The sequence below is a fragment of the Pelophylax lessonae genome, assembly GCF_965119305.1.
Source record: "Pelophylax lessonae genome assembly, chromosome: 8".
NCBI classification, from domain to species: Eukaryota; Metazoa; Chordata; class Amphibia; order Anura; family Ranidae; genus Pelophylax; species Pelophylax lessonae.
The window spans coordinates 162,919,449-163,150,032 of record NC_138775.1 but is presented as its reverse complement, the minus strand read 5'-3'; the positions used below and the strand labels follow the sequence as shown (position 1 = coordinate 163,150,032).

At 41.4% G+C, this 230,584-nt stretch overlaps 2 protein-coding genes across 2 annotated transcripts; both read left to right on the top strand.

The window, feature by feature from the left end:
- Nucleotides 1-32,764: 32,764 nt before the first annotated feature.
- LOC309562210 (fibronectin type III domain-containing protein 7-like) lies at nt 32,765-65,343 on the top strand (the record flags this gene model as incomplete). The annotated part of the gene is made up of 11 exons (XM_082266329.1): nt 32,765-32,837; nt 35,884-36,150; nt 37,395-37,649; nt 40,101-40,370; nt 43,330-43,590; nt 47,092-47,352; nt 54,381-54,641; nt 55,853-56,113; nt 61,191-61,216; nt 62,854-63,094; nt 65,060-65,343. The coding sequence occupies 11 exons, from the start codon at nt 32,765-32,767 to the stop codon at nt 65,341-65,343; spliced, it is 2,460 nt and encodes an 819-aa protein (XP_082122455.1).
- Nucleotides 65,344-66,044: 701 nt separating this feature from the next.
- LOC309561928 (uncharacterized protein) lies at nt 66,045-210,716 on the top strand (the record flags this gene model as incomplete). Its single annotated transcript, XM_082266008.1, is given in 36 exon segments — nt 66,045-66,237; nt 68,797-69,057; nt 75,084-75,344; nt 76,708-76,968; nt 87,812-88,069; nt 102,774-103,034; nt 104,987-105,244; nt 109,367-109,627; nt 111,714-111,974; nt 116,272-116,526; nt 117,168-117,428; nt 120,145-120,405; nt 120,480-120,740; nt 124,934-125,194; nt 129,771-130,031; nt 132,373-132,633; nt 136,667-136,927; nt 140,210-140,470; nt 140,609-140,869; nt 150,379-150,636; nt 154,645-154,902; nt 169,909-170,169; nt 172,664-172,921; nt 177,265-177,519; nt 182,975-183,235; nt 186,151-186,411; nt 188,852-189,115; nt 191,781-192,044; nt 195,820-196,077; nt 201,596-201,856; nt 202,013-202,273; nt 203,044-203,054; nt 203,057-203,342; nt 204,855-205,142; nt 207,500-207,724; nt 210,612-210,716. Coding segments are annotated over 36 exon segments (8,835 nt in total). The 3' UTR covers nt 210,638-210,716.
- Between the last annotated feature and the right edge of the window lie 19,868 nt (nt 210,717-230,584).

Below are 230,584 nucleotides of genomic sequence, written 5' to 3'. Positions count from 1 at the left end.
ATTAGATACTATACAAACATTTTTTGAAATTACTCTTAGTTTAGTCACCCACAATGACTACAGTGCAGTTGGTACAAGTTAGAATCCCGCAATTAATATAATTCTCCCAGAAAAAATTAAAGTGGCACTAGACCATCTTATTTTAAAAAAATCTCATATACATCCACTACTTAACCTCCCTGGCGGTATGATTCTGTCAGGAATTCTGTACCAAAAGCGGTACAATTCTTTTCATGGAAATTTGGCGTTATGTATTATAGGCCTACAATTCTTAGTAATTACTGACTTAAACCTGACCAAAATAAGACTCTAGTAGACATTCCAGATGTGATAAATTTGAAACACAAACGCATGAATTATAATCGAATCAATAATATAATTTTATTATATAATATATAATATATATAATAAAATTATATTATTGATTAAATTATAATTCATGCGTTATATATTATATATATATATATATATATATGTGTGTGTATATATATATATATATATATGTGTGTGTGTGTATATATATATATGCATGAATTATAATCGAATCAATAATATAACTTTATGCATATATATATATATATATATATGCATATATTTATATATATATACATATATATGCATATATATATATATATATATATATATATATATATATATATATATATATATACATATATATATATATATATATATATATATATATATATATATATATATATATAATATAAAATGTGTTGTGTTTTGTGCAACGTTTTTTTTTTTTGAATTTCCCTCCCTAGTTCCGCTCCCATGCAGCATTGCTGCTGCAGGGAACGGAACTAGGAAGTGATCACACCGACGGAGGACGGAGGAGCGGCGGGACTCTCGGCTGGCGGTCACAGCAATGAGAGATCATCGCTGGATCGCCAGGAGAAGGTAAGAGAACACCGCTGCGCTCTCTGCACATCCACCCCGAGCGTGACTCGGGGATACCGATCCTGGTATGAAAAATCCACCCCGAGTCACGCTCGGGGTTACCGCTAGGGAGGTTAAAGCGGACCTTTACTTAAAATTGAAAGTCCCGTTAATCTGTCTTCAATCCTCTATGAGGTTTCAAAGCTTTTTTGGGAGCGGGTACCCTTTTCTGACAGGTACCATTTCCCATTTTATCAATTCTCTCCGACACACAGTTGGACCATGGAGAATGAACGTAGCCACCCTATAACAGGAAGTCAGATCACAGCAGCAAAAAAAAAAAAGGAAATTTGGATATTTGGAGGAGGTTTTTTTTTACCAGAGTTTAGTGTCTCTTTAACAACTTGCCGACCAGCCGCCGCCCGTATACAGCGGCAGGTCGGCAGGTTTCTGTGAATCACCATACCTGTGCGGCTGTTCGAAAAGGCGACCCGCCCACTCGCTAGTGGGAAAGCCTATGCATGGGACCGACAGCCCCGATTGCTGCCGGGCACCTGCGATCGCTCCCCATGAAGAGAGAACAGCGGTCTGCTGTTGTAAACACAGCAGACTGTTGTTCTCTCAGGAATCAATGCTGAGCTCCTGTGTTCCTCCAATTTGGGAACATAGGTCTCTGTATTGATGTCACAAGCCCATCTGCCTCACAGTTAGAGAACACCCCCTAGGCTCACATTTAACCCTTTGATCACCCTTGGGTTAACCCCTTCCCTGCCAGTGTCATCATTACAGTAACAGTGCATATTTTTAGCACTGATTACTGTAGTAATGACACTGGTCCCCCCCCAAAAGTGTCAAAAATGTCAGTTAGGGGTCCAATCTGTCGGCTGCAATGTTACAGTGCCGCTAAAAACCACTGATCACCGCCATTACTAGTAAAAAATAAACAAATAAAAATGACATAAATCCTTCCCCTAGTGTATAGAGCTGGATAACCTTTGCGCAAACCAATCAAAATACGTTTATTGGGATTTTCTTTTTTTTTGCCAAAAATATGTAGCAGAAAAAATCGTTTTTTATATATTTTTTGGGGAATGTTATATAGCAGAAAGTGAAAAATTTTGTTTTTTTTTTTTGTTTTTTTTAAGATTTGTTGCTAATGTTTTTTTTTTTATAGCGCAAAAAATAAAAATTGCAGAGGTGATCAAATATCACCAAAAGAAAGCTCTATTTGTGGGGGGAAAAAAGGACATCAATTTTATTTTGGTACAGCGTCGCACAACTGTGCAATTGTCCGTTAAAATAGCACAGGGCTGAATCGCAAAAAATGGCCTGGTCATTAAGGGGGGCAAATCCTTTCGGTCCAGAAGGTGGTTAAGCTCTTCCTAGCTGCTCAGAGGAAGTTCTCCAGAAAAGTGCACAATTATTTTTATTTACTCATTGAAAGCCAAAGTTTTTTTTTCTGCAGGGTTCAGTGTTTTTCTGCATTGTGCAAAAATAACATATTTACAAGAAAAGGCATTATTATAGATATTTAGGACTCTGTGTATTTATAGCAGTACCACCCCTAACAGCCAGCCACTTTGGCCAATTTTACAGAAGTGCTGAGACTTTCCACAGCCCCCTGCTGTGGATTAAATATCTTAGGTCAATAAATGATAGGCCTGTTCCTGTGAGAGAATGGAAAGATTTTATTATCTTCTTGGAAATAAATTAAAGCATAATAATCCTACAAAACATTTGTGTGCTTTCAAATGTTAGTAGGGACACCATGCATACTTACTTTACTACAGTGTTTAAAAGGATCTAAAACATCATCGTACTTCAACCGCATACGTCCAAATAGAAACCATAAAGGACAATCATTAAAAACTCTTCCTATGATCATTTTATATACAATCCTATTAAAGGCAAAATTATTTTAATTCGCATGCCTAAAAAATACTTTATATCTATACATTTGCATGGAAATGCGACTAAACAAAAATGGCCGATACCTACCAGATCTTTTTTAAAGTGGAACGCTACCTAAAATGCTTGTAAACCCTTACATATACCCAGTGAAGTGACTTTCCTCAGATGATACACACAGATGATTATCACTGATCACTGTATCAGGGTCCTTTCACATGGGGTGGACCGTTTTTTGATCCGCTCCGACACTTTTTTTTCTTACCGAGACGGATGACACTTGTGTCATCCAGTCCTTATGTCCGTTTATCATCCCATCCCTTTGCGAATGATAAACTGAGATAATGTATGTTAATGGGAATGCGGATGTCAGCGGATGACACCGCTGACATCCGTTTTTGCGTCCGTTCCGTTTTTTTAAACGGAAGAAAAATAGGGTTCTCTTCCGTTCCAAAAAACGGAACTGATAGGAAAGGACAATTAGGACTGAAAAAAATTAGTTACAATGATCCCCAATCACCCAGCGCTCAGGATAACATATATTGAACAACCATCAACCATAAAATTATTTAAAAGCTGCTGCCTAAAGTACATAAATAAAACAAAGGTGCATACAACTCCTCCTAGAACTAATGCACGAAGAGTAAATATCCACAAGCAGCGCTACAATATTCCATGTGAAAACATATGATAATTGCAAAAGTCCACAATGTCCTTATACATCCGAGGGGTGGGATGGCCAACCATGCTGGAGTAGAGTAAATCTATCACCTTCACCTCACCACATGCCCAGTCCCCCTGAATTGCTCACTCACCAGATACAGGTGATAGTTAGACCCTTTTGTATCCTCCAAAGGTACATATGGACTGCAGATTTCCACTGCTCCAACCGGATGTCCTGATACTGTTTGCTAACACAGATCTTCCTCCTGCTTTGCTTATGTTGGACTCGGTGGAAGGTAGTGCATTAGGGAGAAATAAAGGGGCTCATAGAGTAGTAACGTAATGACCACTTTATTAATTCCCCTACCCCCCCACACATATGCGCTTACAGAAAAAAGGTATAAAAACAGTGTGCAAATCAATACAATGACAACACAGCCGTCCACATAGCCTACCAGTACCTTCGTCCCGCTCGTCAGCGTCCGGAAGTTCCTGAAGTGATACGAGGCTGCCGCCCGGCGTCTACTTGTCTAGGTGACCGCGTTGCTTACGCCCTAATGCGTTTCGTCATACACAGACTTCTACCGAGGGAAAGGTTGACCTGTTATCAACATTATACAGAAGTGTGGGATTTAGCGCCAACAAATATGTAACAGCAGATTACCTCCATTGGAGCTTATGTGCCTGCATGAGTCTTCTGAACTGGGACTGGCCGTACGCTTTAAACACAGCTTAGACCCCTTGACCTATGGATACAAGATATTTTTTCCCGGTGAACTGTGTGTCCTTTTCTTGATGCATCGCTGGTGCAGCTTGTTTCTTTGTAGGATCTGAACACCTGTCATGGTTTTTTTTGCTGTCTGTGCCCGAACTAAGGAGATTAACCCTCTATGTTTCTCCTGGTGGCCACATCAAAATAAAGAGAGTGATAACAGGATTTTTGGGTGGTTTGGATAAATCCTTCAATTGGGTCATCTATTGTAGTTAAAGGGGGCTTTCCCCTTACTTTTGTTGAGATTTCCTCTTGCTGCTTGTTGAGTTTCCAGGACAATAGGTGTCCCAAATGAGACACAGACAGAAAATATAAACAGGGGGATTAACCATTTTCTACACAATCCAAAGCAGTGAAAAATGTTTTGGCTATGCACACACTTTAACCACTTGCCGACCAGTCACTGGGACTGTACTGCGGCAAAGTGGCTCGATTCCGTCCAGCGACGTAGACTCCTCCCCCTGTAGGCAGAGGCGCGCTCCCACTGTTTTCAGTCACAGCGGGAGTTGGGCCAGGGGAGGAGCGGCGGCGATCGCCGCTGCTCTTCCCCGATCGTTGGGGAATCGAGTTTGGAGATCCGCCCGCTTGTGTAAACAGAGCGGGCGGATCTCCTAAGTGACAAACAGTGACAGATTGCAGTGTTCAGCATAGCTGAACATGCGATCTGTCCCTGTGTCACTCAGTCACCTCCCCCACACACGATAGTAAGCACCAGGCATACATTAACCCCTCCCTCTCCAATAAAATTAACCCCTTCCCTGCCAGTGTCATTTTTACAGTAACTGTGCATATTTATAGCACTGATTACTGTAGAAATGTCACTGGTACCCCCAAAAGTGTCAAAAATGTCAGTCAAGGGTCCGATCTGTCCGCTGCAATGTTGCAGTCCCGCAAAAAAAATCGCAGATCGCTGCCATTACTCGTTAAAAAAAAAAAAACACCAAAAATGACAAAAATCTTTCCCTTAGTTAGTAAACGCAATAACTTTTGCGCAAACCAATCAAAATAGGCTTATTGTGATTTTTTTTTACCAAACATAGGTAGCAGAAAACAAATTGGCCAAAAATTTAAAAAATTTTGATTTTTACATTTTTTTTGGGGGAATTTCATATAAAACATTTTTAAAAATATTGTTATTTTTTCAAAATAAACGCTCTTTTTTTGCTTATAACGCAAAAAGTAAAAATCGCACAGGTGATCAAATACCACCAAAAGAAAGCTCTGTTTGTGGGAAAAAAAGGACATAAATTTCGTTTGGGTACGGCGTCGCACGACCACGCAATTGTCAGTTAAAGTTGCACAGCGCTGAATCGCAAAAAGTGGCCTGGACGTAAGACAGCAAAATCCTCCGGTGGTAAAGTGGTTAAGCTCAACCATTGTGATAAATTAGCAAGCAGTCTACAAAGTACAGAAATGGAGATTTTCCAGCAATGTTCACTGGAAAATGCAAATTACATTCTCACATGACCTTGAGTAAACCAAAAACCATTGCCTAAACTGAGCACTGGGTCTTGTCAGCATCGACTGGAGTGGCGCAAGCATGCATTGCAGAAACTGCAGGATGTACTTGCAATGAGCAAATGTGCTCATATTATGAAAAAAATATTCTTTTAAAACTTTATTATTATTATTATTATTATGATTTTTGCACTCTAAATCAATCAAAATCATGGAAATAAAAAAAAAATTAAAAAAACATATACCGTATTACCTGTAAAATAAATAAAAAGTGCGGATTTTGCCTGATGTTTTCCCTGGAGTTGCCATTTAAAAAAATATTGAATTAATTCAGCCTTGCCTTGGATTGACATTTTTATTGCTTTGTAAACTGTAAACAATCCAATAATTGTACCTGATTGAATTCTTTGTAACAAATGTATTTTGCAGCTCCATTTCAGTTTCAGAAAAGGTTTTGTCTCTGAAAACTATTTTTAGGTTTAGGAATGAAAGATAGTTTGTAGAAATAAACATTCATGAATGCATATTGTCTCTATTGTTTCTTTGTTCATACACCGAGTCAACTTGTACCAAGCACCTATAATGTATTACAAAACCCATAGTTGTGGAAACCACGAAATATTGTGTTTCAGGTGTGGTTGATCATTACTAACCATATATCTATAGAATTGTTATAACATTGTGTTGGCTTGAGGTTTCTTTTACAAGGCTTTATGGCAGCAACATTTCAGCCTACTAATGCTTGAAAACAATGGCACTTACCATGTTCTGAGTACAGGAAGCACCTGGGGCACAGTTTATTCTAAAGAACTGTATCTAGAGATTGAATACAGTTAGGTTATTTCCCATCTGAATTGTGATATCTTCTGATTATACAAGGCCAACAAAAGATACTGTGAAATGTGAATACCTTTATTATAAAGAGCCATGTGTACCCATTATATAGTAACAATTTCTTTAAGTATCTTTAAGAGATACTGTGGAATTCTTTAGATAAGGAAATGTTCCCTGTTTATTCTCTTAAACTTTATATCCCTAAATGGTCCTTTACAAAATGTATTGTTTTACAGCTTTTCTCTAGTTCAAAGTTGTAACTGAGAACCATCATATTTCTTTTAATTCGACATAGAGATTTTTTAGCAGAGCAATAACAAAATATACTCAGAGAGCATATGGTTCATAAAACAAGCAATAGTTGTAGTACAATATATAGATAATGTCAGTAGAGCATATTTGTAATTATTAAAATAAATAGCAGGTATAGAATCATATCAGATACATACACTATATTACCAAAAGTATTGGGTCGCCTGCCTTTACACGCACATGAACTTTAATGGCATCCCAATCTTAGTCTGTAGGGTTCAATATTGAGTTGGCCCACCCTTTGCAGCTATAACAGCTTCAATTCTTCTGGAAAGGCTGTCCACAAGGTTTAGGAGTTTGTCTATGGGAATTTTTGACCATTCTTCCAGAAGCGTATTTGTGAGGTCAGGCACTGATGTGACCGAGAAGCCCTGGCCCGCAGTCTCCGCTCCAATTCATCCCAAAGGTGTTCTATCAGGTTGAGGTCAAAACTCTGTGCAGGCCAGTCAAGTTCCTCCACCCCAAACTCGCTCATCCATGTCTTTATGGACCTTGCTTTGTGCACTGGTCCAAATTATTTGGTGGAGGGGGGATTATGGTGTAGGGTTGTTTTTCATGGGTTGGGCTTGGCCCCTTAGTTCCAGTGAAGGAAACTCATATGCAACAGCATACCAAGACATTTTGGACAATCTCATGCCCCCAACTTTTTGGGAACAGTTTGAGGATGGCCCCTTCCTGTTCCATCATGACTGCACACCAGTGCACAAAGCAAGGTCAATAAAGACATGGATGAGCAAGTTTGGGGTGGAGGAACTTGACTGGCCTGACCTCAACCCAACAGAACACCTTTGGGATGAATTAGAGCAGAGACTCCGAGCCAGGCCTTCTCGTCCATATCAGTGCCTCAGTGACTAGGGATGATCGAACGGTTCGGGTCGACCATCGGTTCGACCCGAACATTGGATGTTCGATATTCGGCCGAATACCGAACTTTTTGCGGCAAAAGTTCGGTATTCGGCCACCAGAACCGCCCAAAATGCACTGGGACAGGAACTGGGCTTTAAAAGCCCGTGATTGGCCCAGAAACGTCTGCAAAAGCCAATGAGGGGGCAGGAGTCTCCTAGGAACGTGATTGGAGTGACTACGGGGACCAGAGGCCAATCAGGAGTGAATACGCCCCACACTATATAAGATGGCCCCGCCTAACCCCTAGCACAGTTATCCAGAGCCTGTTGAAGAGAGTTGAAGCAGTTCTGTCTGACTCCTGCTTGCTACACTACATTTCCTACATATCGAGTGGTTCTAAAGCTCCATATAGCAGAATTGTATTTAGCTTACAGCCAGTGTAGTTAGATACAGCGATTGTGCTGGTTCTTAGAGTTAAAAAAAAAAAAAAAAAAAAAAAAAAAAAAAAACTTAAGGGACAGTGTCAGTCTTCTGCTGTATGGAGCTTTCTATTTAGTGGAAAGGGATATCTAGTGTAGTTAGGGAACTTTGTACTACATTAGTTAGATTTGAAAATTTAGTTTCTGTAGGGAAAGTGTGAGGGTTCTGTTTAGTGAGCACGTGGCACAGTGCTGCTGTATCACAGCAGGTATACGTGCTTGCTAGGCAGCAAAATACAGTGACAACTTAACGCCTGTTGTTCAAAGCGTTAGGTGCACTGTACAAAAGCCTTTGCAACTGTGCGTGACACGCAACTGCTGTGCTGTATCCAGCGACAACTGTGGGTCGCATAGCAGTGTGCGTTTTTCACCGCACACAGTTGCCAACGCATCAGTGACAACCTAACGCCTGTTGTTCAAAGCGTTAGGTCCACTGTGCAAAAGGCTTTGCTACTGTGCGTGAACCGCAACTGCTGTGCTGTATCCAGCGACAACTGTGGGTCGCATAGCAGTGTGCGTTTTTCACCGCACACAGTTGCCAACGCATCAGTGACAACTTAACGCCTGTTGTTCAAAGCGTTAGGTGCACTGTACAAAAGCCTTTGCAACTGTGCGTGACACGCAACTGCTGTGCTGTATCCAGCGACAACTGTGGGTCGCATAGCAGTGTGCGTTTTTCACCGCACACAGTTGCCAACGCATCAGTGACAACCTAACGCCTGTTGTTCAAAGCGTTAGGTCCACTGTGCAAAAGGCTTTGCTACTGTGCGTGAACCGCAACTGCTGTGCTGTATCCAGCGACAACTGTGGGTCGCATAGCAGTGTGCGTTTTTCACCGCACACAGTTGCCAACGCATCAGTGACAACTTAACGCCTGTTGTTCAAAGCGTTAGGTGCACTGTACAAAAGCCTTTGCAACTGTGCGTGACACGCAACTGCTGTGCTGTATCCAGCGACAACTGTGGGTCGCATAGCAGTGTGCGTTTTTCACCGCACACAGTTGCCAACGCATCAGTGACAACCTAACGCCTGTTGTTCAAAGCGTTAGGTCCACTGTGCAAAAGGCTTTGCTACTGTGCGTGAACCGCAACTGCTGTGCTGTATCCAGCGACAACTGTGGGTCGCATAGCAGTGTGCGTTTTTCACCGCACACAGTTGCCAACGCATCAGTGACAAATATGCCTGGTAGACCAAGAAAAGGCATACGTGGCCCTGCTGCGGAAAGGGGCACAGCTTCTAGGGTGTCTAGAGGCAGGGGTGGACGTGGTGGTCAGTCCTCAGCCAGGCCACCATTTGGATTGTTCTCCGGCAGTGGCCAAGCTATACGTCCACAGTATGTACAGGAGGTGGTGGACTATATGAACAAACCCTCATCATCGGCATCATCTGCAACTACAGTGACCCAGGCAGAGAAAAGTGGTCAGTCTTCTGCAGTTGTCAGAACAAATACAGATGAGTCCATGTCCACCTCATGTCCTCCCTTAGACCCAATTTCAGACATGGCAGAGGAGTCAGCTGAGCTGTTTGACCACAGTGTCGGCCATCTACTCCAGCCTGATGCTCAGTCCTTTATGGAGTCTGATGTTGGGTCTGAGTTTGAGGAGGAGGCAGAGCAAACAAGAGGGGAGAGCAGACGGCCCGCTCCATCTAAGGCCGCACCTGTTGTCTCCCAGGCCAGGCCTGATGCTCAGTCTTTGATAGAATCAGATGTTGGGTCTGAGGTTGAGGAGGAGGCAGAGCAAACAAGAGGGGAGAGCAGACGGCCCGCTCCATCTAAGGCCGCACCTGTTGTCTCCCAGGCCAGGCCTGATGCTCAGTCTTTGATGGAGTCAGATGTTGGGTCTGAGGTTGAGGAGGAGGCAGAGCAAGCAAGAGGGGAGAGCAGACGGCCTACTCCATCTAAGGCCGCACCTGTTGTCTCCCGGGCCACTATACACACCTCATCTTGCTGGGCCTTTTTTGAGACATCCCATGCAGATAAAACAGTTGCGATCTGCAAGATTTGTAAGAAGGGTATAAAACGTGGCAAAAATGTCAACCACCTGGGTACAAGCTGCCTAAACAGGCATTTGACAACCCACCACTCGGCCCGTTGGCAGGAGCATTTAAAGAACCCACAAAAGGGCCAAAGATTGGTCAGTCGGCCTCCTAGTTCTCCTCGCCCTCCTCCTCATGCTCCATCTGCTCCACCTGCTCCACCTGCACATCAGTCTGTTCCTGGCCCTGCTATAGTCACTCGTCACCTGTTGGCAGCCTCCACTGGCAGGGATGATGATATAGCAGGCAGTGTCGCATCTACCTCCAGCACACCACCAGCTGTATCATCTAGACGCCAAATTTCGATTCCACACATGCTGGAACGAAAAAAAATGTATACTCCCCGCCACCCACATGCCCAGCGTCTAAACAGTAGTTTGGCTAAACTACTGGCTCTGCAACTATTACCATTTAACCTGGTAGAGTCTGCTCCCTTCCGTGACTTCGCAAAATGTGCAGTTCCACAGTGGCAGGTGCCAAGTCGGCATTACTTTTCCCGTAAGGCCCTGCCATCCCTATACCAACATGTGGAAGGCAATGTAGTGTCATCCCTGGCCAAGTCAGTCAGCCGTAAGATACACTTGACGGCTGACACTTGGTCAAGCAAACATGGGCAGGGACGGTACATTTCTGTCACTGCTCACTGGGTGACACTGCTTGCCAGTGGAAGGGATTGTAGCCAGGGCTCGGTGCTGCAGCCAGTGTTGCCCCCACGTCTGCAAACAGCTGGTGGTGTCGCTGATCCGGGTAGATCGATCACTTCTACCCCCTCCTGCTCCTCCTCCTCTACCTCCTCCATGCCCTCCTCTGCAGAATGGTCCTTTGAATATGATGAGATACCACGTAAACGTTCAAAGGGCTATTCTATGTCTCAGGCCAAAAGGTGTCACGCAGTGCTGCAGCTTGTGTGTCTAGGGGACAGGCAGCACACTGCCCCTCAGATTCTTGGGGCTCTGCAGGCACAGGCCCAGAGGTGGTTGACACCACGCCAGCTGCAGCCAGGGATGGTGGTTACTGATAATGGGTCAAACCTCCTGGCCGCCCTTCGTCAGGGAAAGTTAACCCATGTGCCATGCCTGGCGCATGTCCTGAATCTCGTGGTACAGCGCTTTTTGAACTCGTACCCGGGAATGCAGGATGTGCTAAGGATGGCAAGAAGGGTGTGCAGTCACTTCAGGCGGTCGTACAGTGCCACTGCACGTTTGGCCGAAGTGCAGCGCGAGTTTCACCTGCCGGTACACCGCCTCATCTGTGACATGCCCACCCGCTGGAACTCCACCTTGGCTATGCTGCAGCGCCTGTACACGCAGCAGAGGGCCCTCAATGAATACCTATGCGAGTACGGCACCAGCACTGGCTCTGCGCGCCTGGGCTTCTTTTCACCACGGCAGTGGCTTTTGATTAAGGATGCATGCGCTGTCCTCTCGCCATTTGAGGAGGCCACAAGGATGGTCAGCCGGGACAGCGCATGCATCAGTGACACCCTACCGGTACTGTTTTTGTTGGAGCACACTCTGCGTGGCATTATGGACAGGGCACTGGAGGCAGAGCAGCAGGAGGAAGAGGAGGACTTCCTTGCCTCTCAAGGCCCCCTTTATCCTGAGAATCCTGACCCCATTATGCCTAGCTCCCAGAGGCCCGAGCAGGATCCAGGGGTGGAAGAGGAGGAGGAGGACGATTCTGCGGGAACTTTTGCAGGGTTTGAGGAGGAGGAGGAGGAAGACATGCGGCAATCTGCAAGGCCTAGTTTGACTCCCTCGGGACACTTTGGAGTAGTACGTGGCTGGGAGGAGGAGGAGCCCGTTGAAGATAATGTCGTTATGAGTGACCCCGAGGAGTCAGCTTCTCAGGCCTTCGCTAATTTGCGACGCATGGGAAACATCATGCTCCAGAGCCTGCGAAAGGACCCCAGAATCAAGGCCATTAAAGAGACTAACCACTATTGGTTGGCCACCCTACTTGACCCCCGGTACAAGTGTAAAGTCTCGGAGCTTTTCCCATCCACCCATAGAGTCCACAGGATCAAATCCCTTGAGGACAGTCTCAAGAGGAATCTGGTGAACATGTTCCCCGACTCCCGTAGGGTGCAGGGGCGGGGACAACCTACCATGGATTCTACTGGTGGTCACGAGAGGAGCGTTGGAGAAGGCGTGCGGTTGACGGATGCCTTTCGGTCTTTTTTTAGTCCTCACCGCCCAGGCCTCTCAGCTGCCACATCGCATCGACAGCGTCTGCATCACATGGTGGACGATTACGTGAGGGCACAAAGTGACACAGAGGGCTTTTCATGTGACGAATCCGATCCACTGGCATACTGGGTCTTAAGATTAGACCACTGGCCAGAACTGGCCCAGTATGCCATGGAGTTGTTGGCCTGCCCTGCTTCCAGTGTCCTATCGGAACGGGCATTCAGCGCAGCAGGAGGATTCGTCACAGACCATCGAACTAGACTCTCCACCGACTCAGTCGACCGTTTGACATTCATTAAGATGAATCAGTCGTGGATATCAAGCTTTGATGCACCTGATGCAGACCTTGTAGACTAGGCTATCGTTGTGATGTGGCAGTTGAGCCTCAGTTTAAGCCTGGACCATGGTGCCACCCTCAAACCCTCCTCTCATTCTCTTTACGTTCACAGAACCTCATTTTGGTTATGACAAAAACGACAATGTTTGCGCACCTGTTCCACAGGTGCACACCTTTACAATTTTTGGGCCTCCTTCAACACCAGCTCTTTGGGGTTAAGGTGGGGAGGCTATGCTAAAACAAAAACGACAATGTTTGCGCACCTGTTCCACAGGTGCACACCTTTACAATTTTTGGGCCTCCTTCAACACCAGCTCTTTGGGGTTAAGGTGGGGAGGCTATGCTAAAACAAAAACGACAATGTTTGCGCACCTGTTCCACAGGTGCACACCTTTACAATTTTTGGGCCTCCTTCAACACCAGCTCTTTGGGGTTAAGGTGGGGAGGCTATGCTAAAACAAAAACGACAATGTTTGCGCACCTGTTCCACAGGTGCACACCTTTACAATTTTTGGGCCTCCTTCAACGCCAGCTCTTTGGGGTTAAGGTGGGGAGGCTATGCTAAAACAAAAACGACAATGTTTGCGCACCTGTTCCACAGGTGCACACCTTTACAATTTTTGGGCCTCCTTCAACACCAGCTCTTTGGGGTTAAGGTGGGGAGGCTATGCTAAACAAAAACGACAATGTTTGCGCACCTGTTCCACAGGTGCACACCTTTACAATTTTTGGGCCTCCTTCAACACCAGCTCTTTGGGGTTAAGGTGGGGAGGCTATGCTAAACAAAAACTACCATGTTTGCGAACCTGTTCCACAGGTGCACACCTTTACAATTTTTGGGCCTCCTTCAACACCAGCTCTTTGGGGTTAAGGTGGGGAGGCTATGCTAAAACAAAAACTACCATGTTTGCGAACCTGTTCCACAGGTGCACACCTTTACAATTTTTGGGCCTCCTTCAACACCAGCTCTTTGGGGTTAAGGTGGGGAGGCTATGCTAAAACAAAAACGACAATGTTTGCGCACCTGTTCCACAGGTGCACACCTTTACAATTTTTGGGCCTCCTTCAACACCAGCTCTTTGGGGTTAAGGTGGGGAGGCTATGCTAAAACAAAAACGACAATGTTTGCGCACCTGTTCCACAGGTGCACACCTTTACAATTTTTGGGCCTCCTTCAACGCCAGCTCTTTGGGGTTAAGGTGGGGAGGCTATGCTAAAACAAAAACGACAATGTTTGCGCACCTGTTCCACAGGTGCACACCTTTACAATTTTTGGGCCTCCTTCAACACCAGCTCTTTGGGGTTAAGGTGGGGAGGCTATGCTAAACAAAAACGACAATGTTTGCGCACCTGTTCCACAGGTGCACACCTTTACAATTTTTGGGCCTCCTTCAACACCAGCTCTTTGGGGTTAAGGTGGGGAGGCTATGCTAAACAAAAACTACCATGTTTGCGAACCTGTTCCACAGGTGCACACCTTTACAATTTTTGGGCCTCCTTCAACACCAGCTCTTTGGGGTTAAGGTGGGGAGGCTATGCTAAAACAAAAACTACCATGTTTGCGAACCTGTTCCACAGGTGCACACCTTTACAATTTTTGGGCCTCCTTCAACACCAGCTCTTTGGGGTTAAGGTGGGGAGGCTATGCTAAAACAAAAACGACAATGTTTGCGCACCTGTTCCACAGGTGCACACCTTTACAATTTTTGGGCCTCCTTCAACACCAGCTCTTTGGGGTTAAGGTGGGGAGGCTATGCTAAACAAAAACTACCATGTTTGCGAACCTGTTCCACAGGTGCACACCTTTACAATTTTTGGGCCTCCTTCAACACCAGCTCTTTGGGGTTAAGGTGGGGAGGCTATGCTAAACAAAAACTACCATGTTTGCGAACCTGTTCCACAGGTGCACACCTTTACAATTTTTGGGCCTCCTTCAACACCAGCTCTTTGGGGTTAAGGTGGGGAGGCTATGCTAAACAAAAACTACCATGTTTGCGAACCTGTTCCACAGGTGCACACCTTTACAATTTTTGGGCCTCCTTCAACACCAGCTCTTTGGGGTTAAGGTGGGGAGGCTATGCTAAACAAAAACTACCATGTTTGCGAACCTGTTCCACAGGTGCACACCTTTACAATTTTTGGGCCTCCTTCAACACCAGCTCTTTGGGGTTAAGGTGGGGAGGCTATGCTAAACAAAAACTACCATGTTTGCGAACCTGTTCCACAGGTGCACACCTTTACAATTTTTGGGCCTCCTTCAAAGCCAGCTCTTTGGGGTTATGGTGGGGAGGCTCCGCCAACACCAAAACTACCATGTTTGCGCACCTGTTCCACAGGTGCACACCTTCATAATTTTTACGCCTTCTTCAACACCAGCTCTTTGGGCTTACAGTGGTATGGCTCCGCCAACACCCAAACAACAATTTTTGCGCACCTGTCACACAGATGCATATCATTGTAATTTTTTTCCTTACAAAGGCAATTATTGCTTTCATTACCAGCACTTTCATAGGGATATGGTGTCAAGGCATCGTCCGCACCACCAAATGCCCAATTTTTAAGCATCCTTTACTTCTATTCAAAGTCAAGAGACAACAGTATTCATCCAAAACATCTCTAATCTTGTTCACTCTGCACTACATTGTGGCCCCTACCCCTAACCCTCAATGTATCCGTGCATATATGTCTGTTTCTTGTGAGATTTCAAGTTAAAGTGCACCAAACACCATTTTACATGAAATAAAGTGCAATTACATACATCTTTGGACTTCTTGAAACATTTGGTAATAAAAGCCCCATTGTGGAAATACACCCGTTAATTATATGCACATTTAAAGAGACAGCACCTTTTTCCAAAAAAACCTCTAATCTTGTTCCCAGTGCACTGCATTATGTCCCCATCATACACATTGGCTGAGCCGTTGATTAGGAGCAAAAGAAAGGTGCGGTTAAGCAAAAAAGTCATTTTTGAAGGTTTGGTATGCTGTAATTCTGGTTCTGGACATGCTACAGAGCTGAAACTTCACAGGTACAACTTTTAGACCCCCCAGACACTAAATCCAAAGAAATCTCTTTTTTTTTTTTTTTTTTTTTTTATTTTTTCAATAATTGGCTATCTATCAAAAACGACAATTTTTAAGAACTTTTTTTTGTGTGATTAATAGTCCCTGGGGCATGACCCAGAACCCTAGGCACTTTTTAGGGGCATTTATTGGGTTTTAGGGCTTAAAAATGGTGTTTTTTGATTACAGAAGTTCGGGTCCCATTGATTTCAATGGGGTTCTGAAATCCGAACCGAACTTTCGTGAAGTTCGGGTGTTCTGGTCGAACCGAACTTTTCAAAAGTTCGATCATCCCTATCAGTGACCTCACAAATGTGTTTGTAGAAGAATGGTCAAACATTCCTATAAACACACTTCTAAACCCCGTGGACAGCCTGCTCAGAAAAATTGAAGCTGTTATAGCTGAAAAGTTGGGCCAACTCAATATTGAACCCTACAGACTAAGACTGGGATGCCATTAAAGTTAATGCACGTGTAATGGTAGGGGTCCCAATACTTTTGGTAATACAGTGTATATTGTAAATCTGACTGCCTGTTGGGGTATTAATACATATTACAATAATAAGGATATGCAGTTGTAGCCCTCTTTTTTTTAAGAGTGGGACTGATAATAAAGTTGGCAGTGTTTCCACCCAGAACAGGGACTCTGTGAAGAGAGGGGAATCCTTTCCTGGGAAATTAAAGCATTTGTTACCCCAACACTTCATATTCCTGATGTGTGCCTGAAGTCCCATGTACGTGTAAGAAAAATTGTCCTGTTATCTTTGTATTGCTTCCTTTGTGTGAAATCCCTGGTGTTACTGCCAGTCCCCCTGCTTTCCTACAAACAATTGAACACACTAAGCAGCAGAGTAAAGCCTGGTCAGTTCTCTAGCTATGCTGGAAACTCAGTATACTCTCCAGTATACTCTCAGACTTCTCCTGACATGCCCCCGCTGCACAGCCATTAACTGGCAAGCTCAGTGTGCTGCTGCTTCTCCTCCCCCAGCTCTTATGTAGCTGAGAACAGACGGTTGTTATTATTTATAAAAAAAGGGAAAAAAAGTATTTATAATGTATTTTTTTATATCTAGAGAAAACATTTTTGCCTTACATTTCTATTTTAAACTGAATAGGTTGTTCTACAAGGTGATCCTTTACAATCACTTTAACCAGTAACCTAACCAAAGCAATTGGTCGCAGAGGAACTACTGCAGCCAGCATATAACAATAACCATAAGTATGCAGATGCATGCCCGTATGGAAATAATATGAGCTTCATATATTAAAAGATTAATAATAGTACATACATCCAAAGTACAAACAGGTAATATCAGCAAAGGGTCCAACAGGAGTCCTGGTGGAATTGTGGCATATAGATGGGTATATATAGTAACAGTTAATAATACAAATACCTCCAGATAAATGTTGCAGCAAAGTTTAGGTTACAGGGGCCACTGAGGATGATCCTGATGTGTCATCCATCTTGGAGACCTGAAGACAAGTCAGTGATGACGGGGAGAACCTCTAGTCATTGTGCAACCACCTGGGACACAGCTTTTCACCAGCAGAAACTGTGCTGTGGCACTGGAATTTAGAGTCAGCCTATCTACTCTACATCTACATCTTAGTCCCTAGTTGCTTCTAATCCGCCATGCAATTGGACCTCTAACTACCTAAGTGTCCATCAGATACCTAACATGGCTCTAGCCTATGCTGGTTATTGAGCTCTGAGCTAAAACTAGCTATTGAATCCCAGACCAGAAGGGACAGGTTCAACTAAAATAACAGGAGCTGAATATAAGCTATATTGCAATAATCAGGTTCACCTGCTATGAATACAGCAACGTGACCATAACATACCTACATTGGGTCACAGACTTATCTATCTGATATCGTGCATGTCAGATAATAACAAGGGGACGAATATACAGTACTTTTGTCACCAGTCTTTAAATATCCCATATATTCACCCAGAAGCTATGGGCAACAATAGTAAACTAGTAAACATAGAAACACTTGCCTAATAATCCCTGCTTCTGGCCTGGATTAGAAGTAGCTCCTTTCTAGTAGGACGTATGGTGTCAGATCCTCTCTTCCTATTTACTTCCTCCCTCTGGGGTTTCTAACCCAGTCCTGCAGAGAAAGGGAGTGGTGTACATAAATAACTTGTTCACATTAGCAGCACAGCCATATACAAATACAGACGGGAAGCAGATCCCTACACAGTATATACAGCATGTTGTAGAATTGTGGTTGATTCAAAGCTTTTATTACAAATAATTTAATAAAATAGATATTAAAAACAGAATGGTGTAGCGCTAAATTATGAATGACAAACGCTTATACTGAATCAAAGTATGATGTTAACATATACAGTCCAAAAAATGAACACTGAAGTCCACAAAGGAATGTATTGGCTGAAACAGATTCCCAGGAAAGGAAAAGCTCCAAACAAATGAAGAAAGGTGAAGATCAGGTGTGCCCAGGAGTAGAAATGAATCCACCAGACAATATAGTGAGAGATGGCTCCTTACCAAATAGCTGTTGTCACTAGATTATAGGTGGCTGAACGCTCATATGAAAGAGAGATCCTCCAATGTAGTGGAATGGCCAGGCAGGAGCATAGGTCACTCTCTCTGGGGACAACCAATCATGGGTCACAGGGATATCCAGTGTATAACCATGGAAATAAAAAGGGGAAACACTCCCATAGTGCATTAACAATGTATAACTTTAATAAATAAAAAGGGATGCACTCACATGTAAAAACTTTGTATGTCAGCGGAACAAACAATGACATGCAGCCGCAGCGTTCCTGCGGAACATTCCTCCTCGGATCGTGGGTCACCCAGCAGTATGGTGGAGAGCTAACGTTGATGATCCATCCAAACACCAGGGACCAATACGAACTCTCGCGCCGTCAGGATAAACCACTACATGTTTCGTGATAACTCACGTCCTCTGGGGGTTGGTCCAGGACAGGCATGGCAGAGGTGATGGTATAGGCATGGCACAGGTGATGGTACAGGCATGGCACAGGTGATGGTACAGGAGATGGTATAGGCATGGCACAGGTCATGGTAAGGGCATAGCACAGGTCATGGTACAGGTGATGGTATAGGCATGGCACAGATGATGGTATAGGCATGGCACAGGTCATGGTACAGGCATGTCACAGGTGATGGTACAGGCATGTCACAGGTCATGGTACAGGTGATGATACAGGCATGGCACAGGTGATGGTACAGGCATGTAACAGGTCATGGTACAGGCATATCACAGGTCATGGTACAGGAGATGGTATAGGCATGGCACAAGTCATGGTAAGGGCATGACACATGTCATGGCACAGGTGATGGTATAGGCATGGCACAGATGATGGTATAGGCATGGCACAGGTCATGGTACAGGCATGTCACAGGTCATGGTACAGGAGATGGTATAGGCATGGCACAGGTCATGGCACAGGTCATGGTATGGGCATGGCACAGATATGGTATAGGCATGGCACAGGTCATGGTACAGGCATGTCACAGGTCATGGTACAGGCATGTCACTTGTCATGGTACAGGAGATGGTATAGGCATGGCACAGGTCATGGCACAGGTGATGGTATAGGCATGGCACAGATGATGGTATAGGCATGGCACAGGTCATGGTACAGGCATGTCACAGGTCATGGTACAGGCATGTCACAGGTCATGGTACAGGAGATGGTATATGCCCCCTTTCAATGCAGAGACCAGCGTACATGCCCCCTTTCAATGCAGAGACCAGCGTACATGCCCCCTTTTAATGCAGAGACCAGCGTACATGCCCCCTTTAATCCAGTGACCAGCGTACATGCCCCATTCAATGCAGTGACCAGCGTACATGCCCCCTTTCAATGCAGAGACCAGCGTACATGCCCCCTTCAATGCAGAGTTCAGCGTGTGTGCCCCCTTCAATGCAGAGTTCAGCGTGCGTGCCCCCTTCAATACAATGAACATTGTGCCGTGCCCCTTCAATGCAGAGTTCAGCGTGCGTGCCCCCTTCAATGCAGAGTTCAGCGTGCGTGCCCCCTTCAATGCAATGAACATTGTGCTGTGCCCCCTTCAATGCAATGAACATTGTGCTGTGTACCCTTCAATGCAGAGTTCAGCGTGCGTGCCCCCTTCAATGCAATGAACATTGTGCTGTGCCGTGCCCCCATCAATGCAGAGTTCAGCGTGCGTGCCTCCTTCAATGCAATGAACATTGTGCTGTGCCCCCGTCAATGCAGAGTTCAGCGTGCGTGCCCCCTTCAATGCAGAGTTCAGTGTGCGTGCCCCCTTAAATGCAATGAACATTGTGCTGTGCCCTCTTCAATGCAATGAACATTGTGCTGTGCCCCCTTAAATGCAATGAACATTGTGCTGTGCCCCCCTTCAATGAAGAGTTCAGCGTGTGTGCCCCCTTCAATGCAATGAACATTGTGCTTTGCCGTGCCCCCATCAATGCAGAGTTCAGCGTGCGTGCCCCTTTCAATGCAGTGTGCCAACCCCCGAGACCAGTGCACTTACCTGGAGCAGCCCGGCGGCAGCGACGGCTTCTGTTGTCTTCAGTCCCGGACTCCCAGCGGGCGGCTTCTTCTCACTCTGGCTTCGGCGACGGCTTCGGTGGGCGGCTTCTTCTCACTCCGGCGACGGCTTCGGCGGGTGGCTTCTCTGGTCCTCCCGCTCCCGCCTCCTCCTCGGCCAATGGCATGGGGTTTGCCATGCGGCCAATCAGGAAGCCGGTATTAGACCGGCTTCCTGATTGGCCAAGAGGAGGATCTGTGTGACAATAGCGAATTTTCATTTGCTATTGTCACACAATGGGTGGGCTTTGGGCACACTGCTCTGCGCCTCGGGACCACCCTTTGCATCGCCCTATTAGAGCCTCTGGCTCAAATCAGTTGATTGAAAAAAAAACATTGCACTCCATGCGTCTGGGGCCCTGCATGCAAATTAGGGGGCCGGACGCATGGATGGGGGGGGGGGGGCCCTGTATACACCAGCCGCCACTGGTGGAAGTAGAAAATACCCAGATGTAAGTGGGTGAAAATAATGCCTCAGACTTAGTTGTTAGAGGGAGTAAGAAAATTACATTATGACAATGCAAAAAGTAGCACTGTAATAGTACATAAAAAATAACAAAACAAAAAAAAAAAACACTCAGTGCCAACTTAACCAACTTTTGTCATTTTATATGTACCATCACAGCGCTAATTTTTGTATTGTCATATGATTTTTTTATTTTTTTTTAATTCATTTTACCACTAGTCAAACAAAAAAAAAAACATACTCAGGTGGCCCAGCTCATGCAGGAGTAGGCCAACCTGAACAGAAACAACAAAACCAGGAAGATGTGCTGTAAGTACATAAGTGCATGCTGCTTCCTGCATCAAGCCAAGTCAGAGTAAGTAGCGCAAAAGTACCAGATTCCCTTATCTCATGAGGATTTAAGCAAGGTGTTTAAACCAAGATCAAGTCCCCCCTAGCCACTAGCTTAAACCCCCAAATCAACAAAAGTTATGCTGTAGTGTTATTCTCCAGCCATTTGGACCAGATCTTGTCAAACTTCTTGATACAGCCCCTATTAGCGTAGGTGAATTTGTATAGTGGAAACTGTGAGTTCACAAAATGTTTCCAAGGGTTTTTTACAGTGAAGCATGATCGCCTTTCTGGCATAGAGGTATAGAAGGCCAATCAGTGTCCTGCCAGCAGTAGTATTGGCAAGACATTTGACCAGACCCAACAGATAAGCTTGCAGAGATGGAGAGAAAGAGACCTGAGCTATGACCTTAATGACGTCAATTATGTCACTCCAAAAAGTTTATTTGCAGGACATGTCCAGAAAATATGAAAGAAGTTCCCTTCAGCGCTGTTGCATCTCTCACACATTAAAGGAATGTTAGGATTAGACCAGTGCATCCTAGTGGGTGTAAAATAGGCTTTTTGAAGGATCTTAAATTATATTTGCTGGTCTCTAAGACAAGCTGTTTGAATGGGGCATCCCACATGTCTGTGCAGTCCTCATCATCCATGTCCGGTACATCCAACAGCCACTTACTCCACAAGTGGTTAAGTCCAATAATGCAGTCATTATCAGACGGGAATAAAGCGCCAATGTTGGCTTTTCAAGGGAATCCAAGCGAAGGAGGAGCTTGAGAAATGAGCACTGGTGATTGATGGGGTTGATTGATGGGGTTGACGGAGAGAGAGAGAGTGAGAGGATACCGTCCTTCCAGACTAAGTCCCAGATTCCAAACTTTGATCGGATTGTCATATGTTCAATTACTATTTTTAAGTTACTATAACAGCAGTGAGATAGACACATATTGTGTTTCTTTTTAAAGATTGTCCATTACTGGTCACATTTATTTGATTTTCACAATTTCATTTGTTACACATACATTTTGATTCCACAGTGTGGAGTAGGGGTGGTTAAGAAAATTAATTGTACCTGTAGTCAGTAGGAGGAGGAATTGTACCCCATCGCTGGTATTGGTGAGAGGAATAGTGGCAATAGTTGCTATCAGTGGGAGGGATAGTGCCCCGCTGTTATCTGTTGGAAGAACTCACATTCTTAGATTGCTGCCACGTCCACAAAACGTGCACCTTTCATGACGCTCTTCAGGCGGGGAAACAGAAAGAGGTCCACAGGCACCAGATCAGGAGAGTACGGTAGATGATCGAGAACAAGTATGCCACGCTGAGGTTTAATGCCCTGTGACGATGGTTTGCGGAAAGGATGTACCCTGGTCAGGGTGGGGACAAGGGGTGGGCAGGAGCAGCGGCTGCCCTGGGCACTGTGGTATCATTTGCGGGAGGGGGCACCAAGAGAAGATGATAGGGGGGGAATTTGTGTTGGGAGGGGGAAGTTGGAGGGTGGAAGAGGATACGATTTGTTTTAAGAAGGGAACTTAGGAGGGGTGCTAGGAATGGTGATTTGAGGGATTTGTATTGGGAGGTAAAATGGGGGAAGAGGATTTGTGCTAGTAGGGGACATTTTTTTTGAGGGGGTCAATTTGTGCTTGTAGGGATAATTTGTGCTAGGAGGGGGGAATAGGAGGGGGAGGAGAGGATTTGTGCTCAGAGGGGAAATTTGAGGGGTAGAGGATTTGTGCTCAGAGGGGAAATTTGAGGGGTAGAGGATATGTACTCGGAGGGGAAATTTCAGGGGTAGAGGATTTGTGCTCGGAGGGGAAATTTCAGCGGTAGAGGATTTGTGCTTGGAAGGGTGATATTTTTTTGGGGGGGAGGGGAGAGATTGTGCTGGGGGGATTTGGTGAGAGAGAGGATTTAGGCTTGGTGGAGGGGGAGTGGTGGGGGCAAAGATTTGGGCTGGCAGGGAGGATTTCAGCAGGGGGACAGATTTGTACTTGGAGGAGGAGGAATTTATGCTTAGGGGTAAACATGCAGATTAGTGCTCGATTTTTTTTTTAGGGGGGGATTTTTGCTGACACATAATGCTCATACATCCTGTTGTGGGGGGGGGGCAGTTTAACATGTTTGCCCTGGGCTCTAGGTGACCTTGTCTGGCACTGACCCTGGTCACACATTGTAGTGAAATCTCCAAATGTTTCCATCCATTTTGCTTTCTGTTCATCTGCCAGCTTCTAGGGAACAATCCATGAACAGATGTTCCGCTTAGCCAAATCTTCAGGGACGATGGTGCGTACTGTGTCTTTGTCAATGCCCAATTCCTGCTCCATCAATCGTAGAGACAGTCACTGATCTTGTGCCAGCATTTTTAGCACTGGCTCGATCATGTCTGGTGTTCTGCTTGTGGATGGACGACCCAAACGTGGCTCATCCTAAGTTGTTTCCTTCTCATCGCAAAAGCGTTTGAACCAGTCATAAGCACATTTACTGCTCATGGCTTCCATTCTGTACACTTGCACCAACATTTCATGCGTCTCCTTCGCCCTTTTCCCCAATTTGTAGCAGAACTTGATGTTCATTCATTGCTCCATTGCACTGTGACCCTACCTCTCACACTTACTACATTCAACTGCCTTCAGCGGGTTTACCCTGACGGTCACATGTACTCCACGCTAGGTGGCACTTCTTGATGTGTCTCTGGATAGCTATGTGCATGCATGCGCACCTCACCTATGTTGCTGTTGAGATATCGGACCATTTATCCTCTTTCGAATCAGAGGGCTGGACCGCAAGGTGAGCCGCAGCGTCTTTGGTGTATGCGTCACCCGTGTGCTCGCGACGCGTTTCAGAGCATGCTCACTGTAGTAAGCTGCCAGCGTGCGCTCCTTTTTCAAGATCGAGTTTGAAAAAGGAGCGTGCGCTGGCAGCCTACTACGGTGCGCATGCACCGATATGCTTTGCGAGCACGCCGGTAACACATACACGGAAGACGCTGCGGCTCACCCTGCGGTCCAGCCCTCGGATTCGTCCCTCCACACCATCTTCACATCCTACTGGACAGGACTACGACACGAGCGGCACTACAAGACAAAAAAGGTGGCCCCATGCAGACCCTGTACACCAGACATCCCATGTGCCTGATTTTACAAACATTGATGTGAGTTTTTATTGTGTCCTGCTACATTAAATCTTTCACAGTTTATACTCATAGGCGCCTGTTTTCTCTGTTTTATTGCATGTTTGGCGATTGCTTTCGCTCCCCTCCAGGCTGGCTCTGAGTCTAGAGACTGTGCCCCATCTTTCACATGGACAATAAGGGTAGTCTTCAAGACTGCTAAATGGGCAATATTCAGTTGTAACATGTTCCCTGCCTGCCCCACTATGCATTCTTTGTTCCAACTTTTTGAAACAGTTTGCACACAAGTTCAAGGCAGCCACAGGCCATCCATTCAGTACTTTGCAATTAGACTTTATATTACAACAGTAAAGTTTCCATGTGATGATGTTTGGCTATTCTGTTATAGCCTTTAGGTAGGTAAGGCAGTTTTTTAATTGAAAAATATTTTTTCAGCAGACCACCTTAATATCTAAGACTAGCAAATCAAAAATGTTATGGAATAATTAGAAATGACCAACAGTTATTTTCTCAAACACTGCGTTAATACAATATTTAGCTATTTAAAAAGGGTATATTAGAATATGATAAGGGCAGTCTGAAAAAATGGGTTTTAAATTGTATATAGTTTATTTTGCTTAACATCTTAACTTGCTGATTTTTCTAAAAGCAAAAAGGAATCTTCCGTTAGCATAGTACATGTGGTTATAATTTACTTTGCAAAGAATACTGAATCACATGCAAGGAAAATCTTTTAAAAAATAGTATTTTTGCTTGCTCATGATTATATGATGGAAGTCACCAGAGCTTCACTCAATTAAAGAAAAATTCCCTTGCAAAGTAAACAGCCAATTTGCCTTAAGTAACTCAACCCCAAAGTCTCAGGTGTTCTGCCCAGTAGATCCCATATCTGTGTTCGATTTGGAAACTTTAAACACAATATATAATCATAAATCTTTTAATGATACTGCAAAAGCAGTATCGTGTTTATCATTCTTTTGTATGCAATATTATCATGTAAATGTTTTAGCTTTTATTACACTTCTATATTTTCACTTCTGTTCCATTTGTTGCCACCGTTGGGAATTAACTTTGTTCTGCTGGAATTGGCTTTCTTCTGTTGGAATTAGTTTTCTTTCTCACACACATGATGTACTCACACTTCTCAGTATCTTTTTTTAGGCACTGCCCAGTCTTTTGTATATATTCTTTTATATTCCTTTACACTGCAAGAATTCTAGGCTACAATGAGAATTGCAACACCTCTTTCAGACTTAGTATTCTCTTGTGACCAAAATTTAGACAGGCTTTCATCAGATGGAGGGGTAGAGTTCTTCTTCAGAAATATCACATTTCACTGTCCCATCTTCTAGGATTGGTCTATATTAACTATTATACACATATGTATCTATACAACTACTATGTTGTGACAACAAGCCACAAATGTGCTATTTAGACGTGTCTCGGCGGATTAGAGAAGAATAGTAGAAATGACATTTTCATGGATTTTAAGACCATTGCTTCTGTTTTCAGTTCTATTTCAGGTATCGTAAATTCTGTTTTTAGGACATCATGTCTGTTGACAGTCTATATCATAATGTAGTTATTTGGCAAAGTTTTTCTTTTGTGCTCATGTTGATTTTATTGGCACGTTTTATTGACATGACAATATATCCCATATTTCCTAGGTTTAAGATTTATAGATTTTTGTTTTTGTCCCCCACAACTGCTATGGGTTTTAACTTGTTACAAATTGTTCTCAATTATTTGTCACTCATTACCAATCCAAGTATTGCAAACAATGCTTTTGTAACTGTCAGTGTCTGAACTGGAATGTGTATGGCCCAGATATTGTTGGGAAAATGAAATTGCTAATAGTATAAAGGCATTGTATGTTTATTATTCTTAATGCATGTGATTTTTCTTTTGTTATATAATATATATATATATATATATATTATTTTTAAATTAAATATAACAGTAGGTGCTACATACTATAAGAATGTTATAATGTTTCTTTTTCAATGCCTATTCTAAACTATTTTATTCTTTTGTGGGAGTAAGTAAATAGATCTAAAACAAAAAGACATTTGAGTGGAAGAAGTAAGCGAATATTTGAGAATATTAGTTAACACATTGATTGGAATTTGTACCAAGGGGATGCTTGACTGTAAGGAATCGTGTTCTTCCTCTGACACCAGTCCAGACCTCTTCTCTTTGCTTTTTTCTTTTTCTTCTCTTGTTCTTTCTCTGGTCTTTTACTTTTCTTTTACTCTATGCTTGACTACCCAGGCGTAAGATGGTCTAGCGTTTTACATGCTTAGCTTACTGATATTTGGGTGGCCTTCATTGTGTATGTATCCATCTTATTGGTGCATCAGGGGGAAGAACATTGATCCCCGCACAAATTGTTGTTAACTTTATAATTTTGAGATTGGTATTGTGGGTAAACCTACTTAATATATCTCATTTGTTTTGCTTATTTGTTCCGCTAACTGCGGTACTTATGTACTGATGCTTGTTCTATTATTTGAAAAAAACTTCCAATAAATATTTTGAAAGTAAAGGAAAGCGGATGCTTGAAAAGTTATTTTGATACCTGTTGAGTGTCCCCCCAAAATCTAAGCCTTTAAGACTTGTACTCGAGCAGATGGATTAGTACACATACCCACATCTGGTTCATGCCAAGTCATAGAAAATTACTGCTGCGCCTCGTGCCTTGTAAACATTTGGAATACTCTTGCAATGCTGCCCAGAGTTATATAGGTGCTTTTAATATTTTTGCATCTGTATGTATGAGCCCTTATAGTCCATATTGTAACTAGTGAGCCCTTTAATAAGGCAAATAACAGCCTACAATGTGCAATAACAAACAGAAATCATCTCTCATTTTTTTGCTGCTCTGAATAGCAGTGCTTTGCTGTACTTTATTAGGTAAGCTCAATTGTGTTTGGTCTATAATTGAAATAAAGTGTCTGCATTTTAATAGCATTATGTGAGAGGTTTTTGTGTAATTACCCATGTGTGTTTTTGCACTAAAAATAACTGGGTACATATGTCTTATATATATATATATATATATATATATATATATATATATATATATATATATATATATATATATATATATGTAGAGTGTGAGATCTAATTTTTGCATATTAGTCTAATTTTTGAATACACACCGTTGGGGTTATTTACTAAAACTGGAGAGCAGAGTGCAACATCTGGTGCAGCTGTGCATATAAACCAATCAGTTTCCAAGTTTCTTTTTTTTTGTCAAAGTTTAATTGAACAAGTTGAAATTAAAAGCGGATTGGCTACCATCCACAGCTGCACCAGATTTTGCACTCTCCACTTTTAGTAAATCAACCCCACGGTGTTCTTTGTTCTGAGGAATGCAATGTCAAATAGCATTTTACTACTTTTCTATATTACAATTTATTTTATTGCCACATTATACCACAAATCTGTTTAATTTTTAATGGGACCTTAAAGTGTATGTATAGCCAACACTTGGCTACAATTCGCTGTGAGATCACATGGTCACCACCATCAATAAAACATTTCCTTTATTCAGAATTCTGCACAAAAACCATTTACATTCTTGTTTGTTGATATATTTAATTGTTTACTGATAAGCTTTTACATTAATAACAATAATATTTTAGTAATATTATAATGATATATGAATTTTTTATTTTTTTTTATTCTCTAGTGTTCAGAAGGACAAAAAGGTAATGCATTAATTATTATTTCTGTACATGATGTTTAAATACACAGATATTTACTTATATCAATATACACAACATAGTGGATTATAATACATAGTATATGTTAGATATTAGCATGATATACCTGTTTATAAAATTAGTACATTTTCATTAGCTGAGGGAGGCTGTATTAGGTTAAATCACCCAATCAAGTTCAAAGGATTATTCTATATTTTTTACTTCCTCCGCACATAATTGGGTGTTAAAAGTGAAGATAGGTGAAATGAAAAGTCACCTCCTATGTGTGTGGTCCTATATGTAGATTGTTTTATTAGCATGATTAGATAGATGCTTAGTGAAGTAAGCCCCCAAGCAAGCCCACTTACCCAAGAGTGCAAAGCAACCTGCAAAGCCTATTTATCGTAATAAACGCAATGTTGACTTGGAACATTTTATATATCACCTGAAGACACAATCATTTGTGTTTTCTTGATCTCTTCCTTTCTGTAACAGAAATAGTAACATCATATCACAGCATTCAGGTTCTTGCCTGAAACCACAGGAAACAAATAATAGCATTCTCTGCAACACCAAGTCTAGAGACAATGGAAAGCAATTGGATGATTGTTATATGTTTTCACATAACAGATTTATTTTTTTATTTGCCAGAGATTTATTTCCATTCCTGTACAATTGTAGGATATATCAACTAATGCTGCTTGTCTGACAACTGATGTAGAAAATCTCTTGTGTGACATCACCTTTTTTGGTGCTTTGAGTAAAGGAATCTCTGATATTTTAAAGTGGGCCTATACTCAAGAAAGTAAAAATGTTTTATAGGCAATATCTAGTAAAGTTAGTGTGCAGTACCCTTCAAAATCTACTATTCACCTTGAATTCTTCCTGAAGAGTAGCAGTACAACATTTATGCACATAGTACTTCTTGGTCCAGGAAAGGAAGCTAAACCCTATTAACAGCTTGCTACTCTACCAATATGGCGATAGAGCAGAACGAGGCAGGATAAGCTGAATCACAGGACAAGGTTACCTGCTGAGGGTCTTCAAGAAATAAAGATAGCGTGGTCTTCTGGTTTATTGTTTTTTTGACTGCCGAAGTCTAGGTCCCCTTTAATGTCGATACTAATATGTATTATTGATTTAGTAGAGGGAATGTAATGATGCATATAATGGGCATGAGTATAATGGGCATATAATGGGCATTCCAACCAAATACCTAACTTTGAGTACAGAGATGTCAAGCTGGGAGAACAGTTTATAGGATGATAAGGAAATAGCACACTATACAGGAAAAAAACTGGGTGTGGCTCATTTTAAGGGGTGTGGCTTACCACAAATGTCCAGAGAAAAAAAAAATGCTGAGCTAACATAGCAAGTTGTGCAGTGCATTTTGTGAATAAGAACAGAAAAAATGTTTCAGGATGCAAGAGAAGTGGTAATGTGCACTGCTGACATATTATTAAATATTGAGAATTACACCCAGCACACAAAATAAGGATATTTCTACAAAGTAGTATGTATATACAGTATATATACAGTATCTCAAAAAAGTAAGTACACCCCTCACATTTTTGTAAATATTTTATTATATATTTTCATGTGACAACACTCAAGAAATTACACTTTGCTACAATGTAAAGTAGTGAGTGCACAGCTTGTATAACAGTGTAAATTTGCTGTCCCCTCAAAATAACTCAACACTCAGCCAATAATGTCTAAACTGCTGACAACAAAAGTGAGTACACCCCTAAGTGAAAATGTCCAAATTGGGCCCAAAGTTTCAATATTTTGTGTGGCCATCATTATTTTCTAGCACTGCCTTAACCCTCTTGGGCATAAAGTTCACCAAAGCTTCACAGGTTGCCACTGGAGTCCTCTTCCACTCCTCCATGATGACATCATGGAGCTGGTGGAAATTAGAGACCTTGCGCTCATCCGCCTTCCATTTGAGGATGCCCCACAGATGCTCAATAGGGTTTAGGTCTGGAGACATGCTTGGCCTGTCCATCACCTTTACCCTCAGCTTCTTTAGCAAGGCAGTGGTTGTCTTGGAGGTGTGTTTGGGGTCGTTATCATGTTGGAATACTGCCCTGTGGCCCAGTCTCTGAAGGGAGGGGGATCATGCTCTGCTTCAGTATTTCACAGTACATGTTGGCATTCATGGTTCCCCGAATGAACTGTAGCTCCCCAGTGCCGGCAGCACTCATGCAGTCCCAGACCATGACACTGGCACCACCATGCTTGACTGTAAGCAAGACACACTTGTCTTTGTACTCCTTACCTGGTTGCCGCCAAACACACGCTTGACACCATCAGTACCAAAAAAGTTTTTCTTGGTCTCATCAGACCACAGAACATGGTTCCAGTAACCCATGTCCTAAGTCTGTTTTTCTTCAGCAAACTGTTTGCAGCCTTTCTTGTGCATCATCTTTAGTAGAGGCTTCCTTCTGGGACAACAGCCATGCAGACCAATTTGTTGCAGTGTGCAGCGTATGGTCTGAGCACTGGTAGACTGACCCCCACCCCTTCAACCTCTGCAGCAATGCTAGCAGCACTCATACGTCTATTTCCCAAAGGCAACCTCTGGATATGACGCTGAGCACGTGCACTCAACTTCTGTGGTTGACCATGGCGAGGCCTGTTCTGAGCAACAATTCTGTTTTTCAGATCCTCAGAGAGTTCTTTGGCATGAGGTGCCATGTTGAACTTCCAGTGACCAGGATGTAAGAGTGAGAGCGATAACACCAAATTTAACACACCTGCTCTTCATTCACACCTGAGACCTTGTAACACTAACGAGTCACATGACATCGGGAAGGGAAAATGGCTAATTGGGCCCAATTTGGACATTTTCACTTGGGGTGTACTCACTTTTGTTGCCAGTGGTTTAGACATTAATGGCTGTGTGTTGAGTTATTTTGAGGGGACAGCAAATTTACCCTGTTATACAAGATGTACACTCACTAATTTACATTGTAGCAAAGTGTCTTTTCTTCAGTGTTGTCACATGAAAAGTCAGAATAAAATACTTACAAAAATGTGAGGGGTGTACTCACTTCTGGGAGATACTGTGTATATATATATATATATATATATATATACAGTGGAACCTTGGTTTACGAGTACCTCTGTTTACGAGCGTTTTGAAAGACGAGCAACATTTTTTAAAAAAAACTGTCTTGGTATACGAGCACTGTCTTGATATACGAGCAGTTTTATACTCTAAAAGCATGCCATCCCCTCTGTAAATGCACTCTCTCACATACCATTATGTGTCCCAGCGCTTGTACACTGTATAAACATGCCGATTTATATTGTTTTAGAGTGTCCCTGCACTTACTGTATGTATGTGTCTCCTCGTTTCTCTGCCTCTCTCTCACCTCGTCTCCCTGCTCTACCCGGCGGGAGGGGCCGATCACTCCTTCTGACGTCATCTGAGGAGGAGGGGAGGAGGAAGCAGAGGGCTGCAGTGTTGTGAGTGAACAGCCAGACAAGCACTAATAAAGAATAATCGGCATCTGTTATGTAGTAAAGCACGAATACAGGGACACATAATGTTTAACAAAGGAGATGGCATACTTATACTGTACAGTAATGTACTACTTTATATATAACAGCATATCTTTATATTACTATAAATGCTTGTGGAACGAATCATCTGAGTTTCAATGCTTTCCTATGGGAAAACTTGCTTTGATATACGAGTGTTTTGGATTACAAGCAAGCTGCTGGAACGAATTATACTCGTAAACCAAGGTTCCACTGTATATATATATATATATATATATATATATATATACATACACACACACACACACGCTAGTGTATATGTATATACTCGTAAATATATGTACTGTATATACAGATTAGGAATCTATATCAGTAGTGAAGCCTGGGGTGACGACCAAGGCTCCTTCCACAGATACAGTGGAGGAATGACGTAGCCACCCAGGGAAAGGAAGTGTGTTATTTGCAGGATTACTAGGGGAAAAAAGAAAATGAATGCAGCCACCATACCAAAGATGCAATATATAACAAATTTTAGTTTCGCATTTAGATACACTTTAGAAAAACGAACTTGGAAAATGGACACTTACTGCATTTTACACATATAATGTCTTGTAAACAATGAAGAAAAGAGGAATGAGAGGAATCCAGGGGGGATCTATACGTAACACAATATGATAGGGTTAGAGAGGAATAAAAACACAGTGACTCCCAAATTTTGTAGGAGTTGACATGGATGTGGGTAAATTTAGACATTTATATTTCCCACAGAAAATCAACAGTGCATAAAATACATACTGCTAATCATAATGGTAGTGGTTGCCATTGGCCCATAATTAAAGCCAGACTGTGCAGTGTGCCTATGTTAAAGAGGTTGTAAACCCTGGAGGGAAAAAAAAAAACAAAACTGTAAGACAAAGGTATAATGAGCTATTATGCATCGCATACTAGCTCATTATGAAATACTTACCTTAGAATGAAGCCCTTCCAGTGGCACCCGCTCACCGCTGAGACGGCTGATATCTTCCCCAGTGTTTCTTCCAGGTTCGCGGTCTCCAGTTGTGTAAGTGGCCAGGGCCACTATGACATCACTCCTGCGCATGCGCGTGGGTGCTGCCTGTTTGTGGCACGGCTCTGAAGGTCCAAACCGTGCAAGTGGTGTAACAAAGTTTACAACCACTTTAAAACGTATTTATAGCCAAACAGCCAGAGGGGGGATCTTTCAAAGGGGCAACGAGAAATATCTAGGAAAAAATGTCCCCTCCCCACTTCCCTTCTCCCACTCACTGGGACAGATACAGAAAAAAACCTGCTCAACAGGTAGCAGGTAACAAAAAATAAATGTCTATGAATAATTTATTTTGTGCATCATTAGACCAGTGTTTCTCAACCTTTTTCCAGTCAGGGTGCCCTTGAGAAGTATGTTCAGTCTCGAGGCAACCCCACTTTAAAGTATAACTAAAGGCAAAACTTTCTTTTTCATTTTGGATAGATTGGAGAGGGATTAGAACAACTATTAGATTTTTATTGCTGTCTGTGTCCCTGTTACGGAGAGTCATCCTCTCTATTTGTCCTGTTTACCATTATCATTGAAATTGAAAATCAAAGAAAACACAAATTTTGGGTTGTCTCCAGAAAAGTAATAGAGGGAAAATCTTCAAATTGGCATACTAGTTCTGGGGACCCCCAAGAAATTTCCTTAATTTGCAGGGATTTCCTGTCACTTCCTGTTTGGCTATGGTACTAGACATGTGTGGTTTATTCCGAATAAAATTCAGACAAATTTTTTGTTATTCGGAGATTCAGATATGTCTGAATATTTGAATTACAGTATAAACTACGTTTACCGAATGCTCAGAATAACTAAATTAAATTTGCCAGAATTTCCTGAAATTAAAATTAAAATTTGAATCGAATATTACATCGAATTCCATTTGAATTCGAAATGTAAATATATTTCTGAAATTAAAGACTGTGTGTGTTATTAGAGTGCCATTTCAAAATAATGTTGTTTTTGTTAAGCCTAAGATGATTTAAAGCAGGGATCCTCAAACTACGGCCCTCCAGCTCTTGTGAAACTACACATCCCATGAGGCATTGTAAAACTCTGCCATTCACAGACATAACCAGGCATGATGGGAAATGTAGTTCCTGAGCAACTGGAGGGCCATAGTTGGAGGATCCCTGATTTAAAGAGTCATTGTAATCATTTGATGAAGATTTTTCTTTTGTTTGTTCACTTTGCCGCATTCGCATCTAAATTCTTTTTTTTTAATTTCTGATTCAACCAAATTTATCGATTCCAATCTTTCAAATTGAAAAAATCCGTAAATTCAAAGAAAATTTGAAAAAGACAAAACAAATTCTGAACATGAATTCCAAATACGAATCCCGAATGGGGATTGAACTAATCAACTGTATTTAACGAAATGAAATAACTAGATCAATGAATCTAAACGAAACAAAACAATTTTTTTCATCATGCACATGTCTATATGGGACAGGAATAGAAGATAAATCACCGCAATGGGGCACAGATGGTGAAAAAAAAACCTGACATGGGTTATAACCCTCTCTTGCTCTATCAAAAATGAAAAAAAAAAAGTTTTGCCTATATTTCTACTTTAAGGCTTGGTTCACATTACTGTGTGTTGGGAAATGCGTGCAAAATTGTGCCAATTCCCGACATAAAGACAAATATGCTGCTCTTTAGCAGAAGCAAAGAGGTGTTATTCATTCCGAATGCTACCCCCACGCATTGGCAATGCATTGTGTTTTTTTAAAAAAAAGGGTCAGGGACATATTACCCTTTTTTTTCTGCAGGTAAGGAAGCCCATTAAAATGAATGGACTGCCCTACATGCGGCAGCACAGATGTGAACCTCCACTTTGGGATACTCACCTCCACACCCCAAATCTCCCCTCTCTGCTCACCTCTGTACCCTAAAGCCACTTTTTGCTCACCTCCACACCCCCTCTCTGCTCACCTCTGTACCCCACACCCCTGTTTGCTCACCCCTGTACTCCACCCTCTCATCTGCTCAACTCTGTACCTCAAACCCCCATCTGCTCACATCTATACACCAAACCCCATGATGGCTCATCTCTGCACCCAAACCCCCCATGCTCTCCTCTGTATGCCACACCCCATGTCTGTTCACCTCTGTACTTCAAAACCCCCCACTCTGCTCACCCCTGCACCCCAAAGCCACTCTGTTCACCTCTGTACCCAAAACCCCTCCTTCTGCTCACCTCTGTACCCCCAAACCTTCTTCTCTGCTGACCTCCACACTTCAATCCCCCCTGTTGGCACATCTTTGTACCCCACTCTCTGCTAAAGCCAACCCCTGCTCTCCCTTCTGATCCCCTCTGTGCCCTGCTTGCCTTTCACCAAAGCTACAGGGCTGGACAGTTATTCCCTTGTAGTCCACAAGGCTGTGGGCAATGCTGAGCAAGTGCAGCAAGTGTAGGCAGGCTAATTACAAGTGACATACAGTTGGCTGCAGGGAGTAGCTTAGGATTGACGGCTGCTTGCAGTGTCAGAACCCAGAGCACTCCCCCTGCCCATATCAGGCCTTCATGCAGCCTTGTGCGCATACCTGGTATTGCCCTGTAGGGGCAGGCAGGGAGCGCAGGACCCAGGAAGCCACCCCCCTCTTCCACAAGCTGCACTAGACCATTTAAAACTATTGTTGCTCCTACATTGTGATTGTAGAGAAAGCTTGTTTGAATGAAGGGATAGACCAGGGATCCTCAAACTACGGCCCTCCAGCTGTTGTGGAACTACCCATCCCATGAGGCATTGTAAAACTCTGACATACACAGACATGACGAGGCATGATGGGAATTGTAGTTCCTGAACAACTGGAGGGCCATAGTTTGAAGACCCCTGGGATAGACCCTCTAGCAGGTACTCCTTATGCTACTGCTTCTCAGTGGTTGAATGACAGTGATCTTGCCATGGCATATACCACGTCTACACTGTAAATAAAAAACTGTAGACACAACCATTTCTACTACATTCTGGGGACAAAAGGGGGTTGATTTACTAAGGGAAAATATGCTGTTCACTTTTCAAGGGAATATACCTTAGGTTAATGATTTTAGTAAAAAATAACTTTGCAAAGAATGCCAATCGTGTGTAAGGAAAATAAATTATTTCTGCTTGTACATGTTTGTATGATTAAAATCAACAGAGCTTCCCCACAATCACTAAGCTAAGGGAAAATGCCCTTGCAAAATAAAACAGCCTATTTGCCTTTAGTAAATAAACCACAAAGTAAAGAGACAGAGGACAGAACAGAAAGTAATGTAGGTATGTGTGCACATTGTATTTTAAAACATGCTTGTGATTATAATCTTGTTTTCATTAAGATTTCCAGATTACCAATGTGACAAGTCCAACATCTGCACAACTGGTGGTCTCATGGAACTCCAGCTCTACACTGGTGGCCTACTTTATGCTTGACCTTCGAGTGGTAAACAATACAGCCATAGCTGCCATTACTGCAATTGCCAGTTCTACTTCTCGGTCAAGGTTAATGCAAGGCCTACGAACAGGCACATACTATGATGTAACACTAAAATCATATGGATCCAATGGTGCACTGCTGGCAACAACCTCGGTACAGGCACGGACAGGTCAGTATACATTATAGTTTCTATACCACAAACATACCAGCTGTTCACAAGACACCAGCACACCATTACTCACTAGAAAAAATAGGTACTAGTGCACTAATGAACATGAAAATGAAAACTCAATCCAGGCACAAATGCAAATATATGTGTAAATAACCAACTAATATGGGCCAGATGTCAGCAAAGACTCTTCTACTTTAAAAAAAAAAGTTATTTTCCACTAACTCAGAATCACTTTTCTTCCATGACATAATGTTAAAGTATTCCTGCTGAGAGATTTATCTCAGCCATAAATAATAAAATACTACACATATGTAGCACTAACCCTGTAGGAGTTGCTAATATCAGGGTTTCCCACTGCTGTACAGCCAGTCACAAAGCATTTCCTTCCTGTATCCAGACACAAGAATCATTCCTTTGGCTTGCTTTTGTTATTTTATTAGGGGATGATAACTTGGATGGGGTAGGGGATTATGGGATGCCCAACTTATAAATGTCCAACAATCAAAACTAGGGACAACTTGTCTTGGATTGGCTAAGGGTCCCTAAATATTCAAGGCAACCCCTCCTAGCCTCTGCCCACTATATTCCAGAACGTTCTTCAACATTCTTTAACATTCTAGAAACATTCTAGAAACAAGGGGAGACACCAGAGACTCAACCACATCAACATCTGCCCTATTTTTACATTTGGTGGACAATTATTAATTGGTAAAATCTTGAATGTACAGTACAAGATAATGTACCATCTACTGAAGGTTATTAGAATATGCAAAGTCAAATTACAACTCCATGATTTAACTTCTTGCCTTGTGCTTTCATATCTTTCATATGGTCTTTGAGTCTCTATGACTCATAATAACTTTGTAAGCTATATTTATTATATACAGTATCTCACAAAAGTGAGTACAATCCTCACATTTTTGTAAATATTTTATTATATCTTTTCACGTGACAACACTGAAACTGTACACTCACTACTTTACATTGTAGCAAAGTGTCATTTCTTCAGTGTTATCACATGAAAAGATAGAATAAAATATTTTCAAAAATGTGAGGGGTGTACTCACTTTTGAGAGATACTGTATATTTGATTATAAACGTGGGTACAGCAGAATATATACACCATTGATGTTTCGATGTTAAATGTACAGTATAATGTATTTTGATTCATTACATAGAATTTATTACATTATAACATTTACAGTACAAATCACACTCTACTTATTTCTTTCTTTTCTTAGTGCCAGCCACTCCAGAGATTACTACAGCAAATGGTATTTCCAGCTCTGAAATCACAGTTGGATGGTCTTCACTGGTTGGGGTGGACTACTACTTTCTTATGGTGTCACTCGGGAAAGACAGTATTAATCGCACTTACCAAGCCCTGAACTGCAGCATTGGAGGTCTTAAACCATCGTCTCTGTACAGCCTTACTCTCTATGGTGTGAATTCAGCTGGATCAAGTGCAGCTAGCAAGCGCATAACTGTTCTCACATGTATGTACCTATGCCTTCTATATTCACAATATGGAAAACACCAAGTCAGTTTTAAAGGCAGCCTGTGAAAATAAAAATATAGTAGCTGCCAAAGGTGACATGTTGTTAAAGGTGCAAAGTCTGCGCCTATCAACCTGCTCCTCTCTTTACTACCCAGTGAGTTGCACTTCCAGAACAAGTATGTACACACACAAGCTGAGACTTCTAGAATTCACTAGCTTTATGCTTGTTCCAAAAAGTAATCAACTAAAACAGTGCTTGATAACCTGAAGACCAAAAAAACTGTACAGATCCAACTGAAGCCAAATTAAAAACATTCTAATCCAAAAGCGCAAAATGTATGTTTGCTGCCCTAGCCTTTAGTATGTATTCTGAGTGTGCTGAAACCACCTTGCAGCCAGGTGAACTGGGGTCTTATAGTCAAAACCAGGTACCCGCTCCCCCCCCAAAAAGGTGCAAAATGTGACAGCGGAAGGGGGGAGGAGACAGACAAGTGGAGCTTCCCCTTTTGGGTGGAGCTCTTTTTTAAATCATATGGAAAAATAAAGTGTATTTAGTATACTTTTGCAATATATCCACATTTCCCCATGTTCAACTGTTCAAGAAAGCAAAAATGGCAGCGGTCTAAATCAATTTATAGCTAGCAAGATAATTGTACAATTGACGAATATATGCACATTTTCCTTGTTAGCTATACATTGATTTGGGCAGCTGCCATTTTTGTTTTGTTGGATTAGCTGCATAAGTACATATACTGAGTCTTCAGTTGTCTTAAGTGAGTTTAGGCTTCTAGTGTGTCAGAAAATGGCAGTGGTGACCTCCTAAGCTTCAATGCAGCATTAATGCCCTCAGTCAGATGTAATCAGTTCATTATAATTTGACTTCAAGGGGGAGATTTACTAAAGCTGGTGCACACTGAATCTGATGTAGCTATGCATAGTAACCAATCAGCTTCTAACTTCAGCTTGTTCAATTAGGCTTTGACAATAACACCTAGAAGCGGATTGGTTACTATGAACAGTTGCACCAGACTCTGTGTGCACTAGTTTTAGTAAATCTACCCCAAGTGTGTTCAATTTTATTTTGGTCATAGGCTGGTTCTATTTCAAGTATAAAGTAGAACTTATACCTTCTTCAAAATGGGAAGGAAGACATGTTAGTTTAAAAAGAGAGAATCGTACTGTTTCTCATGTAGAAGAAGAATGAATGTTTAGAATGCATGGAAACATTCATGCAAGGGATTTGAAATCAGATTGAAATGCAGGAACAGAGGGTTTTCTCTGCAATAGTTGATTTGGAATGAGATTTGAGTTAGTGGCAATGTAGAGTTCAATCCAAACTTTACATGTTTCACTAAACAGGCAAGCTGAATGGCTGCTGTATCACCACCCCCATCAAACAAAAGACTTCCCGCTCCTTGGTTACTAGGACACTGGATACAGCCTGCCTCAGAACAACCAAGAATGATGTATGGGCCAGCTGCTGGCATCCTAGCAACCTATGAGATAACTGGTTGCTAAGATGCCTTTAGCAGTTGCCTTGTCTTTTTTTAGCAGAGTGGTGCACACCATTTATTGCGATTGACAATTTATCTATCTCACTGGACAACATGATCAATGATAGATTTAGACTGTGGGAATTTTTTTTTATAACAGACTTTGTTGTGGTGTTGTATCTTTATTTACTATTTTTACTTTTTTTGTTAGTGAGTAAGACAGAGTATTATGCACCCCTTGCTGGTTTGCTCAGGGGTCCAGACATCTGGGGCCCCCTTATTTTAAAAGACTTTCAGATTGTGATACTCTCCCCGCAGACCCCCACATCCACTGGACCAAGAATGTGTGGAGGAGGACCTTGTCCCCATCGTGGGGAGCAGGTGCTTTGCTGGGGAGGGAACCCTGGCAAGGTACCCTCCTCATGTTAAGGGCATGTGGCCTGGTTCTCTGCCCCACCTGAAAGGTCAAGCTGCATGTTTGGTTTTTTGTGTGCAAGGAAAAGGGCCAGGTATAGATTTTTGAAAGGAATCCTTTGTCACTTTGTTTTCAAACAGAATAAAATGTCTGGAAAATGTAATTTAGCAGCAAATTAAACAGTATTTTTTTTTCTTTGTAAATGTCGCTTTTGTTCAGTGGATTGTGCAAATGTGCCACATCATATGCAGGCTTAAGGCATCACCTAAGCATGTTGCTTAAAGGTATTTTGTATTTTTTCAAAGAGCTGTTCCCTGTTAAAGGGTATTTTTTGTAAAAAAAATGTTTTTTTGCATTGGTACATGTCCCCCATGGCACTGCCCAGCTACCTACACTCTTTTTTCTCAAGAGCTTTTGAAAATGTTTAAAGTGTGCTGAATACAAATTTATATTGTTTGCATTTAACAAAAATTATATTTAATTTGGGATACCTTGCTAAATGTATTTGTCATATTAATGTATTTTTTTTTTTTTTAACTAGTGACTCCTCCGCCAACAAATGTCACTGTAACCACAATATCCAGTTATGCTGTGACATTATCGTGGTCAAGTGTTGATTATGCACTGATGTATGGGATCTTTGTTTATGAAGTTGGACTAAGTCCCAGTCTGGCATATATCCGGAAGACTACTTCCCTTGTCATCACACTGGATAATCTGCTACCCTGCACTCACTATATTTTTGCCTTAACATCATATAATTGGTTTTACACAGCTGGGCAGGAGAATCAAGTGCTATATGAAACTGGAAGTAAGTTCATTTATAATTGGCTATCGTTTTAATGCCAGCTGAAAACAGAAACATAATAAACAAAATGTCAATGGAATAGCATGGAAATCTTTTTACTGTAAATGAATGGTGATGAAGATGTTGACATAAAGTGCAGTCCCCTAATTTACATTGGTCAACCTTTCTTTAAACATTGTTCTGTTAGAATTACATTACTAGTCACATTTTGTGAACAAAATCTATGTCCCAAACCAGTTACTCTGAACCTCAGAGGACGTATCACCCACAAGGCAAACTAGGTTGTATCCTAGGGCCCAGTGGATGTGCATATTGCCCAGCTATATACTTCATGACTCTGCAGTAATAGTGCAATTAGTCAAAACTCTGCATCTGCCTGTCACTTCAGTAGTTGGTATCTGATAAAGCTATGCTGGCAATACAAATGGTGCAGCTTCTCTGTACCTATACCAGTCATTATCAATGTTATTCAAAGCCATAGGGAGATCAAACCTGCTACTGTACCTTGCCTTGGGACCTGTTCTGTATTAACCCATCTGTGATCTATCTGTATGATCTCAAAGGAATATTACCTAACTAAGCTTTACCAGCACTTGTAATTTGATTATTATTACTACATAAAATGATGGTGCAATAGTGGTTGTGTTGATAGACTGTAATATGTAGGTTAGTGTCATGACAATGCTGAGGTAAAATTTTCCAAAAGTGGATTTGTTACCTTTTTTAAATCTGGATATCAAAGATGACTTACTGTAAAGTCCAGAAAAAGACACTCTAGTCATAGTTTATAACCAGTGAGTTAAGCGTCACCCTTAGCAGCTCACCTTCCCTAACTAGGTTGTACCCAGGGCTTAATACACAAAACTTTATACTCTTACTATAGCATTTGTCTGCTGAACCCAAGGTAGAAGAGAGTGGATGTACCATACAGTGATGGGAGAAACAAGCTGGAATTCATTCTGGGGGAGTCAGGACTGGTGGCTGGCAGCACACTGTAGAGGTATCTGGTAATACAGCCAAAGTCTGGCAGGGGAGATATTTGTTAAATATAGCAAAGGTCAGGGCAGGCAGTAAAGATATCAGCTAAACATTGATTTTAAGCTTTTTGAAGGTTCACAGAAGCTTTCACGCTTTCAGTAGAATTTCTAACTCTGCTAAACTTGAACTGCAGAGGCCAGCTCAGCAGTAAATGAATGCTTGCTCTAGCCTGACTATATGTAGTGTATATCACAAATACTGGGAGACAAGTAAGTCATCTCTGGGAATCATTTTAAATTTGAGGATCTTCATTATTAGAACTAAGATATTGACTGTATATATTATCTAAAAGCAACTGAGATAATACTTCGGATAATTAAAATATAATTAGGTTTTTTCAGTGAAAAAGTCTGAAAGATCTGCATACACCTTGTGTATACACCTTGATATTCTAAACTTTGTATACTTAATGGAAAATAACTGCTTTCACACAGTACAATGCAATTTAAAGTAAATTCCTTATCAAGAATTTGTGATTATTGAGTTGTAATTTTGGCAGGATTTTGTAATTACCCTCGCAGGGAAGGGGGATTGTGATTTTGGATTGAAGTGATTACAAAGTAGAGATGGAAAGGTTACTATCTGATGTTGGTTATGACCCACAATTATTTTTGGTGTGATAAAAATTCTACCTGCAGACCAAGGAAGTAGGTATAGGAGCAAAATATACGCATAATGTGGCCAGTATTTTATGGCCAAGTGGGAGAAGGACTGTATTAGTTCTGTTTTTTGGTCAAATATTTTTGGTCAAAATCATCATTAGGAAGTGGGGCCTAGAGACCATAGGAGATTTTTTGGGACATTTGAATTATATTTATAATATTGTTTAATATTGTAATACCATTTTTGTAATCTTTGTAATTGATCAGGTACATTGGAGAGGGTCTAAACTACTGTAAGACATTTAATATCAAAGAATGAAACCAAGTGGATATTTTTATTGGATGGATTGTGCCCTGAGGGTTTAAATATAGATATTGATCAAGATACAGATTCATATTCTTTTAATGTTTTATTTTATTTTGTTCAGTTAGATGTTGCTGGCGAGGATGCAATATATTGATGTACGCTAGAATATATCTATTGTTTAGGCGGAAAGAATTTACAGTTATAGTTTCCCTACTGTAGGAGGACATTTTGGTCTATTTGGCACAACACAGCATTATTGTTGTAGCACAACAAAAGATTATTGTGGGTATTTTTGGAGCGTGGCACTTCACAAGGGGTTTGCGTCGACTGGATGAAACATGTTGGGTGGAGTTTGGACCTTGTGATGTTGTCACACATGAGAGTCCATGTATACATTTTTATACTAGGAAGCAGTGTGGCCCTCTGAAACAAACACAAGCTATATTATCCTGCTGCTAGTGAATAGCACGTGAATATATGAGTGCAGCTTTTTTTGAAGTGCAGTCTATTTTAAAGCTACTTTTAATAAAGGTTTTGTCCCCTTCTAAGATGCTTGGGGTGGAGTATTATTTGGGAGGTGTTTAGCGATCACTGATGGGCGCTTGGAGGATAAGGAGTTTTTAGATGCCTATCTGGGGTTACCATAAAACTGATTAGATTACATTTACATTTTCTTACTTGAGCATTTTATAAAATATTTGAGGGATTATATTAAAACAATATCAGCTAATTCTTAACTTTATGGATTTAACGTGTATATATAAATATATATATACAGTATATATATATATATATATTTATTGACTCTGTTAGCCCTTTTTAATTTGTTTGTTTTGTTGTTGGTGCATTTACACTCCTTAGGTATAAAATAGTAATATTAATTTTGTTAATAATTATTCAGGTTTGACTGATTTTCAGGGAAATAGCACTGTAGACCATTTTAGATATACAATGCAAATATTTACACTAATAAAAACATTTTTCATTTCTGTTCCTCTTGTTTTTTTGTGAACAGAGGTGGCTTCTCCCCAGATTCTCAACATCCAATACAACAGCAATTTGGGCAAAGCATTAATATCCTGGACATCAAGCTTAGGAGCCTCTTCCTATATGGCGACTGCAAAATCAGACGCTAACTATGAGTCTTTGTGTACTTCCACTTCAAACAGCTGTGAGATCCAAGGCTTAGTTTGTGAACAGAGATATACACTAAGTGCCATTGCACTAACCAACAACTGTAGCAGCAATACCAGTGAAGCTTTAATTCTAGAAACAGGTATGCTAATCAAAGCATAAGTTATTTTTTATGATATTGGTTTAATTTTAATTTGGATAAGGGACGTGGCATTATATGTTATCCACTTGCCGAACGCCCCATAGGATATTTACTGCTACAGGGAGGCCGCACTGTGCAGAATCACACAAACAAGCACACACACACACACACACACACACATATATATATATATATATATATATATATGTGAATCTGCACTTCCGGGTGGGGTGGGGGGCTCACTCCCCCGGCAACAGCTTCTGCTGCCACAGCAGAAGCTGATCAATGGATGCTGGCAAATGGATGTCCACCGGCACCCACCAATCATCAGCAAAACACACAGAAAGGAGCTCTGTCTATGTAAACAAGGCAGAACTCCGTTCTGTCAGGGGAGAAGTGATAGATTTTCTTTCAAGGAATAAAATCCATCCATTCCCCTTAGTAAAAGCACCTCACACAGTACACAAAAACACTGGCTAGGCACACATTTAACCCTTTGATCACCCTAGATGTTTAACCCCTTCTCAGCCAGTATCATTAGTACAGTGACGGTGCATATTTTTAGCATTGATCACTGTATTAGTGTCACTGGTTCCCACAAAGTGTCATAAGTGTCAGTTAGTGTTCATTGTCCTTCAGAATTTCGCAGTAACGCTATAGGTCGCTGATCTCCACCAATACTACTTTAAAAAAAAAAAACTATTCCAGTATATACCCTATAGTTTGTAGGAGCTATAACGTTTGCACAAACCAATCAATATACGCTTATTGGGATTTTTTTTTACTAAAAATATAAAGCATAATACATATTTGCCTAAATTTATGAAGAAATTAATTTTTTAATTAATTTTTATTTTTTTATGGGATATGTTTTATAGCAGAAAGTAAATTTATTTATTTATTTACTTATTTTTTTCAAAATTGTTGTTTTTTTTTGTTTATAGTGCAAAAAATAAAAAATGCAGTGATGATTAAGTACCACCAAAAGAGCTCTATTTGTCTAAAATGACATAAATTTTATTTGAAAACAACCTTGCATGACTGCGCAATTGTCAGTTAAAATAACGCAGTGCCGTATCACAAAAAATGGCCTGGTCATGAAAGGAAGTAAATCACTCCCAGAGTATTTCATTAGTAAGTTTCATGTGAACTATTCTCTGAACTCCTGATCATTGTGAAAAAAAAGCCCTGTTCAAGCATAGTGAGCCTTAAATGAACTTTAACAACTCTTATTCACTCAAAAGATATACTTAAAGGAAATTGAATTTATTTATTATTTTCTGTAACAAAAACAATAAATTTTCATTTTATTTAAGTTGCATATGAATACATCACATTTACGTCTTTCAGTCAGTTAATGGAGCTCTAAGGTAGTCTTGAAAAGCAGCTAAAATCTTTGCGAGCAGCTTATGGGTTAAACTGGGACTTTAATTACTTAGAGATGAGGCACACTGCCTACTTCTCTGCTGGCAAAGATAGCAATGTCTTTAGAGTGTCAGCAAAACCAACATTTTATTTCTGTTTTAGATAGAGTAGGGTAGGCTTAAAACTATAATTTTTTGCTGTTTCCTGAGAAGAGGAAATCATTCATTAGCCAACATAATTTCTATCTTAGAGAGTTGTCACAGAAATAGTTGTCTCCAATGGAGGACTTTACATCATCTCTTGCTCTGGGTACAACTCAAAATCTTTGGATTAATCCTTTTTTCTTTCTCAGTGACACCAGGACAAATAAAAAGGGTGAAGACACAGATAGCAATAAACAAAGACAAAGGGTCTTTACATACACTTGAAGAGTTAACAAAATTTGTTAAAATTCATAACAGTAATGCTAAGCATGTTAGAAAGCTTAGCATACTTTTCTTTGTTCAATCATATTTATTGACCATTTCAAAGAATACAATAGAAGAAAAGTGGGGGAACGATTAATCCCATGGCAAAATGTTACAGACTAAAGTACAAGAACTGTTGACAAGCGCCACAACTAAGCTAAGTAGAGGGTAGATTTGTTGGATTGTTAACAAAAAACATATGGAGACTCTTTAAATTATCAATGGAAAGACATAAAGGAGCTGCTCAAGGTAAAATAATTATTTCTGTAGGGAAAACCTGCTTAATAGGAATAAAAAATGCTCATATAGCTTTAAATAATAAATAGCCAATGTAGACAGATTAAAATGCTGTGGCACAATTAGAGATGAAGAGAAAGAGCATAGTTTTCATATGGAGAGTCATTAACTGATTTCATAATACATTTGTATTTGTAAAAATAAAAATGTTATATATATATATATATATATATATATATATATATATATATATATATATATATATATATATTTATAAATAATAAAATCTGTTTAAAATGTAAGCATTCGGGGTTAGATTAATTTTTGGTATACCAAAAAAAACAACAGAGTATGTCTAAAAATAAATTTTTATTTACAATTTCAATATGAAAACATCATTATAAAAGTAGGAATATGCATTAACAATATGTCTATGTATGTAATCCTATGGGCCTTGATCGGGTCGGGTTGAATGTCTTGTTGCAACTTCAATGGTAAAGATTCCTAGCCTGTGTCCTGTGAAGGATGTGGGCTGCTTATATCATGGTTCATTATAATTGCTATTTGAGTGCAGAAAGGTTTATGTTCATATTGAGAATGCGTTGTCTTGGGTTGCAGATGCAAGATTCATGGGCAGAGTCTGGTATATTGCACTGTTTTTCTTTTTGTGTATTTTTTATGTGTTGTTCCCTCTATTTTGGGACTGTGATTTAGTAGGCCATAGGCCAGGTTCACACTAGCTGCGGCCGCAGCTTGCAGCAGGGGGTCGGGTGCGTCCCTGTTCTTCGTTTCAGGTGCAAATCAGGTCCGAATTTTTGCCTGAATTCGGACCTGAAACTGAGCCAAAGACGCACAGGACCCTTTTCCAGTGCGGACCGCAGCCACCCCGGAGCTGTGTGAACCGGCTCCATTGAGAGCTGGTAACAGTCTCCTGCCCTGCGAATTGGATGCGGAGAAACCCGTATCCAATTTGCATACGTTTGAACCGGCCCTAATGTTCTTTTTGTTGTATTGTAAAAGTTTTTTGAAAATCAATAAAGATAATTTTTAAAAACAATATGTCTATAATAATTAAATTCACTTGTTGTTGATAACAAGTTGTAATCAGTAACATATAATCAAAAAATAATAAACAAAAATAAATCAAATTATGATAAAATTGATCAAAAACTATTATCGATCCCTTTTAAGAAATGGGCTTGATTTTATGACATTCCACATTTTTCGTTTCTAACAGAGACTTTCGTTCTATTTAAAATTGCAAAGCTATGATAGTATTATAAGTATACTTAAGTATACTTATAGTATTATAAGTATAGAAAATGTGAGTTAAAAACTGTGAAATATTATTATTATTGGTGGTGTGTATATGATACTCAGTAAACGACAGTTGCTCCATAAGTTGAGTTCAGGATCTTTTTGTGTTTTGCAGCTCTGTGTGCCCCCACAAATGTGACCGTAATTCGTGACTGTAGTATCAACACTGTGAACGTTTACTGGAATCCTGTTATTGGTGCCGTTAGGTACATTTTAAATGCTGCCGCACCTGATGGCAGTAAGGAGGAATGCGCTAACCCTGATCCCAACTGTTTCTTCATGAACTTACTGTGCGGGACTGAATATGAGATGAGTGTGCTTGCCTTTAATGGTAAAATTAATAGCTCTAGCAGTCCAGGAATCAAAATAAGAACAGGTGAGAGAAACAGAAGTTTCTGTGTGGTGTACAAGCCTAATTATGTAAAAAAATGTAAACATATAAAAAAAAATCAGCTCCTAAAATACTACAAACAGTTTTTGTCCATTACTAGTGATTTCAACTGCACAGTTTGTTAATTGGTCAGCATCTAGGGTATAACAAAGTGCACCTAAGAGCCTTGGGTCAACAAAATTGTACAAAACCTTAACTTTTAAATTGAAAATTGTAAATTGTAAATTCACATTATGTTTCCCTGCTGTTGAATAAAACCCATTAGTGCATTTACAGCCTATGCCCAGGTTTTATAGTATATGGATATGGGAGTGGGCAGCATTGCACGGAACACTTGGATCTTTTTGTATTTACCCAATTGAAGCAACTTTGTAAAATTTATTTTTGGCACACAGTTTTGCATATCATTGAGCACATAATTTCTCACTATTTAGTCAATGATCATATGTTTTTTGATTGTTATGTTTTTCATTTCACCGATATTTAATTTAGTTAAAGTATAGAACTGTATGAATTTATTTTTTCATTTTGGATAGAGCAAGGAAGGGGTATAATCCCTGTCAGATTTATTTTTGCCATCTTTGTCCCATTGTGGAGATTCCCCTTCACTTCCTGCCCCAAAGCTAAACAGGAAGTGAGAGGAAATCCCTGCTAATGCAGGGATTTCCTTGGGGACCCCCCAGGTTACCAGAACTACTGTCTCAATTGGAAGATTTCCCCTCTATTACTATTCTGGGGACAACCCAAAATTTGGGATTTTCTTTTACTTTCACTTTCAATGATAATGGTAACCAGGACAAAAAGAGAGGGTGAATCTCTTTACCAGGGGCACAGACATCAGCAAAAACTGACAGGCATTCTAATCCCTCTTCACTCTATCCAAAACTAAAAAAAAAAGTTTTGCCTTTAGTTATAATTTAACACTTTTCATTTATTTTTATACTTATTGGTTATTAATGCATATATAATGGGATTTATTTATATTTGCTATATTTTATTGAACTGTGTTATGAAATAGTATTGCACATTTAATAACAGCGCAGCACAGGTGATTTTATGTGGATGAGTCTTTGGTACTTTTTTTGGTGCTTGCAGCTTTAGCCTGGATTTTTTGGTGTAGGAATACTCTATTTTAAAATTATTTTCTAAAGACTACATATCCCATGGTACCTTGAGGTTTTTCAAGCAGTGATTCCTCTACTGACTTCACCTCACGCAACTCATCCTATCAGCACCTCTGTAGTTCAGAAAGCAGGCTCTTTGAATTCAGTGACACAGTAGTGCCTATCAACAGGGGCATAGTGAATACGTGTCACAGAATTCAAGAAAGTAAATGTGTGGGAAAAATTACAGAGTAAGTTTACAAACTTCAAGACAATTCACTGCAATAGGGGTGTTAGGGATACAAGTGGTAGCCTGATGGCAGAGGAAGGCCCCACTGGTGCTGGAGGGCGGAGCTTAGACGGGACCCCCCAAGGTAAGTGACACAGGCTAACCTGAGGTGCGGAATCTAAGTATCCACCGGTTTTCGCCAGGGCCTCTAGTGGTGAGGATGGACTTTGCTGCGTGTGGATACCAGGTCGCAGTCCTCAGGGTCGCCCCACCAAGGGAGAAACCGGTCAAGATCCGAAGGCAGATAAGCAGACAAGGGAGATCCGAGAGAATGGTCAAACAAGCCGGGGGTCAGGACGGGCAGCAGGTCAACAAGGTCAGGAACAAGCCAAAGGTCAAACAGATATCAAACAGGTAACAGGAAGCAGGCTTCAGGAACACAGGAAGAGCTGCAGACAAGACAGCGAAGACACAGTGCTTCTGAGCTGTTTAAATAAGGCAGCCTGTTTGCCAATTACTGCAATCAGTCTGCTCTAGGTTAACCCTTTGGATTGCAGAATCATGACAGCACATCAGTGTGCTCAGGAAGCATTCCTAACATTGCCCCCCCCTTAAAGGCAACCTCCGGGTGCCCAACAAACTGCTTTTCTGAGGATGGGCAAGAAAAAACGCCTGGATCAGGTCTCCGGCATGAATGTTACTCTCAGGTTCCCATGAATTCTCTTCCGGCCCATAACCCTTCCATTTAATAAGGAACTGAAGCTGGTTACCTCTTTTCCGGCAATCAAGTACAGCCTCAACTTCGTACTCCATGTCGCCATCCACCATCACTGGTTCCGGAGGTCCAGGGCTTCTGCCGGGGAAGGCGTCGGGAACTACGGGTTTTAAAAGAGTGACATGGAACACAGGATGGATCCGTAGGGTATCAGGTAAGGATAACTCATAGGACACGGCAATGAGTCTTCTTTTAACGGGGAATGGGCCGATAAACCTGGGAGCCAACTTCTTGGATGGGCATGCCAAGCGGAGGTTAGCTGTGGATAAAAAGACCTGGTCACCTGGTTGGAGAATCAGTTCTCCCCTCTTTTTCCCATCACAGATTCTTTTGGATGCTATCTGAGCCTTGGCCAAGGTGTCCTGCAGAAGTTTGTTGTTACTCGTGAAGAAGCCAATGGTGACCTGAACTGCGGGCACTCCGGAATCAGATGGGAAGTCGGGCAGAAAGGAAGGATGAAACCCATAATTGGCAAAGAAGGGAGATTGGCCGGTGACAGAATGTCGTGAATTATTAAAGGCAAATTCCGCAAATGGTAGTAATGCTACCCAGTCGTCCTGGACGAAGGTGGTAAAGCACCGGAGATATTGTTCCAGGGTCTGGTTCGTTCTCTCTGTTTGCCCGTTCGTCTGCGGGTGGTAAGCTGAAGACATAGATAATTCAATTTTTGGTAGCTTACACAAGGCCCTCCAAAAGCGTGACGTGAACTGTACCCCTCTGTCCGAGATAATGTTCTTGGGTACCCCGTGCAGTCGCACGATCTCCCTAATAAAGACTTCTGCAGTTTCTTTCGCAGAAGGGGTACCTTTGAGGGGTAGAAAGTGGGCCATCTTAGTAAGCCGGTCTACAACCACAAAAATGGCGGAGCACCCGGCCGAAGGTGGAAGTTCCACGATAAAGTCCATGGCAATAGTTTGCCAGGGCCGGTCAGGGATGGGGAGTGGTCTGAGGAGACCCCACGCCTTACTTCTGGTGGTTTTACTCCTGGAGCAAGAAACACAGGAAGACACATAACTTCTGCAGTCTTTTTCCATTTCAGGCCACCAGAAGGTGCGTTGCATGAGGTCAAGGGTCCTATGAACGCCAAAATGGCCAGCCAGAGGGTGGTCATGGCAGGCAGCTAGAACCGAAACTCTGACTCCCTCTGGGACAAAGATTTTGTCCTTAGCCCACAACAAACCATCCTTGCGTGACAGGGGTATCCCAGGAGGACCGGAAATGTTGGCAGAGGCTTGTTCAAGATGGGATTTCAGGCTAGTGAGCAGGAGCAGGAAGTTTTTCTCTGACAGGATAGTGTCAGGTACCAAATCTTCTTTAGGATTATCAAACATCCGGGACAGGGCATCCGGTTTGACATTTTTCGACCCGGGCCGATAGGTAATATGGAACGAGAATCTGGAGAAGAAGAGTGCCCATCGGGCCTGGCGGGGTCTAAGTCGTTTTGCAGATCTTAAGTATTCAAGGTTCTTATGATCTGTAAATATAAGAATCGGGTGTGATGCTCCTTCCAGTAGATATCTCCACTCTTCGAGAGCGGCTTTGATAGCCAGGAGTTCCCGGTCCCCGACATCATAATTTTTCTCCGCAGGAGAGAGTTTCCGGGAAAAGAAGGCTATTGGGTGAGTTAAGTCTTTAGTTCCCTGTCTTTGGGAGATGACTGCCCCGACCGCAACTTCCGATGCGTCTACCTCCAGGAGATAGGGTAAGGCAGGATCCGGGTGACTCAGGATAGGGGCAGAGGTAAAATGTTTTTTAAGAACCGAGAAGGCGGACTGAGCCTCTGGGGTCCACTGGAAGCGGACATTCTTCTTAGTAAGGTGAGTAATAGGGGCTATGATGTTGGAGAACCCCTTAATGAACCTCCTATAAAAATTGGCGAAGCCAACGAAGCGCTGTACTCCCTTTTTGTCTGATGGAGGTGGCCAGTCCAGAATGGCAGAGACCTTCTGAGGATCCATCTCTATTCCATCTGTGGAAATTATTAACCCCAGAAACGGGATACTGTTCTGCTCAAAAACGCACTTCTCGGCCTTGGCGTAGAGACCATGCTGGTGAAGGCGACCGAGGACATTTCGAACGTGCTCGCGATGCTGCTCTAGGGATGTTGAGAAGATTAGGATGTCATCCAAGTATACGATGACGAAGATATCCAACCAATCCCTGAAGATGTCGTTCACAAAGTGTTGGAACGTGGCAGGAGCATTACAAAGGCCAAATGGCATTACCAGGTATTCGAAATGTCCGAATCTAGTGCGGAAAGCAGTCTTCCATTCGTCGCCCTCCCGGATGCGCACCAAGTTGTACGCCCCACGAAGATCCAGCTTAGTAAACAAGACGGCAGATCTGAGTCTCTGAAAGAGTTCGGGGACTAGAGGAAGGGGATAACGGTTTTTAATAGTAACTTTATTTAAATCCCTATAATCAATGCATGGTCGGAGAGTGTGATCCTTCTTCTCTACGAAGAAGATACCTGCCCCTGCTGGAGAGGTAGAGGGACGGATGAACCCCTTCTTCAGACTTTCGTCTACATAGTTTTTTAAGACGTCCAGCTCACGTTCAGAAAGTGGGTAGATCCGGCCGAACGGGATTTCGGCTCCTGGGAGCAAGTTGATGGGGCAGTCATATGGACGGTGGGGGGGCAAGGTCTCTGCTCCCCGTTTGCTGAATACATCCAGGAAATCATGGTATGCTTTGGGCACCACAGAACATACATCAGGTTCAGATTCAAGACAGAACAGAGTCTTGGGGAATTCAGGAGGAGTGGGTAGACAGGAATTCTTGCAGTACAGAGATGGGAACTGGATGGTGCCTGTGATCCAATTGACTTGTGGGTTATGTGCTTGCAACCACGGTAATCCCAGGATAATGGGAAATAAGGGGGATTTGATAACATCCAAGATAATCAGTTCCTTATGGCCGGAGGAGGAGACCATAGGAAGGGGAAAAGTTTCTTGGGTCACGGGCCCGGATTTGATGTGGGAGCCATCAGCCAGGAAGATGGTGAGGTCCTGGGTCTTGAGCCGGAGAGGTACGCCATGTTGCAGGGCGAACGAGCGATCAATGAAACAACGGCAGGCTCCCGAGTCAATGATTGCTGTAACTGGGACGGGTCCTTCCTGAAGCTGTAATGACACAGGAAAGGCTAGGTGGGAGGAACTGGTAACAGTTGCCACAGAACTGGATGGTAAGGCCTGCAGGAACTTATTATATTTTGCCGGGCAGGAGCGCACATAGTGGCCAGCTTCACCGCAATACAGGCACAGGTTACCCAACTGGCGACGGCGTCTCTCCTCCGGGGACAAAGCAGGCCGTATGATCCCAAGTTGTATAGGTTCGGGCGTATCTGAGGCGACTCCAGCAGGAGCGGGGTTGGTAGGAGCTGACCCAGCGGAAGAAAAGTATGCAGGAGGAGCAACTGGTAGCGTCCAGGCTGGTCTGAACTGCTGCGGAGATCGTTCTGCTCTGCGTTCCCGTAGCCGCCGGTCGATTTGAATGGACTGGGAAATCAAATCTTCCAAGGCGTCGGGGACACCTACCCGCGCCAGCTCGTCCTTCAGTCCTTCCGACAAACCGAGACGGAACTGATACCGGAGTGCTGCTTCGTTCCAGGACGTATCGGAACTGAGGCGGCGGAAGTCAGTGACGTAGTCTTCTACGGGCCTGCGACCCTGCTGAAGAACATGAAGCGCAGTTTCTGCGGTGGAGGATCGCTGCGGGTCATCATAGAGCTGTGCCATGGCCTCAAAAAATGACCGTAAGGAGTTTAAATGGGGGCTGCCCTCTTCAAGGAGCCGATGAGCCCAGGACTGGGGTTCGCCTAGGAGCAGGGAGATAACAAACCCCACCTTGGTGGTCTCCAAAGAAAAGGTTTGAGGTTGCAGGGAGAAATACAGCTGGCAGGCGTTGCGAAATGCGCGGAATTTACCGCGATCCCCGGAATATTTTTCTGGAGCAGGAACTCGAGGTTCTGGTGGCAGCATCACTACGGTAGGGCCAGAAGCAGGTCCAGAATGTGCTGCAGCAGGAGAGGAAGCAGATAATACAGGAGGACCCCCCTGAAGGGTAGTAGAGCGCAACCGTTCCTCTAGCTGTGTGTAGCCGTTTTGAAGCGACTTTACGGCTTGAGACAGGGTTGCGAGGTGTTGGCAGATCTCTTCCAGCGGTGAGGCTTCTCTTGCAGGCTCCGTCATGGCTGTCTTGTACTGTTAGGGATACAAGTGGTAGCCTGATGGCAGAGGAAGGCCCCACTGGTGCTGGAGGGCGGAGCTTAGACGGGACCCCCCAAGGTAAGTGACACAGGCTAACCTGATGTGCGGAATCTAAGTATCCACCGGTTTTCGCCAGGGCCTCTAGTGGTGAGGATGGACTTTGCTGCGTGTGGATACCAGGTCCCAGTCCTCAGGGTCGCCCCACCAAGGGAGAAACCGGTCAAGATCCGAAGGCAGATAAGCAGACAAGGGAGATCCGAGAGAATGGTCAAACAAGCCGGGGGTCAGGACGGGCAGCAGGTCAACAAGGTCAGGAACAAGCCAAAGGTCAAACAGATATCAAACAGGTAACAGGAAGCAGGCTTCAGGAACACAGGAAGAGCTGCAGACAAGACAGCGAAGACACAGTGCTTCTGAGCTGTTTAAATAAGGCAGCCTGTTTGCCAATTACTGCAATCAGTCTGCTCTAGGTTAACCCTTTGGATTGCAGAATCATGACAGCACATCAGTGTGCTCAGGAAGCATTCCTAACAAGGGGTAGTAGGCTAGAAACAATTTCAATTTAATGTGGATTATTATATGGTTTTACATTTTGCTCACAGATTTGCTTTAAACACAAACTAAGTTATATTATACAACTAGGTTGATTTATTAGAAGTATATAAACATACATGTTTAATATGTTTCTGTTTTACAAGCTCCGTGCGAACCACGAAATGTTCAGGCCATCATCCAATGCCAAGACAATTCTCTGGACGTTTCATGGAACCCATCAAATGGGGCTTCTTTCTACACAGCTTCAGTCTTGGGGAGCAGTGGTGTCACCTACAACTGTTCCTCTATGAACACCAGCTGTCAGATTGTAGGGCTACAGTGCGGTGAAAGCCTATCACTTTCTGTAATCGCCTATGATGTTGATTGTCCCAGTATGAGTAGTCACCCGGAAGATGTTGTAACAGGTATGTTATTAACCATTTGAAAATGTAGGCAGCTGGTGTTAATAGAATTATTTCAAACATTTTAAAGGTTAATTATTAAAATAAATAAAAATTAAGATCAAATGCACTTTACATTTGAACAAACTTCCTGAACGTATATTTCTATTTGTAAAATCACTTAAATAAATATAGATTTACTTATGTAGAGGAATGTATTTAGTTCCTTTGTTTAGGCATACATATTTAAATATTCTTAACTTGGAACTAGTATAAGTCTGCCTTCTATTGTTACTTGTTATTTTTTAACAATTTTTCCTTGGTTTACTATTTTATGCGTCCTTTTTTTACTTTTTGTATTTTTTACTTTTCCTATGTTACACATGAATGTGACCTTAGGTTAAATACCAAATGGAATCAAGGAATCAAGAAATCCTCAGCTCGCCACATAGGCTAATCCAAAAAACAAGGGGTTTAAGCCTTACTTTAGGATGGGGGGGGGGGGGGGGAGAGGGGGCATTATTATCATAACTTCATGGCCCTATGGCTCCAAACATGTTCTCTTTTGGAGTTATTTATTTTTATCTGAATTTAGACATAAAAACCAATTTCAGCTGTAGAGAACAGGTCTAAACAGTTGTTTGGAAGACTTTTCATGTTGTAGTGAGAGAATGTCACCAGCACACCACGAATCTCCAGAACGGGTTCAAAGCTTTATTTAGCCATTGCATCATTATAGCAGAAACAACATTTCGGAGCCTCACAAGACCCCTTCATCAGGCATGTGTGATGGCTGTATAAAGCTTTGAACCCGATCTGGAGATCTGTGGTGTACTGGTGACATTCTCTCACTCTTACTGTCTTCAGTACCAGCTGATGGTCACTACAGCACCCATTTACATACACAGCCATTTCTGCAGGAATGTGTGCGTTGGGAATAGTCCATTGGAATTTTCATGTTTTAGGGCACAAGAGGACTGGATATGGTTTAAACTGAGCAGCTTTTCACACTAAGAGCACTGTATTTAATATTCAGATAAAGGCTGGATACTCACAAGGTATAATAGTAAGTGTCTCTTGGAAAACCTATATTGGAGACATATTACTAATGGTTCATCCAAACATGAATAAAAGTTACCTCCTTTTATTAATTAGTTAATATATGTATGTTTTTAGTGTCCATAGAATACTCTGGGATAGGTATTAATCTAAAATGTTTCTTTTTTTTTTTTTAGTTCCATGTGCACCCAATGATGTCTTAGCCCTGACCGACTGTAATACACAATCCACTGTTATTCGATGGAGCTATAGCGAGGGGGCTGTTAAGTATATTGCCAAAGCAGTGGCTACTGATGGATCAGAACAGTCCTGTGAATCTTTTCAACTAAGCTGTACACTCTCTGAATTACCATGCAGCCAAACTTACACGGTTTCTGTTACTGCTTCCAACTATGAGTGCCTTAGTCCCCAAAGTCCATCTTCAGAGTTCAACACCGGTGTGTACCATTGCTTAATACCACCTAATATAATAGAACTATCAGCCTAGACAGATAGGCATCGTTGTCCTCTTTTATCTGTGCAGCAACAGTTTAGTGAAGGGTGAAAATGCAAAACCACAAAGTAACCAAACAGAAGTTGGCTTTAACCCATCTGCATTATAAAAGTTACATAAATCAACTACATTATATTCACCCCATCTTCGAAATAGCTATAACTTCACTTTATCATTTAGCTTTTACCACATGAACGTACAAAATTTACATGCAGAACACCTCACATGGTAAAAATTTGAACATGATTCTTTGTGCAGCCAATTACAATTTTTATGGAAAATGGAATTATATTCAGTTGCGTACTTAATTCTCTAAAACAAGATTTATGGATCTGTCAGCATTTTTTTTAATTCTTTATTTAAAGATTTTCTTTTACCAAGGACATAGGTATGATCATAACATGTCTTGTACACAATATACATTACAGGGGTCAGGATACCGGTTCAAAATATCAGAAACATTATTACATTTTTCATGTTGACTTGTACCTGTGTAAGGAAAGACAGATTTACTTCAGTGTAAGGAAATCAGTGTGGGCTTATGCACATGTTCATACTTCTGCTAATAGCTCTGTGTATGGTTTTACTGGCTGGAGAATATCTGTTCCCCAGAATACAAATCTATCCTAGAGCAATTGGCCTAGATACTACACCCTCTCTCTATCTCCCACTTACCCCTCAGGACTAGAGGGGACCCACCCCAGCACATTTCCCCCTGCTATTTCTACCTCCTGTCCTAACCTGGCCCCTTAGCCCATTTCTCAACACCCTGAATTTTCTCTAATACCTTCCTAACTTTCCTTGGCCTCTCTGAGGTATTCTTACTTTGCTTCCCCAAACCCTTTGCTCTGTTCATCTGGACCCACAATATTTCTGTTACCCTGTTGGAAAAGAGAAAATACCCTATCCAGTATACAGCCATGGCCAAAAGTTTTGAAAATGACACAAATATAAATTTTCACAAAGTCTGCTGCTTCAGTGTTTTTAGATATTTTTGTCAGATGTTACTATGGTATACGGAAGTATAATTACAAGCATTTCATAAGTGTCAAAGGGTTTTATTGACAATTACATTAAGTTTACGCAAAGAGTCAATTTACTGCTACTTTTTGTTGTCTGACTTTCAGTAGAAATCCCATCATGTCCACATTCTGGATTACACGCTGCAAGAAGAGGCCCAACATAAAAATAAAAATGGGGGTGAAAAAGGGCATTCCTGTCTTGTATCATTGGTCAGGGAAAAGAAGGGGAGATAACTTTGTTGGCTGTAACTGTGGCAACGGGAGTCAAACTGATGGCCTACAGCTATTTATACATGTGGTCCCCAATTCCAATATGCCGGAGAGTGGCCTTCAGAAAGTATACTCTGTTGAATGCTTTTTCAGCATCGATAGAGAGCACGGGTGCATGGGGATCTTCTGAGCATGGGCAAGATGGATTTCATTTCGAACTCTTATGGTATTGTCTTTAGCTTCTCAAGTCTACTTGATCCAAAATAATGATAGGTTATAAGAGGGGAACCAACTGCGTGCAGAGAAGTTTTATAAAGAGTTGGTAGTTTAGTTGGTAGTTTGCATATAGGTTGGGTTCTTTGCCTTCTGTCAGGATTACAAATATATGCACCTGTAAAGTTTTGTCAGGGAATTTGTAGCCATCAGGAATTGAGTTATAGGCTGGTACAAATCTAGGGGCCAAGACAGGTGCAAAGTATTTTGTGATAATTACTTGTAAAACCATCTGAGCCAGGCACCTTATTTAAATTTTAGTGATTTAATCATGACAGGGAACTCATCAGTCAGTACTGGCATGTTTAGAGATTTTGTGGTGGCTGAGGGAAAAGGGGGGAAGCCCAAAGAGGCTAGGTAATATTGGATTTTTTAGATTTCATGTCTGAAGTGAAGGTGTTAGTATGTTGGAGTAAATTGTATAGGGATACGTAGAATTCTCTAAAGCGTGTTGCTATATCTGCATTGGGATGTAGTTGTTTTCTAGTCCCAGCATCAATATAGGGGTGTATGTTTTGAGAAAAAGTTCCCCTAGAGAGTTAGCCAGGATCTTCCTGGGTTTGTTACCATATTGATAATAGATGCTTTTAGTTTAAGCCGATTGTACCTTGGTGTTGTGTAGTAGCAGATACAGTATCTCACAAAAGTGAGTATACCCCTCAGATTTTTGTAAATATTTTAATATATCTTCTCATGTGACAACACTGAAGAATTGAACATTTGCTAAAATGTAATGTAGTGAGTGTACAGCTTGTATAACAGTGTAAATTTGATGTCCCTTCAAAATAACTCAACACACAGCCATTAATGTCTAAACCTCTGGAAACAAAAGTGAGTACACCCATAAGTGAAAATGTCTAAACTGGGCCCAAAGTGCAACATTTTGTGTGGCCATCATTATTTTCCAGCACTGCCTTAACCCTCTTAGGCATGGAGTTCACAGAGCTTCACAGGTTGCCACTGGAGTCCTCTTCCACTTTTCCATGACAACATCACAGAGCTGGTGGATGCTAGAGACCTTGCACTCCTCCACCTTCCGCTTGAGGATGCCCCACAGATGCTCAATGGGGTTTAGGTCTGAAGACATGCTTGGCTAGTCCATCACTTTTACCCACAGCTTCTTTAGCAAGGCAGTGGTCGTCTTGGAGGTGTGTTTGGGGTCATTATCATGTTGGAATACTGCCCTTTGGCCTAGTCTCTGAAGGGAGGGGATCATGCTCTGCCACAGTATGTCACAGTACATGTTGGCATTCATGGTTCCCTCAATGAACTGTATAGCTCCCCAGTGCCGGCAGCACTCATGCAGCCTCAGACCATGACACTCCCACCACCAAGCTTGACTGTAAGCAAGACACACTTGTCTTTGTACTCCTCACTTGGTTGCCGCCACAGACGCTTGACACCTGGACCAAATAAGTTTACCTTGATCTCATCAGACTACAGGACATGGTTCCAGTAATCTATGTCCTCAGCCTGCTTATCTTCAGCAAACTGTTTGCAGGCTTTCTTGTGCATCATCTTTAGAAGAGGCTTTCTGCTGGAATGACAGCCATGCAGACCAATTTGATGCAGTGTACGGCGTAGGGTCTGAGCACTGACAGGCTGACCCCCCACCACTTCAACCTCTGCAGTAATGTTGGCAGCACTCATACGTCTATTTCCCAAAGACAACCTTTGGATATGACGCTGAGCATGTGCACTCAACTTCTTTGGTCGACCATGGCGAGGCCTGTTCTGAGTGGAACCTGTCTTGTTAAACCTCTGTATGGTCTTGGCCACCGTGCTGCAGCTCAGTTTCAGGGTCTTGGCAATCTTCTTATAGCCTGGGCCATTTTTATGTAGAGCAACAATTCTTTTTTTCAGATCTTAAGAGCGTTCTTTGCCATGAGGTGCCATGTTGAACTTCCAGTGACCAGTATAAGAGAGTGAGAGCAATAACATCAAATTTAGTACACTTGCTCCCCATTCACACCTGAGACCTTGTAACACTAACGAGTCACATGACACCGGGGAGGGAAAATGGCTACGTGGCCCAACTTGGACATTTTCACTTAGGGGTGTATTCACTTTTGAAATTTACACTGTTATACAAGCTGTACACTCACTACTTTACATTGTAGTGTAGCACCACCCTGCAGGAGCTGCTGATTAGATTATTGGGTCTAGGTCCTGCCTACCAACCCCTGAAATTGGCTCGAACCCTCCCTAGGCACAACTGACACGAAATGGGACTATAATACCAAATGGCTGCAGGAGAACACAATTCAGGATATATCACCCCAATAAGTAATAATAACTTGTTAACTTTCTCCAGCCGCAGTCCCTCTGGGTGACACAAGGTGCAACACACAGACTTTTGCTTAACCAAAGTAGCTTTACTGAGAATTAAAGTACAAGTTGACTCCATAAGACATCACAAGAGTCAACTAAGAAAGATAAAGTTAGTGTCACAATAATAAACAATATGATTAAGATAGCTATTTTTGTATACTTATGCAACTAAAAGATAACTCATAAGCTTTCTTTTACCCAATTCAGACTACACTTTACACGCGTCTAGTCTCTTGTATCAGGTAGGCAGAACCTATTGGAATCCCACACACAGTTCCTTCCTTTTGGCTTGGAATCTTCACTAGCAATCGTTGGTGCACAAGCTATTTGTAATCCAAAAGTAAGGAAGCAATGCACCCTGGTATTCCAACGGAATTGTGGGTATTGTAGTATAAAAAAAACTTCTGATGAAAATCACCAAGCAGCTGCAGTGTGGCAGTTTGGCCACTAGATGGAGCCGAGTTCCTTCAAAATGTCATACAGTCTTCTAATGAACATTGTAAAGGGGAGAACCCTGCTACAGTAGCAAAGTGTAATTTCTTCAGTGTTGTCACATGAAAAGATATAATAAATATTTACAAAAAATGTGAGGGGCGTACTCACTTTTGTGAGATACTGTACCTAAGGCACTTAAGCTACAGCTTAAGTTCAGTTGCCAAGATTTGCAAAATAGATTTTTTGTGTAGGGCTTCGAGGTTTCTTATGTGAGCTAAAAGCTGGTCAAATTTTGGCTAGCTTAACTTTCATTAGTTCAGCACCCTTCTGGATGAAAACTCAACATATCATGCATTTGTGGACCACCCATTGTATTGCAAGAGAAATTTCTGATTTGTCATCTGCAAAATATTGGAAAAGTTTGCTAAAAGTTCACTTTTGAGAGGGTTATCTTGCACTAGTGGTCGTTTAATTTCCAATACCAGGCTCTGAGTGGCAATTTGTTCAACTTGACTGATAGAGTGATAGGTGCGTGGTCTGGCTCCATCGAGGTCTTAGTAGCATATGGAACAGATTGAGAAAGTAAAAAGGGGTCAGTCCATGGGTAGGTATTATGAGGTACTGAGTGTAAACCCCAGGATCAGGATTTAAAGTGGTAGTAAACCCAAAAACAAACATTTATTATATTGCAGTTTAGATGTGATGACCACATTTGTTCTTTTTAATTCTTTTTTAGACTTATATTTTTAGATTATTTTAACCTGATGATCTGTTCAGTAAGTCTGTTGTTTTTCAACAGAATAAGCTCCCCTTCAAATTTATCAGTTAAAATAAAATAGATGGGCAGAGGATTCAGATGTATCCGAGAGGGGTTTGAGGGCAAAATCAAGACCTCTGCCTTAAATTAGGATGCCCTTAAGAGAGGAATTGAAGTTAGGCCTCTTTAGGTAGATACATCAAGACCAAAGTGACCCTCTGACCATTCAAATCATTCTTAAGTATCAAAAATCTACCACTGATGTCAATTTTATGTGAATGCAGCTTCCATCCCACCATTCTGGACAACAGGATGCTCCCCCACCTTGACTTAGAGTGTGAGTGTGATCAGGAAAGGATGTGAACATTTTTTTTGCTGTTTTTAGCCTATTCAAATATTTAGACACATAGCCCGAATAAATGTATTTTAGCATAAATGAGATCCAACTAAATATCATGGACAGCAATGTTTTACTTAGCACATCGCCAAAAGAGGAATATGAATCTTTTGTTTGTTTGTATGTTTTTAGCTAAAATTTGAATGTATTAACATACATTATTACCACACAATGATTTTTTACAACTTGTTCCTAGACCTTCGCTCTTTTTGTGTAGAAAAGTAAAGAAAGAAAACACTGCGGGTATGCATATGTCAGTTTAGAAATTTGTTTCATGGTGGTTCTTTTGTTGATTTGCTTAAGGATGAGCAGATTGCTCCCCACCCGCAGCCTTCATGGCTATACAGTATCTTAAGGCCCGTACACACTTGACGGAAATCGGACGAAATATTCTCTGATTTTTTCTCTCTCTTGCTCAGCGTTCATTACCGTTTTGTTGACAGTGCATAAATGTTCACGAAATTTCTCGTCTGATTTTTTTTTTTTTTTTTGGGACATTTGTTCCTAGACTTCCGGGTTGTCAGCAACTTCAGATCATGCACGGCCTTTCGTATACCATTTTTCGCGGACGTACTGCATACACATTAAACGAAAATTGGTCGTCTGGGAACGGACGATAAAAATTTTGGTGTTTGTCCCTCCGTTTTTTTTTCGTTGAAAATGTCGGCATTGGCTGCTGAAAGTTGTGTACACACTAGCCGAAAATCGTACGATTTTACCTCGGACGGGAATTTTCGGCAGATTTTCTACTAGTGTGTACCCCACTTTAGAGTTACCATTAAAGATCCAATCCTGCCCCTTTATTGACAGCCTGATTTGGAACCCAAGTGGGAATTAGGCTGTTTAAAGGTATTATATTTTAATAGGCAAATAAGGAAGTACCTGTATATTTATTAATGTCCACTCACCTAGCTAAGACTAGTGACTGAACCTTTTGCAATCCTTCTGTTGCTGTACAGCTGATCACATTGGTTTACCTTGGTTTTTCAATGTTGTTCATAATATAATACTAAATTAATCTATATTTGCATTGGACCTTGTAAGTATATCAGCATCATCTGATCATCCTTTTAACCTTTCTAAGACTTTAAGAAACAAAGGGAGTTACTTATTACCTTTACTTCAATGAACAGTTCTGTGACTGCTGCTCTTATTGGGCAAAAATGTTTATAATGGCTTAAAAAATAGTCTATTTGTAGCCAAACAGTGCGACCTTCTGTATTTAATTATGTTTGTCTACAGTTCCATGTGTCCCAAAGAACATTGGTGCTAACCTAAATTGTGACCAGAACACATTACATGTCACATGGTCAGAAGACAATGGAAACGTGACTTTTAAAGCCACAGCAAAGAGTGACTCCAGCTTTTATAATTGCACCAGCCAGGAAAGCTATTGTGAAATTACTAATGTAGCCTGTGGACAACTTTACACAGTCTCTGTTGATGCAGTTAATGGGCAGTGCCTCGCTTCTTCCAATGAAACTGCATCACTCTACTCAGGTACAGTTACTTTGCCAATGTCTTTTTTCCTTGTTTTTAATTTTTATCATATTATTATTTATATATGTCATGACCATGTCTAATTTTACGCGATATGTCTAGTTGACAGGTGTCATCACCTTTCAGACTTGACCATTCAGGTCAATGGGGCTGTGGCACAAAAAACAGGCATTCAGGAGGTGGCAGGATCATCTCCTGAATGCCTCACATTGGCTGCTTAGCCACACTCTAAAAATCATTCTGCTGTGGATTGCTATTTAGAGCATTGGCTAGTGTGAGCCTAGCCTAATATGAGTCTTAGTAATGCCACCCATATTCCTGTCCCTTTAATATGGTGACAGTCAGATGGCACCTATGCTGCACGGGTGTCAGGTTACTTTCACCTTGTTAAAAGAACAAGAATATGGGTGGCATCACAATGACTGCTATTAAAGGAGGCAAAATGACCAATGGCCAAGAATTGACTATAAACTTCTAGCAGCTCCCCATTTGTCCTTAATTACTTTTGGGGTAAAACACTCTCTTGCCCACGCCTCCCTTACCTCAATCATTGCAGGAGCTTCATTGCAGGCAGTTGAGGAGGTTGATTGCAGGATTTTTCCCAAATCAGAGCAGCTCCATCCAGCACCTGCACCAAGAAAGGAAGCCAGCGGGATAAAGATTCAATTACATGTGATGGACAGCACACCCTGTGTTTCCATTGGCTGAGCAGTAAGCAGTAGGCGGTGCAGCCTATAGGTTTTAGGCTGCTTCACCTCCTGCTGCCTCTTCAGCCAATAGGTATCTGAAGTTCATTAGTCCTTCATTAGTCCCGAATCATAGCAACTCCACCCAGCACCTGCACCAAGAAAGGAAGCCAGCGGGATGAAGGTTTAATCACATGTGATGGACAGCACACCCTGTGTTTCCATTGGATGAGGAGGCAGCAGGAGGCCGTGCGGCCTATAGGTTTTAGGCTGCTTCGCCTCCTGCTGCCTCTTCAGCTAATGTGTATCTGAAGTTCATTGGTCCTTCTTTCCTGACATTACTCAAGTTCCGGTTAGCTAGTTTACTATGTGGGCGGTCCGTGAAGAGGTGTATTACATTACAGGATGATCCCCTATTAAAGGAGGAGAGAAGCAACATTCTTGTTCAGTCCCTATGCTGACCCTATGGGACCCGGGCCTGGTGTGGGAAGCCTGCCTATACCCCCTTATTTGTGGCTCTGGTCATGACTGTGCTTCTCACAGGCCTTTTTACTGGAAGCTCTGACATGAGGAATCAAAGTCCTGCCGCTATTAAGATGGCCACCTCTGCAGAGAGCACAATGCAGAACAAGGCATTGTAAGTGAGCAATGGGAAATATCTTCTGCCAGGAGAACATAGGCAATAACGGTGACTAGGCCTTTACCCTCTGCCTGTACAGCTTCCAGAACTGAGTTCCTTTTTAAGAAATCATTGGGTATTTTTTTAGTTTTTTTTTGTTAATGTGTTCATCCATTTGGGCAGTTATTAGAATCACTTTCAGCATCCTTTGATGTGGCCAAGAAGTCTTGCAGGTGTTTTTCCTAGTTTTCTCCTCGACCCTTGCTGCTCATTGGCTCCCCCCCTGTTGGATCCTCTTCCATTCACCCTTTTATTGAGTTATGTTTAGTCTCTCTTCAAGATAAAAAAAAATAAAGGTGCGAAAGAAAGAGATACAAGTAAGAGAGAAAATAAATAAAGAAATAAAAATAGGGAGTTTTATTTATTGTATTCATTGGTATGAATGTCTATTAAAGGTTTTTGCTGCATGTACAACTGTACTATAAAATATAAATAGAAAGTTTTATTAAATTTTTTTACACATTGTTATTTATTTATAGTAATGTATTTATAATTACCATTACTTTTTTTGGTGTTCAAAATATAAATGCTACTGACCCAATTTTGTTGAGTACATCTCATTCTCAGCAGATATTTACCATATTCTTTATTTACTTTAAGCTCCTTGCAAGCCAACAGACATATCAGCCCAAAGTGTCTGTGCTAATGACAGCACAGTGATATCATGGACAAAAAGTTTAGGAGTTGGCACAGAAGTGTACATAGCTGGAATGCACACACAGGATGGACAGAATTTAATGTGCCAGTCTACAACAGACCAATGTGTTATTGGAGGTATTAAATGTGGAAAAACCTACAATGCATCGGTGATAGCTGTGAGCAGGGACTGTCAGAGATCCTCCAGCGAATTATATGTGGATCCAGGTACGTTTGTCAAAGACTGAATTACCATGTAATACAAATCATCATAAATATTGACATGCAGTTATATAGAATATATGTCAAGTATCCTAAGAGAAAAAACAAAAATAGATCAGGAATATACGCAGTGATCATCCTGGGTTGATGTATATAGGATGCCATGGGATTTATCGGAATTGATTTACCAAAGGCATATAAACTGTACACTTTGCAAGAGAAGTTTCACTTTGCATTGGAATTATCCCCAGAGCTTAGTGAATGCTGTGAACTTCTGCTGACTTCCATCATTCAATCATGTGCAAGCAAAAATGCTGTTTTTTCTCCCTTGAACATGATTTGGATTTTTTGCACAGTGAGTTTTCTTACAAAGTGCAAGTTCCCTTACAAAGTGAATACCCTCATTTTTTGTATATCAGCCCCTATCAACCTCAGTACTATTTACATATCGAAATAGGTATTTTTCGAAAAATAAAATTACTTCATTAAACTTTTTTAATTGCGTGTTGATCAGGGGGCACCGGAGCAATTGTTATATGCATACACTACACTTCAGATTTAACAAGTACATACACATTTCATGATATTATAGTTATTATTAATTTTAATCTTGTTTTGGTTTCTCATAATCAAGTTGGTTGTATTTATCTTATCTTTGGTTCCAGTGCCCTGCTCTCCTGTTGATGTACAGTCCCAAATAAGTGCCGACCTTGTGGTTGCATCGTGGATGGACATGGCTGGAGCCCTAAATTATATGAGTAATGTCACAGGAAGCAATGGAGAGAAATATGTATGTCAGACGTCAAACACAAGCTGCTCCTTGGAAGATCTCCAATGTGGTCATCAGTATAACATGGTGATTGCAGCAATTGGCCAATACTGCAACAGTAATGTCAGTGACACACACACCTTTGAGACAGGTGGGAATAGAACATTCGAATCCATTTATGCATAATTAAGCAATATTAAAGCAGGATCAGCTAAAAAAATATATATTTTTTCCCACATCTTCAGTGACCTAACTTACTTGTAGTGAAGTATGTGTCACGTTGTGCATTCTACAGGATCCTGCGGAAGTATTCTGTGCAGGGTGCTCAGTCCTCTTCCTGGCGATGGACTTCCAAAGCTGCAGGGGTGAATAGAGTCAGGGGTCCAGCCTGAACACAATAAAAGAAGCCCCTGACGGGGACCAGCCCCCTTCTCCTCTCTCTTACATTCACAACAGCCCATGCATAGTGTTCACTGCATGCAACATGGTCTGTAAATGGGGGAAGAGTCCGATGAATGACAAGATTCTCCCCCACATTCACAAATCATGTTACATGAAGTGAACACTATACACAGGCTTCTCTGAATGGATGAGAGGAGAGGAGGGGGCTGGTCCCTGGTGGGAGCTTTTTCTATTGAGATCAGCCCAAAGAGAGGACTGGGCACCCTGCACAGAAGATTTCTCCAGGGTCCAGTATCCTGCATAAAGTAGGGCATACTTCATTACAGCTAAGTTATGTCACTAAAGCTATGAGAAAAAAACAGCTTAATTTCAGCTTTAAGTCTTGCATTTTTACAATGTAAATGTCACCTGCTTTAACTTTCTGGGCTTCTCTGGTTTGCTTTCAAGGACATTTTGATGTATAATCCTATTATAAAGTGGTTCGAAAGGAAAAACATTGTTTACCCTAATACATTCCCTGCATCAGTCCTCTCTCGATCCAGCTCTGTGCCTTTCTACAGTAGAGCTCTCTCCTCCTCCTCTTCTCACAGGACACAGAGGCAACAGTGGGAGCCATTGGCACCTGCTGCTGTCAATTAAATCCTGTGAGGAGGAAGTAGGGGCGGGAGCACGAGAGCTCCCATAGCAGCTGGCAGGGGACTCCAGAAGAGACTGCTACATGCAATACCATTGCACAGAGCAGGTAAGTATAATTTTCTTTTTTTAGAAAAGAAAATGGATTCTTTATAACCACTGTAAAGAAAATATATAGTGGTTTGGACATACTTTCTGTTTTTAAAATATTTGAGATTAAGTATTAAGATTAAATATTGCTGTATTCTATACAGCCAGCAGGAGGTGCTCTTGTTTCCTTTTCATGTTAATAGCATAATTGCTTTTCAGTTGTGCTGAAAGAAGTTGGTTGTTTCCAGAATTCCGTTATTAATCATTAGAGCACTGACTCAGTACAAGATTTCTATTAGACAACCAGAACTGCAAAGAAAGCTGATCTGCCTTGCTGTCCCTTTAGCTAAATCACTATCTAAAAAAGCTATCCTTTTTTATTTTATGTTTCTCTACCTTTTTTGTGCATTCATGGTCCACCCTGCATCCAGCATCCATTTTCGTCTAGGCAAAAATTTTGTGAAAGCCTGCTCCGGCAGCCTCCTGGGATATTCATGGCACATATCCCAGGAGGCAGCAGCTTCTACACAGCAATAATGGAAAGACCTGGTGCTGAATCACCAGGGAGCGAGCTGTAGAAACCAAGAAGGGACAGCTGGCTCCCGATGATGTAAGAAAGGAAGATCGATGCGTGAGTATGCAGCAGTGGAGCAGCGGATTACAACTGTGCATCGCTGGATTCATTTGGCTTGTGAGTATATATATTGAGGATAACCCAATGAAAAAGGTAAGAGGGGATTGAATTGAATTAGCACAATGGGGTAAAGCTTATCTTTATTTTGGTCAAGGATTGCAAAAAGGGAGTAAGGAGTGGGAAACATTTGTACCCAAAAGGCATTTTGTACCTTACCAGCTGTGCGACTTTTGAAAACCCCGTTGCAACCGAATCGCATTGGCACTTCTGTACCATGTGATTCGGTGTGGGCAAACGTACTGCATTTGTGACCTGCATTTGGGGTGTCATTAATCTAATATTGACACCTGCTGCAGATTGCAACTGCAGTGCATTTTGGAAAAGGTGCTGGCAACGTGTACGGAATGTGGGTTTCCCACACCACGTTCTGTTGTGAACTCACCTTTAGGCTAAATTCACACTTGTGCGGGTAGTTGAAGGTGCAGGAATTGCACCTGTTCCCACGCCCGCAGCCAAAATGCACTGCTCTTTTACAAGCGGGGAGGGCTGTCATTCCTTCTTAATGGCACCCCCACACATCTAAACATGCAGTGTGTTTATGAGTGCGGGAAATTGTATGGTGCAAAAGCGCCATGGGATTTCCCTGCAGTTGTGGTTTTAAAAAGGTGCAGGGACCTTTTCCCTGTGTTTCCCACAGGTACAGCAGGCCATTCAAGTGAACCGCACCAAACACATGGGTGTGAACCAAGCCTTTGAAATCTGTCTTTGGTTTTTAATGATCCTTTTTCAGTTACTTGTTTTTCTGCATTTCTCCTCTTTAGCTTTAAAAGGCTTGTCATAAATCATGAACTCTGTCTGTCTGTCTATCTATCACATATCCATATGCATAAACACATTTTTAAAATATATTTCAGCAGTGTGGACATTTAAAGAAAATCTTCCTTTTTATAGCTCCCTGTGTTCCACAAAACGTGACTGCTGAAGTGGATTGTGTGACTAATGTTGCAAGCATTAAATGGGAAAGAAGCCTGGGAGCAAACAATTACACCGCATTAGCAGTTGGTGCAGATGGAGAATATCATGTTTGCTATTCATCTGGAACATCATGTGATATTTCTGGGTTATCATGTGGACAGATGTATGCAGTGACCATTTCGGCAACGAATGGAGAGAGCACAAGTAAACCAAGTCTACGAGTAGATCTGCACACAGGTGAGTTGTGAATTGCCATTGCAGTCAGATTGTGGTGGACTACTGTATCAGCCCCTATTATGCAAATCATTCCATGGACCAACTATGCATTCTAAGCAGTCTAATATTATAGAGTGAATTAATAGTTACCTGTCCTTCCACCTGCACTACTAATTCTCTCTCTTAAAGAGGAATTCAAGGTATTGCAGTTTTTAGGTACTGTATTTAACAAATATGAATTTAACCACTTGCCGACCGTATACTTTATATATATCGGTACGTCACTTGCCTGGGAGAAGCTAGGGGGCGAGCGCCAGTGTTGCGGTAGTTACTCAAAAAATGTAACTAGTTACTAGTTACTTCTGTAAATTGTAATGAGATTACTTTACTAGTTACTGCATTTGAAAAGTAACTTCACTACTTATTACTTTACCTTCCTCTTTCTTAATTGACCGTGTAGAAGAAGATACATGACACTCTTTCTGCATAGAGTTTATTGTATAAACACAGGCTTTGGGAAACATGAGAACAAAACCTGAAAAAACAGAATAAAACATAAAGTGCAACAAAAAGTCATAAACTTCATCACTCTCTATTCTTCGAAATAACGATTGTATCGCACGGCTTGGGTAACGCAGAAAAGCTCGTTCCTATAGCCTAGTAAAGTAGTGTAGTTACTTCCTATAGCCTAGTAAAGTAGTGTAGTTACCAATATTAGTATTGTAACTAGTTACTTTACTTAGTTACCAAAAAAAGTAATGTAGTTACTGTAATTAGTTACTTTGTAACTAGTTACCCCCAACACTGGCGAGCGCGCGCCGCCGCCGTATGTGCTCCCGCCCCGCTCCCGCTCGTCAGCGGGGAAGCTGGCGCGTGTGTCAGGTGGCTCCAATTGCTGCCTGACACTCTCGATCTCTCCCAGCTGACAGAGAAGGACGGACAGCTGATGTAAACACAGCCATCCGTCCTTCTGCCTGCAATGATCATAGAGACCATGCGATCCTGCTATATAGGATCATTTGACAAGTCCAACCCCCCCACAGTTAGAATCACTCCCCTAGGCTTACATTTAACCCCTTGATCACCAACAGGGTTAACCCCTTCCCTGCCAGTGTCATTATTACAGTAACAGTGCATATTTTTTAGCACTGATTACTGTAGTAGTGTCACTGGGGCCCCCAAAAGTGTCAAACATGTCAGTTAGGGGTCCGATCTGTCCGCCGCAATGTCGCAGTCCCGCAAAAAATCGCAGATCGCCGCCATGACTAGTAAAACAAAACAATAAAAATTACATACATTTTTCCCGTAGTTAGTAAACACGATAACTTTTGCACAAATCAATCAAAATATGCTTATTGTGATTTTTTTTTACCAAAAATATGTAGCAGAAAACAAATTGGCCTAAAATATTAAAAAAATTTTGATTTTTTAATTTTTTTTTCTTGGGAATGTTATATAGCAGAATGTGAAAAATAATGTTTTTTTTTTTTTTTTTTTTTTTTTTCAAATTGTCGCTATTTGTTTGTTTATAGCGCAAAAAATAAAAATCACACAGGTGATCAAATACCACCAAAAGAAAGCTCTATTTGTGGGGAAAAAAAGGACATCCATTTTATTTGGGTACAGCGTAGCACGACAGCGCAATTGTCCGTTAAAAATAACGCAGTGCCGAATTGCAAAATAGGGCCTGGTCTTTAAGGGGGAAAATCCTCGGGTCTGAAAGTGGTTAACCTTTAAAAAATAGGTACATACATTTTACAGTCCTCCCATTTACCAACATTTGCGTGCAGTTTTCATTTTAAACCTTCCCTCCTCTAGTGCTGATTTTCTAAACACTGCTGGAAATTCTAAAATCATTAGAGAAATTTTCAATGTAGCCACAATTTATAAGCTTTTTGGTTACACTGTACTGCAGAGTGTACTCAGAGCACTCCATAGCTCAATCCAGTATTACATACTATATGTTAGGCATGCCCAAGGCCACTTTCTGGTACAGTGCCCCTAATTTTAAAGTGAACCTGTTTTTTGGCAATGTTGGGAAAAACAACTTGTCCACATGAAGTTAGCACTTCCCAGCAGCATATATGCACTTACTTTGCTTTTGCTCCTGTGCAAAAAGTGAAGAAAGTTCTGTGTAGGCAGTTATTTCTTAACCACTCAAGGAGCGGAAGGTTTTACCCCCTTAATGACCAGGCCATTTTTTGCGATACGGCACTGCGTTACTTTAACTGACAACTGCGTCCTCCTGCGACGTTGTATCCAAATAAAATTGATGTCCTTTTTTACCCCACAAATAAGAGTTTTCTTTTGGTAGTATTTGATCAGCGGTTTTTATTTTTTGCTCTATAAACAAAAAAAGAGCGACAATTCTGAAAAAAAATATATATTTTTTACTTTCTGCTATAAAACATATCCAATAAAAAAATTAAAAAATCAAATGTTTTCATCAATTTAGACCAATATGTATTCTGCCACATATTTTTGGAAAAAAAAAATCCCAGTAAGTGCATATTGATTGGGTTGCGCAAAAGTTATAGTGTCTAAAATCTAGGGGATAGATTTATGTCGTTTTTATTTTTTTTTTTTTTTTTACTAGTAATGGTGGCGATCAGCGATTTTTAGCGGGACTGTGACATTGACAGATCGGACACCTAACTGACACTTTTGGGGGGACCAGTGACATTTCTAAAGTAATCAGTGCTACAAATATGCACTGTTACTGAACTAATGACACTGGCAGGAAGGGGTTAACACCAGAGGCGAACAAAGGGTTAGGTGTGCTCCTAGGGAGTGCTTTATAACTGTGTGGGGGATGTACCCATTAGATGAACACAGAGACCTGTGTTCCTAAATAGTAGGAACACAGGATCCCTGTGTTCATCTGTGAAAGAACGGCAGTCTGCCTTGTTAACATTGGCAGATCGCCATTCTGTCTCCATGGGGAGTGATCGCGGGTGGCCGGTGTACATTCGTTGACTTCCCCTCTAGCCAATTGGCGCGCGGGCCCCCCCCCTCACTGTCTATTACACGAAGCAACGTACGGGTAATAGAGCTGACCTGCTGCGGTAAAACGACAGAGGCTGGTCGGCAAGTGGTTAAAGTGTACACCGGACTATAGACTATCCATATGGTAGTGCAGACTGTCCCAGCAATGTCCCATTAAGTCAGCCACACGCTCCTCCATAACTGGAAATGCCAGGTATTTTCTTTGACTTCCAGTGCTAAACATGTAGGCAGGTGCCTAAATGGGTTAAAAAAAAATCTGCTGATGTTCTGCAGCTATCTTGGCCAAGCTGCGCTGTTTTCTCCTGTCTGTGCTTATGTCTTCAAGTTACTGACCCAGCCAGGTGCAAATTGTTACAATGTAGATGTGTGGTAAATCCGAGGGACTGATTGGCTAGATTTTCCTGCCAATTTTCCAGAGATCCACATAAAAAGGGCTAGAACAAAGAAGAAAGCAGCGCCCTCTGAGTGTAGCATTAAAATCACTTTTCTGGGAGTCAACAAAGTGGCAACTTACAAGATATAGATAAAAGAGAGCAGAGCTGATGTCAGCGTCAGGTGCGGTGGGCGTGGCACACGTTCGTGGCATGCACGCTCCTTCATCAGGCTGTGGGGGAGGCCATATTGGTGATGGTATTTATGGGCATAGGAGTCGCAGATGGGACTACAAAGCTCAGCAGTCACAAGCAGATAAATGAAAACTTTCAATATAAAAATTGAGGAAGACCATAAGGGTCCAGCACAGGGTGGAGCCCCCCAGAACACACAGTGTATGAATCTCCTGAGGAAGGCCATGTCCGGCTCACACTCCACACCTGAGACTCTGCCTCCTTCCCAGCTTGTCCACCCGTGGCCTCCAGCTACATGCTGAGCCGCTCAGTCAGACATCTCAGTCACTGCTGAGACACTGAAATACCCTGTGTGCTTCCTGCTAGAGTTGTCTGGGGAAATGCTGGGAAACATATAGCTGCTACTGTGCCGGAGTCATCACCTCCTTTGGGGGGGGGGGGGTGATGGGAGCCCCAATCGGGGTTCCTGAAAAGGGTCTTGGACTTGGAACTTCTGACCATGCACTCTTTGGACTCTGCTACCTCCCCTGGATTATTTGCCTCAGGTTAGGGAGACCAGACGCCCCCGGATTGAGGACACTGTCTCTGGACCAAGTCTGTCCCTGGTTTTGTCCCCAGATTCAGGGCCGGATTAATGTAGACAGGGCATTCCATGCTGGCTGAGAAACAGCCTGGTGGCTCAGATGCAGACGTCCCCTGCTGGAGGATCTCACTACCACTCCTGCTGCTGTCCAGTGGAAGAGAGGCAGAGTCAAAAATTGACTGTGTGGAGGGAGAACAGGAGATGAGTAGATGGGGGGGGGGATCTGTTTGTACACAGGTGACGGCAGTGGGAGAGCAGGGGTCAGAGCTAATGCAGCTGCATGGAGAGATGGAGAGTTTGGCTGTTGTGGGGGAGGGGCTAAGAGGTGGCTGCAAAGATAATCTGTGAGAGAAGGGTGCAGAGGTGAGCTATGGATGTGGGGGGCAGAAGTGTCCTCTGTGCCTAAAGCAGACCTCTGAACTCTGTACTCTATGCCTAACACCCTCCTGTATATTAGGTAGTCCTGTGCCCAGCACTCTGTGTATTATGCAGTCCTGTGCCCAGTGCTCTGTGTACTATGTAGTGCTGTGCCCAGCATTCTGTGTATTATGCAGTCCTGTATCCAGCGCTCTGTGTATTATGAAGTCCTGTACCCAGCACGCTGTGTATTATGCGGTAATGTACCCAGCGCTCTGTGTATTATGTAGTCCTCTGCCCAACGCTCTGTGTATTATGCAGTCCTGTGCCCAGCACTCTGTGTATTATGCAGTCCTGTACCCAGCGCTCTGTGTATTATGCAGTCCTGTGCCCAGCACTCTGTGTATTATGCAGTCCTGTACCCAGCGCTCTGTGTATTATGTAGTCCTGTGCCCAGCACTCTGTGTATTATGCAGTCCTGTACCCAGCACTCTGTGTATTATGCAGTCCTGTACCCAGCGCTCTGTGTATTTTGCAGTCCTGTACCCAGCGCTCTGTGTATTATGTAGTCCTGTGCCCAGCACTCTGTGTATTATGCAGTCCTGTATCCAGTGCTCTGTGTATTATGCAGTCCTATACCCAGTGCTCTGTGTATTATGTAGTCCTCTGCCCAGCGCTTGGTGTATTATGCAGTCCTGTGCCATTTGGCAATAAAAAAAAAATGTCCCCGGATTTCATTTTAAAAATCTGGTCACCTTACCTTAGGTACAGTCACTTTATGGGGCACATAGAGAACTTTGTATAGGAATGTGTGTGAAGCTGCTTTGCAAGAACTTTTCCTGTATGTTTGCTTTTCTTCAGTAAAGTTACCATTAACTGAACCCGCAGTACAAAGTGTCTAGGGACCCAGCCTGGAGTCATGGAAGAGACCAAGCATGGTGGGTGAAGAGAGAGAGAGAGCCTTTTCTGTATCTCAAAGCAACGATGGGATGTTCCACTGGGAGGGAGGAGACATGAACTGCTGGATTGGTGGAGCCCGGTACAGGCTCAGTGGTACCGGCCTCAAAATGCTGCACACCTGGGAGTGGTGTCTTCTAAGTATAAGGGTGTCTGGTGTGCACAAGGGTCATCAGTTATCAGAGTCACTAAAGAGAGCAAGGAGTTAACAGTGTCATTGCAGCTGGCTTCTAAGCCTGGGAGACCTGCCTTAATGTTTATTGTCACATGACCGCATCTCCCAGGCATTAGTGGGTGCAATTCCACTTGTCCCCACATTAGGCGATAGAGTGTTAAGAGAATTGAGATAAGGCAATTATAAGCTGGGAAGGGGTAAGGGATTAAAGAAATCTGCTGCTCTTTCCTGAATGGGCATAGAACAGGTTTCCTTTAAAGCTTGTGCATGTGTTTTTTAAGGCTTTCCAAAAATGAAGGCCTGGTGACATCACTATTCTCTAAATAGAATTCAAATATATTCATGTTTTAATTGTTTGCATAAATATAAATGGCATTTAAAATTAAAAGTTTGGTCTTTGCAGCTCCCTGCATCCCAGTGCTGGATCCGCCACAAACCATTTGCTACAACGATTCTGTGTCACTATCTTGGAGTAGAACCTCCGGTGCTATCGGTTATATCTCGAATGTCACCAGCCCAGGAGCAGAAAGTCTTTCCTGTCAAACAGAGGACACAAGTTGCACAATTGATAATTTGAAGTGTGGGCAGACATACAATGTGACAGTTACCGCCATCAATGCTCAGTGTTCAGGTCCAACTTCTTCTCCAGCAACACTTATAACTGGTAAGGTTTCTTTACAAAAATACAAAATGATTGATTTTTGGTAAAAAAAAAAAGATTCATGTTTATTGCATTCATTGAAATCAGGATCACATTTTTCAGTTTTTCAATTATTATTTTATATATGTCTGTTAATGTTATTAAAAATATGACATCAAGTGTAGCGCAATCAATGTGCATAGTCCCAATAAATATATAAAAAATCCACCGCCATGCAATAATCAATCGTGTCCTACAGTTCTATAATCCAGTGACTTCAGTGACCACCACCTGTGGCTGGAATGCTTGCTCACCTCAAAGCAATGGCCCCACTACAGAGCCTCAATTGCCTGTAACTATGTCCCTCCGGATCTCACTGGGATGGTCTTCCTCTGGATGTACCTGGACCCAAATAGACTCCTCCGCAGATATCCATCAATCATGTATAACCAGAAAATAAAGAGAAACCATAGTGCTCTCGATTTGAAAAACATTTATTGTACTAAAAACAGGGATATAAATACTCACATAGAAATGTGAAAATAAAACACATCATCAGCTCTCCCAGCTGACACTGTAATATGGAAATCCTGAACAGAGGCTCCCTCCAACCTGTACGCGTTACGCTTCCAAATAAGCTTCCTCAGCAAGACAGAGGAAGACCATCCCAGTGAGATCCAAAGGGACATAGCTAGAGGCAATTGAGGCTCCGTAGTGGGGCCATTGCTTGGAGGTGAGCAAGCATTTCAGTCATAGGTGGTGGTCACTGAAGTCGCTGGATTATAGAACTGTAGAACACAATTGATTATTGCACGGCGTTGGATTTTTTTGATATTTATTGGGACTATGCACATTGATTGCGCTACACTTGATGTGATATTTTTAATATTGCATGTATTTATTGTTTTGCTCTGAGTTTTTGATATTTTTGAGCAGTTGTGATTAGGTATGTGTACTGAGTTGATCACGCAGTTAGTTGGTATTAACTTGTAATCATTTTGAACACTGATTTTCTACACTAAGGCCCCTTTCACACGGCGACGGAATCCGTTCTGCTCAGCGGGGGATTCGAATCGCCGATCCCCGCTGTGTAGGCGGGTGACAGCTCCGTCTCCGCTATGTGTGCGGAGAGGGAGCTGTCAGATCCCCACTGTCCTCGATGGGGAGATCGGATGAGAATGGACGGACCGCTAGGGATGCACGGAGCATCCAATCAGGTCCGCCTGAAAAACTAATAGGCGGATCGGATCGCCCGTGTGAAAGGGGCCATAGTGTTATTTATTTTTGTGCTGATTATACACATTGGGTATATTTTGTCAATGTTATTACTCTATTAAAATGAAAATGATGGCAATATTTGTAATCATTTAATTTCATATCATTTTAGCCCCCTGCCAGCCTCAAAATGTGGCTAATAAGATGAACTGTTCTGACTCAGCAGCACAATTGAGTTGGGAAGCAGCTCCAGGAGCTTTGAGTTATCTGTCAGTGCTGAGATCTCTTACTCGGCAGTATGTCATATGTAACAGCACGGAGATTGGTTGTGTGATCCGCAGTCTGCCATGTGGAAATGCGTATGATGTAATAGTAACAGCTGTTAACAATCAATGTGCTAGTAAACCAAGCTTTCCAGTTGAGGTATACACAGGTAAGCTGGCCTATCTCTTATAACTAGTGATATTTACCATTTATAACCAAATATCCAATGAATGCATCAAGATTATTCCCATGATTAAACATATTGGTCAGTGAAATATTTCAGAGCATTAGGAAGAGCTGCTTTTTCATAACATATTTATAAATGGAATGAATCCTGAGAAATTCACAAGTCTCTCTGTAGCACAGTTAGATAAGATGCTAGCTCTGCATATTTTAACTTTAGAATATAAACAGTGTTAAAAATCTGAAACAAAGAATAATTTAGGCTAAGTTTACATTTGTGGAGAAGTAAAAGCAAGCAGCGCTAATCTAAGTGTGGCATCAAATAAAATGCATCACATTTATTAAAAGGTACAGTCACAAGATACAACAAGCGTTAGGGCATATATGGATCAGCCACGCTATGTAGAGTTCATCCAGGTGGAAGGCTGCAGTCTGTGGCGTCTCACGTTGCCGGTTGCGCCGGTGGTGTCTGGAGCTTCGGGGCAGTGGGCAGGAGGACGAACCAAGAGTCACCAGGCTCGTCACTTGGCTCGTCTTCTTGCCCACTGCCCCAGAGCTCTGAAAACCACCGGCATAGCCGGCAATGTGGGACGCCGCAGATTGTAGCCCTCCACCTGGATGAACTGTACACATCGTGGCTGATTCATACATGCCTAACGCTTGTTTTATCTTGTGAGTGTACCTTTTATTAAATGTGATCCCTTTTATTTGATGCTGCACTTAGATTGGCACAGCTTGCTTTTACCTCTCTATACCTATAGAGCTGCTTCTCACTCTGACAGCTGGCTGCCTATCTACCCCATTTGCTTCATACTGAGACCTAAACTATATATGGACTTTTAATCTTGGACCAATTTATATATGTATATACAGGGCTTGTTTTCTCAGAAAATAGGTGCAGGAGCTCAATCACGACCCCCCAAACCCCCCCCCCCCCCCCCACCACAGACACCCTCCAAGCCTCATAAAATAGTGGGTGTGGTAAAATTTCACTAACAGTGGGAAGATCTCACAGGGGCATTAAATAACAGGAGTGCATTATGTACAGAGTGCAGAGTTGGGGGGGGGGGGGGGTTCCTTACAGAGTGCAGAGTGCTGTGTTAAGCTGAAGCACCGAGCCGGCTCTAGTACCATCCCTCAAACTGTAGGTGGCTTCTCCTCTCAATTTTGCAGGTAGATCATCCAGTGGGGGTGTCAGAATTGGCAATGCACCCCGTGCTCCTGCATCTCCCTTGTTCCCATCCTGCAGCTCAAGAGATCAAATCTGTGGGAGTGGCTGGGCAAGCTATCACTGGTAAGCACAGAAGCCGAACCTCTGTGTTTACACGTGATAGGGGTGAGCAGGGAGCAAAGGACCTGATCCAGAGGTGGTGGAACTGAGTTCCACCAAGTCCCAGCTGAAAAAAAGCCCTGTGTATATATAAGGTATATACCATTCATATGTTTTAAAGCAATGTACCGGTCCCCTTGCATATAGCCTTGACCTACCTACCTACAGTTTATCCTCTACAGCACTCAACATACCCACAAATAAGTTCACATTTGTGTATTGCAGGAATGTGTGCAAAATTGTATGCTTTCCCGCAATGCACAGAAAGAAACTGACCTTTTGCAGACTTGTGGCTGTGCCAATAATTCTTGCTGGAGCACCATGCCCTTTGGTGCACCAAGATTTCTCAAAAGGGCCAAGGACTTCAGTGTTTCTCATGCTTAGGACCGCCCATTGAAATGAATGGGATGCCCTACACATGATTTGCAGAAACACGCGAAAAAAGGCAGGCGCACTCCATTGTACCTGCATAATGTGAACGGAGACTCAGAAGCAAAAAGTGGCAAAAAACAACACGATGGAGTTTCTTCTGAAGAATCGGAAATAATGGCCATTGATTCTCCTAAAGATCATTCATTTAAAAAATAAAAGTTGATGGTAGTCGTGAACCATCATAGCTTTAGTAGCTTGTAAGTGGGGTGTTTGCAGCCTATTATAATTGCAATTCGTACAAAATATAACATTGGTTTTAATATGACTATGGTGAATGTTACCATGAGCAGGATTTTAAATTGAAGAATGTTGATGATAAATACTGTTCAACTGGTTAAACGTAATGCTTAACATAAATGACAAATGTGATTCATTAAAGTAGAACTAAGGGCAAACTTTTTTTTTTTCATTTATAAAAGAGCAAGGTAAGGGTATAACCCCTATCAGAATTGTTTTTGCCATCTGTGTCCCATTGCGGAGATTTCCTTTCACTTCCTGTCCCATAGCCAAACAGGAAATGAGAGGAAATCCCGGCAACTTAGGGGAATTTCTTGTGGACCCCCAGGTCACCAGAACTAGTGTCCCCATTGGAAGATTTCCCCTCTATTACTTTTCTGGGGACAACTCAAAATTTCGGATTTTCCTTTATTTTCAATTTCAATGATAATGGTAAACAGGACAAATTGAGAGGGTGACTCTCCGTAACGGGGACCCAGACACTAATAAAAACCTAATAGGTGTTCTAATCCCTCTCCAATCTATCCAAAATGAAAAAAAAATGCCTCTAGTTATACTTTAACCAGATTCAATGATAATGGCAAACAGGACAAATATGTGAATCTCTTTAATGGGAGCACAGGCAGAAATAAAAACCTGTCAGGGATTCTAATCCCTCTCTGCCCCATGTAAAACTAAAAAAAAACTTGTGTCTTTAGTTATCTTTTAATGTGGTAATCCTTTTAATGGGTATTTGTCAGTAAACATAGGGTAATGTTAGGCAAACCAGCTTTTTAAATACACCATGTTTGACAGCAGCATTTGTAGACAAGGTAAGATAAGAAATGTAAACCGTAGGCCAAAAATCTAATGTTATTGGGGTTGATTTACTCAAAGCAAATAGACTGTGCACCTTGCAAAGTGCAGTTGCTCCAGAGTTGCTTCTGCAAAATGTGCAGAAGTTCTGCTGACTTTTATCATCCAATCATGTGCAAGCAAAAATGCAGTTTCTTTAAAAAATGTCTTTGCATGTGATTGGGTATTCTTTGCAAAGTGAAGCTCTACCTCCATTACCTGGCTCTGGAGCAATTACAATTGCAAAGTGCACAGTCTTTTTGCCTTTAGTAAATAAACCCCAATAACATTAGATATTTGGCCTAAGGTTTACATTTCTTATCTCCCCCTGTCTACACGCGCTAACTTTTTTCCAATTGAACCTGATTCGCTAAGATGTTCTTGCTTTGAAGGCATTGGGTTGAATTACTAATGGCAAATTGTCATTTATATTGCAAGGAAAGTTGCACTTTGCAAGGGAATGTATCCCACAGTTTTCTGGATGTGTTGAAGCTCTGCTGAATTCCATCATCCAATCATGTGCAAACAAAAATACTGTTTTTTATTTGCCTTGTTCATGATTGAGTATTTTTTGTAAAGTAAAATTTCTCTACATTCACTTAGCTCTGGGGAAAATTCTCTTGCAGAGTGAACACCCTGATTGCCTTTAGTATATCAACTCCAATAGATGTGATTTTTCTTGCGTATTAAAGACCACCATTTAAAAGTTCACACTTGCACCATGTGCATTTTGTGGCCGATTCATGGATGATTTAAAGTGGGGCTTAGGGTTGAAATTGGGACAGCCCAGTTTCACCTGCTAAAAGCAAGATGGAACCATGGAAGTTTATTGACAATCTACATTGTTGGTAAAGTTTCTGTTTCAAATGCCATTTAATGCATTTACATTGTTTCTTAGACCCAGTCTGTCCGGATAATATTGGCGCTTTTCCACTGCATGGAACTGAACGGTTCGGCTCGCTTTTGTGCTTTTCCACTGCTGGTACCGCATGGTACGGTGTAGGAACGCTTCGGTACGGTACAGCGGCGCTTTTCCACTGTATGGAACCGAACGGTACGGCTCTCAAAAACAGTACCACCTCCATTGTGGTTCCAAGAGGTACCATACCCGGTACCATATCCCACAATTCTTTGCATGCAGTCACTACTAGCCACTGATTGGTCAGAGAATCCCACCCACCCCGTTGTTATCCCACCCACTTAACTTTAGTACTACTTTAGTGGAAAAGCAAACCATAACGTACCGTACCGAACCGTTCCAACACTGTACCATGCGGTACCAGCAGTGGAAAAGCAAACCGGGCCAAGCAGGGCCGAGTAGAGCCGAGCCGGTACTTGCAGTGGAAAAGTGCCATATGGTCACCTGCTGACTTGGCACCATCCACAGGGAGCTAAACTTTTCAATAAGACACAGAAGATGAATTCAATACAAATTCACTTCAGCTAATGTACAGAGGGTATTTTTCCAGTCTTTTGAAGTCTAAGAGGGAGATTAACTAAAATTGGTGCACACAGCATCTGGTGCAGCTATGCTATTTTGGTCATTTTTCAAGCTTTTTTTTGGGCGTTTTTCAGGCGTTTTTTTTAGGTATTTTTCAGGCGTTTTTTGCAGGTGTTTGGACGCAGGCATTGACATCTAACAAAAACGCTTGTAATCTGCCAAAAAAGAAGTTTGAGTACTTTTTCGAGCTTCAGGCAACAAAACGATCATATGTGAACAGGGGCCATTGAAATGAATGGGATTTTGCTTTTTGGGCATTTTGAGACTTAGGAGATGAGTGTTTTATGAGCTGAAAAACAATCAGGTGTGAAGAGGGCGTTAAGAGGTTCTAAAGCCTTAAGGTTTTTTCGCCTTAATGCATTCTGTGCATTACGGTGAAAACCCTTGTGTACTGCAGCTCCTCCCGCCAGCCCCCTTTTCCTTACCTGAGCCCAATCCGATCCAGCGATGTGCACAAGCGCAGCCGCTCAAGCTGCTGTCTCTCTCCTCATCGGACAGATTGATAGCAGCAGGAGTGCAGCTATGCTATTTTGGTCATTTTTCAAGCTTTTTTTGGGCGTTTTTCAGGCGTTTTTTTTAGGTATTTTTCAGGCGTTTTTTGCAGGTGTTTGGACGCAGGCATTGACATCTAACAAAAACGCTTGTAATCTGCCAAAAAAGAAGTTTGAGTACTTTTTCGAGCTTCAGGCAACAAAACGATCATATGTGAACAGGGGCCATTGAAATGAATGGGTTTTTGCTTTTTGGGCATTTTGAGACTTAGGAGATGAGCGTTTTATGAGCTGAAAAACAATCAGGTGTGAAGAGGGCGTTAAGACGTTCTAAAGCCTTAAGGTTTTTTCGCCTTAATGCATTCTGTGCATTACGGTGAAAACCCTTGTGTACTGCAGCTCCTCCCGCCACCCCCCTTTTCCTTACCTGAGCCCAATCCGATCCAGCGATGTGCACAAGCGCAGCCGCTCAAGCTGCTGTCTCTCTCCTCATCGGACAGATTGATAGCAGCAGGAGTGCCACTGTCTGTGTCAATAGATGCAGTAGCGGGACTCAGAAGCGGGCCCACATAGAAAGTGGCTTTCCGTGAGGGCACCCAATGAAGAGAAGAGGCTTGGAGCGCTGGAGGGGAACCCCAGAAGAAGAGGATCAGGACTGCTCTGAGCAAAACTATTGCACAGATCAGGTAAGTAAAGGCATGTTTGTTATTTTTATATATAAAAAAAAAAACTAAAGTTTACAACCACTTTAACTGATCAAGCTGAAGTTAGAAGCTGATTGGTTACTATGCACAGCTGCACCAGATTCTGTGCGCACCAGGTTTAGTAAATCCCCCCCAATGACTTTTCTAAATCCTGTCTCGGTGAAGTACTAACACTGACTGAGGGAATATGGAAGAAAGATAGAGGGCCTAGCTAGGACTGAGCTAACCAGCACTAAACAAGGTAGAGAGGGAGAAATTAAATCACAGTCAACAAGTTATAGTGGCCTAAAACCGCCACTAGATGTCAGCATACTACAAAATATTATTAACATGATGCAATTCAATACAACACAGAAAATTACATAAAAGTGGGGCAGAACAGTAACCTTTCCCCGTTTTTTCAACATAAGTTTGCTATAATATTGTTTGGCATTAAAAATGTCTGTATTCTTGTAAATATAAGGGTAGCATAAATATTTTTTATAAGTTGTTTTATTTAATGTAGACAGGCCAGTTAGCATAGGAAAATGTTTACAAAACTATATTAGTTAGGTTTTTTACATGCAAAAGATTGCACTTTCTGGTTTAGTAAATGAGTTTATTTTAGGGGTGTTCAATTTCTTTAGACAGTACTGTACACATAGGAACACATAGAGACTAATAAAACTAAATGGGCCTTTTTATCAGTCATAAGAAAACCTTTTGTTAAAATTCAAAGCAGGAACTTAGGAAATATTTACTTTGCAGAAAAATAGACAATATCATGAAGTTTGCCTGTGCATTGTGAAATGAATGCAATCTCCTGCAGCTTTTAGGAAGTGAAAAGTCTGTGAAGAAGTAAAAATTTGTAGCTTGCTTCTCTTGCCTCATGGATATTTAATCTCAGTTACTGAGCAGCAATGCATGCTTTTATTTTTGTGATTGCAAAGCCATCATACACTGTAATGTCAAAGTATTGGGATGCCCGCCTTTACACGCACATTAATTTCAATGGCATCCCAGTCTTAGTCCGTAGGGTTCAATATTGGGTTGATCCACCCTTTGCAGCTATAACAGCTTTAACTCTTCTGGGAAGGCTGTCCACAAGGTTTAGGGGTTTGTCTATGGAAATGTTTGACCATTCTTCCAGAAGCGCATTTGTGAGGTCAGGCACTTATGTTGGAGAAGAAGGCCTGGCTCGCAGTCTCCACTTTAATTCATCCCAAAGGTGTTTTATCGGGTTGAGGTCAGGACTCTGTGCAGGCCAGTCAAGTTCCTCCACCCCAAACTCGCTCATCCATGTCTTTATTGACCTTGCTTTTTGCACTGGTGTGCAGTCATGTTAGAACAGGAAGGGGCCATCTCCAAACTGTTCCCACAAAGTTGAGAGCATGAAATAGTCCAAAATGTCTTGGTATGCTGGTTTTCTTCACTGGAACTAAGGAGCTAAGCCCAACCCCTGAAATTCAACCCCACACCATAATTTCCCCTCCACCAAATGATTTAGACCAGTGCACAAAGTAAGGCCAATAAAGATATGAATGTGCGAGTTTGGGGTGGAGGAACTTGACTGGCCGAGGCATTGACATCTAACAAAAATTAGTCCTGACCTCAACCTGATAGGACACATTTGGGATGAATTAGAGCGCAGACTGCGAGCCAGGTCTTCCCTCCAACATCAGTGCCAGACCTCACAAATGCGCTTCTAGAAAAATGGTCAAACATTCCCATAGACACACTCCTAAACCTTGCGGACAGCCTACCCAGAAGAGTTGAAGATGTTATAGCTGCAAAGGGTGGGCCAACTCAATATTGAACCCTACGGACTAAGACTGGGACGCCATTAAAGCTCATGTGCGTGTGAGGACAGGCATCCTATTACTTTTGACAATTTAGTGTATGTTATATCTAGGGCTGAAACAACTAATCGACAAAATCGATAATAATCGATAATTACAATCATTGTCAACGATTGTCATTATCGATTAGTTGCTCCGTCGATTAGTTGTGCCCTTTCCCCGACTGTCAGCGAGCTCCGTCTGCTCTGTGAACCCGTCGGCTGCATTCACTGTCTCTCTCAGACTCTCACAGCTCTGCACTTCCGTGACCTCCCTCCTCCCCCCTCCCTCCTCCTTTCCTCTCTGCCTTTACTCTCCACCTTCTTTGTGAGGGAGTGAGTCAGATTGAGGTAAGGGAGAAAAGAGAAGACAGAAGCAGCAACAGAACGTTAGTGTCCTGTCAATGCAATGCAGCCCACCAAAAAATATAATAAAAGCTTATCCAGATAAGAGTTAATATTCCTTCTAAAGTGCAATATTATAATAGAAAAATAAGTGATTAAAAACGTCCATATAGCACATAAAGGGGGTCTTTCTATGCTGCCTATTTCATATCTATGGCTGACATGGATGTTTTTATTCACTTATTTTTCTATTATAATATTGCACCTTATAAGGAATATTAACTCTTTTATCTAGATAAGAATTTATTATATTATTTACAGTATATAGCAGCTTAATTAAAAAAAAAAAAAAAAAAAGTTTTGGTATAAGGCTCGGTTCACACTTGTGCGATGCGGGAACGCTGTGAATTTGCAGCCTGTTCCCGCATCGCATCCGCACATCTGGCAGTTCACACTGCCATATGCGATATGCAGGGGGTGTCAATGAAATGTTAACGACACCCCCAGTTTGATCGCATATCGCAGTGCGATCTGACAGTTCGCACAGAATCGGATCGCACAAATGTGAAGCACTGTGCGATCCGATTCTGAGGCGGCTCAAAAAAAGCCTCATGTGCGAGTTTGCTGCGGATGCGTTGCGAATTCAGCCATACAAAGTGTATGGCTGAACTCTCATCCGCACAGGCGATCGCATGTAATTTAGGAGCAGTGCGCTCCGAATTACATGCGATCTCGCAAACCGCACAAATGTGAACCAGCCGGTTCACACTACTACTGCGGGTGCGCTGATGGCATGTAATTCGGAGCGCACTGCTCCTAAATTACATGCAATCTCCTGTGCGGATGCGAGTTCAGCCATACACTTTGTGTGACTGAAATTCGCACTGCACCCGCACAAAAGTCACACATGACCCTTTTTTTCAGCCGCATCAGGATCGGATCGCACAGCGGTTCACACTTGTGCGATCCGATTCTGTGCGAACTGTCAGATCGCACTGCGATATGCGATCAAACTTGGGGTGTCGTTAACATTTCATTGACACCCCCTGCGTATCGCATATGGCAGTGTGAACTGCCAGATGTGAGGATGCGATGCGGGAACAGGCTGCGAATTCACAGCGTTCCCGCATCGCACAAGTGTGAACCGGCACTTACACTCTGTTTGTTCATTATAGTTTTAAATAAATGAAAAAAAAAGGCATATTGAGTTTTTTTATGATTTTATCCGATTAATCGATTAATCGAAAAAATAATCGGCAACTAATCGATTATTAAAATAATCGTTAGTTGCAGCCCTAGTTATATCCTATGTTTTGCAAAATGTAAACTTTTTTATGCATTTTTACATATTTTTATTTACATTTTTGCCATCATCACTGAGTTATCAAAGTACATTCCCTTTTATACCGTTTACCTAACTTGTTAGTTTATGCAGTATACCAGGGGTCTACAAACTTTCTAAACAAATGGCCGGTTTTCCTTCAGACTTTAGGGGGGGCCGGACTTTGGCCAACGAGAGTACAAAACGTCTCATCATTGGTGTCTTTGGGAGGAATTGTGCCTCATTAATGGTCTCATTAGACCCCATTGTGGGTGACATTGGGAGAACTGTGCCCCATTGTTAAAGTCGTTGGTAGGAATTGTGCCCTTCATTGGTGTCAGTGAATGAAATATTGCCCCAAGGGCCAGATAAAAGCAAAGGGCCACATCCAGCCCTTGGGCCACAGTTTGGAGACTACTGCAGCATACGTTTGTTTACCATGGCTTATGCATTAATAAATGGCCAGGAACACTCTCTGCCCTATTATTTCTTTACTTTGTGCTTTTTCTGGCTTTTCATGCTTGCAATAGTGTTGGCAGACAGGCCAGTTAGCATAGGAACATTTTAACAAAACTATATCAGGGGAAAAAAGCGCAAGTTTTGGTGTCTCATATGTGAATCGGGCACAAGTCGAGTTAGGTTTTCTACATGCAAAAGTTTGCTCTTTATAGTTTAGTAAATTAGTCTATTTTAGCAGTGTTCAATTTCTTTAGACAGTACTGTACACATAGGAACACATGCAGACTGATAAAATGTAATTGGCCTTTTCATCAGTCATAAGAAAGCCTTTGTTAAATTCAAAGCAGGAACTTAGGAAACATTTACTTTGCAAAAAATAGACAATACCACACAATTTGCCTGTGTTAAATAAAATTAACGCTTTCTCCTTCAGCTTTTAGGAAGTGAAAAGTCTGTGAAGAACTAAAAATTTGTAGCTTGCTTCTCTTGCCCCATGGATATTAAATCTCAGTTACTGAGCAGCAATGCATGCTTTTATTTATGTGGTTGCAAAGCCATCATATGTAAAAGCTTAAAGGGTTTTTTTTTTTTGGATAGAGTAACCTAACTTACACTTGACTTTGGGGGTGGTAAAAACAGATGGTTCAGCCCCGTTTATTACAGACTCCCCCAAGCTGCAAAGGCAGCCATACGAGGCTATATGCATGCTGCTGCCATAATGCTTTGCATAGAAGTGCAGCAAAAATGATCCCCCTGTCCCGTTTAAGTGAATGGGGCTGCGCTACAACCACTCCGTATCCGCATGCATCCCATTGTGCACTGGTGTGGACTCTTAAGGGTTAAAAAAGGGGGTGAGCAGGCCACTGCAGATCATTTTTCAAAGAGCAACACTAGTGTAAACAAGCCACAGGGAAGGGTTACAGCCCCTGCCATTTTTTGCCATCTGTGGCCCATTGGGGAGATTTCTATTCACTTCCTGTCCAAAACCTGAAACAGAAAGTGACAGGAAATCCCTCCAAATGAGGTAATTCCAGGTTGTCATCTGGGTCCCCAAAGTGGATGATTTCCCTTCTATTCCTGTTATGAGGACAACCCAAATTTGAGTTTTTCTTTGACGTTCTCGATTAGTGATAACAGGACAAACAGAGAGGGTGAATCTCCCTAATGGGGGGCACAGACAGCAATTCAAATCTAACAGGTGTTCCCTCTCCACTCTATCCAAAACAAAAAATGTTTAATATGCTGTAGAGGTGGACATCTATATACTACAGTATATAGAATAGTAATATTCTTCTATTGGGGCTAGCATCATGGTAGTATCTATACTACTATAACTAACTGATAACTTTTTTTTTGCAGTTCCCTGTGTACCAACTGCAGTGCAGTCTGCCACTGATTGTGAGTCCAGTGTGGTCTCTGTAATGTGGGCTGAAACCCCAGGAGCCGTGAATTATACAGTAATTGCCACTGGGCCTCAAGGGAAGTATTATTGCCAAACCAGCAACACATCATGCACTTTCCCCCAACTCTCTTGTGGTCTAGAATTTAATACTACAGTTGTTGCTGTGGGAAACACTTGTATCAGTGATGTCAGCACATCCACATCATTTAAGACAGGTATGTACATTTGATTTTTGTCATACATAATACGTACATATGTATATGGGGTGGATTTACTATAGGCAAATACAATGTCTACTTGGAGAGGGAGATTGCACTCTGCAACGGAATTATCCTAAGTGTGGTAAAGATCTGCTGGCTTTCATCATTCAGTCATGTGCAAGCAAAATTACAGTTTCTTTTATTTTCCTTGCACAAGATTGGGTGTTTTTTTTTTGCAAAGTGAAACTGCACCACTTTCACTAAACTCTGGGGGGGGGGGGGGATTTTCCTTGCAAATCAAGCCCAATGTGTGTATGTATATGCAGGGCCACTGTTAGAAATCATGGGGCTCTGTACAGCCTAACTCACAGGGCCCCCTCACCTGACAGGACCAGAGCTTGAGCCCAACCACCCCTCCCCCTAGTTCACAGCCAGTGGAGAAGGAGCTGGCGTGAACTGTGAGCTGTGCAGAAATGTGGGTGTGGGAAAATTGTGCCAACAGTGGGAGGGGTTTAAAACTTGTACAAGGCACAGGGGTCAAGATTATGTAACATACAGAGTGCAGGTATGTGGAGTATGTAACATACAGAGTGCAGGCATCTGGAGTATGTAACATACAGAGTGCAGGTATGTGGAGTATGTAACATACAGAGCGCAGGTATGTGAAGTATGTAAAAAAAAAAAGGGTGCAGGTATGTGGAGTATGTAACATACAGAGTGCAGGTATGTGGAGTATGTAACATACAGAGTGCAGGTATGTGGAGCATGTAACATACAGAATGCAGGTATGTGGAGTATGTAACATACAGAGTGCAGGTATGTGGAGTATGTAACATACAGAATGCAGGTATGTGGAGTATGTAACATACAGAGTGCAGGTATGTGGAGTTAGTAACATACAGAGTGCAGGTATGTGGAGTTTGTAACATACAGAGTGCAGGTATCTGGAGTATGTAACATACAGAGTGCAGGCATCTGGAGTATGTAACATAGAGAGTGCAGGTATGTGGAGTATGTAACATACAGAGGGCAGGTATCTGGAGAATGTAACATACAGAGTGCAGGTATGTGGAGTTAGTAACATACAGAGTGCAGGTATGTGGAGTTTGTAACATACAGAGTGCAGGTATCTGATGTATATAATGTATAAAATGTAGTTGTCAAGAATATGTAATGTACAGATGGCAACTGTACACAGTGCAGGGGCCAGGAGTATGTAATGTACACAGTGCAAGGGCCAGGAGTATGTGATGTATACAGTGCAGGTTTCAGGAGTATGTCCTGTATAGTGTACAGAAGTCAGGGTTGGGTAACATACATAGTTCAGGATTCAGAAGTGGGTAATGTACAGTGTACAGAGATCGGGAGTATGTAATGTACAGAGGTCATGAATGGGTAATATACAGCATACATGGGGTCAGTAGTATGTAATGTACAGTGTATAAAGTGCTTGAGTGGATAACCTACATACTGTAGTTCAGAGGCCAGGAGTAGAGTATGTAATGTACAGTGTGCAGGGATCAGGAGTATGTAATGTACAGTGTATAAAGGGCTTGAGTGGATAACCTACATACTGTAGTTCAGAGGCCAGGAGTATAGTATGTAATGTACAGTGTGCAGGGATCAGGGGTATGTAATGTAAAGTTTAAAGAAGTCATGAGTGGGTAATGTACAGCATACAGGGATCAGGAGTATGTAATGTACAGTGTACAGAGGTCCTGAGTGGGTAACAAATATACTGTAGTTCAGAGGTCTGGAGTAGGGATAATCAAACTTTTGAAAAGTTCGGTTCGGCCAGAACATCGGAACTTCCCGAAAGTTCGGCCCGGATTTCAGAACCCCATTGAAATCAATGGGACCCGAACTTCGGTAATCAAAAAACACAATTTTTAAGCCCTAAAACCCAATAAATGCCCCTAGGGTTCTGGGTCATGCCCCATTAACTATTAATCACACAAAAAAAGTTCTTAAAAATTGTCATTTTTGATAAAAAAGCCAATTATTGAAAAAAAAAAAAAAGAGAGAGATTTTTTGATTTTGACTTTGGATTTAGTATCTGGGGGGTCTAAAAAGTGTACATGTGAAGTTTCAGCTCTGTTGCATGTCCAGAACCATGAAAAAAAAAAAAAAAAGATAATTTTTCAGTAGAACAGGGATGTGGGACCCTCCTTTTACACCTATATGATCTTTTTTTTCTGGTTCTGGACATGCTACAGAGCTGAAACTTCACAGGTACACCGTTTAGACCCACCAGACACAAAATCACACAAAAAAAGTTCTTAAAAATTTTCATTTTTGATAAAAAAGCCAATTATTGAAAAATTAAAAAAAAAAAAAAAGAGATTTTTTGATTTTTACTTTGTATTTCGTATCTGGGGGGTCTAAAAAGTGTACATGTGAAGTTTCAGCTCTGTAACATGTCCAGAACCATAAAAAAAAGATTGTTTGTATTAGAACACTTTCAGCACAGGAGTTTTCACACCTTGCCGGTTTAATAGCAGGCATATTTTTGGGTTCTTTGCAGTCAGGAAAAGCATCTGAACTTGTGTATAGTGGTACTGTGCACAAGTTCTGATGTTTTGCCTGCCTCCAAAAACCCCCAAAAAATGCCAGCAAAAACACACCTGGGCATTTTTTTTTTTGACGTTAGCGTTTTTTTGGCATTTTTTGGGGTTCTTTTGAGGCAGGCAAAACATCTGAACTTGTGTATAGTGGTGTATATACACACATACATATATTTATATACACACCTAGACATATATAGGTGTGATAGTAGCAGAAATATATGCTTGCGCTAATGAAATCATTTACAGTAATTATTTCTGCTACTATCACACCTATATATGGCTAGGTGTCTATATACATATAATCATGTGTGTATATATACCACTATACACAAGTTCAGATGTTTTGCCTGCCTCAAAAGAACCCCAAAAAATGCCAAAAAAACGCTAGCGTCAAAAAAAAAAATGCCCAGGTGTGTTTTTGCTGGCATTTTTTGGGAGTTTTTGGAGGCAGGCAAAACATCAGAACTTGTGCACAGTACCACTATACACAAGTTCAGATGTTTTTCCTGACTGCAAAGAACCCAAAAAAATGCCTGCTATTAAACCGGCAAGGTGTAAAAACCGAGAAGCCAACCCCCTGTGCTGAAAGTGTTCTAATACAAACGATCTTTTTTTTTATGGTTCTGGACATGCTACAGAGCTGAAACTTCACATGTACACTTTTTAGACCCCCCAGATCTGAAATCCAAAGTAAAAATCAAATCAAATCTCTCTCTTTTTTTTTTTTTTAATTTTTTCAATAATTGGCTTTTTTATCAAAAATGACAATTTTTAAGAACTTTTTTTGTGTGATTTCATATCTGGGGGGTCTAAAAGGTGTACCTGTGAAGTTTCAGCTCTGTAGAATGTCCAGAACCATAAAAAAAAAAGGATTGTTTGTATTAGAACACTTTCAGCACAGGGGGTTGGCTTCTCTTCTCGGTTTTCACACCTTGCCGGTTTAATAGCCGGCATTTTTTTGGGTTCTTTGCAGTCAGGAAAAACATCTGAACTTGTGTATAGTGGTACTGTGCCCAAGTTCAGATGTTTTGCCTGCCTCCAAAAACCCCCAAAAAATGCCAGCAAAAACACACCTGGGCATTTTTTTTTGACGCTAGCGTTTTTTTGGCATTTTTTGGGGTTCTTTTGAGGCAGGCAAAACATCTGAACTTGTGTATAGTGGTATATATACACACATAATTATATGTATATAGACACCTAGCCATATATAGGTGTGATAGTAGCAGAAATATATTACTGTAAATGATTTCATTAGCGCAAGCATATATTTCTGCTACTATCACACCTATATATGTCTAGGTGTGTATATAAATATATGTATGTGTGTATATACACCACTATACACAAGTTCAGATGTTTTGCCTGCCTCCAAAACCCCCCAAAAAATGCCAGCAAAAACACACCTGGGCATTTTTTTTTTTTGACGCTAGCGTTTTTTTGGCATTTTTTGGGTTCTTTTGTGGGAGGCAAAACATCTGAACTTGTGTATAGTGGTATATATACACACATAATTATATGTATATACACACCTAGCCATATATAGGTGTGATAGTAGCAGAAATATATTACTGTAAATGATTTCATTAGCGCAAGCATATATTTCTGCTACTATCACACCTATATATGTCTAGGTGTGTATATAAATATATGTATGTGTGTATATACACCACTATACACAAGTTCAGATGTTTTGCCTGTGTAATGTTCTGGTACCTCTGGTACCCTTGTTTCCATATTTCTCCTCTGCTAATTGCATCCCATCTTGTGTAACAAGAGACGCATATACCTTTAAGACCGGATGACATCATTGCCGAGCGCCGCTATGAGCGGCTATTTCAATCGCTGGCTTGCTCTCACTCATCGCTCGTTCAAACCACATGTTCACCGCACCTTCTCCTGTGAAGTCGGAGCTGCTGACTATCCCCTTTGCTGAACTGAAGCCGGAACCTCGCTGGTGATCCGTATCCCGCTACGGGATCACCTCTCCCTAATGGACACTGTTACTACTAACCTATCTAAGTGATAAGTACCCCGCAGGGGATTCCTTACTAACCAATCTCCTACTGTCATCTACTGCAATTACCAGGACTATATCTATCCTCTATTCCCTATCATCTGTATAGACTGTTAGCTCTTGGGACTACCTTCAACTATCCTTGCACTAGGTTACTCTGTCTAAAGTATACTCCATTTGTGTCCTCTTACCATCTGCACTATACTTGGCATCAGAACCTATCTGCTTTACCATCACCTGCAACTCTCTTCATACTACTCCTATTGCTCACCATATAACAGCCTGTCTCTCATCTTTACATCCTCATATATTCTATCTCTCCATTAACATCTGATTGAATATATATATATATGCATAACAGGCTGTGCACTATGATGAAGTCCTGAGAGTTGGATATGTTGTTCAACAGAATCTCTACAAGACATCTGAGTGTAATAATTCTGCAGCTGTAAATCCATCCACTCCATCCATCAACAAAAACGCATGAATGTTACAGATTGAACGAGCCTTAAAAAAAATATGGATTCAGCAGAATTACCCGCTCATGTACTACAATTAAAACAGCAAGTAGATGCATTGATCCTTGCGCTTACAGAGGTACAAAACGAAAATCAGACCTTGAGACAGCAGGTTGGCTGTCTCACACAGCTTTCTGCTGCTCAGCCCCGTGAGCCTAAGATAAACCCTCCTTCAGTGTTTTCTGGTGATCGGAGCAAATTTTGTGAATTTAAAAACGCATGTCGATTGCTTTTTTTGTTAAAACCTCTAACTTACACCACTGACCAAATTAAGGTTTGTACCGTCATCTCCTATTTAACGGGTGAACCCCGGGCCTGGGCAGACGCTCTCTTTGAAAAGGATGATACACTCCTTAATTCTTACCCTTTATTTCTAGCACAACTCGCTAGTCTTTATGAAGACCCCAATAAGCAGAGTACCGCTGATACCCAATTACGGGCCTTAAAACAAGGAAGGAGACCTGTAGAAGATTTCGTGGCAAATTTTAAAAGATGGTCCCCTGATTCAGGGTGGAACGACACATCTTTGCGAACGCAGTTTAGACTCGGCCTATCTGAGGCCGTTAAAGACGAGCTCGCCCGAGCGGATTTACCTGGCACTCTAGAGGGACTGATACAGACCAGTATCAATATTGACAGACGATTACGAGAAAGAAAGGCTGAGAAGATGGGCTCACCATTTTCCAGTCCTTCTCGGATGTTGCCTGCTGACCCTACTCCTATGGAAGTAGGAATGATACGCCCACCTCTGACCCTTTCTGAACGTGCCAGGAGGAAAACCGAACATCTTTGCATGTACTGCGCATCCCCGAATCATTTGATAAGCGGCTGTCCCCTTGTCCGCAGTAAAGAGGGTGAGTGTTCAAATGTCTTGCTAGGGGGACTCACAACTTCCTTTTCTAATCCTTATCTTTTTGTTCATTTAACATTGCAGTGGGACCAAACTAGGATCACCACCAAGGCTATGATCGACACAGGATCTTGTGGAAACTACATTGACATTTGTTTTGTCTCCCTTAATAAAATACCTATTGTTTCAAAACCCAAACCTGTCTCCGTTAGTTTTATTTACGGTACCCCTTTATCCTCTGGTCCTATCACCAGTCAGACACAGGCACTCCTTGTAAGTAACTGCTGACGAGTCTCATGTGGAGACCACTACTTTTGATGTATTGACTTCTCCACATTTTTCAATCATTTTGGGACTTCCCTGGTTACACATACATCAACCAATCATCGATTGGAAAACAAGAACGCTAGCCTTTTCTTCTCACTATTGTGAAACAACGTGTAAACTCCCCACATATGATAGGATCCTGTCTGTATTGCCGGATGACATTATACCCAAGTGTTATCAGGATTTATCGGAGGTTTTTCTTGAAAAAAACGCTCAAATGCTACCTCCCCATAGGGACTATAATTGTTGTATCGATCTACTCCCTAATAGCAAGTTGCCTTTCGGACATGTTTATCCTCTCTCACAGGATGAACTCTCTCATCTTAAGGAGTATCTGGATGAGAACTTGGCAAAAGGATTCATCCGACCTTCTACCTCCTCCACTGCTGCTGGACTCTTCTTTGTCCGCAATAAGGATTCTAGCCTTAGGCCTATCATTGATTTCAGACAATTAAATGCCATTACAATAAAGGATAGTTATCCTTTACCTCTTATTCCTGAACTTATCGAACAGGTGCGTGGAGCTTCTTTCTTTTCAAAATTGGACCTAAAAGGGGCATACAATTTAATTCGAATCCGTAAAGGGGATGAATGGAAGACGGCATTCAGAACCAGATACGGACTGTTTGAGTACCTTGTAATGCCATTTGGGCTATGCAATGCTCCTGCAGCCTTCCAACGGTTTATAAATGAGATATTCAGAGACTTGCTTGATGTCTGTGTTGTAGTATATTTGGACGATATACTTATCTACTCTCATTCCTTACCTGAGCACATAAAACACGTGAAACTTGTGTTGTCAAGACTACTTGCACATAACTTATATGTTAAATCCAAAAAATGTTTGTTCCATAAGGAGGAAGTACTATTCCTAGGATATATTATATCTAAAAATGGAATCAAAATGGACATGAGCAAAATATCCTGCATTCTGGATTGGCCTGTGCCAACCACTCGCAAAGCATTACAAAGGTTCCTAGGATTCTCTAACTACTATAGGAAATTCATAAAGAACTTCTCTGCGATTGTGAAACCTCTCACACAACTCACAAGCACAAAGAAACCATTTAATTGGTCAAAAGAAGCAAATGGAGCATTCTGTCTGCTGAAATCAAGCTTTACTACTGCCCCCATACTATGCCATCCAGACCCATCCCTTCAATACATCTTGGAGGTAGATGCGTCAAATATGGCAGTAGGAGCAGTTCTCTCACAACGACCAACAAACACCTCACCTCTTCACCCAGTTGTTTTCTTTTCAAAGTCATTAAGCAGCCCCGAGATGAACTACCCAGTAGGTGAGAAGGAGTTACTAGCCATAAAATTGGCATTAGAGAATTGGCGACATCTACTTGAGGGCACTCAATTGCCAATCCTAATATATACTGATCACAAAAACCTTCAATACCTTCAGACTAATAGAACTCTTTCCCACCGGCAGGTACGGTGGTCGTTATTCTTTCTGAGATTTAATTTTTTAGTGACTTACACGCCCGCAGACAAAAATAAAAAAGCGGATGCACTTTCACGACTAGCCAAGAAGGATTGTACTGAGGTTCCCTCAGTTCCTATAATACCACTTGAACGTATTATCGGTGTCGTTCGCTCTCTGAAGGAAGAGATTTTGCATAGCATAGGACTGGACTCACCTCCACCACAACTAACTACTGACGCAGAAGGCTTCCTCTACTACAACGATAAATTATACATACCCCCTACTATGCGAACCAAGATCTTAGAATTGTCGCATGATGTACCTATGGCAGGACATATGGGTATGACTAAAACTTTCAATCTACTTACTAGGCAGTTTTGGTGGCCAGACATGAAGACAACCGTAAAAAAGTTTGTTTCATCTTGTGATATTTGTGCAAGATCTAAAATTGACAACACAAAACCATCGGGGTTACTTTGTAGTTTACCGATACCCCAGGTTCCGTGGGAAGTGGTATCCTTAGACTTCATTGTGGAATTACCACCTTCCAAAGGATTCAACACCATCTTGGTGTCAGTGGACCATCTGACCAAGATGGCACATTTCACTCCTATCCGAAAACTACCTTCATCCAAACAAACAGCAGAATTACTTGTGAAACATGTCTTTAAGTTACATGGTATTCCCAAAACACTGTTGTCTGACCGTGGTTCACAATTCATTTCAAAATTTTGGTTAGCTCTATGTCAGATACTACGAATAGAGCGTAAACTTACTTCTCCCTACCACCCTCAGACCAACGGACAGACAGAGAGAGTTAACCAGTGCATTGAACAGTATCTGCGTTGCTATACTTCGTATCTACAGGACGATTGGGCAGATCTCCTCCTGCTGGCGGAGTTCGCCTATAACAACGTGACTCATAGCACTACTAGACAAAGTCCGTTTTACCTGAATTATGGGTTTCATCCCACACTCCTTCCTCCACGTATCTTGCCATCAAGTAATCCAGTGGCATCTGATTATCTTGCCCAGATAAAGGATTCTCTGGGATTACTCAATAATACCATATCCCATGCTCATAGCCAACAAAAGAAGTACTACGACCTCCGTAGGAAACCCTCTCCCCAATATGCTATTGGGGATCTTGTTTGGCTTTCTACAAAAAATCTGAGATTAAAAATCCCTAGTAAAAAACTTGGACCTCTATTTCTGGGACCTTTCCCAATAGAAAAACTTATTGGAAAAGCTGCAGTACAACTCACATTACCAACGGACCTCAAGATACATCCCATATTCCATGTGTCGCTACTGAAGCCCCATGTTCCAAACCAAGGAATAGGGCCTACTATCTCACCTCCACCTCCTGTACAAGTGGAAGGTGGAGAAGAATTTGAAATAAAAGAGATTTTGGATTCCCGTTTCCATAGAAGAAGACTCCAGTATCTTGTACGATGGAAGAACTATGGGCCCCAAGATGACACCTGGCTGGATACCTCCGATATACATGCCCCTAGACTGATTCGCAATTTCCACTCGAAATATCCAGAAAAAACAGTTCTAGAGGCCTTCCGGAGCCGGCCTTAAGGGGGGGGTACTGTAATGTTCTGGTACCTCTGGTACCCTTGTTTCCATATTTCTCCTCTGCTAATTGCGTCCCATCTTGTGTAACAAGAGACGCATATACCTTTAAGACCGGATGACATCATTGCCGAGCGCCGCTATGAGCGGCTATTTCAATCGCCGGCTTGCTCTCACTCATCGCTCGTTCAAACCACATGTTCACCGCACCTTCTCCTGTGAAGTCGGAGCTGCTGACTATCCCCTTTGCTGAACTGAAGCCGGAACCTCGCTGGTGATCCGTATCCCGCTACGGGATCACCTCTCCCTAATGGACACTGTTACTACTAACCTATCTAAGTGATAAGTACCCCGCAGGGGATTCCTTACTAACCAATCTCCTACTGTCATCTACTGCAATTACCAGGACTATATCTATCTATCTATTCCCTATCATCTGTATAGACTGTTAGCTCTTGGGACTACCTTCAACTATCCTTGCACTAGGTTACTCTGTCTAAAGTATACTCCATCTGTGTCCTCTTACCATCTGCACTATACTTGGCATCAGAACCTATCTGCTTTACCATCACCTGCAACTCTCTTCATACTACTCCTATTGCTCACCATATAACAGCCTGTCTCTCATCTTTACATCCTCATATATTCTATCTCTCCATTAACATCTGATTGAATATATATATATATGCATAACAGGCTGTGCACTATGATGAAGTCCTGAGAGTTGGATATGTTGTTCAACAGAATCTCTACAAGACATCTGAGTGTAATAATTCTGCAGCTGTAAATCCATCCACTAACAAAAACGCATGAACGTTACAGCCTGCCTCCAAAATCCCCCCAAAAAAAGCCAGCAAAAACACACCTGGGCATTTTTTTTTTGACGCTAGCGTTTTTTTGGCATTTTTTTGGGTTCTTTTGAGGGAGGCAAAACATCTGAACTTGTGTATAGTGGTATATATACACACATAATTATATGTATATAGACACCTAGCCATATATAGGTGTGATAGTAGCAGAAATATATTACTGTAAATGATTTCATTAGCGCAAGCATATATTTCTGCTACTATCACACCTATATATGTCTAGGTGTGTATATAAATATATTTATGTGTGTATATACACCACTATACACAAGTTCAGATGTTTTGCCTGCCTCCAAAACCCCCCAAAAAATGCCAGCAAAAACACACCTGGGCATTTTTTTTTTTGACGCTAGCGTTTTTTTGGCATTTTTTTGGGTTCTTTTGAGGCAGGCAAAACATCTGAACTTGTGTATAGTGGTATATATACACACAATATTATATGTATATAGACACCTATCCATATATAGGTGTGATAGTAGCAGAAATATATTACTGTAAATGATTTCATTAGCGCAAGCATATATTTCTGCTACTATCACACCTATATATGTCTAGGGGTATATATACAGACATATATGTGTATATATACCCCCTATACACATGTTCAGATGTCATGTCTGACATCAAACATGTCCTCAAAAAAGCACTGGCAGTGGCAACCCCTGCAGCATGAAAAATGCTTGCTGGTGAGAAGCCATATTCCTGCACAGATCAGGAGTATGTAATGTACAGTGTGCAGGGGTCAGGAGTATGTAATGTACAGTGTGCAGGGCCCAGGAGTATGTAATAAACAGTGTGCATGGCTCAGGAGCATGTAATGTTTGGTGGGCACAGGTCAGGAGTATGTAATGTACGGTGTGTATGGGTCAGGTGTATGTAATGTACAGTTTGCAGGGGTCAAGTGTATGTAATGTACAATGTGCACAGGCCATGAGTATGTAATGTACGTAGTGCAGGGGTCAAGAGAGAACAATGTACAGTGCCCATAAGCTAGAAGTCCCTCTCTGCCTCTGGACGCGTAATATATATATTTTAAAAGAAGCCTATTGAAAGTACATTACTTAATAGTGAGGAAAACAAGTGAAAATGGTGTAAAATAATGTTCCAAACCAGTGTACAACAAAGGTCTGCACAATCTCATTTATTGAAAAGCATACAAGGGCAGGTAATACGTAAGAGCAACATAGTAATACCACAAAAGGTAAGCCATGGGTGGAAAATCATGTATATTAAAAGCAAGTATCAAAAGAGAATAAACACTTTATTGCAAATATATCAAACTCAAATCAAGCATGCAGTATTAAAACATAGAAACTTAGAAAATGTAAGTTCCTTTTACTGATATTAGATGGTTTACCATTCATATTTGCTGACCTGTAGCTTATATCTTATGTTTGTCCTAGCCCTAACACTTAGGCTGGCCATACATTTTAAATTTTCCTTTAGATTTACCAATAACCATATAATATGAGGTCAAAACTAAACAAGTTTCAATTGTATCCAATTAGGCAGGCCCTTGCACTACATAGTTTAAGGTAAATCTAAAGGAAAATTGGACAAGAATATTGAACATGTAAGGCCAGCCTTAAACACAACCTTCATCTGACCTCTAACCTTAAATCGAATCACTTAAATCTGAACTTTAATCCCTGAGCTGATCCTAACAGCTCACCATTTTGATTTCCCTATCTTGAACTTAAACACTAAATATAAGGGCCCTTTCACACTGATCTGTTTTTATGCATTTTTGGGGTTAACAAACGCAGAAGAAAAATGCATGAAAAATGTATCCCTTTAAATAATATGGAACTCTTCACACCAGTGCGCGGTGGGTGTGGAGCGTTTTTAAAGGTTCTGTGTGCTGCATCTTTGGTACGCTTTTCAAAAGCAGACTAAAAACGCATTTCACACTAAATGCACCAAAAACGCATTAAAAATACACCTACTGTGCATTTCTGGGGCATTTTTCGAGTCAAATGTTCAAGTTTCACAGGTGCATGATTTGAATCAGAAGTCCAGAAAATGTAGCAAAATGCATCAAGAATGTAGCCAAGGTGTAGGCCCATTTAGATACATCATGAAGCCTGACTGGAAAACTCCTAGGATGTGGCTAAAGATGTTGTTTACGAGATGCCAAGCTATTACTATTCACTTCGCCATCACAGGAGTGAGCTCTACCTCTGATTCAAACCTTTTCACTTGCGCTTTCTCTCCCTTGTGATGGTGAAGGTGAACAGCAGCAGCTAAGCATCTATTAACAATGTCCTAGTAAGATTCCATTCACACTTCACGGGGTACGTAAATAGCCTACACCTATAGGAAGGGCAATATTCCACTTTGGTCAATTCTGCACAGTATGTTTTTATCTACAGATGCCCCTTATCTGCATAGGCAGCTTTTCTGTAAAAGTGAACAAACCCTTCAAAGCTGAACTCCAAAAGACACAAGTTAATGCAGCGCTATATTTGATAATACATAAAAAAACTAATTTTTTGACTTGGAATCATCCTCTTGCCAGGGGAGGACTGGGCCAGGGGGAAGGGGGGAAACCGCACGCTGGGCCACTCTGATGCCCCGTTATAAGGCTGCACCGCGTCTGCCATAGACATGCCTAAATAATTCTTGGTGAAGAGAAGAAAAAAGTCTCTGCCGCTGACCTACTAAGTGCAGGTTGAAGACAAGGACAGAGCGCAGGAATACCCCCCCAGCACAGATGGTGTAAACTGCGTCTAAGCCGGTTCCATGCCCCACTGGCGACTATTCTTCCCCGGCCAGCCCCAACTGAGCTGTCCCTGCTTCCCCCAACTGCCCCCTGTTTGCCAGTTTTGGAACCCAGACTTAGCCAGTGAGTAGAAAGTACCTGGAGCGGAGGAATGGCATCAGGAGGAGGCTGGGAAGAGGTAGAGTGGGAGGTGTGCTGAGTTTTCTGCACCATGGGCCTCTGGTTTGTATTTGCCCCCTGGGCCGAAAGTTGCCAGTCAGCCCCTGCCTCTTGCACTCCCCTGTAGACCTCAGACTAGCTGAAGGAGAAGAAGCACAAGGACAATAAGAAACATGCAAAAAGAAATAGGGAGAGTAGCTGGGGAAGTGCAAAGTATTTGTTACTTAATTGCAGCAGCGAAAAATCAGTTCTTCTGCTCTGTCATATAGGCCATCCAATTATGAGATTTACAGAGCTGTGTAAAACCCATAGTTGAATAGACTGATATATAAATCTTTGGTAAGTAAACAGCTTCCCTAAATGTCTTTCTTCTGTGTACATACCTAGCTGTTTGCCAGGATGTTCAGCTTTAACCACTTGACTTCAAGTAGATTTACCCCCCTTTGTGACCAGGCCATATTTTGCGATACAGCACCGTGTTATTATTACTGACAATTGCAAGGTCGTGCGACGCTGTACCCAAAAAAAATGTATGTCCTTTTTTCCCCACAAATAGAGCTTTTTTTTTGGTGGTATTTGATCACCTCTGTGGTTATTATTTTTTGCGCTAAAAAAAACAACAGGGACCGACAATTTTGAAAAAAAAACTATATTTTTTACTTTCTACTTTAAAACTCATCCAATAAAAAAAATTAAAAAAAACGAATTTCTTCATAAATTTAAGCCAATATGTATTCTGCTACATATTTTTGTTAAAAAAAATCCCAAGAAGTGTAAATTGATTGGTTTGCGCAAAAGTTAAAGCGTCTACAAACTATGGAATATTTTTATTTATTTTTATTTTTTACTAGTAATGGCGGCGTTCAGCAACTTTTAGCGGGACTGGGATATTACGGCAGACAAATCAGACACTAACTGACACTTTTGACACTTTTTTGGGGACCAGTGACACTAATACAGTGATCATTGTTAAAATATGCACTGCCACTGTACTAATGACACTGGCTGGGAAGGGGTTAAGATCAGGGGCGATCAAAGGGTTAACTGTGTGCCTAGCTGGTGTTTCAGTGTAGTGTGGATGGTGCTTTTACTAGTGCAAAGCATGGATCCGTGTTCCTGCTTTACAGAAACACAGGATCCATGCCTTCTGTACCGACTGAACGGCAATCTGCCTTGTTTACATGGGCAGATCGCCGTTCTGGCTGTGTACCGAAGCATCAGCGGGTGCCATCGGACATTGAGTCTGCCATACTCGCCAAGCTGCTCCCGATGTGTATAATCACAGTGAGAGCGGGCCGCCGGCAGAGCACCCCAGACCCAGGAGTGCAGGATCTCGTACTAGGCATGTGATCCTACGCAGCAGACCTGCCTTGCCGCCATGCCATATATGTAAGGTATACAGTTGGCAAGCGTTAATTTCATGTCACCATAACCTTAGTAACTACCCTGCACACACGTTTCTTATTCCAGAACACATCTTGGATGATTACTTTTGAGCAAATGTAGAAATCACCAAGTAGGAGAGTGCCATTTGTATTCTTCAATATTTTTACAGTGAGCAAAATGGCTGCTAAAAGTTGGAGGGTTTAGATGAGCATTAGTGGGTGCGAACTTGTACTACTGCATTTGCTCTGTTGTGTTTGACATTAAAATTTTGCTTTTGCTTATTGTTTTTAGTTCCTTGTAAAGCAACAAATCCTACCATGACGTTCAATTGTAGCATGGCATTTGCAGTGATCAACTGGGAAGCAGCCCTCGGGGCAGTCTCATATACAGCTGCTATTACTGCAGAAGATGGGCAAAGAAGTGAATGCAGCTCATCTGGACTCAGCTGTACACTTTATACATTAAAATGTGGCCAGATATATAACTTAACTGTGGAAACTTATGGATCAAGTTGCAGCAGCATAGCCATCGCTTCAGAAAATTATCACACAGGTAAATTAGAATTTAAGCTTTATGAAACCAAAAATCGAATATATTGCAGCCTACTAATCGTTAGATGTGGTGGCGGCATTTGCTTTCTCTTTCTAGGTATTTTTCCCTTTTGTTTCACCTGGTGATCTGGCCAGTAACAAACCTCATAATGGAGCACAGGGGCACAGCAGCATTGTTAATCTGGGGGGGGGGGGGGGGGGGTTTTAGATGTACTAGCAAACTTACATATGCTGACAAACTGAAGCCAAACTTCAACTCACACTGCAGTTACACAAACAGTTACAGCAACAAAGAAAAAAGAAAACAGGATCCCATTCTGTATCAGAAGGACTTTACTGGCATAGTGAGACCTTATTGCACGTATTAAAAATATCAAAATGTTTATTTGGGGTATATTAAAAATATGTCACATGAGATGAAATATGTTACATTAAAATCACTTACACAACAATACATATGACATGTTATAAATATAACCTCCAAAAGGGGCCAATCCCTATATACACCCCAAAAGAAAGGGGGAAGTGGATGATGTCAAGGAATGACCCCAGCCAGGGGTTTGCAGAAAAAAGCACGTAGCCTCTGTAGGTCAACGTGTTTTGCCATAAGCTTGGCTTCTTCAGGACCCAAACGGAAGAAGGAGGAACTTATATTTTGCTAAACATAATGACCATTAATTATATGTATATAGTAAAGTATAAACATATACATGATCATTTGAGTATTACACTTTTAGTAGATGAAAAAAAGTGCAAACAACAATGTTTTTTCCCCCCGCTAATTACTCACAAAGGCACTGACAGAGCGAGCCGAGTCATCATAATATGCCTCCTGGGTGGACACAGGGATTGCAGGAAGGTCCCCTCAGCAAAAATGTTGTTCTTTGCACTTTTGCATCTATTGAAACTGTGATACTCAAATGATTATGTATATGTTTATACTCTACTATATATATCTAATTGATGGCCATTATGTTTGGCAGAATATAGGTCTCTCCTTCTTCCGTTTGGGTCCTAAAGAAGCCACGCTTACTGCGAAGCGCGTTGACCTACGGAAGCTACTTGCTTTTTTCTTAAAATCCCCGACTGGGGTTGGTCTATGAAATCATCCCCCTCCCCCTTTTTTGGGGGGTATATATTGGGATTGGCCCTTGTTGGAGGTTATAGGTATAACATGTCATATGCATCGTTGTTTAAGTGATTTTAATGTAACATATATTTCATGTCATGTATATTTCATGTCATGTCATTTTTAATATTCTCCAAATAAATATTTTGATACCTTTTAATAAGTGCAATATGGTCTCACTAGTCCTCCTGATACAGGATGGGGTCCTGTTTCCTTTTTTCTTTGTATGCATACTTGGATGTGGCATAAACAGTGGTCAATATCTGTCCTTAGTTACAGCAACAGTTTTATTCCTTTTGGGATCAAGGTTTTACATGAATAAATAAAAGCTAATCATTGTAAGCACCCCTGTCAGTGGTAAATCGTTTTGTCTCATGCTTGTAATTGCTACATCTGCATGATAGCTTGTTCTTTTAAAAAAACACAGACTTACTGGCCAGATCACCAGGTGAAAATAAAGGAAAGAAAGTCTTAAAAAAAAACTAACACAGTCATCACATCTAGAAACTGGTAAGCTGTGATATTGATATACTAAATGCTTGCTTTTGGGTTTAATACCACTTTAAAAGCAATCTCATACCATCAGATGTCACTACATTGCATTATACTATATTCTCTATGAAATTGTGTTCGGTGTCTGAAGTCACTAACATAAAAATCTGGAGATACTATATAGGGCCTTCATGATTTATACAATAATGTAATACTGTAATCTTTTCTAGGATGCCTTACTAAAATGTACATCAGGACTTAAAACTGCATTGTTAATTATCTGCTAATACTTAATTAGTCATGCAATAATTTCAATATCATTTTCTTTAAAGCTCCATGTATACCTCAGAATGTCACTGCACATGTCAACTGCCAAACTAATGAAGCTGCCCTGACCTGGAGCAAAACACCCGGAGCTTTTAGTTACAGAGCCCTGGTGACAGGACCAGATGGAGAATTAACTTGTAACACAACATCCACTTCTTGTGACATCACACATCTGAACTGTGGCCTTACCTACTACCTTACCGTCACAGGATACAATGACCAATGTCAAGGACAAAGCAGTGACCCCACAGAATTTATAACAGGTACAAATATAAATACTTAAATCAATAAGGTAATTAGAATCTAGTCGTTATTTGCTTTTTGAGAGTCCATGAGCTTGAGAGTTTCCTGGGAATTTCCCTGATCTCTTCTCTATTTTCTGGGTCCACTTTTACAATACACCATGGACAGGTATTGTCACTTTTTAATAGTTGTCTTCCCAATGTGCTTAAAAAGAATAGTTTAGAAAATAACTTTCATTTCAGTTCATTTTAGTTGTCCTCATACCTCATACCTCATCAAATGAGTTTCTGTTGTCTGCTAGTTAACCGCCCCTCCCCCCACTACCCTGCACTTAAACCTTAAAGCGGAGTTCCAGTCATTTTTTAGTTGTTTTTGGCCTCATGTACACAGGGCGTTTTTACAGCTGCTTTTAGGAGCGTCAGGCTTTTTTTTTTTGCAGCTTAAAAACGCTCCTCTATGTTATTCTATGGCCTCATGCACACCTAGCCTTTTAGGAGCTGTAAGTGGCATAGGCTGTAAGCTGTAAAAAAAACAAAACAAAGCCAGCGTGTTCTGGAGCAGCAGCGTTAAGCTGTAAAAACGGCTGACGCTGCACAAGGCTGCTAAAGGCTTCTTAACGCCGCATGCAGTGTAGGCCACGTCAGACGTTTTTAAGCTGTAGTAGTTGGATTTGGGGTTGGAAAATAGAAGAAAGCTAATGCTGCTAAACATGGCTAAAACGTGCATTAACGGCAATACAAAACGCTTCTAAAAGCGCGTTTTTACAGCTGCATTTTCCTGGCGTCAGAACTGACTTTGCATCTCATTTTTTCAAACGCCCTGTGGGCAAGAGGCCGAAAAGTCAGCAGCTACAAAAAGTGTAGCTGCTGACATTTAATGAACAGTCACTCACCTGTCACATGATCCAGCGGTGTACTCACACTAGCTGTGTTAGCCACGTGTCCTCCCTCGGGGGCGTCACCATCTCTACTAGGCCTTAAAGCATGCGCAAGCGGCGCTGCGCCCTGTGACCAGTCCAAGTCTACTGGGTCCTGTCATGTGTCCCAAAAGACTTTGGGAAGGATAACTTCCGCTTCCGATCGCCTAAGGTGACCATAACGGAAGTGGGAGCAGGTACTCGTCAAAATCTAGTACCTGCTCCCGCGCACGGGAGCCGCTGTTCACGGCACTGGGGTCGGAAGGAACGGCACGGGTGGCCGTAACTTCAGAGCAAATGCTCCAGTGATGTCACTGGCTGCATGTAATGTAAATTTCTCCTAAAAGGTACACGTTTGGGAGATATTTACACTACCCATAGGAAAGCCTTATTATAGGCTTACCTATAGGTAAATGTTTGTAAAGGAAGTTTACTTCCACTTTAAAATAAAATACCGACACATATCTGTATCTTATCTTACGACACAGGAGCTAATTAAGACCAACTCTCTTTTGGCGTACAGAGGGAGAAACTTGCGCTGACAGATTTTCCAAAAGTGTTTCACATGCATTCTAAAAGTCGCCAAATTCTAGACAGGTATATGAATTTGGCACATGTTTCACCGCTTTTAGAATGCATCAGAGACATTTCTGCAAAACTGTCTGCGCCAGTCTTTATGAATTAAAGCAGGGGTGGGGAACCTTTTTTCTGCCAAGGGCCATTTGGGTATTTATAAAATCATTCGGGGGCCGTACAAAATGATCACCTTAAAAATTAGCCTGTTATATTTAATTAACTCACCCCTAATGTGATGGCTGCAACTGCTTCTCTTTGGTGAGGTGTGTGATGTTAGCTGGTATTGATGATATTGCTACTCGCAACAGGTTTTCCAGGTTTGTGTCTGTCAGTCTGGAGCGCAGTCGACATTTTTGTGGTGGTAAGTTTTGAAAAGAACTGCTGGCTGGTACTGCTGGTGGGTATAGCTGGCTGGTACTGCTGGTGGGTACAGCTGGCTGGTACTGCTGTGGGTACTGCTGGCTCAGGCTGGTACTGCTGGCTTGTACTGTGCTGTGAGTACTGCTGGCTGGTACTGCTGGCTCAGGCTTGTGGGTACTGCTGGCTGGTACTGCTGTGGGTACTGCTGGCTCAGGCTGGTACTGTGCTGTAGGTACTGCTGGCTGGTACTGCTGTGGGTACTGCTGGCTCAGGCTGGTACTGATGGCTGGTACTGTGCTGTGGGTACTGCTGGCTGGTACTGCTGGCTCAGGCTGGTACTGCTGGCTGGTACTGCTGTGGGTACTTCTGGCTCAGGCTGGTACTGCTGGCTGGTACTGTGCTGTAGGTACTGCTGGCTGGTACTGCTGAAGGTGCTGCTGACTCTGGCTGGTACTGCTGTGGGTACTGCTGGTTCTGGCTGGTACCACTGTGTGTACTGCTGGTTCTGGCTGGTACTGCTGTGAGTACTGCTGGCCCTGGCTGGTACTGCTGTGAGTACTGCTGGCTCTGGCTGGTACTGCTGGTTCTGGCTGGTACTACTGGCTCTGGCTGGTACTGCTGGCTCTGGCTGGAAGAGTTGATGTTTCCTGTATTGGTCACAGGCAGAGTGCATTTGATATCACTCTGCCTGTGACTCACTCAGACTGTCATAACAGAGCAGGAACTATACAGGAAGCATCAGCTCCATTCTGACAGATCAGCTGAGAGACACAGACTCAGCTGCATGGGGGGCCGGACCAGATGACTTCGGGGGCCGCATACGGCCCCCGAACTGTATGTTCCCCACCCCTGAATTAAAGGGTCTGTGTTAATTTTTGTTTTTTGGGCCTCATTCACACAGGCATACTTCAGCATCCACTCATACTAGGGGTGTGTTTTTCTGCACATAACACATGTGGGTCCCTGTGCAGGAAGTCGCAGGAGTCACAGCCGCTGCTCCTAATTTGACATCTGTGTGGGTTCACGTGCGTGTCCCCAAACGCAGACAGTATGCCTCCAGATGGATTTGTATTTACTGAGAAAATAACAAGAAACCTTACTGACATCCAACCAAGATGTCTCTACATATAGCAACAGTGAATTAATTAGGCTCATTTATGTATGCATTTGCCATTTTGTATTTTCTATAACAAGGTTTCTTCCACGTTTTTCTATTACTGATCCTGATCAGTCTGCATATTGGCAGAATATTAAGAATGTCACAGAAGAATAACTAATAATAGTGAGCTAACTCTTAGCAAAGTAACCTGAATGTGAAAATATTTGCTGTGAAACAGATGCTTTTTGGCTTCATGGTCAAGAAAAAGAGGTTTGGGCTCATTTTTAAGGTCTCTAAAGTCTTCTGCAGTGCAGAATAACTCACCCAATTCTCGGGAACTCACTCCATGTATAGTCCGAAAGCCATATTAAGATCATAACAGATATGTTCGCTTAAAGTGACATCCACCTGTACACTCCCTGATCACCCCCACCCCATTGCCTTTATCAGTTGGGAACCTCACTCTTGTAGACCAAAGAGCCATTCTGGTAACAAAGTAAAGGTTCCTAAATGTCAAAAGAGTCCTCCTTAAAGTGGAACTTCACTCTCTCAATCAATGTGGACTCATTTGAATCCTTATGCTGCTAGCATTAGTAAATAGATAGGAAAGTATATCATATTAACTTGCTTTAAATATTTTTGTTACATTTTTTCAGTTACTTCCTCATTTCCATGCCTAGAAAAATAAAGTCATACATCCCAGGAGTCTTCAGGAGAGAAGGGAGGGTTCTCAGCTCAGCCTATGCCTGAGCTAAGGGCAGAGGGATTCCAGGAAGTAAATGATACATGAATCATCTGCCCTTATTCAAGATGGCCATGACCAGAAATGCTAGGGGGTGTTTTTGATAATGATTAGCTAAACTAAAATAAAGCACGGAGAGATGGATGGATGGGAGAGATTGCTTTGAATAATGCAAATTAATTAAATAGCACTTTTGGTTTGTGGTGCTCAATGGCAGTGCAGTTCCACTTTAACCTGTCCACTCACACATTAACAGCCAGTCAGAGTGTATCCTACATCCAATGCAATACAGTATATCCTTACATCACTCTGCCTTGTGCAGAGTGTAAAAGAATTTAATAATTCAATTTAAGAATTTAATATGACTTAGACAAGAGGCCATAGGGAAGCAGCTATGGGTGTTACATTTTTATCATTTTTTTCAAATGTATTTGCATGTCTCTCCTCAGCCCCATGTACACCTGTGAATGTCCTGGGAGAAATAGATTGTGATGCTGCTTCTGTAGCTTTGTCTTGGTCAGCAATGGTTGGTATTGAAGGTTTTACATCATATCTTGTTGGATCTGATGGTGTCAATAGAACATGTAACTCCACCGGAGAGAACTGTACTTTTCCTGGCCTATCATGTGGACATGAATATGATGGATTCGTGTATGCTGTTAACAAGCAGTGTGAAGGACCATTGAGCCAGTCTGTAAAGATCTACTCTGGTAAGCTACAATTTGCATATATTCTCGCCATACATTTGCTTTTTGAGAAAGGAGAAAATAGTTGCAAACCTAAAAAAAAAGGGCAGAGATATGTTTTTCCAGCTACAGAGTCAAATTACTGTTATATTTTCCTTTTACAAAGATTTTTTTTTGGTTTAATACAATAGGTATCATACATTAAGATTAGATGGGCCAAGAATGCAGGCAACGATATTGACTATTTATTTAAAGCGGGTTCCAGCGGGGGAAAAAAAGAATTAAAGGTCAGCAGCTACAAATGCTGTAGCTGCTGACTTTTACTATATAGACCAGGGATCCTCAAACTACGGCCATCCAGCTGTTGCAGAACTACACATCCCATGAGGCATTGTAAAACTCTGACATTCACAGACAGGACTAGGCATGATGGGAATTGTAGTTTCTGAACAGCTGGAGGGCCAGAGTTTGAAGACCCCTGATATAGACACTTACCTGTCCAGGGAGCCTGCGATGTAAGCACCCCAGTCGATTTTCGGATCAGCTGCCGGGTGCTGCCGCCGCCATTTGTTGTAAGCTCTGCGCATTATAATTGGCTCGGCAGGGGAGTAAGAGGAGGGGGCCAAACTTCCGAGGGACAGCACTGCGACGCTGTCTCCTGGAAGTGGGGAAGGATACCTGTCAAAAACGAGTACCCGTTCCCCCCTTCCCACCTGAAAGGTGCCAAATGTGGCACTGGAGGGGGGGAGGAAGCAGATGAGAGGAAGTTCCACTTTTGGGTGGAACTCCGCTTTAACTGATAGTCCTCAGAAAAGGAAAAGCAACTTTGTGGATCAGAGTTTCTTTCCTATTGGATCCTCCTAGTAATCAACATTGTACATGCATAGTAGGATTCCATTAGATTATGTATATTGTTTCAATCACAGCTGTGTTGGGGTTTATATTTTAATAGATAGTATATGTTTTGTGCCAAGATGAGTATTTAGAGTGTGCAGCGAAATATATACATGAAGAAATAAGTAGTGAAAATGAGTGAGGAAGGAAGTATATAAAACAAAACCTGGGATCTTTAAGGTTATACTAACAACATATGTGTGTATGATTTCAATTTATAATTATGTAATTTGTTATAAAAAATATTATATTATATATACAGTAAGTGGATGCATTAGGGGCCCATTTACACTGTAGTATTTTAAATGCATGTGTCCATATTCTCCCATATAAAATAGCAACTGTTCCTATCTTTGCACTGCAATGCAGTAACATTGCATGTCTCTTCTGCAATAAATAGTCTGCCCAGGGCCGTGGATAAGCGGTACCAATAGCAGAGGGACCCAGGCAGCAGGGTGAATTGGATGTGGGCAGGGAGGGTGATCAGCACGGCAGGGGGGCAATTACTGGAACCAACTTTCCTATAAGGCTCTCTCTGCAGTAGCTGAAAGTTGGCTTCTTCTCCTCTTCCTCCCATTGGCTTTTAGCCGCTGCATAGAGAGCTATACAGGGGATCAATTCCAGTAATTGCCCCCTCCTTCCCGCCACACCAATCACCCTGTGCAACATACATTTCCCCCTGCTGCCCAGGCCCCCCGTGTGCCCCCATACCTCGCAGTGCTGCTTGATTCCCTCCTCTCCTTCCTGCCAGCACTGCAAGCAGAAAATAGGATCCTTGAAGAAGGAGAGTGGGGTAACGGTCTGGTAAATGTCATATTTACTAGTCCCTTCTTTTCCTGAATGAACACAATAAGTGATTGGTACCGATCACTGAAGCATTGGCTGTATGGGGCCCTGTAGTTTCTAACAGCAGCCCTGAGCCTGCCTGCTCACATTCTGATGAAAAATGCATTCAGTTCCACTTTAACTATCCATTTCAAATCCTCATTTCAAAAACATATTGGAAATATGTGTCCACGTAAGTCAATAAAGTATGTCAATGCACAAAGAAAACTCATTGATGGAAAATAATGTACCTGCATAATACTACCATAAAATGCACCTCTAGTACACAGATGCATAAGTCTAAATTGTCCTTTACTATGTACCTAGTGTTATTTTCTGATGTTCAGTACAAATTAGCATACTTTAATTTGTTTTATCACTTTTTTATCAGCACCCTGTGTTCCCCTGGATGTAAAGACCTCAGTTAACAGAAGAGAAAACTCAGTGCTCATATCCTGGAATTATTCCCCTGGGGCCATTAATTATACATCATCAGTGATCAGTATCAATGGAGACAGGCATAACTGCAGCACTGAGAACACATCATGTCAGGTACAAGAGTTGACATGTGGAGATGTATACACCACAGTGGTCACTGCATACAACAGCATGTGCAACAGTAGTGAAAGCACTGCTATTGAATTCAAATCAGGTAAGATAACTAGTTTAAGCCGTAAGTAAGCAATTTATAAAAATTCTGCAAGCTTTCCATCAGCTTTCAAGCATCCACTAAAGCCAGCCATAGGTGGTTTGAATCTCGGTTGGTTCAGCCAGATCCGATCCATCTATGGGCAGGCAGATTGTACTCAAGTCAATCCGGATGCCGTTAGCAATAGTCATTGTGTTCTCCCGGCAGTAACAGTGCAATGCCTGTGACAATGCAACCACTCTAATGATTGGTAAAATGCAATATAATAAAGTTTTGGTTTTGGGGGTTTAATACCACTTTAAGCTTATGTAGCAGGTGCCTTGCATCTCCCACGGCCATGCCAAGCTGACCGAGGCTCTCACTGAGAGGAGAGAATGCCTGTCAGTCCCTGCAGAAGATTTCACCCCTCTCCTTCTCCTCACTGACACTGACTCTGTTTGTTCTGCTCCATCTCCTGCATTCCAGAGGGAATATATCCAATCAGCAGCAATCAGCAAAGCATTCTGGGGCATGTAGTCCCCACCAAAAACAACTCCATAGCCTTATATGAGAACTGCAGCGCGACCTCAGTGTAGATTAATTACATAAAAACAACGTAGTAACTCACACAGAGGAAATAGTTGATCAGCAAATAAGGATGGTTCATCTGCAGCACTGTAGGGATGTTAGGGAAGTACACTGTGGCAGCCGTGGTCCTGGCTGTGCCAGAGGAGTCCGACACTTCCTGTGATTCTGGCAGCGTTCAGTATCCAGGCTTACATCCAATAGGGGCGGGGGGGGGGGGGGTGCTCGCGTTCGGAGCATGCGTGCTCCTTCCTCGCAGGAAGTGTCGGACTCCACCGGCACAGCCAGGACCACGGCCGCCACAGTGTACTTCCCTAACATCCCTACAGTGCTGCAGATGACCCATCCTTATTTGCTGATCAACTATTTCCTCTGTGTGAGTTACTACGTTGTTTTTATGTAATAAATACCCTTTTAATCTACACTGAGGTGGCGCTGCTTTTCTTCTCCTACCCCTTTCTGTCTGTTGCTTCCTCTAGCTCTGTATGAAGCCTGCAGCCACCTCCACCATCCATCTCCACTAACCCCAGGGATTGAACTATCCTGCATACCTCCTCCTAAAAAGACTAATTACAGCCAAAGTTGAAACTTTTTTCCGAATGTACTTGACCTTTTCACTGGTGCAGGTCAAACGTTGTGTATATGTACTTTATATGAGAACAGAACTACACACCCAAGGATTCTCTGGCAAGAGGAGGAGAAGAGGCATCCATCTTGTTTGCTAAATAGCTCAGTTCACCACGAGGCAGGAGAAGAGGCTGGATGCAAGAGAGAGGTGCTATCTCCCTGGTCAGCCCACCGCGTTGTTTAAGACATCCAGCCTGAGGGAGGGGGATCCCACGTGCAAATCCAGGCGCACCTGCATCGTCTGTATGAAACGCTCCAGGGTGAGGTGATTAGCCGGGTTACCAGAGGACCCTCCCTGTTCCAGGACGTTCCGTTTGGGTGTTGACTGCAGGATTGGTGAGAGGGCACTTGCCCATTTGCAGGAATCCAGGACATTGCATACAGATAGTGTTACTCCACTTTACCCTCACTTGCCAGCACCTGGATCTCATTGAAGTCTTGTTAAGCCGTCTCAGTGTCCGCCTTGCTATCTGGATACTGTCAGTATACAACAGTTTACACTTTGTCAAGCAGGAGTTTAAAGTTTCATCCTCTGCAGTAGCTAGCTGAAGACACAAGTCCTCATCTTTCTCCTGGGGACTGAAGTTACGGGTGCCATACGAACTTGCACACACATGTTAAGGGTTCTGTGTATGTAGATGAATGCGTGGTAGTCTCATTTGGGAATTAAGTCACTGAGCACTGAATTAGATACAGTGTTGGTGATTGGGCCTGTGGTGTCAGGCGATAGAAGAGAGAAGACTGACATAGGAGAAAGTCATCCTTCTTCTCTCCTCCTGCCTGGACTCATAGCGCCAATTTAAGTAGAGGTAATCAAGTTTGTGCACAGTTATTATACTGTGGTTCATTGTTGTTTAAGTGCTTGCCTCTGCTTCTGGGGTTATTTACGGTTGTGGATTCCATTAGAAGCAGCCTGATGTAATATATTGAATTATTCTGAACTCAGATATTGTTTTCTAGCTAATTCATCCAAGAATATTCTGTTATTATTTGTAACTTTTTCACAGAAGCCTTATAGTAAATACTCTGTATTTTATCATAACCTGTGTGTTTCCATTGGTCTTTGCACTTACACTATTACCAGGTGTGCCAGAGGGTCTGAGATTGTTCTTAGGGTTGAGAGGCAGAGTGCAGAACCCATCTTACTTAAGCAGCTCCTGCGGGGGTAGCGCTACACTTATAATGGATAAAAGAAGGGAAAACTCTTATTTTACAAAGTAAATAATACTTCGGAAGTACATGGAAGATCGCTAATATGAGCATAACCAAACCAAACATGAGACCACAAACATTAAGAAAAAAATTAATTTTTTCCTGGGAGGTTCAGGCTTTTTTTTTTCAGATTCAGACCTCCTTAGCTATACCATAACAGAGAAGAAAGAATGCACTTTTCTCCATACATACCAAACTGCTGAAAGCTTGGAAAAACGACAAAAAGGGTTTTTTGTTCATACAAATGCTTTTGGTTTTCCCAAAAATATATAAATAATCCAGTGGGGTTATGTTTTTATATACTTTTGAGTTTCCAAACAGTTCAATGAGGGTATATATATTTGATGCCTGTTGTCCACAATCTATAATTAGATTTGTGGGTAGGGTTTACTGGGGGAGAGGAGGAGCGCTGGTTTCCTTGCAGGCTGCCAGGGGTAAATGCCCAAACACAGGGTATGGTGTTAAGCAACACTCTATGTTATGAGCGACACTTCTCCTGAGCTGACATTTTAAATATCCCTTGGAATTTTTAGTGTGGCACACTCCTTTCCTCAACTGAGCATCACAGCTAACAGTTAATGAATACACCTCTCCACCCGTACAGCTTTTTTCAGAGCCAGCGCACCCAACTCCAGCAGCTTAGCACCCTGTCACCTTATCCCAGTGACACTAATACGTATGTTTAACTCCTCATCACCACTGTTATATTTGTATCCCAGGAAGCTCTGTACCATCCCTTATCTGTGCTTTAGTACTCAGAGGCCTCACTACATCTTCCGTGACTTCCAGGCCAGGTCCCTAGGATGCCCGTTGTGCGTTCGGACCTAGGTTGGGGTACCGATTGCTAGGGAAGGGACCAAGATCCTCCACTATCTTATCCTTAAACTGTCTTGGCCACTAATGTGCCAATGTTATTAGATACCCCATGCTTGCACCCCTTTATGTATGTTGAAATAAATTCAGACCAGGCCATTGTCAATGGCAATAGAGTTTCTCTTTACTTTGTAGCAACTTCATCCATTACAGCTCACAGAACATTGCATATCATACAGCATAGTTTACAGTCTCTCTCTCAAACTCCCAAACTCCTGGTACCTTCTGATAGCCCCTGCCCATAATTACTCATAACTTGACGGCTGAAAAGTCCATTATGTCCATGTCCTGGGAACCCCAACTGGGTTCCTTCCGAGGGGAGAATGATTAGGAAAGGTTCAATCACATTGCGACATAATCTCTTATCTGCTTCCCATACACAAAGCAACTCTTGGCACAGGAAGTTTCTCCTTGTATTTATCTGCCACCGATAGGAGCTGGCACCATAAACATCCAGGAAACTAGGCAGCATTAACTCTTCCCTCCCTGGACGCACAAACTACTTACTTACACCTTGTACAACTTAAATGACCCACAGTACAGTAACATAAGGCATTGCAGTAGGGCAGTAAATACAAGACAAGGCATAAAAAAGTATGCACAATACAATAGGAAAAATGTAGTCTATAATTTATTCTAAAAAAATAAATAATCCGATTATATAGAAACACTTTCTATTCTGATACATTCCCAATTTATGTAACATTATTGCACTGCCAGTCCTTCATGGACTCCCAGCAGCAACCCAGGAGTAGTTTTTATGAAAGTTTATGTAAACTGAACTTTTTTTCTAATTTTGGATAGAACTGTGTAAACCCCTTAGTAAACTTTCAAAAAAAAAAAAAAAAATAAGGCTATAAATATACTATAAATTTATTGTAAGGAAATTAGGGATTCTGAATACATCTACATTATAAAGCAAAAAAATATGTTGTCACATTTGACACTATTCAGATCACATTTGATACTATTCAGTATATTATAGATGATAATGATTTATTTATTTTTTTACCTTATTTTTCAGTCCCATGCTCTCCAGAGAATCTGGAAGTCCATGTTACTTCTGATTTAGTCATCCTCTCTTGGAGAGCAGCTCTTGGTGCTGTGAACTACACCGCAGAGGTAATTGGAGTTGATGGAGAGACCTACACATGCCATTCAACAAATACTTCATGTGTAATGGCCAATCTGATGTGTGGCAACCAGTACTCCGTGTTACTGACAGCCAATGGAGAAGAATTAAGTAGTAAAGTCAGTCTTACATATCAATTCAAAACAGGTAAGCAACAGACAACATTGATTGTAATTAGTGGATTGGTCAGATACTGCAACCTGGAAGCATTAGATCAAATATAACTTCTACTTACCATAGCTCACGTATATATTATTTAGTAAACTGTGCACAGAATAAAGAACAAAATGCAGACTGTAATAACATAAACTAGGCAATCACAAGTCACATTATTGAAGCCAGATTAGTACAATGTGTATTTAATTTGTTTTTTGGATGCATCCACTAGTGAGTAACAATATCTGTCTTCATTTGTGAAAGTAACAAAAATGAATTATCTTTACTGCCCCACAAAGCTCATAATTAAACTCCATTATCCAAGCTTTTTAAAGTGGAATCTGATTGGTTGTTGTGGGTCAGCAAAACAGACTTTTGTTGCAAACACCTTAATGACTTGACAGCCATAGCATTCTGCTCGGAATAAAGTAACATTTTTCCCATTCATATGCCTTTTCTACTGTGTAAGCATGCTAACAGTATTTTTTTAATTAAATTTCTTACTTATATTTATTTATTATAGACCAACACACATACATTATTTTGGTGAAGAATATTTTTATCCTGATCAAGAATTGAGTTAACATAACAAGAAATGTTAGATTGTTGACATTTTTGTATTTGTTCTACAGCTCCTTGTACACCCCAAAATATACTCATAAATGTGAATTGTGTGAACAATTCTGCAACAGTTTCATGGAATTCTAGTCTGGGAGCTGAAAATTACACCTCTAAAGCGGTTGGGACAAATGGAGAATACCATATTTGTAATTCCATGGCTACGTCATGTGGCTTTACTAACTTAACATGTGGCATATCTTATGAAGTAACTGTCGAAGCAAATAACGAAGCAAGTAGCAGCAATCTGAGTCTTCCTGTAGGCTTCATAACAGGTAAGTCAATTTCTCTGTTTAATAAAATTGTGCAAACTCCAATCACCCTGCCCAGGTGCAGCAATGTCAAAGTGCTCATCATCAGCCTATGGCCTTGTTGCCCTCAGTTTCTCATGTGAAAGCTGGAAGAGAAGGGAGTATTGCTGGAGCTGGAGACAGCGCTGACATGCTGCCAGGTTAACTGAGGTTTTTTACCTTAGGACCAGTTCACATATGCTGCGGTAACTGGCTTTTTTCCAAACCGGAAGAATGTCAGTCACCACTAGAACACACAGAAACCAACTATTTTCCTATGTGTCCTAGTCCTATTCACACTGCAACTCAGCCCAGGGCTTCAATGCAGTGATCTGCGATAAAATGCAGACATGCTGCATTTTATCGCAGTGTTTGGGGATGGGTCACATGTCACTGTACAGGCACACAGTAAACCCTGCTGCTGTACAGTGATATGAATGAAGTATCACTTTTGTACACTTCAGTTTCTATAGACTGTGAACACAGGGGTTAATTTACTAAAACTGGAGAGTGAAAAATCTGGTGCAGCTCTGCATGGTAGCCAATCAACTAACAACTTCAGTTTGTTCAATTAAGCTTTGACAAAAAAAAAACCTGGAAGCTGATTGGTTTCTATGCAGAGCTGCAACAGATTTTGCACTATTTAGTTTTAGTAAATCAACCTCACAGTGTTGATGTCTCCCTTATATTATTTCCCCTGCTGGTCATATGTTCTTAGCCTATAGTGTCAAGCTATTATTTTTATTGGTGAATGTTGTTTAACTCCTATAATTGAATGTCCTTATGGCTTTTTTCTCTTGAGATCAAAAGTTAGGGAATGGAAGATTTGCTCAGTGAAAGGCAACAAATAGAAACTGACATTATACCTATATTACAAACATTAGGGGTATTAATCTTTACTTTCAGTTGAAATAATGAGACATTTGCTAAGCAGATTTTTTTGTAACTAGAACCTATAGTTTCCCAAAATCTGGTTTGATTCCCAACTAGCCATAGCAGTTCACAAATGTATTTAACTTGTTGTCTAGAGACGGTCTTTCAAATAAAGCCACCATGGCAAAAAAATGTTGTCCCATGCTTTAAGACTCCTACATATCTCATAGACAGCTGTACTTACAGTATATTATTGTTAAAAAAATGAAGGTAAATTACACATACACAATTTTTAAAAAATGCCAGAGAAACAAACTACTGCACTACCTTTTCCTGTTATCTGACCATTTTTCGTATAAATGTAGAATATGTGCATTATGCAGACTTTACATGGGACACATTTGAATTGCCTTTGGTCTCTTTAACTCTTCTAATTAGATTTGTACTAATGGGCTACGATCAAAGTCTCCTTTGTAAAAATTGCCAAAGGATAATACAAAATGTTGCGCTTAACCCTACTGATGACACGTAGCTCATTATCCTGGGTGGAAGTAGGGAAAATGAGGCCCTATGTGTGTGCTAAAATATACACAATGCATAAAAACATATAAATGTACCCTATAGGTATTAAATATCAGGAACTGTAGGTACCGCGGATAATAAACTCTTCTTAACAAAAACCACTACCACTATCTAGTGTATACTGCAGCCAGTCAATGAGGAGTGGAAGCTCCAAGTGCATGTAAAGAGAAAAACAGAGAGAACACAGCACAAAGATGCTTATAGTGTAGTAGTTTAAAGCAATACAAATTTATTAAGTCTTTAAAACTGCACTCACGAGTGTTCTTGTACAAAGAGGTATAGCATTGTGTATTCAGGCCATTCTCCTAAGGCACCCTTCTTGCTCTGGAATGACAGTTGTGCAAGCTCTGCAGAATGCTGGCCAATTTAGGGTATAGAGAAGGGAAACCATAGCTCAGGTTTGACAGCTGACCAGCTAAGTCCGATGGATACTGCCATCCAGTGTGACGTCACTTTTGGAGCATGCACAGAGATGGGTTTCTGGAATGTGATCCCCTTTATCCGCATGCCTAAGAACTTCCCACTAGTACTTAAATAGCCGCTCTACAATTTGCAATGAGTGGCTAACTGATCGTATCAATTAACGCTGCAATATGAACAGTAGAAAGGTAAAGTGTAAGAAGTCCAAGGTGAATAACATAAACTGAGAAGACCAGCCTGGGTATACACTGTTATCCAGCTTAATATGAGAATACTCTTGTGAGTGCAATTTTAATAGATTTAATACATTTGTATTGTTTTACCCCACTACACTATCTTTGCCCTTTGTTCTCTTTGTTTTTATCCTTTGAAATAATGACTTTTAAGAAACTGTTGTGGAATTTCTCCTGTCTGAAATTATTTACGATACAATGACTTAATAGCATGTGCATAAAATTATCTGAACATGCTAGAGTCAAGCCAATGGGCCATGCCAGCCAGAGCCATTTTAAGACAGCTATTAGCTCAGGACAAGTATTAAATGAGTGGGCACCATAGTTCTTTGAAAATTTAAAATATATTTTACAAATTAAAGCAGTACTCCAGACACAAAAAAACATAATATTAAATTCTCATTACTATGCAACATATAGTATAGTAGCATAGCCTTTTTATAATGTAATGTATGTATATAATTTGTTTCATTGTAGAGGAGAAGTTTTCAGTATTAGAAATTAGACACTAGGGATAAGGGCTATCTGCAATTATATAGAGTGCTATAGATCATTGAACAGTCTTTTTACATTGTGATGTTTTGCCTTTACAGCCCCCTGTGTTCCGATTCTGAAACCATTGCAGATCAACTGCTATGACAATTCGGTATCATTGTCCTGGGAAAAAACATTAGGTGCAGTCAATTATACCTCCAGTATTACCAGTCCAGCAGTAGATACGCTCTCTTGCACTACTGAGGATACACGCTGCACTATCAGTGATCTGAAGTGTGGATGGCTCTACAATGTGACAGTTACAGCCATTAATAGTCAATGCTTGAGTCCCATATCTGCTCCATCTATGCTTACTACAGGTAAGTTGTTTTTATGTTGTACTATTACTGCTCTGATAAATACATTGTATGTCTAATATGGTTTATCATTACAGTTCCCTGTCAGCCTCAGAATGTGATAGCAAAAATGAACTGTTATAATTCTTCAACACTACTGAGCTGGAATGAAGCACCGGGAGCTCTGAGATACATGTCCATTCTAACAGGATTTGGCGAGGAGCAGCTTGTGTGTAATAGTACTGAGCCAGCCTGTGAAATTCCTGGATTGCATTGTGGACAAAGTTACAATGTGACAGTGACAGCTTTCAATAGTGACTGTCAGAGTATACCAAGCTCAGAAACTGAACTTTACACAGGTAACTAGATCCAAATTGTAATCATTTTAGATGATTTAATGTGAACCTAGATGAATATAAGGCTATCTAACTCATTTATTTCAAGATTCAGCAGTTTTTCATCCCGTGATGTGAATGGACAATACTGAAATTCCTTAGGCCCCTTTCACACGGGCATTCCGATCAGGTCCGCTTGTCAGTTCTTTCAGGTGGACCTGATCGGATGCTCCATGCACCTCTATGGAGCAGCAGATGTCAGCGGTGACATCTCTGCTGACACCCGCTGCTATCTGATCCGATGTGGTCTGTGAAATCCAGACGGATGGAAACCCCTATTTTCCATCCATCTGGAGGATCGGATTGGATAGGACAGGTGGTCTGTTTTCATCCGATCTCCCATAGAGGAGAGCGGGGAGCTGATAGCTCCTTCTCTGCAAAGTAAGCGGAGACGGACCTGTCATCTGCCTGCTCAGTGAGGATCGGTGGATCGATCCCCGCTGAGCAAAACGGACTCCGCCAGGCGGAAAGCTCATGTGAAAGGACCCTGACAAACAGCTCAGTTTAATGATTTAATGACTTGGCGTTTGTAGTGCCTTGAGGCTCAAGATGGCCATGCATTATACAATTTTCTTATTCAATTTCCTTTAGATTTATCTTCAACTATGTAGTGCAAGGGTCTGTCTGATTGTATACAAATTTAAAGTGTTTATGGTTGACCTTATATTATATGGTTTTGGTAAATCTAAAGCAAAATTGTACAAGAAGATTGTATAATGTATAGCCAGCCTCATTTGAATGATGATATCCCTTCATTTAGGCTATAACTTTTTGTGACCAACCATAGGAAAGAGTCAGTCCACGTAAAGAATGATATTTTATATTCATGGAGCCTAGTGGGCTGAGTTCTCCAACAATGCCACAACTACCATAATTCCCAACTCTATTCCTATACCTGGGTTTTATATGTGTTGCAGGTCCTCCTGTTGCATTCTGTATATTATAAAAAATGAATGCAAAATGCAACAGAGAGTGGTATCCCCAATGCAAGGGTCAAAGAAGGTGTCCTAAGTAATTTGTTCACGCTATATATATGTTGTAAACATCTGTAATAAATGTATAAATTATAATTTGTACACTGGTACCACTTTAACTTACACTGCCTCATTAGACGTAGGTCAGTCAATGCATCGAGTATTATCCTGAATTCATTATACATTTTATAGTAAAGAGGGTTATCCTTAAGCTAAGACTTCAAATAATCTTAAATATTAGTTATTAAACATGTTTACAGTGCATTTATAAATAAAAATTCACTTTTAGTGTACAAATTTTATTTATTTTTTTAATTTTAGGTGGAATAGAGAGGGATAAACCCCTGTCAGGTTTGTTTTGTTTTGCTGTGTGTGTCCTACTGGAGTCATTTTCCTTTATTTTATATATTGGCAAGACAGCAGAAATTGAGAAAAAACCTTGCCAAAGTTGGGGGAACCCCCCTATTTGGCAGTCATTACTATTACAGATGTCCCCTATCAGAAGATTTCCCTTCATTTCCTGTTCTGGTGACAACTGTAAAATTGTGAATTACTCAGCACTTTCTGTGCTGGTGACAGTGCTCATCAGTACAAATAGAGAGGGTGAATCTCCCCAGGGAGGACACAGGCATCAATAAAAACCAATGATATCTGTATATTAGAAGCACTGGTTCCCCATATGAGAGTTCTGTTTAGGGCAATCTTAGCACATCTACAAAATACCTTATCAGCATATTTCTCACAGTCTGAATATGCTCACCTATTAGCAGTATTAATGTGATTCTAAATTCTTGTTTTTTGCTTAAAAATAACAAACATGTCATACTTACCTCCTCTGCGCAGTGGTTTTGCACACAGCAGCCTGGTTCCTCCACTTCTCTGGTCCCTTTCTGGCTCTCCTGGCCCTCCCTCCAGACGAGTGCCCCACAGCAAGCAGTTTGCTATGGGGGCACCCAAGCCGCACCGCAGCTCTCTGTGTCCATTCAGACACCCCTCTCTCTCTCCTCATTGGCTCACTGAATTTGTTTGACAACAGCGCGAGCCAATGATGTTCCACTTCTGTCTCAGCCAATGAGGAGGAGAGTCCCAGGCAGCCGAGTCTCTCCTGCAACATTGCTGGATAGAGATGGGCTCAGTTAAGTATTAAGGGGAGATGAGGGGGGGGGGGGCTACTGCACCCAGAAGGTTTGTTATTTTAATGCATAGAATGCATTAAGATACAAAAACTCCTGCCTTTACAATCAATTTAAGCCCTCTTGGAGTCTATCAGAACTTTTAAATTGTACTGGCCAGTTTACAGATATTACTAAAGAATACATTTACTTGGACTTTCATTAGTCTAAACCAATTTTTCTCAACCTTTTTACCTTGACAAAAAGTATTCGATTCTGGGGAACTCCTGAGGTTGTTTTCAGATCTACAGCTTACAAAACATTGGAGTGATCAGTGAGCTGTGGATTAATGAACAATTATTTCTGGAAATAGCATTAAATAAAAGAGTACAGGGGTTTAGCGGGGCAGAGTACAGGGGTTTAGCAGGGCAGGGTACAGGGGTTTAGCAGGGCAGGTTACAGGGGTTTAGCAGGGCAGGTTACAGGGGTTTAGCAGGGCAGGGGGCAGCAGGGCAGAGTACTGGGGGAAAGTAGGGCAGAGTACAGAGGGCCAGCTGGGTGAAGTACAGGGGACATCAGGGCAGAATACAAGGGGCCATAAAGGGATTAAAATGGGCATCATCAAGCTATAGTACATGCGTCATTAGGGCAGAGCACAGTGGTCAGCAGGACAGTGTACAGGGAGCAAGCATGGAAGAGTACAGGGGTTTAGGAGCGCAAGGTACGGGGGTCAGATGATCACATGCAAGGGTCAGCAGGACAAAGTACAGGGAGACAGCAGGGCAGTGTACAGGGGGTCAGCAGGGTGGTGTACAGATGTTTAGCAGGGCAGCAGGGGCGTAACTACAGGGGTTGCAGGGGTGCAATTGCAACCGGGCCCCATGCTCCAGGGGGCCTGCGCGGCTCCCCTGTACACCTGGATAGGAGGGGCAGTGGGGGCAGCATGTAGAGAAATCACTGTCCTCCTTTTTCCTCCTGTAGCTGCAGGAGGAAAATGGAGGAGATTGGTTCTTCTGTATGCTGCCCCCACCACTCCTCCCATCCAGTTCACTTGTGTTCTGCTGTCTTTGCAGGACTTGTGAAAGGGTCCCGCTGCGGGACCATAATACAGGGGCCCCGCAACGAGAGTAAAGGGTCCAAAGAGCAGTGGGAAGAGCCCCAGGCTTGAAGGGAAGGGCCCCGGCCAGGGGTCCGGGGGGCCCTTCATGGTTTTTTGCACCGGGGCCCTGAAGGTTCTAGTTACGCCTCTGCAGGGCAGGGTACAGGGTCAGCAGGACAGAGTACAGTGGTAATCAGTGCAGAGAACAGAAGTCATCAGAGGTGAGGGGTCAGTAGTCTATAGTGCAGAAGCAGTTTCCTCCACATGCAGAACAGTGCAGGGAAATTGGTGTGACAGATTACTATCTGTTCAGGCACGCTGATCCCCACTGGCTTTTCTCACTCATTCATCCTATGTGATGTCACAAGAGCCTGGGATGGATGGAGGGTCAGCAAGGATCAGAAACAGACACTTGTTGACATGTTGCTTCCGTGTGTACCTTTTTGGAGCATTTGAGATACACCTACAGAATCACCTACAAATAGACACATGTTTTCTGTGTATGCGCTTCTCTCACCTGGCACTGCTGTCTTCAGTGACATCATAGGAGCTGGCACTATGGGAGGTAGTATCCTTGGTGCACCCTGGCAGAACTCACTGTCAGTGTGCACTGAAAACACCAAATTGGACGAATTTATATCTGCCACAATAGTGAATTGCAGAGGAACCCCTGGGGACTTCTCATGGAACCCTAGGACTCTGCACAACTCCAATTGAAAAACCCTGGTCTAGAGTTCCCCTCATATCATCAATAAACACTGACAGGGGTTTTTACACTCCCGCTCTTTATCCAAACCTTATAAAATGGTTTTAGATTCACTTTAAACTAGCAGCCAGTACCTTTATAGACGTGCATTGACGTGCATGTAGTATTGGGGTGTGAGAAGAAAGGTAAGACTGCATTATATTTCACATTGGCTATTAGTGATGTAAAATAAGTCCAATAAATCTAATTGCAGACTTTTATTACAGTGCCCTGTGTACCCACTGAGCTACAAGCACAGGTTGAATGTGAGTCTAACATTGTAACTCTGTCCTGGACCTCATCTATGGGAGCTGAAAACTACACTGCAAAGTTAATTGGAGCTAATAGAGAGGAGTATCACTGTAGTACAGTCAATTCGTCATGCAGTTTTACACAGCTCTCTTGTGGCCTAGTGTATGAAGCTACAGTGGTTGCAGTGGGAAAGATGTGCAGCAGTGACATTAGTCCTGTCACCACCTTTCACACAGGTATGTGAATGTATATACATACAGTACATTTAATGACATTTGGATATTAAAGTGATACACATGTTTATTGTTTCAATTTTGTTAACTGAAAAGGCTTTCTTACATTTTATATTCTAAAGCCACTTTGTTCATCAATATTCTAGCAACGCATACTTTAATGGGTATTATGCCTCACATAAAGTCTATTAATGTGATTATAAATATATTATCACTTGTAGAGAAGGGCTATTGTTATATCAATATGTTATACAGTAGAAGTAGGGTTCTCCTATGCAATATAAGTTGCAAATGTGTACTCTCTCTTCCTCATAACTTAAAAATCCCCATCACTGTTGCAATCTGTTACTGTAACAGTAGTGTATTGATCACACAGTTTCTAGTAGCTACGTTCATCGAAAATATTTCGTTTTTTCTGAAATGTACTGGGATTCCTTTGTCGTGCAGGAAATTTGTATTTCTAAATATAAATATAAATATAAAAAAAAAAAAAAAATATATATATATATATATATATATATATATATTCAACTCCAGAAGAGTTGAAGCTGTTAAAGGTGTAAAGGGTGAGCCAACTCAATCTTGAACCCTACAGACTAAGACTGGGATGCCAATAAAGTTCATGTGCGTGTAAAGGCAGGTGTCCCAATACTTTTGACATATAAATAAATAAAATTACCACCATCATCATATGTCCCTGCACTGTGTTGTCCTATCTCATGTTAGCATCTCTCTTCTAGCCTATGTTTCTACAATAGAGACAGCTTAATTGTTGCAAATGATGTAGATTATTTAACCAGTGTTTATGACAGTCTGATACCTATCTAAGGCTGCGATTTTAATTGGCGGCAGAATCACTGTGATTCTGACCAGGATTCCAAATTGCGGCAGAACACACAATGTGCTTTTGGTTGCCAATAATTCTTTATTTGCACTCCAAACTTGGTGCAATCATTGCATGCCAGATTCACAGGGCAATTGCAGCAAAACACGCAGTTAGAAATCGCACAAAGTTTGTTACCCAAAAAGGAACAGGAGCTTCTATAGTGCACATAGGGCAGCCCATTGAAGTGAATGCAGTAGGACCTGATTGTCTTATGCTGCTGCCCCCACTTCCCAGAAACCTTTGATACAGCTTATTTTAGGAGGTTAATATAAAGACAAACTGAGGTAGTAATAAAAATGCATTTTGGGACTTTTTTTTTAAGGATTATTAAGCTTATTTATGCTTTATTTATAGATGTCTATAGTTGTGTTTATCTCTTGAATACTGTAGTCCATGTTCTGTTTCAAGCACTGCCTTATACATTGGCATACCTCCATTAGAACTTGGTCTGTGCAGTCGGTATGATGACTTGTTGAATTAGTGCTTTTCCACAGACAGCTTATCTAAGACATGGCGGTTTAGTCCAATGTAGTATAGTGATTACTCCCGTAGAAGCTGCTGGAAATTTGCCCAGGTTCTTCCCCAGTGGGTTTCCCCACAGCCAGGCACACACTCAGCCTCACTTTACTTCAATAACCAGGATGTTGTTTTTATTTTTGGAGAACTTGGATAGGATTGAATGAATTGAGTGTGATAGAACTTGAGGACCATTACCTCCTTTCTGTTAAGCTGAAGCATAAGTCCTTGCGTCAATCAAATTATAGACTTGGTTTTGTTGTGGAAACAGTTAAATGTAAACTACTTTCTTTAGAGCCACAAGAGCAGAGTCCCTTCACACAGGATCAAATAGACTAGGTTCTTCAGGACACAAGCCAATGTCCCCTTTAGACAAACCCACAGCTGAATCTTTAGCACAAGAGGGGCGGCAGTAGCCCAAAAGTCTCTAAGATCTTTTACAAAGTCTGTACTCACAAAATGTCCAGGGACAGCTGGTTGCCTCCTTCCAAATTTCAAGTGACACATTTCTCTAGCCATACTAGATCTTCAGCAGGCAGCCCCTCAGTCAGCTTTCTGTAGCTTCAGCATCCAGGCCCTCAGGTCACCCACCTGAGGCCTCACAAACAGCAAGTACATGGCAGCATTGCTGCCCTCCAGGCTGGACTGATTCTCTGGAGGAAAAGACTCAGAAGCTCAGTGGCTCAAAGTATCTATGCAGGCCCTGCTCCATGGGATTGGCCAGGGCTGCATAAGTAGTCATACTGCCATCTGCATAGCTCCACACCTATGTTCCAGAGAATTCTACAGCTCTCTGGAAAGCAGAGGGAGCTATCAGACTAGCAGCAACTGAGAACACTGAACTGACCTAATTAATGAGAGACAGCTGCATGGGTTACAGTGAGCACAACTAAATTTACCTAATACAATTATTACAGCCACAGTGGTTACATCGAGGCAAGCTAAATTTACCAAAACACGCCCAGCTCCACTGAACACAGTGAGCCAGCACTAATTCTAACAAATCCTGGAACCCATCTAGGAGGGTGCTACAGTATTTTTACTTGTAGAATGCAATACATGGAATTTCAACAGTCATAACGAAGTATAAATAGACAATGATCTTCTACACCCTGTCCGCTATGAAGGCTGGGAAATAACTGAGGAACATGAAGAAGGGAGGGCTCTAGCTGAGTACTAAACTAACTAATACAAACAAGCAGGTAAATTACGTTATATCATTTTTCAAGCATGACAACAAGATCCAGTTACTGGATATTGACACTAGGGGGGGTTATTTACTAAAACTGCATGGTGCAAAATCTGGCAAGCTCTGCATAGAAACTAATCAGCGTCCAGATTTTATTGTCAAAGCTTAATTAAACGAGCTGAAGTTAGAAGCTGATTGGCTATCATGCACAGCTGCACTGATTCTAAGTGCACCAGTTTTAGTAAATCTCCCCCTAGATTTCACCACAGTGACAATAGACAGTACATAACCAAGTCCAATATAAGGCGACGAATACACAGTAAGTGTTCCAGAACAATCCATCCCAACTAATCTTCCCTTTCTGCTACATTTCCCCATCCTTGTTTTGTGATTTTTTTTTTAACAAGTAGAAAAGGTTTATTGAAAATAATTGGTCAAATACAAATAGAGCAGCAAGGTGTCTATATAGTAAACAAACGGTAGACATGAGTACAGTCCACCATATATACAGAGTCACTGATACGAGAACCACATCTAAAAAGAGTGTGAAAGCACTTCAGTCAAGATAAGAAGGATCATTTATTCAATATCACATCAAATAATCGTTGATAAACAAATATGTAGAGTATTCAGTCTGAGTAGAGGACTATGAAGTGATATTCTCAAACCACGGAAAGGCTAAAGATAAAAAAAAAAGGAGGGTATAGGAGATGACATGCAGGGTACAAGGGAGGAGAAGTATGGGGGGAAAAGAAGAAGAAAAGTAACTGCAGAAAAGGATTAACACAACATCCGTTAACAAAGAGCCATTTAAATATAGTTCTACTGCTTTGGTTAAGTGGGGTGACTAGAACCCGAGGAGTTTTCCCGATGGACTATATATTTGGGAGCAGTTTCTACTTCCATAGGTCAACTTGTACATAGGTAACGGTGACTTCCAGTTTAAGATAATTTCTTTTCAAGCATAGAAAGTAGCAAAGAAAATCAACATAACGACCTAAGTCCACCCTTTCTAAGATACCTAGCAGGTGAACCTTAGGGTCCAATTCAAGGGTTCAGTCACATAGCTTTTATAAGTTCAGCTACCACTGCCGTTCAAAAAGATTTGATGGAGGGGCACATCCACACCATATGTAGGAAGGGTCCTACAGAGGAATGGCAACATTTATAGGAAGGATCAGTCAAATGGGAAATAGCAGCCTTTGCAGGGTGAAATAGGCTCTATGGATTTACTTTACCTGCAAAAACTTGTCTCTAAGCAGAGATCATATTTGTGACATAATGGCTGGTGCAGGTCTCCCATTCTTCTGCTTCCAAATCTGACAAGTCATTCCATTTCTAGTTAGTGAAATTCGAGTTAGTGGTATAAGCCAAAGGTATAAAGTGAATAGCGGATTCCCCAACAATTTTAAGGTAAAAAGTCGCTCAATAGGGTCTGACTCAAGAGTGAGGGAGGCAGGGAACTGTGCTTGGACCTCATGTCTCAGCTTTAAATGCCTAAAAATATACTATTAGAAGGGTTATACTTCGCCTTGAGGTCAGAGAACCCCATCAATCTTCCATTTAACAGGACTACTACTCCACAAACTGCCCATAACTGTGGATTTGGGATATTGTGCAAGTGGGGGAGGTTGGGATTACTCCACAAATGTGGTGAGAAGAAAAAATATTCAGACCTTTACAGATACAGTAGTAACAGCCTAAAGAGCTGCTAGATGCTTGAAAGCTTGTGATACTGTATATAAGATATTTTACTTACTTTTATTTTACTTACCTTTATGTTATGCAGCTATTTTACTGATTTATCTGATGCCACAATCTACTTGCATGATACTAACCAATACAATCTAATCAACTGACACTCATAGGAGGGAAAACATCTTTATTTTCACTTTAGAGATGTTAAAAAATGTTTTTGTAACATTTCATGTTCTGACCCAAAAATGCATATACTGCATGATGGATTTGACTATTGATTTTTTTTTCAGTGCCCTGTGTTGCAACATACTTAGAATCACAGTACCAGTGTGGTTCAGAAGATGCCATCATTTCCTGGGGCACAGTATCTGGGGGAATAAGATATACAGCTATTGCCACCACACAAGATGGAGAGAGCAGTAACTGCAGTACTACAAACACCACGTGTACAGTGAGTTCCTTGCAGTGTGGACAGATCTATACTGTAACTGTGGAATCCTTTGGTGTTATCTGCAACAGCAGAGCTGTCTCACCAAAAGTGATACAGACAGGTAAGTATTTTCTAGCATTTTTGTAATATAGCCACTCTCAGATTTCTTCAGTATAGCTGTGCTAGTAGTTGTAAAGTAATGTAACAGTGTGCTAAGTAAGTTGGTCCTTGTAAATGTTAACAAAACATATATAAAGGTATTACTTAGCAGTATTTTTGACTTGATAAATAATCCATAACTAAAACATTGGAGGAACATTGCTAATGTCTTTATTTGCCTATATTGAAAACAATGGGACTTATGCCCCATACACACGTGCAGATTATCTGCAGACTTTTGTCTGCAGACTTACCAAAACCATATAATATGAGGTCAAACCTAAACACTTTCAATTTGTATGCAATCCGGCAGGCCCTTGTACTACATAGAAAAGGTAAGTCTGCAGACAAAAGTCTGCAGATAATCTGCACGTGTGTATGGGGCATTATAATTATTTTTGTCCAAGGTGATCTCTTTTTTTAGATAAACTGAAATCATAGATACCAATCAAATATCATACGCCAATTAAATTGCTCAAAATGGGAGATCTGATTACCTTCTCATACTTTCCATATTCCCCTTTCCCCATGAACCCACCATGTTGCACATAGGATATGTTCCAGAACATGGACACAAAATTATTTTTTTAACAAAACCTTTATATATAATCTCAATCACCCTCCTACCTGACATTGAAGTGCAGATTCCTTTAAATGTATGATGCAACCTGTAAATTGTAGACACTATGATAAGGGTAATGTGTCTTTTTATATGCAAAGCCTTTTTTTCTGTAAAAAAGTGTGAGCAATGTGCTCTGCTAAAAGTTAAAATGCCCATACTAGACACTTACTTTTTAGCTTACCAGGGCCATGGAGCTGTGGAGATGCCTACAAAAATGATTTGATGTGACAGTGAATATTTTCCAATGTCCATATGCACATGAGTGCCCGTATCCTGGTTTACCCACCCTTCACTCCTACTGCAGTTATAAGGTGGTGATGGGGACATGTTTCAAGAACTTTGTGCCTATCCCTTGCCCAATACAATTTAATATCTAATATTTATTAAATTAGATTAAATGTACAGTGACTATTAGATTACTAAAATAGATCTAAATCACAAATTTATGTTAGGTGTATGCTTGCTAAATCATGTGTAAGTATTGCACAAGGACTGCGATTCAAACTGTGAATAACTGCAGCTGGCTGGTCTGATCGCTGAACTGTTACTCCTGACCTCTGAACAGGTGTGTTACCTAATCCTGATCCACAAACTCAATCATTAAGTAACACACAGAATTCTGGGGTCAGGATTAGGTAATGAAAAAGTTAAGGAGTCAGGATTAAGAAATGCTCAAAGTTCAGGGGTCTGGATTAGGTCTTAATCCTAACCCTTGAACTCTGTTTGTTAGTTAGCCCTGATTCCTGAGTTCTGTGCATTACTTATTCCTGACCCCTTAACTTTTTTTGATACTTAATCCTGACCCCTGAACTCTATCCATTACTTACTTCTGACCACTGGACTCTATGTGTTACCTAATCCTGACTCCTGACCTCTATCCATTACTTACTCCTGAACCTAAACTCTGTGTGTTACTTACTCTTGACCCCTGATCTCTGTGCATTCCTTAACCCTGGCCCCTGAACTTTGTGTGTTATTTACTCCTGACCCCCTAACATTTTGTTTTACTTAATTCTGGCCCCTTAACTTTGTATGTTACTTCATCCTGACCCCTTAACTCTGTATGTTACTTAACCCTCACCCCTGAACTTTGTGTGCTTCTTACTCCTGAACCCTGAACTTTGTGTTACTTACTCCTGACCCCTGAACTTAGTCTGTTACTTAATCTTGACCCTTGAACTATGTGCATTACTTAACACTAACCCCTGAACTCTGTGCCCTACTTGACCCTAACCCCTGAACTCTGTGAGATACTTCTGACCCCCGAACTTTGTGCGTTACTTAACCCTGACCCCTGAAATCTGCGTGTTACTTTCTCCTGACCCCTGAACTTTGTGTGTTAGTTAATAATCCTGATCCCAGAACTCTGTATGTTACTTATTTCTGACCTCTGAACTCTGTATGATACTTAATCATGGCCCCTGAACTCTGTGTCACTGCATTCTGACCCCTTACATTTGTATGTTACCTAATCCTAACACCTGAACTAATAAAAACATGATTTTGTGGGTGTGGCTACTACAAAAAAGGGTGTGATTTTGTAGGGGTTGTCAGTAGGTGGTCCCCACGTGTAATTTTGAAAATCTGGTAACCTTACTATATAGATACATGTTATTGTTTTATGTTGATCAATAGTCTGTACTATTAAAACCAGTAAAAGTATTTTTTTGTCATCTTCTAGAGCCCTGTGTCCCTCAAAACCCGTTTGCATACATTGACTGCCAAATGAACAATGCAATCTTTAATTGGAGCAGTGCTCTTGGATCTGAAAATTATACAGCACTGGTGATCACAACGGAGGGAGAGGTGCACAAATGTCACACTACATCTACCTCCTGTGCCATCACTAATCTCCCCTGTGGCCATACTTACAATGTCACCATTACAGCTTTTAATGATCAATGTCAAGGACCAAGTAGCAATGATATACAGTTCATGACAGGTATGTTATGGTTTTAATTTTCATTACAGTGACATTGCAAAGTACTGTGGATACATAACATACAACCAATTTTTATCATTTCTGTTGAATTCACATTTGATGCAATAAAATTCTGACATCTTTCTAATTCCTGAATCCTCTGTTGGAATCTGCCACACTACTTCCCTGTTCATGTTCAATTCTTCTGCCATCATACACACACTCAATCTTCAATCTGAGTGTACGAGGGTTCACACTCTGTTCCCGTTTGCATCCGTTCTTTGCATTTTTGGCTGCCCACTTCTTGCGTAATCGTTGATATCTTCCTGCCCCTCTCCACGCCTATGCTGTTTAAAGACACTTGATTTCTTCATGGAATGTTCACTATAAGCCTGTTGTAACACAAAGCTAAAATTTTGCTTGCAATTTTGCTAATTTTCATGCAAAATTTGTTAACCCGCTGCTCCAGATTCCTGTCACTAATTTTCCGCAAACAGCGCAACGCACACACATGGTATTTCTTCTACTATTCCATAAAGACCGAGTCAACTGGTCTGCGACCTAGATGAGTGCAAGTTAGTACATGTCAGAACACTCTCCAGTGTGAATGGCTGTGTGAGTCACTACCATAATACTACACTGCGGGCATTCCGGGCCCTAAATTGTCACACCTCGTATACTAAAGTGATTATAAAGGAAACATTTAAAAAAAAAAAAAAAAAAAACATCTGTATATTCACCTGCTCTGTGCAATGAAATTTCACAGAGCAGCCCCAAACCTCCCCTTCTTGGGTCCCTCGCTGGCGCTCCTGGCCCCTCCTCTACTCTTCCCATGTGGCAATTGTGTGTGCTCGCTCCCAAGCCTGAGTCCATTGACACAGACAATGGGACTCGGCCCCGCCCCATGCTCCCTTGTCTTTGGCTTTGATGACAGCTGTGGGAGCCAATAGCTCCTGATGACCCAGCAAAGCCAGTGACACACGGAAGTGAGGGGAGAGAAAAGTCCACGTTTCCTGCCACATGAGAGCCTAATCATTAAATGCTGAATAAGCGCTGATGTAGTGAGAAAGCATAGACTTTTCTCATGCCCCAAAATGTCTCGCTGCGGTTTTATGTTGCTTTTATGACCCAATAAAGATGGACTTTCTTGGAGTGCAGCTGTCTGAACTTCTCTTATATACATTTGGGTATTAATATACTGGGTTTAAAACAGGTGTATTCCCTCACAGCATTAGATTCAAAAACTGGAGGTCATATTTAAAGGGTAATGAGATGACTAAATGATTTCGGAGGCTGGTTTGAGTGCTTTTTTACCCCCACTTGACAGCCCCCACGCAATGAGCATCTATGTAACCACATGAATGCAGCACCTAGGTCCCATTGGACTATACCATTCTTCTTTGTTCTATATACCTATTGCATAAATCTCTTGAAGAAGCAGATATCAAATCTCATTAAGAACACATTCACCTATTATGTTTATATAGAAAGTGGGCTTTGGAGTTAACAACATTTAATTTATATAGTGTTTATAATTTGGTATGTAGGAATACCAATATGGGAGACATTCCCACAATCTGTCAATTCACAGCATGTAAATTGTGAAAAATGTTTTTTTATGTTTAAATTTTTTTTATCAGCAATAATGTACAAGTATATAATTTATAAAGGGGAGCAAGGAGATTATTGTGCAAATTTAGCTAACATCCCTAAATTGTAATATGTACAAAGACAGAATCCCCCAATTAGTATGGGACTTTAGAGGCTCAAATAATAATTATATCATAAAATATAAATGTATTATAGTATCATTGAAAAAGACAAAATATCCAAAAAGGTAGAGTTAGCACAGGGTCATACAATACAATAATCTGTATGCTTCACATAAACTGTACATGCAAAGAAAAATGTCCAACACATTTCAGAGTCATAATAGTTCCTTCTTCGGGGAGAACTCTGCAAGTAATGTAGGATGAACTATGGTACAAAATCAAACATCTTGGAGCATTAAAAAAATTACATATCCAAAAATAGAGAATAACCAAAATATGCACAGGCATTAATAATGTACTCACAAAGTACATCTCATATATGGGGTAGGACACCAATTTTATAAAAAAAATCAGTTGAGAACCAAGCCATTGATTGCTTCCCTCAAGTAGACCCCCCTCCAAAGAACAGGGAGGGAAAGAGGGAAGGTAAAGTAAATCCCAAAAGGGAGACAAAAAATATAATATATATATATACAGTATCTCACAAAAGTAAGTACATCCCTCTCAGTTTTGAAGATATTTTATTATACCTTTTCATGTGACAACACTAAAGAAATTACTTTGCTACAATGTAAAGTAGTGAGTGCACAGCTTGTATAACAGTGTAAATTTGCTATCCCCTCAAAATAACTCAACACACAGCCATTATTGTCTAAGCCACTGTCAACAAAAGTGAGTACACCCCTAAGTGGACATGTCCAAATTGTGCCCAACTCGCCATTTTCCCTCCCCAATGTCATGTGACTCGTTAGTGTTAGAAGCTTTCAGGTGTGAATGGGGAGCAGGTGTGTTAAATTTGGTGTTATCGCTCTCACTCTCTCATACTGGTCACTGGAAGTTCAACATGGCACCTCATGACAAAGAACTCTCTGAGGATCTGAAAAAAGAATCGTTGCTCTACATAAAGATGGCCTAGGCTATAAGAAGATTGCCAAGACCCTGAAACTGAGCTGCAGCACGGTGGCCAAGACCATACAGCGGTTTAACAGGACAGGTTCCACTCGGAACAGACCTCGCAAAGATGTTCAGTGCATGTGCTCAGCGTCATATCCAGAAGTTGTCTTTGGGAAATAGACGTATGAGTGCTGCCAGCATTGCTGCAGGGGTTGAAGGGGTGCGGGGTCAGCCTTTCAGTGCTCAGACCATACGCTTCACATTGCATCAAATTGGTCTGCATGGCTGTCGTCCCAGAAGGAAGCCTCTTCTGAAGATGATGCACAAGAAGTCCTGCAAACAGTTTGCTGAAGACAAGCAGACTAAGGACATGTATTACTGGAACGATGTCCTGTGGTCTGATAAGACCAAAATAAACGTATTTGGTTCAGATGGTGTCAAGCATGTGTGGCGGCAACCAGGTAAGGAGTACAAAGACAAGTGTGTCTTGCTTACAGTTAAGCATGGTGGTGGGAGTGTCATGGTCTGGGGCTGCATGAGTGCTGACGGCACTGGGGAGCTACAGTTCATTGAGGGAACCATGAATACCAACATGTACTGTGACATACTCAAGCAGAGCATGATCCCCTCCCTTCAGAGACTGGGCTGCAGGGCAGTATTCCAACATGATAGCAACCCCAAACACACCTCCAAGACGACCACCAAATGGAAAGTGGAGAAGTGCAAGGTCCCTAACATCCACCAGCTCCGTGATGTCATCATGGAGGCGTGGAAAAGGACTCCAGTGGCAACCTTTGAAGCTCTGGTGAACTCCATTCCCAAGAGGGTTAAGGCAGTGCTGGAAAATAATGGTGGCGTCACAAAATGTTGACACTGGGCCCAATTTGAACATTTCCACTTAGGGGTGTACTCACTTTTGTTGCCAGTGGTTTTGACATTATTGACTGTGTGTTGAGTTATTTTGAGGGGACGGCAAATTTACACTGTTATACAAGCTGTACGCTCACTACTTTACATTGTAGCAAAGTGTCATTTCTTCAGTGTTGTCACATGAAAAAATATAATAAAATATTTACAAAAATGTGAGGGGTGTACTCACTTTTGTGAGATACTGTATATGTATGTACATTGTCTGACCTTCAACATTGTGTTTAATGCTTTTTAAAGGTTTTAGAATGAGCTAAAAATTATGTTAATCATAATTTTGCCACCTATTGGCTTGTTTGCTATTTATAAAGGATATGTTCTAACAGGTACTGACATCCATCAGATAGCAGTGTATGGTGGGATTTGAAGTTAGAAAGCTGTAAAGTTGTAGCTTGTCCAAGCTTTGGCCTTAAACACTGGAATTGCTAACACATTGACAAGACACTTGTGTTTCTCTATAGCTCCCTGTGTTCCAGAACAAGTTCATGCTGAAATAGACTGTGTGACAAACTCTTTGGAGATCTCCTGGAATCAGATGTCAGGAGTAGAAACATTTATTTCCTATCTTATACCTTCTGATGTTGGAAACTGGACTTGCAATTCCATACTGGCAAACTGTTCCTTCCCTAACCTGCCATGTGGACATGAATTTAGTGTAACTGTGGCAGCGGCTAACAGTCAGTGTCGTGGTCCTTTAAGTAATGCTGTAAAGATTTTGACTGGTATGTAGCAGAAAAATCTATTTTATGAGTTCATTATTATTAATATTGTTAATGTGGAACCCTGGTCAAAAGGTTTTAATCCAATTTTAGACAAAGTGTAGACCGAACAGAAGCTGGTATTGCTAGTATAGGGAAACTATACTGAATAATTACTAAAGTAATCCTGTTTTTCCATGCTTTTTCCCTTTTCTTGTTTTCCATGCCTTACATTGTTAAATTTTATGTTAGTATTCAAATCAGTGATTTAAAAAAAGCACAGGCTTATTTGTTGTTGTTTGTTGTAACACTTTTACCAGTTTTCCAATTAAGACTCGGTTCACACTGGGGCGGCACGACTCTGTACTACTTCGGGGGCGACTTGTGCATTACCATGCACCACGACTTCGGAGCGACTTGCACGGACTTCACATAATGGAAGTCTATGCAAGTCGCTCCGAGGTTGCCCCAAAGCAGTACAGGACCCTTTTTCTAAGTCGGAGCGACTTGTGTTGCTCCTATTAGAACGGGTCCTGTAGCAGTCAATGGACTGCGAGGGAGCGCGACTTGTCAGGTTGACAAGTCGTCTGACAAGTCGCACTGGTGTGAATGGAGTCTAATACGCACTTTATTATATAGGTACATTATAGAAGAAATATTGACGTACAAAGATTTGTGTATTTAGCAAGGCTCTGCTAGTTAAAATCCTCTTAGGTGTTTTGAAGTAATAAGTCTGTGTTGTTATAATATCAATGTTTTAATAAGAAAGTCAAGTGTATTAACTTCTTGCCATCCATGTAAGACACGTGTGCGGTGGAGAAGAGGGTGGGCTATAACCTGTTGGTGCCAACAGTATGCATATATGCGGCCGCTCTGCGGGTAGGCCTTAACGCAGAGCGGCCACATTCATGCAGCCCTATGTAAACAACTTACCGTGCTGAGAACACGTTCCCTGCACGCTCCTGAGAGGCTAGCCAGCAGCGATCGGTAAGCTCCAGATCAATATTTGCAATCAGGAGCTTTCTGATCATATGACTGCTGTAAAAGCCAATCACAGCAGTCACATAACCCAAAGGGGCTAATGCCCACGTGCTGTATATTTGTGTCAATGGACGGCAGTGCTATCTGTGCTTCTGAGAGCACTGACTGCATGCTCCCAGCACAGTAACCGAGATGCTGAAGACATCTCTCCACCTGTACTAATGCTCAGGAATCGGTGGGTGCCTATCATGTTATTACTCTGACAGCCAATTACATTGTTCAGGACCACCTTTAGGGGGGATGGTCCATACACATGTAGGGGGCCCAGGCATCCTGAGGGGCCCAGCCGCCTGGGCCCTAACAATGGCCGGAGCCCCCAAGGCTGCTTTGGCTGCTGTGTGGGGCAAAGTGCTCCTACTACTTCCCAGCTCCAGCTCGGCCAATTCAGCAGGGAAGGAAGGGGTGGGAGGAGGCATTGAGGAGAATCTGGGCACCATGATCTGCAGGCTGTAGCAATGGAAAAAAAAAAACTTTCTTAATCCAAGCGCACTGTTTCTTCACATGTGGGTGCCAATGTAGTAATATCCTGTGCCAGACAAGTACATGACAGTCCCGGCCTCTTCTATGTCATCTCCTGGGCAGACTGGGACTGTCATGTACAGTCAGAGGCGTAACTAGAACCTTCAGGGCCCCAATGCAAGAAACCATGAAGGGCCCCCCGGACCCCTAGCCGGGGCCCTTCCCTTCAAGCCTGCGTCCCTTCCCACTGATCCTGAGGCGTTCCGGGGCCCTTTATTACGGTCCTGCTGCGGGACCCTTTCACAAGTTCTGCAGTAGGCCCCCTTCCTGCCATCTTGCAAGTTTGACTTTTGCAATCCTGGAAGTTCATCCACTGGTGTCAGTAGTTTTTATTTTTTGGTATTTGAATTGTATTATTTTTTATCATTTTATTTTTTTTTTACAATGTCACTGACTATGACTCTGTCCATTCAGAAAAGGAAGGAGCTGGTAAAGTACATATTTACCAATCCCTTCCTGGTTCTCTATTGTGACACATCCCCTGCAGCAACCGGCAGGAGAGGGAAGGAAGCAGAGGGGGGGGGGGGCGCAGCACAGTAGAAGTGGGGGGACCAGGGGAGCACACAGGTGCCCAGAGACAGCAGAACACAAGTGAACTGGATAGGAGGAGTGGCGGGGGCAGCATACAGAGGAACCAATCTCCTCCATTTTCCTCCTGCAGCTACAGGAGGAAAAAGGAGGACAATGAATTCTCTACATGCTGCATCCGCCACCCCTCCTATCCAGGTGTACAGGGGAGCCCCACAGGCCCCCGGGAGCATGGGGCCCGGTTGCGATTGCAACCCCTGTAGTTACGCCCCTGTGTACAGTACTTGTCTGGCACAGTATATTACTACACCGACACCCAAATGAAATGACCTGTGGGCGGGCCCTGGAGAATGTTGGTGGTCAGGCCTGGGGGGCCCAGGCCTCAAGATGTGTAAGGAGCCCCAAAATTTCTGAGGGCTGCCCTCACAGTGGTCATGTGAGTGCCCGATCATTCCTGCTCCCTGGGCATACAAGCCCTATTAAAGTGATGCCAGGGCTGGACAGGATAGAAGAATATTAATACTGCAGGTGCCAACTGGTGGAAGTTTGGAGAGGTTTTTTCTCACTTCTTGCCATGTCTACAGGACAGAAAGTGAAGGGAAATATCTCCAGTGGGGTGCACAGACAGAAATTAAAACCTGATAGAAGTTTTAACTCTTTCCCATCTTCTCAAAAATCTTGGTTGGAGTTCTCCCTTTAATATAAACGCTTTGAAAACATGGCAGATATCTTAATTGTAATGTTTTTTTCTTACATTGAAAGATCCCACTCGTATTTTGGCAGCCATTTATTATTGATCTCTTACCTGTAATGCTCAAGTTTCCAGCTTCCCACTCTAAATAATCCACTGTTGCAATATCTGAGGGTATATTTGCCAACACAACTAGATTTAACTACAATCTGATAAATTGCAGAGAGCATTGACAGCAATGGGGTTGATTTACTAAAGACAAATAGACTGTGCACTTTGAAAGTGCAGTTTAAGCTTAGGCAAAGCATTTAAGCTTCACTTTGTAAAGAATACCCAATCACATGCAAGAAAATGAAAAAAAAACATTTTTGCTTGCAAGTGATTGGATGATGGAAGTCAGCAGAGCTTCACTTCATTTACTAAGCTCTGGAGCAAATGCCCTTGCAAAAGTCAATTTGCTTTAAGTAAATCAACCCCACAGTTTGATTCAGTAAATAGTTACTAGTTTCTCTTTGTGTGATTTACAGCCCCCTGTATTCCAACAAACATTAACACAGCCGTGGACTGTGTGAGTGGCTCAGCACTGGTCAAATGGAGCAAGTCCCTTGGAGCTTTGAATTATACATCTACTCTGATTGGACCACAAGAAGAGAAATATAATTGTAGTAGTCAAGAAACATCATGTTGGGTTCCAGACATAGCATGTGGGGAGAAATACACTGTGGCAATGCAGGCACAGAATGAAGTCTGCAGCAGCATGGTACATAGCATCACCGATCTTCAAGCATGTAAGATTTACTTCCTGTACTGATAATGGTTTTCATATGATCCTGTCATTTATTCAATACTTTTTATTTATTTATTTTATATTTATTTTGTTTGACAGTAAAACAGATTATATTTACTTTCTTCTTTTTTAAATGTAGGTTCCTGTGTACCACAAAACATATCCATATTTAATCCTTGTACCTCTGATGCAGTTTGGCTGCATTGGACAGAGCCCCTTGGTGCGGTGCTTTACAAGTCCTTTGTCACATCCTCACTTGGAGAGATATATAAATGTGAAACAACAAACAACACATGTGACATTAGTGGACTTCAGTGTGGTGAAACATATAGTGCAACTGTCACAGTCTTCAATATTCAACAAGCTAATGTGAGCTTAGGTGTGAAGACATTTCTAACAGGTATTGTTTTCTTTATTAAGAATTTATAGATCATTGTACATCCACAGCCCTAAAAGTTAGAAGACTGCATGGAAAATTGATATCAATAACTGCAGTATAACCCTTGTATACCAACACAGTAATACAATACAATATACACTATATTACCAAAAGTAATGAGACGCCTGCTTTACATGCACATGAACTTTAATGGCATCCTAGTCTTAGTCTGTAGGGTTCAATATTGAGTTGGCCCACTGCAGCTATAACAGCTTCAACTCTTTTGGGAAGGCTGTCCACAAGGTTTAGGAGTGTGTTTATGGGAATGTTTGACCATTCTTCCAGAAGCGCATTTGTGAGGTCAGGCACTTATGTTGGCCGAGAAGGCCACAATATATCAGTATCCAAAATATCAGCTCCAATCCCAGAAGCCGACTCTTCAGTAGAAACGCGTTGGGGGGAGCCAGCCGTGCTGCTACAGGTCCCAGATCGCACTGCAGGCGACTGCGACTTCTTCTGAGCATTTTGCTGTACACCTCAAAGGATGCTTGTAAGTGTTTTTACCATTTTTATTCAATAAACTGTGGGTAACGCACTATCAGTCCCTTCCTCTTCTTTATTGGGGTCTTCCTGCTGGCAAATCTACTTGTGGAAGCCTCCAGACCCATAAAAAGATACCGGGAAGCTCCGTCCATCCATCCCTCTGGATATATTATCAAGTGTGGCCGTTTGACTGGATTCCTTGGTACCACAGTACATGCTCCATTCTCTCTCTATTGTGGTAAGAGTCCATTCACATCACTGGGTGTCACTTTAAGTTTGCAGTTTTTGCACCAAGTCACGCTTTACTGGATTATTGTTTTGGTAAGAGGCTAATTCACCTATCACCAATCAAGTTGGTCCGTTTTGCATGCATCATCTTGGGAACACCCCTCTTCAGATGGAATAGACACCTCATTGTTTTTTGGATTTTTTCACATATGGACAATGTTTGTTGTTTTATTGTTTAGTAATAGCGCACTTTTGTAATTTTCAGTTACATTTTCTTCACACAATATAAGAGAGAGAAGCAGTTTTATCTTGGAATAAACATTAGACTGTATTATCTGAGAGATACAAATATTTTTGAGTGGTGGGGCATCAGAATAGTCTGAAAGCTTTGAGGTGCAATACAAGTTTTACACTGTACTAAGCATTAGAAATGTGGCAGCTGAGATCCAGCTGCATAAACATTGCGTGCCAACTTTATAGATCCAAACAAATATGAATAAGGATTCATTCAGATGGGCGATTAGTCTGCATTCGGATCTGTGTACCTGCTACTACCCGCATGTCAAATCCGTATAGCCTCTGCGTTTGCATCCACTTTTATGGGCTGCCTGCACCCACCTTCTTTGAGGGGGGGGGGGGGTCAGGTGGCAATCAAAATTATAGTCTGTGCCATCAGCAGCAGAGGCTTTTTAGTCATTGGTAATCGAAGTGGAAAAAAAATTGGTGTTAAGCACCAAAACAACCTGCGCTAAGGATAATGAAATAATAAATTGTATTGAATTACTAGTGTATGTGAGCAATATTAAATGTGTCGAATAAGAAATTCCAACAGTGAGCTGCAGCGTGAAACGTAAAAACGTGAAAGATAACTTGTGTTATCTTTTATGTTTTGCTTTCACTGGGTGAAGAAGTGAAGGTGACTTCTATCTCTACTATCAAGCTTTAGGACACCCACCAGCTGCCTTGAGATTGAGATATTTCTTGCTGGGCCCTTTTGCACTAGAGACTATATCTATATGCACCATTTTCACTTTTTGCACAGACTGTTACTTGTATGGTTTAAATTTAAAGTTTAATTGTCATTAAGTTTACAGGAATTTATTTAAGTCAGCACTAATTATTGCACTTAATTATTGCACATAATTTCAATTTATTACTCCAGTTTATTATGATGTGATTTTGTTGAGAGCCGTACCCCCCCCCCCACAAGTTATTGGCAATCGAAGATTGGCTTATTGGTATATTTAATTTATTTATTTATTTTATGACTTTGAGCCTATCCACACTGCCAGGGGGCAAACAGATTCACCCTTTGTAACAAAGCCTCCAGCTGTTTGAAGGCTTCTCAGACAGCACACTGGCCTCCTACAGCCAGGCCTGGCTCATGTGGTGTGAAAAAAACTCTTAAAACTGGCACTAAAGTAGTTGCCTTCACCCATGCTCCTACTTTCAGTGATCAGAAGATCAGAGGCATCTAAGTCATCAGAGGGGATCTTGCCACCATCAAAAAGTATAGCAAATACTTTGCAGACCCCTTGGGAAGGCTTCCTTTGTGAAGTTTTCACTTTGGAGTGTTACGTTTATTGCAGCCAATATTTACCTCCCTAATGTCAACCAGATACCAGAATTTGCTTTGCGGTATTTGCAAGTCTTATCTTGTTTCACAGAGGGGAAACTCATATTGGGTGGAGACTTCAATATTCCTCTTGAATCCCACCTGGATTCTACTTCTTCCCTTCTACTTTTTCGCTTATAACTAAACCCAACAAAGATCCCTTTTCCCGGCTTTATGCAGACCGCTGGGCATTTTCTACTCCATGGTCGCGATCGCCTGCTGTGGTTGCCACGGGTGACAGCACATAACACAGTTCTCACTGAAAAGAAGGTTTTTAGCACAAGTGTCCATCCCAGCCGTGGTTGGGGCAACTGGCACCTAACTGAAATTTTTGACACTTTTGGGGGGACCAGTGACATTACTACAGTAATCAGTGCTAAACATATGCACTGTTACTGTACTAATGACACTGTCAGGGAAGGGGTTAACACCAGGGGCGATGAAATAGTTACATGTGTCCCTAGGGGGTACTTTCTAACTGTGGGGGGATGTAATTACTGAATGAACACAGAGACCTGTGTTCCTAAATAAGAGGAACACAGGATCCCTGCATTTATTACTGACAGAACAGTGGTCTGCTGTGTTTACAATGGAAGACTGACGCTCTGTCTCCACGTGGAGCGATAGCTGCTGATTGGCTTCCCCCTGTGGCGAATGGGCACGCACAACCCCACTCACGGTTCCACGAAGCGATGTACAGTTACTCCGTTTCGTGGGACAGAGCCAGATCATTTTAACCTTGTATCGGGGGTTTTTAATAGGGCAGCTACCCAACAGTGCTCCCTCTATTTTATGACTTGCATAGGCATTTGAACATAAAAGACCCCATTTGCCACAGATTTCATGCAGAAGAAGCCCCAAGTCGACCCACCTATTGCTGGGGTTTGGGAGATGTGAAATGCCGTAGAAACATAGAGGGCATTAAAAACTGCAAGTGATTCATTGAGTTTGCCTCTTTTTTTTAATCTATATATGTTTTGGGGTTCATGAGTACAGTATAGGTCACCCCCCCCCCTCCAAGCAAAAAAGCTGTTGCTTTTTTTAGGATGGCATTAAGACACTGGGCAAAGGATTATTCAGGAAAATTTGAGGTGGGTGCAGAAGAATTTTACAGAGGTGTGGCAATAAATGGGCATGGCTAACTTACACAATTATGTGGAGCGTGGCTTAATAAAATCTTAACCTACACTCAGTATACACCACACATGTATGTTGCATTCCTTGTACTCACAAAACACTCCTTACACTCCTTGCAGTCTGAATGAGCCATTTGTTTCAACATTTGTAGGTGCCCGGAGCTGTGTGCAGCTAGTCTATGTTAGTAAATGGACATGCAGTGGCTGTATGGACACAACTGCACAGCTGAGTTTGACAGGCTTGCACAGGGGCAAGTGCATGGTCCCACAGTGAGAGTTCAGGGCCGCCCGCCGGCCCCTAAATACCTGTGCAGTTATGCCTGTACAGCTGCTGTATGTCCATTCACTAACATAGACTACCCGCACACAGTTCCAGGCGCCTCAAAATCTGGAAATAAATGGCTAATTGCTGCATGGGATTCAGTACCCAATGCGAATTAAGTCCTTATGGACCAAGCTCCCATGGATCCAAAACCTAGTTTCCAGGCAGAAAATATATCAACTGATGTTCTCGATAGGATCCATTTATTTCACATAAGGAAGTAATTAACTGAAGCCACTAGAAAATCCAATGTTCTGTCAGATCAATGGGCTGCAAATTCAACAAAAAAATGCAATGCCAATGTGACAAAAATGCACTGCAAACATTCAAACGTTTTAGGCAGGTGTAAAGAAATGTTGTAAAGAAAGAATGCATTCAAAAATATAAACTGAATTTTAATTGTTTGTTTTTATCAGTTTACAAAATGCCAAGTGAGCGAACAGAAGAAAAATGTGAATCAAATTAATATTTGGTGTGACTACCCTTTGGCTTCAAACCAGCATTAATTCTTACACTTGCACAGTCAGGGATTTTGTTTAACCAATTATACCAAGAAGGTGCTAATGATAATCAATTTCATATGTAGGTTGAAACACAATCAATAACTGAAACAGAAACAGCTGTGTAGGATGCTTAAAACTGGATGAAGAACAGCCGAACTCTGCTACTAAGGTGGGGTTGTGCAAGACAGTTTCATGCCATAGGTCAAACACCATGGCAAGACTGAGCACAGCAACAAGACACATTGTAGTTATACTGTGTCAGCAAGGTCTCATCTATGCAAAGATTTCAAAGCAGACTGGGGGTTAAAGATGTGCTGTTCAAGCCTCTTTGACGGAGCACTAATAAACAGGCAACATTCAGGACCGTAGACGCAGTGGATGGCCAAGGAAACTTAATGCAGCAGATTTAGGGCACATCATGCTTCTTTTTTTTTTTATCATGCTTACCTAATTTTCAACATCAGAAGAGGTCCAGCAATGCCATCAGAACTGAACAGTTGGAGACCAGTGGGACCCAGGTAGACCCATCTACTGTCTGGAGGAGACGTCTGGCCAGAAGTGGCCTTCATGGAACATTTGCGACCATAAAGCTGTACTTCCAAAGTGGAAACAAGGTGATTCAACTATGCACGAAAACATAGGAACTGGGGTGTACAAAAATGGCAGCAGGTGCTCTGGCATCATGAGTCAAAATATTAAATATTTGGCTGTAGCAGGAGGCAGTTTGCATGCTGGAGGGCTGGAAAGCAGTACAACAATGAGTGTCTGCAGGCAACAGTGAAGCATGGTGGAGGTTCCTTGCAAGTTTGGAGTTGCATTTCTGCAAATAGAGTTGGAGACTTGGTCAGGATCAATGGTATCGATGCTGAGAAAAAGAGGCACATACTTATCCATCATGGTATACCATCAGGGAGGTGTATGATTAGCCCCAAATTTTTTCTGCAGCAGGACAACAACCCCAAACATACAGCCAATGTCCTTAAAGCGGAGTTTCGGCCTCAAAATTAACTTTGGCCCATCCGCTTGCTCTAGGTCACCTGAAAAAGAAATGGATAATGACGATTTTTTTTTGCTTTGCTTACCTTGTTTTTGAAGAAAATATACTTACCTTCCTTCCACTTCCTCCCTCCGCGCCGTCACTTCCTGCTTGCATTGACTCCTGGGAGCTGAACGTCATCACTCCCAGGAATCAATGCGCCTGCACCGGCCCTGCTCGTCACTTCCGATGCAGGCACGTCATTCCCTGCTAAACAGCTTCTGGGCATGCCCCGGAAGTGACGAGCAGGGCCAGTGCAGGGCATTCTGGGACCGAAGAGGACATGGAAGAGGACACCGAAGAGGACGCTCTAGCTTCAGCTGCCCACACCTGAGAGGGCAGCGCTGGACAAAACATTTTCAAGGTAAGTATTTCTTCTAAAAGGTAAATGCAACCTGGGACAGTTCAGAGGCTATCCATTGTGAAATGCACTAACTCTGACTGTCCCAGGGGTATTTTTATCTAAAAAACATTTCTGAGGCCGGAACTCAGCTTTAAGAACTATCTTCAGTGTAAAGAACAAGGAGTCCTGGAAGTAAAGGTTTGGCCTCAACAGAGCCCTGATGTCAACATTATTGTGCCTGTCTTGGATTACATGAAGAGACAGAAGGATTTGAGGCAGCCTATATTCACAGTAGATCAGTGGTTAGTTCTCCAAGATCTTTGGAATGGTGTGCAAGTGTACCTAGAAAAATGTATGCTATTTTGAAGGCAAAGGGTGGTCACACCAAATATTGATTTGATTGGATTTCTTTTCTGTTTATTTATTTTCCATTCTGTTCATTGATAAAAAATAAATTATTAACACTTTTATTTCTAAAGCATTCTTAATTTACAGCATTTTTTCACTGCCTAAAAATTTTGCACGGTAGTGTAAATAAAACACAATACAATGCCATATGTTTTGGAAAAGGCATAATAATGCTGAGCAATGGGACTCAATCCTAGAAACAGAAGGCAGCGCACATAAACTCCTGCCAGGTACACAGGGCTGATGTTGGGAGCTGTATTTGTCATCTTAAAGGACAAGTATTGCCAAAGCTCTTTTGGTTATACTGTACTTCCCCTGTAGATCACAGGGGTGTACTTAGTCCTGCATTCATTGTGACTCGTAAAGCCCGCTGTTGGCTGACAGCACTCCTCTGATTCAGAATCTAAAGGGATATCCACTTTAATTTCAGAATCCACCCAGATGCCCAACCTGCATCTGTCTCAGCCTCTCAACGTGTCTACACATAATGAAACCAGGGGTAGTATTGCGCAACCACTATGCAGAAGGACAGATAAAAGTTGCTGTGTCATTTTTACATTGTATATTATTATATTGTACATGATATACAAATAATAAACCTCTTTCAGTGATAGTTTCACCTACCAGGTTTTATATGTTTCAATTGTTTTAACCCCACCTTGACCACATGATAACAAAGAAGCCAAAGAGCCTTCTAAAGACTCAGTCACACACTGAAAACAGGCCATGTAGTCAAGCACTCCATCCAATGCCAATGCCAATACCACAAGCTCTTCCAGACCACTTCCCCTTTACACCACAAGCAACTTCTTTTCTCATATTAATCTGCCAATAATGGCAGTACTGGCAGTCCTGAGCCCCAGCAGCCTGGGAAAACTGTAGACTTGATGTCGGGAGCTGTGAAATATTCTGCTTACCACAGATAGGTCCCCGACACTACTCTGTCATTGCTTATTAGCTAGGAAAAGTAAATAAATATGGTGCATGGGTGTTGCTAGTATTCTGAAAGACCTTGGGCACCCAGTGGCTCACTAAAGTGGCACTTGTATGTGAATGTCAGAGTTTTACAATGCCTCATGGGACTTGTAGTTCTGCAACAGCTGGAGGGCCGTAGTTTGAAGAACCCTGCGTAAGAGGAACAGATTAAATAGAATGGGATCTATATACATTGCACACATGTCACAGTCCTAGCACCCACATATATGCCTTAATTACTGTGTTAGTCTAACAGACACACATAAACCTTGGCACAAATTATTCTTTCAGGAAGGAAAAGCTTCTTTTTTTCTTTCCTGCACATAGAATTTAGAGAGTGTGCAGTTGCTCCAGAGATTAGTAAATTAGTTAAAGCTGCATTTTGCAAAGAGTACCCAATCTTGTGTAAGGAGAATTAAAAAACAGCATTTTTGCTTGCACATGATTAGGTGATGGAAGTCAGCAGAGATTTTCCTTATTTACTAAGCTCTGGAGCAACTGCACTTGCAGAGTGCAACTGCACTATGCAAAGTGCACAGTCTACTTGCTACACAGACACTGGGAGATAATGGTAGGGGATGAGGTTAGCATGGGTGCCCTGGGGCTCTCACCAGTCCGTGACACCAAGTGTCAGCAATCCACCTCTACTGCCCTAAGTCTCCTTGATTGTAGCTGTGAGACCGGTGCTTATAGATGGATCCAGATCAATCATGGTTCGTATAGGGACTCTAAACGCCCAAAACACATTCCCCTAGTCTGTGGCACAGTTTTCATCCAATCAGGCTGGCAGCGGAACTGACATCATGTAGTGGTGAAGCGCATGGTGTGCTGTGTGGTTTACGTCAGGTGGATCACTGACACTTGGTGCCACGGATTGGTGAGAGCCCCAGGGCACCCACGCTAACCTCATCTCCTACCATTTTCTCTCAGTGTCTGTGTTGCTGATTATATATCCATTAAATGCTTGGTGCTTGAGCAGTTGGGAATGCATAAACCTGGACTATATATTTGACTTGGTTAGTTTAACCTATACAATACTAGGAGACTGTCAAATTCATTATGGGCCCACTGGGTTACTTTAAAACAATCTCCCCATCTGTCCTGGTAATACTAGCACCCATTTACGGATACACGTGGAAAATGAAAATAATGATATTCTCCACATAGAGACATCAGTCATTGGGTCCATCTAATTTTGATACTGGCGACAAGCTTATTTAACTTATCATTGTGCATCTGGAAGCAGTCCGATACCGTCGGGGCAGCTCTGAATGATTACTGCCCTGAATTGCCATTTTTCATCATCTGCTTTCTAGTTGATATTGCCTTGATAAAATATGAGCCATCTAGTCAGTTAGTTGGCATTGTTAGCGCTTGCCTCGGGCCCATGGGGACTGTGTGTAGTGTGACAACGTTGTCTGCTTGTTTTTATTGAAGTTATTGGGGGTTTTATACTTTCCATTTTGTCTCTGATTGGTAGTCATTTTTCAATAAAGGTATTTGTATTAGATACTGTGGTTGGTCCTCCGTTTACAACCGACTTTTTCAGGATGACTCGGCCCCCCTGAGTTTCTCTTTTAGACTGTTCAGGTGTTCACTAGTTGTGGAGGTACCCAGTCCATTTTGGACAAATCGGTACTATTACTTTTCTCACTTCCTTTTCCACAGTCCAACGTGGGTTTAGGCTGCAGCGGTTTTATTGATTCTTTGTAGGCTACCTGCCTACAGGCAGTTTGCTCCACAAAAAATATTACAGTATACTGCTCCACCACAAATATTACAGTATACTGCTCCACCACAAACATTACAGTATGCTGCTCCACCACAAACATTACAGTATGCTCCATCACAAATATTACAACGTGCTGCTCCACAAACATTACATTATGCTTCACTGAGCACAATCCACAGTATACTTACATTAAAGTTAAATAGTGTCCAGACAGGCTGGTGTGGAGCATGCATAGAGGAAGTGCCTGTTTACTGTTTGTGAGAGCACATGTACACATAGGGGCGGACTTGGGGGCAGGAGCGCCGCTTACATCAGGAGCCGGGTCTGCCTGCAAGCATGGCAGTCAGGAGAAGCAGGCTGCAAACTATGAATCTCTTGGTGCCCAGGGTGGCTGCTGATGGGGGTGCTTTGAGAACTTTTGGGGGATGCTAAAGCACACCCAAGCTGGCGCTGCCCCTAGGTGAAATCTACAAAGTACAACAACACCAAACTCACATTATTATATTATTTTTTTATATTTGATATAAATAATACATTTATTTTTTAACTTAGCCAGAATGTGAATTTGCATAAATATATTTTACAGGGTTACTTTGATGGCATTTTGAGGTTATTACCCTATGAAATACATGTTAAGTATATTACTCTATGAAATATCAAAGTTTATATAACTTTTTTGTGTTTCACAGCACCATGTATTCCTACAAATATAAGAGCGCAGTTTCAATGTGGAACCAACATGGCGTCTTTATTATGGGATCCTTCCCAAGGAGCTACTTCATATGTGGCTCAAGTGACTGGTGCAAATGGTTGGAATGGCGTGTGTTCATCAAATAGCACAACGTGTGATATTTATGCCTTGGAGTGTGGACAAGTGTACAGCGTATCGCTAATAGCATTTAACTCAGACTGTAACAGCATGTCCAATGCTACTGATATTTACAGTGGTAAGAGCCGCTAGATAAATAGTATATTATTGTTACTACATGCCATGTAAATCTTTAAGAAAAAAGATAATTTCGAAAACAATTTTTAAACATTTGTCAATCATTAAATGCCTAGCATTCTGGATTGATCTTATTTTGTTTTTTCATCTCTGAAAACACATTAGGATTGTGTGAAATTACTCAGTACTGAGAATGTACACCACTAAGTGTACTAACCACCTTCTGAGAATGCTAGCTGACTGGCTGTCTCTGGCTTCAATACTTTCTGAGACACCAACCTGGAGCAAGCATGCACATCAGTAAAATCAGAGCAAAATCGGGTTATTATATTTACTTCCAGAGCCCTGGAAGACTGCTCACCACACTTGTATAAAGTACTTCGAAACCCATACTTGAGTAAAAGTATAAGTGCTCGATCAAAAAGTGACTTGAGTAGAAGTGGAAGTGCTCTATCAAAAAGTGACTTGAGTAGAAGTACTAAAGTATTCAACATTTTTTGTACTTAAGTATTGCAAGTAGTTTTTTAAAAAAATGTTGCTACTCAAGTACTGAAAGTAAAAGTACCAGTAGTTTTTTTTTTTTTAAATTGCTACTCAAGTACTGAAAGTAAAAGTACAAGTACTGTGTTATGTAGTTATTAAAGAAAGAAGTCAAAAGTTTGTACATCATATTGTTTTTTATTATTTCAAATGATTAACCTAAAGGACAATCACAATTCCTTTGGCTGTAACTTTTTGTAAACAAAAACAGATAAAGTATGTCCCTCCCTTCCCCCTTTAAAGCATCCCTCCTTCTCTTCCCCGCATGTTTTTTTCCCCCACAGTTTATTGGTGCACAAAATCATATATAAACCAATGTGATATACAACAATATATTCCAATAATACAATAAAGGAAGAGTGTATGAAATCAAAGTCAATAAAAAGTCCATATATATATATATAATGCCATAATACCATATATATATGTGACAAAACAAGATGAATATATTTTCAAAGGTGCAGGAATCAAACAGGTGCTATTCCAAATAATAGGTTCAGACTCCCACCACCTTGTGGATTTCCCCCTTACACGGCGGATGAACGTAAGTGCAAAATAATATCCAAATAGACTCTTTCAGTGAAACAAAACTGGAAAACCTGTGCTCTCAACTTCCAGTGAAAAAAGCAAAATCAGCCTCTTACCAGAAAAAAGGTCTATGTACACTTATGACTCTACTTGGTTGAGGGAGGTTCTCTTTCCCCTTAACAGCAGATATGTAGACCATTTTATTTATACATACAGTAGCATTTAATTTCGTATGCGCTGATTTACACATGACATTATACACATTTTTTTGAACTTCATGAAACCTGCCTACTGTTCTGGCAGTGGTAATTTTTATAATTGTAACGAGTAACTATGCAGCACAAAAAAAAAATAATGGAGTAGAAGTATTGAAATCATCGAAAAAATGTAGTGAAGTAAAAGTGGAAGTAGGAGAAAAAAATTCTACTCCAGAAAAGTACAGATACCGCCTTTTGGTACTTAAGTATAGTAGTGAAGTAGTTCTACTTAGTTACTATACATCTCTGCTGCTCACAAATGGTTAATTTGAGAAATCCCCACATGTCTGATGTGTGACATCCTGTCCTAATGTGTGACATCCGGTCCTGATGTGTGACATCCTGTCCTGATGTGTAGCAACCACAGAACATCTTTCAGTGATCTGCCCTATACTAAATTAAAACTAACATATGTTCTATGGGATACTTTGCTTTACACAGCTAAACATTCTTGATTTGCTTGCCCCATGAACATCACTGAGGATATTTCCAATATACTGCAAATCACAGTATATGGGAGTAAAGGGAGCACATTGCTTGAGCTGCAACCAATCTTTATTGTCAAAAATCAAGGTTAAAAGGGAACTTTACCCAAAACAACTTGATAAAAATATGTTCTTTAGCATGGAACATACATTCTACATTAATAATTAATTTACCAACATTAGTGTGTGCTGTAAATTACCTCCAGCATTGCTCCTGCTTCTTCTTGCTGGAGGCTGACATTTTGCTGTAGCCCAGAGCCCCTAAAAAGCAGTAAATCATGAAGTGGAAATAAACCCATCAATGTAATGATTTCAAAAAACAAATACATTCCAGGAATGCCAGGATTGCCAACTGTCACATTTACTTGTGTCCTCAAGCAGGCTGTCAAGCCATCAAATGGCTGGTGTCATAACTGATCACATGTGCAGCACCATGGCAGTTGCAGATCATACAGAAGCAGTTTCCTTGGCTATAAAGCAGTAGTTCTCAACTCCTGTCCCCAGGATGCAATAACAGGCCAATTTTTAAGTAATACCTTGGGGAGATGCAGACTAGAATACTGCAATCACTGAGTAGCAAATGACATCACCGGTGATGTATTTCAGTTATCTTGCATACCTGACCTGTTAGTGGGTCCTGAGAACAGGAGTTGAGGACCACTGCTGTAAAGGATAAGAGGGTTTATTCCGATCTCAGTGGATTGGCCTCTACAAACTCGGCAGTGCCTAAAAATGCCTAAAAATGGAGAGCAACTGAGCATGTGCAGAGCAGGGTAAGGCAGTGTATTACTGGAATTTAAACAGTATAGACACTTAGGGTCCATTCACACTAGCGCGACTTGTCAAGCGACTTGGTCGCCTGACAAGTCGCGGTCGGTCGCTCGCCATTGAATAGTACAGGACCCGTTCTAATAGGAGCGACACAAGTCGCTCCGACTTAGAAAAAGGGTCCTGTACTACTTTGGGGCGACCTGGAGGCGACTTGCATTGACTTCAATTATATGAAGTCCCTCCAAGTCGCGCCAGCAAGTCGTGTCGCGCCAGTGTGAATGGACCCTTACTTTTAATGTTTTACATAGCTATATCTGCAAAAGCGGCCAGCCTGAAGTGATCTAGCGGGACTTCATTTTTGGACTAAAGTTCCAATTTAAGAATAACATTATCTATGTGGTGCTGCTCAGTGTCTGAGTGGCCTAGAGGTTCTCCCATGGACCCAGGGAGGAGCTTGCACAAGAATATTGTAGCCCTCTTGGTGAAGAGGCGGAAGACCACAGAGAAAGATTTGTAGACCCTTATTGTTGCTTGTAGTCCAGCCCAGCGAACCTGTTTGACCGCAATACAGTGCTCAATTTTTCCTGTTACAGTAAAGAAAGTTCAGTAATTTTGTCCATTTCTCTGTGGGACAGATTTACCTTTATGCCTCGTACACACGTACCGATCGTCGGCCGAACGATCGGCCGTCTTTTGTCCGAGGGCTGTCGTGTCTGTTGAAAAGTGCAAAAGACTGCACACGAATTTTGTTGGCCAACAACAGCCGACTGCAGAAGTGATTTCATGTGATGGTTAACTTTCCCTGTGTTTTTTCTTTTCTGAGCATGCCCAGTCTTGCAAATCTGTTGTCTGTCGGCCGAAATCTGTACTGACTGGCGAACAATCGGCCGTTCTGGTGTCGGCATACAAAAATTTTAATGCTTGCACAACAGATTCTGTTCGGCCGAAAGTGCGCTGTCGGCTGTCGGAAGCATCATACTAACAAGCCTACAATCGGCCGATCGGTCGTCGGCCAAATCTTTTCGGCCGACAATCTGCACGTGTACAGGGCATTACTTTCTGTCCAATTTACAGCTATCTCTAAGACAGACAGTGAGATTTACTGAAACTGCTGCAAACAGAATTTGGTGCAGCTGTGCATAGAAGCCAATCAGCTTCCAGGTTTTATTCTCAAAGGTTAATTGCTTAATTGAACAAACTGAAGTTTGAAGCTGATTGGTTCACACAGAATCTGGTGCAGCTTTGCATAGTAACCAATTTTAGTAAATCTCCACCATAGTGAGGGGTAATGTCCCAAACAGGCACACAAACCACAATAGAAAACCTGCCATACTGCACCCCCCCCCCCCCCCCCAAAAAAAACAAAAAAAAACTTTTTGTTCTGTAATCACACCATCAGATAACATTTTGTGTCTTTTTATTCTCTAGCTCCCTGTATTCCACAAAATGTGAGAACAGAGGTTATCTGTGGAAAAAATATAACAGATGTGTCATGGGACAGAACACCAGGAGCCAGGAACTACACAGCAACTGTGCGAGATGTTCATGGAAATAACTATGCTTGCAGTACAGGGGAAACCACATGTAGAATTGAATCTCTAGGATGTGGTGAGACCTATCATGTTATAGTGACTGCACACGGGGAACAGTGTGACAGTGAAAGTACCACTGTTGAATTCCGCACAGGTATGTCCATTAGTATAGTCCTTGTACATCAGATTTCCACAGTAAGGCTACATTATATCAGTAGACTAGGGATGGATAGATAAACAGCATTGTGGTCCATTTGGAACAAACCAGACCCTATTTCGGATCACTGAATATAAATGTAATGATTAAATTCTGTGACACAGCACAATAAGTAATTAATAATATATTTAATGTAATTTATTATTCATAATTAAATTTTAATATTTTTATTTATAATTTAATTTTATATAATTTATTAAATGTATAATTTATTATTATTATTACACAGGATTTATATTGTGCCAACAGTTTGCGCAGCACTTTACAACATAGTAACATAGTAGTTAAGGTTGAATAAAGACAATAGTCCATCCAGTTCAACCTGTGTAGGTGTGTGTGGACGTATTCATTTCCCATATCCCTGAATGTTTTTATCCTTGAGATGTACGTCCAAGAGTCTTTTAAAAGTAGCCATACTCCCCGCAGTAACTACCATCTGTGGTAGAGAATTCCACAGTCTTGAAGCCCTTACTGTAAAGAACCCACTGCGTAGTCTGCGGTTAAATCGCTTTTCCTCTAATTGCATTGTATGGCCTCGTGTCTTCATACATTCTTTGCGACTGAATCGTTTTTTTTCTATGTTGATATCATCTTTGAGAATAAATGAAGCGCTTGTAAGCGCTCTTCATAATTAAGGTCCTCCAATCCCCTAATCAGTTTAGTTGCCCTTCTCTAGACTCTTTCCAGCTCCAACACATCACTTCTGAGGATTGGCGACCAGAACTGGACAGAATACTCCAGATGCGGTCGGACCAGAGTTTTATAAAGTGGCAGAATTATAGTTTTATCTCTGGAAAACATCCCCTTCCTTATGCATGCAATATTCTGCCGGCTTTGGCAGCTGCAGCTTGATATTGCATGCTATTGTTAAAGAGGAAGTAAACCCTCCTCTGCAACTTTTACCTATAGGTAAGCCTATGATAAGGCTTACCTATAGGTACTGTAAATATCTCCTAAACATGTACCGTTTAGGAGATATTTACCTTACATGCAGCCAGTGAATCAGATGGCCGGATGCCACGATCCCGGAAGACGGGCGACTGAACATGTCGCCCGTCATACAGGTAAGCGGGCGGCACGGCGTGGGTTCGTTCTAAGGTAAGTATTTCATAATGAGCTGGTATGCGATGCATACTAGCTCATTATGTGTTTGTCTTACAGGTTGGAAAAAAAAAATTATGGGTTTACAACCTCTTTAAGTCTATCTTCTACTAAGACTCCCAGATCTTTCTCCATTTTTGATTCCCCCAGAGGTTCCCCCCCTAAATTCCCCCAGAGGTTCCCCCCCTAACATGAGAGCAGACAGTACAGTTACAATACAATTAAATACAGGAGGAGTCAAAGGGTCCTGCTTGTTAGAGCTTACAATCTTAGGCTGGGTTCACACATGTTGCGGCCGCGGGTCACAGCATGGGGTCCGGAGCGTCCTTGTTCACCGATTCAGGTGTTAATCAGGTTTGAAATTCTGCCTGAATTCACACCTGATTTGGAGCCAAAGACACACAGCACCCTTTCCAAATGCAGACTGCGGCCGTCCCGGAGGTGTGTGAACCAGCTCCATCGAAGGCCGGGCACACTCTCCTTTCATGCGAATTGGATGCGGGTAAACCCACATCCAATTCACATAAGTGTGAACCCAGCCGAAAAGTAATAATGTGAAGTGTATATAAAGCCAAACCCTTTCAGTTTTGGATAGAATACAAAAGTGTTCAACCCCTAACAGGTCTTTTTGATTTCTGTGTCTCACTTGGGGGATTTCCTATCAGGTTTTGTCCTGGAGAAAAGTAATTATATGTCTCCACCGAATGATTTATCTCACTTCTTATTCGGGTGATAACTCTAAAATTTTGGATTTCTCTTACTTTCTCTCATGGTGACAATGATCACCAGGACAAATAGAGGGGTGAATCTCTCCAGTGGGGACACAGACTTCAGTTATAACTTTTCAGAGGGTCTAACCCTTCCCTGCTCTATTCTGAAAGGAATATTTAGCTGTCTCAGACACGTGAAATTTCTGTTGCACCCAATTAAAACCTAAAATCAGGACGTGAAACAAATTATTTGTTAGAATAACACAACCACTTGGACCATGCTCAAATTTATATGCTTATTGACCTCTGTCCGTGAATTTAGTGGTAATAAATTAAAAAGTGCCAACTATCTATTTCTGTGAAAAACAATAAACAGTTTGGAATTAAAAAACATACATTTAGCAAACGGGCTATTTCAGCTACTTTAGTACGTTTCTTACAGTGTTTCCTTTTGTAGCTCTGAATAGGATCAGCAGTGCTGTTTCACCTGCCAGGAGAGTTGGCATCCTATTTTGTAAGTGAGTTTCAAAAAACGATTAGATGGGCACCTTAAAGACCACAACATACAGGGGTATACAATGCACGGTTAACAGCAAACACACACACACATCATAGGTTGAACTGGATGGACTGATGTCTTTTTTCAACCTCACAAACTATATAACTATGTAAGTGAAATTACAGGACTATGCACACAAAGTTCTGTGTTTTTGTAAACATAGAACTCTGGGATTGGACACAGCCTATTAGCTGATTTCAACCAAAATCATTGGCTGAAATCTGCTGCCAAAATCATTCTGTGTCCAATCACAGCAAGAGTTGGCAGGGGGCAAGCCCTGAACTTGGAAAACAGGTAGCGATGTACAGATACGTTCTCTGGCCTGCATGTGCTATTCCCCCACAGTAAAACTACTGTGTGTGTGTGGGGGAGGGGGTGGCAAGTAGTTAAGAAAATGATTTGTATAAATAATTTGTGTTCATCAAAAGAGTGTCACAATGTAGGTAAATAGCAAGGACAGCATTTGTGGATAACATGAAGCTGCTTTAAGCATTAAATGATGATATTTTAATTTTTTTTCATACTAGCTCCCGCTCCCACCCTTTGGTCAAAATTGTAATGAAAATTAAAAAAATACAAGGATGAGGGCTGCTATCCAAGACTTAGACTGGGAGGAAATATTGGCACCGATGAACACAGAACAGAAATGGGAATTCTTCAAAAAGACTGCATGTGAACTCACTGCAAAGTATATTCCCATGGGCAATAAGTTTAAAAGGTTAAAAATAAAACCTATGTGGCTCACGGCCAAAGTTAAAAAAAACAATAAATCATAAGAAAAGAGCTTTTAAAAAATATAAAAATGAAGGAACGCAATCATAGTTTAAATGTTACAAAGAGTATACCAGAATACGTAAAAAGGAAATAAAGAACGCAAAAATTAAAAACGAACGTCAGATTGCAAAGGATAGTAGGATAAACCCCCAAAAATTCTTTAATTATTTTAATAGTTAAAAAAGTCAGATCTAAGCATGTAGGCCCTTTACAAGATAATCTAGAGTGGGTGACTGGGGACAATGAGAAGGAAAATGTATTATATACCTTCTTCAGCTCTGCATATACAAAGGAGCATGGGGGAGCTCATGGCTATAATGTCGATGGTATTGACACAGCCCAAAATGATCCACAATGGCTCAGAAATTATATGGCCCAGTAATATTTGGACACAATAAATATGGATAAAGAACCTGGACCAGATGGCATCCACCCACGGATCCTAAAAGACTTGAGCTCTGTCATTTCAAAGCCTTTGTTTCTAATTTTTAGAGACTCTTTAATGACTGGAATAGTACCACTGGATTGGCGTAAGGCCAATGTGGAGCCTTTATTTTAAAAAGGGACCAAAGTCTTTAACAAGTAACTATAGACCTGTTAGGTTAACTTCTATAGTTGGGAAGATTCTAAAGCCACTGTTGTGGGTTGTAAAGCCACTTTGTTATGATCACAAAATCCCTTCTGTTTAATAACGATATTTGCCCCACTGTATGTGTTTTATAAAAAATATGCCAATTTCTACCTTATTTCAGAGTGCCACCCAGTGCTCACGTGACTGCTCACTGCTCTCCCCTCCCAGTCTGACAGTTACAGCGGGAGGGGCGGGGCCAAGACATCAGCCGGGAGGAGAGCAGCGAGCAGTCATGTGGGTGCCGGAAGGCGCTCTGAAATAAGGTAGAAATCCACATATTTTTTATAAAACACGTACAGTGGGACACATTTTGTTATTTAACACAGAGGAATGTATGATCATGATACAATTACAATAGCAGCAGGAAGGGGCGGGCAGGGAGCAGAGCGGCACTGACACAGCTGACAGGCAGGGGGGGGGGGGGGTTGGGGGGAGAAAAGGACAGAGGAGAGCTGCGGATGACAGAGGCATACCACGGTGTCAGGGCTCAGCAGCCATGATAAACCATGGTCAGTTTACAGGGGGGGGAGGCAAAACCAGGCAGGATTAACTAGGTATTTTATATTATACAGGGGGCCAAACTACACAGCACAAGCACTGTGCTGTTATTCATGCTTTAAAGGCAAGGATAGTTTTTTTTTTTTTTTTTGGGGGGGGGGGTTACAAACACTTTAATGAAAGAACGCATAGATAAGTTCTTGCTTGAAAAAAATATTTTAAGCAACAAGCACCATGAATTCATGAAAGACAGAAGTTTTCAGACAAATCTGATTTATTTTAAGTAAAGTAAATCCTCCTTCATGTGCCTTGGACAGAAGGGTGGCTATGAATGTGGTATACTTGAATTTTGCAAAAGCATTCCTCACACACGGCTAATGTGTAAGGTTAAGTCTAAAGGTCTGGAAAATTCCATTTGTAAATGGATAGGAAACTGGGTAAAAAACCGAATTCAGAGAGTAGTGGTTAATGATTCATACTCTGAAAAATCTAAGGTTATTAGTGGTATACCCCAAGGTTCAGTGTTGGGACACTTACTTTTTTAATAGCTTTATAAATTAGGGTCTGGGATTAAAAGTACAATTTCAGTGTTTGTAGATGACACCAAGCATTGCATTGAAATAACATCCTTACATGATGTCTCCAACTTACAAGCCGACCTCAATGCACTGTTTAATTGTGGCAAATGAAGTTTAATGTTGATAAATGTGAAGCTGTGAACTTTGAGGGTTAGGAATATGCATGCATCATACATACTAGGAGGAGTACAACTGGGGGAATCAATGCTGTAGAAGGATAACTTAATAATAGTATGCAATGCCAAGCTGCAGTTTCCAAAGCAAACAAAGCCATTTCTTGTATTAAGAAAGGCATGGATTCCAGGAAGAGAGAGATATAATTTTGCCCCTGTACAAAAAATTAGTAAGACCTCATCTGGAATATGCAGTTCAGTTTGGGCACCAGTTCACAAAAAGGGTATCGGGGAACTGGAGAAAGTGCAGAGAAGGCCACCAAACTGATAAGAGGCACAAAGGAGCTCAACTATAAGAAAGATTGCAGGAACTAAATTCATTTTCTCTTGAGAAGAGGAGAATAAGAGGGGATACGATCAACGTGTATAAATACATAAGTGGTCCATATAGTGAACTTGGTGTTGAGTTATTCACTTTAAGGTCATCACAGAGGACTTTAAATCTGGAGGAAAAGAGATTTCATCTCCAATTACAGAAAAGTTTCTTCACAGTAAGAGCTGTGAAAATGTGGAATAGACTCCCTCCAGAGCTGGTTCTGGAAAAAAATCACATGTACCTAAGTATTCACAGCCTTTGCCATGACACTTAAAATTGAGCTCAGGTGCATCCTGATTCCACTCACCCTCCTTGAGATGCTTCTACAACTTGATTGGAATCCACCTGTGGTAAATTCAGTTGATTGGACGTGATTTGGAAAGGAACACACCTGTATATATAAGGTCCCACAGTTACCAGTGCATGTCAGAGCACAAACCAAGCCATAAAGTCCAAAGAATTGTCTGTAGACCTCTGAGACAGGACTGTATCTAGGCACAGATCTGAGGAAAGATAGAGAAAAAAGTCTGCAGCATTGAAGGTCCCAATGAGCACAGTGGCCTCTATCATCCCTAAATGGAAGAAGTGTGGAAGCACCAAAACTCTTCATAGAGCTGGCTGCCCGGTCAAACTGAGAAGGGCCTTAGGTCAGGTAGGTGGCCAAGAACCCAATGGTCACTCTGACAGAGCTCCACGTTTCTCTGTGGAGAGAGGAGAACCTTCAAAATATACAACCATCTCTGCAGCACTCCACCAATCAGGCCTGTATGGTAGAGTGGCCAGACGGAAGCCACTCCTCAGTAAAAGGCACATGACAGCCCATCTGGAGTTTGCCAAAAGGCACCTGAAAGACTCTCAGACCATGAGAAACAAAATTGTCTGGCCTGATGAAACAAAGACGGAACTCTTTGGCCTGAATGGCAAGCGTCATGTCTGGAGGAAACCAGGCACAGCTCATTACCTGGCCAATACCATCCCTACAGTGAAGCATGTTGGTGGAACATCATGCTGTGGGGATGTTTTTCAGCGGCAGGAACTGGGAGACTAGTCAGGATCGAGGTAAAGATGAATGCAGCAATGTACAGAGACATCCTTGATGAAAACCTGCTGCAGGACGCTCTGCACCTCAGACTGGGGTGGAGGTTCATCTTGCAACAGGACAACGACCCTAAGCACACAGCCAAGGTAACAAAGGAGTGGAGATGGAACAAATCTGTGAATGTCCTTGAGTGGCCCAGCCAGAGCCCAGACTTGAACCTGGATCAATATCTCTGGAGAGATCTGAAAACGGCTGTGCACCGGCGCTCCCCATCCAATCTGATAGAGCTTGAGAGGTCCTGCAAAGAAGAATGGAAAAAAATGCCCAAAAATAGGTGTGCAAGCTTGTAGCATCATACTATAAAAAATGTTAAGGCTGTAATTGGTGTCAAAGGTGCTTCAACAAAGTATTGAGGAAAGGCTGTAAATACTGTACTATACTGTATGTATATGTGATTTTTTTCATTTTTTTATAAATTTGCAAAGATTTCAAACAAACTTCTTTCACGTTGTCATTATGGAGTATTGTTTGTAGAATTTCAAGGAAAATAATTAATTTGATTCATTTTTGAATAAGGCTATAACATAACAAAATGTGTAAAAAGTTAAGCTCTGTGAATACTTTTAGGATGCACTTTAACTATGTAACATGTACCACATTATTGATTCTGCCTCATAATGACTGAACATTGTTCTGCGCTCTCTGTCCCACCCTTTCTAAACTTTTTTGTACTCAAGAGGAACCATAGAAATACTGTATTTTTCAGGATTTAGGGAATCCCTGCTAAAATGAAAGTATACGTGAACCCTCACCTTGTAAAACAACCCATTCAGTTTAAAATAGAAGTGACAGGCAAAATATTTGTTTGTATATACAGCTACAAGAAAAAGTATGTTAACCCTTTGGAATGATATGGATTTCTGCACAAATTGGTCATAAAATGTGATCTGATCATCATCTAAGTTACAACAATAAACAATCACAGTCTGCTTAAACTAATAACACACAAAGAATGAAATGTTGGCATGTTTTTATTGAACACACCATGTAAACATTCACAGTGCAGGTGGAAAAAGTATGTGAACCCCTAGACTAATGACATCTCCAAGAGCTAATTGGAGTAAGATATCAGCCAACTGGAGTCCAATCAATGAGATGAGATTGGAGGTGTTGGTTACAGCTGCCCTGCCCTATAAAAAAACACACACCAGTTCTGGGTTTGCTTTTCACAAGAAACATTGCCTGATGTGAATGATGCCTCGCACAAAAGAGCTCTCAGAAGACCTATGATTAAGAATTGTTGACTTGCATAAAGCTGGAAAGGGTTATAAAAGTATCTCTAAAAGCCTTGCTGTTCATCAGTCCACGGTAAGACAAATTGTCTATAAGTGGAGAAAGTTCAGCACTGCTGCTAGTCTCCCTAGGAGCGGCCGCCCTGTAAACATGACTGTAAGAGCACAGCGCAGACTGCTCAATGAGGTGAAGAAGAATCCTAGAGTGTCAGCTAAAGACTTACAAAAGTCACTGGCAAATGCTAACACCCCTGTTAGCGGATCTACAATACGTAAAACACTAAACAAGAATGGATTTCATGGGAGGATACCACAGAGGAAGCCACTGCTGTCCAAACAAAACATTGCTGCATGTTTACAGTTTGCACAAGAGCACCTGGATGTTCCACAGCAGTACTGGCAAAATATTCTGTGGACAGATGAAACCAAAGTTGAGTTGTTTGGAAGAAACACACACCACTATGTGTGTCGAAAAAGAGGCACAGCACTCCAACATCAAAACCTCATCCCAACTGTAAGATATGGTGGTGGGGGCATCATGGTTTGGGGCTGCTTTGCTGCGTCAGGGCCTGGACGGATTGCTATCATCGAAGGAAAAATGAATTCCCAAGTTTATCAAGACATTTTGCAGGAGAACTTAAGGCCATCTGTCTACTAGCTGAAGCTCAACAGAAGATGGGTGTTGCAACAGGACAATGACCCAAAGCATAGAAGTAAATCAACAACAGAATGGCTTAAACAGAAGAAAATACACCTTCTGAAGTGGCCCAGTCAGAGTCCTGACCTCAACCCGATTGAGATGCTGTGGCATGACCTCAAGAAAGCGATTCACACCAGACATCCCAAGAATATTGCTGAACTGAAACAGTTCTGTAAAGAGGAATGGTCAAGAATTACTCCTAACCGTTGTGCACGTCTGATCTGCAACTACAGGAAACGTTTGGTTGAAGTTATTGCTGCCAAAGGAGGTTCAACCAGTTATTAAATCCAAGGGTTCACATACTTTTTCCACCTGCACTGTGAATGTTTACATGGTGTGTTCATTAAAAACATGGCAACATTTCATTCTTTGTGTGTTATTAGTTTAAGCAGACTGTGATTGTCTATTGTTGTGACTTAGATGATGATCAGATCACATTTTATGACCAGAAATCCATATCATTCCAAAGGATTCACATACTTTATCTTGCAGCTGTATATATAAAAACATTATAATACCCTTTTTTTCCTCTCTTTTTTTAATAAGTGATCACATAATCTTTGATCTCAAGAGCAGTATATTGATCTTCCCAGTGAATGGTTGTGCGGGGGTGGGGGGGGGGCATCAGCACGTTTTGTCATTGGAGGATAGGCAGGCTGTTCTCCCAGCACAGCCAGAAAACTGACCACAGAGGAATGGATGAGCTCTCATGGCTAACGTGGTGGTCAGTTTGAAATGGGAACCAGTAGAACCCCTCACATTTTTGTAAATATTTTATTATATTTTTTCATGTGACAACACTGAAGAAATGTGAGTACTCTCCTAAGTGAAAATGTCTAAATTGGGCCCAAAGTGTCAATATTTTGTGTGGCCACCATTACTTTCCAGAACTGCCTTAACCCTCTTGGGCATGGAGTTCACCAGAGCCTCACAGGTTGCCACGGGAGTCCTATTCTACTCCTCCATGACGACATCACAGGGCTGGTGGATGTTAGAGAACTTGCGCTCCTCCACCTTCCATTTGAGGATGCCCCACAGATGCTCATGCTCAGCACTCATGCAGCCCCAGACCATGACACCTCCACCACCATGCTTGCCTGCAGGCAAGACACACTTGTACTCCTCACCTGGTTGCTGCCACCCGCTTGACACCATCTAAACCAAATAAGTTTATCTTGGTCTCATCAGACCAAAGGACATGGTTCCAGTAATCCATGTCCTTAGTCTGTTTGTCTTCAGCAAACTGTTTGCAAGCTTTCTTGTGCATCATCTTTAGAGGAGGCTTCCTTCTGGGACGACAGCCATGCAGAACAATTTGATGCAGTGCACAGCGTATGGTCTAAACACTGACAGGCCTACCCCTCACCCCTTCAACCTCTGCAGCAATGCTGGCAGTACTCATACCTCTATTTCCCAAAGACAATTTTGGATATGACGCTGAGCACGTGCACTCAACCTCTTTGGTCGACCATGACGAGGCCTGTTCTGAGTGGAACCTGTCCTGTTAAACCACTGTATTGTCTTAGCCACAGTGCTTCAGCTCAGTTTCAGGGTCTTGGCACTCTTCTTTTAGCCTAGGCCATCTACATATAGAGCAACTATTATTTTTTTCCAGATCCTCAGATAGTTCTTTGTCATGAGGTGTCATGTTGAGCTTCCAGTGACCAGTATGAGAGAGTGAGAGCGATAACACCAAATTTAACACACCTGCTCCCTATTCACATCTGAGACCTTGTAACACTAACGAGTCACATGACACCAGGGAGGGAAAATGGCCAATTGAGCCCAATTTGGACATTTTCACTTAGGGGTGTACTCACTTTTGTTGCCAGCGGTTTAAACATTATTGGCTGTGTGCTGAGTTTTTTGGAGGGGACAGCAAATTTACACTGTTATACAAGCTGTACACTCACTACTTTACATTGTAGCAAAGTGTAATTTCTTCAGTGCTGTCACATGAAAAAAATATAATAAAATATTTACAAAAATGTAAGGGGTGTACTCACTTTTGTGAGATACTGTACATGTAACAACAGACACATATCAGGAATATGAAATTTTGGGGTAACATATTGTTTAACCACTTCCTGTCAAGCCCATGTGATAAATGGACCGACAAGAGTAGCGCTGATGTGTGTGGACATTCCCGTACATCCTCCAACATCAGATGTTCATGCGCAGCTTCTAGAGTGAGCCTGGTGATCGCTGTGACCCTCAGACACAGAGAATCACATGACCGTGTGTAGGATATAGTGTGTGTGTGTGTGTGTGTGTGTGTGTGTGTGTGTGTGTGTGTGTGTGTGTGTGTGTGTGTAGCATTTGTATAAAAGAAAAAAGAAAACATGATTCCCTCTACCCCCCTGAGCATGTACTGCTCTCTCTATTGATCAGTGATAATGGCTGCTACACTGATGACACTGTAGAAGCAACTACCTCTGATCAGTAGTAGCCATAGCTGTACAATGTCAACATAGTGAAATTGCGCTTGCTATGGTGCCAGTGTGCAAAAAAAATGCATGTGTATATATATATATATATATATATATATATATATATACCATATGTGACGGGAGTCACTTTGGTTGGGGGGCCCATGGAACCCAGCTTACCTTAGAGAGGTTGGGAAATCCCTGTCTCAGCTCCCCAGGTCCCTCTTATGTGTAAGTCATCCTGTGTCTCTTAGGGGCACAGGGTGACTGAGAAAATAATGGACAACTACTTAATGGACATTGAGAATATGGTTTGGATTACTTCAAATGGAACAGTAATATTTATCCACAATACTGTATATCTGAAGAAATGTGAATTACATGGGTAATTGTTAATGGGAACATATATTGTCTCTGCTAGTACACACTTGTGGGATGTGTTTATACTTGTAATAATGTGTCCTTTGTATTCACTGTTGTAGGGACCGAATGGTCTAGTCATCCAGGCTGGTTTAAGTGTTGAGTTAATTAGCATGTTAATTATAACATTGTCTAGGTGTGGATTCCCATCCACACATTGTTTCTGTCCAGATGGCTAGTTATTTAGCTCAGGTTAATTATGTTTCTGGTTACAGTTTGTATTGTTAGAGTAATATGATCAGGAGGGGATGTCCTCCTTTGTGGTATATATTATGTGTGAGTTTGTTCAGTAAACGGTTCCAGATCCTTTACAAGCTATTCTTGACTAGCCTTGTATATTGCGGCTAAAATATCTGATATCTATGTTCAAGACTGGAGGATGCGGTATACTGACGGAAGCACACAAGCGCACTGTGGTGTAATGGATGTAATACTGGTTATATTAGTGAAATGCCTATTTCACCTTATGGTGCATACCTTATGTATATATGTATATATGTTACTGCTGAGATTTACTACCTTACTCAAAATGCAATTAGATCACCCCTCCTTTCGGAGAAGCAAGATGGCACCCAACGTGGGGCCCGAACCCACGACCCTGAGATTAAGAGTCTCATGCTCTACACCTGTGTCACACCGTATATGTCTGTGTCACACAGTTTTTACATACTGTCATCAGAGCAAGTGCAGTATGGTGACATTGTACTGCTGTGGTGTTGATTAGAGTTAATTGCTGGGTACACTGATATGCACTGTCATTAGAGCAACCCCAGCCATTGTACATGATCACCTCCACAGCAGTGCAGTGTCCCCAAGATCAGTGCAGCCAGCCACCACCACATCAGTCCCAGTATTACCATAAGACCTTGTTCACATGTGTGGTGCTCTCTGAAGAGCAATCCATGTTGGGATCGCTCTTCAGATAGCATTTGACAGGCAGTAAGGATCCATTGTATCACCTTCTCTCCACCTGCTTTAACCCCTTTGACACCGCACAAGTGCCCCCATTCACTTGAAGGACTCACGATTTGCCAGTAGTTAGGAAATTAGATGCATAATTAATACTCCTTGGAAGCTCAAAGGTGCTCCTTGGATTTTGGGCCCTCTATGTGTCTAGACTGTAAAAAAATATCACACATGTAGTATCTCTATACTCGGGAGGGGTAGCAGAATGTGTTTTGGGATGAATTTATAAGTATGCCTATGCAATGTGTGAGAAATAACTTTTTAAATGCAAAGAAAGAAAAAAAAAAAACAAATGTAGCAGAATAAATTTGTCCTAAAAATGCATTTCAGTATTTTTCCTTTTTATAGTATGAAGTAAAAACCCAGTGGTGGTTAAATACCACCAAAAGAAAGCTACATCTGTCTAAAAAAAAATATCTAAAATTAATTTGTGTACAGTGTTGCATGACTGAGTAATTGTCATTTAAAGTGTGACAATGCAGAAAACTAAAAAATGGCCTGGACTGGTGGAGGTTGAAACAGTCCAGGCTTAAAGTGGTTAATTTATCAGGGGCCAATGGCAATAATACCACTTATTTGTAGCAATTATTAACGAAGGAGCCATTAAAAATTTGCCCAGATTCCTCCCCAGTGTATTACCCCGAACCCATATTTTTGAAGAACTTGGATAGGGTTAAGGGAATTGAGTGGGATACTCCAGAAACAGAACTATGTACAGATTTGAGGGGACCCCTTGATAACCTCCCATTGAACAAAACACATCAGGGCGGAGATTCTGGTGCTGACGTCACACTGCTGTGCAATCCCGGGTCGGCAGTGGCTTTTCATGTGAGTTTTACTAGTTTAACTTTTCTGGATTGTATGTTGCCTTTACATGTTTGGCAATAAAACCTACCTCACTATTTGAATTTTCTTTGGGCTCCTGGTGAGTTTAATTTTACCCTTAGCTGGAGTACATTAGGAGATACTATTGGAATAACTTCCCGCACTTGTTCCTCTGAGATTTCCATTTATACTTAGGCGCATATGCTGCTGTAATAGTAGCCATTTGCTCTGAGTTTTGCATTCACTTAATGTTGGTGGCTGGTCACTGGGGAACTTTCGGAGAAGCATTTTTTTATTAACACGTTGCTGCATATACAGTGTCCTTATCACTGATCATACACATTGTGGTACCTTTGGACTTGTGTTCTTTCATTTTGCACTACTAGTTTTTATGCTCCACTTGTTTTTTTTTATTATTTATTGTACAATTAGGCGCTACACTATTATTTTACACTTATTTGAGATTTTTTTTATACCTATTGTGTCAGTACCCTCACGTTTATATTTATATTTACGTCACAGTGCAGATAATATCACCCATATTACTAAGCTGACCTAATTAATCAGCTGCACTGGTTTCAGTTAGCTCATCTAGATTTACCTAACACAATAATTACAGCCACACTGATTACAATGAGGCAGGCTAAATTTCCAAAACACACCCATCTCCACAGTGAGCCAGCACTAAATCTAACTATCCCTAGCACCTATCTAGGAGGGTGCTACACATTGATGATATGGGAATAATGTTTCCTTTGCATTGGTGGTTAGAATGCCACCCTTGCAGGCAGATTAAAAGATTATTGGTGTCATGCCACTGGCTTTTTCAAGTGGGTTAAGACCCAAAACTATGCAGGCACCTTCAGATGGGAGATCAATCAACCACAGGATGACTGCTCTAACCTCTATATCTTTCTTCTTGCATTCATCCATATTTTCTCAGACTGGAAAGGATAGGGCATGGGTTAAAACGGGGTAATTTCTGTGCTTTACTGATGAATTGTGATAAATATGCTCTTAGGTGTGATGATGTCTTCCATAATGATCCTGGCTGCTCATACAAAAGGAGCACCCTGACCAGAAACATTCCCTGAAACTCATAGACACTTATTAGGAATCTTTCACCCTTCCATGCAACAAATGGATCAACTTGTGAAAGATTCATATAAATGTTTGTAATATGTATATGAATTTGTTACAGAAATGCCTGTAGGAAGCAGGTTTCAGCCGAACTGACAGTGACTGTAGAGAATGCGGCCTGGCCGTCTTGAGCCAAAAGCAGGCAAAGTTCCAGAGAGGTTGTGAATCCTTCGCTTTCCGTCCTCATCACGAACCTTTCCCTACTGCTAGTACTGTCCCTAACAGATGCGGTACCTTTCCCTACGCTACCCACTCGCATAAAGCACACAAAACCCGGAGGCAAGGCTATCATAAGGACTCTGCCATATCTAAGATGGCTGCTAGAGTCACATAGGTGGCCAGCATCCAATCGGATCGCTGGGCCATTAACTCAGGAAACCATAGAGGAACCAGGTTCCTCATGACTTCCTCACCTTCTGTATTGCCGCTGCAGTTGAGGGCCACCTGCAGTGGAGACAGCAGACTACACCCGCCTACATACACAAATGACACAATTTTACCTCAAATTTCCTTACCACCAATATGATGGTGTTTCTTGAATCTGTAGAAGCCGTAGCACCAGTATATAAAAGTGTCACACATAAGAGCTTCCTAAATGTGTTGTAGAAATTTATTGCGGGTCAGAAAAAGCAAGCTTACAGGAATTAGGTGCTGGACTTTCCAATTTGGCCATAGCACCAGAAAAATGTTGCAAATGCTTATTATTGAGTTATATGCAGATTGTTATTACTACTGTTATGTTGCTTCTGCTAATACTGTTAAGGTGATTTTTACATGCTTTCACATCTTCAGGTCCATGTATTCCTGCTGTAGTGGAGGTGGTGTCTTCCTGTGCTTGGGACTTCTTGACACTGTCATGGGTCACTACCTTGGGAGCAGATTATTATGTTGGAACACTAACAAATCAGAATGGAGAGACACTGACTTGTAATTCTTCAGATCAGGCCTGTGAAATCATAGGTGTACAATGTGGGGACACCTACAATGTAACTGTAACGGCCTATAATGAGCAGTGTAAGAGTGTAAAGAGTCTACCCACCATGCTGCCCACAGGTATGTGTTACTATAGAATCAGCACTGTAAACATTGAGTTGATTGCTGCTTGTAGTCATAGTTTTTGAAGATTATGTTGACTGTGATTTCAAAGCGATGCATTTAGAAACCTTACATTCTGCATGATTAATCATTTCTGTACTGACAAGTGATTTTGGAGTTGTTAACTACCTCTGATAAATAAATTCTGCTCCAAATCTCTGTTTTTCTACCTTTAATATGTTTTTGGTTGTAACAAGCATAAATGTCTATGCAACTAAAAAAAAAAAAATTGATCTCTGTTTGGATCTTACGATCACATGCACATGTCCAAACTTTTTCCTATATTCACATTTAAGTCAAAATATATCTAAGACCAAAACTTTTTTGTCATCTATTTCCCATTTGATAGAGCTCCCTTCACTTCCAGTCCTATAGACATAACAGGAACTCTTTCCAAGAGAGGTCATTGGGGTTGATTTAGGCCCCTTTCACAGTAGTGCGACTTGTCCCGCGATTTTGGACCGCAAAATCGCATGACAAGTCGTTTTCCATTATTTTCAATGAGCCCCATTCATATCAGTGCGACTTGAAGTCGCACCAACTTCAAAGTAGTCCCTGCACTACTTTGGCACGATTTTGAGGCCAAAGACATTCAAGCCCAGTCAAAATTGAGGCAAAAATTGAGGCAAAAGTCGTGGCAAAATCGCGGTAAATCGCGCGACTTTGAAGTTGCACAAGTGTGAAAGGGGCCTTACTAAAACTGGAGAGTGCAAAATCTGGTGCAGCTTTACATAAAACCAATCAGTTTCCAGGTTCTTTTTTTTTAGTTTAAAGCAGTATTAAATGCAAAAGCAAACGTGTATTATATTGCAGCTTACCAAGTCTCAGATGTGATGGCTGCTTTCATTTTTTTTAGGCTTTCTTTCTTCTATTTTCATCTGCTGATCCAGTCAATAAGTATGTTGTTTTTCAAAATCTCAAGTTCTCCAGCAAAATGTATCAGTTTACATGGATGGGACAAACCATTTAACACTGGCAGTGGCCATTAAAATAACCAGCTATTTATGTAAAACCTTTATCATAAAAAGATTTAAAAAAAAAAACATTGCTGTAATTGATTATAAAATGTTATCTGGAGTTTGGGTTTAATTAGTTAGTGTATTTAAATCTGCTAGTACATATAACACTCCCACCCCCCCCCCCCCCCCCACTGACAATGATGCTGCCTGCTGTGCCTCCTGTGTTCATATATCCAGAACAGTGTCTCACTAATACAGGAGGTGTGTTACTGGCCAGATCACCAGCTGAAAACAAAGAGAAAAAGGAAGAGAAATAAAATGATGCGGCCACCACATCTAATAATTGTCAAGCTGCAATATATTACATTTTTGGTTTTTGGGTTTAATACTGCTTTACCTGAACAAGCTAAAATAAGACGCTGAGTAGCTACCATACAGAGCTTCACCAGATTTTGCACTCTCCAGTTTTAGTAAATCAACCTCAGCGTTTTCTTAGGCCAGCCTTTCTCAAGCTTATTAATACGGAGGAACCCTTGAAATCATTTTTAAGTCAACCCCTGCTAAATTATTACATCTCTAGTTCATTTTTGAGTGGTCAGTAAGTTACAAATATATTAAAGGATAAGTTCACCTTTGGGAACATGCTACATGTCCCACCCGTTTTTAGGGGGGAACATGTAACATGTTTCCAATGTTTCTGTGCGATCCCCCCCCACCCCCATGACAGCAGTACAGGGAGAAGTTCCCTGTACTAGGTGTCGTTTTTTAAAATCAGCACAGCCCTGTGTGTGAATGAAGTACAAGCACCATGGTTGTTCATTGACATGACTGCTGATCTCTCAATTCAAAGTCTGCCCCATGTGGAGAGCAGGGACTGTCAGTCACCACTCTTGAATCTGCTCATTTAGCTCTTACTGGAGCATCAGGCTGGGTTGGGGGTGGGTATGGTTGGCTGCAGCTCTCAGTCATGACTGACTGACTGCCAACTGGCAATTAGGCAGCAGGGTGTATCCTGACTATATTGTAAGGATCCTTCCTGAGCTTGGCACAGCTCTGCCTCATCTAGTAGAAAGTGGAAAAAAGTCCACAATAAGCTGACTCTGGGTCACAGGAGTACAAAACTAAATGTACTCCTTTAACCCACAAGAAAAGCATGGCCAAAAAAGCATTGGCCATACATACAACATAATAGAGGCCCTGGAAAGGTTGTGGGGCAATGAGGAGGCAGGAATGCTATTATTATTATTACTATTACTACTTATACTGCTTATGTTACCAATGACTGTACCAATCTGTCAGACTTTCAGATCAGTTCTGTACACCTTTCCTAGAACACTATTTTGCTTGCAGTTTGCCAACGGAAGGTGTAAAAACAAATAGAGAGGAAAGCATAGAAAACAAATATATTTTCTATTACAAATACAACTTTCATTCCTGATGTAAAGTTTAAGCTCCCAAACTTTAGTAACAGTATTTTCGGCATTTCCTTTCAGCGCCTTGTATCCCAACTAATCCGAGTAGCTCTGTGGACTGTGACAGGCAGTCTGTGACTGTATCATGGGACGTTGCCCCTGGAGCAGCAGCTTATTCATTGACCGCTATTAGTGGCCTGCATGAGACTTCTTTCGTAACCACAAACACATCCTTTGAATTTACAGACTTGTTATGTGACAGGGTTTATGAAATTACAGTAAGCAGCACTTCTGACAGTTGTAATAGTCATGGGAACAGTTCACTTCATGTTAAAACAAGTAAGTTTAAAGATATTTTTTGTCTAACGTGTGCATAATCACTAACTGTTCCTAATTCCTAAGGACAGTCTTTGGAATTCCACATTTGTCCCTGCAATTTCTGTCCTTAAAAATGTATCTGCTTTTGGTGCCTTATTATTTAACCTTCTACATACTCCTATATGATTAATTATAAGTCTAGCTGGTTCTGTAATAAATATCCCTGGTTCAGCACAATACATCAGATCTTCATCTATACAACTGAATGAATAATTCCTACTCTGGTCATTCAGCTTGCTACCAGATAGTAAATATTCACTTATTGTGGTTTTGGGGTGATTATGCTTATGTGGCAGGCATGTTTTTCAGTGAGTTACACCAGTTTAAACTGCATTTTATGGCATGTCAGCCCACTTCAATGGAATAGTTCACATAGAATTAGTTGCCACACAGGGATTTCCACCATCAATGTGAAAATTCAACAGAAAATGCAGAGCCACCTGGCTTTCTTGTCAGCAGCTCCGCAGCTCTCCTTGCCAGTCCCTCTGACTGTGTTGCCCAGCTCTCTTGCTGCACGGCGCCACTCCTGGCCTTTGGATAGGGGTCCTGACACCTTGATGGGTGCCCTCCTGACTTCTGGGAGGCGACCTACTGTCTCTTGGCTTCTAGCTGGGCACCTCTGACCCCTGGTTGAGGCCTCCTGTCTCCTGACTCCTGGCTGGGGCCCCTGTGACCCCTGGTTGAGACCCCCTGTCTCCATTATGGAAGCTGTTTCCGAACTTGGAAGCCTGTGCTATTCTAAGGCTTGAGTGTATGATGAACCTGTACACCTGCATACTCACGCAGGCTGCAGGCACCCAGGAAAATCTGGACACAGGGTTGAAGGTTCCATCCCACCCAAGACACTTTAGAACCTTCAAGCTCCAGGCCCCAACTCATGTGTACAGAATCCAGAGAAAGCCAAAAACACAGATTTCTTGGCTCAGAAACGATAGTCTGGAAGCTGTGAAATTTTCTACTACACTTTCATAGTGGCAGGGCCTTGCACTGTCACACTGTGTATATAATATTATTCTTTCCACACGTTCTATACTCAAATGGATGTCAAGGGAAAAATTGAAAACAGTTGAATGACAGCTATAAATGGTTTCTGTGGGCTGTAGGGGTGTAAAGAAATGTTCTATACATTATCAGTCAACTGAATAGATACTCCTATATACTTAAAAGGTCAGTGTGATTTTATTACAATTACACTTATCCATACTCTCTAGCATTCTTGACCTAAACAATCCAAACCTACCTACTACAGGAACCTAACTGCTTACATACCTGAGCAGGTGAGCCATAGTGAGCTCTGTGGTCTAAAATTCTTTAGACCATTCTTCTGACCAATGTCTGCACCTGCACAGTTAGCCCTTACAGACTGACTGTATATACGACTGTCTCCCAAGACTGGAGATGCTCAAGTAATGGGCCTATAGAAGTCTATTGGGGGTTATGATTTCAGCTGGAGGATATAAACATTAGAACATGTCATAACTGTCTTGTTTAGGTACAGTAAGTGACCAGCTGGGGCATGTTGGGCCCTTTAAGTCAGCAGGGCTAGTAGGGGTTGGTAAATGTACTTTTATAGAAAGGGTACTGACTCTTTAAGGGCTTGTTTACACCTTGTGTGGTGTACAAGGGCACATAGAAAACAATATTTTTTCCTGGTGTCCTGTCTATATCACATACCTTGAGGTGGGTTGCAATGTGTTAATAACAATGCAGCATACAGCATTTTTCTGCAAAGCACATACCCTACCTCATCTCATTCACAGTCAGTCACCATACCACAGCTCACAGGAATTAATAAATGTCTTTTGTGACATTTCAAGAAAGTAACAAAATAAAAGTAAACAGTGCCTAAACTGGCTCATCTTAGTGTGTGGGCTTGTGTGAATGAGCAATAAAGCGGTTCACTTAAACAAGGGTATTCATATCCCTTGAGTGTATGGGAACCAAATGATAGCAGTGTGGGACTGGATGTCTGAAAATTAAAAAAAAAAATTGAAACAGGATTTTGTGCATTTTTCAACCTAAATTGAAAGTGAGGCAAACAACTTGAACATTACAAAAATCTTTTTTGCTTACTGGGTATTGTCAAGGTCATCCTGTAACGGGTGTACTGCTCTTCTGTTCAGAGCTTCCGAGGTAGAATAATGAGCAAGTGAAGTCCACCAATTGATTAACGGTGGGGGGTGGAATAAACAGAGGAGGAGATAGTGGAAGGAGGTTTCCCCAAATGGGGTTGTAGAGCACAGGATTATATTTCCTATATACTGGTTTCTCCATACATTTTGGCTGATTTTAGCAACAAAGTTAAGGCATAACATTTATACGTTAAAGTATGTACAAAGCCTTGCAAGCAACTATAAATATTAAATCTAATGAGAGTTGCTGACACCTAACACAATCCCATATATAGTATATGTGCAACCTTAAAAAATCTAAAATATTATGTTGCGTTAACTTGAACATATAAATTATCATTAAGAATTTTTTTGGTGCTCTAAAGGTGAATATATCTATGTGCATAGATAACCATAATCACAACATCTTTTATAAAACCACAATAAAAGTGAATATGCCAAAAGTAGTGAAAAAAATGCCAAAATCAAGTCCTCAATGATCACTATGTGATCCAAATTAATAATCCAATGATAATGGTTGAAAATATATATAGAAAAAATATACATAAAAAACAAAATAGTCTTCCAAATAATGACTCCTCCTAAGTGCTGTTCCTTATGTGTATCCCCTTTCAGTGTTGGTATATAAATTACTCGTGCTCCTCTCACCATCAGATGTGCTCTCACCTGATAGCTTACAATTGAGGTCAAACCCCGCTTTTTAGTCCTTCCAGGACTTATAGGTGTGTCTCTCAGGCCCTCCTTCTTCCTCCTTGATACTTCTGTATAATTTCCCTCTCAGCATTAAACGCCACAATGGTTCTTATCTCATTAAGTATAAAACAGCTTTATTTACACTCCATAAAAACTACTTACATTTGGTAGGTGCCTTTGGTCACTCCGGGGAGCCTAAGTGATACATCTATAAGTCCTGGAAGGACTAAAAACAAGTATATACCAACTCTGAAAGGGGATACACATAAGGAAGAGCACTGAGGAGGAGTCATTATTTAAAAGACTGTTTAGTATGTTATGTATATTGTTTCTATATATATTTTCAATAGTAATCTTTTTTAATGATAATTTTTATGTTCAAGTTAGAGCGACACAATATTTTTGATTTTAGAACCTTTAATAATGGCTGATTTAATGAGTTTTCTAAGCTCATTATAATATAGATCCAATGAAAAAAATGAATGAGCGCACTCCCAAATGCTACAAGATCTTTAATGCTTTAAAATCATCCAACAAACAGAATCAAAGAAAGTTCATAACACTTGTCGGAAGAGCATGGTTGACATGTCTCACGAATGGAATCACTTAATCATAACCGGTTATAATTAAGCGATTTGATTTGCAAAATATGTCAACCATGCTCTTCTGACAAGTGTCATGAACTTTCCTTGATTCTGTTTGTTGGATGATTTTATAGCATTAAAGATCTCGTAGCATTTGGGAGTGTGCTCATTTGTTTTTTTCATTGGATTCATTCACCGGACCACGGATTGGACCTTCACACCTTTGTCTACGAGCTTTCACTTATCACCTGGAGCAGCGTTATCTCTCTTTTGTGCCTCATTATAATAACAATTTTAAAACAAGGTCATGGTTAAACTTATAACTAATAAATCAAGTCTTGATAAACATATTGTATATTTATATTCATATCCAATGTCATGATTGGTTTTACAATACTTTATGACCTCCTTAAAACAGTCCTGAGCAAGACAATCTTATCAGTTCATTTGAAGCGTTCCCTGAAATATTATCTTAAAACATTACTTTGCAGTTGTGTAGGAGCTTTAGTTTATGATGGGCATCAAGCTATAGCTTATGATGGGCATCTAATGCAGCAAACAAGGGTATTGAAAGGAGATTGGTACTAGTGTTGATCTAGCATAAAAACAATCAACCACTTAGTAAAGATAAATTATATTTTCAAGTTATGGCACAAGTTTAGTGTTATGTGTTAATTACAATAGCCTTAGATTTTACAATTTCATATATTTATCCAATTTCCACTGTCTTAAGAAGAGAGATCATTGAAGGGTTAAAAGGAACATAGAACAATCACCATCAACTGGGATGTTGCTCAGGGGAGAATCATCACAAAACAAGTAAAAAAAAAAAAAGAAAAAAAGAAGGTTATAGATAGGTAATCTGACACTTTTTTCTTTAATGGTGTTTCTGTAGTTCCATGTCCTCCACATATTCTGTCTGCGTATGCATCTTGTGAGAATAATTCAGGAATAATATCCTGGGATAGCAGCCAGAATGCCAAGTCATATGTGACTGTAGTGGAAGGAGCAAATCGCTTGTCCTGTAATACCTCCGACACCACTTGTGAGATTCCAGAGCTGGAATGTGGACAGAATTATACAGCGACTGTCTGGGCAGAGGATGGAACATGCACAGGAAGAGCTGGTCCTAAAACAACATTCAAAACAGGTGGGTGGAATGTTTAATTTTTAGCGGCTAATAGACATTAGTCTAGATTTAGTGTAGATTTTACCTGCCGCTTCTTTGTTAAGCCCTGCCCCTGTTGTATAAAAATTTTATTTGCAACTACCAACATGTTTCAGAGGTTCAGGTTTCCCCCTTCATCAGAGCTAAAAACTAGATAGGAAAAAAAATACAAAAAATGCTTACGTGTTAAAAAACTATACAGTATATAAGTATAAAATTATAATAACCTCAATGATTCTGGCATGCAATTACCAACAAAACACTAAATTGGGATCTACCTGGGAACAGTGATTTCCATCCTATAACCGTCCTTTTATTCAATAATTAAGGCTTACTTAAAAAATGTGGTCGCTCCAGTAGTCATCTATGAATATATCATGCAGATGGAGCACTATATGGTGTGGTGGATTATATTTTCTTTTTCAAACTTTTTTCTTTAAGTTTGTTTTGTTATACTACGGCTGTTCATAATGAGCATATTTTCAAATTTGTGTCTGCTGATATGTCTTATGCCTTCTGTCAATAGATATACCATTGTATCAGAGTACTATATTGTAAAATGAGCAATGTCTTTTTACAATTCTTCTTGATTACTCTGTATTAGATATCACCAAATCGTATTTGCTTCTTACTTTAAAATGGAACATCATTCTCCTGATTAACATTGATGATTTGTATTCCTTATGCTGCTAGCATTAGTAAATAGATAGGAAAGTACAGGTTATCATATTTACTTGTTTAAACGTTTTTTTTTTTTTTAATTTTTTCAGTTGCTTTCTGGTTTCTTGCCTATGTGAATGATGTCATTCATCTTAGGAGTCTTCAGGAGGGGAGGACAGGAGGAGGGGTTTTCTCAGCCAAGCACACTTTCCTGCATGCATACTTGAGCTAAGGGCAGATAGATACCAGGAAGTAAATGCTACATGAATCATTTGCCCTTACTCAAGATGGCCACAGCTTGAAATGCTAGGGGTGTGTTTTTCAAAGTGATTTCTTAACAAAATAAAGCATGGAGACTTGGATGGATGGCAGAGTTTGCTTTCAAATTAAAAACAAATCAAGTCTTTTTTTTGGTTTGTGGTGCCCAGATTCAATTAAGATCTGCTTTAAATAAAGACTATTGAAATTAATTACCACAATGATTCTTATTAAAACAAGAGAAAAAACACAGTTGAGAAGTTTAAAATAGAGCTCATGCAATTCATATCCGATATGGTATTCTTACAAATAGGTCCCGTTATGAAAGATAGCGACCCAAAATGTAAACTGAAAGGAGAGAACAGTGGAGCGGAGGCTGTGAGAAGTGGTGTGGATGGAGTGTGTGTGTATTTGACAGCTAGAGGGGGAGTGCGGCAAAAAGGAAAGGGACAGGAAATTTGCATTGGCTGCAACTAAGAAGCAGTTCTGGCTAAAAGTGGTGAGGACGGAGTATATGTAGAAAGAAATATAAAGAGATAAGAGGACAGTAGGTGTGACTCACCCGGGACTGAGGCTTTTGGAGGGGACTGCAGACTAGCCTCTTGCCTACTGCTAATGGGCCCTGGCTTTTAAGGGAACACTACTCTTTGTTAGGTGTAGGCTCGGGGGACCTTTGGAGTAATGTTACTTTGAATTCAAGTCCATGTCTCCCCAAGACACACAGACTCTGGGACTCTAGGCCTGGGGTCCCTGTGTGTGGCCTAGCTCCCCCATTACCAATAAGGTCTGCTCCATACAGTCAGACTCATAGCAGATGTTAATATCATCAGATCAACCACCTGCTAATTAAAACACCTATTGTCTGCTAGAAAACTATTGTGGGATGTGTTTATACTTACAATAATGTGTATTGTAATTTGTGAGCTTGATGCCGGACAGTCTTTTGCTGGTGGTCTCCTGCTATTGCCTGTTTATTAAGGCATTATGTGTTTTCTGCTAAGCTTGTCTGTCCCATGGTTAATTGTTAATTGAGTCACCTATTGTTTGCCTGCTAGAATTCTGTTCACTCCACCTAGGCTGGTTTAAGTGCTGAGTTAATTAGCATGTTTATTATATTTCTATATACAGGTGCGTTTGCATATGATAATGTGATCAGCCTCACCTGGTTGTGTAGTATAAATTCTCTGTGTGTTTTCAAATAAAGAGTTCCATTTTTGCAGCTAAATGAGTTCCATCTAGTTCTTGGTTGCAATAAGTGGCTATAATATCTGATATCTATGTTCAGACTGGAGGAAGCGGTATACTGATGGAAGCACTCAAGCAAAGTGTGGGACGCTTCTGTCACATTGGTGGCAAGTGGTGGGATGCTTCCTGTAGTCTGGGACATCCAAACCTCCACCGGGATCCAAGGTCCAGATAGCAGGAGAAGAGAGGTACAGTTACCAGCCGCCATGAAAGAGGAATTCGGAAGAAGGTTGCGAGAGATGCGAATACAGCACAGGGGACCAGTGTCAGAGCAGGTCCTGCTGGAATGGTATGATTCTGTCCGCTGAGAACTCTGGAAGGAAGCACTAGCCCGGGAGCAGTTGGTAGAGAGGCTGACCCTGACTTTGGGAGTGATTTGGAGTGGCATTTGGTGGAAATATTGGAAAACAGAGAACAGATGCAGAATGTCTCAGACGTTCTCTGGGCACTGGAAGATTTGGAGTTTCTAGCCAATCAGGAATGGGAGCTGGAGATCGCCTGCAGGCGGCTGCTAGATTCTGCTCAGCAGCAGGTCTGGGCTCCCTTTGCCTGGGACTATCATGAAATATCAGCTGACAGCTCTGAAATCCTGGCTGAAGTGTCAGCATTATGGCAGAGTAACAGTGTGCTTTGCCCATCTCCGCCCACAGCTATGGAAGCAGAGGTCTTTTGGAGGGTGCAGCAAGTGCTGACTCATTTTGACAATTCTGTTTCTGCATGGGATGATATTGGATGGAGGAATGCGTCTGTCCAGCAGCCGGAAGAGGGTACGGGAGATGGAGCAGTTGGCTCATCTCTCCAGCCACAGATCACAAAAAGCATGGAGTTAAATTATTTTTAGTTGGAGGATGTAACATTTACTGAACTTTCAACTGAAGTGCTGACAACAGGGCAGAGCTCTGCTAGAATCTTCTGGGTTTCAGGGGCAGGAACCCAGACACCAGTTCCAGAGACTGGGGATTAAATAAACTTTTCCGCTGAGGAGGAACAACCCAGTGAGCCTACAGCAAAAGAGCATGCATCCAGAGGCATAGCCCTGCTGACATCTGCCTGCAACAATAGGTGATCCTGGAGGATTTGTGCAAGGCCACCGATTTGTCAGTTTATTTCCCAGCAGAACAGCTGGCATCAGGGCAGAACATCACTAAGCTCTGCCCAGCACCAACAGCAGCTTCAGGCTTCCCGAGAGAAGAGGCAGCCAGGCTTTCCCCCTCACCACTGACAGGGAAATGGGATTTCATGCCAGCAGCATCTGTGGAGTTACAAAAAACTTATCTAGCTGAAGCACTGACAATGGGACAGAGCGTCAAAGACCTCTGCCCCACACCTGCGGCAGTTCCGGAGGCCCATGTTGAGAAGGAGACAGTCACTTCCCCGCAGCAGTTTGGGATCCAGGGGGAGAAGGGAGAGGAGGTTGTCGTCCTCCCTCCCCAAAAGTCAGCCAGAGTGGAGGAAACAATCTTCCATCCGAAGCAAGGATCTGTGCACCTGGGAGATAGTGACAGAGAAATGTCATCCCAGCAGCCAGATGAGGGAACGGGAGATGAAGTAGCCAGCTCATCTTCCCAATGGCAGATGCTCCTGTGCTCCCTCCTTCCAGCTTTAGTCCACTCACATATCGGGTCCCTGTCTTTCATAGCAGGACCTATTTCTAAGAATACCGTATCAGTTATGAATTGTATGAACTGTATTTTATACTTCTCAAGTGTGTGTGTGTGTGTTTTTTTGTTTTGTTTTAATAAGAATGCATTGAGGTTATTATACTCTTATACATTTAAATATACCTTCTGTAAGCCTTTCCACATGTCAGCTGAATAAAAGGGATACAGCTACAGCATCATTACAATCAGGTAGACCCATGGCATTAGGAACTGCATGCACTCTTGATCTCATGATGGTTATGTGATATTGGGGACCAAATTTACGTATTTTATATATAAAGCTCTTTTGTAATATGTAGCACTCCCAGATAAAGCATAGTACTCCCTTGTATCATAGCTCTGTGCTTTGGCAGCAAACATGACCATATATTCTTCACCAACTACAGATTAAATGTAAAAATGTTTTTACTTCTTGACGACTATTATCATTGTCAAAGGACCCAGAAATTTTAGGCCATTTGTTATAATGAAAGGAAATCCATATTCACACCATGCACTTTTTTATTTTAAAATCATCAGCACGGCATTGTTATAGCCATACAAACAATTCTTATATTTTCTAATCCAATATAAACCTATTTGAAAATCTCCTTTCATATTGTGAGTGTTGTCTGTCTGCTGCCCAACTCTTTCCACAACTTCATGAATTCCCTGCTTGCTTTGTAGCTCCAAGGGGTCCCCAACCCCCGGGCAGCACACACACACAACCCAACCTCCCACCAAATCCATCAACCCCCCCCCCGTTCGGTGGAGAGGTTTTGGTCGCTGAGGCCGGTCCCTGGTGTCAGGGAGGATGGAGACTTCAGAGGCCTGAGGAAGGAGCGCATGCTCCGACAACGCGTCGCCTACGTCATCACGCCCCACGTTCCACGCCCAACCCGGAAGTCCGCCGCCGAAGGCGCTGCTGGTGTCCCCTAGGTCCGCATATCGCTGACTCTTGCAGTCAGCCACGGATTTGTCTGGAGCACAACAGCCCCCCCTCGCTGAGGCCTTGGACCTAACGACCATCTGAAGAATTCATCATGTTTTTACAATTTTTATCTTGTGAGTACCCATGATGGTATATGGCTAATAAAGTACCGAGTTTACTGCACTCAGAGTGGCGCTTTTCTTTTTTTTTCCAGCATGGTACATTGCTGCCTGCTGCCTGCAAGCAGTGATTTCTGTACTGACTCCTAAAATTCTGCACTTCAGAAGGCAGGCTTTGTGAAATGTGTGACACCGCAGTACCTACTTTCAGGGTATAGTGAATATGTGTCAGAAAATTCAAGGAAGTAATGCGTGGGGATCTTTACAAAGTTTACAAATCCAATCATTCAGATTAATATAGGTAAGCTAGAAAAAAATGAAATACATTAAATAAATAAATATATGATTTTGACCATAGATGTACTTTAAACATTGGCATGCACTTTCTCTGAGCAAACTTGACCCCTTTGTTTCTTCAAGGAGTATGCTGTAGCTGGTGACAAAGGGGTGGTGAATCCTTTACAAAATGAAAACATATTTCTTCTGTACCTGGGCTATTATTAATTTTTGCAGACAGAAATTACCACCTGCAAGTGTGTTTGGCATGAAAACTGACACAACTGTAACATTATCTTTACTTCTAGTGCCATGTATTCCTCAAAATGTTAAATCCACATTACTATGCCAGGAAAATTCACTCAGTGTATCTTGGGATGTCAGTTCTGGAGCTACCGCCTATTTTGCTACAGCTGTAGGAAGACAAGGTCAGACTATTATTGCAGATGTCCAGGATCCCACCTGTCTCTTGTCTGGCCTACAGTGTGGAGAGGTGTACAGCCTAAATGTTCTTGCCTTTCATGATGAGTGTAAGAGTGCTGAGAGTGCTGCATTGGAAATCTCATCTGGTGAGTTTCAACAGTAGTTACAAATATCAAACCTATCTATTTGTATAGACAGAGAATTTTTCATTATTTGAATAAATATGCTTGTTTACAAAAACCAAAAGCCATACCAACCAATAAAACATTCGCTTATGTAGTCTGACAGCAGGAAGTTGGTTTCTGACTGGCTGAAATAGGTTGCTATACTTTTGGTCAGCATTGGTTTTACTCTGCGGTAGTGTTGGGCAAATGGTTCGGCCATAGCCTGAGTTCAGGCTGAACACTGGCTGTTTGGCCTGTTCATCCAACACCCAAATTTGCAGGGTTGTTCAGCGGGTGTTCACTGCACTGTGTATTTTGTGCCCGGATTGGGGAAAGCTTTGCCCAATTAGGGTGCAGTATAAGCTGGTTGTAAAGGAGCAGAGCTGGGAAGCTGTCCTTAACCTGGGAAGCTGACAGTTGAATAAAAAAAATAAATAAAAAAAAGCCAGTTAAAAATAAAAGGGCTTGGGGTTCCCCTCCAGTCCATACCAGGCCCTTCGGGTCTGGAATGAATTTTAAGATGAACCCCACTCCAAAATGTTGTCCCCCCCCCCAAAATCAGATCCTTACCTGGGCATGCAGCCTGGCAGGATAGTAAAGGGGGGAAGTGGGCACCCCCACTCCTGAACCATACCAGGCCACGTGCCCTGAACATGCCCCCCCAAAGCACCTTGTCCCCATCTTGATGGAGACAAGGGTCTCATCCCCACAGCCGTGGCCGGTGGTTGTGGGGGTCTGTGGGAGGACTCTTATCGGAATCTGGAAGTCCCCTTTAACAAAGGGCCCCCAGATCTTGGCCCCCCCATGTGAATGAGTATGGGGTACATTGTACCCCTAACCATTCACTAAGACAGTGTGAAAAATAATATAAATTCAGGGACAGTTTTTGATAATTCCTTTATGAAAAATAAAAAAATTGTGTCCCCCGAAGTAAATCCATGTAAATCCATCCTCAATCACGCTGCATGCCACACCCAGAAAAAAAAAAAAAAAAGCTCCCGCCAACATGAAGGCTGGCTGCCTATTGCAGGCTCTGCTGTTTGACATTTCTTAAATAGGTAAGGGGCAGGGCCACCTGGCGACGTCACCTGGTGGCCTGCCCCCTTGTGACGTTGCCGTCCCAGCATGCACTGGTCTGTGACATCCCAAGGAAGGCGGTGCCACCAGGTGACATACCAGGTGGCTCCGCCCTTATCTAACAAATGTCAAACAACGAAGCATGCAGTAGGCGGCCAGCCTTTTCATCTCAGCAAGAGCGTTTTAATTTTTTTTATTTTTCTCCTCCGGCGGTTGGCATAATTGACAATGGATTTACATTGGGAGACACAATTTTTTTTATTTTTTATTAAAGGAATTATCAAAAACTGTCTCTGTGTTGTTCTTACTTTTTGACACTTTTTTGGTGAATGGGTACCCCCATACTCATTCACATGGGGGGGCTGGGATCTGGGCCCTTCCCCGCAGACCCCCACAACCACCAGCCACGGTTGTGGGGATGTGGCCCTTGTCCCCATCAACATGCTTTGGGGCACCCACCCCCCCATGTTGAGGGCATGTGGCCTGGTATGGTTCAGGTGGCAGGGGAGGAGCTCACTCACCCCCCCTTTTCTGACCTGCCAGGCTGCATGCCCGGTTAGGGGTCTAGTATGGATTTTGGGGGGACCCTTTTTTTTTGTTTTTTTTTCAGTAGCTGGGTGCTGGATTTGCAACCGCAAACAATTTTAAATGTTATTTGACTTGTTTTTTTTTTCTTTCTTTAGGAATGTCTTTTTTTGCTACAGCATGTTCTACGCATGCTACAGACGTGTCGCTTTACAGGCAGGCTAAGGGGACCCCCCAGGCACTATATTTAAACATTTATTTTTTTTTCATTTTTAATGTTGCACTTTAAGCATCATTATAATCACTGCTCCTGAAAAAACTATTGTTTTTAAAATATTTTTTTTTTTTTTTGCATTGATACATGTCCCACAGGGCAGTATTCAGACCCCCCTACCACTTTTATGGCCAATTACTTGCATATAAGCCTTCAAAATGGGCACTTTTTAATTTTTCCTGTTCGGCTCCCATAGACTTCAATGTTGTTTGCTGTTCGGGTTAGAACTTTTCTCCTGTTCAGGAGTTCTGCTGCGAACCGAACCGGGGATGTTCGGCCCTTCTCTTCTCTGCAGTTCCTTGCATTGTTACATTGTCTATTTTTTCAAAAGGAACATTGTTTACAAGTTATTCTAAATTCAGTTCAGCCATTCCTTTCCCAGGTAATATTCAACCCGTTCAGGGTTACAATAGATAACAATAATGTTCACTTCTGATGTAGGTAGTACTTGTTAACCTACCTTAGATTTTTCTAACTGCCTGATAAAGAAGGAAGGAAGGTGGTAACTGACTGCACGCAGCTTCTTTCTGGGGCAGGTAGCAATACAGAAGACTGGTCTGTCTCCCTACCCATCCTACTCAGGAACACATCTGCCCACATATGGCTACCTTTGTTTTTATTGTGATCCTTCATGATCCTATTCTTGAAGGATTACGATGAAAACAAAGGTAGCTAAGAACCCATCGTACATATTAATATATAGAACCCACCATAAATGATAATATACGGTAGTTCAGCAATAGTTTTTTTTAGAGTGTGCGTCGGTGATTGTCATAAGCTGATTTTTAATTACCTGCTATGATGCTGTGGTTCTTCTATTTAAAAAATGGGATCACTGGCACAAGGCACCCATAGAGGGAGGCGCAAGACAATTGGCTTGGAGAGGCTGAAAGTTTCATGTATGCTTTTTAGGGACTCTGCACAAACTTTCCAGGATGCTCCATACAAATCAGTACAACCCAGAGAAACTGGACATAAATTCTGTTTACACATCCTAATTTGTATTTTATGCTTTTTCTAGTTCCTTGCAGTCCCATGCGTGTTACAGCTACCATGGACTGTAATGTAAATGGAGCCACAGCCAACTGGGAACCAAGTACTGGAGCCATGTCATATATAGTATTGTTCTCTGGATCAGATGGACATGAGGTTTCCTGTACATCAACAAACATGTCTTGTTCTGTTTTTGGATTGCACTGCGGGGAAAATTACAGTGTAAATGTCACAGCCTTTGATAACACCTGCCATGGCATATCATCAAATACTACCATCATTAGTGCAGGTAATATGCATTTCTGCATGGTTTGTTTTAGCCTCGAGCTAAAGATAGTATAATAATTCATTTAGATATATGATTTACAACCATATATACAAGGTGTTAGGACTCCTATAGATCATATGGTGCTCTTACAGTATGTGGACCCAATGTTGCAGCGCTGCTTAAAACAATACGTATAAATGGTGCAATAAATATGTAAACTTATGCCAATGTGTAAACAAGTGCAAAATATACAGTACGTGCAAATTTCGCAAAATCACGTGATAAATACTTCAAATTCATACAAAAATATCAAATTCATATAAATCATTTAGTCCATATAAAGTCCATCAAAGTGCACATAAGGTGCTCCTGTGCTTACTGTGTGCATGAATGGGGATGATCCCCCTGTGGTTTTCTACTTACCACAATGCGCTCGGTATGAAGCATGGAATGATATTTTGCAGTATGGTCCCGGTGTTTTTTAACAGCCTGGAATCTGTGATAAAGTTGGTGAGATCCTCGATGGTGGTTCTAAAGCATCCCAGAGTTCCCTCATGGAAAAGAAAAACCATCCATAGTGAAGAACGTTTGAACAATTTTTTATTGAAGACAAGAAAAAATACTCACAAACATAATAGAAATGAAAGCATATAGGTCTCGGCACGGTGGTTCGCTGCTCCCGCAGCGTGCGCTTCACCGGCCTGAAGTGATGCGGCAGTCCGCTCAGCCAATTGCTAGACGTGTTTCACTGTCCAATCACAGCGTCATCTGTAGCTCACAGTACAGTATGCTTACAGTATGTCAACATTTTGTTATAAAGTTGCCTATACATGGTGAAAATGAGATACTCAGGTGTTTGCCTCCAAAACATAACATGAACATATCCCTAACATATACACTATATACTGTATATATTTTCAAATAGTACTTCTGGCTGGCTAAAGCAAACTCCTTGAAGAGTTGAGTTGAAGAACTGTGATAACTGCATATTGTAACATATACTGTAGAAATGAATCCTCTGTGCCACCAACCGGCCAGCACAAGAATCTCTTTAAAGGTGCAGGATTTAGAATAGTCTGGTTTTCTTCAAAGCTGGTGGTGACAATGTAATAGTTGTGCTGCAGACCAGCATTAGAGTACAAATGTAAGGATTGCTTAAAAGACGATAGCCAACTTTCCAGACAGTACCAAAACAAAGTAACAAATCATTGAGCAGAGATTATGTGGTTCTATACTATACTATTTAGAATAATATAAATTGTATATATAAGAAGGTATAGTAAATAATAGTTTGTTCTCTAATGCTGATGTACCAAATACAAACACTATTTTACAAATACAGTGCTGTTTTCATGCATATATAAAGCTGAATCAGTGTGCTTTCACCTCCTTGTGACACCTCTATGCTCCCAATGTTTTGGTTACCTGTGAAGTAAATGCATAATGTGCTAGTATGCCGCATCCATCTTCGCCCGTCTTCCTTCAGGATCTGCGGACTCCGGCTGTGAAGGGGTCTGAAGAAACGGCACGGGGGCTGCTCCTTCAGAGCGCATGTGCCGATGACGTCATTGGCTGCATGCATAGTAAATATCTCCTAAACCGTGCAAGTTTAGGGGATATTTACAGTACCTATAGGTGAGCCTTGTTATAGGCTTGCCTGTAGGTACAAACATTACAGGGGGGTATACAACCTCTTTAAGTGGTGGTCCCTTTAAGACTCCATTTACTCCATTTACCACGCTCACTCCACATGTTAGGGTAAAAGAGAGTAATCCTCCATGGTTTAGTATTTTCAAAACAGTGATTTTTATTAAAATAGTATCTCTTGCATAAAAAACACTCTGGCAAGTCACTGTATTAACAAAGTGCAGAGTGTTTTTTATGCAAGAGATACTATTTTAATAAAAATCACTGTTTTGAAAATACTATACTATGGGGGGGGGGGGAATACTTTCTTTTACCCTAACATGTTGAGTGAGCGTAGGAGATAGAGTCTTAAAGGGACCATTACTTAAGGATCACCTTGATATCTTTAGAACATCTAGAATGAAGCCAAGAATGATCTAACACCGTCCTAATACTATAACCATAAGGCTTATTTTATTACCTTATAAGGTGAGAGCTCTGGGAGCATAGAGGTGTCACGAGGAGGTGAAAGCACACTGATTAAGCTTTATTATGCACAAAACAGCACTGTATTTGGACTGGAAAATAGTGATTGTATTTGGCACATCACCGTTGGAGAACAAACTATTATTTACTTTACTTTATTATTTTTATGCAATTGACTGCACTATACATACAATTTATATTATTCTAAATCGCATATAATATAGAACCAAGTTTGTGATATACTTCAGGAGTCTGCGCAACACCACCCTATACACTTTATGGTGGAAGATTATATTATTTTCAGAATTGTATCTTTGTCCTCACTGATGTTCATTTTATGCATTAACAGTGCCGTGTAACCCAACCAATGCCGAAGCCACCATAGACTGTTCTTCAGCAGACCTTATAAATATCACCTGGACTCCCAGCAAAGGAGCCATGTCCTATGTAGTGACAGCAAAAGGAGATGATGGGCACACTCTTTCATGTAACACAACAACAAGTACATGTGATATCAAAGGCGTGCACTGTGGAGATATTTATTCAATCTCAGTTACAGCATGGAGCTTAGACTGCAGCAGCGACACTGTCTTCATAGAAGTTATTGAGACGGGTAATACAATTTTCACTTTCTATTCTATTGTAGCCAGAATATCCTATAACTGTCAAAGCTATATAATACAGCATTTGGGCAGAAATTAAGCTACTAACCTAAAACCTAAAAAAAATATATATATAACAATATCAATAATAATATCAAGTAAACAAGTAAACCTCAAAGCAAGATTCAAGTTTGGGTGAATCCCCCCCCCACCAAAAAAATCCAGCACTAATCTGCATGCTCATCACATGAAAACATAAATTCCCTCTGCAAGCCATAATTCTCTCCAAACAACAATCAAGCACAAATCTTTGCCCCCCATGCCCTCCTAGCACAGCCTCCTCCCAATAACTCAATGGCCCCTACTAGCACAAATCCTGCCCTCTCCCAAAAATCTCCCCTCCAAGTACAAGTCCCTTCTCCTAATCCCCCTCCTAGCATGCCTTTCAAATACCCTCTCCTAGAACATATCTTCTCCTCCCAAATCCCCCCTTCTAGCAAAAACCTTCTCCCCCCTTCCCCAAATTCACACTACTAACACAAATCCTCTCCCCCACATCACCCCTTTTAGCACAACTCCCACCCACCCCTCCTTCCAGCACGGATCCACCCCAAATCCGCCCATCCTAGCACAAATCCTTCCCCCCAAATCCCACCTCCCAACACAAATCCCTCCCTACCATTCTCCCCTCCAAGTTTAAATCCCCTCTTCTAACACAAATTACCCCTCCTCAAATCCTCCTTCCTAGCACAAATCCTCCCCCCATCAAATATCCCCCCCCAAACCACTTTCCTAGCACATATCCCTCCCCCAATCCGCTTTTCTTGCATAACTCCCCTATCAGCACAAATCCTATTACCTCCACAATCCCCCCCCCCCCCCGCGTTGCCATACCAGTGCAGGCCATCAGCACACCACTGACAGACAATGTCACAAGACCAGTACAGCCAGCAACAATGTTCCTGATCGCTAGCCACACCAGTGCCTCAAATATATATTCCATGTTTTGTATACTCTATATCCATACACCTTTTTTTTTGCCAATAAAACATAGCAGAATACAGTTTGGCTTAAATGTATACATTTTATAACAGAAACTAAGGAAAACTTTTTGTGATTTTGTTTTCTTTATATAGCAAAAAATAAAAAAACTCAGAGGTGATTAACTATCACCAAAAGAAAGGTATATATGTCTCAATAAAATTTATAAAATTCATGTGGGTACAATGTTCCATGACTGAGCAATTGTCATTCAAAATGTGACAGTGCTGAAAATAAAAAATGGCCTGGGCAGGAAGAGGGGTTCAGTCTTCAAGTGGTTAAAGTAAACTCTTTTTTGATAGGTCAAGGAAAGAAAACAGGTTTGCATTAAAATATGAACTTTGAGGAGATCATACTTAGCTTTCTCATACCACCCATATGCACCACCACAGCTACTCCAAATATTGGTAAATATTGGGTTGGTAAACTTGTCTCTTCCCCTGCTCTAACAAATGTAGTATTCAGTGTCTGTGCAGTCCATATCAAGGCCTGGCTGCTTGGAAAGGGTAGGGGGATACATGCATATCTCTCAAAAGCTCCAATCTTTTGAAAGTTGAAACTTACACAGGACATTTTGGGTGCTTTAGCAGCAGATTGGAGTATATGTGAGGAAGATAAGTATAAATTGCTTGTGGAGCCTTCTTTCAAGCAAACCTCTTACCTTGCCTAGGCTAGACTTAAAAAATGTTTGCTTTACATATAATTCACCAATGGTAGCTCCTGTATTTCTTTAGGGGTTCCTTTTACTCAGCTGCTTGTGTTTGGTGGTTGTAGGTAGTTGGGAAAATATACTGTATGTACTAGCACTTATTATTATACAAGAATTATATTGAGCCAACAGTTTGCGCAGCGCTTAAAGCGGAGTTCCACCCAAAAGTAGAACGTCTGCTTATCTGATTGCTCCCCCCCTCTGGTGCCACATTTGGCACCTTTCGGGAGGAGGGGGAAGAGGGTACCTGTTTTGACAGGTACCCATACCCACTTCCGGCGGGCTCGGCCGTAGCGAAGTACATTGCAAGTCCGGCCCACCTCCTCCTTCAACCCGCTGTCGCACCATTCAGAATGCGCAGCGCGCTTTGCGCATGCTCAGTCAGGACCCGGTCATGAAGCCTCAAGGTTTCACTGAAGGGTTCCCTTACCAGCAAAGGCAGCGGCAGCACCCGACAGCCTATGAAAACATTGGCTGGGGTTTCCAACATTGTTGGATTCCAGGACAGTTAGTGTCTTAACATTAAAAGTCAGCAGCTACAGTATGTGAAGCTTCTGGCTTTTAATTATTTTCTGGGGGTGGAACTCCACTTTAACAACATGAGGGCAGACAGTACAGTTACAATACAATTCAATGCAGGAGGAGTCACAGGGCCCTGCTCGTTAGCGCTTACAATCTAGGACACTGTCACAGTATACAGTGTATGTGGAGAGATTTCCCCAAAGTAGTCACAGAAAAAATTAGAGCCTAACAGATATTTTAAGCCCACGCCAAACTATCAAAAATAAATAAAACGTTTTAGCTGGAGTCGGGATTTGAACTGATATAAAAGATTTAACTTGATTGGGATGTTGTTGTTTTGTTTTTTTGCTCTGCTTTTTCTCATTTATTTGTGGCTTCTTAACCGAATGTATCTTTATTTTTAGTTCCATGCACTCCGGACATAGTTGAGGTGCAAATTGACTGTTTGACAAATGAAGCTCTTGTGTCCTGGAAAGAAAACAATACCCATCCCATCCACCATACAGCAGTGGCTACAGATCTCCTGGGAAAAGAACTGTCTTGCTCTGAGTTTAATAATTCCTGTTCCATATCTGGTCTGGAGTGTGGCCTTAAATACAGTTTCCAGGTGCATTCTTCAAATAATTACTGCAGCTCATTGAATAGTTCGGCCTACATATCTAAGACAGGTTAGTGCTGTAATCTACATGAGAGATATTACCAGTGCAGAATTATGTGCAAAAAAATATATATATTTTTTTAGCAAAACTTACCACATATACTATGGGGTTAGCTAAACTATCCAGTATCAGAGAATCATTTCTTCAGCAAAATAGTAATCTGGTCTGTCACCAAAACCAAAGTACTAATGAAGTATGTCCCGACCCAAGGAGAGACAAATTCACAAGTTTTTGCAGAGTTTGCAGTTTATTCTGTAGATTTATTTTCTTACTGGTTTGAGCTGTAAAGCTTCTGCAGGAAAAGCAGTGCCACCTATGTGGCTGTACAAAGTGCCAGAGCCTAAAAACATTTTATGTTGACACAGTTTCCAATTTTCTTATTCAATAGAAATTTTTAAATGATATTGTGCTTGTGTGAACTAAAATATTTTGAATGTATTTTTTACTACAAATTTGCATCTTAGTCAACATTTGTGCAAGAATTGTGGGGCATACAAATACAATAACAATTTAAAAAAAAATAAGAAAAATAAAAAAATATTTTAATTGTGTAGGCCCTTTGCTTTTTGGAAGATATACAGCATGGGGATCTTTACTAATGTCTACAAAAGTGCATGACATTTATATAGCCTTCTTGAGTGCCACCTTGCTGTCCTATGTTACTTTGATGGGTTAAGGAAAACCGTTAGCTTGTGATGACAGAGTCCCCCTTTTTTTTCCAGTAGTAAAATCTAGCATATATATACATAAATAATAGTGTGCTTCTGGTTACTATGCAAGAAATGAAATACTGAAAATGTATCAATTTACAATCAAACAGTGAATTGAATAGTCTATAAAGTTCAATATGGAATAAGTCCATGTGCCGATAGCAATGAAAGCATATAGTGGAATGAAGGTGTATCTAATTATTCTCAAGACAATGATATGTACAATCAAACAGTGAATTAAATAGTCCATAAAGTTGAATATGGAAAAAAATCCATGTGCCAATAGCAATGAAAGCATATAGTGGAATGAAGGTGTATCAAATTCATCTAATTCATCTCAAGACAATGATATATCCCACATAACGGCAAACTACGTGAATTGTTAAGGAATTCCTCCATACACACGTGCACTCCACCGAAATCAAGCCTCTTACCAGATGGTTGTGATCCCCAATTACAGAGGTCAAACACACATGAGAAATAATGGACTCCTCCAGGTGTCCCTGAATCGGATCAGTATGGTCCACTGGGTATCAACATATGATATTCCCCTATGCCAACACCACAACTTCGGATCCAACTCAAACAGCCGCCATAGAGGAAAAGGAATATAGGCCGCACATAGCATAAATACTGCTAGTACACATTTAGCAAAAACGTGTGTATGGTGTAATTCCTTAACAATTCACGTGGTTTGCCACCTGGTGGGGTATCTCATTGTCTTTAGAAGAATTAAATACATATTCATTCCATTATATGCTTTTATTGCTATTGGCACATGGACTTATTTCTATATTGAACTTTATGGACTATTCAATTCACTGTTTGATTGTTCATTGATACCTTTTCAGTATTTAATTTCTTGCATAGTAACCAGAATATATAAATGTTTTCACATCGCTTTTGGTATTCGGGTGGTATATAGGCGCAGCTCTTTGATAACTCATTACAGCGCAGAAACACACTTTTTTTTATAAAATCTAGCATTGAAAGTATCCATTTATCCAAGCTGTGGTGCCTAGCATACAATGCAGAGATTAATTAAAGGCTTCCAGATAAGAAACTGATTGGAAAAACCACAAAGGTTGCCCAAAAAAAAAAATCTGAAAATATGGGGTATGTAGTGGAAAGAATTTTCTACTAGCTATCTATCAGATGCAACTCCTATTTGCTTTGAACATTGGCTTTTACATGTTTAGGTCTGATGTGCCCAGGCTGCAGTGCCATATGCCCATTTGTTATCTGTTATGTCTAAGGGTACTACTAAGTTTGAAATATCCCTATATTTGGGATGGTACACAACACTTATGTCTTAGCTTTTTTTTTTTTTATAGTTTCTCAACCGATTATACTCTAATGATATGGGCTTGGATATTATTTTGCATTTTTTCCTTAATCAGTCTGTGATTAAGTCTCCTATTTAATTTGTCTTCAGCAAATTGATAACTTGCCAATTGCCTTTGTAATACATTCCTTCTGTGAATGCTATTTTGCAGAGACCTTGTCTTCTCTATTAACTTCTTTATCAATGATGTTTATTAGGATTTTCAAAGACAAGAAGGAAATACAATTAATATTGCATGGTAGCGACAGACAGATACTATACACCACTGATCCTCTGCCATACAAAAATACATTAACAAAATAACCAAATGGTTAACAAGCGGTTATTACTGGCATATTATTGTAATACAATGAAACTAGGAGATAAGATAACATTCAGATTACAATTTATATGATTAGTGCAATACAATTCAGACTGTAATCCCATTTTGCAATTATAATAATATTGCTAAAAAGGGAGGAACTGTGCCAGAAAATAGATTCGAGCCAAGTACCATGGCTCCCATAGTATGCACTTCAGCATTCTTAACCTCCTAATTGAGGGAGAATGATCCCACATTCCAATTAGAAAATCTGATGTACCCCTAAAACTAATAGGGGTGTTCTGCAGTATAAAGAATAGATAGAAAGAACTAAAGAAAAAGAGGAAAAAATGGGTAAAATGTATTACCTGCATGCCCACACCCCACTCTAAGCTGAATCAGCTTGGGAAGCACCTGCAATATTATTGATCCAGGGACTCCAGGCTTTATCGAACAGACTACCTTATCATTAAAAATGGCAGAAAGCATTCATTTATCATAATCCAAGGAAGTTTTGCCTTAAGTAAGTCAAAGGGTATGATAGCTAACCCCATGATTAAGTGATTGCAATCTTCTCTATTTATTTGTGTGAATATGTACAACATACAGCATGTGTATATCTTTGTCAGTATTGATACTGTTACTTTATGTTCATTTGAATACTTATAAAAACACTTTTGGATTAGATGCTGCCAAGTTAAATGGCACCTTGGAATTTTATAGCTTTCTGTGATATCAATTGTGAAATGTTTCCACTTTCCAGTCCCACCCAGCCTCCATTACAAGTTGTGTCACATTCCTCAGTGGTTTTTCCATAATGTTGAATAAACAAGACACTCTAGAATCTAGCTATAAGATAGTGACACATTTGGTATAACAATGTGGGAAGAGGGCAATATCTATATTCATGTGAAGAAATCTTGCAACCTACACCTAAGATGATTCAAACCACCATCATTAACTCAAAGCAAAAACTTTTGGTTTTGCAGGGATTGGCTTCTCTTGTTGCTGCATTGGTTCCAGTCATATACTGGAGTTCATTTCTAATATCTTCTTTACATTTTGGTCCAGTTGGATTAGGGTTAGAGCTGTAGTATTTTCTGTAAAATAGTCTGTCACTGTCTAACTAAGTACTAAGGTACACAGGCTTTTGAGAATAATCAAAGTCATCTTGAGATCAGTTTGTACTTTCTCCAACTCCCATATACAAGTCAGTATAAATTCATAGTGACAAATGGCAAATGCATAAAATGCAAGGTAAAAGCAATGCAAAGGGATCACTAATGCTTGCAATTACAACTTAATATCAAATGACTGTGTATGTTAGCTTTGGGATGGTAAACATCAGTAAATAACAAGAACTTAATATAATTAATAAGTCACTTTTTTATTCCACAAAATTATCTAATACAAATATTTTTTTTACAGCCCCCTGTCAGCCCATAGATGTTATAACAAATGTACAATGTGAAAACAATGCTGGAATTATATCCTGGGCGGAGAGCAGAGGGGCAATACATTATCTGGCAACACTAACTGGCAATGGATCAACTCTGAACTGTAACACTACTGATACTACTTGTTCATTTAATGAATTGCAATGCGGCCAAAGATACAGTGTAAATGTAATGGCCATGGATGACAGATGTGTCAGTGTATTGTCTGCCATTAGTACATTTCCAACAGGTAAGTAGAAAACATATTGCCCATATTAACTTTTCCAATAGTTTTCTAGAAAACATTATTTGTGTACCTTAGAAATAGTAAAAATCAACAGAATAAATTCCTGAGGTGTCAAAATATACAGTTACAGGATAATGTTTCCAAAGAGCTTTAGGCTCCATTCACATATTGGCGTTTCGGATCACGGGCAGAATCGCCGCACCGTGAAGTTCTTGTACTTTTTTGGTCCACAGGCGTCCCCTGAATCTGTTTGCGCGATTTTACCATGATTCGTTGGGGACAATTGCGGCAAAATCGCGCAGCGTATGGTGTGCCACTGCAATTAATGGGAATTCTGCCCGTGATCCAAGACGCCAATATGTGAACAGAGCCTTATGTTTTATTATTAAAAAGCACTTACTGAGTTCCAGTTAAAATGCCTGTTATAATAATATCCAATGAAGTGACTGGCCTAAGGAGATGCACAGAGATAAAACAAATCCTCCTTCATAGATTATACCTGTTTATCTGCAGTCTTCTCTTCTCTACATCCATTCAAATTCCAGAATTTATAAAGCTTGTCTGAGCTGTCAGAGCTCTCTGCCAAGCTCAGTGAAGAGAGCTTTGAGAGCTGATTGGAGGGAAGTGACACAACCCCCTTCACACCTTCACACAGGAACAGAGCTGAGGCTGTCAATCAGCTGGAGCTCCATCCCCTGTCATTTTTTTTATCTTGGTGTCAGGAAAACTTATCAGAAGTGATTCATGCTGATAGCAGAGGAATATAGCAGCAGACAGAAATTACACTTAGTGCTTCTAATTGAGACAAGTACACACTACATAGGGATATGCATTGTTCATATTTCCTGTCTGAAGTTTACAACCACTTTAAATTACTTTGCAAAGTTGTCACTGTCCATAGTGCAATAAAACTACTGAGTGCTGGCATCAGTAACAAAAACAAATGTGCAGAGCTTGGTGCTTGAAACAATGGAATCATGTCACAGTAAAGTAACTACAGTAATTACTGTAAATGAAGAACCATCTGGTTCAAGTTCATGTAATATATTGATAAGAAAATTGGTAATCTAACTATTTGTTTTAGCAGAAAGTTAGTGATGCTTCTGAGCTTTTTCTTTGATATATGGCTAACATTGTACAACACCATGCTATTGCTTTTATCGGAAAAAATTTATGTGGGCGTCAATACAATTTTTTGTGCTTTTGTTTGCAATAAAACTGTTCTAGGATTTTAAAAAAAATCACAAAGTCAGCTTAACTGGCAGAATTATTTGTTGAAATGTAGTGGTGAGAAGAACCACTTCTACGGTTGTCTGGGTTGATGGCAAAAGAAAACTTTACTTGAAATATTGAAGCATTCACTGTCCAAATGAGGCAAATCTGGAATAACATTTCTCGTAAAGTTAATAAACACATGCTTGATTTAGTTTCAAACAAGTGTTTGACTGCAAACGGAAGCCATAGTTCATGTTAGTTTTCATTGAATTGACAAGTTTCCAAATAGAATGCATCTGTTTTAGGTAATGTACAGTCAGGTCCATATATATTGGGACATTGACACAATTCTAATCTTTTTGGCTCTATACACCATCACAATGGATTTAAAATGAAACAAACAAGATGGGCTTTAACTGCAGACGTTCAGCTTTAATTTTAGGGTATTTACATCCAAATTAGGTGAAAGGTGTAGGAATTACAACAGTTTTTATATATGCCTTCCACTTTTTAAGGGACCAAAAGTAATGGGACAATTGGCTGCTCAGCTGTTTCATGGACAGATGTGTGTTATTCCCTCATTATCCCATTTACAAAGAGCAGATAAAAGGTCCAGAGTTAATTTCAAGTGTGCTATTTGCATTTGGAATCTATTGCTGTCAACTCTCAATATGAGATCCAAAGAGCTGTCACTATCAGTGAAGCAAGCCATTATTAGGCTGAAAAAACAAAACAAACCCATCAGAGAGATAGCAAAAACATTAGGTGTGGCCAAATCAACTGTTTGGAACATCCTTAAAAAGAAAAAATGCACCGGTGAGCTCAGCAACACCAAAAGACCCGGAAGACCAGGGAAAACAACTGTGGTGGATGACCGAAGAATTCTTTCCCTGGTGAAAAAAACACCCTTCACAACAGTTGGCCAGATCAAGAACACGCTCCAGGAGGTAGGTGTATGCGTGTCAAAGTCAACAATCAAGAGAAGACTTCACCAGAGTGAATACAGAGGGTTCACCACAAGATGTAAACCATTGGTGAGCCTCAAAAACAGGAAGGCCAGATTAGAGTTTGCCAAAAAACATCTAAAAAAGCCTTCACAGTTCTGGAACAACTTCCTATGGACAGATGAGACCAAGATCAACTTGTACCAGAGTGATGGGAAGAGAATAGTATGGAGAAGGAAAGGAACTGCTCATGATCCAAAGCATACCACCTCATCAGTAAAGCATGGTGGTGGTAGTGTCATGGCGTGGGCATGTATGGCTGCCAATGGAACTGGTTCTCTTGCATTTATTGATGTGACTGCTGACAAAAGCAGCAGGATGAATTCTGAAGTGTTTCGGGCAATATTATCTGCTCATATTCAGCCAAATGCTTCAGAACTCATTGGACTGCGCTTCACAGTGCAGATGGACAATGACTGGAAGCATACTGCGAAAGCAACCGAAGAGTTTTTTAAGGGAAAGAAGTGGAATGTTATGCAATGGCCAAGTCAATCACCTGACCTGAATCCGATTGAGAATGCATTTCACTTGCTAAAGACAAAACTGAAGGGAAAATGCCCCAAGAACAAGCAGGAACTGAAGACAGTTGCAGTTGAGGCCTGGCAGAGCATCACCAGGGATGAATCCCAGCGTCTGGTGATGTCTATGCGTTCCAGACTTCAGGCTGTAATTGATTGCAAAGGATTTGCAACCAAGTATTAAAAAGTGAAAGTTTGATTTATGATTGTTAATCTGTCCCATTACCTTTGGTCCCTTAAAAAGTGGGAGGCACATATACAAACTGTTGTAATTCCTACATCGTTCACCTGATTTGGATGTAAATACCCTTAAATTAAAGCTGAAAGTCTGCAGTTAAAGCACATCTTGCTTGTTTCATTTCAGATCTATTGTGGTGGTGTATAGAGCTAAAAAGATTAGAATTGCGTTGATGTCCCAATATTTAAGGACTTGACTGTATATAATTATTTAAAAAGGGTTCATAAAACCTGTTTCTATTTCCATGTCTGCCAATATGTTAAGCTGTATGCCTTGGAGGTCATACTTGTGTTACTAAGCTGCATATAAACACTCAATCTTTTGGAGGTCATTCTCCTTTGGTAAGCGCTCTTTGATGACACTGTGGTGCTGTGTATTCGCTGGGAGGATTGCATCTACAAAGGAGAACACAGAAGCTTGAACTACATGGACTTGTGTCTTTTTTTGACCAGACTAACTATGTTAATATGTACTGTAACTTCACTGGCACTTCATGGGACTTTGCTTTATATTTTGTGATTTTTGATTCGCTGTATGTTGGTTTGATGAACATTTCTGGACACTAACTTAATTTTTAACATGTAGTTTGTTTATTTATTTATTAGAAATAGTGCTTCATATTTAATTAATTAATTGTATGGCGTGTTGTGCAAACTGCTTTTTCTGGGTATTTAAAGTCTTTAGCCTAGCTCTACATCTTTACACTAGTGTTGCAAATCTTTCTTGATGTTTTTAGAGCAAACCCCATTGAAGTCTGTTGGCAAATCTAGTTACTCTATTCTGGACATACGTAAGGTTAATGAGGAAACTATTGTCAAACATAAGGCATGTTAAGACGGGCACTGCAATGGAGAACATACCACAATGAAAAAAATATATAAATACATTATATACTATATGCACACTTAAAATATGGCTGCTGTGATCCAATCCTTTAGTAGAAATGTGTAGAAAAATGTAAAACATTCAAATCGCAGTGTTCTAATCACAATAAAAGCATGGGTCACATTCAGCGGCGCTTAAATCACACTATCAAACAGTATGACTTTAGTCCAAAATATTGATAAACTGTCCACATATTATGAGCCATATATTATATCCATAATTTTGAATGTCCAGTGTGTTAACGGAGAAGATATGGAAATGCAGTCTCTCAGGCTAAAATGTCACCAGTGTTCCTTAACAGATGCTCAACAGCCTTCACCACACCTTCTGTGCTCCCCTTAGTAATGGACACTCACCACATCTCACATCAATCTGAGCCTGTATGCATCAGCTGCATGAGCCCTTGCCCCCGGATCTCCAGCCACTTTCAATGATTCTGTTAGCCAGGACACCTTATCAGCTTCCTTCAAGACGGTTTGTGTTGTAGGATTACCCTACCCTTTAGTAGAAATGGTTTAGGTTATCCATTCCTTCAAATTATTGGCATTTGCAACTCAGCTTACAAGGAGCAAAGGCTATGCATTGCATTTTTGGTTCTTACTTATTTATGGCGGTAAACCTACAACGTTTTCGGACAAATATATGTAATTTGCGAACTTTTCAAATTTCAGGTATTGCAAATTCATGGTGGCGGCAAATCAGAACCTCATCCCTACTGACAATAGTAAAATAATGTTTTAACATGAAGTGCCCAAATATCCTAGTTGGTTTACTTTGGTCTTGATGAGGTTGTAAACCTCAAAACAAATAACCTGAAAGAAAAAGGCATAATGAGCTAGTATGCATCGCATACTAGCTCATTATGAAATACTTACCTTAGAACCAAGCCCCCGCAGCGGCGCCTGCTCACCACTGACACAGCCGACAAGTTCACCCATCTTCCTTCGGGGTTCGCGTCCTCCAGCCATCTGATTGGCCTGAGCCGCGATGATGTCAATCCCGCTCATGTGTGCAGGAGCCGCCATTCACAGGGCTGGGCTCTGAAGGAACAGCATGGGCATCCGTTCCTTCAGAGAGCATGCGCCAATGATGTCACTGGCTGCATGCAAAGTAAATATCTCCTAAACGGTGCATGTTTAGGAGATATTTACAGTACCTATAGGTAAGCCTTATCATAGGCTTACCTATAGGTACAAGTTACAGAGGAAGCTTTACTTCTTCTTTAGGGTCTATGCAAAGTCAACTTCTTTTTGTTTTGGATAGCATATAGAAGGGTTAGAACCCCTTTTAGTTTAATTGCTGTCTGTGTCCCCACTAATTATTGATCTGGGTGACCATTATCTTCAATACAATGATAAGAAATCAACAACAAAAGAGGCAGTGTGATTGGGTGTTGGTTATGGCTCCTTTTTGGACACTCCCTCTTCCTCTCACAACCTCTACTAGCAACTATTTTTGAATGTTATCTGCTAATCAATGGACTAATGTATTTACTAGTGCTGCACTCTTCTGTATCATTTGTATTCAAATATTGTGTATAAGATGATTACTGTGTAGTCATTCCTTTTGGTAATGACATCTAGGTAATGTATTTTTTTATGTACAGTTCTTTTTCAGTGAGAAAACCTACATAGTTAATATATTCTATTTATTTTGCTCAGCTCCCTGTCAGCCCCAAGGTTTCAGCATTGACCCTGAGTGCAGCAACCAGACCGTTTCAATGTTGTGGGAGGAGAGTAATGGAGCCCAGCTATACCGTGTGGAAGTTGAAAGCAGCAATGGTGAACTAAACTCATACACCACAACCAGTCTCTTCTTTAGCTCTGAGGTTTTGACATGCAGCAAGACATATGGGTTTACTGTAATGGCAATTGGTGAAACTTGTAACAGTTCTAAGAGTCTGACGCTTTATGAAAACTCAGGTAGTGACAATTACTCTTTCATAATCCTAATAATTCACCATTTCATAAGCCTTTACTCACTAATTGTACTATTTTCAAGACATTGCTTTTAACAAGTGTTAACGATAATACTTATTGTAGAAATTAAATACTCCCTGATATTTCCTGTTTTCCCAGCACCCTGTGTACCAGTTGATGTGCAATACACAACCAATTGTCCTACCACAATGGCCTTGGTGACATGGTCTGCAAGTGAAGGAGCTATTGATTATCATGTATCAGCCAGTACACCTGGAGGACTAGAAAGTCGTTGTAATAGCTCCAGTACCAACTGCTCATTATCAGGCCTAGACTGTGGCTTGTCCTATAATGTCCAAGTAGTGGCTGTAGGCCAGAAATGTAGCAGTAATGGCAGCTCATTGGTGCTTCTGAACACAGGTAATTGTTACAAACTTTTTAGTTTTCATTAGTACATACCCTAGATCAGCCAAACTGTCAGATCATACTGTCTTGAATGCCAAGGCTGATGCAGTGTTTAACTATTCCACTAAGCTTTGAAAACCAGTACATGTACAGGGAGATTCTATAGAGAATAGTGGGCATGTCCATCATTGGCTTGACATTTGTGGTATGCCGTTACTAATGATGGTTTCTTCCAGTGCATGTTTGAGATATTTAAACTTCACCAAAAGATAAAGATGTTTTGCTAGCCCTGGGAATGTGCTGCTTGTTTACATTTTGAGTAGAATTAAATTAAATGTGCAATTATTGTCATGCATTGCTGAAGCCTTATAGAGTGTTCTTTATGTAATTTGTGATTATTTGTCTTTGTCTCTGTGAGGCCTTCAGTACAGTGAAGGAAATTTCTTCAAGCCCCTATTCTGTTGTTTCTTCTTGCCTATCATTTCTACTGTGTCAGTGTATTATTTAAAGGTGTATAAATTATGTCTGAACCTAGAGGGCAGGAGGGTTGGACGGTCCACAGGGTCAAAACAGTGCAGGATTACATACATTAAAACCAGCAACCCTCAAGGGGGTAGTGCTACACCTACATACTTCTGAACGGCTTCAGGCCTATATGTCTTATATTTCTAGTCAGCCTTCACTTCAATTATAGTAATAAGTGCTTAATGATAACTTACATAAAGCCGATGCATTCATATTTTTAATCGTATAGATTATAGACTAATTATAGTATGTATCTTAAGCTTTAAAGAATAAAAAAAATGTGGTTTGTGTTTAACAGCCCCCTGCCTGCCAAAGAACTTGGAAGTCCATATTGACTGCACAAATACCTCAGCCATTTTGTCTTGGGAGGAAAGCAGAGGGGCACAGCACTATGTTGGCAATGTGGTATTTGATCAGGACTCTGTCTACTCATGTAAAACTGAAGGCACAACCTGCATTGTGCCAGACCTAAGCTGTGGCACTGTCTACTCCTTCTCTGTGCTGGCTATTGACATGCAGTGCAACAGTTCATTTACTGAGCCTGTACTTTCTGGTATGGGTAAGTTTTATAGATACAAATGTCTGCTAAATATTTGTATATTGGGGTATAATATAAAGGATTTACTGAGATTTTATGGTTTTATGAACTTATAATTTAAAAGTTTCATAGATTAGTTTGTCAGCAGTCTGTAACAAAACAGTCAGATTTAAGTCTGTCTGTCTCTGTAAAGCCTGTGTTTTTTTTTTTGGAAGGCAACCCATTTGATGGAACACAGTGCAGCTTAAAATGGAACTTCATAGCTGCATTCATTCCCTCTCTTGTCCATTTGGCCAGGACGCCATCTTGCAAGGTCTGGCCCATACGCAGATGCAATGCCAATTCCTACCAGATATTTGGAATCTGGGAAGACCAGTGTCATTTGTGCATATGTAGCATCATTTTTTGTGTATGGGTGCAGAAGACGCCTTTTCTAATGTCTGGGCACCCTAGTTGTCAGCAGCGCTTAGTTTGTGCACATGCACCATAAGCTCAGTGCATGCACAGATGCACAGCCTACTGCCTCCTAGGATTACAATTTCAAAGCAAGTGGGGCTCAGCCTATGCTGAAAAGCAGGAAGTGCTGCCTCACAGCACAAAAAATGTTGTTGAAGATTGATCAATCAAAGACAAAGTTGTTTGGTTACATTAACGGTACACGTTAGCTGCAAACCAATGGCAGTATTTGTGAAGAGCCTCATACCAACTGTGAAGCATGTGGTGGAAATATTATAGTTTGGGCTTGCTTTGCTGCTTTAGGACCTGGGCAGATTGCAGTCATCTATTCAACTATAGAGAGAGGATAATTATTGGCGCAAGAGGGACACTTGATCATGCAAAAAATGTAAGAACAAAGGAGGAACCAATTTATAAAAATATTACAGAGAAATTATATAAAAATGAAAAAATGGCTCATAAGGCAGAGTCCATTATGAAATCGCTTAGTCCATATGTGGTGTGGGTGTAGCTCACAGAGGCAGCTCTGTGTAGAAGCAAGAAGCAGCTTGGACCAATGTAACTATGTATATACTATATCTGGGCAATGCCATGGAAGCTGGAAACCACTGAAGTAGACACCACTATTCCAGTAATCTCCACTTGCTTCTGAGTCCAGTGCTGAAAAGCTACCCTGCTTCATTCTGAGGTCAGCCCCTCATCATAGACACCATTCAGCTAATGCCCTGCATTTTCTGAATGAATGCAGTGTTCTCTGATTGGACAAGGTGGAGAGGACAGTGAAATAATGGAAGCTAGTTGAAATTACTGTGGTAGCGGTGTCTACTAGGGTGGTTTCCAGCTTCCAGGGGCATCATCCAGGTGTGGCATATGGATAGTTACCCTGCTCTAAGTTGGACCAGTGTAATCATTTATAAAATATGCATGCCTGGAATTCATCTTTAAATTGTTCTATGAGCTGGAAATCTCTGTAATCATCACATTCTGGCAATAGCAGTGGGGCCTGAAAGTATAATTGTCACACAGACAACCTTTTAATTTGTACAAACATTTGTTGTGCTTTGGTGTTTATTACAGTCCCTTGTCCTCCTGATGAAGTGGAAACTTCAATTTATCGTGGAGATGTGAAGCCACAGGAAGTGGAGATATCCTGGAATGGAAGTCATTGCAGTACAGATTACATGGCCACAGTCCAAGGACAAATCGGATATGATCCAGAGTCCTCTTTTACTCTGAATTCATACTGGACATCATATATGGACTTCTACATTCCAGTACCCTGCAGCTCATTTTACAATGTTACAGTAACTGCTCGCAACATGGCAGGATCAAGCTCTCCTAGTACACCCATTGCAGGTTACACAGGTCTGTGCATAAAATACATTATACATTGTTACACATAACAAATTCCTATTGCAACATTTACATTAAAGAGGAAGTAAACTCTCTCTTTTTAGCTGTACCTACAGGTAAGCCTATAATAAGGCTTACCGGTAGGTACTGTGAATATCTCCTAAACCTGAGATATTCAGAGTGCATCCAGCCAATGATGTCATTGGCACATGCGCTCTGAAGATCCGGCTTATAACGCTGGACCTTCAGAGTCCGTTCCGCAAACAGGCGGCTTCCGCACACATGCGTGGGAGTGATGTAATTGCGGCTCCAGCCACTCACAGCGCCGGAGCCCCCAAACCCAGAAGAAACACCGGGGAAGATGGCAGCCATCTCAGTGGTGTAGGGGCACCACTGAGACAGCTTTGTTCTAAGGTAAGCATTTCATAATGAGATATTTTGCGGTGCATGCTAGCTTAAAATGCCTTCGTCTTACAGGTTTTTTTTTTTTTTTTTTTTCCCTTCTAGAGTTTACAACCGCTTTGAAGTATAACAAAAGACAAAGCCTGATTTTAGTTTTAGATAGAGTGGAGAGGGATTAGTACCCCAGTCAGTTTTTTTTTTTTTTTTTTCGCTTTCTGTGTCCTTGTTAGGGAAATTCACCATCTCTATTTATCCTGGTGACCTTTATAACCAAGAGTGAAAGTAAAAGAAAATCCAAATTTTGGGTTGTCACCAGAATAGGAACAGAGGGGAGGACCCTGGTAATTGCCAGGGATTTCTGTCACTCTGGAGAGATTTCCTCTCACTACCTGTTGCGAGTACGAGACAGGGAGTGAAGGGAAATCTCCCAATGAGACATATGGAAAAAAAAAAGAAAAAAGTTGACAGGGGTTGTATAAGCTGAAATCTAAAAAAAAAAGGTTTTAAACAAAAGGTATAAAAAAAAACCTTGTGAGCTGTTATGTGCACCTAAAAAATATTGTGAGCTACTGACACTTAACAATCCCATATGTTCTGTGGGATAGACAATAAAATAATAAGTGTGTCGCTCTGTGTCACATGAATACCTGAATAAATTATACTGAAAAAATAAAATAACCTCCTAGCATAAGGTGCTAGGGGTGTTTTCAATCAATATGTCTCTAATTATCAAACACAATAAATCCCACATAACCTGATATTATAATATCCATAATAAATATATAGTCCTTGAAATAATTTATATGAATTGTTTATATGTTTTCAAGGACTGTATTATATTTTTTCAAGGATTGTATTTAATATGGATATTATAATATGAGGTTATGTGGTATTTATTGTTAAAAAAAAGTTTTGCCTTTAGTTTTATATTTCGTTTTAGGTTAAAAGAAACATTAAGCCCCATTCACATTGAGTGCGGCTCGCCTGAAATCGCACAATTTCAAAGCCTCATCTCAGTGCGACTTCAGGTGTGACTTTAAAGACATCTGTGCGACTTCATGCACAGTCTGACCCGAAATCGCCAAAAGCAGTGCATGTAAATCAATGCGGCCTCGCAAATTTAGCTTCGCATCAATTTTAACACTGCTATTGCGGCACATTGCGCTACATTGCATGCAGTACTTTTTATCAGCGTAGCACGGTGAGAGGCAATCCACTGCCTCGCTCCACGAGGCTGGCAATTGAACTTTATGAGATGCCTTTGTGTTCACAAAAAAGGAAATAGCTCAACCAATAAAAAACAAAAAAAAACAAAAAACATCCCATTTACACGATTCTATACCCACAGTTGATCCAAAGGAAGGCAAAACACCCCAGCATATTTGCACCAGCAGGGGAAAAAATTCCTTCCTGATCCCCTGGGTTGTCCCCAGAAAAGTAATAGTGGGGAAAGCTTCCACTAGAAAGCTTTTGGAGACCTGGGGGGGCCCAAGGGTTGACCTTGATCGCCAGGGATTTTCTCTGACTTCTTGTTTTGGCTATGGGACAGGACAGTACGGAAAGACAAATCCCCCGTAAGGGACACCGATGGCAAACAAATAAATAAGTAAAGGGACAGGGGTTATAACCATCCTACACTCTATCCAAAATGAAAAAAAGTGTTTTGCCTATAGTTCCACTTCAACTAGAGAACAACATAGTCCATATACAGTAACTGATTGAGGCAGCACAGCCTACTATGTGTTTTAAAAGATAAGTCTACCCATATTGAGACTGAGCTGGGAGACACCTCTACTTGGAACAAAGCCATTTGTTTCAGGTGTACTATCATTTCAAATACTTGTACCATCATCTAGACTTTTACTAATGTCTATATTTTATATACACACACTGATTTCACAAAACATCCTTGTCTCTATCGTTTTCAGCAATTTAATGCTTAGCATTATTTTCCTTTTGTTTTACAGCTCCATGTCCTCCACAAGTGAATCCGCTGGTAGTAAGTGCAGGAACCATTTTTATATCATGGGAAGGGTCACCATATGCCGATGAGTACCGAGTTGTGGAGATGGATAATGGTAATAGAATATGCATGACACCAGGTCTGGCCTGTCAAACATCATTCACATCCAGCAACTTCCAAGTTATCGCTGTAAATCCATCGGGAGAAAGTGACCCAGCTTTTGTTCCAGGTGATTTACATCCACAATATATTACTGCCTTGAAGTTCTAGGTCCCCAGTATTTCTATAGAGGGTATACATTCTACATCATTGTTCTGAGATATACAGTGCTTTGCGAAAGTATTCGCCCCCCTTTAACTTTTCAACCTTTTGCCACAATTCAGGCTTCAAACATAAAGATATAAAACTGTAATTTTTTTGTGAAGAATCAACAACAAGTGGGACACAATCAGGAAGTGGAACGAAATTTATTGGATATTTCAAACTTTTTTAACAAATAAAAAACTGAAAAATTGGGCGTGCAAAATTATTCAGCCCCCTTAAGTTAATACTTTGTAGCGCCACCTTTTGCTGCGATTACAGCTGTAAGTCGCTTAGGGGATGTCTCTATCAGTTTTGCACATCGAGAGACTGAAATTTTTGCCCATTCCTCCTTGCAAAACAGCTCGAGCAAAGGATGGAAAATAGGGTTTCCATCTGTCCAGATTTGACGGACCGGATCAGATGTCAGCGGACATGTCTCCGCTGACATCCGATGCCCCATAGAGATGCATGGGGCATCTGTTCAGATCCGCCTGAAAAACTGACGGCAAGTGTGAAAGGGGCCTTAGTTAAAATCACAATAGGCAGTGGGAGGATTGCTTTTACAAGAGAGCAGACCAGCGGCTCTAAAAAAAATGGTACCAGGTACGACTGGTCAGCAAGTGAATGACATCGCTGGATCTTTAAAAAAAAAAAGGTATGCAAGGAAAAGTTAAAAACTAAAGTTAAAAAATGTCATTTACATGTTGATGAGGGCAGAAAGGAATCAACCAGGGGAAGCAAAATATGATTGGAATAAACTTCAGCTTTAGGCTGGGTTCACACATATGCGGCTGCCGATTGTAATCCGGATTCCACTGCGTTTCTGTTCACCAGTTCAGGGCCTTTTTGAAAACCGCACAGCGGACGCCCAGCACCTGTGAACCGGCTCCATTGAAAGCCGGTCTCATCCACATTATGCGAATTGGATGTGGTTAAAAACTCATCCAATTTGCATATATGTGAATTGAGCCTAAATGTTGCTGTAAAGGAAAATTGCTTGGTTGTCATACTGATCCACTGGTTTTAGTAGTGGCTAAATCATTTACCGTACCTTGTAAGTCAGGTGTTCTAACTTCAGTTTGACTGCGCTTGCTGCTTGCTTGTTGCTGGCCAGCAACTCAGTGTATTAAAGCCAGGAGGTTAGCAACTTCAGCTTACACATTCCCTCAGTGGAGATTTCTCTTACACCTTAAAGCATGACTAGATGACTGTGCTTTTAATACAATCATTATTTTAATTGACCTGCACACTCCAACCAAGTCTTCTATTTACCTCCCCCTGTTCCACAAGGAAAGCCTCCGGGTTGGCAATGCTTAACTACCAGGGAAGAATTTTTTCTTTCTCATTTTTGGACTCGCAAGCTGCAATAGATTACATTTTTTTTTTGTTTAGATATGTTATTAAAGATAACTGTGTTACAGGATTTACCCTTTAGGTCAGTGATGGCTCTTGTAACACTGGCTCAGGGAAAATGTCTATCAGCTCCTGAGACTTGTCTTCTTTATTAGAACAGTTTTATTCCTTATTACTTGTCTTCTCTATTAAACCGGTTTTGTCTACCTCTAGAGTAAAAAGGAAAATATTTTACCCTTTCAAAATAATTGTGTTTAAAATACAGTAATTGTGCCAATGATATGGTCTAGATCTGTGGCTCCCCAAACTGTGGCCCATGGGCCAATGCAGCCCAGCCTGGCTTTAACCAACCCTTGGGGAACTATTTTTCCCACTGACAGCAACTGAGACACATTCATTTCACTGACACCACTGATGGGCCACTATTCCTTGTATCGACACCAATGATGGGCAGAGTTCTTCCTACTAACACCAACAATGGGCCCATTTCATTCAAATGACACCAATGCCGGGACACTATTCCTCCCAATGATATCAACAGTGAAGCACTGCCCCTTCCTCTAACACCAAGAATTGGATATTACAACCCCAATTCCAAAAAAGTTGGGACACTGTGTAAATTCTACATAAAGACAGAATGCACGGATTTGCAAACCTCATAAACCCATAATTTATTCACAATAGAAAATATATCAAATTTTTAAACGAAGGAAAAATTAGTAAAAAAAAAAAAAGGTAATTTTGAAATTCATGGCAGCAACGCATCTCACAAAAGGTGGGACAGGGCCGTGTTTACCTTGGTGTAGCCCCTCACTTCTTTTAACAACACTCTGGAAACATCTGGGAACTGAGAACAGTTACTGTTTTCTATCTTTCTATCTGTTTTCTATTATAAAATATGGGTTTATGTAATTTGCATATCATTGCATTCTGTTTTTATATAGATTTTAGATTGTAAGCTGTAATGAGCAGGGCCCTCCGTTTCCTACTGTATTAAATTGTATTGTACTATACGGTCTGTTCTTATGTTCTAAAGGGCTGCGTTAACTGGTGGCTCTATATAATATAATATTTTTCAGTGTCCCAACCTTTTTGGAAATGGAATTGTATTCCTTCACCCACTGACCACAGGTACCAAGTCGTTTTTTATGCCAATAGACCATTTATCGAGGGGGATTATTTACTACCACTGATGCTAGGGCATTACATCCACTGGTCACAGTCCAGCCCCCCTAAAATTTGAAGGATAGGAAATAACCCTTTGTTTAGAAAGTTTTAAGACCCCTGGTCATTATGTTTGTTTTATAGCTTTCCCGATACCATTTTAAATTGCATGTAAAGATTTATTTGAAGTAACCTACAGCCATAGTTGTGAAATGAGTGTATCAGCAAACATATCTTAGGGCAAAACATAATTTGACATTATCAATTTAAATTGTAACTTTTTTTCCCCTCTACAGGATATACAGCAATAAATAATCCATAATGAAGATGTATGGCACCTCTGCTAGCTTCTTTTATATCCAGCTGCTAGTACACTTCTTTATAAACTGGAACCTCTGCATTTTACAGTATCTGCTTTGTGAAGACAGTAAAGTGATTCCTTGAAACAAATGCTTTTACACTGGTTTCTCCTTGCATATATTGCCATGTATATTAGTATTGCTACCCTAAATGTTATGTATAATGCTTCAAAAATTATATCATTTAATAAAATATTTTTAGTGCTCCAGCCATTTGTTACCCTTTTCCATTTACTATTTCAACAAAATAATACAACTGTTACTAATTTGCGCATGAGAAAGTGATTTTATATATCTAGTTCTATTCTCGGTCATGGAAAGGAACAATTTGGTATATTAAACCCCATCAACTTATGTGATATTTTTCAAAGATAAGCCAAATACATTTTAATCCATTCATAGATGACGAAATGCCTAATGGTTTTTGCCTTGAAGGGGAGCTAAGGGTCTCGTGTTTGGAAATTAGAGCACTCATACCACTCTGCTGGTCTTCTGCTTCCTCCCCTTGATAGACACCTTACCTTCCTCTGTGCAATAATGAGATACTGATCCCTGGGGAATGCATTTAAGGGAAGCTTATCTCCTTCATCATCAAAGACTTTTTGAAAGACCTTTTTTAGGAATCTAGCCCACAGTGGATATTGTCTTATTGGCAGCAATTTGCCAGAATAGCACAATTATACATGTATGGTCCCGTGACCTAAACAGGCTGGAACTATTTTGATTCAGGGTAACTGTACTGCCATATAAAACTAACAAAGTTTTAACAATACATGGGAAAAACATAAAATACACTGAGGACTTGTTTTGTAATATATTTAGTTACATACGTTATATCTACTGTATGTATAGTTCATTACATACAGTAGATATATATATATATAATATAGTTGTATATACAGTAGATAAGTTTAAGAAAAACATTTTGCTGTTTAAGTAGATAAAATGTTGTATCATTTCTGAGTTTTGCTCACAATCACAAGCTGCTGGTCTGTTTGGAATATTCATCTGGGGTGGCCAAGCGCAGTAAGGCTTTTATTGGCGTCTGTTAACATTTGTTGAACAAATCGATTAAATTCATCCAAGCCTACCTAGCCCTTCTTTGCATTACTACACCTGTGGGGAAGTAACAATCCTTTATCAATCCAGCTGAGGCTGAAAAGTTCTACTGCATCAGCTCCTTCCCTAAGGCATAGAATCCATCTACTGGTGTGGCTTCACTGGCTGCTGAGCCAAATGAACCAGGCACACACTGTACTATGATATCAAGGGGCTTGTTAGTCCTCTTTTTTTTTGCCAAGTTTTGACTACTCCTAACTTTGTTTAATATTTACATTGGGAAAAAGGAATTATGAACAGATAAATAGTATTCCCCAGTTTTGTTTCCCTCGCTGTTACGGTTCTTCCTTGCACATATTACTTCAGGAGACCAATCTCTACAAAACTGAATTTAAATACATGCCTAAATCAAGCGCAGGCTCTATTGAAGCTGCACCTGCCCCTGGACCCAAGGCAGAAGTTGTTAACCTGAACAATAGAAACCTGGCCTGCCACTATCAAAAAGCAGAGACCCCACAACACCTTAGCTGGCCTCATTCACACTCACAATGCTACAGTGACTTTTACAATGTTTATGGTTCAAACACTGCTAACTACTCATTTATTTGAAAGGATATGAGCAAAAGGCTTTCCCACTGAAACCAGAATACTTGTTTCATTGTCAGGGGAACCAACAAGGTTCAGGATCTTCTGATGGTCAGAAAAAAATCAGTTGGCAGACCATACCCCCTCTTCAGACCAGATCTCTAGAAATAATTAACTATCTGTTTAGGTGAGGCTAAATACCTCCCCCCCCCCCCTAATTTTTCTTACATAAAATAAATACTGTATATACCATAATAACATTCCATCCTAAAACAATAATCTCATCAAATGCTTTACGACCCCCCACCGAAAGAAAAACAAAAAAAAATGATAATATTCCCAAAGCCCATAGTACACATATTCAAAAAAGAAAAAAAAAACCTTCTGCGCACATAATCCTCCTACTGACTCTGCCTGTCGCACACACTTCATTTTCTTTTTCCATTCTTTTATGCACCAATCAACTCCACATATGTTTCTGTTTTTTTAAATTTAAAACCATCCAAACCATGTTTTTAAAAATGCTTCCAACATGTCCACAGTTCTTCCACGCAACAAAAATACTCCACCCTCCAAAGCCTGCCTCTCATTAATGGGATCTCCTGTGAATGCCAGAACTTTGGAAAACATCCCTTGGCTGCATTTTGTAAATGAGGAATAAGCAATTTCTAATATTGTGTTTTTGAATTCACAATGTTGTGAGACAAATGTATCCATGGATCTTTAGGCATATCAATTTCACTTATATCCTGTGTTATCCATACAATGCAAACCCAAACCAAAATTCTTGTATTTCTGCACACTCCCACCAAATGTTAAACACTGTCTCCTGTGCGTTAAATTCCCACCAACACAGAGTAAATTTTACTGGTTGATGTTTGTGTTCTCTTGTAGGCATAATATACCACCTTGCCAAACATTTAAAGTTCATATCTGTTGGTAATAATTCAGACTCGCATGACCCTCTGCATCAAAGTTCCTAAAGATATCTGGGAGCACTCAATGACACACACAGAGACGACGGGTATAATGTGAAAGAATGCTCGGTTTATTCAAAAGGTGATCTGGTTTTTATAGCCAAAAGGAAAAGCCCCTTTTCCAGTATTATACATCAATAGTTTCAGTAATTTTCCATTTTGTGTGTACTTGTATGCAAGCCAATTAAGATAAGATATAATTGACACTAAGTCAAGCATGTTCTCAGGGTCGTCTTGATCACAAGAGCAGAGCGTTCTGTTGAAAAACTTTCAAGGACATTTGCTTAGACAGGCTTTTTTTTAAATTAAGCTGAGTCTAGAGTTTTAATCACAAGATGGAGTTGAGGGAACAAAATGGAGGATAGATATTCCTTCAATCCCCTCTTAAATCTCTTTCAAATATAGTGATTTCATTCAGATTCTGTTCCATAACTCAATTCCAGCATGTGCAGGTATTGTGTTCCCTCAGAATGTGGTGCTGCCTTGGTGTCCCTATGTATTATGCATAAAATAAACTTATAGCATAAGTATAGAAATAAAACAAAAAGCAATACCATTACAATAAGAATCACAGCTTTATCCATGCTAATATTGACCCAAAGGAGAAATCAAACCCATTCTTAAAAGGTCTCCATCCATCTTTGTTTATAGATCTGGCCTTTTCCTACAAAGTTGCAACCTCCTGTCTATGTGGTTCTGTATTATCTCATAATAATCAGGGATTTAAAAAACTGGTGTTATGTATCCATGTGCAACACTCATAGTCAGTAGCAGATCCACACAGCCCAGTCAATGCTACACCCATTTGTTATATTTCCATCTCATTCATTAGCACCTGTTTATTCAATGTCTGTAGTTCAATTGTACGGGAAGACCCAACTTTAGCTGTGTTTCATTTTTTAATCTGATCTAAAATAAGAAAATAATTGTTTATCCTTTTTATTAATTCTATTCCCCACCCAGTTTACCTTAAATGAAAAAATGGGGGATCTAAAATATATCTAATCTAAAATGAATAGACCTACTTCCCTTTCCCTGTCTGATTTACCAACTCAGAAAATTTTATTCGGCTATGTTAGGGCTGAAAAAAATATAAAGATATCCAAAATTCAAAAAATATAAAAATTAAATGTTGGACTAACAGCAGAACAGCAAACTTTTCATTTCAAAAGCACAGGAGCAGGTATGTACATCAAACTTTCCTTTCCAAGAGTTTAAAAGCGTAGAAACTTGTCAAAGTCCTCCAAACCTGGTGATGGACAGCAGAGTCTTAGACATCCGGTGATCAGACATCCACAGCTGCAGCACAGCAATTGCAAAACAGTAGAACTGAAAAAACTGTAGAATACAAAGTCCATATCCTCCAGAATATTGCAGCTCACAAGTCATAAAAAAGTCATAAACGTGCAGGTACATAACCACCATGGTGGGTGGAACTTTACAGACCATTTAGGCACTTGACCATAATAGCGGATAGAATAGTTCAGGTAATTGACCACCAGAACAGGTGCACCAACAGTTCATCTGCGGATCAGTGACCTTATACACGGTTTCTGCTATCAAAAGATTTGTCTTCTTTCTCCAATATGCTTGTGGTTGACGTCAAGGCAGGTGTGTTACCAAAGCTGTCAATCGTTCCATACCTAACAATAATGTCCATATAGTTCCTCATAAATTTCTGAACAGTTAAATCCACGATCCCTAGTGACCTGGCCTAACACTAAAAGAAAAACTCAGCTTTCCCATTCAGGGCGTAACATTGGTACAAAATCCCCACCACCCATCTCCCAACTGAACTTCTACATAACTTTGTATCTAAACTAAACAATGTCCAACCATAGGCCCAACTTTAAACTACTTAATGTGTGCATTTCCTCTATATACTCGGGTCTCGTCCCACACTTTAAAGACATTATGGCAAATAAACTGGCTTTTGTCTATATTTACCCCAGTTTCTCTGTACATATTACCCATACATATATATGTCACCATATTCTGCATGCCTGTCTCAAACCCAATGAAGAAAACCATATACAGTCAGGTCCATAAATATTGGGACATTGACAGAATTCTAATCTTTTTGGCTCTATAATGGATTTGAAATAAAACAAGATGTGCTTTAACTGCAGACTTTCAACTTTAATTTGAGGGTATTTACATCAAAATCAGGTGAAAGGTGTAGGAATTACAACAGTTTGTATATGTGCCTCCCACTTTCTAAGGGACCAAAAGTATTGGGACAATTGGCTGCTCAGCTGTTCCATGGCCAGGCGGTGTTATTCCCTCATTATCCGATTTAGAAGGAGCAGATAAAAGGTCCAGAGTTAATTTCAAGTGTGCTATTTGCATTTGGAATCTGTTGCTGTCAACTCTCAATATGAGATCCAAAGAGCTATCACTATCAGTGAAGCAAGCCATCATTAGGCTGAAAAAACAAAACAAACCCATCGGAGAGATAACAAAAACATTAGGTGTGGCCAAATCAACTGTTTGGAATATCCTTAAAAAGAAAGAACGCACCGGTGAGCTCAGCAACACCAAAAGACCCGGAAGACCACGGAAAACAACTGTGGTGGATGACCAAAAAATTATTTCCCTGGTGAAGAAAACACCTTTCACAACAGATGGCCAGATCAAGAACACTCTCCTGGAGGTATGTGTATGTGTATCAAAGTCAACAATCAAGAGAAGACTTCACCAGAGTGAATACAGAGGGTTCACCACAAGATGTAAACCATTGGTGAGCCTCAAAAACAGGAAGGCCAGATTAGAGTTTGCCAAACAACATCTAAAAATGCCTTCACAGTTCTGGAACAACATCCTATGGACAGATGAGACCAAGATCAACTTGTACCAGAGTGATGGGAAGAGAATAGTATGGAGAAGGAAAGTAATTGCTCATGATCCAAAGCATACCACCTCATCAGTAGTGATGTCGCGAACCTAAAATTTGCTGTTCGCGAACGTGAACATCTGCAAATGTTCGCAAACCGGCGAACCGCCATAGACTTCAATAGGCAGGCTAATTTTAAAACCCACAGGGACTCTTTCTGGCCACAATAGTGATGGAAAAGTTGTTTCAAGGGGACTAACACCTGGACTGTGGCATGCCGGAGGGGGATCCTTGGCAAAACTCCCATGGAAAATTAGGTAGTTGACGCAGAGTCAGGTTTTAATCCATAAAGGGCATAAATCACCTAACATTCCTAAATTGTTTGGAATAACGTGCTTTAAAACATCCAGTGTGTGTATACGATCAGGTATGATGTTGTATCAATCAGGTAGTGTAAGGGTTACGCCCGCTTCACAGTGACAGTCTGACCAAACTCTGACAGACAAAACTCCCCATTGTCATGGACATGCAATAAATGTCTGGTAGTTTACCTGTTCCTCATCCTCATGTCTGCATTAAGGGCCAGACTCTTCCTTCTGGCTGCTTTTATCATCTCTCTTCCCTGTTTGGCTCCACCCCAGGCCATTCCAGGAAGTCTATATTAACCAGTGCACTGCAGGTCAGCTTTGCTGTTCCCTGTTGCTAGTTTCCTGTTTCCTGTGTGCTTGATCTACTGTACTGTATACCAACTTTGGCTTGTCTCTGACTGTCCCTGTTTGGCTGTTACCCTGACCTGTGGCCTGTCCCGTGGTTACCCTTGTCTGCCTGTTACCCCGACCTCGGCTTACCCATCACCATTCCGTGTGTCCTGAGTGGCTGCTTCCCTTCTCTCCCTACGGAGCGTGACCTGGGGGACCCCAGGGGCCGCGACCTGGGCCCAGCTGCAGCCAAGTCCATCCTCACCACTAGAGGCTCTGGTGAACACCTGCTGGGTCTTAGACTCCGCGCCCTGGGGAATCTTGGGCTCATGTTCCGGTCCATCTGCAGCAGTCTGCTATCGGGTTCACTACCTAGCGCTGCGCCCCTGCCTCCAACAGGGTGCAGTTGTCACCTGGCCACAGGTAACCTGACACCCATTTAACAGTCAGTCAGACAGTCAGTCCATTTGCACAACCGCAAACTCCCCATTTGCACAAGGTTGGATACCAAGCTAGTCATGTCCCGTTCCTTGTCCTCACTGACGTCATTGAAGGTCTCTTCCTCCACCCAGCCATGTACAACACCAAGGGTCCCCGAAAGGTGACAACAAGCCCCCTGGGACACCTGCTGTGGTTGGTCTTCCACCTCCTCAAAGCCACTTTCCTCCTCTGACTTCTCTTCTTCAGACTCCTCTCTCTGCGTTGCCACAGGTCCAGCAATCGACAACGACAAGGCTGCTTCTGGTGGTGATGGGGAGCACAACTCTTCCTCTTCATGCTCATCTACGGCCTGATCCAGTACTCTTCGCAGGACACACTCTTGTGATACGCAAGCCCCTTCACCACAACAAGGTAACGATCACGAAGGGGAATTGACACATGTATGTGCCTTTTTTTTGTTTTTCGTTTTTTTGCAGCCACAGTGTAGCACCAGAGGCCAGAAAAATTAGGCATGTACACATGCATGAAAAAGTAGGAATTGTTGCAGCCGCTGCTGTAGCAGGGGCTGGAAAAATTGAGGTTTTCAAGGCAGAAAGTGCACTATAACATTGCGGCTTGAACCGTAGTTGGTGGCGGAGACGTCGCGTAAGTCATCCGGCATGCAGAGATTAAATACAGCAGCGTGTGGACCATTTTTAGCCCAAGGCATCTCATCAGGCCTTTTTTAGTCAAATGCATCCCTCACTGTCAGTCCCTTCGGGATCCATGCCTCATTCATCTTAATAAAGGTGAGGTAATCTAGACTTTTTTGACCTAGGCGACTTCTCTTCTCAGTGACAATACCTCCTGCTGCGCTGAAGGTCCTTTCTGACAGGACACTTGAAGCGGGGCAGGCCAGAAGTTCAATGGCAAATTGGGATAGCTCAGGCCACAGGTCAAACCTGCACAGCCAGTAGTCAAGGGGTTCATCGCTCCTCAGAGTGTCGATATCTGCAGTTAAGGCAAGGAAGTCTGCTACCTGTCGGTGGAGTCGTTCTCTGAGGTGGACCCCGAAGGGCTGTGGCGATGCGTAGGACTAAAAAAGCTCTGCATGTCCTCCATCAACAAGACGTCTGTAAAGCGTCCTGTCCTTGCCGGCGTGGTTGTGGTAGGAGGAGGATTACTTTCACCTTTTCCCCTGTTGGATTCCCGTCTAGTAGCGTGGCCACCCAGTACAGGACGTTCTCCTTCAGCCTTTTTATACGAGGGTCCCTCAACAGGCATGACAGCATGAAAGACCCCATTTGCACAAGGTTGGATGCCAAGCTACTCATGTCCAATTCCTCGTCCTCACTGATGTCATTGAAGGTGTGTTCTTCCCCCCAGCCACGTACAACACCACGGGTACCAGATAGGTGACAACGAGCACCCTGGGATGCCTGCTGTGGTTGGTGTTCCTCCTCCTCAAAGTCACATTCCTCCTCTGACTCCTATTCCTCAGACTCCTCTTCCAGCGTTGCTGCAGGTCCAGCAAGCGATGGTAAGGCTGTTTCTGGTGGTGATGGTGACCACAACTCTTTCTCTTCCTCTTCCTCTTCACGCTCATCTACGGCCTGATCCAGCGCTCTTCGCAGGGCACGCTCCAGGAAGAAAACATATGGGATGATGTCGCTGATGGTGCCTTCGGTGCGACTGACTAGGTTTGTCACCTCCTCAAAAGGACGCATGAGCCTACAGGCATTGCGCATGAGCGTCCAGTAACGTGGCAAAAAAATACCCAGCTCCGCAGAGGCTGTCCTAGCACCCCGGTCATACAAATACTCGTTGACCGCTTTTTCTTGTTGGAGCAGGCGGTCGAACATTAGCAGTGTTAAATTCCAACGTGTCGGGCTGTCGCAAATCAAGCGCCTCACTGGCATGTTGTTTCGCTGCTGAATATCTGAAAAGTGCGCCATGACCGTGTAGGAACGCCTGAAATGGCCACATACCTTCCTGGCCTGCTTGAGGACGTCCTGTAAGCCTGGGTACTTCTGCACAAAGCGTTGTACAATCAGATTCAACACATGTGCCATGCACGGCACATGTGTCAACTTGCCCAAATTCAATGCCGCCAACAAATTGCTTCTGTTGTCACACATCACTTTGCCGATCTCCAGTTGGTGCGGGGTCAGCCACTGATCCACCTGTACATTCAGGACGGACAGTAGTGCTGGTCCGGTGTGACTCTCTGCTTTCAGGCAAGTCAACTCCAAGACAGCGTGACACTGTCTTATCCGGCATGTGGAATAGCCCCTGGGGAGCTGGGGGGGTGCAGTTGGTGTGGAGCAAGACGCAACAGCAGAAGAGGACTCAGCCGAGGAGGTTAGCAAAGAGGATGGAGTAGGAGGAGTAGAGGAGGTGGCAGCAGGCCTGCCTGCAAGTCGTGGCGGTGTCACCAACTCCTCTGCAGCAGAGCCACGCATTCCATGCTTGGTAGCCGCCAGCAGGTTTACCCAATGAGCAGTGTAAGTGATATACCTGCCCTGACCGTGCTTTGCAGACCAGCTATCAGTGGTCAGATGGACCCTTGCCCCAACACTGTGTGCCAGACATGACATGACTTCCTTTTCCACAATAGAGTACAGGTTGGGGATTGCCTTTTGTGAAAAAAAATTTCGGCCGGGTACCTTCCACTGCGGTGTCCCAGTAACGACAAATTTTTTGAAGGCCTCAGACTCCACCAGCTTGTATGGTAAAAGCTGGCGGGCTAAGAGTTCCGACAAGCCAGCTGTCAGACGCCGGGCAAGGGGGTGACTCTGTGACATTGGCTTCTTACGCTCAAACATTTCCTTGACAGACACCTGACTGTGGGCAGATGAGCAGGAACTGCTGAAGGTGAGAGGCGGAGGGGCGGGTTGTTGATAGGGGGCAAGGAGGACAGCAGTGGTTGACGTGGCTGAAGATGCTGGACCAGGAGGAGGATGGTGGCTTTGAGTTTGTGTGCTGCTTTTACTCATGTGCTGATCCCATAGGCGTTTGTGATGTGAGATCATGTGCCTTCGCAAATAAGTTGTACCTAGGTGGGTGTTGGACTTCCCACGACTCAGTTTCTTTTGGCATAGGTTACAGATGGCATCGCTGCTATCAGAGGCAGACACACAAAAAAAATGCCACACTGCTGAGCTTTGCAATGACGGCATTCTGGTGGTGGCAACAGCTTGCGTTGATTGGCGTGCTGTCTGGCTGACCCCGGGTGCCGATACATGCTGTCTGACTGTGCCACTAGCTCCTTGCGATGACCTCCCCCTGCTTCCAACTCGTCTCCTCCTCCTCTCTGTCTCCCCATCTGAACTTTCCCCCTCTTCTTCTGTTCTTCGAGCAGGCACCCAGGTGACATCCACGGACACATCGTCATCATCAGCCGCTTCACTTGACAACTCAGCAAAGGCAGCAGCAGGTACAACATCATCATCACAATGTACATCCATGTGTATAATGCTGCCTGACTGAGACATATCCCCGTTATCTACATCCTCTGGCACTAATGGTTGCGCATCACTTATTTCTTCCAACTGATGTGTAAATAACTCCTTTGACAGATCAAGGGAAGCGGCTGTGTTGCTAGTGTTGGTGGTGGTGTCGGCGGGCGGGCGAGTGGTAAATTGAGAGGTGAGAATTTCCAAAACGAATGAATCTCCAGATAGCAGCGATCTGGGTCATTACACATAACACCTGGAGGTGCCCCTATCCTACATTAAATCATTAGATATGGAAGGGTTGGGAGACAAGGATTTCGGGCACTAAGCTTTCGTAAAATTAAATTTTATTGAACAAAATCTTTTAAAAACATCTAATAATACAAGCAGATGAAAAAATCTACATTGAACATAAGACCAAAAAGATGGTCGACAATATACAATACAAAATTTCATGAGGTACTAAACCTACATATAATATGAGAACATTTGTGTACAGAACAATTTATATTATGCACAGATCCAATGTGGTATACTTGAAAGCAGACAGGACCTGCCGGCGGACCCCTCGATACTCAAGGTGCCAGTCAGCAGGGTCAGCTGAAATTTACAGTAGATACATAGTGTACATTACTTGTGATAATTTGCTCAACATGTTTCGCCTTCCTGTTGAAAGCTTCATCTGGAGCTTAATATTTGCTTTGTCTGTACATTGTATATTCTGAACTTCTTTGATAACATAACGAGGAGGACTAAGAGACGGTCACAAAGCTCATATATTAGGGAGCCATTATTCACATGGAGTATAAAGACAGATACCCCATGTGGCGGCGGTTCCCCATCCAGGGAGGACTTTCATGACACAACACAGCTCAACAGGTGTCTGCCACTTACAATGCAGGTTCACTTACCCTTCTCTAAATAGAGTATTTTGCAGGATTGACACAAACATACAGGGGTATCTGTCTTTATACTCCATGTGAATAATGGCTCCCTAATATATGAGCTCTGTGACCGTCTCTTAGTCCTCCTCGTTATGTTATCAAAGAAGTTCAGAATATACAATGTACAGACAAAGCAAATATTAAGCTCCAGATGAAGCTTTCAACAGGAAGGCGAAACATGTTGAGCAAATTATCACAAGTAATGTACACTATGTATCTACTGTAAATTTCAGCTGACCCTGCTGACTGGCACCTTGAGTATCGAGGGGTCCGCCGGCAGGTCCTGTCTGCTTTCAAGTATACCACATTGGATCTGTGCATAATATAAATTGTTCTGTACACAAATGTTCTCATATTATATGTAGGTTTAGTACCTCATGAAATTTTGTATTGTATATTGTCGACCATCTTTTTGGTCTTATGTTCAATGTAGATTTTTTCATCTGCTTGTATTATTAGATGTTTTTAAAGATTTTGTTCAATAAAATTTAATTTTACGAAAGCTTAGTGCCCGAAATCCTTGTCTCCCAACCCTTCCATATCTAAATTGAGAGGTGCCCGAAGCTGAGCTGGAGGAGGATGGTGCATTAAGGTTCCGAGCGGAAGCTGTAGAAGATTGGGTGTCCTGTGTAAGCCAGTCAACTATGTCCTCAGAATTTTTTGAGTTCAGGGTCTGTGGCTTCTGAACACTGGGCATTATTCTAGGGCCAAAGGAAATCACAGCACCACGACCACAACGGCCCTTGCGGGGTGGCCTGCCTCTGCCTGTCATTTTTTTTTAGATTTGTGGTACTATGAGTGCAAGGTGCTGTGCCACCCTATAGGAGTGTTGGGCAGTGGGTACAGTACACTCTGTGGACCTGACAGTCACTGGCAGGCCAGGCAACTGCAATTATAAAAAATATATATATTTTTAATTTGCAAGCTGCTGTGCCACCGTATATATCAGTGGTGGGCAGTGGCACTGCAGTCGGCACAGTACACTCTGTGGACCTGACAGTCACTCACTGGCAGCCCAGGCAACTGCAATTATAAAAAAATATATATATTTTTAATTTGAAAGCTGCTGTGCCACCGTATATATCAGGGGTGGGCAGTGGCACTGCAGTGAGCACAGTACACTCTGTGGACCTGACAGTCACTCACTGGCAGCCCAGGCAACTGCAATTATAAAAAAATATATATTTTTTTAATTTGCAAGCTGCTGTGCCACCATATATATCAGTGGTGGGCAGTGGCAGTGCAGTGGGCACAGTACATTCTGTGGACCTGACAGTCACTCACTGGCAGCCCAGGCAACTGCAATTATAAAAAATATTTTTTTTTTCAATTTGCAACAAGCTGCTGTGCCACCGTATTTATATCAGTGGTGGGCACTGCAGTGGGCACAGTACACTCTGTGGACCTGACACTCACTGCAATTATGACAGAGGAAAAAAATATATATTTTTTAAACTGCAAGGTACTGTGCCTGTGCCACCCGAAATGAGTGTGGTGTGCACACAGTACAGTCTGTGGTGGGTCTGTGGCCTCTCACACACAGCGGGCAGGCAACTGCACAATAGATATATATATATGTATATAAAAAAAAATTACACAAATACCAGCCCTAAAAAGGGCTTTTTGGGGACAAAATATATATATATATATATATATATATATATATATACAGTGGGTACGGAAAGTATTCAGACCCCCTTAAATTTTTCACTCTTTGTTATATTGCAGCCATTTGCTAAAATCATTTAAGTTCATTCTTCTTCCTCATGAATGTACACATAGCACCCCATACTGACAGAAAAACACAGAATTGTTGACATTGTTGCAGATTTATTAAAAAAGAAAAACTGAAATATCACATGGTCCTAAGTATTCAGACCCTTTGCTCAGTATTTAGTAGAAGCCCCCTTTTGATGTAATACAGCCAGGAGTCTTTTTGGGAAAGATGCAACAAGTCTTTCACACCTGGATTTGGGGATCCTCTGCCATTCCTCCTTGCAGATCCTCTCCAGTTCTGTCAGATTGGATGGTAAACGTTGGTGGACAGCCATTTTTAGGTCTCTCCAGAGATGCTCAATTGGGTTTAAGTCAGGGCTCTGGCTGGGCCATTCAAGAACAGTCACGGAGTTGTTGTGAAGCCACTCCTTCGTTATTTTAGCTGTGTGCTTAGGGTCATTGTCTTGTTGGAAGGTAAACCTTCGGCCCAGTTTGAGGTCCAGAGCACTCTAGAGAGGGTTTTTGTCCAGGATATCCCTGTACTTGGCCGCATTCATCTTTCCCTCGATTGCAACCAGTCGTCCTGTCCCTGCAGCTGAAAAACACCCCCACAGCATGATGCTGCCACCACCATGCTTCACTGTTGGGACTGTATTGGACAGGTGATGAGCAGTGCCTGGTTTTCTCCACACATACCGCTTAGAATTAAGGCCAAAAGTTCTATTTTGGTCTCATCAGACCAGAGAATCTTATTTCTCACCATCTTGGAGTCCTTCAGGTGTTTTTTTAGCAAACTCCATGCGGGCTTTCATGTGTCTACACTGAGGAGAGGCTTCCGTCGGGCCACTCTGCCATAAAGCCCCGACTGGTGGAGGGCTGCAGTGATGGTTGACTTTCTACAACTTTCTCCCATCTCCTGACTGCATCTCTGGAGCTCAGCCACAGTGATCTTTGGGTTCTTCTTTACCTCTCTCACCAAGGCTCTTCTCCCCTGATAGCTCAGTTTGGCCGGACGGCCAGCTCTAGGAAGGGTTCTGGTCGTCCCAAACGTCTTCCATTTGAGGATTATGGAGGCCACTGTGCTCTTAGGAACCTTAAGTGCAGCAGAAATCTTTTTGTAACCTTGGCCAGATCTGTGCCTTGCCACAATTCTGTCTCTGAGCTCTTCAGGCAGTTCCTTTGACCTCATGATTCTCATTTGCTCTGACATGCATTGTGATCTGGAAGGTCTTATATAGACAGGTGTGTGGCTTTCCTAATCAAGTCCAATCAGTATAATCAAACACAGCTGGATTCAAATGAAGGTGTAGAACCATCTCAAGGATGATCAGAAGAAATGGAAAGCACCTGAGTTAAATATATGAGTGTCACAGCAAGGGGTCTGAATACTTAGGACCATGTGATATTTCAGTTTTTCTTTTTTAATAAATCTGCAACAATGTCAACAATTCTGTGTTTTTCTGTCAGTATGGGGAGCTGTGTGTACATTCATGAGGAAGAAGAATGAACTTAAATGATTTTAGCAAATGGCTGCAATATAACAAAGAGTGAAACATTTAAGGGGGTCTGAATACTTTCTTCCGTACCCACTGTATATATATATATATATATATATATATATAAAAATTACTCAAATACCAGCCCTAAGAAGGGCTTTTTGGGGTGCTGTTAGGATGCTGTCCTTACAGCAGGAGTGGACCGAGAACACTGACTAACAACTGTCCCCAGCTATTAACAGCAGCAGCACTCTCCCTGCTCTCACTAACACACTGCTTCAGAATGATCTAAGATGGATGCTGCCCTTGCTTTTTTATAGGAGGTGGGAGGGTGTGGGAGGGAGGTATGCTGATTGGCTGGAATGTGTCTGCTGACTGTGAGGTTCAGGGTCAAAGTTTGCCTCAATGATGAATTATAGGGGGCGGACCGAACATCACATATGTTCGCCCGCAGCAGAGGACGCGAACAAGCGATGTTCGCCGGGAACTGTCCGCCGGCGAACAGTTCGGTACATCGCTACTCATCAGTGAAGCATGGTGGTGGTAGTGTCATGGCGTGGACATGTATGGCTGCCAATGGAACTGGTTCTCTTTTATTTATTGATGATGTGACTGCTGACAAAAGCAGCAGGATGAATTCTGAAGTGTTTCGGGCAAAATTATTGGCTCATATTCAGCCAAATGCTTCAGAACTCATTGGGCCGTGCTTTACAGTGCAGATGGACAATGACCAGAAGCATACTGCGAAAGCAACCAAAGAGTTTTTTTAAGGGAAAGAAGTGGAATGTTATGCAATGGCCAAGTCAATCACCTGACCTGAATACGATTGAGCATGCATTTCACTTGCTGAAGACAAAACTGAAGGGAAAATGCCCCAAGAACAAGCAGGAACTGAAGACAGTTGCAGTAGAGGCCTGGCAGAGCATCACCAGGGATGAAACCCAGCGTCTGGTGATGTTTATGCGTTCCAGACTTCAGGCTGTAATTGACTGCAAAGGATTTGCAACCAAGTATTAAAAAGTGAAAGTTTGATTTATGATTGTTAATCTGTCCCATTACTTTCGGTTCCTTAAAAAGTGGGAGGCACATATACAAACTGTTGAAATTCCTACACCGTTAACCTGATTTGGATGTAAATCATAGGCGTGCGCACAGGGTGTGCCGGGTGTGCCTGGGCACACCCTAATCACCTAGGGCACATTAGCATTACCGCTCTGTTTGCCAGTGAGGAGATGGGAAAGATCTCCCTCTGACCTGCTCTGCCATAAGAGAAGTGCCACACACTTCTATTTCACTTTGCCAGCAGGGAGAGTAATGTACCGGGGCCATATACATGTAGGCAAACACATGCATGTGTATTTAAACTTTGGGGTGCACACCCTAATGCAATAGGCTGCGCACACCTATGATGTAAATACCCTCAAATTAAAGAATGTCTGCAGTAAAAGCACATCTTGTTTCATTTCAAATCCATTGTGGTGGTGTATAGAGCCAAAAAGATTAGAATTGTGTCGATGTCCCAATGTCCCTCATTTCATAATCATTTACCAAGAAAATGTAATCAAGTGTATCAAACATGGCCAAAAGATCAGTGTCAAATATAACAGTATATATATAAAAATTGACAGCACCCTATTTTTACAGGACTTGCTTTAAATTTGCAACCATTGTAGTAATCATGATTATCTCTAATATAAACCAACAATTATAAGTAGACAAGAAATTACCTTTTCCATAATAAATAACACAAGTTGCTTAAATTCACACTGCCATTCATATAGAAAAATTTGAAAGCAGATATCAGTTATATGTAAAACCCAAGTTTAAACCTTTAACTTTTAGTGTAACCCTTTCTCTTTCTGTACTGTGCACATCCTGTGGATTCTTTTTCTTTTTTTTTTCAAAACGTTTGTGCACTCCAAATGTGGTTCTGCCTTACAGGTCACTGTAATGATTATGACAGAATACACAAAAGTAAATGCTGTCATAATTAAACAAGACACACGTACAGGAAAGAATACAGAAAAATATAAAACCACACATTTCCTTTTTTTTTTTTCGTGTAAATGTTTGGGTATTCTTACACCTTCCAAATAATTAAAAATCTGTAAACCATTCCAAATCGAATACAATATTACTATTAATCAGACACTAATATTTTTATCTATGGTATCAGATTCAACTTAATCAGAGAAAAAACTTGAATACCCATCATGCAGCATCAAAATTAATTTAGCTGCTCTGTATACAACCAGTTCTAACAATAACTATTATTGCATTCATATAAACATAGATGATACAAGTTGTCAGTAGATGCTGTAATCTTCTTTAGTTCTTGGACATCAAACCGAATCAAACAGGTGGATTGATGCTGTTTAGAGCGAACTAGAAACTTAAACAAAATGAAAGGTCTTAGTGGGTTACCATTACATTTCTCACCTAGAAATAATCAAATAGTTACCAACAAACATATATTAATCACAAAACATATGGCCATGTTCTTTACATAAACACACTCTTTTCTACCTATTTTAAATGAGCTCATATTAACCACTTTCAGACCGGAGGATTTTCCCCCTTATTGACCATTCCCTATTTTGAGATTCGGCATTGCGTTACTCTAACGGACAATTTTGGAGTCGTGCGACGCTGTACACAAATAAAATTGACGTCCTTTTTTCCTCACAAATAGAGCTTACTTTTGGTGGTATTTGATCACCTGTGCGATTTTTATTTTTTTGCGCTATAAACAAAAAAAGAGCAACAATTTTGAAAAAAAAAAAAAATATATATATTTTTCACATTCTGCTTTATAACATTACCCCCCCCCCCCCCCAAAAAAAAAAAAATTAAAAATCAAAATTTTTTAACATTTTAGGCCAATTTGTTTTCTGCTACATATATTTAATAAAAAAAAAAAAAAATCGCAATAAGCATATTTTTATTGGTTTGCGCAAAAGTTATTGCATTTACTAACTACGGGAAAGATTTATGTAGTTTTTATTGTTTTTTTTTTACTAGTAATGGCAGCGATCTGCGTTTTTTTGCGGGACAGATCGGACGCCTAACTGACATTTTTTACACTTTTGGGGGTACCAGTGACATTACTACAGTAATCAGTGCTAAAATTATGCACTGTTACTGTAATAATGACACTGGCAGATAAGGGGTTATCCCTGTTGGTGATCAAGGGGATAAATATAAGCCTAGGGGAGTGATTCTAACTGTGAGGGGGTTGGGCTTGTGAAATGATCCCAAAGACATGCGTTCCTATATAGCAGGATTGCATAGTTTCTGTGATCATCCCACGGAGAAGGATGGATGGCTGTGTTTACATCAGCCGTCCGTCCTTTTCTCCCAGCGGGGAGAGATTGAGGGTGTCAGACGGCAATCGGAGCTGCCTGACACATGCGCCAGCTTCCCCACTGACAAGCGGAGGCGGGAGCGTGCAGCCGTCGGTGTGCGCTCGCCCCCTAGCTCCTCCCAGGCAAGTGACATACCGATACGTGACTCTGCCTGGGACAGCCACTCTGCCAACATATATATAAAGTATACGGTCGGCAAGAGGTTAATTATCACCACATGGATTTTCATTGAAGGACATCCATCAAAAGTTGGCAATAATTCACCATGGTTAAAATACATTCACGATAACATTTATAGTGTGTTCATTACATTATGCAACAATATTATACATCACCATTCATACTGATTAACGATCGCAACCTCTTATTCAATCCCAACTATACAGATCTTGGAAACTTCTAGGAACAGATTTGGTTCTTTCTGTATTAACAAAAATCTAATAAAACAATCATTAGTGTTGTATTCTAACGTATCACACTTCAATATAATCAATATTAAGGACAATACAAAATAGACATACAGTGCCTTTGCGAAAGTATTCGGCCCCCTTGAACTTTGCAACCGTTTGCCACATTTCAGGCTTCAAACATAAAGATATAAAACTTGTGAAGAATCAACAAGTGGGACACAATCATGAAGTGGAACGAAATTTATTGGATATTTTAAACTTTTTTAACAAATAAAAAACAAAAATTGGGCGTGCAAAATTCTTCAGCCCCCTTAAGTTAATACTTTGTAGTGCCACCTTTTGCTGCGATTATAGCTGTAAGTGCTTGGGGTATGTCTCTGTCAGTTTTGCACATCGAGAGACTGGTATTTTTGCCCATTCCTCCTTGCAAAACAGCTCAAGCTCAGTGAGGTTGGATGGAGAGCGTTTGTGAACAGCAGTTTTCAGTTCTTTCCACAGATTCTCAATTGGATTCAGGTCTGGACTTTGACTTGGCCATTCTAATACCTGGATATGTTTATTTGTGAACCATTCCATTGTAGATTTTGCTTTATGTTTTGGATCATTGTCTTGTTGGAAGGCAAATCTCCGTCCCAGTCTCAGGTCTTTTGCAGACTCCATCAGGTTTTTTTCCAGAATGGTCCTGTATTTGGCTCCATCTATCTTACCATCAATTTTAATCATCTTCCCTGTCCCTGCTGAAGAAAAGCAGGCCCAAACCATGATGCTGCCACCACCATGTTTGACAGTGGGGATGGTGTGTTCAGGGTGATGAGCTGTGTTGCTTTTACGTCAAACATAACGATTTGCATTGTTGCCAAAAAGTTTGATTTTGGTTTCATCTGACCAGAGCACCTTCTTCCACACGTCTGGTGTGTCTCCCAGGTGGCTTGTGGCAAACTTTAAACAACACTTTTTATGGATATCTTTAAGAAATGGCTTTCTTCTTGCCACTCTTCCATAAAGGCCAGATTTGTGCAGTATACGACTGATTGTTGTCCTATGGACAGAGTCTCCCACCTCAGCTGTAGATCTCTGCAGTTCATCCAGAGTGATCATGGGCCTCTTGGCTGCATCTCTGATCAGTCTTCTCCTTGTATGAGCTGAAAGTTTAGAGGGATGGCCAGGTCTTCGTAGATTTGCAGTGGTCTGATACTCCTTCCATTTCAATATTATCGCTTGCACAGTGCTCCTTGGGATGTTTAAAGCTTGGGAAATCTTTTTGTATCCAAATCTGGCTTTAAACTTCTCCACAACAGTATCTCTGACCTGCCTGGTGTGTTCCTTGTTCTTCATGATGCTCTCTGCGCTTTAAACGGACCTCTGAGACTATCACAGTGCAGGTGCATTTATACGGAGACTTGATTACACACAGTTGGATTCTATTTATCATCATTAGTCATTTGGGTCAACATTGGATCATTCAGAGATCCTCACTGAACTTCTGGAGAGAGTTTGCTGCACTGAAAGTAAAGGGGCTGAATAATTTTGCACGCCCAATTTTTCAGTTTTTTGTTAACAAAGTTTGAAATATCCAATAAATTTCCTTCCACTTCATGATTGTGTCCCACTTGTTGTTGATTCTTCACAAAAAATTACAGTTTTATATCTTTATGTTTGAAGCCTGAAATGTGGTAAAAGGTTGCAAAGTTCAAGGGGGCCGAATACTTTCGCAAGGCACTGTACATCTCTCCAGTGATCATTCATTGTTGTTCTAACTTATACAGTACTGTTACTCTTAGCTTGGTCATACATTTAACATGTTATACAGAAATTGTGTAGTCAGCTATCTTGGCAACTAACTGTGATTAAAAAAGCACACAGTTTTTTATTAGTGGGTGGAGCTTTCTCCCTTTCCACGCCCAGTGGGCTGGAATGAAAAACTAAACATTTAAATAATTATAATATTAATG